This window comes from Lampetra fluviatilis, chromosome 35, assembly GCF_964198595.1.
Source record: "Lampetra fluviatilis chromosome 35, kcLamFluv1.1, whole genome shotgun sequence".
Classification (NCBI taxonomy): Eukaryota; Metazoa; Chordata; class Hyperoartia; order Petromyzontiformes; family Petromyzontidae; genus Lampetra; species Lampetra fluviatilis.
The window spans coordinates 6,004,908-6,244,393 of NC_136309.1; the positions used below are offsets into that span (position 1 = coordinate 6,004,908).

Below are 239,486 nucleotides of genomic sequence, written 5' to 3' on the forward strand. Positions count from 1 at the left end.
GTCTATGGATGAGGCAGGGTGTCTATGGATGAGGCAGGGTGTCTATGGATGAGGCAGGGGTGTCTATGGATGAGGCAGGGGTGTCTATGGATGAGGCAGGGGTGTCTATGGATGAGGCAGGGTGTCTATGGATGAGGTAGGGGTGTCTATGGATGAGGCAGGGGTGTCTATGGATGAGGCAGGGTGTCTATGGATGAGGCAGGGTGTCTATGGATGAGGCAGGGTGTCTATGGATGAGGCAGGGTGCCCATACACGATGCAGGGTGATTATGAATGAAGCAGGGTGTCCATGGGTGAGGAAGGATGTCGCCACTGCATACGAAACTGACTTTGTCCAGTCTCGCCCCGCGTCCGAGTGGTGCTGGAAGGAGGAGGAGGAGGAAAGAGAGGAGGAGGAGAGAGAGTTTTTGAAGGGGGCGAGAGTCAGGGGAGGGGAGCTGTGGGAATGTGGAATGGGGGGGGGGAACTCCCCCGGGTGGAGGCGTAGGCGGGTGGGCGATGGCGGTGATGTTGCTGATGAAGGAGATGGTGCGTTTGTTGATGATTCTGTTGATGACGCTGAATGCGTTGTCGATGTTCTTGTTGCTGATGGTGAATGTTGATGCTTCTGCTGCTGATGATGGTAGTGATTATTATTATGCTTCTTGGTGGTGGTTGATGGTCGTGACACCGATGCCGGTCGTCGTGTTGATGTTGCTGACAACATCGCCATCACCATCGCCATCACCATCACCTGCCAGTGTTTAAAGCTATCGAACCCCTAATGAGCGGCCACTTCAAACAGCGACCGCGCGCACCTGTGGACTCTGATAAACGATACCAGGCGAGCGGGGGAGGGCTGTCCCCCCCCTCACTACCCCCATACACACAGAACCCCTCCCCACACATCCGGTGAGACAGGTAACAACCCCCTACCCACTGCCCCTCCCCACGGGGGTGGGGGGGGGAGACACCTGGAGATGGGCACAGGGAACTCATTCCCCCCCCTCCCTCCCTCACAATCTACCCCCCACCCTTCCCCCATTCCACCCGCCCCTCCCTCTTGTTCCCCATCCCCACGTGCGGTGGTTGCTATGGAGGAGGAGGAGGAGGGGGGTGGGGGCACGCTATTGGCGGGGAGGGCTGGCGACCAATTAACTGTGGGGGTAAATGGGGGGGAAGCGTGGGGGGGGGGGCTCTTTAATTGTCCCTCTGATCGCCGCTAATGGGGCGCGTGCGCTCCGGGTCGAGGTTCCTCCTCCTCCTCCTGCTGCTGCTGCACGCGAGGAGAAGCGGACCCGGCAGATGCCGCAGCTGCAGGGCATCGACAACTCGCCACGGCTCTCAATGCACCCAACGACGACAACAACAACAACGATAACAACAACAACAACGACACTTAGCGGCCCATGCGAGTGAATGATCCACACGTCACGCGCGCGTGCTGTGCGCGCGAGCGAGTGCCCACAAACGACGACGAATGCGTCGTCGGGTCGCGCTCGTGAGCGCCTCACGCGTTGCCCGCAGGCAAGTGAACCGCAAACACCTCGCTGGTCTCGTCGTGGTGCGTGAACCATGACGCCAACTCGGCACGTCGTCGTCGTGGGCTACAGCCATCGGACTAAGGGAGGTCACCGCATCGAGCGCTCCTACGGCCGTCTGGAACGCTCTTCCTTCCGATGCGGAGCGATGCGCTTTTCAATCGCGATTGAAAGGGCATTTCTTTAGAGCTGCTTTTTGTGTTTAGTCTGTTGTCCTTTCCCACGCACCTCCGATTAGCGCGGTTGGCTACGTACGGTGCGAAAGAAGTTCAACATACTGTACTGTACGTGTCCTGCCCAAGCACCCCCTCCCCCCCCACCTCCAACTCGCGGTGAAGGGATTCCGTGCGGCTGCCTGATGGGATGGGTCAGAAACTGAACATGTTTTTGAAGCGGAGAGACGGGAGATGAGAAGGAGACATTGCTGATGTGTCTTTTCTCCACGTCTTCGTGTTGAGTTACACGTTGTGCGTGGGTTTCTGCCACGTGGTGCTAGTTTCATGCCAACATTATTGACACCACCTGACCAGATTGTCACCTTTACACAGACGTCGTTATTGATACGGCGCCCATGTATTGATCAGATTATGACCGATAAGTAACAAATATGGGCCACACACTCCAGTTCATTAAAAGTAGTATGATTATTCTCCCACGTGTTCACCTAGGAAAGTCACACAGAGTCTCAAAACTTTTTTTTTAAGGAGAGCCCTGCCAAATGTCCACAGTAAAGGGCTGATGTTGGTGTCGTGAGCAATCCAAATGAATTTGCAGATACGTTTGAGCATTGCGATGCCAGTTACGCTGCGTGCTTTTTTCATTTCGCCGGCTATGGGAGGAATTCCGACAACGCGGAAAGCCCCCGATGCAGAACAGGGGGAGTGAGCGTACTAACTCCACGCGCGGAGAGGCAAGGGTGCCCGAGTCGGGAGTCGAACCCAGGGTTCCTTCTTGCTGTGAGGCACGAGTGTCAACCACCTCACCACCCGGGGGGGGAGGGCTTCTGTCATCTGACCAACAATCAACAGGAACCGCGTAGCACCAAAGTTCCCATTCGTTCGCGAATCGGAAGGTTCCACATCGCCCATTGGCGAATGACAAAATCGCTCCACGGGTTTCTGTCTCTTCGCGTAAAACAAAACAATGCTGGTTGTTATATTTCGATTTAAAGCTTTCGTGACTGCAGGAATTCATCTTCTTGGTTCTTTCGGTAAAGTCACGTAGAAGGGAAATAATAAAATAATATTTTATTATGTTTTATTTTTATTATTTTATTATTTCCCTTCTACGTGACTTTACCGAAAGAACCAAGAAAATGCTGGTTGTTGTTGTTTGTTGTTGTTGTTGTTGTTCTGTACGCATCCCATCAGCTACGCGGCCCGGTCTGCGAGGTGCGAATCTTTTGGTCCGCATTTGGTTCAACGCGGGCACACCCATGGGGCCGTCTCCACTCCCAAACCGTTGAACCCTTGACGCCTGTTGCACATTTGGAGTTGGCATCTTTCTCCCTGCGGTCGCGTGGATTCTTCTCCGGGTCCTCCGGCTCTTTTCATCCCACGCCGGACGAGAACGGCCACTGTCGCCTGGAGTCGAACTCCGCTCAGAGCTGACAGCGCAGTGCGCTAACCGCAGCGCCACCGCTCCCACCGCGCCGCGCGGTGCCCTCTAAAGTTGCCGGGTCCCGCACTGAGCACGCGGCAGCCGTAGGGGGGGGGGGTTCGGGGGTATCCCCCCCCCCGCCCTGACACACATGAGGCCCCTCCCCTCGGGCCCACAGCCCCGCCCCTCCGCGTACACAAAAACTTCAAAGTGAGCAATTAAGCGGCAGCCGCGCTTTCATGTGGCGCGGGGGAGGGGCGGGGGAGGGGTGGGATAAGGGGGGGGGGACTGCAGCTGCACCACCCGGATGGGGTGGGGGGAGCTGCGGATGGAGACACAGACATCCCTGGCACCCCCAAACCCCCCCCTCCCCTCCTCTCAATCCTTCCACATCCACTAAGACGTTTCCTGTAAACAGCGCTAATTAAACCCAAACGATGTGGAGATTTGATTTTAATTGATGGGTGTGGGGTGGGGGGCAGGGTGCCCCCACTTACCCACCCTCCACCCCCCGCCCCCCACGCCACCGATGTGAACACCCGAGAGAGAGAGAGCCGTGCACACGCGCGGGCGTCACGCGCCGCATGTGCGTGTCTGTGTGTGCGTGTGTGCGTGTCTGTGTATGTGTGTGCGTGTCTGTGTATGTGTGTGCGTGTCTGTGTATGTGTATGTGTGTGCGTGTCTGTGTATGTGTGTGCGTGTCTGTGTATGTGTATGTGTGTGCGTGTCTGTGTGTGTGTGTGCGTGTCTGTGTGTGCGTGTGTGCGTGTCTGTGTATGTGTGTGCGTGTCTGTGTATGTGTGTGCGTGTCTGTGTATGTGTATGTGTGTGCGTGTCTGTGTGTGTGTGTGCGTGTCTGTGTGTGCGTGTGTGCGTGTCTGTGTATGTGTGTGCGTGTCTGTGTATGTGTGTGCGTGTCTGTGTATGTGTATGTGTGTGCGTGTCTGTGTGTGTGTGTGCGTGTCTGTGTATGTGTGTGCGTGTCTGTGTGTGCGTGTGTGCGTGTCTATGTATGTGTATGTGTGTGCGTGTCTGTGTATGTGTGTGCGTGTCTGTGTGTGCGTGTGTGCGTGTCTGTGTATGTGTATGTGTGTGCGTGTCTGTGTATGTGTGTGCGTGTCTGTGTATGTGTGTGCGTGTCTGTGTATGTGTGTGCGTGTCTGTGTGTGTGTGTGTGCGTGTCTGTGTATGTGTGTGCGTGTCTGTGTATGTGTGTGCGTGTCTGTGTATGTGTGTGCGTGTCTGTGTGTGTGTGTGTGCGTGTCTGTGTATGTGTGTGCGTGTCTGTGTATGTGTGTGCGTGTCTGTGTGTGTGTGTGTGCGTGTGTGACAAAGGCGGTCGGGCGTGGTGCTGGCCACCCACCCCCTCGTGTACCGTTCCGGGCTTCATAGGTGCTCGCTAACAGCACTTGCCCCTACAGTCTTTTAAGGCTATACAGGGGATCTTTGTCTTTGTGCGTGTCTGTGTGTGTGTGTCTGTGGAGCATCTTCGCCGGTTAGAAACATTTAGGCTGGCCTGCCTACGATCCATCCTGGGTTAAACCAGGCTGGATTGTGTGAGGAGCTTACAAATCTTTGAAAGATCTGGGCAAAAGTCCCATCGGTGAGCTCCTCCGGCAGGCAAAGGCTGCGGTGGCTGGGTCATGTAGCCCGCATGCCCAGCCACCGCATGCCCAAACAGCTTTAGTTCGGCCGGATCGAGGGGGCTAAACGGGCGCGGCACGGGCTAGAGAAGAGATGGAGTGATGTGGTACAGGAGAACGTGGAGCTGAGTGGACTTGCCGATGACTGCTACCAGCGGTGTCAAGATCGGCCTCAGTGGAGGAGGCTCGTGAGGACGCTACTGGGCAGTTGGAGGCAGTCGCCCTCCAACAACAACGGAGGGCGGAGGAGCGACGCTCACAACAACGAGCGGAGCGCCGGGTGGCTAAAGCAGAGCAAGTTGGCACAGTAGGGGGCACAGGTGGTGCATCAACCAGTCGTCTCAGTCATCTCAGTCAGTCGACCCGTAGCACCTGGGTCTGCCCCGTGACCTCCTGCCAGCGGGCGTTCGACACTTCACGTGGCCTCAAGGTGCACCTGGCCTGGCACAAGCGTCGTGGTGACGTCACCGCCACTCAGTGGCGAATGGCGGTTGTTGTTGTTGTGTGTTTGTGGGGAGCGGTGGTGTAGCGGGTTAGCGCGCAGCACTACGAACTTGGCCGCCCGGGTTCGGTTCCCGCTCGCGGCCACACCGCTTTATTGAGTAAGATCGCGTAAATATATAAATGTGTCGTTAAACCCGCCACCACCCGACACACTCCAAATAGTAAGGGTAGTCACGTAAGCAGTACGGCACACCGATTATCTGAACTGATCCTGGGCTTCCCCTAGGTCAACTCAGCCTCAAAACGAGTACCTGGTGCGGTGTGTAAACATCGCCAGGGGGGAGACAAAGGCGGCCGGGCGTGATGTTGGCCACCCACCCCCTCGTGTGTCGTGCCAGTCTTCGTAGGTGCTACTCGCTAACAGCGTTTGCTCCCAACAGTCTGTTGTAGGCTATACGGGGGATCGTTGTCTTTGTGTTCGTTTGTGTTCGTTTGTGTGCGCCTGCGTTGGGGAGACAAAGGCGGCTGTGTCACACCCTCCTCATCCTGCGCAGTTCCGGCCTTCATCCGTGCTTGCTGTCGCACTTTCCCCAACAGCCTGCGTCGACGAAAGGGGGGAGGGAGCTGTATTTTTACTGTGTGTGTTTACATATAAATGTTTGTGTGTGTGTGTGTTTATATTTGTGTGTATGCTTGGATGTGTTTGTATTTTTCGGGTTGTATATGTTTGTATCTCGATCTGACATGGCCATTATGAATCCCCCATTCTCCCCCTCCCCCCACCTCGCCCGTGCCACCGGCACCTCAAACACGTTGATTGATGACTCAGAATCAACCCCTACCGGCACCTATACTCGCTCACTCAGGGTCACGTGTTGTTTGCGAGCACTTATTAAGCCCGCGTGGGCACAAGAGTGACGGAGCCGGTGGGGGGGGGGGGCAGAGGAAGCCAACGTAACCACAGCGCTCGTGCCAGGCTAGGTGCACGTTGAGGTCACGTGAATTATGGAAGGCTCTCTGGTGGCACGGAGTTCACGGGACACCAGGCTCAGGTGTTATTGGTTGACTGCAATGACTCTGCCAGTGTTCCAACTTGTTGCGTTTTAGCCGCACGTCGCTCCGCTCGTTGTTGTGAGCGTCGCTCCTCTGCCCTCCGCTGTTGTTGGAGGGCGACTGCCTCCAGCTGCCCAGTAGCAGCAGCGTCCTTCACGAGCCTCCTCCTCCTCCACAAAGGCCGATCTTGATACCGCTGGTACCAGTCTTAGGCAAGTCCACTCAGCTCCACATCCTTCCGTACTGCATCGGTCCATCTCACCCGTGTCGTGTCCGTTTAGATCCCTTTATCCGGAAAAACAGAAACAACTTGGGCGTTCCGTGGCTGGGCATGCGGGCTACATGACCCAGGCAACGCACCCTCGCCTGCCGGAGGAGCTCACGGATGAGTTCCTCAATCCAGCATATGGTTACACCCCAGGATGGATCGGTGGCTGGCCAGCCTAAATGTTTCAAGCCGGTGCAGATGTTCCTTTAAAGGGCTCTACGATTCGCAAGCACAGAAGGCACGATGGATGGCCGAGAAGACACGGAGCTTCGTAGTGGAGCGAGACGGGGGCATGCAGCTTCCACGTTGTAATACGGTGGGGGTTTTTTCTGGAAGATTTGCTGGTTTATCCAGGATGTTTCTGTTGCGCGCCGTCGCTTTAAGATGTTCTCTGTTCATATTTTGTTTGTTGCGGTTGCACCCGACTCAATAGCCGCATGGCTCACAGGGCTATACCCTATAAATGAAACTTGAACGCAGCGTCACAAAGCCGCCCAAAAAATGCCACGGCGCTCCACTGACTCAAAAGTGAGACCTCCGCTGCCAAAGCGGAGCTGGACATAAGCACACTGCCCAGGTATGGGGATCCCTCCACCCTCTTACAGCTGTCCCGTTACTCGTGCAGAGTCGATGGGGTGGAGTCTTCGATGACACAGAACACCCAGGCAGGTGCTTCGTTTCGGGGATGACGCCAAGCCCTCACCTCAACGTTAAGGAGCATGAGCGAGAGAAAAAGCAGGTACTCGTTTACGGCTGGGTCGACCTAGGGGAGGCTCAGAACCAGGTGAGATATGGCCCGACGTAAGAATTATGTTGGCCAGGGTCTGGAATTGAACTCAGGTTGGCCGGGTTCCTAACACGGTGCACTAAGCCACGACAACACGCAGGCTACTCACACACACACCGACTCACACCCTCACACAGATACACCCCCCACCCCCTATAGCCTTAAACAAACTCTTGGGGCAAGTGCTGTTAGCGAGCACCTATGAAGGCTGGCACCGTACACGTGGGGGTGGGTGGCCAGCACCACGCACGACCGCCTTTGTCTCCCCACCGCCGATGTTTGACTCACCACCGCACCAGGTACTCATTTGAGGCTGAGTCGACCGAGGGGAGGCCCAGAACCGGTTCAGAAAATCGTCACTGGTGTTGGCCCTGAGCTGGAATCGAACTTGGGTGGCCGAGTCCGTAGCGGTACAGCTGCACTAACCGCTCCCTTCACCGATACACACACAACTCTCACCTCCGCACACAAAGACGACGATCTCCGTGCATCCGGCATTTCGACTGTTGGGGCAAGTGCTGTGCGTTAGGGAGCACCGACGAAGTCCAGCACGTCGAGAGGCTTGGCCGTGTTGCTGTAGCCGACGACGATGGGGGGAGGGGAGTGTACGGGAGGAGGGGGGGGGGGTTGAAGGGAGGAGGAGGAGGAGGGGGGCGTTGGGTGCTGATGGAAGAGGGGAACGATGGGGGGTTGCGTCGCCGCGTTTCATCAGCCTCGTCCGGACACGCGCGCGCTCGCTGAATTAAAAGGTCGCGCGCGCCACATCGAGGGGCGGGGCTAGCGGGGGGGAGGGGAGGGGTTGGGGGGAAGGGGATGGAGGGGAGGGGCCATCTCTCACCTAATCTTATTGCGACTGCAGCGCTGATTTTAACCCGAACCCCCAGCACCGACTCCTACGCCGACCCCTTAATTCCAATCCCTCACACGAGCCCTGCCTCTAATCAGAACCATATCCATAGTACTAGCCATACCCTTAACACTCACCCTACCCATAACACTCAGCCTACCCCTAACTCTAACCCTACTGATAACAACGACCCCTATCCTAAACACTTGCCCGTACCCATGATCGTAACACCTATGGGGCCGTCCATAAATTACGTCACGCACCTGGGGGGGGGGGGGGTCAGACATTTGTGACGATGTGTGACGAGGGGGGGGGGGGGGTTGAGAAATGTGACGTCACATCAAAATGCGCGACTTTAAATAAATGTAGACAACACGTTCTACTTAATTCAAGAGACTTTTTTTATAAATGTTTTCTTCTACAACATAAGAGCGCAGCACCACATTAAATACGCACTACAATGACAATAGTTTATAGCGATTTGAAGCATGTTTTATTTTGGGGGGGGGGGGCAGAGCTTTGTGACGTCATATTTGAGAGGGGGTGTCTGACTTTTTGTGACGCCGTGTGACGACGGAGGGGGGGGGTCAAAATCGTCCAAAATCGCGTGACGTCATTTATGGACGGCCCCTATGCCGAATAACACGATGGCATCACCGCTGCTGCGCCGGTAACGATCGAGTTGACGGTGCCACCACGAGGCCGACCCATCAGCCTCCTCCACCCACGAAGATCTCTCACTCAGACAGCCCCGTCGTTGGTGGGTGGAGGAGGGCAGGATCAACCAATGGGAAGCGAGGAACCACGTGGCCGTAACTGCGATGGGTGCCAAGTCTCAACCCCAGTGTCCTGCCGTTATGGTCAGACACAAAGTCGTTCTATCCCAAGAGTTACTCATCGGTACTCTGCTAACATCGGAGTTCGACTGAGCCCTCAATAATCCACCGAGCATACAAAACTCCCGCTCCGTCGAGCAAGACGAACAGCGCAAGAACCCCGATAACGCAGCGCGGGCGCTTCGTGTTTCTGTCGAGATCTAGCGCTAATCGCCGCGTGCGTGTGGTTAATGCGAGTCCAGTCGCCTTCGCCAGGAGGACCTTCTCATTCCCAGCAGGGTGCGTGTCGAATCGGTGGCTCTGAACTGGACGCGCGTCCCCTGCAGGCACAACCGTCGATGGCGCCACGGTGGCGAGATGTTAAATACCTCGCCCGGTATACGGGAGGTCGTGGGTTCAATCCCAACACTGACGCCTGTTGTACATTTGGAGTTGGAATATTCTGCCTGCGGTCGCGTGGATTTTTCTCCGGGTCCTCCGGTTCTTTTTCATCCACGTTTATAAAATATACGCGTTTAGAGTATTTGGCTGCAATAACATGTCCACGCGATAAGCACATTTGTTGAGCTATCATTTGTGACAATGTCGCTTCTGAAAAAAGAGCGAAATAGCTCAGTGAGCCATACCCGCTAAAATAAACAAAATTATTTAGCTTCATAAGTTTAGGAAGCGGTGAATATTCAACTTGCCGTTTCGAGGAGACCGCATTTCGCACACGCGAAATGCTGCTGCTTCGATGTTCAGTCTGCAGTTCCTGAGCGCCGGTCCAATGGCACGGTTGACTTGACCCTGAGAAAGTGGAACCTTTCTGGCCACTCGTACCGGGAGGCCGTCCAAACGATCGATTCGCTGTCCACCTCCAATTAGCACGGTTGGCTACGTAGGCTGCGAAAGAAGTTCAACATGCATACACGCGTACAAATCGATGGCGCAAGTTGTGAAGGCTCATGCAAAGAGGCTGGGCCAGGCAGCCAGGAGGCCGTCATCCGGCCCTACCCAAGACCTTCTCATCACACGCAGACTACACAGCAATCCCGGCTGTCGCGCGTTCGCCGCTCGTCTCAGAGCTTTGCTGTTCGAATCCAGCGGCAAGCCCTGATTAACACTCCCGGTGTGGTAACCAAAATAATGACTACGCAGCCGTCTGCTGCACTCACAGTGACCGGCGTCGCGGTCCAAATTCGAAAATGTATGTAGAACTTCTTTAGCACCGTACGTAGCCAAACGTGCTAATCGGAGATGTGGGGGGTAGCCAAGCATCTACACGGCACGTGTCTCAGTCGGGACTACACACCGCAATCATCGCTGCCCCCCCCGCCTGGCAGTCTGAAGCACCAGGTCACCCTGGCAGTGAGGCTCATTCCTGGTCTCTTGCGTCCCTCACTTCGCCGGGTTGAACAAAAAACAAAAGGGAAGAGCCTCGGTTTTGGTTTTGACCCCAGGAGACCTGCGATGCCAGTGAGGTCAATCCCCAATGCCAGATCACATCGACAGCCCACGCGGAATGGTCCCAGCGACGGCACGGAAGCCGTGCCATCAGCAGTCAACGGCGGCGGCGTGGAGGTCGCCAACGGATGCGTCACGCTCCCCGCTACAGTCCACCCAGTGTGGTGAACAGTGACCCTTACTCTGACCTGCCGACCCCGACACTAACCCGCTAAACCTCACTCAAAGTCCTCACCCCGACCAGACAATTCACCCCGACCCTTCGCCTCGCCCCTTGACCCCCATTTAAAACAGTGCAGTGGAGAGCCCCCGCAGTGTCACGTGATGGAGCCGTGACGCGCGATGATTGTGATGGAGGTCAGGATCTCGTGATGATGACGACGATAAGAATGACATGATTAGAATGCATTAAGATTTTATTCGGAGTAGAATTGTGTCGTGATGATAATGATTGGTTGATGAGAATCAGATGATTAGAATGTGATGAGTAGGATTTGATGATGCTTGCAATGAGATGTCGATGATTCGGATTTGGTGATCGTCATTAAAAACACCCCCCCCTTCCTCCACTCCATCCCTCTACCCAACTCATGCCCCCCCCCCCCCGCTCGCCATCTCCCGTTCCCCCGCCCCTCCCCTCCCCGGCTCCCCGTGTTTATACAGGTGGGCCCGTCCGGCGCCACGTGTCTGACCACGAACGCATTCCCGGGCCCCCAGTTTGGGGGCTCGGGAGGGAGGAGGTGGGGGGGAAGAGGAGAGGAGTAGATGGGGCGAGCGGGGGGACACACATCCCTCGACTGGCATCGTTATGACCATCATTAGCGTTTGATGTCGCCGTGGTGGTTGCTGTTGTTGTCGTGGTGGTTGTGGTTGTTGTTGGAGCCACGGCCGCTTATTACGTGACTCACATTCCTGGGGCTTAGGTCGCGGGGCCACGGAGTTTAAATCAACTTCATCATCAAAAAAACCCGGGGTGGCGCCAGCTCGCCCATCAACCCAGCTCCCCCATCAACCCAGCTCCCCCATCAACCCAGCTCCCCCATCAACCCAGCTCCCCCATCAACCCAGCTCTCCCACCGTCCCAGCCCTCCCATCATCTCAACTATTCTATCTACCCAGCTCTCCCATCAATCCATCTCTCACAAGTAATTAACACAGTATTCGATGCCTTCTACTCTCCAAAACTTGGCAGGACCCTCCTGCAAAAACAGTCACGAGACTCGGCGAGGCTTTCCTGGGTAAACATGCGAAATAATGCTACTACTGTACTATAGTAACGTTTTCTTTTTCATCTAACCGCTAATGGTGGTGTTGATGGTTTCGCTCCCCCATCCTCGCCGGCCACGCTGTTTGTCGTGCGTAATGAGACGAACTCTGCTTCATTTGCACTGCGAATCCATCACGCGCGCGTGTGGGTACAGCTGCCTCTGGTACTCACCCACACACACCCACCCAACCTAACCCCCCCACATCCGCGCACACCCAACCAGATGCACCCACCCACCCAAACAACCACACACACGCACCCATACACCCAACCATGCTTCGAACCAAGCAGTTACTGACCCAACCACTAACACGTTCACACGTCCACCCAATCACGTAGATACCCACGGATACGCCCATGAATAGCTTCCACCCGTCTGCGCACTCACCCAACCATCTACCCACTTAGCACGGACGCACACTTGCCCGTGTATGTATATTGGATATTCACGGTCTCATATACCGCCCAGCCACACAGCACTTCCCTATTCAACAACACCACACATTCACCGACCACTCACCCACCTACTAATACAACTCCACTCCTTACACACATATCTAACCGACCACTCACCCATAAACTTACATAATCACGTACCCATGCGTGCACGAGTCTACTCACGCACGAGTCTACTCACGCACGCGCCCTCCCGCGCACACCCTCCAACTTTCCCACACACACACACGCCCCCATGCACGCAAGTCCACCCCATACCCACCCACACACCCTACGAAATACGGCTCCATCGTTTGATCGACCGAAATAAACGTAGCTCGCGTTAGATGCATCGAATCGCTCTCACCCACGCAACCACACACGGATTCACCCACGCAACCACACTCACCCATCCACCCACGGACTCGCCCAAATACCGTATTTTCAACTAGTAAATGTTCATTGTATTTTTTATAAAAATGTTAATTAACTTTGCACCACCAGATTTAACACGCAACACAAAGCTGGTATATTCACAATAATGCATAATTGATTATGCATATGAAGGATGTACATTGCTCTACAGATTGATATCGATGATTAAGATCGCCGGACGTCAATTGAATCGTGGTCCCTCTCGGCACTAGATGCCGCTATATTCACCACGTCGAACAATTTAGTTTTTAACTGAATTTTAACAACTAATTGAATCTCGAAGGGAAGGAATCATTGCACCACAAATACGAATTAATTACAGGCCCCCTGGGTGGCTCCCCCTGGTCAGTCCACGTGGGTTCCCCTAACCACTCCACGTGGATCGCCTTGGCCACTTCACGTGGATATCTTTACTACTCCGCTTGGGTCCCTTCAGCCACTCCACGAGGGTCCCCTGAGCTACTCCACGTGACACCCCCTTAGCTACTATAGATTGGCTCCATTGACCGGAGGGGTTAGTGGGGGGAGTGGGTATCCGGGTCCCCTTGCCCCGCCCTCCCTTGGCTCCCGTCCCCCCCACTACCCCGGCGCCTCCTCGGCGTCTGAAAGTTTTTAACCTCAAAGCCGCTGCGGTTTTTTCCGTAAAAATAAAAATTATAAATAAGATTATTTATAGCGCGACCACAAACCCACCACACGCTCAGCTCACACACCGTTGACGCAGCAGGCGTCTTACACGAAGATCCCCCGTGTAGCCTCTAACGGATTCAGTGCTGTTGGAGCACCGATTAAGGCCGGAACAGCACCATCTTATCCACATACACACGCGTGTGTATATATGCAAGTTGTGCTAAACCTGGAATGCCAAGTGTGATTCTTCGTCACTGCTAACATCAGTGATGAGGACTTCACTTCACGCAGAACATGTTACGGTGCACTGGGAGACTGGAGTAGCAACGTGAACAGTGGTAGCCGCAGCCATGACGAGGTACATAAGGCTGCCAGGAGGCGATCCGGCGCTATCAACAATAGTTCTATATTTACTATGATGTTTTCAGTCAATCAATACGCGTTTATACACGTGCGAGGAAACCGGAGCATGCAGAGAACACATTCCTGCGGAGGGAGCTGCTGGTAGGAACGTTGGGTTGCTCGGTCAATGGCCAGGGTCAACGGCGGCGTGGTGTATTCCGCAAATATGCCCGACTGTGAGGGCGGGCACAAGCCGGCGTGAGTAGGTTAAACATTGAGTTTTATAAGGGCACCACGGGGTGGCCATCCTCTCCCCACCCCTCCCATTTTTGGATTCACGACGGACGGACGGACACAAGAATCCCCTGTGGGCTGGTGTAACTAGGTTCCTACCAGTAAAACCCAAGCATGTGAGAGGGTGGCAATTTGCTCCCGTGCGTTCTGCTGGCAAGCCACGGTATTGCACCTCGATATCCATGGGGAGTCTCTCAATGCTGAAGTGAGGGCGGTGAGGCCCTGATGGCGAGTAACATCTGAAACCGCCCTTAGCACACCACACCCGCAATCCCCACAGCACACACCAACCCCTACTAACCAATGTGGTGAAGTATGATCAAACAACCTCACCCCACCCCCCCTCAAAGTTGACACGATGGAGGGGGGGGTTCATTTAGTAGTGGGTTGACGAAGAGGCTGTAATTATCAGACATGTTTGGACGGCGTTGCCTGCATAAGATCCTTGCCAGTGAATTCCTGGGAGCGAACTAGCAAATGAAAGTGGACAAGAAGTTGGTGAGCGAGAACGAGAGATAGGGGGAGTGATTATCGACACAATCATTTAGATATCTGCTCACGATGGATACGACAAACAGGTTTCCTGATACAATAAAAAGAAACAAATGGAATAGGTCAACAAGGAAGTCCTGGATTAGATGAAAATACACGGCAGATGGAATCGGCATAATTTGAACTAACAATAACCACCGCAGAGAAGACGGTTGCAGATGAGAAGTCAAAGGACCAGATTGGACGGCACAGCAGAGACACGGAATGATGGGATCTAACAATACCTGAAGAAAACGCGCCATAGGTCGGTAGGGGTGGAGGGAAGCGGCGTCGACAGAAAGTGTCAACAGCACTCCGGTGCATATCAAGCAGCTGCTCTTCCCAGACTCAGCGTGCCGGAGAAAACACAGGAGTGAAGATATCGCTTCACAGCTCAAGTTTATTCGTAACAACAATAATGTTCCACTTGGGTCCGACGGCTCGGTCCACCACGGTCAAAAGTCCAGGAGCTGTGGAGCGCAAACAGGTTAAGCGAATGACAGCTAACGAGACACAGCTCTCTCCCTCAATCGGTTCATCAAGGAAAAGATTGAAACGGCAGATATCACACAAAATTACTGGTGGTACACCCCGAGATCACATCGGCAGCTATCTGAAACGCTTTTCCTTCCAATATTAGGAACCCATTGGAGCAATGTACTTTAAAATCTAGATTGAAAAGTAATTTCTTTAGAACTGCTTTTTTGTGTATAGTTTGTTGTCCTTCCTCCGTACCTCCGATTAACATGGTTGGCTACGTACAGTGCGAAAGAAGTCCAACATACATTAGAAAGCTGTACAGCACAACCGCGAAAACCCACGTGCAAATAAACAGGTCACCAGTGGTGCAGCGTTGTTGGGCATGGGCCCCTCTGATAGTGGTAGTGCAGGTGGGGTGGTTGTGATAGTGTAGGTGGTGATGATGATAGTGGTGGTGCTGATGGTTGTGGTTAAAGCGACGTTGCATGTGGTGGTCGGAGTCGTAGTGGCGATGGAGATTGTGGTGGTGGCGCATGTGTTGGTATTTGTATGGGTGATGGTGATGGGATTGCTGGAGTCACGCACCAACTGAGGCAGCACCTTCTCCAGGTGTGCCACGTCCACCACGTCCACCGCCTCGCTCTCTGCCTGCCTGCCCGCTCGCATGGCCGCCTCTGTCCGGGGTTGACAGGGCAGTGGGGGCCACATTGGTTACGATTACTTTGTCCTGATTTTCGCAGGATCATCTTTTTGAGGAAGCTGTTAGTTTGGGAAATGTGTTAAGTCTTCCCGGAACTTTAAAAGTCCCAATTTTTTTGTTGTCAGTCGCTTGGCATGTGTCCAGCAAGCAGTATCAATGCATACACCACAATCTGTCGATCAACAAGTCGCATGCGGTGGGGTAAAGTGCGAGTACACCCATCTCTCTCCCAACACGCCCGGTGAACGTGGAAGAGTAGACCAAATGCCCTCAAGAGTTCACTCTCTCGAGGAGGCCCTTCTGCCAGCAGGGTCGCACCTCTACAAATCTGTTTTATATACTAGCTTGGGAAGAGACTAAGGGAGGGAATTCCAAGGTGTGGATGGGTAACCCAGCTCCCGGCCTCACCGGTGACAAACAGGCGGATGAGGCTGGTCATGAGCTTCAGGGCGTCCGCGTTCACTGCAAGGGAGACGGCCGTGAGCAAAGCGGCTTCGAGGATGACAGCAACAACAGCAGCAGCTCTTACCTTGAACCGGTTTTATAAGGCTTTACTGTAAACGATGAGAAACTCATCGGAGAGAAACGTCTCAATGCCAGCTCAAACGGGTGCCGAGGCATTGCTGCTCATCTCTCTCCTTCACAGCCCTGAGGCAATGGTGGAACTTTCACAATCCTATGGCGGGAGCGGGTCCATCCATAGGGAAACCACTGTCGACTTTCATACGGAGTTGTATTCATGTGACAGGATAGTGTACAGGCTGTAAACAAGCAAGAGGAATGACACTGAGATTTTGACCATTGGATCGGTCCTCCCATCATGCCTCGCACGTCACGTGACATCACGTTGTGTGTATAATGCACAGCCTTGTACTGTGGTAGGAACCTCCTGGTTACACCAGCCCACAGGGGATTATTATGTCTGTCGTGCAGGGAAGGGCTAGGTGGGGAGGGAGGGGAAGGCGGGGCGGGGAGGGCGGGGAGGGCGGGGAGGGGCTGAGTGGGGAGGGTGGGGCTGGGTGGGGAGGGGAGGGTCAAACCATGGTGCCCTTATAAAACTCAACGTTTAACTACTCACGCCGGCTTGTGCCCGCCCTCAGTCGGCCATATTTGCGGAATACACCACGCCGACGTTGACCCTGGCCATTGACCGAGCAACCCAACGTTCCTACCAGCTCCCTCCGCAGGAATGTGTTTTTAGACTGCGAAGAGTGAAAATTGCGGACATATTTATTGTAAAAAGTTATGCCTATACTGTGCTGACAATTCCCAATGTTGATGCTAGTATAGTTGTCTCATTGTCCTGTCGCTCTCGGAAGGGAATTGCAACTTATTTTTTATTATTATGGGCAGCCATTGCCTGGCATTCGAGTGTTGTTAGAAACGCCATCACTGGTGGAGTTGTTGAGACGTTCACACCTTTGGTCTTTTCATCCTTGAAGTACAGCGCCAGCAGCTTCCCAACCGTTTCCTGCAATCATAGAACACCAGACTTTAGATAACCATAACAATTTAAATTTACATAGCAGTTTATTAGTTCGGCCTTCGACTAAAGCATTCCAAAAGGTGCCCAATCTCGTCAGACCTCTAAGGCTAAGATGGGCTGAGCTTGGATGGTGCTCAGATCGGTGACGACGATGATACACAAATTGGTTGTCATAGCACTTGGGGAGCTTCGTGGTTATATAGCAGAGGACAGTTATAGTAATACTCTTTGTTTTTTTCGGTAAAGTCACGTAGGTAAAAAATTAAATAAATGAAAACAACTAAATTTTATCACGACGTTTCGGGCGCAACACAAGCGTCCTTCTTCAGGTGGGGACAACGTAGCGAAAGCACAACACACTTAAGCGGTTGTGCTTTCACTACGTTATCCCTACCTGAAGGACGCTTGTGTTGCGCCCGAAACGTCGTGATTTAATTTAGTTGTTTTCATTTATTTAGTTACATTTTTTACCTACGTGACTTTACCGAAAAAAACAAAGAGTACGAATCATTGCAGTAACGAAAGCTTCAAATCTAGAAGTTAAAGTGTCATCCATTGTTATACCCCAGGCTCATACGTCTATGCTTCCTGCCTTCAACAACCCCTACTCACGGGCGTGGTGAAGGTCAAGTCTGGCATGGGAAGGCCCTCATCCAGCAATGGCCGACATCGCAGTTGACGTCGGCCGCAGCCAGGAACCAAATTCAGGTGGCAGAGTTCAGAGCACAGCGCATCAACCACTTTGCCATCACTCCATCCATAGCACACCCCGTAGCCAACCCAAAAGCGAATTTCTATAATCCACTGCCCACACAGCTTGCCAGTTCCCGGGTCTGTCCAACCTCTGGGAGATTGACCTTGTTGTTGTACAGGTAGTCCCCGAGTTACGATGGTCCGACTTACGATATTTCGATCTTACGATGGTGATAGCGATACGACAAAATTGCGATCAACAACCTAACATCGTTCAAGTGTGCAGACGACGGACATAATCTTGGTGAGTACAGTACAATATGATACGTTACGATACGTTCAATGCATGTATGATACGTAGCTTTAACGATTTCATTTTAAGGTTACCACGATACGATACGTTCAATGCATGTTAAAAGTTTTTATAGCAGATAGGATTGTTTCCTGAATTTTTTTTATATTAAATTGCAGTTCATATAGGTAGGCTAATAATTGACCTTGGTTTTTTTTATTTTAGATTTTACTGTGCAATACAGTATTGTAATTAATAAATACATACAGTATATACTTTATACAGTACGGTACTGTGTAAATTGCTGTTTTGCTAAATTATCACCATTCTTTAAGACTCCTGGGTAGGCTAGGCCATCTTCGACTTACGATATTTTCGACTTACGATGGGGTCGTCGTAACGCATCTCCATCGTAAGTAGAGGACTACCTGTATTTGTTTTATGCACCCATGCTGCTGTTGCCACGAGCGCTACCGGCATGCCGGTTTGTTCGCGACGTTGCATTCACGACCCCTGGCGGACACGTAGCCAACCTGCCCTCCCACACGAGCGGCGGCACTGCCCGGGACACATGGCAAGTAGTAACCACAGGCAATGCCGTGGGTTTTGTACTCATCCCGTCAGTCACACGGCCTCCTGTGAGTCGTAGACTTTCGGCGGAATTGGTCCAACACGAGAGAAACTCCCAAGTTCGAACCAATGCTGCCGGTGTGAACTGTCCAGATGGTTTAGAGGCGAGCACCACCACCACCATCTCTGTTAGATATGGGTACCGATTCACACGCAAAGGAATTTAATGCATTGGGGCCGTCCATAAATGACGTCACGCGATTTTGGACGATTTTGACCCCCCCCCTCAAATATGACGTCACAAAGCTCTGCCCCCCCCCCCCCAAAAAAATAAAAATGCTTCAAATCGCTTTAAACTATTGTCATTGTAGTGCGTATTTAATGTGGCGCTGCACTGTGATGTTGTAGGAGAAAACATTTTTTTTTTAAGTTTAATTAAGTAGAACGTGTTGTCTGTATTTATTTAAAGTTGCGCATTTTGATGTGACGTCACATTTCTCAAACCCCCCCCCCCATCGTCACAAATGTCTGACACCCCCCCCCATAGGTGCGTGACGTCATTTATGAACGGCCCCACAACACAATCCGTTCTGGCGAGGGCTAACAATGATTGTGTGTGTACATTCGTTAAATCGGCGCGGTGTGTCCAGCAGCGTCGACGGTCAACACACAAACCCCTCGCCACTATCAGGCGCGTGCGGTGCGTACGAGATGGCGGGGGGGGGTCGTCACTAACAAGGCGGACACGGGCGGGTTGGAGTTCGCTTGGACTGTTGGAGGCCGAGACTCTTAGGGCAACAACATCCACTGCCCCTCGTGCTCCGTGCTGTGGATGCACCTGCACTCCACTGCTGGATGAGAGGACAACTCTTCCACTGCTGGATGAGAGGACAACTCTTCCACTGCTGGATGAGAACCACCTCGGCGCCCTTTGAACATACTTCACCACGCCGGTCAGTGCGGTTTGGCGGTGGGGGGCAGCAGAGTTTGCTGGGCTGTCCTCTGCTGCCCGCAACGCAGCAAGTCTATAGCACCTGTTATGCACGATGTTGCCGCCCATCAAAGCCCTAACCAGGCTCAACCCGACGAGATCTGACGCAGGACGGGTTATTCTCTCACTGGGCCGGCTCCCGACTGCGGTTGATAATACGTTGGTGCAAACACGACGTTAAAAACAACAAGAAACTTAATGAGGAGTTGTGAGGGACGCGGCCGCTCGCTCCTCACCCGCTTGAAGTGGGCGCGCCATTGCTGATCCATGGCGACGCGAGGCGGGAAAACCACGGCGGGTTTCCACGCCCCTTTGATGGGCGTGGTCGTTGAGGCTCCTCCCCCTTTTGTAGGCGTTGTCATAGCGACACCCCGCCTCCTTTGAAGGTGGTGGCCATCGACGTGTCCCGCTCCTTTTATGGGCGTCGTCGTGTAGGCGTGGTCATGACGGAGGACCCGCCCTGTTGTGGGCGTTGTCGTTCCGGAGCCACGCCCATTTCAGGTCCATTCAATCTGATTTAAATACATTAAATTAGCTTTATATTTTCTTGGTTCTTTGGTTCTTACGTGACTTTACCGAAAGAACCAAGAAGATGAATCCCTGCAGTCACGAAAGCTTTAAATCGAAATTTAGCTTTATATTCTTAGGTTTTTTCGGTAAAGTCACGTAGGTAAAAAAATTAAAATTAATAAAAGTAAAATAAAAATCACGACGTTTCGGAGGCAACACAAGCTTCCGTCTTCAGGTAATTTAATTTAAAAAAAAATTTTACCTACGTGACTTTACCGAAAAAACCTAAGAATATGAATCCTTGTAGTCACGAAAGCTTCACATCTAGAATTAAATTAGCTCATTAAATAATAGTGACCACGGGGAGAGAGAGAGACACGCAAACTCCAAATATATAACCTTAATTTTGGAGCTTTCGTGACTGCAGGAATTATTCTTTGGTTCTTTCGGTTAAGTCACGTCTAAAGATAAAATAATAAATTAAAATAATAGCGACGTTTCGATTGCAACACAAGCAATCATCATCAGGCATAAAAGAAATAGCAACAAAAATCTAACTAGAAAACTATAGACAGACATAAGCAGACAGACATCACAAGGACACAGAGAGAGGACACATATCGGCACAGAGAGAGGGGTCGTTTCTGTGACGGTCCCTTAAATATAGAGAGGGGGGGCGGGGACGGAGAGAGGGAGGGGGCAGATAAAATTAGCATATCAATGAGTGGACGGCAACGTGTTGCTGCTGCGCAAGTAAGATGACGACGTGGCACGGCACGCAAGCTTGAAAATTAGGAGAAAGGCACACTAAAATTAAATAACCTCGCAAAATATCGAAATGTGATGTAATGCAACACAGAGAGTCGGTCAACACACAATTAACGCATAGCCTGGTTGATTACGTATTTCAAAGATTGCTAAGTTAGAATTTAAGTGTGAAAATTCCAAAGAGAGGACACAGGCAGAGAGAACAAATAGCCAGAGAGAGAAAAAAGATAAGCTTAAAACTTCCCCGTAGAAGTGGTTCAATCTTAATTTTGGAGCTTTCATGACTGCAGGAATTATTCTTTGGTTCTTTCGGTTAAGTCACGTCTAAAGATAAAATAAGAAATTAAAATAATAAATTAAAATAAATATACAGCAGCAGGGGTCAGGGTCGGGATCGAAGCCACGAACTCCTTGTATACCAGGCGAGATAACTAACATTCTCGCCCGCTGTGGCGCCCATAAATATGAGTAACAGACGTAGACGGACGCAAAACCCTGCTGCTGCTGCTGCTGCTTCCACGTTCATTCCTAAACGATTCGTAAATTTACAGTCACGCAAGCGAACTTTTTTAAACAACACTGCCAGCCCCGCCATCTACTGCATTTAAAACGGTACCGACGCGGCCGATTGCCAATATAAAAACACGCAGGTGAAGAGAGAGATAATCTTTCGTGAAATCTTTCATTTAAAAAAAGGGGGGGGGGGCACATAAAGCAAAGCATTGAACAAAAAAACGAAATGATGAACGAAGCAAAGTGCCGTCTACACCGAGCATCTTCTTGTTTCCTCTGGCGGGAGGGGGGGGGGCACCGTTTGTGACACATTTGCGAGACTTTGCAGTTCTTCTGTCCTATGGTTTGCTACAGGATAAGAGACCTATTGAACGGGAGCAGCAAGTTGTTCAAATGTTTATATCAAAGTTCTGTAGCCAATCCAAGGCCTCTGGCGGCGAGGTTGTGGATGGCTTCAGCATCTCATGCGGACGATGTGACCGTCCTGTGGCCAGATTGTCCGCGTATCTAAACTTCCGTGATGTTGTGTCTGTCATGTCGCCCGCGTGGACGTTAAGGAGCGATGGCACGAGCACTGAACCCTGGGGCAGGACGTTGTCGAGAATCTGGTGGGCAGCTGACGTTTATTACCAATGTGGATGCGGTGTCTTATGTTGTATGTATCGTTGAACTTCTTTCATACCGTACGTAGCCAACCGTGTTAATCGGAGGCACGGGGGAAGGACAACTAAACACAAAGCAGTTCTAAAGAAATTAGTTTACAGTTTACATTTAAAAGTGCATTGCTCCAGTGGCTTCCTCCTATCAGAATGTTCCAGATGTGTCTGAAAGCGTGCGATGCAGTGACCGTCTTTGTTCCATGGTTAGCCAAAAGGCACTACGAGGATGACCGAAGTTTATGTGATGGCTTATGCTACTTAACGAGATCAGCAATGTATCGTGCTTCTTGCCACGAATGTGCGACCTTATAAATGTATTCTAGATTTTAAGTTTCCGTGACTGCAGGGATCCATACTCTTTGGTTCTTTCAGTAAAGTCACGTAGGTATAACATTAAATAAATAAAATCACGACGTTTCGGGCGTAACACAAGCAATTGTCTCTGGCTGTGGTTGTCCCACCTGATGACGGGCGCTTGTGTTGCGCCCGAAACGTCGTGATTTAATTTATTTTATACCTACGTGACTTTATTTATAAATGTATTCGTTCGGCAACCAGAATCCAATGCAGCTCAGCGAGCGCTGGGCGGACACGGTCGGATCTTGCAGTCCCCGTGACAAATCATTTTGTACACGCTGCAGCTTGGTAAATGTGGCTTTTTTTGTGCCAGACATTTGTCACGATGGTTTCCCAGCAGGTGCGAGAGAGAGCAGCATGAGCCGACCTTGGCCAGCATGAGGCCGTCTCACCACACCGGTGCCACATGCCGCCGAGAAGTCAATAAATGCAGCCCCCTGTTTTCTGTTTCTTCTCGACTCCCGCCTCAATGTGCTGCGCTTTGAGCCGAAGGACGCCTGTTCCCTTAGGATGGCCGCTTCAAAGGAGCGGGGCGAGGTGCCCTAACAGCAGTTTGCGGTGCGTTGTAGGTCATTTTTGTAATTTGCCAAATTTGGATGATGCTAGCAAGCAACGCCGTATTCTTCTCAGTGCCGTGAGGGGATCCTTGACATCCACTCTGAAGCATGAGGCGCATGTTTTACAGCGAATACACCCACGGTATTAATCAGGACAGCCGACCAGATTGTAAGTGGACCTCGACAGCAAGCGGTGAACGCACTGCCCTCTGGACCACATCACTGCTCAGCCAGACCGCTTATTACACGTGCATTATATCAATATTACGTCTATGTATTTCTTTTTTTTCTAGAAGGCAACCAATTAGGGTGCACAGCAGAGTGGCGTGTTGGCAGACGATTAGATTTTTGAGGTCCCCGTGGAGAGCTTGAGATACCATCCGGCTTGAAGAAAAGATTGCAATCGACCGGCAAATTCTCTCGGCCGATTATGGCAAGAGTTAAAAACGTGCACTCGTCATTGGCCATCAGAAGAGCCAAGAATCCTCGAAATATAATTTTGCTCCAATTACATTTTTGAGCGAAATACAACCGCATCTTCACTGGAGATGCGGTGACCGACGGCGACAGACGAGATGCAGACAGATGGCTCGTAGGAGCGGGCGTGGTGCGCTGGGAAGAATTTATACCGAATTTTAAGATTCTAGCCAAGAGGTTGCATTGTGGGGGGGGGGGGGGGGTGGCGTAGGACGAATTGGAGAGATCGCAGTCAGTCGAGAGGGCAGCAGCAGCAGCGTCGCGGATGCGGAGGAAATTACCAATCGATAGACATTGGGGGCGGGGGGGGGTAAACTGGTGGTGTCGGATCGTGTTCTTTAATATATCTGTACAATGACACCCTGCCATCGTGTTCTTTAACAATATATCTGTACAATGACACCCTGCCATATTTGCACTTTGTTACCCTATTTGCATTTTTGTAATTTTATATTGCATATTATAGATATTGTATATATTTTTTAAAATTCAATTATTACATTAGTTAGACTTTGTACCTTTAGTATAGTTAGACTTGTACACCACTTATTTAAGATTCCTATATGTTGAATGTATGCACCTTCCTGCCAAAGTAAATTCCTTGTCTGTGCGAACTTTCATGGCGAATAAAACCCTTTCCGATTCAATGGAGCGTAGCCGAATGGTGGTTGCCGTGGTCGTCGTGGGCAGCCGGACGCACGTGCGCACACACACTCACTCGAGGCTCCACACGCGTCGCTCTCTCGGGTTTATTGATGCCGCCACCGCCATGGTTCGCCTACAAAAATACAAACTCTCCCCCGGGGGGGGGGGGGGGGGGTGGTAGGTGGGGAAAGGAGGAGGAGGGGGGGGGGTTAAGTGCTCGAGTCGCAGGCATCGTGTGGGGTAGCCGCAGCGTCGTTCGCGCTCCCCAGAGCCAAGCGGCGCGTCCACGTGAGGACGCCGCAGCGTCGCTCCGGCCGCCCGCCGCTCCGGCCCCCACGGGGAACAGTCACACCGATCTCAACCCGAGACGTCACGTGCCCGATACGATTGCTAAACGACGACCCCGCTAGCGATCACTTCGTGTTGTGGAGAGCCGTGCGGCACCGTGCGTGGTTTTGCCGGCAACTAGGACCCCCTGTCCGAGGGAGGTCCTCGCCGATAGAACATCTTGCCTGTTAACCAGCATTGGTTTCGGCAAGCCTGCCTGATAAGACTCTGCTGATGAGACATCGAATATCAAAGCCGTTCCAGGTTAGCTTGTGTAACCAATGCTGATGAAATTATGCACTCCCAGTAGGCCGTTTAGCCGATGGGATGTTTTTTTTTATGTGCAAGGGCAGATATCGGTTAGAAGTTGTCGTCTACTTAATGTCAATTAGAACGAGCACCAACGTGGAAAGTGTTCAGCAATCATCAGGCGCAATATCGCTTGCATCGTCTTGGGTTTGGAATCGAGAAGAGTCTAGTTCGGTGGACGTGGAAACCGGACCGTGATGGGGCACGCAAGGAGTGGGAGTTGGAGGAACCCTGCAGTCGAGCAGGTGAGCGAGAGGACACCTAGCCTGGCACAGGTACCTCACGGCTCCGAGACGGGCGAGTGGGGAGGGAGGCGAGGATGACAGATTGTGCAGCATTAATTCATTCGTGAATGAGTCGCACCAGAAACACCTTGCAGAACTCACCCTCCCCATCTCCCTCCCCCAACTCACATCCTCATTTTACATTCTTTTGGTCTCAGGGCACAAGGAAAAAAAACAATATCAACATCGTAATCATCATCGTCACATAAACAATCTCATCACTGGGTACCTCTCCGCTCCCCCGGGGTGGGAGATTACTACTCCCATGTTCGCACGGTTTCCACATGCTCCCCCAAACACTCCCAATTTACATTGCTCCCATTTGTTCTCTTCTGCTACCCCACGTGACCCGTGGCCGCGGAGGAACCCAAGGCCGTGAACCTGACCCGAGGGCAGCCGCGGATGAGTGGGAACGGGGACAGCCAAGTAGGCGGTGCACACCCCTACAGCACGTGCACACAGCAGGACTGCCCTGACTTTTTAGGAACTATCCCCTCGCACACAGAGGGGTTTCTCCAGGGTCTTGGGGCCTTTTCCTCCAATACGCAAAACTCGCCACCAGCGGCACACTCGTTCTCAAGGGAGGGGGGGGGGGAGTTGGCGAAACGTTTTAGGGCAAGGGCCCACTTGATAAAGTGTCGCGAGACTGCCCTGCGCTAAACAACGATAGGGGCAAACTAAACCATTACAGCTGCTGCCGCTTCCCTGGGAACGTGGGCCTCACGGAACGGGGGGCGGCCTCCAGCGGTAACCCAGCGGTGGTGACCCAGCGGCCGCCACAATTACTGCTGCGGGCGGGCACGCGTTAACCGTAATACCACCCCGCGCCGGCTGCTTCTCTCGCCACCAGTGGACGCGAGAGATCCCTTGGAGGTCGTTCGCGAGAGCGGGGGGGGGGGGGTCTCCCTCCCCCATTGTGTGCCACCGGCGTCGCCATCAAAATTTTTTCCCAAATTCTAAAAAAAGTGACACCGCAAATTTCGTCAAGTGGGATGCCACACACGCAGTGGACTAATGCACCTCCAGCTTCACTCTTGCGCCAAATGGAGACTCTGCTACCCCCGGTCTCTTCGAGTTCTCACCTGGTTAAAACAAAATAAACTTGAGTACTTGGACGTATATACATCTATGAGATTATATATATATATAAAAATGCAGTACACAGACAGTACACGTGTACCGTTAGCTTAACACTTGCGGCGGCGTCCTATCCGCTAGTGTGAATACATTCGCGCAAATTATCTTAGCGATCGTTATACTGGAATTATGACACGGACTTAAACATTATTTGCGTAAATACCTTCGCAGACCGTTTACTGCTACCTATTACAGTAACACCACGATAATATTGTTTATATTGTAAAAAGGTAAAATTAAAAAAAGGTGGTTACGTTGCTAATTGTGGACTACCATCGTCATCACGTTCAGCAGCTTCAACCCCTGTAGAGATGCGTGGGGGGGGGGGGGCTTTAGGATGACGAGTCACATCGTCAATGTGTGCTCCATCATCATCCCATCCCCGTGACCTCCATCACCATCATCGTCCTTCACCACCACCATCATCTTGCAGAAACCATCGAGGATAAATGGCAGCATTGATGGCTCTATTCAAAGTACAGTCAGAGCAAACGTTACCCAAACTCCACACGGGACCTTCCTGCTCCAACTTCCACGTCAATGAAGGTGCCGCCACCTCTGCTGACGTGAGACAAGGGGTTTGAGGCATCCTTGAAGGAGGGCGTGCAAGTACACGTGTGTGTGTGTGGTTTAAGTGCTCTATATACGTGTATATATACAAGGCCACACACATGCCTGCTTGCTCATGTGTTCCACCCTGACTGCGAGAAATTTAAAAACTAAATCAAATACGATCATATTTGCTGGTACAAGTATCTCATTCGCTTGTCTGGTCCACTAAAGCTATTGAAGGGTTCTTACTCCCTCCGAGACATCTCACTCGTCTACCCCGCTCACTCACACCCAACCACGTTCTCTCTCTCTCGTCGTTCGCACAGGCACACCCACGCAATCACTCACCCAATCAAATTAATTTTAAACCGCCCACCTACTTTATCCAGCAACCCAACCACTCGCACACTCGGTACCCCCCCCTCGCTAACCGCATTCCACCACTCGCTCACTCCATCAAGTCACACATCAACGGTGACCACGACCCTCTTCCCCCACCACTGCCACTCTCAGAAACATTGCGGTTAGAGAGGGGGTGTGGGGACCCCGAGCATGTGGAAAGGGGGGCGGGGGGGGAGGTCTATGGACCCTTCCTGCTGCCCCCCCCTTCCACCACCAAAGGCCCCCAGGCGAGATGTACGCGGCGCAACGAGCAAGCGTCGTTTCACACCCGCACGCGGCTCCAACCTCGCAGAGACGTGACCAGTGGGGGGGGAAAGGGGAAGGCTCACTGGGGGCTCCGTGCAAGGGCCCTGTTGGCAACGACGTAGCTATCGTCACCCGTGGGTGGGTGGACATCGCCCCCCCACGCACACTCCGTATCGCCCTGCCGGGCTTCCACACGCACGTACGGCACCACCGGCACCACGTCTCGCAGTCGCAGTCCCACGCTGCATTTTCGGTTTCCGGACCGCTCCGATCGATGCCGCAAGTGGCAGCGGAGCAGCGGTGGCACGAGCCACGAAGGGACAGCGAGAGCGGGCATCGCGGGGAAGGGGCCGCTGGGCGTGCCCGCCTACAAATCCACTGCGCCGCCACCGATGGCGTCGTTGCCATCGCCGCCGCAGCCTCCGCCGCCGTCGCCGGGCGTGTCAGCAGATGACGGGCACGCCGTCGGGGTTGAGCACCATGCCGGTGGTGGGGTCGTAGGAGCCGGCCAGGTAGTAGAGGTCCTCGCTGTTCTGGTAGCGCTTGGTGAGCACCATCTGGGCGTACTGCTCGTGCGCCACCACGAGGCAGCGGTGCGAGATGGTCTGAACGTCGTTCTCGTCCAGGTGCGACGACTGGTACAAGGCTTGCTGCTCCACACCACACACAACGACAAAGACAAAGACCCCCCCTCCATTTAACCCATGCCACACACGCACGCACGCGGGTACACGTGCCTTGGTGACTGCAGGAGTGCAGTGCCCCCCGTAGTTGTGGCGCGCGCCCCCTACCTTGCCGTCGCGGTGTCGTGTGCCCAGCTTGGTCTCCTCGGGGTGGTAGAACCACTTGACGCGCACCACCATGTGGCTGCCCCACGACTCCCACAGGCTCTGGATGCGGCCTATGTAGGGCAAGTTGGGCCTCCCGGCCGACAGGAAGACCGCGCTGTCGCCCACGCGAATCGTCTCCTTGCCGCGCACCACCGCCTTGTAGAACAGCTTGCGTGCCTTGCCCTTGAGCCCACGCCGCTGGGGGAAGCACGGAGATACACCTCCAATTAGCACGGTTGGCTACGTACGGTGCGAAACAAGTTCAACATGCATACAGACGCACACGTGAGTGACGCATGCGCCATGCACGACGATACGCAACGAAGCACGCGGCGTGGACGGTGGCGCCGCGAGACCGCCAACACCGGCGCTCACCTGGGTCGGCTTCCCGGACCACTTCCACAGTTGGCGTGCAGGCAGGAAGGCCGAGATCTTGGGCCGGTTCTCCACGGATGGCAGCCGCTGGCGCTTCACCAGTTCCTTGGTGGTAGGGAGGTGCACTCCCTCGCGCCGACGGCCCCGGGCCCGGCCGCCCCCCCGATCACCGGAGCCGCCACCACCACCACCATCACCAGTGCCACTACTGCCACCACCACCACCGCCGCCCCCTCCAGAGCCACCACTGCCACCGCCACCAGGACCGCCGGCGCCACCAGCACCACCAGCACCACTGCCAGAGCCACTGCTGCCGGTGCCACCGCCACCGTCGCCACCAATGGAGCCACCACCACCACTACCGGCTCCACTGCCACCACCATCGGCACCCCCACCATTGCCACCACTGGAGCCCCCGCCACCACCACCACCACTACCCCCACCACCGCCTACGCCTTTGCCACCACCACCAGCCGAAACCTTGGCCAGTGTTTGGGCCCGTACTGGTGCCGAAGCTTGGACCTCGGCTGCCTGTGCCACCTGGGGAAGAGTGGGAGGGCTGGGCTGGACATTGCCACCTTCTTTCACCTCCTCCATTTCCTCAACCTCCTCCGCTTCCTCCACCTCCTCGCCGGAGCTGTAGGAAGAGTCCTCCTCGGATGACGACGAGGTGGCAGTGGAGCGAGACGAGTCGCCGGCAGATGAGGTCGATGACGACGACGACGACGTTGACGACGACGTTGACGACGACGAGGAGCTGGAGGAGGAGGAGTGCGAGCAGCGCTTGGCTCCGGGCTTGTGTTTGCGAGCGGACGTCGCGCCCGCCTGGCTTGCGCCCGAATCAGACTCGGAGCTGCTGCTCAGCTCACTTTCCTCCGTCCTCGAGATTTCCTTCCAGTCCTCCGCCTTCCGACCACTCTTTGGGCAAACACCACTGCCGCCACCAGCGCCACTGCCGCCAGCGCCGCCACCAGCGCCACTGCCCCCAGCGCCGCCAGCACCACTGCCGGCATCACCAGGCCTCGGAGCCCTGGCGGTGGTGGCGGTGGTAGCGGCGGCAGCAGCGGGGACGGAGGTGGCAACAACATTATCCCTGCCGGCAGTGGCGGTGGGAACAGTGACCATCGGCTGTGGCTTTTGCGCAGGCGAGGCTTTCCTGATTGGGCCAAGGCGTGGGCGTCCTCCGCTAGCGCCGGACGAGGTGGACGGCGCCGCTAGCCGCACGCCGCCGGCAAACCGCTGCGCACCTCCATCGCTGCCGACCGCCACTGCCGTCGTCGTCATCATCATCATCATGGCCTTGGTCTTCTTGCTCTTGGGCGACGTGACGCCCTCGTGGTCCAACTTCACCAGCGGCTCCTCGTCTGTGCCCCGCCGGGCACGTCGGCAAGCACCGGGACGCCCTACGGCGGAGCTGGCACCGCCGCCTTCGGCACGACCGCTCCCGCCGCGGCCGCCGCGAATTCCGCCGCCGCCGCCAAGGTACACCGAGAAGGCGCCGGCGGTGAGACTCTCGAAGGTGTCCACGGAGAGCGAAGCCCCGAACAAAGACGTGGGCGAGAGGGGGGCCCGGCTGGCAGGGCCGGCGGGTCGGAGCGGTGGGCCCCGCCGACGGTCGGGGTCCGCGCGGGGCCGGGGGACAGCAGCGCGGGCCCCATGGGCCCCTGCGGGGGGCGGCCGCTTCTCCCGAGGCTCCGAGCCAGTCGGCGCGTCGTCAGGCGGCGAGTCGGTGGGCCTCGCGTCGCCACTCCCAGCCACTCCGCCCTCTGGGGATGAGAATCGGCACGGGCATCATTTCTGTGATGAGTGACGCCTCGTTTGCAGACACAGCCCACGTTCGTTATTTTGCCTTTTGGTCAGGTTTCTTACTCACATGGGTGGATGTGTTAGGATCACTGCAATAATAAGACCGACATTAGTTTGAGCAAACTGAGAGACGATATACCTTCGTGGGCTACTGCAAGTTGGCTCATATTTTGTTTCTATGGAAAGCCAACTGGAGTCAACTCTAGCTGGCGCTCGGTCGCATTTGTGGGATTTTCGTTTTTCCATCCTGGAGGGAGCCGCTGTGCTTCTTCTAAGAGAGCATGATCAGAAGCTTTGCCACAATCCTGCGGAATCCACCGCCCTGCCGATGAAATCACATGGAATCTATTTCAGCCTCAAATATAAATATGAAATACTCACCCGCTGTCACCTTGCCAGGAGGCCGTCCACGACCTTTCACCTTGCTGGGTGGCGGCTCCCCGGGGGGCCCCACTGTGGGGACCAGAATGGGGGCAGGGGTTGGGGTGGGGGCAGTGGCGGGCGGGGAGGAAGGCTCCACACTGGCGCGACCTTTGCCCCTGCGCTGGGGACCGTGCTGATTGGCCGGCTGGCAGATTGCCGGACCGCCCCCTTCCCTTGTGTCACCGGACGGCTTGCGTGGGCGGCGTACGACGGCGGTTGGGACGAGTAGTGCTGGCGAGGCCTCGGCACCTGCGCGGGGATTCGGAGGGGGAGGTGGGGATGGGGGGGGGGGCAGGTGGGATACATGTGCTGGCGTTCGTATCATTACAGTCAAAACCAGGGACAAAAATCAGAACCAAAACCGGCGAGAAATTCCAGCTACCATACATCCCGATTTGGCCAGGTCCCTACGTTTTAGTGTCTCTCCGAAGCTTTTATCAAAGCTGAGTTTATCACCGTTTTGCAATGCTCTTGCCTTGTGCCAGATCTCATAAACATGGTAAGAGGGCAGAGCTAATCAAGCAGAGGGCGGTGCTAGTGGCAGAGTGGGTGTGGCTGTATGAAAGTAGGCTGCGAAGACGGGGCATGGCTTACCAGCTCACAATGTGTCCCGAAGCGTGTCAGTCGTACTCACACTGGATGGTGTAGTCGGGCGGAAGGAGGCGGATGTGCGAGATCGGAATCTTCCCCGTGTCGCCATCGTCAAACTCGACCGTCACGAAGGCGCGTTCCTCCTCCTCCTCCTCATCGTCCTCCTCGTCGCTGCTCGAGCCATCTGCCAAGCGCCAAAACGACGGCACGTCAATTAAACAAAACACGCTTGCGAACGGAATCGGCGAGGCTAGCACCGAGTCCTCTTGCTCTTGCGAATCGTATTCCACAGCCGAACGTGTCGGACAGGAGGTTTCGCTGCAGTCACTCATTTATCTTTTCCCCCCATGATGTGATCCCAATTGGGCGATCGGCATCGCATCATCACGATACTAAGAATCCACCCGGAAGTCTCGCAGATCTGTGAGATCCTTCACACTTCTGACCTCTGGTAGGCACAGGAGGGGCAGCATTGTCCCGACCGCCTCACTACGGACGGCTCGGTTTGGTCGCACGACTGCCAAATCGACGTCCGTAATTAAACTAAAGCTCAAAACCAAATTGAATGGGATGGTTTGGTTTGTAGCAAGCTTTGGCTGCCAGGCCCGTCGACTCGCTCCGCTGGAGAACCCAGGTAACCACAGGTGGCCGCCGCTTGGACTCGAACCCAGCGGTGGTCCCGTCGCAGACAAAACTCGGTCACTTCCCACATCCACTCTGGATCTCACGCACGTCGTCACGCTCGTCCCACCCTTTGCTCACCCCTGGTGACGGTGCCCGGGTAGAGGCACCGGTGCTGCTGGCTCCAGTAGGCACAGACGCGCGTGTCGGGTGGGAGACAGCGCGAGGAGGGCGGCTTCACATCCACGATCTAAACACGGGACAAGGGGACACCGAGACACGGGGACAGAGTGGACGCAGGAACAGGAGATGTAGGGAGAGGGGGAAACGGGGAAGCAATCATCGCCGCCCCACCACATCATGTGGCACGTGTCCCAGCATCACTGTAGCTGTATATCACGGTGAGCATAGCGGTGTTGCGGTACTACTCACCGCCTCCTGTAGGAGCTGCTCGAGTGAGTAGATCCTCGGGCGGTTCCCACGCTCCCCCTCGATCACCACACCGTACCTGCGGCAACACGCGCGCACAGCGGGTGCTAAGTTGCGGTGGCACTTGTGGTGCTGCTGGCGGTGTCGGCGATGGTGGTATTATCATCAGGAGTTTCTGGCGGTGCTGGCGGTTGCTTTTGTGATGCTGGAGGTCACGGCCCTTGCGCCGGTTGCGCCAAGCGTTTGGTGGCGGTGCCCATGTTTGTGGTGGCACCGCGGCTGCATGGGTGCAGGCGGTGCGGGCGGTGCGGGCGGTGCGGGCGCGTACACGTCGGGCGGGTGCAGGATCTGCACGTGCCCCGCGTAGAGAAGCTTGTCGGGCTTGGGGATGAGGACGCGCAGGCCCTCCGACAGCTCGTCCTTGTCCAGCACGCACGAGCGCGGCGCTGGCGCTGACACGGGGCAAGCGTGGGACGAGGGGGGGGTCAGAGGGTGGACCACGGTCAGAGGGCACAAATGAGGGTTACAGAGAGTGCTCCCAACCACACGTGCGCGAGTTCGCCAGGCGACTGGAGATGACTGGAGATATCTGCTGGGGGGACGGAGGCCGTAAGTGGAACGTGGCTGCAAGCAGCAGCATCATCTGTGTGGCTACTCTGAGCCAGGGCAGGTGCCCGAGGCTCATTGCGATCACAGCGATGCCAATCGAACATTCGACGTCCCTCGGCTACAGCTCAGCGGTCTTGCCCCTCTCTGCTACAGCTCCTCTACGCAAAACCAGTATCCCCGAATTAACGTCACACAGATACGTGCGGCTTCACACAAATCCTGCTTACAGACTGTGCCCGTCCCCCACCCCCGCCCCAGCCTTGTGAAACAAAGGCCTGGTCCGCAGGCGGGCGGGCAGACGAGTGGAACCCCCCCCCATCCCTCCCCCTCATGTTACCTGGCGTGGGGCTGGGCTCGGGGACCCTGCCCCCCTCCCCCTCGGAGAACGAGCTGTTCTGGGAGAAATCCACGTCCGCCTGGAAGCTGCTGAGCAGGCGGCTCACAGGCCGCGGGCGAGCCTAGGGGAGCCAGCGAGACACAAGATCAAGATCCCCCGCATAGACCGCACACGCTGTTGGGGCAAGCGCTGTAGGGCGGCACGACCTACAGCATACGCTGCAATATGACGTGTCATTCGAAAGCTTACGTGAACCCCCGTGTGCATGTGCCCGTTAGCGTGCTGTGCTACGAACCCGGCGACCAGAGTTCGATTCTTGCCCACGGCCACCAACATCGGTAGCAAATAAGTGCACCAGTTCTGGGCATCTCCAAAGTCAACTCCGTTTTAAATGAGTACCTGGTGCAGTGTGTAAACAGCAGCACTGAGGACACAAAGGTGGCCAGGCATGATGTTGGCCACAGACCCCTTTATATGCCGGCTTTAACGGGTGCTCGATAACGGAATTTGCCCCAACAGTTTGTTCAAGGCTGTACGGGGGGTGGGGGTGATCGGTGGTGTTGTTATGCGTTGCTCACTCGTCCTATCGGGCCCTGTAGGCTCCGACTTCGACTGCGGCCTGGACTGCTCGCCGACGACACGGCAATCGGGCCCTTCACCAACACCCCGTAGCCGTCCGCCACTTTCGCCTTATTTCTCTGCGACAAGGAATCGGACGGAAAGAACGGTCGCAAATTAACGGCGACGCGAGCGACAACACGCAAACTCAAGCACGGCTGCCGGATGGCGCAAACGCTCGTGGCAAGTGCTCGGGGAGCAGCCGCCAATTTAAAATGGAGCGAGCGTCAACGCCGCCGCTCTGCACAGGAAGCGCAAGCGAGAAGACACGGGAGTGGCAGCCGGCAGTTGAGACAAATACGGACGACGCAGCAGTGCAGTGCCGACGGTGCACGCGCGGCAAGCCAAGTGACGTAGAAGGGTCCTGTCTGGAACGCGCTTATCCCAGCTCATCGTGCTGGAGACTCCCCTGGTCCACGAACAAAACGCGACGACCATTTATGTATGGCACTTAAGAGACCCGGCCACATGCAGACGCTCTATGGCCCCTCCCCCCACCCCGTGCTATACAATCGTTGTTGTTCCATGGCTGGGCACCCCGGTGCAGCGTTCACAGACCACAGCAGCGCCGCCGTCGCGCTCCCCCCTACCTTGTTGCCGTCCCTCTCCGGCTGACTGCAGCTCCCGCCGTGACCGCCGCCACCGCCACCACCACTTTTGCATGGCCGCCCCTTCCTCACACCGGCGCCACCAGTGCCGGGTCCCGTGCCCAGCGGCAGCGACTGCGAGCGACCCAGCGGGGGACGTCCGGGCCTCCCGGCCGAACTTCTCGGCGGGCTCACAAATACGGACCCGTCGTCGTCGTCCTCATCCTCCTCCCGATCCTTGTCGCCATCGCGACCCACGTTCTTCACGGCCGCGCTCCCCCGGGCGCAGACCCTGCCGGCGCCGTTGAGATGGGGGCGGCCCGGGAGCTTGGCTCGGGCCGGAGCGGCCTTCCAGGGCACAGCGCGGCTCGGCACTCCCCCGACGGGCCGCGCCGTGCCGAGGCCGCCCGGCACGGCGGCGGTCCCCGTGACGGCGCCCCCTCCCCGGCCACGCGGAGGGCCACCCACCCCCACGTAGGCCCTGCTTGTCGCAGCAGGAGACGACCGCTTCATCCGGAAGTCTGTGGCGAGATCGAAGCCTGCAGAAGATCAGAATCTTTATTTAGACTGGAGGAATCTCTTATTCAGAGAATGGAGGAATCGAACAGAGGCAAGGGGTGGGGAGGCAGTGCCGAGTCTTGGGGTGGGCAGCGGGAGACCAACTCGTGTGGCGGTGGCACCCGCAGTGTCGCGGCTGTGGAGGGGTGCACTTACCAAGCAGCACCATGGTCCTCCTCTTGAGTTTGGCGGGCGCTGCGTGCCGGGCTGCCAGAACGTGTGGGCCCGGCCCTCGGGGGGCAGATCTCGGGGGGCGGGGGCGGGAGCCGGCGCCCCCGGAGAACGGAGAGAACAGAGTCAACCCTGGCGGTGCTGCCAGCCGGAACGGCGCCCCCCGCCTGCCTGGCACCAGCCTGCTGCTGCTGCCGCCAACATTCTCATCGTCGTCATCGTCGTCGTCATCGCCGTCATTCACGTGGTCCTCATCCTCGAAGGTCCAGCCTGGGGAGGGGATCAGAAATGCACACACGTACACGTCGACAAACGGATGCGTGCATCCGTACGCGTGCACACATCGGGCATACAGCGGTGCACAGGGCACCAGTGGGTGCACAGGCCCGTGGACAGACACAAGTGTACATCAGGTACAGGCACATGTGTGTCCATGACAGACAGGCATACAGACTAGCACACATGGACACACAGGTGCGACTTTAAGCCCAGACACGGGCAGCTAACGTCTCGCCGGCCACCATGGACGAAGATTCGTCATGTCATGGCCCACTCCCCTCAGGTTTCATCGCTTGACTCCAGAATAGATTGACGTTGTGGTGGGTGCAGGGGCCACATAAGCAGATTACAGGCAGCTCATCGATTTTCTACACACGGACGGACGCCTCGAGTTCCGAGTGCAGGGATCGCTGCATGCCGAGTATCGGCATCATCCGCAGAGCCACTGCCGATTCATCCCCAAAAACCTTCGTGTCAAGGGTCACATTTACGTGCTCCACGTTGCGTTAACATCACGGAGCACTTCACCCAACAAGTCTACAACAACGCAAAACACGTACACATTGTATCATTGTTCTCTTCTATGGTCGAGGAGGAGTGGGGGAGGGGGGGGCAGCCCAGGACCGGTTCACATATTGCTCGCCACCGACATTAATTATGTCTGGGAATTGAACTTGGGCGGTTGGGTTCGTCCACAGCTACACGCCCCCCCCACCCCACATCATTTTAACGCCACCGTTAATTAACGAAGAGACGCCGTTCAAAACCAATCGATCAGCAAAACGAGGCGAGGGGTTAAACCTACACTGTGCAGCTCACGCCGACCTCACAGCCACGCACCAGCCAAGCGTCACAGGGGTCAGAGGTCAGTAGGTCATAGCGCACAGCTGGGGAAGGAGGGGGCAGGGCTGGGGAGAGGGCAGTGTTAGCGAAGCGGTTAGAGCCATGGCTCCCCAAACTCCACTCCCTGCCGACACACCAAACCGCCGGTGCGGGCGGGGGGATTCCTCTACCAGGATTGCTCCGATTGGCGGAACAAATCGCTTGATGGCAAAGCACACGTCAACTCATTCGTCCAAATCAATCGTTTGGTCAAGTATTTATCAAGTTGGCAGAATTAATCGTGTTGGCAGATAATGTTCTTTGGCTGCAAATCAATCGTTTGGCCAGAATAAAAAAACCGGCGCCACCGCTCGGCGTTCATCACCGCAGGCTGCGGCCATCGTTTGCGGCGTGAATCCAACTCGGCACGGCGACCGGTGGAATCTTCCTGGAGGAAGATGCGTGTTGTCGAGAGCGTTGGCGTGCATATATTGGCTCGCATTCTTTGGTGACATCTGCAGCACCGATGCCACTTTGTGGAGTGTAGGAGATTTGGATGAGTCACGTACGGACCCGGTTAGTGGAAGCAAGAGTGCATGCAAGCGTGTGCGCGTGGATGCGTGCATGTCACACATCTTTAGATGGTGCATACGTTTTAAGTGCACACGTAAATTTAAGTAGGCGTGAGGATGCGTGCATGTCACACATCTTTAGATGGTGCATGCGTTTTACGTGCACACGTAAATTTAAGTGTGCGTGTTTGTGCGCGCATGAACGTGCATCAGAGGGCATGCAAGCATGCACTGCACCACGCGTCCACAGCTCCCCACACAAACGCACCACACCCTACAGGCCACACGTCAATCGGGTGTCTAAACATCAACCCAGATCAACTCATCTGCTCATGGTTCGGCCTGTCGAGTGGATGGAGGGCATTGGGGTCCCTCCCCCCGTTATAGTGTGTGCAGGGAGGCGATTACAGAGCTTGTGATATTTAAACGGGTCTCATCGAGTTAAGAGATAAATGCATAATCAATTCCTGAATTGAATCGCCACAGGGGCGACTTGCTGCATGTCGAATCGTTTCCAGGCAGAAAACAGATTCGCCGATTAGAAAAAGCGATTCCCACACTGGCACTGCCAACTCGTTCGCTACTGCAGCGCGAAATCGCACGCTTGCGCGTTAGAGCAGACCGTGCGGGTGGGCGACGTGGACCAAAAATCGAGAAGCAACACAAAAATGAGACGAAGACAAAAAGCCATCCTCACATTTTAAACAAACGCCGAATCCCGACGAGTCATCCGATCACGCCCGGGGGAAGTGGGAGACCGCACGTCAATCAGCAGTCAGTCGACACAAGCAAGGGGGGGGGGGGGGCGGGGGGGGGGGGGGACGCGGCATCGCAGGACAGAGCGCGCCATGACTGCGACCCGACCGCAAGGTCAGGGCAAGGTCGGTGCTGTGCAGCCACGTTTCAGGGAAAGGAGCTTTATTGCCATGCGAGGAAGCAGAAGGATGTTGCGTTCATTGAAGAGCGGTCGGTGACAGCGGAAGAAATTACTCGGTATCCGTGCACCCCCCCACCCCCGCCCCATATCGCTTACAAATGACGACGATCGAGGCGACCGATTTTTATTTTTCAAAAAAGCAAACGGGGGGGGAAATCGGCAGAAATCCTGGACACAGAACGGGGGAGGGGGTTGTGGGACGAGGCACATGGCATTGTGGGTAGGTTAAAAAAGGTAAAAAAAAATTACCTGATTGGCCAAGGAGAAATTTTAATCGAGAAAAACAGGGGCTCCCAAACATTGACACCCAGAGCTGGATTTGAGCCCATCGCCAATTTCCCTTGGGCTCTCCTAAAAACTAAAACCACACAATCTACTGACTGCCACCGGAGATTTACCAAAAGACGGCATCTTAAGCTCGGTCTTCAAGTCAAGATGGCCCGCGAGGCGAAGGTTAAATACCCAATGTGGCTTTGCGATGTTAAAACGTTGCCAAGTCCATTGCGAAGGGGGAAAGCAAGGAGGTGAGAAGCTTTGATTATCAAAGGCCGGTTGTGGCGCGCTGCATCATCCTGCGCCACACCGTACCACACACAGGAGGCTCCTACCCTCTCAGGAGAGGCCCATCACGCACGCACACACACACACACACATGCATGTACGCGCAGACACATACAGTGGCATTGCCCCACATACACAGAATGGTCATACTAAAAAACTCAGACCAGCACACAACCACGTGCATTTCCCAGTCACACACAACATCAAACACCACAAAAAGCACACGACACCACACTTATACGTCTGATATTGGCTCACATTCTCTGATCCAGACAACCAACACGCAAGTACATTCCACACCTCCCGTCTACCTCACTCCCCGACACCAGCCATACAATTTACACATTCCTGGCACACCGACACGCTCACACCAAAAACGAAGTTCCCCTGGAGAGCTTTAATGCTCACACCCGACAACTCTATACCGCCCAGAAACACTCCCCCCACACGCACAGTACCCAACATCCACACCAAACACTTTTGGACACACAGACCTCGCTCCCCACCAGCCAACCCCACCGGTCCCCCCCCCCCCATTCTCAGAGAGTCTCGTGGAGGTTTTGGGAACCTGCTGCTGCCGAGCGGCAGTAGTCCACGGGTCCCTCGCTGTCCGAACACTGCGGCCCCGACGAGAGGCTGTGTTCGCGTGCGGGACCCCGCGGCCCAAGGGCCCGAGGGGCCCCGGAGCTACCGGGCGGCACCGCCGGTGTCATCCCCTGGGGCCGCCGCTGAGAGGGCCTCTGAGGAGGCCTCTGCCGCGGTGTGGGTGTCTTGAAGGCGGCCCCCCCCCCGGCGGCCCCGGGGTGCGGAGGCCAGGCAGGTGCGGTGCGGCGCTCGTCCATGTCCGGGTCCGAGTCGGAGAGGCCTGCGCCACACAGAGACCGCCGCTCTGTCTGCATGTGCCAAAGAGCGCGAGAGAGAGAGCGCGAGGGAGCGTGAGAGAGAGAGAGAGCGAGGGAGCGCGAGAGAGACTCACAGCAGGAGAAGCTGCTGCTGTCGGACCGGTGCAAAGCAATAGCGCGTGACGCTGCTGCCCGAGCGCCATCCTGGTTGCCCACGCGCGCCACCTCCGGGCTCGGAGCCCCGCGGTGTCGCACGCCGGACCGCGAGAGCTTGGCGCCAGCGCGCTCGTGGCCCGCGGCAGGACGCGGCGGCTTGCCGAGCGTGGGGCGCTTGCAGGAGAGCGAGACGCCGAGCGGCGGCGCCGCCGCCGGGAGTGCCGGTGGCGTGGCGAGGGAGCGGCCAGACGGCGCCGGCGAGCGGTCAGAGTGACGGTGACGCGCGGGGACAACGGGTGCACGTGTGCAGGGCGCGGCCTGGGGAAGAGCGCGACAAACCAGAAAACATCGTCGTCACGCAACTCGCGTTCACAAACGTGACGTGCGGCAGTGACACGGCAGACACGATGGGTGGGGAGGGGGGGAGTGTGTCTGACCGTGTGATTTGGGGATGTGGGTCGCAGGGCGACCCTGGGCAGGAGGCGAACTTGGCTCCTCCTGCTGGGGGGTGCACAGTCGCCACTCTGCCTTTTCTTCTTTTTCTTCTTCTTGGCCAAGAGCGCTCGCATGCGCTCCTCACCCCGACTGGAGGTGGGGGGAGAAATAGTTGCAGTGCTGCAAGTTGTTCGCTTGCACCACTGGTGGCGGTAGGGCTTCCACTCCCCGCAGCGCCACAGAATTTATACCCACACAAGACCATTTACAGCACTGGGTAAACAGGTGTGTGGGTGGGGTAGTGCCTTTGTGAAACTCTTCCCCCCCCCCCCCCAACCCCCCCCATTGGTTGAACTGCCGCACCTGGAGATGTACCGGCCACCTAGATTGCAAGTCCTGTTCGCTGCCGACCACTTCATTGAAATGGAGCGTTAGTCCATCACCAAACATGGCTTCCACCGATACAAACAACCGCGAGAATTAGAAGAATCTACTTTTGACAAACCGCTACCCGCCCCACACACACATCACACTCACCCGATGAGCGGTTGACCAATCGGAAGAGGGGGCGATGGCGACGACCGCTTCCTCTTCCTGGGCCGCCCCCGGCCGCGTTTCACCGGGCCCAGGCCGTCCTCGCCCCGCTCCTCCTCATCCTCGTAGTCCTCCTCATCCTCCCTCTCCTCGTCCAGCTCCTCCGCCATGTCCACCCTTCTGTCCCCTCGGCTGCGCTCCACCTTCACCACCTTCCTTCCCAGAGCGACCACCGCCTCCAGCCTCCTCCCCTCCACCACCAGGCGGTGGAGAGGCTTCTCTGCACCCCCCCTGGCCACGTCCCTCGGCGGGTTTGGCACCAGCGGGGAAAGCGGAGTGGCCGGTTCCCGCAGGTGGCACCTGAAACGACATTCCGGATTTGGCACCGCTGCAGACAAGTCTAGAACGTCAACGCGATCTCCTACTTCAACGAGAGTCTAGATGGTGCTCATCTCCCATTTCACAGCCGAGCCAGTGGTGGAAATTCCACATTCAGATGGCGGGGGCAAGGCTCTCCGTAGGACAACCACTGCCAACTTGCCCCACGTGCTATGAAGTAGAGCCATTGCCCGAAACACCACCATTTGAATATATATTTTTTTTCAAGCCCAGTGTTATTGACGAATGAGTATTATTTGTGCTTTTGCACCACTACCAACGAGTATCAGCAACAAATTTTACTTCCCCCACAAAGTGGGTCGGGCGACCTCCACCACCACCACAGCCGCCACCCTGTAACCACGACAACACCTACTCGCTGGTGGGCTGGCTGGGTGCAGGGACGAGGCACGCGAGCTGGCGCTGACGGTGGCGGTAGCGGCGCTGCAGCGTGGCAAGACGGCGCCGGATTTGCACTTCCAGGGGCCCCTCGACTTCCAGCAACGCACGGCGGCGTCCGCAGGCCTGGACGCAAGTGTGGCACACAGACAAAGGTCCAGCGTGTACGAGATGCAGGTTGCTGCGCCTCACCGTCGCCAATTTACTACATTTCACTCGCCTACCTATCTCACTCCAAACATACAATGAAAGACAGAAGATCCCCCCCCCCCCCCCCCCTGTTTAGGTCACCCAGGCCATCGAGGCAAAGGCTGTTAAGTGGGCAGTGCCTACGAGGTGGTGGTGTGGACAGTAGCACACCTGGCCACCTTTGTCTCTCCAGGTACTGTAAATCGGCTACTCTAGTAACCCCGACGCATGCTGCGAGACGCAGTCCACAAATCGTCTCGGTCTGCCGGCTCGTAGAGCGGTTGTGGACACCGCATCATCACTACGAGCCCCGATACACCGAGGACTGCAGCACACGTGAAGATTGCCAGTCAGATTGCTGTTGGCAAATCTGTGAACCCAGGGAGCTCTCGCGACCAATGAAAATTGCTTATTATACGATTACGGGTTCATGGTGCGGTGCGCCAACCACTACGCCACCGCACTTGTCACACGTAGCTAGGCACGGGCACGCCGACGCGCTGTGCATGTCCCACCCACCGGCGCGCCGCGTCGCCGCCGCCAGCTGCAGCGCTTCGTGGGGTCCAGGAGGTGCTGGGGCCTCCGAGGCCCAGGGCCTCCGTCTCCTGTGGCGATGCCGTCAGCACAGGCCAGCAGCGCGGCCACACGGCACAGGGTCAAGAGGTCACCCAGTCCCCCGCTCCGCCCTGCAGCACAATTGGGGGCAGTACCACAGTCACTATTAGCTACGATCTATCCACTGCTGGACGAAGGACAGAGCCATTTGGCACCTGTGGTTTCCATTTCAGACGAGCACCTTGTATCACGTAGGCTTTCGCGACCAATATTATTTCATAAAAAGGTTTTTGGGTTAGATCGCGTTATTTAGAAAAGTGTCGACAAATTGCCTGATGATGCTGGATGTAATTACCAGCGAAACGTCGTACTCAAAAATTGTAAATGTTGTAGATTCACTCTTCACACCGGTGGGCTAAAGTAGTGAACCATTTGTCTTTTGTCAACGTGACACTATTTTATTGATTGGTCGTGTCGGGTGGTGGAGTGTTACGACACATTTCCACTTAGTTTTCTCAGCAGTCAGCAATGTCTGTAACCTGTGTGCATTCTCTAATCCCCCACGTATTCCTCCGGGTCTCAGTACAAATGCCAAGCATGCTTCTTTGCGCTCTCTGGGCGTGTTGCAGCCGACGGCTATCGCGCTGTGGTTCTGGCACACGGATGCGACGCGAGTTGGCGCCCATCGATCCACAACTGCGATCAAATAATCCATACATGAACTAAATACAAGCGTTTGTTTACGCATTCCATTAGGACAGCCACCTGGGAGTGCAGAATGTCAGTAACACAAGCTCAACTCTGGAATGGTTTCAACATTGGTGTCTCGTCAGCAGAGGCTTAGGCTTGCTCGAGCGAATTCTGGGGAACTCCCAACACTTTATAGGGAGATAATCCTCTGCGACACCCAAGCTGGCGAGGTACAATATTTAGATTTTCTTGTGGAGAGACATATGTGGAGGGCACGGTGTCCACTTGTTGCTTGCATTGTGCAAGATGGCCAAATACTATTTTGCTCAAGACCTGCAGAAAAAAAAAAATCAGGAGCAGCGAATCGGCAAGATGGACTGGAGGCAGCGCCACTGCAAACTCATCTCACTCACCCATGAAGCCGCCCTCTGCCAACGCCCCCAGCTCCACCCCAGCAATCTCCCCCAGCAGTGCCAGCCCTCCCTCCCGCGTCCACTGCTCAGCCACACATGGCGTGGACCGCGCTTTTGTCTCCGGTGGCAACTGACCATCGGCTCCGTTGCGGTTGGGGGCAGCAACCGGCACAGGCAGGGGCTCGGCGACAGTCGTCGCCTCCGCTAGCACCCACAGCCCCGAGCAGGCGGGGCGGGCCTCCGACGGCAACGTGCAGGCGGGGCGGGTCTCCGGCGGCGGCGGCAACGTGCAGGCGGGGCGGGCCTCCGGCGGCGACGAGCAGGCGGGGCGGGCCTCCGACGGCAACGTGCAGGCGGGGCGGGCCTCCGGCGGCGACGAGCAGGCGGGGCCGGCCTCCGGCGGCGGTGTGCAGGCGGGGCGGGTCTCCGGCGAGCAGGAGGGGCGGGCCTCCGGCGGCGGCGACGTGCAGGCGGGGCGGGTCTCTGGCGGCGGCGAGCAGGCGGGGCGGGCCTCCGGCGGCGGCAACGTGCAGGCAGGGCGGGCCTCCGGCGACGAGCAGTCGGGGCGGTCCTCCGGCAACGTGCAGGCAGGGCGGGCCTCCGGCGGCGGCGACGTGCAGGCGGGGCGGGCCTCTGGCGGCGACGCACAAGCATCTGCGTCGTTGCCTTGGTTTTGCCGAGCCGCGGTGGTGGGCGGCGGCGGTGGCAGCAGTGGGCCGTGCCGGTCCTCCACAGCCGGTGTAGCGGCAGTGCTGTCGGGGAGCCCTGGGTCGGGCTGGGTAGCCCAGGCACGGCCTGGTGTTCCGTCGTCAAGCAGCCTCACCTGCTGCTGCTCCTCCTCGTAACGCCGATGGGGATCCTGGAGATCGTGATGGTGACGGTGACGATGCCGACGACGACGACGCTGTGTCGGTTCAAGGATGCCGGCCACCGCTACCGATGACGTCGAGGAGACGAGGAGATCAGTGTTGCGTCCGGCGGGATCGGGGGCGTCCGTGGAGTCTGGCTCCATCGTCTCGTGCCGTCCCGCCGTGACGTCGCCTTCCCATACGGGAGTTTTTACGTCGTTGTTACCGTTCTCGGCGCCGAACGACTCTGGCACGGTGGAGGACAGCTCTGCCGACTGGGGCCTCCGTTTCATCCGGCACGACTCTGGCGCCACAGTCTCGGTGGCGACGGGCTGCAGGGTCCGCGAGGCCCAGGTTGGCGGAGGGGAGAATGCGGAGACTCCGTCTGCTGGGAAAGGGAGATGCCAAGGAGGTTACCGAAATGGCACAGGGAAGAAAACTCCAGGAGGAGACAAACGAGGGGACGCGAGACAAGACGGCACAAAAACTCTACATTGCGGGACAGCAGGTCCAAAATAATGTGTTCAAGGGACCAAATGACAAAGCTTTGAAATGGGATTTCAACAGTAAAGTTACTTAATTATGTATGCTGGAAAGGCTCAAAGAACAGGCTTGTTTTATTATTCTAAAGTAAGGTTTGGCTTCCCGTGGGAAGAAACTGGGGTATGGGTGATCATCCCTCCAGGCAGACAAGTCCACAAATCTACTTGTCGTGCTCTTATCTTCCAGCTATCACAGCGCACAAAGTTTGCAAGTTTCACAAATCTGTACGATCCACCAACCCTCGTCTCCAAAGCACTGCACCACCACCGCCGCCACACCCGGGTAAAATCCCCCACCCACGGCCACCAGAAAAGTCGCGAGCACACGGCCAGACTACCGGACTCACCGTGTCGGCACAGAGGGGGAGGCCACGGGAGTCCCGACGACGCCGAAGAGGGGGGCAGCAGGCCATGGGGCAGCAGGAATCCCCTCCCAGAATCAAACGCCGCCACCTCATCCTGCGGCTGCCGATGCATTTGTTGCAGTTGACGTATGTGCTGCTTTTGCTGCTCGTGCAGCAAAAGCTTCTCCATCTGCAGCCGCTGCTGCTCATGCAGCTGATACTGATGCTCTTGCAGCCGCCGATGCCGCTGTCGTTCTTGCAGCTGCTCATGTAGCTGCCGCTCCAGCCGTCGCTGCTGGGCTTCCAGACGCCGCTGCCGCAGCTGCTCCTGCAGCTCCTCACGATGCACTTGCAGCCGCCGATGCAGGTCCTGCTCTTTTAGCTGCCGCTCCTGCTCATGCTCTTGGTGCTGCTGCCCTTCCAGCCGCTTCTGCTCTTCCAGCTGCTGTTGCTCCTGGTGCTGCCGCTGCTGCCGCTCTTCCAGCTGCTGCCACTGGTCGTGCTTTTCCAGCTGCTGCCGCTCCGAATACTGCCGATGATGCTGATGGTGGTGGTGGTGCTGGTGGTGCTGCGATTCGTGCAGCTGCTGGTGCACCGCGTCCAGCTGCTGCACATCGTGCAGCTTCGCAATGTGCTGCTGCTGGTGCTGCTGCGCCATTCCCGAAAGTCGCTTGTCCAGAAACGGTGGAACCGAACGGGGGCGCCGGATATTCCAAGTCCGCGCCGGCGACCTCCGACCCCTGGCCACTCTCTCTCCGGCCTCGGCGTTGCCGGGCTGAAGTTGCCGTGGCGACAGCGCCGGCGGGGACAGGGAGCCCGGCCGTCCGAGTGGCGCAGGCGCCTCCTGGCCATCGTCCTCCCGGCGCAGCCGTGGGGGAGGCCCGGCGTCGTCCGGGAAACTGGGGGGCTTTGCGTGGTCGAGGGCAGGGGGGGGCCCCGGCCGTCGGGGGGATTTACAGCGGAAGGGCGGCGGCGGTGGTGGCAGCGCCAGGGAGCCGGCGTGGGAGGGGCTCGGGCCGGGCGGCGTGGGCGGCGGCGGGGAGACTGCGCTCTGCTTGGGCAGCACCGCCGGTGTTGCGCGATCGTTTTCGTCAGAAAGCAGCAGCGGAGGCGGCTCTGGGGGTGGCCTTCCGTGGTCCTGCACATGGAGACGGTGGTCACGTGACTTGCCAGCTTTGGTGCCGATTTTATGAGTGCAGTCGAACAACGCACGGGTTTCTAGGTCGGGCTTTGCGAGGGGGGGGGGGTAAGCCATGAGATTTAGGAATGCAATGTTGTATTGACATTTCTGATATTCCAAGGCAGTCTCCAAAAAGTATCACGAAACCAGGCTCAATCTTCCAAGTCAGACACTGTACGAGATCTCAAATCTATTTCAGGTTTGTGTGTGTGTGTTGCGTTGTTTATACAAAAGCCCAAATGCATACCAAGAGCTGACTTTTTTAAATGTGTCCAGCACCACGCCTCCCAAGATAATGATTACACATCGCATACAGATAATAATTTATGGTCGAGTTTATCTCGGGGAGGCCCAGGACCGATTCAGTTATCCGTCACCGATGTTGGCTGCGCTATCCCACTATCCTACCGCTCCCCCTATTACAGGTGCAATAAAGGTCGTGGAAGCGACTTCTGGAATCCGGTCTTTATTTGTCTTTTGTTCACAACACTCCTGTCTTACTCCTTCACGCTGCTGACAGACAGCGTGAGAGGGAGAGAGACACGCGCGGCCACGTGGCAGCCTGGACCCCGCTCCAGCGTGGCCTCACCCTCCGTTCGTTCCAGATCTGACCACGTGTTGTCCGTCTCCACCCCTTTTAATACCCGGGTCACGTGGTACCTTTCCACCAATCCTGGTTAACCTCTATGGAATCTTCTAGACTCCTTCGTACGTTCCCAGGACCGCGCCCCTGACTCGTCCCCCCCATTGGCTGCGGCTAAAGCCAGCAGATCCAATCCTCTACTTACAGATGTCACCTTCCCATTACGTCAGGGCCACGCCCCTAGACTTCCCCCCATTGGCTATGGGCCAGGACCGGTAGAGTCAATCATCGTAACGAGGTGTGATCCATCAACAACCCGGATATATCCAATCATTACACAGGCAACACACACGGCACGCGAAAAAATATTCAGCAGCCGGCAATCTTGGGGCACACCCGACCTCGCTGTACCTCTCCCCACAGCCACTCGCCTGCATGTGCGGAGTGTGCTGCAGCTGCAGGGCATGGGCGTGGGCGCTGGCTGCCGCGGCCGCGGCCTGTTGATGAGCCACGTACAGCTCATGCTGGCGCAGCATCGCCTGGTAGGTGAGCGACAGGGGGTGGTGGTGGTGGGGGGCGGGCGCCCCCCCTGCCAGCAGCGGTGGCCACAGCGGGGGCGGCGTTCGCTCCAGAAGTTCTGCCGCTGGCAGAGGGGAAATGGGGTCATCGCGAGGACGCGTACAGTGCCCGTCAAGAGGGCTATATAACCATACTTCACCCCGTTGGTCAGTGCGGAGGAGATTAAGGTGGGTGACCCAGCACTATTTCGGACAGCCCTGGCCACTGGACATTAGCAGAGAGCGATTGCTTGGTACGCAGCCCAGTGAGTGGTTCTCCTATCACTGGTCGACGGGACCTAGTGGATGCGATGCTCTAGGTCAGGGGCGGGGAACCTTTTTTCTGCCAAGGGCCATTTAGATATTTATAACATCATTCACGGGCCATACAAAATTATCAACTTAAAAATTTGCCTGTTATATTTGGTCAAACATTTAACTCACCCCTAATGTGATGGCTGGAACTGCTTCTCTTTAGTGGAGGCGTGCGATGTTAGCTGGTATTGACGATGTTGCTACTCGCAACTGCTTTTCCAGGTTTTCTCCTAGATTTATTGAATTTCGAGTCCCGCCTGCGGTTGCCTTGGCAGGGCCAGACCAAATGATTTCGCGGGCCTTATACGGCCCGCGGGCCGGACGTTCCCCACCCCTGCTCTAGGCCCAAACCTTAAGCAAACAGACTCAAAACCGAGCCTCAAGATATAGTGGGCGTATGCGTGCGTGCAGGGCCGCATGTGGAGGTGTCCATGCTACCGTAGTGAGAGGGGAAGTCGGCGGGCACCACCACGAGGTGGCCTGTGGCTGGGTCGCGCGCAAGCTGGTAGTTCGGAGTGGCAGGCGGCGCCGCCAGGCCGGGAGGGAACGCTCCTGCCATACTCTGGTGGAGAGAGAGGCCGCCCAGGCCTGGGCACACACACATGCAAGGGGAGGGACGCACCAGTGATCTACCTATGCCAAAACGCAGTCAGTCAATCTGCAGCCGGCATCTATGGTTCAAATAATTGTCTACGAGGCCTGTCCATAAAACAAGGTACGATGTGGAGTTATACATGCTGTCATAGACTCAGAGCTATAGAACCACATATGTAAAAGATAAATGGTAGATCTATGTGTGTCCGAGTTTCTGCGGGAGTATAAAATCGGTCTATGCAAGTCAAAAGAGTCTACGGGAGGGAGAGAGGCACACTCGTAGGAAGCTAAGACGAGGAAGATCTTCATCATGGACTTGAACAGGGACAGGGAGTGCACAGTATGGGCTGTTGGGGGGGGGATCAGAGTTCCAGACTGTGGGGGCAGTAAAAGAAGAACGGAGAAGCCGATAAAATCTACTCAATCGGCTCTGAGAAGGCGGGGCCCACGGGTGGAACCGCTCACCGTATGGTGGTGCCCCGAGCCAAAGCGAGGGACTTTCGGTCCTCGGCAGCCAATGGTGCGGGGCGACGTGAGCGTGCGGCGCACCGAGCTCTCCCCACTGGCCAGCGTGCATGATGGGGGCAGCCCCTCCCCCAGTGGTCACCACGAGGTTGGAGTCCAGGTCGGCGAACGAGGTAGGCCTGAGGCTGCGCGCAAACTCTGCCAACTCCTTGTTCTCCCTGTTCCCAGAGACGCCCCCCCCCCCCCCCCCCAGCACAGAGGGGTACGAGCACAAACGAGATTCAGAGTCATCAAAATCGCCAACCCTTGACCTACAAAAAGCTCAATATCAAGTTAAAAAGGCTAAAGTCACTCATTATTTTTTTTTCTCCCCAAATCGTAAACATTTGGATTCTGTACGCAAATTTTGCTTTTATACTGTTTGCTTAAATCGTGGGATTACCCAGTGTGCCAGGCATTTGCATCGGGAATACTGCCCGCTTCAATCATTCGCCAACATCAATCCCGATATGCCATGTTCCGTTCACAACCTCCAAGTTGCTTACTCCATTCGTCACCCCACTACTTATATTACAACCTCACCTTTCAAAAAGACAGCAACACGCACCAATAGTGCCATGGTGGGTGGGGGTCAGGGGATTGCATTAATCTCCTACAGCATCCCGAGCAAGTTATGGAAACTCCATATTCCTGCAGCGAGGGCAGTTTATACCCGGGACGAGCGCCACTGGAGAGATGAGGTGGAGCGGGCGAAGCATTTCGGGGGCTAAAGGGGCTTCACCTGAGCAGCTGCTCACGCTCCCGCGCTCGCTCAGTTGCATGGTCACGTGCCGCCCTCTCCTCCTCCTCCTGTGCTTCTGGCACTGGGCCTGCGTGGACACAACCTGCACGCACACACACACAAAGACACCCTGTATAGCCTTAATAGGACTGCTGGGACAAGGTGCTGTTAGCGAGTAGTAGCTCGGAAGGCCATGACATAAGGGGTTGGGGGTGGCCAGCACCACGCCTGGACACTTTTGTCTCCCCCTAGTGGCGATGTTGACAAACACACCAGTAAACCGAGGCGGGGCCCTGGACCAGACGCACACGTATTTACACGTGTGGACACAAATAGTTACTTAAGAAGATACGCGGATATGCATGCACATACGGGTACAGTACATGGAAGTACAGATGGACACAGACATTGGACACAGATCCATAGAAAAGACAAGATACAAAAAAGTAGTGGCTGGCACGAGCACACTGCCCCACCACACACACGCGCAGGGCTACCTGCCTTATGCACCACACAACACGCCTGCCCACACCACGGAAACACTACCCCACCACACCGCGCAGAGCTACTTACCTTAAACGCCACACACCACACCTGCCCACACCACGGAGACCCCCCTACCCTACGCATACCACCACAACAACCGCCGTTCAGTGGAGGCGACATCACCAGGGCGATGTGCCAGACAAGGTGCACACCGCGCAATCCACAAACCTCGGCACCACAAACACCACCACTGCCCACACCATAGATACCACCGCTCAAAACCACACTACGTCACGCTCATGCAGTGCTGCGAGCGAGCACCTGTTAATGCCGACGTACACCGTGCTGTTGTTGTGCATCGATGCGTCGTCACTTGGCGTTCCCGGCTGAAAACCGAGACGTGGAGGTCGCGCGAAAGTGGAGATTGGTGCGAGAAGTCCCCCCCCGCCCCCACGAACCTCCAATTGCCCCCCACCTCACCGCCTGCTCCTCCCTCCATGCCGCTCCCCGTTGGCAGAGGCTCCTCCGCACGCCGCCTTTGTATTTCTCAAACAGATCGGAGCCGAGTCGCGACGGGTGAAGCCCTCTCTATTGGGCCGTCGCCCATTCTTCTCCGCCCCCCCCCACACACCGAATCTCTCCCTTCCCCCAGCTGACCGTGTCGTCCACTCCCTTACCGAAAGCCCAAGCGTTCGTGAGCTCTTCTCCGCTTCCCTCTCACCTCTCCCATAAGTGCCACGGTGGCGAGATAGCTTCAAATCTAGAGGTAGTTATTTTCGTGACTGCAAGGATTCACTCTTAGTTCTTTCGGTAAAGTTACGTAGGTAAAAAAAATGAAATTAAAATTTTAATTTCATTTTTTTTTTACCTACGTGACTTTACTGAAAGAACAAAGAGTAGTAACTACCTCACTTGGTATGCAAGAGGTCGTGGGTTCCATTCAGACAGCCATTGTGGATTTCAAGTGTGCATGCCTCTCGCTCAGAATTTTTTTTTTCTATCCAGGTCGTCTGGTTTTACCCATTCACATTTTAGACATACGTTAGAGTGTTTGGCTGCCACTATACATTCCCACAAGCCACTTCGTTGCACTATCCTTTGTGGCCAGGTTCGCTTCTGAAAAATATCTACATAGCTCAGGTGGGCTTGAGCTGGTCAATAAAAATGGTTTAGTTTCGATTTAAAGCTTTCGTGACTGCAGGGATTCATCTTCTTGATTCTTTCGGTAAAGTCACGTAGAATGGAAATAAAAAATACTAAAACAATTCTCACGACGTTTCGGCCACAACGCAAGCATTCTACGTGACTTTACCGAAAGAACCAAGAAGAAAAATGGTTTAGTTTATCATATTAGGACCCAAAGACTCGAATAGAAACCAGATGCATTCTAAGACCATGAAACAAACATGTAATTAGCAGAGTTGGCTATGTACGGTTTGAAAAGGTCACACAAATTCATGCGCCCACTGTTTGCGTAGCATCTTGAGCTGCGACCACATTTCGAACGCTGCACGAACCCAAAAAGTTTTGCATTTATAAAAAACCACGCACGAAATAACTCTGCTCGTCCAGCGACTCATTTTTCAGGAGGGTCCTGCCGTACTGGGATGATTGACCAACTACATTATTAATGACGAGTGTTTGGCTTTGTGTGCGAGGAAATCGGAGAAGCTGGGAAGACAACCCATGCAATGTTCTACCCAGTCTGTCCGTCCGCCCGCATCTGTTGTTCCGTCCATTCCCCCGTCTATTTATTCACTCTTACTTCCGTGCCTCTAGTGTTCCGTCCACAATTATGCTTCTGTCCTGGATGCATTTTCCAGTCTCTCTTCATTAGTCGGTCCCTGCACCTCACCACATGTGCCACGATTCTTTGCCTCTTCATACGCGTCAGTACCTCTGGTCTCTCCGTGCCTCTGCAAGTGCCCGCGTCTGTCAGTACAGGGCCCATTTCCCCGTAACCTGTTTGCGCTCTGCTGCAGATTAAAATCTGCCGGTGCGGCGTCACGATAGCGAATTAAATTAAACCCGCGCCGCTCACCGCGACGGTGGCAGCGCAACAATGGCGCTATTGAGCAGACAGCTGCGTACACATGATCTCATCTCCTGCGCTCAGAAAAAAAAAACATCGTGGCAAATGCCACTTAATTTTAAAACGCGCGCGTGCACACAGGAACACACACGTATGCAGGCACACACACACGGACAAAGAACCCCCTATGGGCTCAAACTGGTTGGGGTAAGTGTAGCTAGCGAGCACCTATGAAGGCCAAAGTGGCGTGGCCAGAACCACGTCGAGCAGCCCTATGACCTCTTTTCAAAATGTACAACTTCAGCAAATGTACAACTTCAGCAGTGCTGGTTGTTGCTGTCCATAGGAAACAGAATCAGTGCAACACGAAGACACATGCATACATAGAGGAGAGGACACAGGGACACACACAGTTGGTCTGGTTAGAGCAGGCAAGGTTGCACCTCCGATTAGCACGGTTGGCTACATACGTTCCTAAAGAAGTTCAACATGCAAGGTCAGGTTCAGCTTAGGTCTCGGATCAAGTGGGCCTTACCCTTGGGTACGCCGGTAGGAGTTGGGTGCCGCACCCTGCGTTCGGATGTCTGGAACCCACCGCCACCTCCACTACCACCATCGCCACCACCGCCGGCTGACACGGCAGCACCACCAGACGAGGCTGTGCAGGAGGGCGTGCCGGCCCGAGACTTCAGAACAGTGTGGTGCTGCTGGTTATGGCTGTTATTGTCATAGCTATGGCGATTGTCATCGTGGTGCTGCTGGTGGTTATTGTTGTGGTGGTGGGGGTGATCCCCCCTCTGCCTGGCAACCGCCACGGCGATACCAACGGGCGGGTGTCTAACCTCGCCAGCGCCGACTGAAGGGGCGGCCGCGTCGCTTGGGGGGTGGCACGCGTCACCGCAAGCACTGGAAGTGTCCGGCCCCGCCGTGCCGTCGGGGCCTCGTGGCACGCGGCCCAGCCCGCCGAACGGACTCCTCTGACCGGAGGCGGCAGTGGCACCGTTGGACGGCACAAACGGCGACGGCGATGAAGACAGCGACGACGAAGCCGACGAAGAGAACGAGTCGCTGTACTGCAGGAGGCCTCTGATAGCCGGCGTCTCGCCAGGCGTGGGTTCCAGCGCCAGCAGCACGGGCGGCCGCTGCGTTTGCCACGCGGCGAGGTCGTACCGGGCGTTGGCACCACCACCACCATCGGGGTCCTGGTGTCCCGCCGACAGCATGTACGTGGGCGCCGCCGGACGGTGCTCGCCACCACTGCCGTGGGCTACCGAGTTGTGGTGCAGCCGCCCTGGGTGGCCCAGCCCGCACGATGCATAGGAGCTAATGGCGCCGGCACACTGGCGCTCCCTGGGCTTTGCCGATCTCACCCCGGCGCCCACCGTGTCGTCCCTCTCGTCCGGGGCGAACCCGTCTTCGCCGACACACATGGAGTGCGAACGCACCACCCTCGCCGGTTTGGGATCGCCGGATCTCGTCATATCGCCGCCGCCGCCATCACCAACTCTGCCTGGCGGTTGCACCGAGCAGACGACTCTGGTGCCGGCATCCCAGGCAGGGGCCCCATCGCGGTTGGGTGGCTCCCCCGCCGGGGCGGTGCCCGCCCTGCCCCGGCGGTCACCCCGCACTACCCTCGGGGTGCCGCAGGCCGACGAGGGACGCTCAGAGTCACGGGCGCCGGTCCGGGCCAGCGCCCGCCCCTCTCGCGGCGCCCGGGAGGTTGCCGGCACTACGACATCACGGTGGAGAACGGGCTGGACCGGCGGAGCCCCGCCGAACGCACCGTCTGCCAGGAGAAAGAGAGACCCGCCCCGGACGCATCACTGGGAACGGCGCAGGCGAGTGCACATATCCCCACCCAACCGCTGCTACAGGCAGCCTAGCTCAGTGGGGTCAGAGTCGTGTCTGGCCAGAAATGCGGCGTACCTGTGTGGGGGTCGTGCGGCCGCGACAGACAGGGGGACGCCGTGGGCCCCGTGCCGTCCAGTGGCCCCAAAGCAAGGTATGGGGGGTAGAGCCCCCCACTGCTCGGCAAATGGGAGAAGCCTGTATAACAGCAGTGAGCACACAACCGGGCCCACCCCCCCACCATCATCATCTTCCGAAATCACACGTTCATCACTGCAAGCTTCATTACCAGCACCACTTGTCGCCACCATCATCACTTACATCACCATCAATCAGCCCCACCAGTAATGGAACGCGAGGTCGCCAGATTCGTAGTGCGGTGCACGAACCACTAGTCCACCATTCACGCACACACGGACATTACGTACCGTCGTGTGGTGGTGGTGGCGCCGCCCACACGTGCGTCATGGCGCCCTGTGGTGCCGTCTGGAATCCACGTTCAGCAGAGCTCGACATAGCGGGCGGTGTGGCCGAGCCCCCCATTGAGCCCCCCCCCAGTGGAGCACCCAGAGGGCCCCCCAGGAAGCTGCCCAGGAACGCAGTGGGTGCCCCCAGGGCAGGGCTCCCTGCAGCAGCATGCGGGTGGGGGGGGGGGGGAGGTGGCCAAAAGGGATTCACAGTTATGGGATTTTTTTTTTTATCCCACTTGTTTACCCAGCCTCAGTCACAAATCCTTTTCAGTAGGGTCCTGCCAAGTTGTTGGGGATGGGGGGGGGGAGAATTAGAAGGGCCATGTAGATTCAAAATGTGCAATTGTAAAAAATTTGGAAAACATGGACACGTGACGCCCGCATGCAATGGCCGACACTCGAGTGACGTCACGGGATCTTAGCGGTCCGCTGTGAAGCAGACAGCGCTTGGTGTCGTTACAAGTTCATACGCGCATCGCGGCAAATCTGTTGTCAGGTCGATTTTGGGCAAGGACTATTGGAGCTTAGAAGCTCATTTATTTCTTCCCATGGTGACGAGGTTAGAATGGGCGATTCAGCCGCAAGAACGGCGGATAGGAAAGGGAGGGTTTACAGCGGGCTTAGTAGAACAAAAGCAGGGGAATGTTAAGATGACTTGTAAAAAAATATGAAAGTAATAAACCACCAGAACTATGTACAAAGGAAGTAAAGCTGGAAATCCAAAAGACAAATTACGCGCGACACTGGCGAGGGGAAAAAAAAAACCGCGTGGTATTTAAAAAAAAACCCATCAAGAATAAGTTGCAATTCCGCAATTTGAAAATCAAGCCTCAAGCTCCAGTCAATTGGTTGTACAAAAAAATGGCATGCAAGCGTGGCAGTAGTCGCCGATATTAATGCCCCCAAATGCAGACGAAGGCTGGGTCGGAAGAGATGACAATCATTCCAGAATTCGGTTGCCACAATTGAGAAGGTCCTTGAAACATTTGAAAAAAAAAAAATCACATTGTTATCATTTATAACAAAAGGCAGTGCTATAAAAAAAAATGGACCAGGCCTGCCTCCTGGATTTGAAATCACAAACCTCATGACTCGCAGGAAACACCATCCCCGCAGGGCCGCCCGTCAAGCTCACGAAACATTTAGGCAAACGGTGTGCAAAATTCAACGTGGGTTTAAAAAAAAAAAATCTATATTGTGCACAATAATTTGACGTGGACTCCCCCACTCACAGCCACTGGTATTTCCGTACGTAGCATCCACGGAAATACAAGGACGAAAAAGCATGCACACGCATGGCTTGCCCTCAGAACCATTTGATTGGTGGTAACAATGCGCGTAAAGTCGAGAAGGGAGACCACATAGCAGGTGACGGGTACGCGCATTGCCAGAGGATGTCATCATGTTTTGGAAAACCCCTTTGGGAGGAACCTTTCCATCAATTTTTGCCTATTTTCTCTAGAGTGAGCAGCTAGTAGCAATACAACTGGATGAGAAGCGTTAGTTCATACCGAATCGTCTTAAGGAGTTATGGTGACCGCACGTTACACAACTAAAACATGCATCGTCAATGCTTTCACCCTTGATTGGAAGCGGTTATAAAAATTGATCAGACTGAACCAGTGATTTACTATCTCCCCTACACATGCAGAAACACAAAGCGCCCCCATGTAGCCTTCGGGCAAGTGCCATTTGCACCACAACTGGCCACTTTGGGTTTCCGCAGTGCTGAGGTTTACATGGTCACACAGGGTACTCGTTTAGGGCAGAGCCGACCTAGGGCAGGCCCAGAACCAGTCTGCATATTCGCCAGTTCTGGAGGCGAGCGGGAATCGAACTCGGGTCACCGGGTTCGTTAGTGCCACTCCCTACGACACAAAATAGGAGTTCGCACAGAATTACCTCGATTGCAATCTACACAGCAACCTTCGTCTGCTACTGCATAAAAAATAACAAGTATAACCCGTAAAAACAAAGTTTTTCACTATAAATCCTTTATATGCGTGGCGGCTAGAGTCCTCTCGTCCTCTGGCTTGAGATGGCTGCCACCTATGGGTCAGATGATTGCATTGCACCATTAAGCAATTGGTAATTAAATATAATATTTTTGTCCTAAAAAGTGTAAAATTTTGAAAAAAAAAATTCACGAACATTAATTGTCACGCACAACGAGTCTGTGTGGAAAATGTCAGCTCGATTGGATCACGGGAAGTGGGTTAAAAAACGACCGAAAGATTTGCACGGTCGTAAGCAAGCAAGCGAACTTATTATAAAGGATTTAAAAATGGTAGGATTCTCCTGAAAGACAGTCATGAGACTCGAAAAGCTTTCCCGGCATAAAAACCACTCATCCCCCGGGCACGGCAATCTACCACACGCAGACTTTGTACGGCCACCATCGCTCCTAACGATTTCTGCAGACACGGTCCAGACGGTGGGGGTGGTAGCGGCAGTGATTGTGATGGCAGGTGTGGTGGAGTTGGTTGTCGTTTCAGAAAAACCACAACGGCCGCCATTCACCAAGTGGCGGTGCGCCTTCACCACGACAACTTGTGCCAGACTAGGTTCACTGCGGAGGCGTGGAAGACTCGCTGCTCCTAGCAGGTCACGAGGAACGGATACAGGTGTTCTTACAGGTTACCCGGAGTGATTTTGCCCATTAGTTATCGTCACCCCCCCCCCCCCATCATCGGGCTCCCAACTTTACACATCCCTCTGTGGGTGCGAGTAAAGGGGTGGGGGGGGGGGGATTTGTGAGTGGAGGTGTGGATGGGGGAGGGGGTATGGGAGTGGATGCGAGTGGGGGTGGTCTTATGGGAGGGTTGCTTTTATGGGTGCGGGCATAGGAGCGCGGGTAAGGGTGTGTGGGTGTAGGGGGTGAGTGGATGTCACTCTGGATGTGGCCGTTGGTGTTTGGTTAATAACCCAGCCCCCTCGTCTATTCTTCAACTCCCTTCAAACAACACACACCTAGTGTAAACGCTCAATGTCATGGACACACCTTTACATGCACCCTCGTACACACACACACACAATGTACAGCCTCTGAAACTGTTCACAAGTACAAACTTGTGCATCGGATAATGTTTTGTTTAGTTTCTATCCAGTGTTCAACCTCCATGCTGCAGATTCCTGCAGTCGAAATGGATTTCTGACAAGGATACGTGTTGCACTCTGATCAGTTACGTCAAATCATGCGATTTGTAGCCGGCTGCTTTGAGACCCCGTCCTCAGTAGCTCTAACAAAAGCAAAATACAAGTTCATATTCTCTATGCACAGTACTCCAAGTGCATAAATGCACGCACTAAAAACCTAACCCTCAAAACTATTATTCCCCGTGTAGCTTTTAAATAAGGCCGTTTTAGGGAAAGTGTTGTTAGCAAGCACCTATTCAGGGCAGCACGGGTGGGAGGGACCGCCAAAAAGCAACCAGTGACTGGTTAAGGTCAAACCACAGGTTCAGATAATCACTCGCCGAATCTAAAAACGCAAGGTCAGAGTTTCCAAGGCCGCGCACCAAACCACCGCTTCCCATCTCCGACATCCTCTGGGTTACAGATTTAAAAAAAACATCTCTCGCACGTACAACATTCTCTACACTCACATTTATTACACAAAGACAAAGCCAGCCACCGTATAGCCTCAGCCTGTTGGGGCAAGTGGTGTTGGTGTGGCCAGAACCTTTCTTAGTCTCGCCGGCGGGTAGAGGGGCGAGAGAGAGTGCCGACGTTTCAGACGCAGTGCCAGGGCCAGTTCAGAAGATTCGTCACCGATGTTTGGCTACGAGATCGTCGGGTTTGTAGCGCACCAACCACTGCGCCACCGCTCCCCACACAAGCACTCATTACACACACACACTCCTTCACAGCACGCTCTCACTCGGGCCCGTGAGAGTCGCGGCGGGGTACAGGGAGAGGCCGATTCTCTCAATGCATTCCTCTCCACCCCCTCTACGGGCCTCTCCCACTCTACATCAATTGTGGTGCCTCTCCCCCGATCACCACCACAACCACATCACCACGACAATAGCCGCTACCACAGCACCTCCGCCACCACCACAACTACCACCACAACTGTACTCTGTTCACCACAACGGTAGCAACATCCACGACAACCTCCCACCACCACTACTGTACTCGCCAACTACCATAGACAACCACCACAACAGCTGCCAAAAATCCACACCACACCACCATCCCAATCGACACCATCAACAGAAATCCACTGCCCACCATCTCAACCACACACCCCGAAATCTCAACGACACCACCAAATCCACCACCTCCATCAAACCACCGCCACCACCTTCCCACGCCCCGTGTCCCCGAATGACCCCGCCTCCCCCACCGCAGCAGCAGCAGCACGGCCAGACAGGGGTCCCCTACCCCCTCGCCCGACGCGGTTCAAGTTTAGACCCCAAGTGCAAACACAAGGGAGGGTGGGGGAGTGGAAGCTTTGTATTGAGGGTGGAGGGGAGGGGTTAGGAGCCTGTAAGCCCAACAGCCCCTCCCCTACCAGGCTCCTCATTCCCTTATACGAGGGGGGGAGCAGGGATGGGGGGGGGGAGCAGGGATGGGGGGGGGCATTAACGCCACATTGCTGCTCCCCCACAGATTCCTCGTGAAAGTCGCCGCTGCATCGGGTTTGGCAAAACCATCTTTCCACTTCTCCCACCGCTCTCTTCTCATTCCTCTTGCAATTTCCCTCCGTCCTCTTCCACATCTCCGCCTCCCCTTCACCCCCCCATCTCCCGCGTCTTCTCTCCTGCTCTCATTACCTCTTCTGCACGTCTCCCACGAAACCCGCCTCTCCTCTCCATCTTCTCACACCCCCACCCCCTCACTTCTTCTAAAACCACGACCTCCATGGGGTGAGATTGTGCGCCTCCACGCGAGTCTATTGTGGGTGCAGACACATGCGTGTGCGTGTGTGCACACGCACACACACGTGAACGCACATGCGAGTGTATACCACAAGGGGAGAGGCGGGTTCGTGGGGGACGTGCCCAAGTGCATACAGATAAAGATCCCCCGTATAGCCTTAACATACTGTAGGGCCAAGTGCTGTTAGCGAGCACTTATGAAGGCCGGCACGGCTCACGAGGGGGTGGGTGGCCAGCACCACGCCCGACCGCCTTTGTCTCCCCAGTGGCGATGTTTACACACCGCACCAGGTACTCATTTCAGGCCGAGTCGACCTAGGGGAGGCCCAGGACCGGTTCAGATAATCGTCACTGGTGTTAGCCGTGAGCGGGAATCGAACCCGGGTCTCCAGGTTCATAGCGCAACGCCCTAACCGCTACACTACCGCATGTACACACACGATTATCTGAACCGGTCCTGCGCCTCCCCCCTAGATCGACTCCACCTCAAATGAGCATCTAGTGCGGTGTGTAAACATCGCCACTGGGGAGACAAAGGCGGTCGGGCGTGATGCTGGCCAACCACCCCCCCCCCCCCCCCCCCCAATTAGTTGCTCGCTAACAGCACTTGCCCTAAGAGTCGGTTAAGGTTTATACGGATGGGGGGGGGGGGGGCAAATCTGTCCCCGTGTTGAGTTTACACGAGTCTGTGTGTACACGTGTTCGGGTTTGTGCACGAGTGTAGCTACGTTTAGTCGGTCAACTATGGAGTAGAAAAAAATCGATTAAACCGTGGAATCCTTCGATATAAAAAAGGCATTATATACGACCCTTGTTTCTAAAAGGAGAGCCTCAGTCTCAAGACGCTTTTCCTAAAGTTAAACTAAACATTTTTTGTTACATTACCAGGCAAGGCCCACCGATCTATGCAACTCTTTTTCAAAAGCGACAAATGATAGCACTACCAAGTGGTTCATCGCCGCGTGGACATTTATAGCAACAACAAAACAACTTTTAAAACGCATGTCGATTCTAAATGTGGGAGGGATAAACTGGAGGACCCGGAGAAAAATCCATGATACTACGGGGGAGAGACATTAAAACTCGCAATATACAGGCGTCAGGGTTGGGATCCAACCCAGGACCTCCTGTGTACCAGGAGAGGTATTTAACATCTCCGCACATCTTGCCGTGGAGAGGCACGAGCGCCAACACCAACATAGAATTGGTTAAAATAATTAATATCCGCGCAGAAGGCTCAACTCGTGTTTTAGGACAATGTAATCATGAGATTGCGATTATAATAGACCACCATCATTTAGCATGTGGGGGTTACACGCGTGTTTACCAGCGTGCACGCGTGCTAACGTGTGCAGTCACGTCCTGTGGTGCGAGCTAAAGCATGGCTAATGTTTGTGTAAAAGATAAAGATTCCCGTACAGCCTAAACAGACTGTTAGGGCAAGTGCACACATGAAGACCGGCACGGCACACGAGTGGGAGTGTGGCCAGCACCACGGCCGGTCGCCTTCGTCTCCCTACGCACCGCACCAGGGACTCATGTCACCCGGTGTTGGCCGTTGCCGGGAATAGAACTGGGGTCGCCGGCTTTCGTAGCGCTCACCGCTACACTCCCATGTGCGCGCACACACAAAAACACACGTGTCTGCGTGTACACACCTAGCACCCACCCAGCAAACCAATACCCCCCCCCCCAGCTCCACTTTCCAAATCTCCCAGCAACCACATTAAATCCACCCCTTGACAAGCTCCAGGCTCGGCTGCAGTACACACAGGACCGTGCACCCCCAACCACACCTGTAATAAGTATAACCCGTAAAAACAAAAATATTTCACTATAAATCCTTTATATGCGTGGCGGCTAGAGTCCTCTTGTCCTCTGGCTTGAGATGGCTACCACCTATGGGTCAGATGATTGCATTGCACCATTAAGCAATTGGTAATTAAATATAATATTTTTGTCCTAAAAAGTGTAAAATTTAGGAAACATTTCTTCACGAACATCAATTGTCACGCACAACGAGTCTGTGTGGAAAATATCAGCTCGATTGGATCACGGGAAGTGGGTTCAAAAACGACCGAAAGATTTGCACGGTCCTAAGCAAGCAAGCGAACTTAATATAAAGGATTTAAAAATCCGCGTTCGCTACGGGGGGGGGGGGGGGGGGGGGGGGGTAGTGGGCCCCCGCATCTCACCTGCGGGGTGCACGCTGGGCAGGGGCTTCTGTTGCAAGTGGGGAGCCGCCAGGTACTTGGGTGGGGTGTAGAGAAGATGAGAAGGGGGGCCAGCAGTGGGGCCGGGATGACAGGATACCCGGCCCCCCGCACTCAGCGGCGGGGGAGGCGCGGAGCCGGGCGTGGAGAAATCCTGGGGGTCCATGCTCCAGGATTCTGGAGTCTTAGGACAGGAGTCTGGAGTGTGGCGAGCTTGGAGCCACAATTCCAAAGCTTGGAGGAGCCTCAGGGCCTGGAGCACGCCGCATGGAGGATTATTGGCTTGTGGAGCCTGGAGTCTTGGTTGCTGGGACTTTGGTAGCCTCAAGCGTCGGTGCCTGGAACCTGGAATTATTGATCCTCGGGTGTTTGGAGTCAGAATCCCGGAGCCTGGATCGCCGATAGATCCTGGAGTGTGAGGACCTCGCTCCCACCGTGGGAGGCTCTCACCCTGGGCACGTCATGCGATGGAGGCACAGACAAGCGCCCAAGGGCCCCCCCGCCTGAAAGTGGGAAAGTGAATGAGAGAGTGCCGGGTTAGGATCACCCGACTGGACTCGCATACACCTGTACCACACATACACCTGTACCAAACACACACACCTGCACCAAACCCTGCCACACACACACGTACCAAACCCTACCCATACACGCGCACCTGTACCACACACACGAACTTGTACCAAACCCTGCCACACACACACGCACCTGTACCACACACACACCTGTACCAAACCCTGTCACAAACACACACCTGTACCACACACACACCTGTACCAAACCCTGCCACACACACACCTATACAACGCTACTACACAATATCAAAAGCTACTACTACATACACCTGTAACAATTACTCTTTACACACGAACAGACAAAAATCCCCGATATAGCTTTTAACAGACTGTTCGGACTAGTATTGTCAGCGAGCACCTATTTAGGTCGGCATAGCACACGAGGCGGTGGTGGCCAGCATCACTTCCGACCGCCTTTGTCTCCCAAGTGTTGATGTTTACACACTGCACCAGGCACTCATTTAATGCCGAATCGACCCAAGGGAGGGCCAGAGGGAGGGATGGAGTTGGCTGGGCGAGCATAGGCGAGGGGAGCAAAAGGACAACGGAGTAAGGAAGTAGAGGGAGAGGCGGGGAGTTGCAAGGGAAGCAGAGCTGTGCAGAAGGAGGGGGCAGAGAGATGACGGGAGAAGCAAACGAGCAGGAGGTGTGGAAGGGAGCAATACGAATCGGGGAGGTGCAGGGACGATCTGGGAGGTACAGAAGCATGAGGGGGGGGGGTGCAAAGCGGAGCAACGAGATGCAAAGGGAGCAAGCACACTGCGCTGCAGACTGCGCGAGTACTGTACTGAACTGCACTTACCACGTGGGCTCGCCCAGAGAGGCGGGGTGGTAGGGGAGTCGGTGATGGAAGGAGGGTGAAGGGGAGGGGGGCTTTTTGAGGATGGGGGTGATGGGGGAGGGGATGATGATGATGGGGGAGTGAGCAAATGATGATGATGGTGGGGGTGTGGTGGATGATTGGTTGTTGATATGTGTGATTGGGGAGGGGTTGATAATGTTGATGGTGCGGGGAGCGGATGGCGATGATGAGAGGCGTGGTTCAAGACGATGTTGGGGGTGACGGAGGGTTAATGTTGATGACATCACCCTCCCCCATCACCTTACGTAAGTATGTGGGCTAAACTCACCGATGATTCCCAATTTAAGCGAGATCAGTCAGTCTCGATGTCGCATTGTAATTCAATTATAGCCACTGCTGGATGAAACCCCTCCCCATGCCGCGTTGACCACGTGGGTAGATTGACCACACATCACCGCACGAGTCAGTGCGGGTCGGTGTTTGCCGTGGCTAAGAATTTATCTCGGGGAGCTGGGGGTTCGTAGTGCCCGATGCACTGTGCTCTCCCCCCCCCCATCACACACCCATCTCCCGCACACCCGCCACTCACCCTCCATACTTCACCTTAAATTACCCTCCATCGCCCTCCCATAACCTTACATCACCTTCTCCACATCACCTTACATCACTCTCCCCCATCACCCTCTCCCCCATCACCCTCTCCCCCATCACCCTCTCCCCCCCATCACCCTCCCCCCCCCATCACCCTCTCCCCCATCACCCTCTCCCCCATCACCCTCCCCCCCATCACCCTCCCCCCCATCACCCTCTCCCCCATCACCCTTTCCCCCATCACCCTCTCCCCCATCACCCTCTCCCCCATCACCCTCTCCCCCATCACCCTCTTCCCCTTCACCCTCTTCCCCCATCACCCTCTTCCCCCATCACCCTCTTCCCCCATCACCCTCTCCCCCATCACCCTCTCCCCCATCACCCTCCCCCCCCATCACCCTCCCCCCCATCACCCTCTCCCCCATCACCCTCCCCCCCATCACCCTCCCCCCATCACCCTCACCCCCATCACCCTCTCCCCCATCATCCTTACATCATCATCCTCTCCCCCATCATCCTTACATCCCCCCCCCATCACCCTCTCCCCCATCACCTGAGATCACCCTCTCCCCCATCACCCTCCCCCCCCATCACCCTCTCCCCCATCACCCTCCCCCCATCACCCTCCCCCCCATCATCCTCTCCCCCATCATCCTTACATCCCCCCCCCCATCACCCTCTCCCCCATCACCTCAGATCCCCCGCTCCCCCATCACCCGCTCCCCCATCACCCGCTCCCCCATCACCCTCTCCCCCATCATCCTTACATCATCCTCTCCGCCATCATCCTTACATCCCCCCCCATCACCCTCTCCCCCATCACCTCAGATCACCCTCGCCCCATCACCCTGCTCCCCAAACGCGCTGAAGTCATCCGGCGATGACTCATGCACAGGCCACGAAGACATCTGCGCAGCGGTGTTTGTGTCTGGGGAGCGGTGGCGCAGTGATTAGCGCGCTGCGATACACACACGACTTCCATTCCCGGCTACGTCTCACGTCAGTGGCGAGTGAGATCTAACCACATCATCATCATCACTCTACCATCGCCATCACTACCGTCATTCACTCCCATCATGATCACTCACGATTATCATCATCACCTACTACCATCACCATCATCACTACCATCACCACTCATTTTGATAATCACTCCACTACCACCATGATCACTCACTAATATGATCACCAACAACCATCATCACTCACTACCATCATCATCACTCTACCATCACCAATACTAACATCATTACGACCATGATCTTCATCACTACCATAATAAACACAAACATCAACACCACCACCATAAAAACCATCAACATCATGAATACCATCATCACTACCATAATCAACACTTCCATCATCACGACTACCATCATCATCAAGATGCTTACCGTTATCGTAAATGATGCAAGTGATGATGATGATGTTGATGGCAAATTTTGGAGCACAGCGTCTGCAACATCACCACAAACATCACGGAAACATCAATCCCACACAACCGTGGCATGACGGCCACATCGCAACGTAAACATAAACACGATACACCCATCACAGAGTGAGTAAACATCAATTGCACAACACAACCGTAAACACAGACGTTACATCACAGCATAAACAACAACAACCGCCATTCGCCACTAAGTGGCGGTGACGTCACCACGGCGCTTGTACCAGGCTATGTGCACGTTAAGGTCACGTGAAGTGTTGTCGAACGCCCGCTGGCAGGTCGTCGGACAGACCCAGGTGCCTATGGGTCGACTAAGACGACTGGCCGATGCACCACCTGTGTCCCCCACTGTGCAAACTTGCTATGCTTTAGCCACCATGCGCGGCGCTCGTTGTTGTGAGCGTCGCTCCTCTGCCCTCCGTTGTTGTTGGAGGGCGACTGCCTTCCAAATTCCCACTAGCAGCAGCGTTCTTCACGAGCCTCCGCCACATAAACACCACCACCAACAGCGCCATAAACATCACAAACAGCACGCACGACAAACTGCGTGTCCCCGAATAAAACTCGGACAATTCACGGGGGGGGGGGGGGGGGGCTGATCGGGTGACCCCCCCCCCCCCGGGAATATCCGTCGCCTTGACAAAACCCCGTTACATTATTTCCACAAACATGAAATGCATCACGTTTACAGCTTGTTGTCATTTTATTTATACCGACTTACATACCGGTGAGAAAAAAAACATTTGTAACGCATTTGAAATATAATGTAAATTTTTTGGGTAATAAAAAAAAATTATAATTCGCAACTTGAACCACCAACAATCGCTATCCGATTCCGAGACGCGCGATCTGACGATGCCACTGTTTCATAACCACAGAGCTTGCACTGGGTCGGCAATGCTCTCTCTCTGTCTCTGAGCGCTGTCCAGGTTTTGATATCTGGGAGCGCGACTTTTTAATGTTTTCCATTTTTTTGGGAGGTCCCCAACTCCCCATAGCGACCCCCGCACACCCTCCCTCATTATATGCGGGGCACGTTAATTCGAGGACATACTGGCAACACAAATGTCAGTCACATGAACACACACACACACCTACCGACACGTACACAGATAGACACACCTAATACGCACACAAACCTACAAGCAATCGCACCCACCAACAGATCTCCACGCACACTCACCCACACACTCTAAATGCCATCACGCACAAACACGTGCACACGCAACGTACACACACTTGCGCGCCTTCGTAAACACCAGCGCACACCTACACGCACATATTAACACACTTACACACACACATAGACGCACGCACACGCAGCACTCACCTACTCCAGTCCCACGCGTGAATCAAACACAAACACACCCCGCTCTTCCTCCTCCTAGCGGCTCTCTCACTCTCCCACGCGCTCTCCCTCCTCTCCCTTCATCCCCCCTCCCTCCCTCGCTCCTATTCTCCTCGCCCTTCTTCGATCCACTCTCCTCCCACTACTCTCCCCATCCCTCCTCCCTTCATCTCTGCTCCCTCCTTCTCTCCCATTCGCTCATCTCATCTCTCCTCCCACTCTCCCATCATTATCCTTTCCTCCCACGCTCTTCTCTCACTTCGCCTTATCTACCCCCCCCTCTCTCTCCTCTCACTCTCTCCTCTCTTTTTTTACGGATCAGTGGAAACAAGAAGATGCTCGGTGTATTCGGCACTTTGCTTCGTTTATCATTTCGTAATTTTTTTTTTACATTTTTTAACTTAGCTTTATGTAAAACCCCCACCTCTCGCTCTCTCTCCTCTCACTCTCTCGTGGAGATGCTGTCCTCTTTCTATCACTCTCCTCCTCTCCTCTCCGTTGACTCCTCTACCCTCGCTCTCCCACTCCCGCCACCAAGCTCCCTATGACATCCCCTCTCCTCTCCCCAATTTGCATCTCACACTCACCGTCATCAACTCATCCCTCTCCCCTCTGTGTTTTATATCTTCCCTCTCTCCTCTCTCGTTCCATCTCCTCCCTTTCCCATCACTCTCCCAAATAGTGGGCGTGCATTCGTCTTCAGCGACCCCAAATGCCCCCGCCCACCCTCCCCCCACTGCCCTGATAGGAAACAGAGCGAATTCCGAAAGACGGTGGTGGGATGGGGTGGGGGGCGGGGTGGGGCGGGGCACCCCCCCCCGCCTCGCCCCCCGTACTCAATTGAGGGCATTGTGAGGCGCGGGGGGTGGGGGAGAAGTGGCCCCCCCCCCTCACTTAGGAATCACAAGTTATGTCACATTATGCATATATGTGGATTCCCAGCGACACAATAACCCTCACACAGTGACACCGTTACACAGTGGCACATAACAACGCACACTCCCATCACGGGGGCCTACGAGGGGTAGAACACCCACAGCTCCGCACAGATGGATTTATGAATCAATTTCCAGTCCACCCAAATGTCGATACCTTTTCTATCATCGGCCACGATCTATCCACTGCTGGTTAAATGCCTCCGAAAGTCGCCGACCATCCATCACGGTCCCGCGATGCAACAATCCACCTCTATCGGAGGGCACACATGGGCTGATTTAATCGCTCCATCTCCGCGGTTCGCGTCCTCTCGTCCGTGTTTGCTCATTCAGCCACCACTCCGGTGTGAGTCTCGTCCGTCGTTCATCATCACCCCCGATGTAGAGTCGCTCGCATGCTCCAAGTCCACTCACTCGTCTTCACAGTTTCAGTGTCTCTCTCACCTGCATATGCTCGCTACTGCAATGCCTTACGCTCGCTCAGTGCGACTCCCAGCACGTATCTCTCTCCATCCTCCTTTGCGCACTTCTCAGATGTTCCATTTTCTTTGTCAATGCCCACGTTTCTGATCCATATCGCAGCAGGTAAACACATCTGTTATATTTAATGAAACAGTTGCATATAAAGTCAAGTAGAAAAGTAATAATAGCTCACGACGTTTCGATCGCGACACAAGTGGTCACCTAAGGGCGACCGCTTGTGTGGCGATCGAAACGTCGTGATCTCTTATTATTTTTTTTGTCTACGTGACTTTACCGAAAGAACCAAAGAGTATGGATCCCTGCAGTCACGAAAGCTTCAAATCAAGATTAGTTACATTTCAAATCACCGAGACCCCTGTAAATCACGTGGCTTGTGTGTGCGCTCACGCCCCTCCCCCTGTGAATCCCTCCCTTCGCCCCTCCCCCTGTGAAAACAGACGCTGCTGATCGTCTGTGCTGCAGCAGTGGCGAGGTCCTTGTTGTATAGCCTCTTCCAATCCTCATCTCTCCTGACCCTTTGCTCCCGTTTCTCTCGCTCCCTTCACTTATTTCCCATTATCCATATTCTTTTGTTCCCTATTCTTTCTCCATACATTATAGCCGTGACTCGAACACCCTTCCCTTGTTGTGTCACGGGTAATAGGTTTTACATCTGCAATTACACAACGACACTCATTATGCTCTCTGTAGTGGGGTTTTAGAGTACTGTAATGTTGATGGACATCCATTCTGTCAATACACCGGCCTTTCCCACGCCGTGTGGGTCGTGGGGATTGTTTGACCAGATGATATCATTAGCCCTTGATGTTAGCCGTGGCCGGCGATCGAACTCAGGTCCCTCTTGTTGATCATGCAGTGTGCTAACCACTGCGCCACCGCTCCCTGCTAGTGGCGAGTTATTGGCAGTTGAATACATCAATCAACTTCGTTGCCAATTTCAGTGCGTGCGTCAATTGATCCGTCGACCTGTCTGCCTTCCGAACTCTCGCGAAGCAACGCGCTAACTCCAGCGTGTCGAGGAGGCGACACGTGTACGTGTGGTGGTGGTGGTGTGTGTGGGGCGTGTGTTCGTGCCGATGTTTGCACGTGCATGCTTGTGTGTTTCTGCATGGTGGGGCGTGTGCGTGGTCGTGTTGAGTGGTGTGTGCGTGGGGTGTGTGCTGAGTCCGTGGTATGCGCGTAGTCGTGTGGTCCATATGTGGTATCGTGCGCGGTGGTGGTGTGCGTTAGAACTGTAGTGTAGCTACGCCCTGCGAAGTGTGTTGTGTGGGTCCACGTTGGTATGCAGTCTACGACAGAAGAGACAGATGCAAGTATCGAGACGACAGAGCTAATCGCCATCTCTCCCCGCTCTCTCCACACTCTCCCTATTCTCTTCTTTCTCCCCCGAACTCTCCGCTCTCTCTCTCTCTTAGCTCTCTCTCCACCCTCCCCCCTTTTCTCTCCATTCTCTCTCCTCTCCCCTCTCTCTCTCCGCAAATTTCAGCTGCGTCACGGCGCGGAGAGATCCGCAGTCACGAGACCCAGAAGCCCCCCTCCCACCCCCCGCCTTCATCCCCCGCTCCCCCTTCTCATCCATCCCGGAATGGCCCTTGTGAAGGTGACCCCCCCCCCCGTGCCTGCCTGCACCGCCCCCCTATTATTAATAGCGCGTCTCCCGCCCCCCTCGCCCCCCCCCTCTTCTCCGCAGCCCCCCCCCCCCGCGACACGCACCCGCTTCGCTTTAATTGTGGATGCAGAGGAGGGGACCTATCATGCGGTGAGAACACGGCACGCATGCACGGCGACACGCGCAGAGATGACGGCACGGGCTGTTGGGGCAAGGGCTGTTAGCGAGCACCTATTGTGAAGAGCGGGCATGGCGACACAAGAGGAGAGGGTGCGGTGGAAAGTACCACGCCCAGCCCGCCTTTGTCTCCCCACCCCCACCCCACCCCCACAATGTTGTTTATACAGAGAGGCGAGTGCCCACATTGGCGTCATACGCAGATGCACGCGTTGAAACACCTATTATTATACACATCCTCACGCACGCCCCTCGCAATCCTATACAAACCCACGCACGCCCAACCATACACACACCCAAAAGCACACACGCACACTCACACACTCAAATACATCCACGCACACTCCTACATGTATACACACAAACACACCCAAACACGCACGCAGACACTAAACAGGGTAGGCGGGACCCACGTCAGTGCGACACGTGGTGACCACAACAAGAAGCACACGCACCTTGCAACACGCAGAGACAACGACCCCCCCCCCCTGTACAGCCTGAACAGACTGTTGGGGCAAGTTACACCTACGGCACACGAGGGGGTTGGTGGCCAGCACCACGCCCGGCCGCCTTTGTCTTCCTAGTAGCGATGTTTATACACGCCACTGCACCAGGTGCTCATTTGAGGCCGAGTCGACGTAGGGGAGGCCAAGGCCGTAATTATAATATATATTGGGACACACACACACCCCCACCCCAATATTCAAATATGTTCAAAATGCCCCCCCCCCCCAATATATTGCTATAAAATATATTTGTGTTTATATAATTGTGGTTATGCTTGTAATGTATTAATCCCTAATCTCTGCCATTACATACAATGAAACAAGAAAAGGTCAAAAAGAAAAAAAAGAGTAATGTAATACAATACACTATTAGACATTATTGTAAAACATTTATAAAAAGTCCATCCTGTGTGTTAGTCAATTTTTTCTCTATTTTAGGCAGGAAATTAGTTTTAAAAATTAGACTTTTTCTGGGGGGGGGGGACCCCAGACCCCCTGGAAGATTTTCTCCCCCCCCAATGTTGACTCCATGGCTACAGCCTTGGGGGAGAGACCCAGGACCGGTTCAAATAATCGTCACTTGGTGTTGGCCGTGAGCGGGAATCGAACCCGCGTGGCCAGGTTCGTAGCTCAGCGCGCTCACCACTGCACCGCCGCAGACACAGCTCACGGAGATGCAATCTCTCTTTCAGAACCGAAACATTTAAACGCAGAACAAGCTCACAAAGCAATCATAAACACGTCCAGCACACACACACCGACCATAAACAACACTTTACACTGAGAGCGTGTTGTGTGAAGTGATTTAACAGCACGCAGAGCTGCTGCACAGCTTAAAACACACACACATCGGGCGAAGAAGCTAAAACAACATCCACACGCAGCGTTACCTACCGGTTGTGGTCAAACATTGCAATAGTGAGAAATCACCAGCAAGTTACTCAATTGGGATCTCACACACACAGCAGTAGGAGCAGCAACAATCTCACATCTACCCCCCCACGAAACTCACGCGAGAGCCTGGCAGGACCCTCCTAAAATAGTGTTTGAGACTCAGTGAACGGGCAGAATGTCAACAAAGTGTGGTGCGGAGCTGTTGTGGTACGGGGCTTGCACAGTAACAACAACTCAACAACAACAATTCAACAACAATTTCACAACAGCAGCCGTGACACAGCCAAAGGCGGCACAATTCCACCACATGCGCTGTCGCACCAGAACTAACCAGCAGCAGGTCACACAGCCACGCAATTATGTAACAGCACAAGAGCAGAAGTCAACAGGAACATAGCCGCGTCATCCCCACGCAACAACAACCACCGAATAACAGCATAACGGTATACAAACTACCACAAAACAACAAAACAGCATAACACATAACATAACACAGCATAACACAAAACAACACCAGCATAACACATTACATAACACCAGTATAACACAAAACATAACACCAGCAAAACACAAAACATAACACCAGCATAACACAAAACATAACACCAGCAAAACACAAAACATAACACCAGCATAACACAAAACACAATACCAGCACCACCACACAACATAACACCAGCACCGCACACAACATAACACAGAATAACACAAAACACAACACCAGCATAACACAAAACATAACACCAGCACCACACACAACATAACACCAGCACCGCACACAACATAACACCAGCATAACACAAAACACAACACAAGCATACCACAAAACATACCAGCATAACACACAACATAACACCAGCATAACACGAAACAGAGCATCAGCATAACACCAGCATAACACCAGCATCACACAAAACATAACACCAGCATAACACAAAACACAGCACCAGCATAACACAAAATATAACACGAATATAACACAACACACAGCATAACACAAAACACAGCACCAGCATAACACAAAATATAACACAAACATAACACAACACACAGCATAACAAAACACAACACCAGCACAACACAAAACACAACACCAGCATAGCACGACAACCACACAAGACAACAATAACTGAGTAACTATTTTGTGTCACGCTGTTGTGTGTTGTTGTGTTATTGTGTGGATGTTGTGTCATTGTCAATCCACTGCTGGATGAGGGCCTCCCCACACACCCGGAGGGTTGTATGCGTTATATAACCATACTTCACCACGCTGGTCAATGCACGTCTATTCGGAGATGGATTACAGATGGGCACGCAGGTAACACTATCTAAGGTACATGGATTGTATTTCACAAACACGCACAGTGTGCACGTGTCTGTACGTGCACACTGTTCTGTATAACAACATAAGATGTCCTTATGACGACAAAATACTACACAACGGTCCTTTATGTACCCAGCAAAAAGACTCAATGAATCTCAAGACTCGTTTTCAAGAGGGTGCTGCCGCATTGCGATGCTTGGCCAATTCCATTCAGGAGTTTGGCTGTCATGTGCATGCTGGCTGCTTGATTTGACATCAAGGTAACGTTACACAATCACACACACACACAATTCACACGGTCAGCACAATCATATACAACGCAAACACCATCACGCTCACATCCACACAAAATCACACACACACAATTACACACGCACGCAATATCATAAAACAAGTTATACTTGCACAAGGACAAAGATCATCCGTGTAACCTTAGCAGACTGTTGGGGCAAGTGCTGTTAGCGAGCACATACGAAGGCCGGCACGGCACACGAGGGAATGGGTGACCAGCACCACGCCAGGCCACCTTTGTCTCCCCAGTGATGATGTCTACACACCGAACCCAGGTACGTATTTAATGCCTAGTCGACCTAGGGGAGGCCCTCGACCGCTTCAGATATTCGCCAATGTCAACAAAGTTCTGCCCGCTCCCCAAGCTCACAACCAACGTCAAATACACACGCGCCCACGCACACCCTTACACAAACACACACACACACGAATCCACACACACACAGTCAAACATAAACACTGCCACACGGGGTACAGTTAGGAGTGTTGGGCACTGCCCTGGGCGATGGAATTTGTGTTAAAAAAAAGCCACTCGGCATGCACAGCACCTCCACAACCACGCAGCGAGTTACATACACCACTCTCACACCACCACCAATCACTAAACATCCCAACCACCACCACACTAACCACCACCACACTAAACACCACCACCATCATCAATAACACCATCATCACCAGCATCATAACGTCAACCACAACTACACCACCCCAACAATCACCACCCGCATCACCATCATATTCACAAACACCATCATCACTACTACCACCACCAACCATCAACCACCAACAGCCATCAACCACACCTCCACCACCCTCATCACCAACATATTCACAAACCCCATCATCACTACTACCACCACCAACCATCAACCACCAACAGCCATCAACCACACCTCCACCACCCTCATCACCAACATATTCACAAACCCCATCATCACTACTACCACCACCAACCATCAACCACCAACAGCCATCAACCACACCTCCACCACCCTCATCACCAACATATTCACAAACCCCATCATCACTACTACCACCACCAACCATCAACCACCAACAGCCATCAACCACACCTCCACCACCCTCATCACCAACATATTCACAAACCCCATCATCACTACTACCACCACCAACCATCAACCACCAACAGCCATCAACCACACCTCCACCACCCTCATCACCAACATATTCACAAACCCCATCATCACTACTACCACCACCAACAACCATCAACCACACCACCACCATCATCATCATCAAGGAGCGAGATCGCTCACGAACTTCAAGTGTCACCGCGCGCAGGACACGCCTCGCTCGACCTTCTCACCTGGACGGGAGCAGAGTAGAGTGCTGGGCAAGGGGTAGAAGGGCAGGGCAGGGCAGGGAAGGGCAGGGAAGGGTAGGGAAGGGAGGGGCAGGGAGGGGCAGGGAAGGGCAGGGAAGGGTAGGGAAGGGAGGGGCAGGGAGGGGCAGGGAAGGGCAGGGAAGGACAGGGCAGGGAAGCACCGGGCAGGGAAGGGCAGGGAAGGGAGGGGCAGGGAAGGGCAGGGCAGGGAAGCACCGGGCAGGGCAGGGCAGCCCCCCCCCCTCGCCGTGACCCGCACTCCGCGTCGAGAGCGAGTTGGGGAGTGAACTCCGCGCCTAGCCGCGTCCGCCAGGAGTAACTCTCCCCGGGCAGAACTGCTTCTCAATGCCCCCCTCCTCCTGCTCCTCCATCATCACCACCGTCGTGTGCATCGTCGTCGTCTTGCGCTGTATCCCCTGCATCTCGCGGGCTCCCAGAGGGGGGCTGCTCCAAGGGGAAATGTGCGAGCGTGGAGAGTGTCAAGCTGTTCTCCCGCGGTCTCTCACGCGCGCAGAGAGGAGGAGGAGGGAGAGGCCCGGAGGGAGGAGCGAGGAGGAGGAAGACGCCTCCCTCTCGACTGAGTTCCCCCCACTCTGCTGTGCACCGTGCACTCAACTCTCCATCATCACTAACTGCACCGTGCACTCAACTCTCCATCATCACTAACTGCACTGTGCACTTAACTCTCCATCACCACTAACTCCACCACTAACTACACTCTCCACCATGAACTTAACTCTCCATCACCACTAACTCCACCACTAACTACACTCTCCACCGTGCACTTAACTCTCCATCACCACTAACTTCACCACTAACTACACTCTCCACCATGAACTTAACTCTCCATCACCACTAACTCCACCACTAACTACACTCTCCACCGTGCACTTAACTCTCCATCACCACTAACTCCACCACTAACTACACTCCCCACCGTGCACTTAACTCTCCATCACCACTAACTCCACCACTAACTACACTCTCCACCGTGCACTTAACTCTCCATCACCACTAACTCCACCACTAACTACACTCTCCACCGTGCACTTAACTCTCCACCACCACTAACTCCACTCCCCACCGTGCACTCAACTCTCCATCATCACTAACTCCACTCCCCACCGTGCACTTAACTCTGCATCATCACTAACTCCACCCTCCACCGTGCACTTAACTCTCCATCACCACTAACTCCACCACTAACTACACTCTCCACCGTGCACTTAACTCTCCACCACCACTAACTCCACTCCCCACCGTGCACTCAACTCTCCATCATCACTAACTCCACTCCCCACCGTGCACTCAACTCTCCATCATCACTAACTCCACTCCCCACCGTGCACTCAACTCTCCATCATCACTAACTCCACTCCCCACCGTGCACTTAACTCTGCATCATCACTAACTCCACCCTCCACCGTGCACTTAACTCTCCATCACCACTAACTCCACCACTAACTACACTCTCCACCGTGCACTTAACTCTCCACCACCACTAACTCCACTCCCCACCGTGCACTCAACTCTCCATCATCACTAACTCCACTCCCCACCGTGCACTCAACTCTCCATCATCACTAACTCCACTCCCCACCGTGCACTTAACTCTGCATCATCACTAACTCCACCCTCCACCGTGCACTTAACTCTCCATCACCACTAACTGCACTCTCCACCGTGCACTGCAATGTACTCCCCCCTGCACGATATGCAATGGATCACCCCCCTTACTGAACATTGACCTCTCAGCACCCCCCTTACCTAACATTGACCTTTCAGCACCCCCCCCCCACCCCTTAAACTCTCCACTACCTTCTTGTTGCATGCAACTCTCCACGTCGTACTCAACTCCTCAGTGTGCACTCTACCCTCTGTGCTGTACTTTGTGTACTCTCCACCAGCTTCGCTCTCGTCATCATCATCAGCGGCGGTGGTGGACAACTCTCCAACTCAACCACTCGACTCAATTAGGGATGGATTTCTCCATCGCCCTCTACTGGCAGAGCAATGGCCCAGAGTCCCAGACCGACAGCTCACCCCTGACCCAACTCACTCTTGCAAACGACTTTCTCCTCCTGGATACTCGATTACTCTGTTAAACAAAATGAACTTAACACGACTCTCTCTGCCAAGTAACACAGTCCACCCCCCCCCCCTCCAATGTGCACGTACCCTGCACTTCTACTATGCAACGTTTCGTGCTGCACCCTCCACTGGACTCAGCTCGCCATCATGAACTCAACTCCCCACTGTACTCTCCGCACTGTATGCCACTGTACACACTGTACTCTCCACTGTACTCTCTCCACACTTGCAACGCGACCCCTTCTGCACTCTCCGGCAGCAAACCCAGCACAGTTATCTACTCTCTCCACCCTGTCCCTCTCTCCACTCCCTCTCCACCCTGTCCGCCTACTCTCCACCCTCCCTCTCTCCACTCCCTCTCCACCCTGTCCGCCCACTCTCCACCCACCCACCCCCAAAGCTCTCTCACTCACTCTCCACTCCCTCTCCACCCCCCCTCTCTCCACCCTCCCTCCACTCTCTCTCCACCCTGTCCGCCCACTCTCTACTCACCCCCCAAACCTTTCTCACTCTCTACCCCTCTCTCCACCCTGTCCCTCTCTCCACCCTCCCTCCCTCCACTCTCCCTCCCTCCACTCCCTCTCCACCCTGTCCGCCCACTCTCCACCCTCCCTCTCTCCACCCTCTCTCTCCACCCTGTCCGCCCACTCTCCACCCACCCCCAAACCTCTCTCACTCTCCCCTCTCACTCTCCCCGCCCTCTCTCTCCACCCTCTCCCCTCTCTCCCCCGCCTCTCTCCCCTCTCCCCCTGTCTGCACTCTCCCCGTGCCGCGCGGAGAATTCGCCTCGAGACAAAACTGCGTAGACTCCCGAGAGAGAGAGAGCACAATCTACACTCACCTTTCCCTCACCCTTCACTCACTCACTCACCCCTCACTCACTCTCCCCTCACTTTCCCTTCACTCACTCACCCTTCACTCACCCCCTCACTCATTCACCCCTCACTCACTCTCCACTCACTCACCTTCCCCTCACTCACTCACCCCTCACTCTCCCCCCCACTCACTCTCCCCTCACTCACCCCTCACTCTCCCCTCACTCACTCACCCCTCACTCACTCACCCTTCACTCACTCTCCCCTACCTCACTCACCCTTCACTCACTCTCCCCTCACTCTCCCCTCACTCTCCCCTAACTCACCCATCACTCACTCTCCTCTACCTCACTCACCCTTCACTCACTCTCCCCTCAATCACTCTCCCCTCACTCACTCACCCTTCACTCACCCATCACTCACTCTCCCCTACCTCACTCACCCTTCACTCACTCTCCCCGCACTCTCCCCTCAATCACTCTCCCCTCACTCACTGTCCTTCACCCTTCACTCACTCTCCACTCCCTCACTCACTCTCCACTCCCTCACTCACTCTCCCCTCACCCCCTCACCTTCCCCTCACTCACTCACTAACTCCCCCTCACTCTCCCCTCACTCACTCTCCCCTCACTCACTCTCCCCTCACTCTCCCCTCACTCACTCTCCACTCCCTCACTCTCCCCTCACCCCCTCACCTTCCCCTCACTCACTCACCCCCTCTCACTCTCCCCTCACTCACTCTCCACTCCCTCACTCACTCTCCCCTCACCCCCTCACCTTCCCCTCACTCACTCACCAACTCCCCCTCACTCTCCCCTCACTCACTCTCCCCTCACTCTCCCCTCACTCACTCTCCACTCACTCTCCCCTCACCCCCTCACCTTCCCCTCACTCACTCACCCCCCCCCCCTCACTCTCCCCTCACTCACTCTCCACTCCCTCACTCACTCTCCCCTCACCCCCTCACCTTCCCCTCACTCACTCACCAACTCCCCTCACTCACTCTCCCCTCACTCACTCTCCCCTCACTCACTCTCCACTCACTCTCCCCTCACCCCCTCACCTTCCCCTCACTCACTCACCCCCCCTCACTCTCCCCTCACTCACTCTCCACTCCCTCACTCACTCTCCCCTCACCCCCTCACCTTCCCCTCATTCACTCACCCCCCCTCACTCTCCCCTTCCTCACTCTCCCCTACCTCACCCTTCACTCACTCACCCCTCACTCACTCTCCCCTCACTCACTCTCCACTCACTCTCCCCTCACCCCCTCACCTTCCCCTCACTCACTCACCCCCCCTCACTCTCCCCTCACTCACTCTCCACTCCCTCACTCACTCTCCCCTCACCCCCTCACCTTCCCCTCACTCACTCACCCCCCCTCACTCTCCCCTCACTCACTCTCCACTCCCTCACTCACTCTCCCCTCACCCCCTCACCTTCCCCTCATTCACTCACCCCCCCTCACTCTTCACTTCCTCACTCTCCCCTCACTCTCCCCTACCTCACTCACTCTCCCCTCACTCTCCTACCTCACCCATCACTCACTCTCCCCTCACTCTCCCCTCACTCACTCTCCCCTACCTCACTCTTCACTTCCTCACTCTCCCCTCACTCTCCCCTACCTCTCCCCGCACCCCCCACCCTCAACTGAGCGCTCTTCTGACCGAATGACTGCGCCCGTGATGGGTCACTGGCTGCGCGTCTGACTCGCGACCTGACAACTCTGCACCTCACGATGCATGCAACTCACGGCTGCTTCACGAGAGCCACCCGAGTTCGAGTCCCCAGCCCCGTGACCCACGCGGCGTGAGGAGGCCCTCATCCAGCAGTGGATTTCCTGAATGTCACCGTATTAGTTGATTGTTGAAGGTGGTTCGCATGTGGTCAGGTGCAGCTTTAAAATTTCTGACCCACGCCACTGCTGATGAATGGGCCTCCACTTAACGAGACAACGCTTGTAGTAGGGTTTTACCCTTTAAACTGGTACCAAACTGACACCTTTATACAAGGCATCATGTTTGCAATAACCACAACACAAGCAGTCAAAATGCAAACAAAAAGAAAACAACTCTGATAATGGTAATGATATGCACTGTCCTTGAAGTTGATTGATCCACACCCGAGACAGCTTTCCTTAGAGCCTGGTCTCACATGGGTTGGACCAGATGACGCCAAAAGGCGTCAGTTTTTGTACCAGTTGAAAGGGTAAAAACCTATTACTATATTTTGCCACTGGTAAAGGAGGTCTCATAGTGTAAATGCTTACCCCGAGCTCTCAATACTCTGATAGTGCGCTGTTTTTGAGTTGTACGCCTTTTGGCGTCATCTGGTCCAACACCATGTGAGACTAGGCTCTAAGGAAAGCTGTCTCGGGTGTGGACCAATCAACTTCAAGGACAGTGCATATCATTACCATTATCAGAGTTGTTTTCTTTTTGTTTGCATTTTGACTGCTTGTGTTGTGGTTATTGCAAACATGATGCCTTGTATAAAGGTGTCAGTTTTGTACCAGTTTAAAGGGTTAAAACCTACTACTATATTTTGCCACTGGTAAAGGAGGTCTCATAGTGAGACAACGCTACTTTTACATTTCTCAGAAGAAGAGGTGGGATTAATCATTATTGTTTGAGATAACTTCAGATGCAAAATGAAGTGCTGTTTATCGGGAAACAGCTTTTTACAATTCTCATCAGCTCACGCGGTTAACAAGTCCGTTCTCCTACTCTTACCATCTCTTTTGGCCCATCCATGTGCTATGAAGGAGGGCCATTTCCCGAAACGTCGACTATTATGTTCTCCTCTCAGGCTCATACAAACACACAGTAAAAAAGGTGGAGTTTTAATTACTCATCATCACATCACTAATTATTCATGTACCCTGCCAACGCAAACAGGTTTGTGTAATTACACATTAATATTTTATATTTTTTCTTTAAAAAGAAAAACCCACATTTTTTCCATGACGAACGAAAATGAAACTTTATATTTCGGTTGTAAAAGCTTATTTTTGTTTATACAGAGAACATAAATCATTAAAAAAAAATATTTATTACCAATAAAATGACATCATACACCAGGGCTCAAGGCCACTCGTTACATAACGCATCCGCGCCATCTCCGCCGGTTGACTGCTGCACGTGAGGGCATGATTACGCCACAGGGGATGATTTGACCATACTTCACGCTGGCAATTGCACCTTTGAAGGCAGGGGAGCATAGGTGTGTGTATTACAACAATGTACTGGAGCAGGTGGCTTTGTTAATCGCGTACGTGGTTATGGTACACGTCGTGCATGCCCACAAGCCAAGTGTGTGGTTGATGGCTTCGTTTTTGACTCTCTATTACGTGGCGTGACTGACAGATGATATTCTCCCAACACAAGCACGCGAACGGGTTTGGGTCTCGCGCAGTTTACGAGTTGCCTGTCGCCGACGGATTTCGTTTGGGCTCCACGAGCAAAGTCTTCCTCTTCCGGAAGACGTCTTCCCTGTTTACGGAAGCGTTACGATTCTAGAAGACGTATTCTTATTCTTGGTTCTTTCGGTAAAGTCACGTAGAAGGGAAACAATAACTAAATATTTTTTATATTTTTATTATTTTGTTTCCCTTCTACGTGATAATAAAAAAAAAATATTATTCTATTGTTTCCCTTCTACGTGCCTTTACCGAAAGAACCAAGAATATGAATCCCTGCAGTCACGAAAGTTTTACATCAAAATTTAAGACATTCTGTTTCTAGAACACATCTTCCCTATTAGAGTGGCAAGATTCCATACTCTGTGACTGACAGATGCAAGGCAAGATTCCGTTTTGAGAAGTAAATCTTCCGATTCGAGAAGACTTCGTACTATTCCAGTAGATTTCTTCCGATCCAAGAAGCAAATCTTCCGATGATTTTTAGGAAGGAAAAAAATACTTCCGATTCAGGAAGACGGCCACGTGGCCGATAGCAGTAAACCACGCCCCCCCCCCGAAGTACTGACGTCACTTCTGGTCACGTGTGGCGCGTCCGAGGCAAGATGTCCGCGCCGGGCAGGGAACACGTGGAGGAGGTGGTGGAGGAGGAGGAGGAGATGTCGGGCGAGGAGGAGGAGGAGGAAGAGGAAGAGGAGGGCGAGGAGGAGATGGCAGAGGGTAGCGGGGAGTCGCAGCCCCGGGTGTACCTACCCGGGCAGCCGCTCTCGGCGGGCGAGGAGTTGGTGCGCGACGACTCTGCTTACCACATGTACCACCAGGCGCAGACCGGTACGGGTCCGGGACAGGGGTAGGGTTAGGGCTATAGCAGGGTGACTGTGGGGAGAGTTAGGCTGATAGGGTAGAATCGGGTCAGGTAGGGTCAGGTAGGGTTGGGAAGGGTCAGATTCGGTGACCCCCCCCCCTCAACTCTGCGGGCCGGGTCTGCAGAACGCGTGGCCCACTCCGTGTTGTCTCAGGGAAACTCCGGCCGCGGTGCTGAGCGGCGATGCAGACATCAGGCAGGGCCCACGATAAAAAAAAAAACTTTTACAAAATAAAAGTTGGGACTTTAGTGTGGAAAAGTAGGCCAAATACTCCGTAGAATTAGAACGAATGTCTAAAGCTCACGATAGTGGAGGCCCTGACATCAGCAGTAAAGTGAGCAAGATATTGTAGGGCTGCACCTTTACCTGTTTAAAATATTTATGTATGGGGAGCGGTGGCGCAGTGGTATCGCGCGCGCAGCCAACACCAGTGACGATTTTTTGAACTGGTCATGGGCTTCCCCTAGGTCGACTCTGCCTCAAATGAGTACTAGTGCGGTGTGTAAAATATCGCCACGGGAGAGACAAAGGCGGTCGGGCGTGGTGCTGGCCACCCATCCCCTGCCATGTCGGCCTTAACAGCACTTGCCCCAAAATCTGATGAGGCTTTACAGGGGATCTTTATCTTGTATGGGTAAAGGGAGGTTGTAAGGAAAAAGTGGACAATTTTTTGCTCGGGTGTCTCCGTGCCAATGATGACTTCTTGTCCACCGGCTGATAGGACGTTCTGAAAACTAAGACGCACCCCAAGCTTGTGTCCGGTGCTAATGAGCTCGTACAAATCTGGTGACACACACACCTACCGAATTATACAATTGGCATCTTTCTTCCCAGACCTGTTTCTTAACAATGCTACTGAAGTAATGCACTCTCGGAAGGAATGTTTTAACATACTTTATTTTCTTTTCATGAGGGATAGATATGCACAACTGTCAACCCATACGGTTTACCCGTATTCTTGTACAGGAAAACTGAGTTTTCAGGTCCATACGGCGTACAGCCGTTTCAATATCGGCAAAAACATGGTTTTTAAAATCTATTTGTGTTTCTCCCATGTGATAGGACTTTGTAGGATGAACTTTGAGATTTATAAGGGCACGGAGTGACCAATAAGGTCTGAATTATTCTGTAAAAAAATTAACCCGTAAAAACAAAGTTTTTCACTATAAATTCTTTATATGCGTGGCATCGGTTTTATTTTATTATTCATTTCTGTTTTTCTTGAGTAAGAGTTTAATTTTTATCACATTGGTATTTTAAATTAAATATGAAAAAAAAAATTCCTAAAAAGTGGAAAATTTTTGAAAATTTTTTTCACGAAAATAAATTGTCACGCACAACGAGTCTGTGTGCAAAATGTCAGTTCGATTGGATCACGGGAAGTGGGTTAAAAAACGACCGAAAGATTTGCACGGTCGTAAGCGCGCAAGCAAGCAAGTGAACTTAATATAAAGGATTTAAAAAGTAGGCACAGATAAGGGGTTTACAGGTATGGATATGGAAAGGGGGCGAATTGTCTGCTTATTTGTGCACCAACTTTTCCTTGAAAATGCAGGGGGGGGGGGGTGAAGTGAATCTTATGATCTCGAGAATATAGTTCAATTTTCAAGTTTATTCTGTCTTAACCAGGGAGTGAGAACTCGAGACCAGGACAGTCTCGTGTGCAAATGTGACCTGGATCACAAAAAATTACAAAAGCAAAACAAACTAAAAATAAAGTAGAGGAATGAAGCAGTCGGGGCAAAAACAATAACTGTGTTGTTGGGTGGTTTCCCTTTCTCTCTGCGCAGGGGCCCCGTGTCTCAGCTTCGCGTTCATCCCCGACGAGCTGGGCGAGCAGCGCACAGACTTCCCCCTGACCATGTACCTGGTGGCTGGGACGCAGGCCGACACGGCGCAGGCCAACAGGTGCCTGGGCCTTCTGATGGTCGGCAGGAGCGTTGCAGCCACCATTTCCTTACCACAGCAGCTACTGAGATCCTCATTCGTGCCTTAATCACACCCCCACTGGACGTTTGCAACTCTCATCCACAGCCTCCCCCAAATCCCTCGGCCCCAAACTCCAGACGATCCAAATGCCGCTGACCAATTCCTCACACCTGTAAATGAGACCACGTCATTCCAACACTCCCGATCCCTCCACTAGTTCACAATCCAATCCCGGATCAATATCAAGATCGCTCTCGCTGTTTTTAAGATCCATTGACTTTTCCCTGCCTGCCTCTTTCTCTCCAGTTCTCCCCACACTCTCCTACATCTCCCCAATATATCTCACTCCGTTCCTCCCCACATCCTCTGCTCCAGCAACCAAGGCTTTCTACCAAAGCCCACAGTCAACCTTCGCATAGTGGGAGGTCACTCATTCTATTTTCCTCCGCTTCGTGACGTTATGTATTAAGGACGGTCTTGTATTCACATGCTCTTGATATAGCTTTACCGATTTCCAATTTAGTTTTTTTTTTTATTTTGGTTGCGGACTCCTGTCCTAATGCATGTCCTCCCAGCAGTAAACACAAGTACACAGCAGCGTCGATCATTAGCTCACGTGTGGCAGGCTAAATGGTGGGTATTCCCACCTCTTACAAGATAGCTGGCCGGCATGAAAGAGTAAAAAAGAATAACCCCTAGAGGGACTCTCTATAGCTCCCTCCAGTGGAGGCCCCTGAGCCGGCAGTAGCGTGAGCATCAATGACGGGGTGTCACCTGTTCCCCGTGGCGATGGCCGTCCCGCTCCCAGGCTGCTCGTGATGAAGATGTCAAACATGTTGGGCACTGGCCGCGGCCGCGAGGAGGAGACTGCGGCGGAGGACGAGAGCAGCGACGACAGCGACGACGAGGACGCCAAACCACAGATGGACACGGCGCTCGTGCCACACTACGGTGCCATCAACCGCGTGCGGGTGAGCGGCGAGAGTGAGCGGTGTACTCTCAGGGTGAGCGGTGTGGCGAGAGCGAGCGGTGCGAGTGAGCAGTGTGGCGAGGGTGAGCGGGGACCCGGGCAAACGATCGATCAGTGGTGTTATGTTTGTAAATATGCGCCCGGTGCCCATGGTGCAGAGGTCGCAATCGGGTACCCGATACACGTACCCTACCCGATACCCGGCTAGCCGTACCCGGCCGGGTACGGGTACCCGTTTGCGACCCTGGTGCGGCCGGGTACGGGTAGGCCGTGAGTCACTGGTGAGTCACCGTGTGTCACTCATTTCCCAACGTCGTGTCTCTTCTCACAATTCAAGTTCCTAGAATCAACCAACCCGCGCCTGCAACATGGCTTCATCCCAGAGGTCGCAATCGGGTACCCGTACCCTACCCGATACCCGGCCGGGTACGGGTAGCCGGGTATCGGGTAGGGTACGGGTACCTGTTTGCGACCCTGGTACGGCCGGGTACGGGTAAGGCATCAAAACCCGTTTGCGACCTCTCCCGTGGTGCAGGTGTCGCGTGTCGGTGGGGTGGCGCTGGCGGCTGTGTGGTCGGACAAGGGCCGCGTGGAGCTGTGGGACCTCCGGCCCCAGCTCGCGGCCGTCGAGTCTCCGCAGGCGCTCGTGAGCTTCGTGCGCGAGAAGCAGAACGAGCTGAGCCCCGTGTTCTCCTTCTCGGGGCACCTCGCCGAGGGCTTCGCGCTTGACTGGTCGCCCACCGTTCCCGGTGAGTGCCGCCCCCTCGCTCTCCCGGGGTCACGCTTTCATTTAACCCGGTTTGTTGGGCGTCAGGGTAGCAAAACTTGGCAAGACCCCTGCCTCCCCCCCCCCCCCCAAGTCTTAAGGTTTAGTGAGGCTCTCCTGGGTAAACGTGTAATAATAATGATAAATAATAATTTTCGCTTTCCAGCTAAAGCTAAAATGCAAAAAGCTCTGTGCAGTGGGGAGCGCAACCAGTTTCTCAATTTTCTGACTTCCCTATTCATGCTGTCCAATCAAGGTTGACGGTGTTAATGTGTTAGCTCTGTTCAGACGGTTTTTCTGTGTATGTCCATCGATCATCCTGTCTATAGCGGGGAGGGGGTCACAGTCGCTCCCTCCATTTCTTACCATTTCACTTCTTTGTAATGCTTTGCAGTTGAGGGGGAAATTCCACGATTGCTCTCCTTCGGCACGGGCAGTCACATTAATCTCGTAAACATGATCCAAAGCAAGCAGAAAGTGTCAAGTTGTGTAGCCAATCGGGGCTTGCCCGTATAGAAAGCTGGTCAAATCGATTCAAGGATTTGCCGATCCTCGATCCCGTGACGAGTGTGGCTCTGATCCTAACTAACCCCTGCCACCCCGGTGCCCCCCCCCCCACCGACCCCCAGGCCGCCTGCTGAGCGGGGACTGCAAGAAGAACATCCACCTGTGGAGCCCGCGGGACGACGGCTGGCACGTGGACCAGAGGCCCTACACGGGGCATACCAAGTCCGTGGAGGACCTACAGTGGTCTCCTAACGAGGCGACGGTAATTAGCGGTCGCCTTGGCGATTTCTACCCTCACCTTCCCCCCCCCCCAGCCGCTCACTTCGTATTTACGCTCCGGGTGTCGGAATGCAAGTAGCGATTGTTTCAGTCTCGTTTGCTAAAAATAACTTAAAACGTCACGTTTATTTTGAGTAACCAGGTGAGAATTTGAGAGGCTAAGATAGCAGTCTCATTTGCAAGAGTGACTCGGGGTCACCAAAATGACAAAAGCTAACTAAATAAAGTAACAACAATGTGTCCGGCCTGCGTCTTGCCGTTCTTGTCTTCGCGAGTTGACAGCGTTTGCCTCTCCCTCTGCTGCGTCGTCGCCGCCGCCGTGCAGGTGTTTGCGTCGTGCTCGGCGGATGCGTCGGTGCGCGTTTGGGACGTGCGCGCCGCCCCTTCCAAGGCGTGCATGCTCACTGCCGAGCACGCCCACGACGCCGACGTGAACGTGATCGGCTGGAACGGGCGCGAGCCCTTTCTGGTCTCCGGCGGAGACGACGCTCTCATCAAAGTCTGGGATCTGCGCCAGTTCCAGGTACCGGGGGGATGGGGCGGGGGCCCTCATGATGCCGCTCAGAGGTGGCGCACGTTTGCCACTCATTGCAGAGGTTTTCACCCCCGGTTGGAATCCGGCAGGCCACCCCGGTTATTGCTGCGATTATGATGCGCTGTGTGCTTCACAGCTGAAGTTTAGAATCCAAATTGGCCAAATTAGAAATGTTACCTGCAAATTACTCCATTGGGATTGCACGCGCAGCAGCGATCGTCACCCCCTACTGGCAAGCCAGGTGCCGAGATAGCCTCTACCGCAACAGGGCACCCCCAGGGACAGCTGTCGCTAGGAGTGTCCTTTCAATTGTTTGAGATGACACGCAAGTCGCTCGTCACGCGTGTGAAGTGCTCGGACGCCCCGGTGTAAAGGAGAGCGCTCTATTGCAAACAAATTGTGATTAATGGACATCCCAGAAAAAAATATAACCGACCTGAAATTGTGTCCTAAAAATACCAGGGCTAATTCAGTGCTGGGGCGCCCCAGAATGTGATTTATTACAAAACTCCATGACTTCCATGAAGACCACATTTAGTCCATTGACAGCTGGCAAATCAACATCCATCTCCTCGCTGCTCTGAAGCTCACGAAGCTCGCGTTGCTCGCCGTGACGTCTTCAACCACCGTCTGCAGCGTTCTCCGATTTCATTGTCGTCCGAATCGTTTAGCAGAGTTCTGTGAATTAAATCTCAAGTATCGCACCTCTCGCAAGACGTGCACGGCGTGACGCACGACTCGTGCGGCGTGGAACATGCGATGTGACACGTGCACCCTCGTCACCCCCCCCCCTCCCCCGTGCATGCGCACGTGAGCAGAAGGGTGAGCCCGTGGCGAGTTTCAAGCAGCACACCGCCCCCATCACATCGGTCGAGTGGCACCCGGGCGACAGCTCCGTGTTTGCGGCATCGGGCGCCGACGACCTCCTCACGCAGTGGGATCTCGGCGTCGAGAGCGACGCCGAGGCTGGCGGCGGCGACACCACCGGGGAGCTGGCCTCCATCCCCCCCCAGCTCCTCTTCATCCACCAGGGCCAGAGCGACATTAAGGAGTTGCACTGGCACCCGCAATGCCCCGGCGTCATCGCCAGCACGGCGCACAGCGGCTTCAACGTCTTCCGCACGGTCAGCGTCTAATAACCGCGAAGCGGTGACGGAGGGAGAGGACACCGGCTGAAACCTGCAGCCGCCGAAGTGGTTGGGGGAAAAATAAAAACAAGGAATGAACTCCGACTCTTTTGCACAGCTGGCCAGAAGAGCAGCGAGCTACTAGAATTATTATTCTGATATCTGAGAACTCGATTATTACATTGTTTTGTCCCCCCCCTCAGCCTCATTCCGATTGTGATATCGGCATCGTTTAATGGAGTCTCGGTGCCCCTTGCCATGGGATAGAGAAGGGTCAACTGGAGAAATAAACACGGAACTACTTCTGGAACCTCTTATCCACATGTGGGGGCACCCTGCTACAGTAAATTCCAGCTTTTATCATTTTTTATTCTCAGCTGGAGTTTAGCCAAATTAAGAGACGAAACAATTTCACGTGATGGGGGTGTTTTATGCAGTCATCGGTTACCAGGCTGAGAACATCAACTCGCTTCACCTGAGGACCCAGAACAATCGCAGGCATCCAACACTCGGATTGGAACTCGGGCTCCCTCCGCGGTGCCGGCTCAGCATCTTGGACCACTCAGCCACCTGGCCCCCTTGAATTGACACCGATGGGGTTTTACGATGGTTTATTTGTGCACGAAACCTGCAACTCGCTACAGTTAAGAATCGAATTGAAACACAGGCGGCCGATCCCCGGCTCCGAGCCCAGGACACTGGCTCAGCGGCACCGTTTTGGCACCTCCGACCCACCCGGCCACTTCCGATTGAGCAGCCTCCAGCGGGGCTTGGCCTCCTGGTCTGGTTGTGTAACACTGCCACCACCGTACCCCGCTTACAAAGTAGAGTTCACTGCAACTGCTGCAACAGCTCCGAGCGTGTCTGCCCTGCCCCGTCTCCTCGTCGCGGTGGGAACTCTTTAAACTTAACGGTCGACGCGCGGCGGATGACCCAGTGGCGGTCACGAGGCGCCTCGCTGTGTTTTTCTTGTAACGTGAATCCGCGGTGTGGGGGCAGGGGCGTGTTAGAGATGCCTGCGTGGTCACGTAACCCCGCGGTTGCGTAGGAAATAAAAGCGAGGTATTTACACGACGCTTCCTCCGTCGCCGTTTTTGAAAGAATGAGGCTTCGGCCGGTTTGAGTGTAGCATTGTTCCGTGACGATTCGTCGTCGGGTGGTTCGACGGGACACAATATAAGCAAGCCAAGTGGACTGCTGCCGAGACGCTGAATGTCAAAACAGGTTTAGAGTTGCAGCTTCTATTGGGCCAATGCTGCCTAAATGATGCACTTTTCAGAAGGCTGTGTGGCTGATGTGATGTGTAAAAAAATAGGAAACTTAATGCTTGAGGTGGAAAATTGTCTGCTTATTCATTAATCGGTTATAAGTTTTCTTATCTTGATACGTATAATTGTGGAAATGATATGCTAATTTTGGGTGGAGTTTAGCACAGACCACTGCACTGTTGACCTGGCTGCCCGGGGTTCGATTACAAGGCACCAAGCCGGGAGTGAAATGCCAATACACAAGGGTGGTAATGAAGCTTCTATGGCGACCAAGCAAATTAACAATAACAGTAGCCCGAGCAGTAAACACAAGTGCATGTTCTCTATTGCCAAGAAATTCTGGTCTGTTCTGCTTTTGAGATGGGGAGGTGGTTCGCACGCTGCACAAAAAACAACTTACCAGAGTTCAAATCCTGGCCAGAGCCAAGATCACTGACAAGTGTACTGTATCTCTAACCATGCGCTGACCAGGGTGGTGAAGTATGGCCAAACAATTACCATAACCGCCAAGGCATGGGAACTCCCTCATCCGGCAGTGGGGTGACGAACGGGGCTGCAGGCTATTTTGTTGATTTTTATACTTTCAGGATGAGGTCCACGCATTAAGGAACTCTGCACAGACGAGGGGAAAAAAAGAGCGAGACTACGAAACCATCCGTCCTGGATCGTAAGGAGTCGCAGGATTTGCTGAGGGTTGCTTAGGACCAGACTCCCGTCCCCCCACTCCTCGGCCTCTTATTCACCACGAGCCGGGCAGCCAGAGGTGTCGCGTTACGGGTTTGATGTTGCAGCATGGCTGTGGGAGGGGGAGTTGAGAGGTCACCAGTGGCGTAGCTAACGAGTGCGCACACCCCACGTATCCACAGCGCGGTGGTGGGGGGGTGCGGGCTAAATTCCAACAGCGCAGAGGTGGTTGGAGGTTCAAAGTTGTCGGTTTTATTTTGGTTGGATGTTAACGGATGAGCTCTTGGTGTTTGTGATATTTCACGGATGAGGTGGTGGGAGGCTGAATGTGCGACATTGGAGTTCGCGGGTCGGAACTTGCCGGTTGGGCAAGGGCTGCGACGGGCAGGGCGGTGGTCACTACTTCCAGCCACTCCACTGCAGGGAAGTGTAGCGGACGCCGTCTCGGGGCATGGGCGAGCACAGCAGCACCGTCTTCTTCACGTTGCTGCCGAGACGCGCCGCCGCGAGCAGCTCCACGAGCGCCATCGGCCGCTCGTCGTCGTGACACAGCGCGATGAAGTGCGAGTGGAAGCGCAGGGGGTCTCCTGCGGATGCGCGCCACGAGAGATTAGCGGCCTTGCCAACAGCTGGCTTGAAATGATAACACTGGTCAACACACTTTTTCTGGCATAAGGTATTCCAACGGTTTTATGGTGATTTTGGGGTGCCGATTCCAAATCTGGCATCAGTTTGTCTATCACGTCAGGTTTGAGTGATCAAATGTTGCATTTTCAATAACAACTGCAGAAGAAAAATATTAAATAAATGTGGATATCTACATAAAATTATATTATAAACACACTATCCTAAAAATACAGCACCATATTTTAACACTAAAGCAGTCACTGACTCGCAACAACTTGCAATCATAAGTGACAGAGTTAATTTCTGGTAAAATCAATGAAAATGGGGTATGCGGGATAGCATAAAAATGAGATGTGATAGAGCAAATATGAGATCAGATTTGGAATCCTCACCCTGAAATTAGTATAAAACAGCTGCAAAAGTCCAGGCCAGAATTTTTTTTTGTTGACCAGTGTAATGGTTAGGACTGGTCTGTATTAACGCTGTTCCTATAGCGCAGGGCTTGTTTCGAAAGCGCCGCGTTTCACAGACGGATGCAGTCTGCCAGGAGGGAGCGATATTGCCGTGTTAATCCCAATTCTGAGTAATTTACGGGTCATTTTCAAATTTGACAACTTTTCACCGTGATGCCGCCGACAATGGACCACTCGTTTCGAAATGGCATCAGGGGATCTTTAACGTCCGCTGTGAAGCAAATGGTGCTTTTGTACCGTTAATTACACCCGAAGGATTAACCAGGGTGGCCTGCCAGATACGAACCTCTGCAACACATCAATGACGTTTCATGGAAATCGTCACTGGCAATGAGTGTATAAACACCCATCACAATGGCGTTTGCAAAACATCCAAAAATATAGGAACCACAAAGCTTGTGCAATTGTTAGTCGCATCGGTTCTGGCATTCTTTCTCGCTTGTCCGGTTTCCTGCACCCCCCCCCCCACGTGCAAAGACTGCGCTCCTTACAACGGCGGCGTCTTCATCTGCCATTAGCAAGAATTACGGCGCAATATAAAATCATCAATAGGGGCCATCCATTCAGTAGGTACGCAAAAATCTGTCAAAACTTGACCCCTCCCACCCTGCCTGCCTGCACGCACGCGTACTTTTTACACCCCCCCCTCCTATCTGTGTACGTTTGCTTGACCCCCCCCCAAATCCTATAGAACGGCCGATATTTAATCCAGGCAGAAACGATTAATATGAACGTGTTTAAGCAAACAGTCCACCGCCCGACTAACTCATTTGAAGGCCAATGTAGACAAAAACACATTCCTGCGGAGGGAGCTGGTAGGAACGTTGGGTTGCTCGGTCAATGGCCAGGGTCAACGGCGGCGTGGTGTATTCCGCAAATATGCCCGACTGTGAGGGCGGGCACAAGCCGGCGTGAGTAGGTTAAACGTTGAGTTTTATAAGGGCACCACGGGGTGACCAGCCCCTCCCCTCCCAGCCCCACCCAGCCCCTCCCCATCCTCCCCCTCCCCACCCATCCCCTCCCCACCCAGCCCCTCCCCACCCAGCTCCTCCCTACCCAGCCCCTCCCTGCACGACGGACGGACACAATAATCCCCTGTGGGCTGGTGTAACCAGGAGGTTCCTACCAGTATTATAGAGGCTTCACACCCCCCCCCCCCCATACGCATTTGGGTTAACCCCCCCACCTCCCCCCTCCATGCGTACGTACTAAACGGATGGCCCCATAATAGTCGCAGCATCGTGTTTCCATGTTAACCAAAACTTCCTAAGCGTGGACGCGCCTGATGGCTAAGCTCTCCCCCTCTAGCGGGCGATGGTCGAATTCGCTGCCCCCGGCAGCGTTGTACGTGAGAGGGCCGGGCTTGGGGCCGTCCATAAATGACGTCACGCGATTTTTGACCCCCCCCCCTTCGTCACAAAAAGTCAGACCCCCCCCCCCTCAAATATGACGTCACAAAGCTCTGCACCCCCCCCCCCCAAAAAAAAACATGCTTCAAATCGCTTTAAACTATTGTCATTATTTAATGTGGCGCTGCACTCTGTTGTAGGAGCAAACATTTATTAAAAAGTCTATTTTATTAAGTAGAACATGTTGTCTATATTGATTTAAAGTTGCGCATTTTGATGTGACGTCACATTTCTCAACCCCCCCCCCTCGTCACAAATGTCTGACCCCCCCAGGTGCGTGACGTCATTTATGGACGGCCCCCTAGGGGTGTCCCTGGGTGGGGGGCCCTGCACGACCGAATGTCCCCGTGGCCTCCCACCCACGTTCACTCTCTGCTATGCCCCCCCCCACACCCAGCGTACCTGGTAAGATAAGACGAAGTAATTTTTTTATTTATATAAATAAAAGTTAATGTTTACCTTTCCTATACTTGGCATTCCTATTGTTTTTGTAATGTTTGTTGGAACGTTATGACCTGCCACTACCGGAGAGCTTTTTTATTCATCGGATTCCTCCAGTACGAATAAAGGTTCTGATACCCAGAACATTTAAAATCGGGTACACACCCCTAGCCCATCATTCATCCTTCAAAGGTCGATAAAATACCTGCCCCCACTGTGCCGAAATCTCCCACGGTATTGAACTCGCCCTCAAACCCACAACAACGTGGAATTCCCCGGCTGGGGGCACGCACGGCACAGCACGACTTCTTTCGCACCGTACGCAGCCAACCGCGCTACCGCGAGCCGCACCGGGGTAGACGAGGAAGTCTCCCCCGAACTTGGCTCCGCTCGTGAGGTGCAGGCCACGCCGCTGCAGGTCGCGGTAGACGCGGTAGCGCAGCTCTTGGTGCGCTAGCGACGGGTGGGGCCACAGCGCCGAGGCCGCTCGCCACTCCACGACGCGCAGGGCCCCCGCGGCCCTAGCTGTGCGCACCTGCACCAGCATGCTCTCTCGTGTGAACTGAAGACCAGCATCATCATCGTCGTCGTCGTCGTGCTCATCATCGTCCTCGTCGTCACCAGCAGCAGCAGCGGCATTGTCCTCCTCGGCTTCCTGGCCGGCATCGTGGTGGTCCACGCACGCCTCGCCAAGCTCCATGTCCTCCAACTTTTGCTCGCCACTCTCAGCCGTCACCTTGCCCCTCTCACCAGCATCCTCAGCAGTTTCGAAGGCGAACTCAGGTCTCTCCTCACCGGCATCCTCAAAGTCTCCCCTACCTCCTCCACCACCACCGCCACCCATCCCATCTCCACCCCTCGTCTCTCCACCACCACCACCACCACCCATCCCATCTCCACCACCACCACCCACCATCCCATCTCCACCCCTCGTCTCTCCTCCACCACCACCACCACCCATCCCATCTCCACCACCACCACCCACCATCCCATCTCCACCCCTCGTCTCTCCTCCACCACCACCACCACCCATCCCATCTCCACCACCACCACCACCCACCATCCCATCTCCACCCCTCGTCTCTCCTCCTCCTTCACCGCCGTCGCCGCGTCCCCCCCGCGTCTTGCGCCGCTTCGCCTCGCGTCCCCGGGCGATGGTGGCGGCCAGACCCCCCCGCATGCGTGCCCTGCGCTCCCGAATGGCGAGGCGCCTCTGCTCCCTGAATCCTCGCTCCCGTTCCTCCTCCAGCTCCTGCACCCTGCGCTCCATCTCCTCGCCGCCGGCGTCGCCCTCCTCCGCCGCCGCGGGCCTCACGAGAACGGCGGCTCCCGTCTCGGCCAGGAGCCTCGCTTCCTCGGCCATGAGGATCACGGGGAGGCCCAGGCGCGAGTTCTGCCGGGGCTGCCGCGCCAGGGAGCCCGCGGGGGAGCCCGCGATGCCGTGCCGCTCCCGGAGATCGCGCGCCTCGGCCGCGCTCCACAGCAGCGCCGCGCCGCCCGCGGACACGTGGACGAGCAGGGGTCCCTCCTGCTGGTCCGACATGACCCGACCCGACCCTCTCACCCCCTCACCTGAATCCCTGTCCTCACCCCTTGCCCTGTCCCGACCTCACCCCCTCACCTCACCTCCTCACCTCACCCCTCACCTGAATCCCTGTCCTGCCCTCACCCTGTCCCGACCTCACCGCCGTCCTCACCTCACCCCCTCACCTGACTCCCTGTCCTGTCCTCACCCCTTGTCCTGACCTCCGTCCTCACCTCACCCCCTCACTCCCTGTCCTGCCCTCACCCCTTGCCCTCACCCCTTGCCCTCACCCCTTGCCCTGACCCCTTGCCCTGACCCCTTGCCCTCACCCCTTGCCCTCACCCCTTGCCCTGTCCCGTCCTCACTTCACCCCCTCACCTCAACCCCTCACCCGACTCCCTGTCCTGTCCTCACCCCTTGCCCTTTCCCGACCTCACCGCCGTCCTCACCTCACCCCCTTGACCTGACCTCACCTGGGGTTACTGCTGCAATCCCGCTGCTGGCTGTCTGTGTGCCGTTTCCAGAGCCCCCTCACCCCAGCCACACGTGGCCGGCAAAGGGGACCCCGTGGGGCGGCCGTCATATGGAGGCGACGGGGTCCACACCGAGACCTCCCCCCCCCCACGTAACATGGCCGCTGTGTTACTCAGCGTCTCGATGACGTCGGAGGGGCGGGGCATGGTGACGATGGCGACGGTGACGTCACGACGGTGATGGTGTTGATGTTGAAAGATGATGGTGGTGGTGTAAATTTTGATTTAAAGCTTTCGTGACTGCAGGGATTCATATTATTGGTTCTTTCGGTAAAGTCACGTAGAAGGGAAATAACAAAAAAAAATATATAAATATATTTCCCCCCTTTTAAAAAATATAAATATATTTTTTTATTAAAAATAATAATTATTTTATTATGTTTTATTTTTATTATTTTATTACTTCCCTTCTACGTGACTTTACCGAAAGAACCAAGAATATGATGATGGTGGTGGTCGCGAGGTCTTGTGGAGAGGGGTTTGGTTGAGCGACCCGAGTTCGATTCCAACTCACGACCACCGACACCACAGTGACGATTATTAGAGCCCCTAGGTCGACTCAGCCTCAAACGAGTGCATGGTGCGGTGCGTAAACATCGCCACTGGGGAGACAAAGGCGGTCGGGCGTGGTGCTGGCCACCCAACCCCCTTGTGCCACAGTGTCGGCCTTCACAGGTGCTCGCTAACAGCACTTTCCTCAACAATCTGCTTCCGGCTATCCGGGAGGGATCTTTGCTCTTGGTGATGGTGCAGCACCCCTAAATGACGACCCCCATTCACGCTCCCCAACAAAATCATCCCCCTCGTCACTAGGGGGGTCTTCCACGATCTGGGAGGGGGGGGGGTCTCTTGAGGGACACGTGGGATTGCTGGGGACCGGCGACAAGGAGTCTTGAAAGCTGACGGGGACCTGGGGATCGGTGACTCGGACCGAGGGATTCAGAGGGAGACACCTGGAATTGGGTGCAGAGACCACGGCACGTGGCGAGCCAGCCGGGCACAGTCTGAAGCGAAGGTGGAGAGAGTTTGGGGGGACAGGGGGGGTAGGGGGGTGGGGGACATGGGGGGTGAGTTTAGGGGGACAGGGGGGTGGGGGGACAGGGAGGTTTGGGGGGGTGGGGGGACAGGGAGGTTTGGGGGGGTGGGGGGACAGGGGGGCTTGGGGGGGTGGAAGGACAGGGGGGGTGGGGGGACAGGGGGGCTTGGGGGGGTGGGGGGACAGGGGGGGTGGGGGGACAGGGGGGGTGGGGGGACGGGGGGGACAGGGGGGCTTGGGGGGGTGGGGAAACAGGGGGGGCTTGGGGGGGTGGGGGGACAGGGGGGGTGTGGGGACGGGGGGGACAGGGGGGCTTGGGGGGGTGGGGGGACAGGGGGGGTGGGGAAACAGGGGGGGCTTGGGGGGGTGGGGGGACAGGGGGGGTGGGGGGATGGGGGGGACAGGGGGGCTTGGGGGGGTGGGGGGACAGGGGGGGGTGGGGAAACAGGGGGGGCTTGGGGGGGTGGGGGGACAGGGGGGGTGGGGGGACGGGGGGGACAGGGGGGCTTGTGGGTGAGATTGAGGGGATCTCGGGGACTCCGAGGGGGGCGGTCCCCACTGCCACGTCCGCGGCTTCCCGCTTCCCGCGCCCTTCCACAGCCCAGCCGCCCTCTCTGCACCTTGTGGCGTGGCACTGCCCAGCATCAACATCTCCCACCACCCCACAGTGTGTTATTGTTAACAAGATATAATATAAACTTTATTTCGATAGTTTTTTTTGGTATTCGACAAGAGAGCCCCCCCCCCCCGACGCCGCTGCTGCTGCTGACTTCCGTTGCGGCCTACTAATCGCCGCGGGCCGATCGCGCGCGTTCCCCGGCGGGGCGACTAGGCAAGACCCCGGGGAGGTGGTCGGGGGGTGTCCGGTCTCGGGGACTCGAGGCGCGTCTCTCTCTGTGTGTGCACCCCCCGTGTCTCGTTTCTATCATCCCCTCGGCATCCCCTCGGGGTCTCTTCCACCATCCACCTCCCTCGTTCCGTGCGAAGATGGCCGTGACGAGCTGGGGGCTGACGATAAACATCGTGAACAGCATCGTCGGCGTGAGCGTGCTGACGATGCCCTACTGCTTCAAGGAGGTGAGGGGGGCTTCGTGTGGTGGGCAGCAGGGGGGACTGTGCTGCTCTACGAGTTCACGGGTGGTCAGGAGAAGAGGGGGGTCCCATCGAGGCAACGATTCGCGTGGTTCTGCGTCAAGTCTGGACACCCTCTCGACGAGGGTTCCAATGCGTGTTCTACTTTGACGCGTGTCACACCTGTGACTCGTGTTCTCTCTCGTTCATCCTCTCTGTCTCATGTTCCACGGTGGCGAGATCTTAACTCACCTCGCCTGTCTTCTTGGTTCTTTCGGTAAAGTCACGTTAGAAGGGAAGTAATACAATAATAAAAATAAAACATAATAAAATAATTCTCACGACGTTTCGTCCTCAGGTGAAGACCAGGTCTGTCGGGGAGACAGCGTCTGTCTCCCCGACAGACCTGTTCTTCAACTGAGGCCGGCTGCTTGCGTTGTGGCCGAAACGTCGTGAGAATTATTTTATTATGTTGTATTATTTTATTACTTCCCTTCTACGTTACTTTACCGAAAGAACCAAGAAGATGAATCCCTGCAGTCACGAAAGCTTTAAATCGAAATTTAACCTCACCTGCTATGCAAGGAGATCGTGTGTTCGATGCCCACCGTGATCTCACGCCTGTAATATTTGGAGTTTTTGCATGTCTCTCTCTCCCCCCCCCCGTGGTCGCGTGGATTTTTCTCCGGGTCCTCCGGGTTTCTTTAAACATTTAGAAACGCGCGTTTTGAGTTTTATATGCGACTGATATAATTGTCCGCGTGATAAGCCACTTTGTTGAGTTGTTATCTGTGGCCAGGTCGCTATGTAGCTCAGTGGGTCTTACCTGGTAAAATAAAATAGTTACTTTTTAATAGTTCCACGTGTCTGTCTAATATTCTACTGGAACACGTGTCTCTGTGTCTCATGTACCACGTGTCCCTGTGTCTCTTGTCCCACGTGTGCTTGTGTCTCATCTACCACGTGTCTCTGTGTCTCATGTACTACGTGTCTCTGTGTCTCATGTACTACGTGTCTCTGTGTCTCATGTACCACATGTCTCTTGTCCCACGTGTCCCTGTGTCTCATGTACCACGTGTCCCTGTGTCTCATCCCACTGGGATGTTTGCACACAGCGTTGGTGTACGGTGCTTTTTCTGCAATATTTTGCTGTCTTTTCTTGGATTTTCTGTTTGCACTTAGTCACTTTAAGATGTTTTCTTGTTCATGTTTTTTGTTTGTTGCGGTTGCACCCAATTCAAGAGCCGAATGGCTCACAGGGCTATACCTAATAAATTAACTTGAACTTGAACTCATGTTCCACGTGTCCCTGTGTTTCATGTTCCACGTGTCTCTGTGTTTCATGTTCCACGCGTCCATTGTCTTTTTTTCCACGTGTCCCTGTGTCTCATGTTCCACGTGTCCCTGTGTCTCATGTACCACGTGTCCCTGTGTCTCATGTACCACGTGTCCCTGTATCTCTTGTACCACGTGTCTCTGTGTTTCATGTACCACGTGTCTCTGTGTTTCATGTCCCACGTGTCTCTGTGTTTCATGTACCACGTGTCTCTGTGTTTCATGTCCCACGTGTCCCTGTGTCTCTTGTACCACGTGTCCCTGTGTCTCATGTACCACGTGTCCCTGTATCTCTTGTACCACGTGTCTCTGTGTTTCATGTACCACGTGTCTCTGTGTTTCATGTACCACGTGTCTCTGTGTTTCATGTCCCACGTGTCCCTGTGTCTCTTGTACCACGTGTCCCTGTGTCTCATGTACCACGTGTCCCTGTATCTCTTGTACCACGTGTCTCTGTGTTTCATGTACCACGTGTCCCTGTGTCTCATGTACCACGTGTCCCTGTGTCTCATGTACCACGTGTCCCTGTGTCTCATGTACCACGTGTCCCTGTATCTCTTGTACCACGTGTCTCTGTGTTTCATGTACCACGTGTCTCTGTGTTTCATGTCTCACGTGTCCCTGTGTCTCTTGTACCACGTGTCCCTGTGTCTCATGTACCACGTGTCCCTGTATCTCTTGTACCACGTGTCTCTGTGTTTCATGTACCACGTGTCCCTGTGTCTCATGTACCACGTGTCCCTGTGTCTCATGTACCACGTGTCCCTGTGTCTCATGTACCACGTGTCTCTTGTCCAACGTGTCCCTGTGTCTCATGTACCACGTGTCCCTGTGTCTCATCCCACTGGGATTTTTGCACACAGTGTTGGTGTACGGTGCTTTTTCTGCAATATTTTGCTGTCTTTTCTTGGATTTTCTGTTTGCACTTAGTCACTTTAAAATGTTTTCTTGTTCATGTTTTTTGTTTGTTGCAGTTGCACCCGATTCAAGAGCCGAATGGCTCACAGGGCTATACCTAATACATTAACTTGAACTCATGTTCCACGTGTCTCTGTGTTTCATGTTCCACGTGTCCATTGTCTCTTGTTCCACGTGTCCATTGTCTCATGTCCACGTGTCCATTGTCTCTTGTTCCACGTGTCCCTGTGTCTCATGTTCCATGTGTCTCATGTTTCACTTCAGAGACATATCAGACGTGTCTCGGGTTCCACTTGATGGGTTTGGATGGGGCCGCCCACCCCACGTGTTCACTGGCTTGTAGAGGTCATTGCCCACTCACAGCTGTGTCCCGTCTCACTGCCCGACAATAACAGCCTCACGTCACCTGCAGCATCTCCCAGCACCTGTGCGTGACAGCTCCATGCATGCATCCGTGCATGGAGATGCCTGAATGCAGTTAGATGGCTGCCCAGGGTTGCTACAGTTTCGAGAGAATGACCGAATGAAACCCACAATCTATGACTCGAATACAACTGCACAAGATGTCGACTAGACACAGACTGTGACTGAAATATATCTCCTGACAACACCCACCCTTTCTCCATGGTGCCAGCCTTTAGAGGTGCTCGTGAACAGAATTTTCCTAAACAATCTAATTAAGCTACTCCGGGGATCGTGCGTTGGGAGCGGCAGTGCAGTGTCTAGCGCGTACTGTGCTACGAACCTGGCAACCTGATTTCGATTCCTACTCACGACCAACACAAGTGACGATTATCTGAGCCGACTCGGCCTCAAATGATTACCCGGTGCAGTGTGTAAACATCAGCACGGGGGGGGATCTTTGACTTTGTATGTGCGCAGTGTGGTGTGGTGCTGGGCACGGCGCTGCTCCTCTTCTGCGCATGGATGACGCACCAGACCTGCATGATGCTCGTCAAGACGGCCTTCGCCACCAAGCGCCGCACCTACGTCGGCCTGGGTACCCAGCGCTCATCCCTCTGCGCCGCACGCCCCACCGCGCCACCCGCCCCACCGCGCCACCCGCGGGCATGAAAAGAGTTGTTATCTTTAACAAGAGCCGCGCCGTTAATCAGAGCGATAACGATGACGTTACTTTGCGCAGAACTTCCAATGGAACCCTCCAGATTAACACGTAGGCTTTCGTGACCAGATCGCGTTATTTATAAATGTGTCGTAACCCTCCACCACCCGACACGGCCAAACAGTAAAAAATGTGTCACGTTTTCAAAGGACAAAATAATTCACTTCTTTAGCCCACCAGATTAAAAAAAATCTAATGTTTTTTTCACACATCCCATCAGACACACGGCCTTCTGGGAGCGCATGACCGTTACGGTTGGCTACTTACGGTGCGAAAGAAGTTGGATTATCATGATAGTTTCCATTTGTGTACGTTTGAAATGTAGAGTAAAATGTGTTTTGACATGCGCATGTGTGTGCGTGTATCTCAGCCTACCAGGCATATGGGCATCCGGGGAAGCTGCTTGTTGAGGCCAGGTGAGAACTGAACGGCCAGCAGTGTTAAGTGTGACTTGCTCGTTCATTCATTATCTTTAACTACTCACAGACCACTCCCCGGAGTTGCAAATCCATCTCAATAATCGATTCCTTTTCCTGTTGTTTGAATAGTTTCTTATTTTTCTACCTGGTTTGTTTAATTTATCTTCGTTAGTGAGAGAATATTGTATTCGCTCATATTTAATGATAAATAAATAATGTACAGCCCTTTGTTAAGCCACTTGAGGAGGAAGGCTTCCCCATTCTGTGTTGATCATGAGGGTTATTCGAGCATACTTCACCATGCTGGTTAGGGCAGGTTAGTAAGGGCGGGTGCCCAGGGATGGCTTAGATATCACTGACCATGTGACATTAAGGCTAACGGAAAGAATGAGGCATGACAATCAAGACAAACAATACAAATGAGACGAGGACGGTGTTAAACAAGGCAAAACAAACGAAATGCAAAGTATCGGCTCTCTTAGAATCGGCGCGCGATCCTGCAGCGTCGTCCCTAACGCTCCTCCGTGCCGTTGTGCTGCACCCACGGTGCACCTTTCGCGGGCAGCATGATCGGCCTCATGCTGGGCACGTGCATCGCCTTCTACGTCGTCATCGCCGACCTCGGATCCAGCTTCTTCGGACGCCTCCTCGGGGTCACCGTGAGCACAGCGCACCAACACACAGACGGCCCCTAGCAGAGGAGGGGGTCCTTCGTTATTTGTAGTCATCCTTTGATTATATGTGTGTATGTTGAACTTATTTCGCACCGTACGTAGCCAACAGTGCTAATCGGAGGTGCGGGGGAAGGACAACAAACTAAACTTAACAGCAGTTCTCAAGAAATTAGTTTTCAATCTAGATGGTTTAAAAGTGCATAGCTCCAGTGGCATCCTTATATCGGAAGGAAGAGCGTTCCAGACGGCTTCTGCAGTGACCTTCTTTGTTCGATGGATAGCCAAAAGCCACTGCGACGATGACCGGAGTTTGTGTAATGGGTTTATGTTTCTTGACGAGAAGTCAGATTAATTAGTGAGATGAGAGTGAGTAGTTGTTTGTTGTTGTTTCTATGGAGGAAGTATTGCTAATTACTCATAAGTGAGTGTGTTGATTGTTGTGCCTGTTAATTGGTTAGACGAGAGTGAGTGTGTGAGTGTGGTTCGTTGTTGCTGAGGTGGAGGTCTCGTTAATTCGTGAGATGTATGTCTGTTGAACTTCTTTCTCACCGTGTGTAGCCAACCGTGCTAATCGTAGGTGCGATGAGTTGGAGTGTTGTTTTTTAATAGTTATGATCGTGGGGGAGGTGTAAGTGATTGCTAAGATGAGTGAGAGTTGTTTGTTGTTGTTGTCGTGGTGGAGGTTTCGTTTGGGTTCCGCGCGCTCCTCTTGCTGGCCGTGGCCTCGCTCATCGTGCTGCCCATCAGCCTCCAGCGCAACCTCATGGCCTCGCTGCAGGCGCTCAGCGCCATGGCGCTACTCTTCTATGCCTTCTTCGTGCTTGTGGTCAGTACCGCAGTCGCCGGCGCCTCGCAGCTCGCACGCCGATATCGACCGTCGCCAGCGCGCACCGCATTCCATCCACTGCCAGATGAGGGACCCTCTCCCTCTAGCCAGCGCTACCTCTCGCAGTCACGCGGCGCAACAATCCGGCTAGCTCCTGCGCACGAGCCGATTTCTGGCTGGGTTTAGGAAAGGTTCCATTACGTGACACAACAATCTGTCCAGCAACTGGACATGAGCTAAATCTTGTCGCTCCGTCTCCGCTAAGTCGTTCTCGTTTGGCTGTGCGGATCCAAATTGCGTTGTGCTTTTTATGAATTTTTTATTTGTATTTTTTTCTGTCTGTGGCTTTATCGAAAGACCCAAAGAATACTTGTTATGAATGTCAACTGTAGTGTTGGTGAAAGCTTAAGGTTAGGTTAGCGAACTGCCCCCCCCTGCTCCAAAATAAACGTTCCCATTTAGACATTCTTTACATTCACATTACATTGTATTGACTTAGACAGAGGCCATTGGACTCTCATAGAGACTCGTATACCCACACAGGAACCCACAGACTTGCATAGAGACCTACAACTGCCTTTATAAAAATAAATATGGCTGTTCCTGTCCAGCTTCTTGATATCCAGTCACGTTTAGACAGGGTGATGTAAATCCACATTGCTGTTGTGTTGTATAAGAAATACTGTTGAGATTTGTGGCCAGGTTACTGTGTGTGTGTGAACCTCTGTGGTGCTGCCTCACCCACTCACTTCTTCTGCCATTACTAACGCTGCACAGACCATGGCCTCCGTGGTCCTGTCATGGCTTCCACAGCTCCAGCAAGCGTGTGCGTACATGTGCGTGCGAGCGTGTGTGCAGGCATTTCTGTGCGTGTGAGCGTGTGCGCTTGTGCAGGCGTGCCCATGTGTGTGTCTGTGCGCGCGTGCGTGTGTCCAAGCATACGTGTTCGTGTGTGTGTTCCTGCTTGTGTGTGTTCGTGCTTGTGTGCGTGCGCCTGTGTTCGTGCTTGCGTATGTGCACGTGTGTTCGTGCTTGCGTACGTGCGCGTGTGTTCGTGCTTGCGTACGTGCGCGTGTGTTCGTGCTTGTGTACGTGCGCGTGTGTACGTGCAAATGTGTTCGTGCTTGTGCGCGTGTGTTCGTGCTTGTGCGCGTGTGTTCGTTCGTGTGTGCCGTGCGAGAAAACCCCTCTGGCGTGCTTTGCGTTGCCTTAGATAGCTCTCACATCCCTGCGTTACGGCCTCTTTGCGGGCGGATGGATGAGACGAGTGCACTATTGGCGCCCGGCCGGGACCTTCCGCTGCCTGGCGCTCTTTGGCACAACCTTCCTGTGCCACCCGTAAGTAGCCGGGCCCGTTTGTACGGCGTCGGCCGAGGCACGCCGCCGCCCCCACTTTGATCGGCGGGAGCAGAGAGCCAAATCTCGGCCATTTCACCGCCGCTCTCCTGGCCAGAAAATGTACCGGACAATCCTAACAATGATTGGCGATGGCGCGAGTAGTTCTGACGTCGCCGAGTGGCGCAGGGCGTCCTACGGGTGTCCGCTCCTCGCCGATTAAACCGCGGGCCGCGGCGTTGCTTGTGCCGACATGTGGCTGCGTGAGCGGCGGTTGGGCGGTAAGGCCCTGCCGTCTTCTCTCTCTCTCTCTCTCTCTCGCGCGCGAGAAGGCCAGCGTGGATCAGGGGCGCGGCTTGGGCTAATGACGCGAGGCTGCGGCTGGAACGGCTAGGCTCACGAACCGCCTCGTCGCGCGATTTACAAACCACGGTGACGAGAGGCGGACGCGTGGCTCGGAGGTCAGAGACACGCAGGGCCACCTGCTGAGATCCTGAGTTTGAGTTTTCGGCTGCTTTCGGTCGCCAGTATGGAAGCGACTTCAAAAGCAGTTCTATGATATCTGCTTCCATGGGGTAGAACACCCCTCTCTGAATGGGCCGACGGCACCATTGGAAATATAATGGGAACTCAAGAGTGAGAAAGTGTACTGTTCTCTGGCTTGAGACGTGGCGGGTCAATTGAACAATCCCGGGTGCGTCGAGTGTACTCCGTCGATGTCGCTGGCGCCGGGGTTATCCGTGAGCGCAGCCGTCCCAGCGCAGCGAGCAGCGCCAGCATCCGTTTCCAAACCCCACCGGCGCGTTCCTTCGGTCATCGCCCGCCCCCTCCCCTCCTGTACTCCCGAGCCAGTGCCCTCTCCTTCCTCCTCGTCCCCGTGATGCTGGGAAAGGCTCCGGGCAGCAGGCTATTTATTTATTTACTTTGGTGGCGCAAGCGAGTCGAGTCGAGCCAAACTCAGGGCGTGTTTGCCTTCGCCAAACAGATGGCCTGCCTGTGCTTCTCCCATGAGATTCTAACCGAGCAGTGGAGGTGCAAGCTGGTCCTCTCGCACTGGGGCACGGGCCTTTTCCACAGCTTCTCCATCTTCAGCATGGCCTTCGGATGTCAGTCGTGAGTACGCGCATCCGTCGCCCAGTCCTCGCCTCCATGCCTCCACCCCAGCCACCAATCGCTACCGGCGTCTGGGTCCGTCACGTGACCCTGTTGGGCCCTTGCCCAGGCCTTAACCCTCACCATGGTGTCTGTCTTGTTGTTGTTGTTTATGTTGTTATGGTTGTTGTGCGTCTGTGCGTCTGCCTGCCTGTGCATACAGTGCCATGCTGTTGTCCATGTGCTTTCGTGTGGAAGGTGCTCCTTAACTGCACTTTCCCCAACAGCCTGTGTAGTAGGCTATGTGGTGGGGGACCTTTGTGTCTCCCGCCGAGGCTCCTGTCCTGTGTATCTGGGGGTCGGCTCGCTTCACTGTGAACATTACGGCGTGTAGTGATGGTAGCGAGCGCGCAGGGCAACGAGCGCCCAGTTAGCCTCTTAAGTCCATCCCCGGCCCCGTGGCTGATCAGTGGTCAAGTGAGCGTCCCGCAGTCGGGAGGTTGCGAGTTCTACATCCGGCTTGCGGGTTGACTCAGCCCGTCGTTCCTCCTCGATCGAGAACATGGAGGCAGCTTGGCGGGGATGTACGTCGCGGTCGTCCTAAGGATAGACTCGCCCCTGCCATAGGAAAGTGGAATTTCCAACACTGGCTCAGGTTTGTGGAGTGGAGATGAGCATCACATGCCTCAGTGCTCATGTAGGCTGCAGATCGTTCTGACTAATTTAATTATCATTTGTTTTCGTGGCTCCTTGATTTATAACCAGAGCCCACTTAGACTGATTGGCTACTTTCCATGGGAGACCTGGGCCATCCGGTGCACTCAAGGATCAAGTGAATGTTGCAGTAAAAGGTCGATAACGACCATGTGCAAAACCTTTCCATGACGAGAGATCGCCGAGCAGGACAAGTTACGGTGTCCGCCCTGCCCTGCTTGTGTCGGCGTCTGTGAGCCGCACAGCCGCACAGCCGCGTCTGTGAATCGATGTCGCAAACTGAAAACTCTTGCGTCATCGCCAGTGGCGCCGGCTCGTGCAGATTTAGCCGCCGAGTTGGCACGCGATTTGCGCCGGCGACGGCACCCATTGTGCCCGTCGCCTCTGCCGGGTGTTCCCCCCCCTCACCCCGACCACTCCCTCCCACACTCCCTTCCACGGCGCTCGCAATGGGCATCACCGTTCCCTGTCTCCCAGCTGGCCGGTGCTGTCAGTGCCATGATCCGCGTGCTGCCGGCTCTGCCTGGCAGCACCGTGGCCAGGCGGGGCACCTCTCTTGGGGAGCTCTCAGTCCCTCCGTTTGTCGTTTCTTGTGAGGTTGCCTTGGCCTCCCTCCACCGCCACGCTTGCTGCCACCGCCACCGCTGGCGCTGCTGCAAAATCCCCGGCCTTTGGTGTGCGTCGTGGGAGCTTCTGGAGATGTCTGCCCTTCTAACAGCTTTGCTGGTGCATTCTGGGAATGGCTGAGCGTGACTTGACCCCTGCGGTGGGGTCACGCTCGCCGCGCTTGGTCGGCATGCAACGACGCGTCAAATCACCAATTTACAGTCCATTGCTGTGCTTGCGGTGATGCCGCGCATCGCGTCGTGTAAGCGAGAATCGATCCGATACGATCGTGCGAGTTGGACGCAACTGATGTGCTCGTCACACGTCGAAGTCAGCGGAATCCAATGAAGTCGTTGGCATGAGATTCGATAACATCCAATTTACGCAAGTTAAATGCAACTTACAGTTAAACTTAACGCCGATGAGCGAGTCGGAGCACACGATGCAAACGAGACGTGCAGAATCGGTAGTTTAACCACACCGTGCTCTCTGCTCATGCCGGCGGGTCGTCGTTACGTGCTTGGCGCTCGCGAGCCCCCGTCCCTCCTTGCCTCGCCTGCGCCGTCTTCGCGGCGCCGGAGCACAAGGCCACGGGAGGGAGAAACCTCCCTTGATTCTAGATTTGAAGCTTTCGTGACTGCAAGGATTCATACTCTTAGTTCTTTCGGTAAAGTCACGTAGGTAAAAAATGAAATTAAAATTAATAAAAACAATAAAATCACGACGTTTCGGAGGCAACACAAGCAATTGATACAGATTTTTTGCTGTGACAGTTTCACCTGAAGACAGAAGCTTGTGTTGCCTCCGAAACGTCGTGATTTTATTGTTTTTATTAATTTTAATTTCATTTTTTACCTACGTGACTTTACCGAAAGAACTAAGAGTATGAAACCTCCCTTGGCCCGCGGTACACGCCGAGACCCCTCGTCGTGTACCGATGAGGCCCGGTGGCCTAGACGGTCACCACAGTGTGCACTGTTGGTCGTGGCGAGGCCGCGCCCGTGCTTGCGTGAGCGATGGCGCTGGAGGGGAGGGGCTGTGGCCGGGTCCCCGAGGTAAATTTTCCCGACGCTCTTCACGTGGTGAGCGTGGTGGCTCGGGGGGTCGGAGATGCTGAGCTGTGACTTCTGTGATTGTATGAAATCCGTGACCTCTAGTGTAGTTTCTACTTTGAACTCATTCACAGCATCCTAAATACACTTTTTCAACAGAATATTAAGTGGACGTGTTTTTCCCATTATGGTGCTTTTACAAAAGAGGTCTGGAGCGTTGAGCCAGCACCAATGGGAACCTGGGTTCAAATCCGGGTTCAGCCGCTGCTCGCGATTAAACCGGGTTCTCATGATGTGGCGTTCTTACCCTGGTGACGAACGAATCACAAACTAAACATCTCGTTCAATTTCGGGCGTCTTTGACATTTTATTTGACCAATTTCCAGCTCTAAGAAAAATAATAGATTGCATTTCTATGATGCGCAATTATCACTGCCACAGTGGGCACGTGTGGATCAGAGGTCGCTTGAGTGGATCTCCGAAGCAGCTCTGTGATCTTTGTCTTCCGCGAGTCGCTCGCCAACACACGAAGTGATGCACTGCCCACTGAGAGAGGTCCAATTGGACACTTGAGATGGTGAAATGAAGCCACTCGCACAGTTGCAAGATTACATTTTGCAAAACGCCAAACAAACGTCGACAGGGAGTGAATTGTCAATTAACGAGAGTGACGTAGTAATAACCAGCGCTACCCGCCAGTGTGCGAACATCGTGAAAATTATGCCCCCCCCCCTCCCTCTCACCATGAATCCACAACCCCCCCCACCACACTAACACCATCACTCCCAGCATTCCCTGCTTTGCGCACGACGCAGAAGCACTTGTTAGCCGCTTCTCCTCGTTGTTCTGCTTCTGCCCATCGCTCCCTCCCTCCGTCGCTCCCTCCCCATCTACGGCGGCGTTGGGGCTCCGTCGTGTGGCTCGGGAGAGCGAGTGGCGTTGGAAACAGATGCAGGCTGAGATCGTCGTCGGCGGCGGCGCGCGTTTTTTTAAGCTCTTCCAATTGCGCCATCGTCGTGCCGCCCGCGCCGTGACCTCTGACCTCCCCCCCCGCCGGCCACAGGCAGGTGCTGCCGACATATGACTCGCTGGACGAGCCGTCCGTCAAGCACATGAGCTCCATATTCAGCCGTGCGCTCAAGATCGTTTACACGTTCTACATTGCCGTGAGTGGACACGCTCACTCGATTGCACTCTTGCACTCGCTCACGGTAACACGTTCCACCTTCCACGTTTAATAGTTTAACAAATGAAATAAATACGGACCTTCTAAAGTTGTCAAACATGTCACTGGGCAAGTTGGCCACTCGGTATACCGATGCTGGGTCCGTAACTCAAAGTTGTAATCGCTCCCTAATCTGCATCACGGGGCTTTGGGCCTGTTCTCCACAACTCTGTTTATAAACAAAACACCTTCCACAACCTCCACCCCCCCCTGCCCTCTCCCTCGCTGCCGGCGGCTCCAGGTCGGGTTTTTTGGCTATGCGAGCTTCACGGACGAGATCGCCGGGAATGTCCTGATGAACTTCCCGTCGAACGTGGTAACGGAGGCGATCCGCATGGGCTTCGTCCTCTCCGTGGCCGTCTCCTTCCCCATGATGATCCTGCCCTGCCGCCAGGCGCTCAACACCCTGCTCTTCGAGACGCAGGTGGGTGTGCCCGGGTGCCACCCTGCCTCGGCCGGGTGGCACGCGCGGGGCTGGCTGGTTGCGTCTCAGGGCTGGGTGGATCTCGCTAAGGGCTGGGTGTCACTCAGGGCTGGGTGTCAATCAGGGCTGGGTGTCACTCAGGGCTGGTTGTCACTCAGGGTTGGGTGTCAATCAGGGCTGGGTGTCACTCAGGGCTGGGTGTCACTCAGGGCTGCGGGTCACTCAGGGCTGGGTGTCACTCAGGGCTGGGTGCCACTCAGGGCTGGGTGTCACTCAGGGTTGGGTGTCAATCAGGGCTGGGTGTCACTCAGGGCTGGGTGTCACTCAGGGCTGGGTGTCACTCAGGGCTGGGTGTTACTCAGGGCTGGGTGCCACTCAGGGCTGGGTGTCACTCAGGGTTGGGTGTCAATCAGGGCTGGGTGTCACTCAGGGCTGGGTGCCACTCAGGGCTGGGTGTTACTCAGGGCTGGGTGCCACTCAGGGCTGGGTGCCACTCAGGGCTGGGTGTTACTCAGGGCTGGGTGCCACTCAGGGTTGGGTGTCAATCAGGGCTGGGTGTCACTCAGGGCTGGGTGTCACTCAGGGCTGGGTGTCACTCAGGGCTGGGTGTCACTCAGGGCTGGGTGTCACTCAGGGTTGGGTGTCAATTAGGGTTGGGTGTCAATTAGGGCTGGGTGTCACTCAGGGCTGGGTGTGACTCAGGGCTGGGTGTCACTCAGGGTTGGGTGTCAATCAGGGCTGGGTGTCACTCAGGGCTGGGTGTCACTCAGGGTTGGGTGTCACTCAGGGCTGGGTGTCACTCAGGGCTGGGTGTCACTCAGGGCTGGGTGTCACTCAGGGCTGGGTGTCACTCAGGGCTGGGTGTCACTCAGGGTTGGGTGTCAATCAGGGCTGGGTGTCACTCAGGGCTGGGTGTCACTCAGGGCTGGGTGTCACTCAGGGCTGGGTGTCACTCAGGGCTGGGTGTCAATCAGGGCTGGGTGTCACTCAGGGCTGGTTGTCACTCAGGGTTGGGTGTCAATCAGGGCTGGGTGTCACTCAGGGCTGGGTGTCACTCAGGGCTGGGTGTCACTCAGGGCTGCGGGTCACTCAGGGCTGGGTGTCACTCAGGGCTGGGTGCCACTCAGGGCTGGGTGTCACTCAGGGCTGGGTGACACTCAGGGCTGGGTGTCACTCAGGGCTGGGTGTCACTCAGGGCTGGGTGTCAATTAGGGCTGGGTATCACACAGGGCTGGGTGTCACTCAGGGCTGGGTGTCACTAAGGGCTGGGTGTCACTCAGGGCTGGGTGTCAATTAGGGCTGGGTGTCACACAGGGCTGGGTGTCACTAAGGGCTGGGTGTCACTCAGGGCTGGGTGTCACTCAGGGCTGGGTGTCACTCAGGGCTGGGTGTCACTCAGGGCTGGGTGTCACTCGGCTGGGTGTCAATCAGGGCTGGGTGTCACTCAGGGCTGGGTGTCAATTAGGGCTGGGTGTCACTCAGGGCTGGGTGTCACTCAGGGTTGGGTGTCACTCAGGGCTGGGTGTCACTCAGGGCTGGGTGTCACTCAGGGCTGGGTGTCACTCAGGGCTGGGTGTCAATCAGGGTTGGGTGTCAATTAGGGCTGGGTGTCACTCAGGGCTGGGTGTCACTCAGGGCTGGGTGTCAATCAGGGCTGGGTGTCACTCAGGGCTGGGTATCACTCAGGGCTGGGTGTCACTAAGGGCTGGGTGTCACTCAGGGCTGGGTGTCACTCAGGGCTGGGTGTCACTAAGGGCTGGGTGTCACTCAGGGTTGGGTGTCACTCAGGGCTGGGTGTCACTCAGGGCTGGGTGTCAATCAGGGCTGGGTGTCACTAAGGGCTGGGTGTCACTCAGGGCTGGGTGTCACTAAGGGCTGGGTGTCACTCAGGGCTGGGTGTCAATTAGGGCTGGGTGTCACTCAGGGCTGGGTGTCACTCAGAGTTGGCTGAGACTTTTCTCAAGTGCAGATAGAGACTTCGTGTGTGTGTGTGTACATGTGTGTGTGTGTACATGTGTGTGGGGAGCGGTAGTGCAGCGGTTAGTGCGCTGCGCTACGAACCCAGCGATCCAGAGTTCAATTCCCGCTCACGGCCAACACCACTGACGATTATCTGAAGCGGTGTTGGGCCTACCCTAGGTCGACTCAACCTCAAATTCGTACCTGGTGCCACGTGTGAACTTTGCCACTCGGCAAACAAAGGCGGTCGGGCGTAATGTTGGCCATCCACCCCCTCGTGTGCAGTGGGCCTTCATAGGTGCTCCCTAACAACACTTGCCCCAACAGTCTTTTAAGGCTATACGGGGGGATCTTTGTTTGTCTTTGTACTTGTGTGTACGTATTTGTGCGTGTGTGTGTATGTTCGTGTGTGTCCCACCTGACACGGAGCACTCCCACTCTATAGAATCCTTTCGCTGTAATTTGGTTTCTATTTTAACTCGGGAAGTCGCGCGGAAACACAGTGACGGGGGGGACAGCTGTGAAAGGTCACAATTCTGTCACCGGTTCTAATGACATCAAACCCCCCTCTCCCTTCCCTCCCACGACCCCCCCCCCCCCAACGCGTGTCCCCGCAGCAAAAGGACGGCACGTTCACGGCGACGGGCTTCATGCCGCCGCTGCGGTTCAAGGTGGTGACGGCACTCATTGTGTTCTCCACCATGCTGGTCAGCGTGTTCGTGCCCAACGGTGAGTGCCAACCACCTCCCCCCCCCCTCCACCACCCCCTCGACTAATCCCCTCTCCATCTCTGCTTCCCAGCGCTCCGGGCACGGTTCAGGGTCCATGCAGTGCTATACCCACTAGCCTAGGCGGGTGGTGCGGGGGAGGGCGGCGCGTGAAGGTGCCCGGTGACGGTGTGGAGCGGTGGCGGTCGTGCGCGTTGGTGGTCTGGTGCGTGGTGACGTTGGTGATGGCGTGCGGTGACTGTGCGGTGTGGCGGCGTGTGGTGACGACGTGGCAGTGTGCGGTGACTGTGCGGTGACTGTGCGGTGTGGTGACGACGTGGCAGTGTGCGGTGACTGTGCGGTTGTCGTGTGCGGGGTGGTGGTTTCCTGGCAGTTGAGACGATTCTGGGACTGACCGGAGCCACCATGGGCAGCCTCATCTGCTTCATCTGCCCGGCGCTCATCTACCGCCGGCTCCACAAGGACGGCTTCATCGCACAGGCACGCACACACAGACGCAGAACCCCCGTGGAGCCCGCACAGGCTGTGTCGTTAGCGAGTAGCACCTATGAAGGCTGGCACGGCACACACGAGAGGGGGTGGCCTGGCGAGCACTACGCCTTTGTGGCCATCTCCCAGCGAGGATGTTTACACACCGCACCAGGTACTTGGTAAAGAGTCAAACTCTGACTTGGCACGTGTGTGTGCGTGTGTGCAGCTGGTGCTATGGGTGGGGCTGGTGGTGCTGGTGGTGAGCACTATCAGCACCCTGTCCCCGGCATCGCCGGAGAAGCTCGTGCCAGCCCCAACGCCGGCCCGGACCGGGATGCTGGACCTCGATGTGGCGCTGGCGCCTGAGCTCCGCGACGCGAACCGCGGTGCCGACATTCGCGCAGGTAACTCTCTCCAACGAGTGCGACGTCAGCTCCGTCGTCCATCCCTCCGTTTGTTCGTAATGGGGTCACGAAATGACGTCATGGTATCTTTAACGTGCACCCGAAGCAGCCGACGCGTGGTACTTGATGGTCAACACGAGCGACGGCAATAACCAGGGCGGCCGTTTGGATTCGAACTGCAAGTTTCCGCAAAACGCGGCGAGCGCACTCCAGCTGGGCCGCCGCGTCACCGCCCAGTTGCGCTGACGTGCCCCCCCCCCCCGTTCTCCTCCCCCACCCCCCGCGCCCCCTGCCCCCCTAAGCACCTGACGTGCTCCCAGCGGTGAACGATGCGATGGGGGCCATAGCGGCTGCAGGGGGGCGGCTCAAACTCGACTCCATGGAGGAGGGGGCGGCGGAGCCCCCCCAGATCGAGGTTCCCAAAGCGGAGTTGGAGGACAAGATTGAGGACGAGCAAGGACAGCTGCTGAGGCCGGACGATGGTGAGCGACTCTGCTGTGATGCTGTTGTCGTTTTGAGCACTTTGATGGTGGGTGCTGATGTGATGTTGGTATGATGGTGGGTGATATTGTTGTGATGCTGGTTACCTATGAAGGTCATGTTGGCCTTAATAGTTGGCCTTCATCGGTGCCCGCTATAAAAGCACTTGCCCTACCAGCCTGAAAAGGCTGTACGGGGGATCTTTGTCTTTGTTGTGATGATGGACAATGCCAAACAGATCCCGTTTCCTGTGCGTGGTTGTTGTGCCGCCAGGAGGTCAGCAGGCGCTGCAGGACGAGCATCGTCACGAGCCGCCCGTGCCGCGTGATGGTGTGCCGCTGGACCGGCCGGGGGCACCAGGTCAGAGGTCACAGGGTCATGGTGTCACGGGATTGAGCTGGGGCTGGGTGCGGGGTGGGGTTGAGCAGTGAGTGGCAACTCGCACTTTAGTCGTACGCGCTGCATTACATCGGGGAGAATTGTCTTTCACAAGATGAACAGTAATTTGTTAATTTCGTGAAATTTGTGCGTGTACCAAAATTATTTATTTTGATTTTCCTGAACAACGAGATTAAAACATTTTTTCCAGAAGACAACGCCATCATTTAGATTATGCAGCATGCCCCCAACATTTCCTGGTTGATTAATTGGCAGCGAGGCATTGCAATGGCTGGTGACGTGCATAGCTCATTATTTGGTCCACGACGCAACTATCCGGCCACATTTCTGTCGAAAGGACCCTCCACCGCCCGACGCGGCCAAACAAATGAAATTGTCACGTGGCTTACGAGCGCAGGGCCGCTGAGCTGGCGCCGCTGGACTCGTGTGTTCCAATATGGGTTGTCATCCCCAACCACAGCGAGTTGATGGTCTCGGCCCTGTCACCGCAAAAAAAAACCCTCACGGTAAATTTGGTTTGCCACGTAATTTGGCTAAATTCCGGCTCTGGGATTGAAAAAAATATCGCGCCATTTATCAGGTAATCATGGTTTCATGAAATATGGGGGTTTCTTTTGGAATAGGTCCAGTGGTTTACAGCGTACACGGAACTGAATGCACCATCGCCGTCTCAGCGTGGAGGAAGCAGTCGGGTGTCAGGTCAAGACCGATCCACATGCAACAAACAACGCCGCCACGCTTGTCATGCCGGTTTGGTCACGGGCTGATGAACCCAGATTCGAACCCAAAATCGAAGTGGAGCTGGCTCAGAGTTCTGACCTCCGAGCCACCTGACCACCTTCGTGACATGTTGTTTTTAACCGGTCCTGATCTCCACCTCTCTCTGTTTCTCAATGTAGAAAAAATAAAGGAGAGCGAGGAGCACGAGGAGATGATTCCCGATGATAAGCCTGGGCCGGTTGGTGGGGGGAGGCATGGCGGGGGGCACGGCGGGGGGCAACGCGAGGGTGACGACCACGCCCAAAACGTGGAGGGGCCGGCCATGGAGATGGAGGAGGTGGTGGCCGGGCGGCACCAGGCTGACGTGCAGGACCTTCGCGAGCTCGTGCAGGAAGAGAAGGAGAAAGCGCTGGTGCCCCCACACCGCGATGGAGGAGGCGTAGCCGGAGGCCTGGCCAAGGCCGAGGTCCGAGGTCAGGCGGCGTTGGAGGATGAGAACAAGCCGAAGGAGCCGGCAGAGCCCAAGAAGAAGGAACGCGACTTAGTGGAGAGAGAGGTTCACGTGAGAGCGCGGGCCGAGGCCGGAGGCGGCGCCGATGACGCTGCCGCCCCCCCCCCGCGGCACATCCACGCGAATGAACCGAATGCCGCCGAGGTAGCAGCAGATGACGCTGCACCAGCAGGAGCTGCCGTGGAGCCCGGCGACCAGCACCGGCGGCCGCCGGCCGAGCACGACAATAACGCCCAGCCGGTGGAGGCAGCGGCTCATGGCGAGGAGGAGAAGCCGCAGGAGAAGCCGCAGGAGAAGCCGCAGGGACAGCCGGCCGCCGGCGCCGATGTGGGCGCCGGACAGGGCGAGGGCGAGGATGGCAAGCTGGACCAGAAGCTCCTGCTCGAGGTGATCAAGCAGCAGCAGGAGCAGCAGAAGCGGCTGCTGGACCAGCAGGAGCGGCTGCTGGCCGTGATCCAGGAGCAGCACAAGGAGATGCACGGGCAGGAGAAGCTCGATAACGCTGTGCGGCATCACAGCCAGCCTGGTGTGTGGGCACTAACGCGGCCTCGCGTGCATGTCTGTGTGCGTTTGACGTTGTGTGCCTGTGTGTGGGTCTGGTCCCTCTAGCACGAGCTTAATTTGGTCTTTCCAACCTGGACTTATGTGGAGCTGAGTGGACTTGACGACAACTGGTACCAGCGGTGTTAGGTTCGGCCTCTATGGAGGAGGCTCGTGAAGGACGCTGCTCCTGGGCAGTTGGAGGGAGTCGCCCTCCAGCAACAACGGATGGCAAAGGAGCGGCGCTCACAAGAACGAGCGGAGCGCCGGGGGGGGGGCTAAAGCACAACTAGTTGGCACAGAAGAGGGCACAGGTGGTGTAGCAGCCAGTCATCTCAGTCAGGCAGCCCATGGCACCTGGGTCTGTCCCGTGACCTGCCATTGGGCGTTCGACATTTCACGTGGCCTTAAAATGCACATAGCCTGGCACAGGCGCCATGGTGACGTCACTGTCACTTAGTGGCGAATGGCGGGTATTGGTATTGCCATTTGTCTGGCCCCTGCTGTGTGCGCGTGTGTGGGTAGGATGTTTCTGTGTGTGTCTGCGTGTGTATTTGTATCTGTGTGGTTGTGGCTGCGTGCGTGCCTTTGTATATATGTGTTGGTGTTTTTGTATGTATTGTGTGGGTGTATGTTTATGTACGTGTGTTTGTGTCTGTGTGAGTGAAAACACACATGCCGTGTCATCGTGGTCAGGTTTCCTCTCTTACATTTCACAGCTCCGGAGAATGCTGATGGCAGTAAAGATACCAACGACAAACCTGGAGGAGAAGTGGATGCTGGCGTGAATCCTGCGCAGGATGTCGAGAATAGAGATGGAGCTGCTGAGCCGGCAGAGGAGGCCATGGTCAAAGTGCGCAAGGAAGAGAATCCGGCGCCTGCTGCCCCAGCCGACAAACAGCTCCACCGCGCTCCCGCTGAGCCGGGGAAGGCGTCGCACGAGGTGGAGGTCAACGTGCAGGTCGCGAGGGATGCGGATGTCGAAGGGGAGGGAAGAGGGGCGGAGGTCGCGAAGAGAAAAGAGGAGCCAGCGGCGGCGGCGGCAGTGGTGATTGATCATCGCAATCACGACGGGCACGCAAATGATCGCCACCCAGAGCACGACGCTCCTCCTGCTAAACTCGCCGAGCCACCGGCGGCGCGGAGAGAGGAGGAGGGGAATGCGGACACCGGCAAGGGCAGCGAGGTTGAGCATGCGGTGGTGGAGGTTGAGCATGCGGTGGTGGCGGACGCGCCGGGGCCGCCAGCAGAGGGTGCTGCTGCTGTGGAGGAGGAGGAGGAGAATAAAGAGGAGGATAAGCTGGACAGCCCCGATCTGCGTCGCAAGCGGAGGAGGAGGGAGTCTGAAATCGTCGCAAGTTTGGCGGCGGCGACGGCGGCGACGGCTCCCCGGAGACGCAGTCAGGAGACCGTGTTGGGGAGACTGGAGGTGGGGGCCTTGGTTCCAGCCCTGGGACCTGACACGCTCCTCCACGGGCACGAGAGCCCGGCCCGCGTCCAGGTTGCGCCGCTCGGCAGCGTCGTGCGGAAACTGAAGCAGGCCGCGGAGGCCGACGGGGGGTAGAGGCCTCGGGGTGCGCGCCGCCCCTGTCGGCGCCGTTTGCGTTCGTAACGTCGTGCCGGCCGCGGCGGTGGGGGACGCTTTGTGCGAGGTCGGACTTCCGCGCGTGACCGATGACACCTCCCCCGTTTGCGCTCTTACACGGAACCTGCCGTCCGTTAGAAATCCGTGGAAGCACCTTGTGGTCATCGGCCGTGAGAAGCCGTTCTCTTGCCCTTCGCTGCTCGGGCGAATGTCGAGCCTCTTGCTTCTTTCCCACTGCGCAACCGAGCCGTGCCATCGCAATCACACACAGTGAGCCACTGGAGACGCGTGTAGACGACGTGTGAGGACTTTGTGTTTGAGTTTTACTCGCCGACGACATCATCGTTCTCACCCCTGGCCCTGCTGGGCCCCCGAGCCAAATTCGAGTGTCCTGTGAGGCCCCTGCGGCGGCCTTGCTCAGTTTTGCTCGTGGAAAAAGGGCACAGGTGGGCTGCAGCGCTGTCATAGGCCATCGCTGGGTCTCGGCGCTTCCTTAACTCACACCACAAAGCTGGGACAGAGGCTTCTTGTTGGGCCCGACTTCATCTGCAGCGTGAGCGACGTCCTGGGCTCGTGTTGGAGGCAGAACCGCAGCACTGCAACCATAACCACAAGCCAATTTGTCCCCAGTGTTAGAGCGATCGGGTAAGTTATCACCTTGATTGGAAACAGGATTTGGACCAAATATGCATCGGCCTTCTGCCTGACGTTGCCACACAAGGTAGATGGCAGAATATCAATAATTAAAATGTGGGTTTCATGGGTGGGTATCCTGGTGGCTCGTAGGGTTCGTGCAGGGTGGGACAGGCCGAGGTGATCCCGGGTTCCCATCTGGGTGTCAGGCGCCCGTGATTAAACCGGGTTCTTGAGCGTAGCGAGTTGGTGGTGTCACCCCGTTCACCAATGACTGCACAATAAAACCCGCGGTGTTAAATGTTGTTTGTCACTTAACTCAGCGTTTTGCGGTGCTGAGAATAAAATCATTCCGATTGTTTGACGTGTGACGGACGCTGTTTGCGAGGTGTACAGGAGGCGTGTTTTAAGGTGAAAAGAGAGAGGGGGCTACACAAGTGGAATTTACTCCCCTCAATTCTGATCTGGTCTCTGCTGGTCCGTTTGAGTGGAAGAGATGGTTCAAGCTTTTTTCCATTCACGTATAACAGGAGATGAGTTCAGATTTAGCTGTGAATGTTGCTATCCATACGCCCATTAAAAAAAAAACACGTCACCAGGACGCACGTTTAAAGGGTAATTCTCACAATTATCCACGCTATCGCTCGACTGCCCTCTTTATTCGAGAGCTATTAAGGTCCATGACCTGAAACGTCGCCCATTACACGTTTTAAATTTTAAGGCCACACTTATTGACGAATGTGTAGAGTTTTGTTAATTGCCCTTATGACCACTGCAGCAACAGCAGCACCAAACAATGTACGCCGAATTTCTTTCGCACCGTACGTAGCCAACCGTGATAATTCTATAATCGGAGGCAGGGTGGGACTCTGTGAGTCTCATAGCGCCAGCTGTCAATCATCGCCTTCGCCCCACCCACCGGAAGTTTCCGCCCCTCTTCACCCCTCAGCCCCGTCACTTCCGGTGGGTGGGGGGGGTGTTGCTCCGTGTTTCTTGGGTTTCGCCGCCATGAGTGCCGCGTCCCTCACGGACAAGCTGCTCTTCCTGCGCAAGGTGGGAGAGGGGGGGGGCCCTGCTAGAGGGGGGGGCCTGCTAGAGGGGGGGGCCTGCTAGAGGGGGGGGGGGCCCTGCTAGAGGGGGGGGGGCCCTGTTAGAGGGGGGGCCCTGCTGGAGGGGGGGCCCTAGGACGGGGGGGGGGCCTGCTAGAGGCAGCCGCAGAGGGGGAGCTGCTCAGGCTGCAGCCGGCTCCCTGGGTCCGTCGGGGTCTCCAGTCGTGAGGGTGGTGGTATGGGGCAGGGGTCCCTGGTTTAAGGGGGGTCTTATCGCCGGGGTGAGGGGTCCACTTGTCATCGGGGGTCGAGCCCCGCGCGTTGGGGGTCTCGGGAGTCAGAAGTATTCTTGGATTCAGGGGTTTGGGGGGGGGATGGAGGGTCCGCGTTGGGTAACATCATGCCCGGGTTTGGAACCTCATGCCCGCGCGGTTCCGGACATGTCGGGCGACTTTATTTCAAACACATGACACTTGACCCCCCCCCCCCCACTGAACTGCTACGGGACGGGCCACGAACGATGTTTGTCCCCCGTCATTGCAAGCTGCATCGGCGGGGCGCTCGGCCGCGTTATTTTCGTCCTGGCCGCAACACTCCCGAGTCTAACTTTATCACCACCACCCCCACCACCCCCCCAGAAGGATTGTGTTCCTCACCCCGTGATCGCCAAGTGTCACCATGTGATTCTTAATCACACAATCCCCGCGATCCATTCAATTCGCCTCGATTCTGTTCAAGAGCCGGGCAGTTTCGTTTCGTTTGACCGCCCTGCTTGAGGAGAGCCACATCCCCTCCCCACCCGCTCCCCCCCTCTGTAGAATTTCGCTTCTCTATTCGTTACCCAGCGCACGTCGTGGGCGTGAGGATATTGATCGCCGATACTGTTTCACCCTGACGTGCGCCTTGCCCAAGTGCCCCCCCTTCCCGTTTAACCGACGAGAATGTCGGTGGCCGACGGCCGCCTTCATCTCGCTCCTGCAGAAGAGGGCTTCTTGGTGCCTCGTCGCCCCCACTGATGGCCTCTGCTTATCCCCTCCCCGTCCCCGCATGTGTGCGGCTGCTACTGACTATTCTACGTCGGGTGGTGTGTGGGCATATATGCCAACACAATATTTTTTTTGGAGGGGGGGGAGTGAAAATTATTTTGTGGAGTTTGATAATTTTTGGAACCCTGTTGGATCAACTGTTTACCTCCACATCTGTGGTGGAGGGGGGGGGGTCCACTTTCTCTCACTGTTTGATTCAGTCCTTCTGAAGAGGCTCTTATTATTTAGTTGATGGACAAACGGAACGCCGGGATTTTTTTTATAATAGATGACTAACCATAATTTGTGGGAAGCTCACCTGGGAAACATGGTGAGCGAGCAGCCCTGCCCACTTGTACATGGGCACGTCCACTCTGCCACTAACCCGAATCACTCCCCAGGGAACCTTGCCCTCTGCCCAGGTAGCTCCACCCTCGGGCCTGCATCATGAGTCGAGCACAAGGCCAGAACATTTCAAACCTTCAACAAAATAAATCCCAGTTTTTTTTTTTACCAGGACAGACTTTTTGATTCCACTGGAACTACCCCAGCCCAACATTTTGTGGCTTTATTCTGATCATGACCTCTGACTATTCCGTGTTAAAGCCTCTCCCTGCTCCCTCTGACCTCCGACCCCATGCCAACAGCTGCCCGTGCTGGTCCACGCCACCTCGGATGAGCCCTCGCCCTGCCCGGGGTACCTGTACGAGGCCGTGGCCGGTATCCCCTTGGACTCATGGGATGCTCGCAGGGCTTCATACCAGCTTTCTCTTGGACCCCCGCCGTAGCGTTTACGAGTACGGGGGCATTAGGCTGGCTGTGCCGGGGGGCGGGGGACTAATGGGGGCTCGTATCCACAGCCTCAGTGTCATGCGTTTGGTTATCCGACTGTAAAGAGCAGCAGGCACTGGGAGGTGGCTGGGCGGCACAGGGAGGTGGCTGGGCGGCCCAGCGCTGAGATCTAGGTTCAATTCCGGGCAACTGCCTGTGAGTTAACCGATTTCCCATCCGTAGTAAATGATTGGTTTCAACGCAGTCACCAATGACTGACATACACAAATGGACATTCACAGAGACTCAATGCATCATATAGAAGCCCATAGACTCTTGTATGTTGAAATACGGTTAAAGTGGGTTCCTTGAGTGTCGTGAGCTGATGGTCTCAGCCAGGATCTTCAATTCTACTTGGTTATGAAGTTAATGTTGGCTGCATCCAGCTCTTGAGAAGTAATTGATGTCGGTCGAGGTGTCAAGTTACCTCCGCAGTCATGACTCGGAGGTGGTGATTCATGGCCATGACTCGATCCGAGAATCTTTTTTGATAACATCGCGGTCAATGTCGCGGCCACTAGCACTATCGAGGTTGCAGGGGTCAAGTGATCCCATTGCAACGTGAATTAAAAAAAACCTTACGCCCTTCGAGTGTTGTGTTTAGTATTCCTAGAGAATCAACATCAACCTCCGCATCGCACCACCTCAATTCCCCAGCGACCCCGAGGAGTGGGGGGGGGGGGCACATGGGGTTATGAGTTGAGGTATCGGGGCCCTCCAGTTTCACTGTGCAATCCCCACCGATAAGAGGCTGGGGGGGGCTTCTCGCTGTAAACTAAATTTGCATTCTCAGAGCCAGCTCAGCATTTGGGCGGTTACCAATTTAGTTTTCTCGGTGTAAGTGCATCACGGGAACAAGCACTGGGGCTGGCGCAGCTGGTGCCGAATTGTCTACCCAGTAAGGCCCTTGACTATGAGTCAGACATGTCGCGCGAGTCGGCCGGCACCTGCCACTGTCTGCTGGAGTTCCTGCTGGAGCGGCTACGTGGGGGCTCCTGCCACAGCAAGCTCAAGGTGCCTCCTCCAATCTCCTCCCTCCTCTTCCCTCCTCCGCTCTCCTCTGCTCCGGAGCTCTCTCCTTCACATTTTTCCGCTCGCCTCTCTCTCGTCCGCTCTCCTCTCTCCGTCGCTCTCCTCCACCTTCCTCCTCTCTACTCCGCACTCTCCGCCACCACCATGGCGTTTAATGAGTAACACCTGCAGGCTTAATTGGAAAGCGTTAAAAACGCTCTACCAACACCCGCACCACCCTGTATCGCCCACTGCCCACCTCTCCACCAACACCACCACCCCCTGACCTCCACCCCCCGCAGGTGCTGAAGCTGTGCCGCCACCTCCTCGACCACGGCTCGCCGCAGTTCACACTCGCGCTGCGCCGAAACGCAGCCTGCCTGCAGCAGTTCAGCGGTGAGAGGCGCCGCAGTCGGCACCAGCGTTGGCAGCCACGCACAGACAACCCTCCGCACGTTCACGTTGGCCGGTTGCCCCTGGTGCCCACTTCTCCCTTGCCAGCACCAACACCGCCGCACCTGTGCCCCCCACAGTGTACGCAGGCCCCCCAGATGCGCTGTACGGGAACGCCTACTACCGCAATGTACGCACGGCCGCCGCGGTGAGTGATGCGCTGTGCCACAGAGCGGGGTTCACGCATCATCGTCATTTTTATCGTCATCGTCATTTTTATCGTCATCATTGTCACCCGTGAGTAATCCACTGCTGGATGAAACCGTCGCCGTCGCTCATGGTCCTACGATGTGACAGTCCATTGAGCTCTGGCTCGCGAGATGATTCCATTGCTCCATCTCGATGGTCGACATCCTCTCGGGGACATTATCTACTTTGGTTGCCACTCCGTCTTGAGTCTCGCCCACCGGGTCCTGTCCAAGGCCACTCACTTTTCCGAACGGTGTAGCGCTAAGTTGTCGGTCCCGGTGCGGTCACCAATAACTGCACACAAAAAAATCCATTACATTAAATTTGATTCTGTGCTGGTTTTTTTCTAGATTCCAGCTCTGAGATTTAAATATATCAGTTTGACTTCCACTCGACGTACATTACACTCATGCAGGGCGATTGCAAAAGTGCTGCCCTCTGCATTGTTGACCAGTGGTCACTTGAAGGAATCCCAAAGGTAGGGCGAGTGTGAGTGTGAGTATGGGGAGCGGTAGTCTAGCGCACTGGGGAGACAAATGCGAACGGCCGTGGTTCTGGCAGCCCACCTCCTCGTGTGCCGCGCTGGGCTTCATAGGTGCAGCTCGCTAACGGCACTTGCCCCAACAGCCTGTTAAGGCTACACGGTGGGGGAGCTTTAGCGTGTGGGTCGACGGGGGAGGGTTGGGTGGCGGAGTTGAGTGTCACTGTGACTCGATGGTGGCGCAGGATCTGGCCGGAGCCCTTTACGCTGACGATCCGGACTCCCCTCCAAAGCCGCGAGACCGCCCCCCACCCTCCACCGGTAAGACTCGGGGGTTGATTCTGTGCGACTCTGTGAGAATGCGTGAGACCAGGATGGGTGTCCCATTTGCAGGAGTGAGTCATCTGGGTCACCGCAATCACAGGCGCAAAATCACACCACCCACTCGCGTGCCGTGCCGGCATTAATAGATACTCGCAGCACTTGCCCCAACAGCTCTTTGTCTTTGTACGTGTCTGTGTGTGTGCGCTTAGGTATGGGGTGCGTGTCTGATGGCCGGACACCACGTGCCTCCATGCAAGGTTTTGGCTTCACGGCTCCTGGAGCCGGTGGGTGCTCATGACACCTGCACCACACCCCACCACCACACCGTACTATACCGCACCGCACCTCACCCCAGACAGATGAGCCTCGGGGAGGCTATTGGCACCCACAACAGGGAAATGAGACTCACAGTTGTCAATCCCCGCATGCCCAGCCTCCACATGTCCAACCGCCGCATGCCCAGTCGGCACATGCCCAGCCACCCCATGCCCAGCTACAGCATCTGTTTGGCCGGATAGGGGGGGATATGGAGCCGAGTGGACTTGACAATTACGGGTACCAGCGGTGTCAAGATCGCCGTCTGTGGAGGAGGCCTGTGAAGGACGTTACGCCTCCCACCACAAGAGAGACGGGTCTACACGTAGCTTCACGCAGCTTCACGCATCTACAAAACACACGGCCACTGCTGTGCGTGTGTGCGCCCTCGCCTGCACTGCAAGCTACGTGCTCTGGGTGGCGCTGGAGGCTGAAATTCTTTGTTACAAAGCTTTAAACGTTCAGCAAAATCAAAACATTTTTAAACTCCCAATCGGTGAAGACCGCTAATTCACCTTGTATTGTATTGCACCTTTCTGTGTTAGTGTCTATCAAGGCTATGCAGGGGATTTTTGTCTTTGTCAGCGTGTATGTAAATGTGTATGTTGCTGTGTTTTGTTCCCTTCGCAGGTGAAGGCCTCCTTGATCGAATCCAGAGGGTGGCCAGCGTCGTCTTGGCAACGGCGACCCCAACCCCATCCCAGCAGCCAATCAGAAACGCCGGTTCAGGTCTCCATAGGGACGGTTACCAGCCAATGGCAGCGGAGGAGGTCTCCGTGACGACGAGTGTGGCGCGGCCTGCTGAGAGGGCTGCCCGGGATACGCGGATAGGTTCGCTACCAAATCACGACAGCTCATACAGCTCGCAGCCAACATCGGTGACGAATATCTGAACAGGTCCTGAGCAGCCCCTAGGTTGACTCCGTCTTAAACGAGTACCTGCTGGCGTGGCGCGTATAAAACATGAGCAGTGGAGAGATGAAGGCATCCGGGTGTGGCTCCGGTCACATCGCCGCCTCCTCGTGTATCTTTCCGGCCTTCACGATTGCCCGCTTACAGCAGCTATCCCTCAGCGGTTCGTTGAAGGCTACGCGGGGGATCTCTGTCTTTGTTTTGCTAGCGGTGCACCGGCCCGGGCAGGCCGGTGGGGGCTGGGACGAGAGCGACAGCAGCGACAGCCTGTCCCAGGCCTCGGTGGGCGCCGGCGTGCGTCTCTCCGGGCCGGCGAGCCTCAGCGGGAGCCACAGATCGGGCTCTGACGGCCGCTCGCTGGACCCGGACGTCACCGCCACGCTGCCCCCCGGGAGGTGCGACCGGGAAACCCGACGCGCGATGCGCCAGCGGCCCCTCCTTTATAGTTCCAGCTTATGACAGCACTTGCCCCGACTGCTATCGGCTACACGGGGGATCTTTGTCTTTATATGTACATATGTTTGTGCGCACGTATCCGTGCGCGCGTGTGTGTGTGTGCGAGTGTAAGCCTGCATGTTTGCGCACACACGTGCCTGTGTGTGCGCGCATATATGTGTGCATCTGGTGCGGTGAAACATCAGTACTGGGGAGACAAAGGCATCCGGGCGTGGTGCTGGCCACCCACCTTGTTCGTGTGCTGTGCTGGCATTAATAGGTGCTACTCGCTAAACAGCACTTCCCCCAACAGTCTGTTAAAAAACTATACGGGGGATCTTTGTCTTTGTTTTGCATCTGTCAGTCAACGCAGTCAACGCATAACACGGTCTGCCGCATGACCACCTGCCTTCCACACTTCACATGAAGGCCTCAAAGAGCACTTTACCTGGCACAAGCGCTGTGGCGAACGCCACCGTCACTTGGTGTTGCGTGCGTGCATCTGCAGGCAAGAGGGCGCTGGCGGTGACGAAGAGGATGAGGAGGAGGAGGAGGAGGAGAGAGAGGAGCAGCAGCTGGTGGCACGGGTGGTGGGCGGCTCGCGCCCGTTCCTTTCTCCGGCCGAGAACCAAGCCTTGCTGCGAGAGTGCGTGAGAACACCCAACGTGACGGGGGCTGTGCTGTGTCCGTGCGTGAGTATACGTGTCTGGATGTGGGGAGTGGTGGCGCAGTGCAGGTTCACAGCGCACTCCGCTACGACCCCGGCAGTGTGTCCGTGCGTGAGTATACGTGTCTGGATGTGGGGAGTGGTGGCGCAGTGCAGGTTCACAGCGCACTCCGCTACGACCCCGGCGACGCGAATCGGTTCTACCACTCTGCGTGGTGTGTGTGGGGTGTGTGTGGGGTGTGTGTGGGGTGTGTGTGGGGTGTGTGTGGGGTGTGTGTGGGGTGTGTGTGTGGCGTGTGTGGGGCGTGTGTGGGGCGTGTGTGGGGCGTGTGTGGCGTGTGTGCGTGGAGTGCCTGGTGCGAGGGCGGTGTGTGTACGTGCTGTGTCGATTGTGTCGGGGTGTACGTGACCCCCACGGTGTTGACCCCCTGGCCTCCCCCCCGCGCCCCCCAGGGCAGGGCTGCTGAACTGTGAGCTCCTCGCCGTGCGGCTGTCCGAGCGGCTCGGAGACCCCTCCGACACCGTGAAGATGGTACGACCCGTAAAATTGAGTTTCATTTCCACAACAACGATAATATGAACAAGATGTGAAATGCACACTCATTATATAAATGGAAACCTGAAGAATAACATAAGAGACCCGCCAACTAATATAGAGACCCAGAGATTTATACAGAGACTCACTGATTTACATCGAGACCTGTATACTCACGTAATCGTTAATCGTGGCCTAGAATTGAACACAGGTGGCTGGACCTGCGATGCAGTGTAATAACCACCGTGCTACCGCTCTCAACATCTTACACACAAAGTGAAAATAACGTTCCTTCTCCACCCCTTCTTGATCCGATGATGTGCCCAGCGGGCCATGGCGGCACTGTCCAGCCTCGTGAACTCCGACCTCCTGTCCCATGAGCAGGTGTGGGGGGCGGCAGCGTCGGCGCTGCACACAGTGAGCGGGGGGCCACCCGGAGCCTGCGCAGACCGGGCCAACAAGGTGTCCCCCACACCCCACACACACCACACACACACACATCACACACACCACACACACACACACAACACACACACCACACACACCACACACACCACCCACATACATCATCCCACACACACACCACACACACTACCACACACACCACACACACACACCACACACACATAACACACCACCACACACACCCACACACCACACACACACCATACGTCACACACACCACACACACACACCACACACACCACGCCACACACCACACACACACCACACACACACCACACACACACAACACACACCACACACACCACACACACAGCACACGTCACACACAGCACACGTCACACACACCACACACACACCACACATACACACCACAAACACACCACACACACACACCACACCACACACACACCACACACACACCACACACACCACGCCACACACCACACACACACAACACACACACCACGCCACACACCACACACACACAACACACACCACACACACCACACACAGCACACGTCACACACACCACACACACACCACACATACACACCACAAACACACCACACACACCACACACACAAACCACACACATACCACACACATACCACAACACACCACACACACACACCACACACACACCACACACACACCACACATCACACACCCCACACACACACACCACACACACCACACACACTACCACACACACCCCACACACCACACACACTACCACACACACCCCACACACACACACCACACACCCCACACACCCACACACACCACACACCCACACACCACACAACACACACCACACACATACACCATGCCACACACACACCACACACACTACCACACCACACATACTACACACCACACCACACACACACCACCCACATACACCATCCCACACACACACCACACACACTACCACACCACACATACTACACACCCACCACACACACACCACACACACACACACACCACACCACACACACCACACACCCCACCCACATACACCATCCCACACACACACCACACACACTACCACACCACACATACTACACACACACCACACACACCACACATCACACACACACCAAACCACACACACCACACATCACACACACCACAAGACGAATATCCCCCGTAAACCTCTAACAGACTGCAGGGGCAAGTGCTGTTTGCGAGTAGGACCAATGAAGACTGGCATGGCACACGAGGGAATGGATGGATGGCACTGCACCCGGCCACCTTTGTCTCCCCAATGCTGATGTTTTATCGAACCAGGTACTAATTTAAGGGTGGGTCGGCATAGAGGAGACCCAGGATTTGTTCAGCTCAGCGTCACTGGTGTTGGCTGTGAGCTGGAATTGAACTTAGTTCGCCCCGTGCTAACCACAACACTAACGCTCCCCACTATACACCCCATCACACAACACCACACACACCAACATGCACACCACACCGCCACGCACACAACACCACCCTGAGTGAAGGGAGTGACCAGGTGGCTGCACAAAGATGATTCCCAAAAAGGACCTCTTTCGAAAACCTCCCTTCAAATTAAGTTCCTGAGCCCAACACGTCAGGCGGCTAGCAACAAGCAGCACGACTATAAGAGCTGTACATCGGTCAGAGTGTAATGAGTTTCTGGGATCGAGCGAGGCTCTGTGAGAATCGTGGCCCTGCAGGGGGCTCGCACTCCCCACTCGTGAGACGATCGACTCGCTGCTCTTGGGAGCCGGGTTCATAGCGGGCGGCTGGCGACTGCTGAGCCACACGGCCGGCTAACAACGTGAAGTATGGTCACGCAATAACCGACACGGCATTGAGAAGCCCTCGCCCAGCATTCGATGACGTGAGAACGTACTTGTCGTGCCCCCGCCTCGCCCCAGATCCTCCGGCAGCTGCAGTCTCTGGGCAGCAGCGGGGGCAGCAGCCGGGGATCGCCGAGCCCCCTGCACACTCCCCCACCGGGTCCCGCCGCCCCCGCGTCCCCCGCTATCCCCGCCGCCCCGCCAGGCCCCGCGGAGGAGAGACCTCGGCCCGGCCGTGGGCCCCAGGCCCAGAGAGGCCCGTCCCTCTTCGCCGGTATGGAGATCCGGGCGGTGGGCCCCGGCGTCGCGGAGGGGCCCGAGCAGGAAGGGCTGCGGCCAAAGAGAAGGCCGCCGGGACCCCCTGCGGAGCGAACCCCTGGGGCGGAGGCGTCGGTCCGGCCTGGAGAGGGGGGCCCCCCGTCGGGCCGCGGCGGAGAGGGGGGGCAGGCGGCAGGGCCATACTGCCCCCCCCCCACTCTCGCCACTTCCTCCTCCGCCTTCTCCTTCCTGAGCAGCTGACGAGTGACGCGCATCGACGCGCCGATCGTTACGCGAACGAGATGCTGATGTCACAGCGAGATGCTGATGTCACAACGAGATGCTGATGTCACAACGAGATGCTGATGTCACAACGAGATGCTGATGTCACAGCGAGATGCTGATGTCACAACGAGATGCTGATGTCACAACGAGATGCTGATGTCACAGCGAGATGCTGATGTCACAACGAGATGCTGATGTCACAGCGAGATGCTGATGTCACAGCGAGATGCTGATGTCACAACGAGATGCTGATGTCACAGCGAGATGCTGATGTCACAACGAGATGCTGATGTCACAGCGAGATGCTGATGTAGCAGCGGGGCGAACGGAGAGCGAACGAAACCCCACGGACGGAGCGGGCGACGAGATGAGACACTGGGGAGACGGTGGGGAAGGCATCGTCGGCTCTTGAATGGAGTGCGGCCCCGGAACCGTGACGTTTCATCGCATCGCTGGAGGGGTCGACTCGTGTCGCGGCCATGACCACTCGCGCGTATTTCACGCACTTTGCGCACTTCACATGCTGTTCACACGCTGTTCACACGCGTGTGCACAGCCCGACGCACTCAGAGTTTCACCTCCACCGCGCCATGCCCTGCCTACTTGAACATCGTCGCTCTCATGCTCTGCTCAATCACAGCCACGCGGGGTGTGACGCGGGGTTTGGTGTTGGGGGGGGTCCCTGCATCGGGGGTCCCAGTATTAGTGTTGCTGCAGAGGGGGTGCCTGTGTTGGGGGGTTCTATTGTTGGGGGTCCCTGCGTCCAGGGGTCCCTATGGAGTGGCCAAGCTTTGCTCGGGTTGTAAATAAAACACGGAGTGGCCTGCACCGCTCCCTGGACCGAACTCGAGTCTCCCGCCTGATTCTCTCGCAGCGGATGCTTATTAATCCGCTGCTGGATGAGGGCCTTCCCAGTCCGTGCGGGACATGAGGGTTATCTGACCATACTTCACTGGTTACTGCCGCTGTAACAGCTTGATTTAGTTGGTTTGGTCAAATTCCACCAGTAATTTATTTTTAGATGAATCGAGTTTTATTTTTCTCATTTGTTTCCCACCGCGTCCTTGTTCACACTCTGCGCACAAGGCTGTGTGAACATGTGGGATGACGTCATTGCGCATTACTTTAATCGTGTGATGACGTCATGTCGCAATGTGTACATTGGCAAAAGTTTATTTGCGGGATTCGAACGCCGGCTCCCCAACTCCAAAGGCAGCAGTGGGCCCCCCCCCCTTACACTGCGAGGGCTCGGTGGGTGTTCAGAATGTTCCGGTTATTAAATCATCTCATTTTTTTAGATCGTTATTTCAGGTGCGTGTTTTAAAAACAAGTAAAAAATTCTATTGATTCGATAAAAACATATTTCTATCCTCCGCCAATCCCAAGTGAAGGGTCGTATATACTGACCCAGTAGCATATCTTAGAAACTAGAGCCAATCAACAATTGTAAGCATCATTTTCATTCTCAGTGACCCAGAATTAGTATATTTGGACTACATTTATACTGGTAGGAACCTCCTGGTTACACCAGCCCACAGGGGATTATTGTGTCCGTCCGTCCGCGTGCAGGGAGGGGCTGGGTAGGGAGGGAGGGGCTGGGTGGGGAGGGGAGGGTGGGGAGGGGCTGGGTGGGGAGGGTGGTGAGGGGCTGGGTGGGGGGGTTGGGGAGGGGCTGGGTGGGGCTGGGTGGGGAGGGGCTGGTCACCCCGTGGTGTCCTTATAAAACTCAACGTTTAACCTACTCACGCCGGCTTGTGCCCGCCCTCACAGTCGGCCATATTTGCGGAATACACCACGCCGCCGTTGACCCTGGCAATTGACCGAGCAACCCAACGTTCCTACCAGCTCCCTCCGCAGGATTGTGTTTTCGGAAGCATTTTGGCTGTAGACCAGTGCTATTTGAGTTTATCCTTCACTCATCAATATTCGTTATTTTCTTTGCTTCTACTCTGACACGATAGCAGCAGAAATACGTTCAACAGAAAGATGTCGAGATCTGCTGCTCGCCACCACGAGAGGGGCCTCCAGAGAGAGTGCGTTCACGTCATTTCGCTTTTCCTCCTCCGTTAATCTCTCTCTCTCATGCGCCTCTCTGTGTCTTCACGGGCTTTACTGTACAGTCCCACCATAGCTCTGGGTCTCGCGTGGCCACCACAATCGCGCACGCCTGCCGCTCCTGCCGTTGATTTCTCACAATCCACGAAGCAGCGGGCGCCCCTTGGTGTGAGACGCTGTCACGATGCGGTCGATGGCTCCACGGTGCGGCGAGCCATCGACAATGTGTCGGATCGTCTCCGGTGATGAACGGCAATGCCGAGTGGCGGGCGGGCGGATCTCGCTGTGAACAGTTTCACACCGAGCAGTGAGACGACATCGCCGCTCCCATTCAATCATCGCGTGATGGCTTCATCGATGTTTCGCTCTCTCCCTCTCTCTCGGCGTCTCATCTCATCCTAAACCCTCGCGAATGCCACACGCGTCGGCAGCACGAGCACAGACCGGGGGGGGTTGGGGGTAGGGGGGGCGGGGGTAGGAGGAGAGGGGTGGGGGCAGGGGAGTGGGGGCAGGGGGGTGGGGGCAGGGGGGGCAGGAGGAGAGAGGTGGGGGCAGGGGGGGCAGGAGGAGAGGGGTGGGGGCAGGAGGAGGGAGGTGGGGGAAGCACGCGGGTATGGGAGGGGACCCAGAGCTATTTAATTCTCAGCAGAGGCTGGGAATTCACTCAGGATGTCAGTCTCCCTCCATCTCCTTCCGACACGCGCGGGAGGGGGGGGGGCTCATTGGCTCGTTGCAATCGGTTCGCGCGGTTCGCTTCCAGCGGCCGCCCCGATTAATACTGCCGAGTGCGACAGCCGTTACGGTCCTCCCGAGGACGTGTGTTTAACGCAAGCGAATGCTCACGACCCCGGACGTGATCACGGTCCCCTCGAAATGTCGTGACTCGAGTGGGATTCCACGCACAGCAGCAGCAGCAGGAGCAACAACAACAACCACCCCCAAGGTCACTTGTAAATGAGCCTCCTATCCCGCTCCCCGGGGTTCTCAGCCGGTGACACAGAACCAGCTGGAGCTTGCCGCCGCCTACACGACGGCCATCATCTCCACCCACCTCGTCTCCATCATCACCAACACCCGCCTCGACTTCGCTTCTACCCCCTCCCTCCCTCCAGCCCCCCACTTCATCTCCTCCTCCTACTCCCCCTGCAGCTGCCACTTCCAACTCCCCATCGACCCGAGCTCAACAACACCCCCACTCCACCCCTCTGCTCCCCGTGTAGATCCTCCACCCCTCCCTCCTCCTCCTGCTCCCTCCTCCTCCTCCCCCCGTGTAATAGCCCCTCCCCCCGCCTCTCCCCGCTCTCTCTCCTCCCCCTGCTCCCCCCGTGTCATAGCTCCCCCCTGCTCTCCCTCCCTACCCCCTCTCCCTCCCCCCTATCCCCCTTCCCCCTCTCTCCCTACTCCCCCTCTATCTCTCTCCCTGCACTCTCTCCCTCCCCCCTCTTCCTCCCCCCTCTTTCCCTGCCCCCTCTCTCCCTCCCCCTGCTCTCCCTCCCTCCTTTCTCCCTACTCCCCCTCTTTCTCCCTGCACCCCCCCCCTCTCGCTCCGCCTCCTCCGTGTCCGCTCCGCCGCGCCCCGCGCTCTGAGATTGCGCGCGGCGCGCCTCCTCCACTCGACACTCGCGACCAGAACCACCACCACCACAACAACAACAACCACCACCACCACAACAACAACCACCAAGTCGACCACTACAAGGACGGGCACGGCCGGGAGACACCCACGACAGCTCCATCTCCTCCGGACAACCACCAACAACAGCAACCACCAACAACAGCAACCAGCAAGAACAGCAACCACCAACAACAGCAACCACCAACAACAGCAACCACCACGGGGTGCGAGCGGTGGACCCCTCGACGCCGGGATCCGAGGGGGGTCCGGCAGGGATTGTGACTTGGGGAAGGGGGGGGGGGTCTTGACGGACACAGGGGGGTCCTCGTATCGAGCGAGGATGTCTATGGCTGAGAGGACCTAAGAGCGAGGGGGTCCCGCGTCGAGCGAGCGAGGGGGTCCGGGGTGGGGGGGGGGACCCCGCTATGGCCACTCCGCTGACCTACACCCCGCCGCCGTGGGCTCGCTGGCTGCACGGCGCCCCGCACCTCTCGCTGGCGCTGGGGGCCGCGCCACGCGACTTCGCGCCGGGCCAGGGCGCCTACCAGCAGGTGGGTACCCGGCGAGGGGACACGCAGCGAGGGGGGACACAGCGTGGGGATACACAGGGGAGGGGATACACAGGGAAGGGGACACACAGGGAGGGGACACACAGGGAAGGGGACACCCAGGGAAGGGGACACCCAGGAAAGAGGACACCCAGGGAAGGGACACACAGGGAAGGGACACACAGGGAAGGGGACACACAGGGAAGCGGACACACAGGGAAGGGGATACACAGGGAAGGGACACACAGGGAAGGGGACACACAGGGAAGGGACACACAGGGAAGGGGATACACAGGGAAGGGACACACAGGGAAGGGGACACACAGGGAAGGGACACACAGGGAAGGGACACACAGGGAAGAGGACACACAGGGAAGGGACACACAGGGAAGGGACACACAGGGAAGGGACACACAGGGAAGGGACACACAGGGAAGGGGATACACAGGGAAGGGACACACAGGGAAGGGACACACAGGGAAGGGACACACAGGGAAGGGACACACAGGGAAGGGGACACACAGGGAAGGGACACACAGGGAAGGGACACACAGGGAAGGGACACACAGGGAAGGGACACACAGGGAAGGGGATACACAGGGAAGGGACACACAGGGAAGGGGACACACAGGGAGGGGACACACAGGGAAGGGGACACCCAGGAAAGAGGACACCCAGGGAAGGGACACACAGGGAAGGGGACACACAGGGAAGCGGACACACAGGGAAGGGATAGGCAGCAAGAGGATACCCTGCAGGCAGCACATCTCGTGGTGCCCCTCGCCACACTACTGGGTGCAGGGTGAGTAGATACTGGGTGGTAGGTGCGGGGTGGTAGGTGCGGGGTGGTAGGTGTGGGGTGGGTGGTGGTAGGTGCGGGGTGGTAGGTGTGGGGTGGGTGGTGGTAGGTGCGGGGTGGTAGGTGTGGGGTGGGTGGTGGTAGGTGTTGGGTGGTAGGTGGGTGGTGGTAGGTGCTGGGTGGTAGGTGTGGGATGGTAGGTGCTGGGTGGTAGGTGTGGGGTGGGTGGTGGTAGGTGCTGGGTGGTAGGTGGGTGGTGGTAGGTGCTGGGTGGTAGGTGGTAGGTGTTGGGTGGTAGGTGGGTGGTGGTAGGTGCTGGGTGGTAGGTGTGGGGTGGTAGGTGCTGGGTGGTAGGTGTGGGGTGGGTGGTGGTAGGTGCTGGGTGGTAGGTGGGTGGTGGTAGGTGCTGGGTGGTAGGTGTGGGGTGGGTAGTGTAGTTACTGGATGGGTAGTGGTAGGTGCTGGGTGCCTATATCCCCTCCCCAGTGGTGATGTTTAAAACACCACAGTAGGCTGAGTAGACCCTCGGGAAAAGCCCTGGGACTTGTGCAAGATGTAGTCACCTTCGCTGGGAATCAAACTCGGGTGGCCAGATTGGTGGCGCAGTGCGATGATGAACCTGCAGTGCGCCGCAACGCTTCCCACACCCAGACACAGCATCTCACGCACACACACACGCACACACACGCATGCACACACGCACACGCACACACACACGCGCACACACACGCGCACACACACACGCACACACGTACGTACGCGCTCGTGTACTCACAGGAAGGTAGGGACACGAGTGGCGTCCCCCAGAGCCCCATTGTGTTCCGTTCCGCCTCCTGTGTTTGTTGGACACAATGCACGGGATCCCAACGAACGGGGCCCCGGTCCCAGCCCCGTCACGGACCCTACCAGACGGGGTGAGGGCTGGCAGCGACTCCACACGCAGCTGACCCCAAACCCCTGGACCCGACCCACGCATTGCGAACCCTATAACCGTACGACTCTTAACGCCTTCAACGTAGACAAATGCTCTCAAAGTCCCCCCCCTAACCCTCTGAACCCAACCCGAACTCCTAAACCGAGCCTACGACTCTAAACCCCCTAACTTTGGGCGATGGACTCGAGTCTTGTCCCAGGTGCCCCCACGACAACTGGAGCTGAATTCAGCGCAGCCGAGACCGGCGCTGCCAGATCCCGGCACGAAGCAGAGGTCGCAAACGGGTTTTGATTCCTTACCCGTACCCGTACCCGGCCGCACCAGGGTCGCAAATGGGTACCCGTTCCCTACCCGTACCCTACCCGAAATGAGTGACAAACGGTGACTCACCAGTGACTCACGGCCTACCCGTACACTTACCCTGCCGCACCAGGGTCGCAAACGGCTACCCGTACCCAGCCGGGTACGGGTAGCCGGGTATCGGGTAGGGTACGGGTATCAGGTACCCGGTTGCGACCTCTGGCACGAAGCCGTCCCGGCTGCCACCCGAACCCCCCGACTCCCCCGGAGTGATTGACAACGCCGCCCAACTCACCCCGCGTGTCCCCCCCCCCCAGGCGTTGGTGGTGCTGGCCGGCGCAGTGGTGGCGTGCCTCGCCCTCAACGTGCTGCTGCTGCTCCTCTACCTGTGCTGCCTGTGCTGCTCGCGGGCCCGCGCCGGCGCAGCGCCCAAGCAGCGCGCCAGCAGCGGGAGCCGGGTCGCGTGGACCACCGGCTCGGCCGCCCTGCTCGCGGGGTGAGCGCGACACTCAATGCTTGCTCCTTCGCTCGCTCGCTCGCTCACTCGATCACTCCCTCGCTCCCTCGCTCGCTCCCTCGCTCGCTCACTCGATTACTCCCTCGCTCCCTCGCTCGCTCCCTCGCTCGCTCAGTCGATTACTCGCTCCCTCGCTTACTCGCTCGCTCCCTCCCTCACTCACTCGCTCACGAGAAGACAGAGGCAAGGACCCGGACCCCCCCCCCCCCTTCCATCGCTCAAGATTTCACAGAGGCTGCTGGGCCCGAGTCGATCTATGGGAGGCCCAGGACCGGATCAGGTTTTCATCGTCGATGTTGGCCGTGAGCGGGCATTGATCTCGGGTCGAGGGTTTTTGTTGCACGGTGCGCCAACCACACACACACACAGGCACACACACACGCACACGCACCCAGGCACACACACACACACACACGCACCCAGGCACACACACACATACGCACCCAGGCACACACACGCACGCACGTGCACGGACGCCCCCAGGCACACACACGCACCCAGGCACACACACGCACGCACGTGCACGGACGCACCCAGGCACGAGCACCACAAACACACGCGCATGTGCGCCTGTGTTCTTGTGGCAGGAGTTGATTTGCACCCGGTGTCCCGGCGTCGCGTTGAACATTGTTTCAGCGTACACTGCACAGTCCATACGTGTCTGGGTTTGATTTTGGACCTCATGAAACCCGGACCCCACAAGGGCCGAGAATGGGTGTCCATCTGTGGGTTGGGGCGTGGGGGGGGGGGCTTGATAGGGGGGGGGTGGGGGGGGCTGAGTGCCCGAGCCGGTCATTATGGATCGGAGGGCCGCGGTGTGGCGATGCTGCTGTGGTCTCGCTCAATGGGCTTGAGATCCTCTAGCGGACGCTCCATTGATTAATTGTCCATTAGCGCCACGGCCAGTCATCCCCATGATCTCGCCGAACCAAATTTAGCCGCCCCATCGTCCCGCAATCTCCTCTGCCATTCATCCATCCCGGATGAATGACGGAGGATGTTGGACCGATTTGCTTTTGACATAGCGAGAGTTCGTAGCTTCGTGCGGGAGGAGGAAAACCGGAGGACCCGGAGACAAACCCAGCCCCACCGCGGCGCTGCGCACGAGGGGATAACCCCTCGACGGCCGGGTGGGTCAGCGGCGGAGTGAGCGGCTCGCAATCAGAAGGACTGCGAGTCCTGTATGGGGGTTGGCACGGCTCATCATCATCCCTCCCCTCTGGGGTCGAAAAATTGAGTTACCGCCTTTGTGAGGACGTCAACAGCGGCTGTTCTATACTTAGACCTCCCCCTCTCCCTCCCGCCATAGGAATGTGGAATTTACACCGCTGGCTCTGCAGCACGGTTGTGAGCAGGAGATGAGCACCAGTGCATCAATGTTCAATTGAGCAGCAAAACCTCTTTGATTTCCTTTCAGGGCTGAATAACCACAGTCGGGCTCTCTGAGTGGGTGCCCCCGTGACCCCGGTGGGATTGTGAACCCCGGCAGTGGCGTTGTGAACCCCGGGTCTCAGGGCACTATCGGCGCCGGGTTCCCTTGGAGCTGCGCGGAGCGTTTGTTTCTAGTCGTTTTTTTTTTGGGGGGGCGGGGGTCCGATATTTCGTGGCGAATTTGCGAGGAGAGGAAACCACGAGACGCAGTTTCCTCCCCACGGCGAGACGGCGCCCGGCCACGGCGCTGAGTCGTCACGGAGAGAGAGAAGGGGAGGGAGCGGGAGTGAGTGAGTGTGAGAGTGCGAAATAATGAGAGTGTGGGAGTGAGAGTGTGGATTGAGTGTGTGGGAGTGAGAGAGTGAGTGTGATAGTCGGTGAGGCAGTAAGAGTGGTGTGTGTGTGTGTGAGAGTACAGTACAATTTGGGGGGAAGGCAGCTTCTCATTTTGGTGTGGTAGGAGTCCTTGTGGTAGTGTGGGGCCCTGTGGTAGTGGGGGGCCACGTGGTAGTAGGGGGTGCTGTGGTGGTGGGAGTGCCCCAGAGGTCGGAAACGGGTTTTGATTCCTTACCCATACCCGTACCCGGCCGCACCAGGGTCGCAAACGGATACCAGTACCCGTACCCAGCCATACCCGTACCCTACTCGTACCCGGCGGGTACGGGTAGGGTACGGGTATCGGGTACCCTCTGGAGTGCCCTGTGGCAGTGTCTGAGGGTATTATGGGCGTGGGTAGAGGTCCAAGGGAGAGAGGGCATCTGTGGAGAGGGATGTGGTTATGGTCGTGGATGTGGAGCGTGGGAGGAGAAGTGGTTGAGTTGTGGCCGGGTGGATGAGGTCAGAGCGCTGAGCTGGCACTGCCGGGCTCCGAGATGCGGCCCGGGGTTGAGCCGCCCACTGCAATTAGACGGGGTTCTGGATCGCAGCAAGCCCCGTCAACGGTGACTCACAGACAACACCATCGTGACCAATAGGATCACAGAGATCCATAGACTCATCTAGAGACCCATCGACTCATCTAGAGACCCACAGACAACACCATCGTGACCAATAGGGTCACAGAGACCCATAGACTCATATAGAGACCCACAGACAACAACATCGTGACCAATAGAATCACAGAGATCCATCGACTCATCTAGAGACCCATAGACTCATCTAGAGACCCACAGACTACACCATCATGACCAATAGGATCACAGAGTTTCATAGACTCATATAGAGACCCATAGACTCATCTAGAGACCCACAGACAACACCATCGTGACCAATAGGATCACAGAGACCCATAGACTCATATAGAGACCCACAGACAACACCATCGTGACCAATAGGATCACAGAGATCCATCGACTCATATAGAGACCCATAGACTCATCTAGAGACCCACAGACAACACCATCGTGATCAATAGGATCACAGATATCGATAGACTCATATAGAGACCCATCGACTCATCTAGAGACCCACAGACAACACTATCGTGACCAATAGGATCACAGAGTTTCATAGACTCATATAGAGACCCATCGACTAATCTAGAGACCCACAGGCAACACCATCGTGACCAATAGGATCACAGAGATCGATAGACTCATATAGAGACCCACCGACTTGTATAGAGACCCACAGACAACACCATCGTGACCAATAGGATCACAGAGATCCATAGACTCATATAGAGACCCATCGACTCATGTACAGACCCACAGACTCACATAGACTGAGTTGTGATTAAACCGCATTCTCTGGTGCAGCGAGTTGATGGTCTCAGCCTGGTCACCAGTTACTGCACAAGCAAAACATCGCGTCACTTTTGGTCCTGCACCGAATCTGGAAAATTCCAGCTGTGGCAATTAAAATATCGGTTCGACCATCACGCGATTATGAGCGGGGCGGGCGGACAAGCCGCTGCCCCTACTACTGGTGCAGTGGACCAGGTGTCGCTGTGCAGAAGGTGATCTCAGAGGTATCTCTGCGGTGTCCGCTTCCGCGCGAGGTTTCTCAACGGGCCTCCAGCTCGCCGGAAGGGGTCACGGCGCGCGTGGGAGATCTGGGGGCCACGTGGGAGGCCACGTGGGGGCCGTGCTGCCCTCCTGTGCCCGTCCCTCCTCTCCACGGACCTCCCCTGGCGAGGAGTGAACATTCCTGGGTCCCAGACGAGGCACTGACATGTGGCCAGACTGGGCCAACGAGTACGAGAGAGAGGGAGTGTCAGTGTGTCGGTGTGTGTGTGGGTCATTGCCGGATTATCCTAGTAGCAAAAGTAGTATATGCTACGGGCGCCGCACTTGCAAGGGCCACCCGCGCTAAATGCTTTCAAGCTATCAATTGCGTATTCTTTGGGTCTTTCGGTAAAGCCACGTAGATAGGAAAAATAATCAAAATAATAACAATATCACGACGTTTCGATCGGTTCAGTGATTCTACACTTGCTCAATTACTATAGTACTATACTGCCTTCAACTTTTATGAACGACTGGGTGTTTAAGGTTCGCGATTTGTCCTATTATCTGGCTGTATAGCAGATGCAAAAATACAATTACGTTACTGTGCAAGTAAAACATTTATGTGTTTTAATATTTATGGTTTTTAAATTTATGGCCCCTTAATAACATATGCTACAGGCCCCGCACTAGCTTAATCCGGTACTGGTGTGGATGTGTGTGTCTGCGTGTGTAGGAGTGTGTGGGGAGAGGTAGCGTCGTGGTTAAGCGCTAAAAACCCACCCACCTGAGTTCGATTCCCGCTCAAGACCAACAACAGTGACGATTATCTGCACCGGCCATGGGCTTGCCCTCGGTCGACTCAGCCTCAAATAAACACCTGGTGCTGTTTGTAAACATCTCCATTAGGGAGACAAAGGTGGCCGGGCGTGGTGCTGGCCACCCACTACCTTGTATCCCGTGCCGGCCTTCATAGGTGCTCGCTAACAGCACTTGCCCCAACAGCCTGTTAAATACTATACAGGGGATTGTTGCCATTTGGAGTTGATGTTGAGGATTTCACTTTGGTGGTGGTGGTGGTGCAGTGACACTCGCGATATTGAGTTACAGACACCCCTCAGTTCCCACCCTTCACCTCCCAACCCCCGAGTGAGAGAGTGAGCATCAATGTGTCTGAGAGTGTGAGTGTGTACGTGGAGTGTGAGTGTGTACGTGGAGTGTGAGTGTGTACGTGGAGTGTGCAAGACGGCGTGTGGGATCGTCTCTGTGAGCGATTATGGCGTCTCCACGTGTGCTGGTCTTTGTCCCCACGTGGGCTCGTTCTGCTCAGAGAAGACATCTCCATGGGCGTCGGTCAAACAAAGGACATCCGGTGTTGTTGTTTATTGTTGTTTGTTGTTGTTGTCGTCGTGTGAGTGGTGTTGGGCTCAGCTGCAGGTGTCAGCCCCTCCCACTACCCACCCAGCTCCTGTTCCTGCCCCCCCCACTTCCCCCCACCCCTCACTCCCCTTCCAGGAATTCTGGCAGCTCCCGGCCAAAGAAAAAGGGACGAGAATTCTACTGACAAAGTGTTGCTGTGTGTGCAGCGATGTGTGGGGTCATCGGGAGTGTGAGAGAGAGAGTGTGAGTGTGTGGGAGGATGAGTGTGTGTGAGTGTGTAAGTGAGAATGTGTAGTGAAGAGTATAAGGGTGTGTGTGTGTAGGTGAGAGTGTGAGGGTGTGTGTGTGTAGGTGAGAGTGTGAGGGTGTGTGTGTGTAGGTGAGAGTGTCAGGGTGTGTGTGTGTGGGTGATAGTGTCAGGGTGTGTGTGTGTAGGTGAGAGTGTCAGGGTGTGTGTGTGTGTAGGTGAGAGTGTAAGAGTGTGTGTGTGTAGGTGAGAGTGTGAGGGTGTGTGTGTGTAGGTGAGAGTGTGAGGGTGTGTGTGTGTAGGTGAGAGTGTGAGGGTGTGTGTGTGTAGGTGAGAGTGTCAGGGTGTGTGTGTGTAGGTGAGAGTGTCAGGGTGTGTGTGTGTAGGTGAGAGTGTCAGGGTGTGTGTGTGTGTAGGTGAGAGTGTCAGGGTGTGTGTGTGTGTGTAGGTGAGAGTGTAAGGGTGTGTGTGTGTAGGTGAGAGTGTGAGGGTGTGTGTGTAGGTGAGAGTGTGAGGGTGTGTGTGTGTAGGTGAGAGTGTGAGGGTGTGTGTGTGTAGGTGAGAGTGTGAGGGTGTGTGTGTGTGTGTAGGTGAGAGTGTCAGGGTGTGTGTGTGTAGCTGAGAGTGTCAGGGTGTGTGTGTGTGTAGGTGAGAGTGTGAGGGTGTGTGTGTGTAGGTGAGAGTGTCAGGGTGTGTGTGTGTAGGTGAGAGTGTCAGGGTGTGTGTGTGTAGGTGAGAGTGTAAGGGTGTGTGTGTGTAGGTGAGAGTGTGAGGGTGTGTGTGTGTAGGTGAGAGTGTGAGGGTGTGTGTGTGTGTGTGTGTAGGTGAGAGTGTCAGGGTGTGTGTGTGTAGGTGAGAGTGTCAGGGTGTGTGTGTGTGTAGGTGAGAGTGTGAGGGTGTGTGTGTGTAGGTGAGAGTGTCAGGGTGTGTGTGTGTAGGTGAGAGTGTCAGGGTGTGTGTGTGTAGGTGAGAGTGTCAGGGTGTGTGTGTGTAGGTGAGAGTGTGAGGGTGTGTGTGTGTAGGTGAGAGTGTGAGGGTGTGTGTGTGTAGGTGAGAGTGTCAGGGTGTCTGTGTGTAGGTGAGAGTGTCAGGGTGTGTGTGTGTGTAGGTGAGAGTGTGAGGGTGTGTGTGTGTAGGTGAGAGTGTCAGGGTGTGTGTGTGTAGGTGAGAGTGTAAGGGTGTGAGTAGGTGAGAGTGTAAGGGTGTGTGTGTGTATGTGTAGGTGAGAGTGTGAGGGTGTGTGTGTAGGTGAGAGTGTCAGGGTGTGTGTGTGTAGGTGATAGTGTGAGGGTGTGTGTGTGTAGGTGAGAGTGTCAGGGTGTGTGTGTGTAGGTGAGAGTGTGTGGGTGGATGAGTGTGTGTGAGTGTCAGGGTGTGTGTGCGTAGGTTAGAGTGTGTGGGTGGATGAGTGTGTGTGAGTGTCAGGGTGTGTGTGTGTAGGTGAGAGTGTGAGGGTGTGTGTGTGTAGGTGAGAGTGTGAGGGTGTGTGTGTGTAGGTGAGAGTGTGAGGGTGTGTGTGTGTAGGTGAGAGTGTGAGGGTGTGTGTGTGTAGGTGAGAGTGTCAGGGTGTGTGTGTGTAGGTGAGAGTGTGAGGGTGTGTGTGTGTAGGTGAGAGTGTCAGGGTGTGTGTGTGTAGGTGAGAGTGTCAGGGTGTGTGTGTGTAGGTGAGAGTGTCAGGGTGTGTGTGTGTAGGTGAGAGTGTGAGGGTGTGTGTGTGTAGGTGAGAGTGTCAGGGTGTGTGTGTGTAGGTGAGAGTGTGAGGGTGTGTGTGTGTAGGTGAGAGTGTGAGGGTGTGTGTGTGTAGGTGAGAGTGTCAGGGTGTGTGTGTGTAGGTGAGAGTGTGAGGGTGTGTGTGTGTAGGTGAGAGTGTCAGGGTGTGTGTGTAGGTGAGAGTGTAAGGGTGTGTGTGTGTAGGTGAGAGTGTGAGGGTGTGTGTGTGTAGGTGAGAGTGTGAGGGTGTGTGTGTGTGTGTAGGTGAGAGTGTAAGGGTGTGTGTGTGTAGGTGAGAGTGTAAGGGTGTGTGTGTGTAAGTGAGAGTGTAAGGGTGTGTGTGTGTAGGTGAGAGTGTAAGGGTGTGTGTGTGTGTGTGTAGGTGAGAGTGTGAGGGTGTGTGTGTGTAGGTGAGAGTGTAAGGGTGTGTGTGTGTAGGTGAGAGTGTGAGGGTGTGTGCGTGTAGGAGAGAGTGTGAGGGTGTGTGTAGGTGAGAGTGTAAGGGTGTGTGTGTGTAGGTGAGAGTGTAAGGGTGTGTGTGTGTAGGTGAGAGTGTAAGGGTGTGTGTGTGTGTGTAGGTGAGAGTGTGAGGGTGTGTGTGTGTAGGTGAGAGTGTAAGGGTGTGTGTGTGTAGGTGAGAGTGTGTAGGTGAGAGTGTAAGGGTGTGAGTAGGTGAGAGTGTAAGGGTGTGAGTAGGTGAGAGTGTAAGGGTGTGTGTGTGTATGTGTAGGTGAGAGTGTGAGGGTGTATGTGTAGGTGAGAGTGTCAGGGTGTGTGTGTGTAGGTGATAGTGTGAGGGAGTGTGTGTGGAGGTGAGAGTGTCAGGGTGTGTGTGTGTGTGTAGGTGAGTGTCAGGGTGTGTGTAGGTGAGTGTCAGGGTGTGTGTGTGTAGGTGAGAGTGTGAGGGTGTGTGTGTGTAGGTGAGAGTGTGTAGGTGAGAGTGTAAGGGTGTGAGTAGGTGAGAGTGTAAGGGTGTGAGTAGGTGAGAGTGTAAGGGTGTGTGTGTGTATGTGTAGGTGAGAGTGTGAGGGTGTGTGTGTAGGTGAGAGTGTCAGGGTGTGTGTGTGTAGGTGATAGTGTGAGGGTGTGTGTGTGTAGGTGAGAGTGTCAGGGTGTGTGTGTAGGTGAGTGTCAGGGTGTGTGTGTGTAGGTGAGAGTGTGAGGGTGTGTGTGTAGGTGAGAGTGTCAGGGTGTGTGTGTGTGTGTAGGTGAGTGTCAGGGTGTGTGTAGGTGAGTGTCAGGGTGTGTGTGTGTAGGTGAGAGTGTAAGGGAGTGTGCGTGTAGGTGAGAGTGGCAGGGTGTGTGTGTGTGTGTAGGTGAGTGTCAGGGTGTGTGTAGGTGAGAGTGTAAGGGTGTGTGTGTGTGTGTAGGTGAGAGTGTGAGGGTGTGTGTGTGTAGGTGAGAGTGTCAGGGTGTGTGTGTGTAGGTGAGAGTGTGAGGGTGTGTGTGTGTAGGTGAGAGTGTGAGGGTGTGTGTGTGTAGGTGAGAGTGTCAGGGTGTGTGTGTGTAGGTGAGAGTGTGAGGGTGTGTGTGTGTAGGTGAGAGTGTCAGGGTGTGTGTGTAGGTGAGAGTGTAAGGGTGTGTGTGTGTAGGTGAGAGTGTGAGGGTGTGTGTGTGTAGGTGAGAGTGTGAGGGTGTGTGTGTGTGTGTAGGTGAGAGTGTAAGGGTGTGTGTGTGTAGGTGAGAGTGTAAGGGTGTGTGTGTGTAAGTGAGAGTGTAAGGGTGTGTGTGTGTAGGTGAGAGTGTAAGGGTGTGTGTGTGTGTGTGTAGGTGAGAGTGTGAGGGTGTGTGTGTGTAGGTGAGAGTGTAAGGGTGTGTGTGTGTAGGTGAGAGTGTGAGGGTGTGTGCGTGTAGGAGAGAGTGTGAGGGTGTGTGTAGGTGAGAGTGTAAGGGTGTGTGTGTGTAGGTGAGAGTGTAAGGGTGTGTGTGTGTAGGTGAGAGTGTAAGGGTGTGTGTGTGTGTGTAGGTGAGAGTGTGAGGGTGTGTGTGTGTAGGTGAGAGTGTAAGGGTGTGTGTGTGTAGGTGAGAGTGTGTAGGTGAGAGTGTAAGGGTGTGAGTAGGTGAGAGTGTAAGGGTGTGAGTAGGTGAGAGTGTAAGGGTGTGTGTGTGTATGTGTAGGTGAGAGTGTGAGGGTGTGTGTGTAGGTGAGAGTGTCAGGGTGTGTGTGTGTAGGTGATAGTGTGAGGGAGTGTGTGTGGAGGTGAGAGTGTCAGGGTGTGTGTGTGTGTGTAGGTGAGTGTCAGGGTGTGTGTAGGTGAGTGTCAGGGTGTGTGTGTGTAGGTGAGAGTGTGAGGGTGTGTGTGTGTAGGTGAGAGTGTGTAGGTGAGAGTGTAAGGGTGTGAGTAGGTGAGAGTGTAAGGGTGTGAGTAGGTGAGAGTGTAAGGGTGTGTGTGTGTATGTGTAGGTGAGAGTGTGAGGGTGTGTGTGTAGGTGAGAGTGTCAGGGTGTGTGTGTGTAGGTGATAGTGTGAGGGTGTGTGTGTGTAGGTGAGAGTGTCAGGGTGTGTGTGTAGGTGAGTGTCAGGGTGTGTGTGTGTAGGTGAGAGTGTGAGGGTGTGTGTGTAGGTGAGAGTGTCAGGGTGTGTGTGTGTGTGTAGGTGAGTGTCAGGGTGTGTGTAGGTGAGTGTCAGGGTGTGTGTGTGTAGGTGAGAGTGTAAGGGAGTGTGCGTGTAGGTGAGAGTGGCAGGGTGTGTGTGTGTAGGTGGGAGTGTAAGTGTGTGTGTAGGTGAGAGTGTAAGGGTGTGTGTGTGTAGGGGAGTGTAAGAGTGTGTGTGTAGGGGCTGTGAGCGTGTTTATCTGAGTGTATGTGTGAGAGAATGCGAGGTTTACTCAGCCTTAATTGATTACCCAGTGCACTGTATACGCATTAGCATCGGGAAGACAAAGGCGCTCGCAAACATCACTCGCCCCGAACAATCTGTGAATGCTACACGGGGGATCTTTGTCGCTGAGTGTGTGAATGAGGGTACTGTATGCGCATACGTGAACAGAATCGTACTGACAATGTGTGGCTGTCACACACACACTGAGTGGGTGGGTGTGACAAAGCGTGTGTGTGTGACAGAGCGTGTGTGTGTGTGTGACAGAGCGTGTGTGTGTGTGACAGAGCGTGTGGGTGGGGGATGGAAAGTGCTGTGGCGGGCGCTACGAACTAGGGCAGAACGATTTGGGTAAAAATATCTAATTGTGGATTTTTCTGACAGATATTACGATTTGATTTGCGATTCAATTTTTTCAAGTCAAGCTTCAGTTCAATATTCACTGTTTAATAGATTTAAAACATGTGATGGAGCATTATTACCACGTGATACCATCAAAATATTAACTGCTCGATATATTCTAATGCATGCAAGGATGAGAACTTAAAAGACGTGAATTGCTTCCAACATGTATCTATTAAAATGTTGTAATTGAAATAGAACAATCAAAAACAGAACAATTGTTAAGTTAAATAAAGTTATAATAATGGAAAATAAATCACTTCCAATAAGAAAATAAATCGGACTTTGCAAATCGCAAAAAATCGCAGCCTTTGTGATTTGCTAATCGCATTGTTTCGAATTGCGATTTGAAATCGATTCATCGTTCAGCCCCACAGTACGAACCCAGCGGACCCCGAGTTCGATTCTAGCTCATGGCGTTATCAGCGACGAATATTTGAACCGGTCTTGGGGTCTCTCATTTAGGTCACCTCGGCCCGAAACGAGTGCTTGGGCGGTAATGTGCACACGCCAGCACTCGGGGAGACAAAGGCGGCCGGGCGTGGTGCTGGCCACCGGGACCCCTCTCGTGTGCCGTAGATACGTGTGGAGTGCAACACGTGGTTGTGTGTCAGCGTGGTGTGTAACACGTGGTTGTGTCAGCGTGGTGTGTAACACGTGACTGTGTGTCAGCGTGGTGTGTAACACGTGACTGTGTGTCAGCGTGGTGTGTAACACGTGGCTGTGTGTCAGCGTGGTGTGTAACACGTGGCTGTGTGTCAGCGTGGTGTGTAACACGTGACTGTGTGTCAGTGTGGTGTGTAACACGTGGTTGTGTGTCAGCGTGGTGTGTAACACGTGACTGTGTGTCAGCGTGGTGTGTAACACGTGGCTGTGTGTCAGCGTGGTGTGTAACACGTGGCTGTGTGTCAGCGTGGTGTGTAACACGTGACTGTGTGTCAGCGTGGTGTGTAACACGTGACTGTGTGTCAGTGTGGTGTGTAACACGTGACTGTGTGTCAGCGTGGTGTGTAACACGTGGCTGTGTGTCAGCGTGGTGTGTAACACGTGACTGTGTGTCAGTGTGGTGTGTAACACGTGGCTGTGTGTCAGTGTGGTGTGTAACACGTGGCTGTGTGTCAGCGTGGTGTGTAACACGTGACTGTGTGTCAGTGTGGTGTGTAACACGTGGCTGTGTGTCAGTGTGGTGTGTAACACGTGGCTGTGTGTCAGCGTGGTGTGTAACACGTGACTGTGTGTCAGCGTGGTGTGTAACACGTGGCTGTGTGTCAGTGTGGTGTGTAACACGTGGCTGTGTGTCAGCGTGGTGTGTAACACGTGACTGTGTGTCAGCGTGGTGTGTAACACGTGACTGTGTGTCAGCGTGGTGTGTAACACGTGACTGTGTGTCAGCGTGGTGTGTAACACGTGACTGTGTGTCAGCGTGGTGTGTAACACGTGACTGTGTGTCAGCGTGGTGTGTAACACGTGACTGTGTGTCAGCGTGGTGTGTAACACGTGGCTGTGTCAGCGTGGTGTGTAACACGTGGCTGTGTGTCAGCGTGGTGTGTAACACGTGACTGTGTGTCAGCGTGGTGTGTAACACGTGGCTGTGTGTCAGCGTGGTGTGTAACACGTGGCTGTGTGTCAGCGTGGTGTGTAACACGTGGCTGTGTCAGTGTGGTGTGTAACACGTGGCTGTGTCAGTGTGGTGTGTAACACGTGGCTGTGTGTCAGTGTGTTGTGTAACACGTGGCTGTGTCAGCGTGGTGTGTAACACGTGACTGTGTGTCAGTGTGGTGTGTGACACGTGACTGTGTGTCAGCGTGGTGTGTAACACGTGGTTGTGTGTCAGCGTGGTGTGTAACACGTGGCTGTGTGTCAGTGTGGTGTGTAACACGTGGCTGTGTGTCAGTGTGGTGTGTAACACGTGGCTGTGTGTCAGCGTGGTGTGTAACACGTGACTGTGTGTCAGTGTGGTGTGTAACACGTGGCTGTGTGTCAGTGTGGTGTGTAACACGTGGCTGTGTGTCAGCGTGGTGTGTAACACGTGACTGTGTGTCAGTGTGGTGTGTAACACGTGGCTGTGTGTCAGTGTGGTGTGTAACACGTGGTTGTGTGTCAGCGTGGTGTGTAACACGTGACTGTGTGTCAGTGTGGTGTGTAACACGTGGCTGTGTGTCAGTGTGGTGTGTAACACGTGGCTGTGTGTCAGCGTGGTGTGTAACACGTGGCTGTGTGTCAGCGTGGTGTGTAACACGTGGCTGTGTGTCAGCGTGGTGTGTAACACGTGGCTGTGTGTCAGCGTGGTGTGTAACACGTGGCTGTGTGTCAGCGTGGTGTGTAACACGTGGCTGTGTGTCAGTGTGGTGTGTAACACGTGGCTGTGTGTCAGTGTGGTGTGTAACACGTGGCTGTGTGTCAGCGTGGTGTGTAACACGTGGTTGTGTGTCAGCGTGGTGTGTAACACGTGACTGTGTGTCAGTGTGGTGTGTAACACGTGGCTGTGTGTCAGTGTGGTGTGTAACACGTGGCTGTGTGTCAGCGTGGTGTGTAACACGTGGCTGTGTGTCAGCGTGGTGTGTAACACGTGGCTGTGTGTCAGCGTGGTGTGTAACACGTGGCTGTGTGTCAGCGTGGTGTGTAACACGTGGCTGTGTGTCAGTGTGGTGTGTAACACGTGGTTGTGTGTCAGTGTGGTGTGTAACACGTGGCTGTGTGTCAGCGTGGTGTGTAACACGTGGCTGTGTGTCAGCGTGGTGTGTAACACGTGACTGTGTGTCAGCGTGGTGTGTAACACGTGACTGTGTGTCAGCGTGGTGTGTAACACGTGACTGTGTGTCAGCGTGGTGTGTAACACGTGACTGTGTGTCAGCGTGGTGTGTAACACGTGGTTGTGTGTCAGTGTGGTGTGTAACACGTGGCTGTGTGTCAGCGTGGTGTGTAACACGTGACTGTGTGTCAGCGTGGTGTGTAACACGTGGTTGTGTGTCAGCGTGGTGTGTAACACGTGACTGTGTGTCAGTGTGGTGTGCAACACGTGGTTGTGTGTCAGTGTGGTGTGCAACACGTGGTTGTGTGTCAGTGTGGTGTGTAACACGTGACTGTGTGTCAGTGTGGTGTGCAACACGTGGTTGTGTGTCAGCGTGGTGTGTAACACGTGGTTGTGTGTCAGTGTGGTGTGCAACACGTGGTTGTGTGTCAGTGTGGTGTGTAACACGTGGTTGTGTGTCAGTGTGGTGTGTAACACGTGGTTGTGTGTCAGTGTGGTGTGCAACACGTGGTTGTGTGTCAGTGTGGTGTGTAACACGTGGTTGTGTGTCAGCGTGGTGTGTAACACGTGGTTGTGTGTCAGCGTGGTGTGTAACACGTGGCTGTGTGTCAGCGTGGTGTGTAACACGTGGTTGTGTCAGCGTGGTGTGTAACACGTGGTTGTGTGTCAGTGTGGTGTGTAACACGTGGCTGTGTGTCAGCGTGGTGTGTAACACGTGGCTGTGTGTCAGCGTGGTGTGTAACACGTGGCTGTGTGTCAGCGTGGTGTGTAACACGTGGCTGTGTGTCAGCGTGGTGTGTAACACGTGGCTGTGTGTCAGCGTGGTGTGTAACACGTGGCTGTGTGTCAGTGTGGTGTGTAACACGTGGCTGTGTGTCAGCGTGGTGTGTAACACGTGGTTGTGTGTCAGTGTGGTGTGTAACACGTGGCTGTGTGTCAGCGTGGTGTGTAACACGTGGCTGTGTGTCAGTGTGGTGTGTAACACGTGGCTGTGTGTCAGTGTGGTGTGTAACACGTGGTTGTGTGTCAGCGTGGTGTGTAACACGTGGCTGTGTGTCAGTGTGGTGTGTAACACGTGGCTGTGTGTCAGCGTGGTGTGTAACACGTGGCTGTGTGTCAGCGTGGTGTGTAACACGTGGCTGTGTGTCAGCGTGGTGTGTAACACGTGACTGTGTGTCAGCGTGGTGTGTAACACGTGACTGTGTGTCAGCGTGGTGTGTAACACGTGGTTGTGTGTCAGTGTGGTGTGTAACACGTGACTGTGTGTCAGCGTGGTGTGTAACACGTGACTGTGTGTCAGTGTGGTGTGTAACACGTGGCTGTGTGTCAGCGTGGTGTGTAACACGTGGTTGTGTGTCAGCGTGGTGTGTAACACGTGGCTGTGTGTCAGTGTGGTGTGTAACACGTGGTTGTGTGTCAGCGTGGTGTGTAACACGTGGTTGTGTGTCAGCGTGGTGTGTAACACGTGGCTGTGTGTCAGTGTGGTGTGTAACACGTGGCTGTGTGTCAGCGTGGTGTGTAACACGTGGCTGTGTGTCAGCGTGGTGTGTAACACGTGGCTGTGTGTCAGCGTGGTGTGTAACACGTGGCTGTGTGTCAGCGTGGTGTGTAACACGTGGTTGTGTGTCAGCGTGGTGTGTAACACGTGACTGTGTCAGCGTGGTGTGTAACACGTGGTTGTGTGTCAGCGTGGTGTGTAACACGTGACTGTGTGTCAGCGTGGTGTGTAACACGTGGCTGTGTGTCAGTGTGGTGTGTAACACGTGGTTGTGTGTCAGTGTGGTGTGTAACACGTGGCTGTGTGTCAGCGTGGTGTGTAACACGTGGCTGTGTCAGCGTGGTGTGCAACACGTGACTGTGTGTCAGCGTGGTGTGTAACACGTGACTGTGTGTCAGCGTGGTGTGTAACACGTGGCTGTGTGTCAGCGTGGTGTGTAACACGTGACTGTGTGTCAGCGTGGTGTGTAACACGTGACTGTGTGTCAGCGTGGTGTGTAACACGTGGCTGTGTGTCAGTGTGGTGTGTAACACGTGGCTGTGTGTCAGTGTGGTGTGTAACACGTGGCTGTGTGTCAGTGTGGTGTGTAACACGTGGCTGTGTGTCAGTGTGGTGTGTAACACGTGGCTGTGTGTCAGTGTGGTGTGTAACACGTGACTGTGTGTCAGCGTGGTGTGTAACACGTGGCTGTGTGTCAGTGTGGTGTGTAACACGTGGCTGTGTGTCAGCGTGGTGTGTAACACGTGGCTGTGTGTCAGCGTGGTGTGCAACACGTGGCTGTGTGTCAGCGTGGTGTGTAACACGTGGCTGTGTGTCAGCGTGGTGTGTAACACGTGACTGTGTGTCAGCGTGGTGTGTAACACGTGGCTGTGTGTCAGCGTGGTGTGTAACACGTGACTGTGTGTCAGCGTGGTGTGTAACACGTGGCTGTGTGTCAGCGTGGTGTGTAACACGTGACTGTGTGTCAGCGTGGTGTGTAACACGTGGCTGTGTGTCAGTGTGGTGTGTAACACGTGGCTGTGTGTCAGCGTGGTGTGTAACACGTGGCTGTGTGTCAGTGTGGTGTGTAACACGTGACTGTGTGTCAGCGTGGTGTGTAACACGTGGCTGTGTGTCAGTGTGGTGTGTAACACGTGGCTGTGTGTCAGCGTGGTGTGTAACACGTGGCTGTGTGTCAGCGTGGTGTGTAACACGTGGCTGTGTGTCAGCGTGGTGTGTAACACGTGGCTGTGTGTCAGCGTGGTGTGCAACACGTGGCTGTGTGTCAGCGTGGTGTGTAACACGTGGCTGTGTGTCAGCGTGGTGTGTAACACGTGGCTGTGTGTCAGCGTGGTGTGTAACACGTGACTGTGTGTCAGCGTGGTGTGTAACACGTGACTGTGTGTCAGCGTGGTGTGTAACACGTGGCTGTGTGTCAGTGTGGTGTGTAACACGTGGCTGTGTGTCAGTGTGGTGTGTAACACGTGGCTGTGTGTCAGTGTGGTGTGTAACACGTGACTGTGTGTCAGCGTGGTGTGTAACACGTGGCTGTGTGTCAGTGTGGTGTGTAACACGTGACTGTGTGTCAGTGTGGTGTGTAACACGTGGCTGTGTGTCAGTGTGGTGTGTAACACGTGGCTGTGTGTCAGCGTGGTGTGTAACACGTGACTGTGTGTCAGTGTGGTGTGTAACACGTGGCTGTGTGTCAGTGTGGTGTGTAACACGTGACTGTGTGTCAGTGTGGTGTGTAACACGTGGCTGTGTGTCAGTGTGGTGTGTAACACGTGACTGTGTGTCAGCGTGGTGTGTAACACGTGACTGTGTGTCAGTGTGGTGTGTAACACGTGGCTGTGTGTCAGCGTGGTGTGTAACACGTGGCTGTGTGTCAGCGTGGTGTGTAACACGTGGCTGTGTGTCAGCGTGGTGTGTAACACGTGGCTGTGTGTCAGTGTGGTGTGTAACACGTGACTGTGTGTCAGCGTGGTGTGTAACACGTGACTGTGTGTCAGTGTGGTGTGTAACACGTGGCTGTGTGTCAGCGTGGTGTGTAACACGTGACTGTGTGTCAGCGTGGTGTGTAACACGTGACTGTGTGTCAGTGTGGTGTGTAACACGTGGCTGTGTGTCAGTGTGGTGTGTAACACGTGACTGTGTGTCAGCGTGGTGTGTAACACGTGACTGTGTGTCAGCGTGGTGTGTAACACGTGGCTGTGTGTCAGTGTGGTGTGTAACACGTGACTGTGTGTCAGTGTGGTGTGTAACACGTGGCTGTGTGTCAGCGTGGTGTGTAACACGTGACTGTGTGTCAGCGTGGTGTGTAACACGTGACTGTGTGTCAGCGTGGTGTGTAACACGTGGCTGTGTGTCAGTGTGGTGTGTAACACGTGACTGTGTGTCAGTGTGGTGTGTAACACGTGGCTGTGTGTCAGTGTGGTGTGTAACACGTGACTGTGTGTCAGCGTGGTGTGTAACACGTGACTGTGTGTCAGTGTGGTGTGTAACACGTGGCTGTGTGTCAGCGTGGTGTGTAACACGTGACTGTGTGTCAGCGTGGTGTGTAACACGTGGCTGTGTGTCAGCGTGGTGTGTAACACGTGACTGTGTGTCAGTGTGGTGTGTAACACGTGACTGTGTCAGTGTGGTGTGTAACACGTGGCTTTGTGTGTCAGCGTGGTGTGTAACACGTGGTTGTGTGTCAGCGTGGTGTGTAACACGTGACTGTGTGTCAGCGTGGTGTGTAACACGTGACTGTGTCAGTGTGGTGTGTAACACGTGACTGTGTCAGTGTGGTGTGTAACACGTGGCTTTGTGTGTCAGTGTGGTGTGTAACACGTGGCTGTGTGTCAGCGTGGTGTGTAACACGTGGTTGTGTGTCAGCGTGGTGTGTAACACGTGACTGTGTGTCAGCGTGGTGTGTAACACGTGACTGTGTCAGTGTGGTGTGTAACACGTGGCTTTGTGTGTCAGCGTGGTGTGTAACACGTGACTGTGTCAGTGTGGTGTGTAACACGTGGCTTCGTGTGTCAGCGTGGTGTGTAACACGTGACTGTGTCAGTGTGGTGTGCAACACGTGGCTTTGTGTGTCAGCGTGGTGTGTAACACGTGACTGTGTCAGTGTGGTGTGTAACACGTGGCTTCGTGTGTCAGCGTGGTGTGTAACACGTGACTGTGTCAGTGTGGTGTGTAACACGTGGCTTCGTGTGTCAGCGTGGTGTGTAACACGTGACTGTGTGTCAGCGTGGTGTGTAACACGTGGTTGTGTCAGTGTGGTGTGTAACACGTGACTGTGTCAGCGTGGTGTGTAACACGTGACTGTGTCAGTGTGGTGTGTAACACGTGGCTTCGTGTGTCAGCGTGGTGTGTAACACGTGACTGTGTCAGTGTGGTGTGCAACACGTGGCTTTGTGTGTCAGCGTGGTGTGTAACACGTGACTGTGTCAGTGTGGTGTGTAACACGTGGTTGTGTGTCAGCGTGGTGTGCAACACGTGGCTGTGTGTCAGCGTGGTGTGTAACACGTGTTCATCATTTCCTCCCTCCGAGTGAACGGACGAGTCCGTGGGAAACGGAGCCTGAACCCGTGACCTCGGCTCATTCAGCGGCGGAGGCGCCGATGGTGATGTTGGTGGTGATAGATGTTGATGGCGGTGGTGGCGGTGATGGTGGTGATGTTGGTGGTGGTGTTAATGATGGTGATGATAGATGTTGACGATAGATGTTGATGGTGTGATGGTGGTAATGGTGGTGATAGATTTTGATGGCGTGATGGTGGTGATGGTGATGATAGATGTTGATGGCGGTGATGGTGGTGATGGTGGTGATGTTGGTGTTGTTGATGATGATGGCGGTGATAGATGTTGATGGCGTGATGGTGATGGTGGTGATAGATGTTGATGGCGGTGATGATGGTGGTGATGTTGTTGTTGATGATGATGATGGTGGTGATGGTGATGCTAGATGTTGATGGTGTGATGGCGGTGATGGTGGTGATGATGGTGATGATGATGGTGGTGATAGATGTTGATGGCGGTGATGATGGCGGTGATGATGGTGGTGATGTTGGTGTTGTTTATAATGATGGTGGTGGTGATGGTGGGGATGTTGGTGTTGTTGATGATGGTGATGATGATGGTGGTGATGTTGGTGTTGTTAATGATGGTGGTGATGCTAGATGTTGATGGTGTGATGGCGGTGATGGTGGTGATGATGATGGCGGTGATAGATGTTGATGGCGGTGATGGTGATGGTGGTGATGTTGGTGTTGTTGATGATGAAGATGGTGGTGATGGTGGGTGCAGGGTTGCTGTGGGTCTGGGTTTCTATGGAAACGGGGAGGCGAGCGATGGCGCCCAACGCTTCTGCCACGCGCTCAGCAGCGCCAATGGCACCCTGCACACAGCAGCCAGCCTGGTGAGTGAGACTCACCACACTCACTCACCACACTCACTCACCACACTCACCACACTCACCCTGCACACAGCAGCCAGCCTGGTGAGTGAGACTCACCACACTCACTCACCACACTCACTCACCACACTCACCACACTCACCCTGCACACAGCAGCCAGCATGGTGAGTGAGACTCACCACACTCACTCACCACTCACCACACTCACCACACTCACCCTGCACACAGCAGCCAGCCTGGTGAGTGAGACTCACTCACCACACTCACCACGCTCACTCACCACTCACCACACTCACCCTGCACACAGCAGCCAGCCTGGTGAGTGAGACTCACCACACTCACTCACCACACTCACTCACCACTCACCACACTCACCCTGCACACAGCAGCCAGCCTGGTGAGTGAGACTCACCACACTCACTCACCACTCACCACACTCACCACACTCACCCTGCACACAGCAGCCAGCCTGGTGAGTGAGACTCACCACACTCACTCACCACACTCACTCACCACTCACCACACTCACCACACTCACCCTGCACACAGCAGCCAGCCTGGTGAGTGAGACTCACCACACTCACTCACCACACTCACTCACCACTCACCACACTCACCCTGCACACAGCAGCCAGCCTGGTGAGTGAGACTCACCACACTCACCACACTCACCACGCTCACCACACTCACCACACTCACCACACTCACCCTGCACACAGCAGCCAGCCTGGTGAGTGAGACTCACCACGCTCACCACACTCACCACACTCACCACACTCACCACACTCACCACACTCACTCACCACACTCATCCACTCACCCTGCACACAGCAGCCAGCCTAGTGAGTGAGACTCACCACACTCACCTCACTCACCACACTCACTCACCACACTCACCCTGCACACAGCAGCCAGCCTGGTGAGTGAGACTCACTCACCACACTCACCACACTCACCACACTCACCACACTCACTCACCTCACTCACTCACCATACTCACCCTGCACACAGCAGCCAGCCTGGTGAGTGAGACTCACCACACTCACTCACCTCACTCACCCTCACTCACTCACCCTGCACACAGCAGCCAGCCTGGTGAGTGAGACTCACTCACCACACTTACCACGCTCACTCACCACACTCACTCACCACACTCACCCTGCACACAGCAGCCAGCCTGGTGAGTGAGACTCACCACACTCACCCACCTCGCTCACCACACTCACCACGCTCACCACACTCACTCACCACACTCACTCACCACACTCACCCTGCACACAGCAGCCAGCCTGGTGAGTGAGACTCACCACACTCACCTCGCTCACTCACCACACTCACTCACCACACTCACTCACCACACTCACCACACTCACTCACCACACTCACTCACTCACCCACTCACCACCCTCACCACATTCACTCACCACCCTCACTCACCACACTTACTCACCTCGCTCACCACACTCACTCACTCACCACACTCACCACACTCACCTCATTCACTCACCACACTCACTCACTCACCACACTCACTCACCACACTCACTCACTCACTCACCACACTCACCACACTCACCTCATTCACTCACCACACTCATCACGCTCACCTCACTCACCTCACTCACCACACTCACCTCATTCACTCACCACACTCACCACACTCACCACGCTCACCACGCTCACCACACTCACCACACTCACCTCATTCACTCACCTCACTCACCACACTCACCTCATTCACTCACCACACTCACCACACTCACCACGCTCACCACGCTCACCTCACCCACCTCACCCACCTCACTCACCACGCTCACCTCACCCACCTCACTCACCTCACCCACCTCACCCACCTCACCCACCTCACTCACCACACTCACCTCACCCACCTCACCCACCTCACCCACCACACTCACCTCACCCACCTCACCCACCTCACCCACCACACTCACCACGCTCACCTCACCCACCTCACCCACCTCACCCACCTCACTCACCACACTCACCACGCTCACCTCACCCACCTCACCCACCTCACCCACCTCACTCACCACACTCACCTCACTCACCTCACCCACCTCACCCACCTCACTCACCACACTCACCACACTCACCTCACCCACCTCACCCACCTCACTCACCACGCTCACCTCACCCACCTCACCCACCTCACTCACCACACTCACCACACTCACCTCACTCACCTCACCCACCTCACCCACCTCACCCACCACGCTCACCACGCTCACCTCACCCACCTCACCCACCTCACCCACCACACTCACCACACTCACCTCACCCACCTCACCCACCTCACCCACCTCACCCACCACACTCACCACACTCACCTCACTCACCTCACCCACCTCACCCACCTCACTCACCACACTCACCACACTCACCACACTCACCTCACCCACCTCACCCACCTCACCCACCTCACTCACCACACTCACCACACTCACCTCACCCACCTCACCCACCTCACTCACCACACTCACCACGCTCACCTCACCCACCTCACCCACCTCACCCACCTCACTCACCACACTCACCTCACTCACCTCACCCACCTCACCCACCACACTCACCACGCTCACCTCACCCACCTCACCCACCTCACCCACCTCACTCACCACACTCACCACGCTCACCACACTCACCTCACCCACCTCACCCACCTCACTCACCACACTCACCACGCTCACCTCACCCACCTCACCCACCTCACCCACCTCACTCACCTCACTCACCTCACCCACCTCACCCACCTCACTCACCACGCTCACCTCACCCACCTCACCCACCTCACCCACCTCACTCACCACACTCACCACGCTCACCTCACCCACCTCACCCACCTCACCCACCTCACTCACCACACTCACCTCACTCACCTCACCCACCTCACCCACCTCACTCACCACGCTCACCTCACCCACCTCACCCACCTCACCCATCTCACCCACCTCACTCACCACACTCACCACGCTCACCACACTCACCTCACCCACCTCACCCACCTCACTCACCACACTCACCACGCTCACCTCACCCACCTCACCCACCTCACCCACCTCACTCACCTCACTCACCTCACCCACCTCACCCACCTCACTCACCACGCTCACCTCACCCACCTCACCCACCTCACCCACCTCGCTCACCACACTCACCACGCTCACCTCACCCACCTCACTCACCACACTCACCACGCTCACCTCACCCACCTCACCCACCTCACCCACCACACTCACCACGCTCACCTCACCCACCTCACCCACCTCACCCACCTCACTCACCACACTCACCACGCTCACCTCACCCACCTCACCCACCTCACCCACCTCACTCACCACACTCACCACGCTCACCTCACCCACCTCACCCACCTCACCCACCTCACTCACCACACTCACCTCACCCACCTCACCCACCACACTCACCACGCTCACCTCACCCACCTCACCCACCTCACCCACCTCACCCACCTCACTCACCACACTCACCACGCTCACCTCACCCACCTCACCCACCTCACCCACCTCACTCACCACACTCACCTCACTCACCACACTCACCTCACCCACCTCACCCACCTCACCCACCTCACTCACCACACTCACCTCACTCACCTCACCCACCTCACCCACCTCACTCACCACACTCACCACACTCACCTCACCCACCTCACCCACCTCACTCACCACGCTCACCTCACCCACCTCACCCACCTCACCCACCTCACCCACCTCACTCACCACACTCACCTCACTCACCTCACCCACCTCACCCACCTCACCCACCACACTCACCTCACCCACCTCACTCACCACACTCACCTCACCCACCTCACCCACCTCACCCACCTCACTCACCTCACTCACCTCACCCACCTCACCCACCTCACTCACCACACTCACCACGCTCATCTCACCCACCTCACCCACCTCACCCACCTCACTCACCACACTCACCTCACTCACCACACTCACCTCATTCACCCACCTCACTCACCACACTCACCTCACTCACCCACCTCACCCACCTCACTCACCACACTCACCACGCTCATCTCACCCACCTCACCCACCTCACCCACCTCACTCACCACACTTACCTCACTCACCACACTCACCTCATTCACTCACCACACTCACCACACTCACTCACCACACTCACCACACTCACCACACTCACCTCACCCACCTCACCCACCTCACCCACCACACTCACCACACTCACCACGCTCCCCATGCTCACCACACATCCTCACCGCACCTCAGCCAGCCAGCCATCTCTCACCAACCACCTTGCCCTACCACCACCACCTCCCCTCACCACCTCCGCTCACCCTCCTCCAGGTGCTGAGCACGCACGACAGCGTGGGGGGGGCCCGTCACGCAGGAGATGGAGCGTCTGGGCGAGGTGTTTGGAGGCCGCAGGGACCTGCTGTCGCGCCTGGAGGCCGCAAGGGGCCACGCGCTCACCCTCACGGCGGCCCTGCCCACCCTCCCCACGGGGGGGGTCTTCTCCCACGCGGGGGGCCCCGGGGCCCCCTTCCTCCCCCCCCCTTGGTGGGGGGGACCCCGCCATGGGGGCCCCGCTACCCTCGCTGCAGCAGCTGTCCGAGGCCACCGCGGAGTTTGAGGGCTACAGGTGAGGGGCCGGGGGGGGAGGGGGAGGGTGAGGTTGGGGGTGAGGATCGGGGGGTGGGGGTCGGGGGGGGGAGGGGGTGAGGGTGGGGGGGTGGGGGTGAGGTTGGGGGTGAGGATAGGGGGGTGGGGGTCGGGGGGGTGGGGGGGGTGAGGGTCGGGGGGTGGGGGGGTGAGGGTCGGGGGGTGGGGGGGTGAGGGTCGGGGGGTGGGGGGGTGAGGGTCGGGGGGTTGAGGGTGGGGGGGGGGTGAGGATTGGGGAGTGGTGGGGTGAGGGTCACGGGGTGAGGGGGTGGGAACCGAGGGGGGTGAGGGGGTGAGGGTCACGGGGTGAGGGTTGGGAACTGAGGGGGGGGTCTGTAACTCACTACTGCACCACCACCACCGCCGCCACCACCAAAGTTAAATCCTCAACTCGACCATCAATTCAAAAGATCCCCCGCATAGCCTGTAACAGGCTGTTGGGGCAGGCGCTGTTAGCGAGCACCTATGAAGGGCCGCACGGCACACGAGGGGGTGGGTGATCACCACCACGCCCGGCCACCTTTGTCTCTCCAGTGCTGATGTTTTACACGCCGCACCAGGTACTCATTTGAGGTCGAGTCGACCTAGGGGAGTCCAGCACCGGTTCAGACAATCTCCACCGGTGTTGGTGGCCGTGAGCGGGAATCGAACTTGGGTTTGGCGGATTTGCGGCGCGGCCCCCTAACCGCTGTGCCACCGTTCGCCAAGTCACCGCCGCCGCCACCAAAAACAACTCCACCGACGACGACGACACCGCGTCAGCAACATCGGAACAAACAAACAACAACAACAAACAACATCGCCACGACGAGCAGCAACATCCACAGCCACGTGGAGCCGATCTCTGCAAACTCAGCTGCAATCGATACAGATCCATTAGTGGGGGGGGAGGGGGTCATTGAGATGGGAGGAGGTGGGAGGGTGGGAGGGGTCACGGGGGTGGGAATTGCGTGGGGGGGGGGGTTGGGACTCGACCTGCGGTGCTTCTGGTGTGCTGCTGCCGTGCCGTGATGGAGCAGCGGTGTGGTGCGCTGCGATCACGGTGCGGCGTGCTCGCGCTGCTCGTGATGTGATCGCGGTGCGGTGTGGTGCAGTGCGGTGCTCACGGTGCGGTGCGGTGTGGTGCAGTGCGGTGCTCACGGTGCGGTGTGGTGCGGTGTGGTGCGGTGTGCTTGCGGTGCGGTGCGGCGTGGTGCGGCGTGGTGCTCACGGTGCGGTGTGGTGCGGCGTGGTGCTCACGGTGTGGGCCCGTGTGCACCTGCAGGTGGCCAGGCACGCTGCTGCTGCTACTCGCCCAGCTGTTCTCCTGCCTGCTCGTGCTGCTGGGCATCGCCACGCGCGCTCCCTGCTTGCTCATCTCGTCAGTAGCACAAGGGTCTCATGGGGTCTCATGGGGTCCACACGGGGTCTCGTAGGGGTAACATGGGGTCCACACGGGGTCTCGCAGGGGTAACATGGGGTCTCGTAGGGGTAACATGGGGTCCACACGCACATGGAGGCCCATGGGGGGGGGGGGGGGGGGGGAGTCCTACAAGGATCCCAGAGGGTCTCGCAGGGATCTCGCGTGAGTCCCACGGGGTCCCACGGGGTCCCACGGGGGTCACAGAGGGGCTCACAGGGGTCTGACGGGGGTGCCACAGGGGGTCCCGTGGGTGTCCTACAGGGGGAGGGGATTGGGGTAGAGGGATGATGGGGGTCCCTCACAGTTAATGCGAATCTTGACGAAGGCTTCCCGGGGGACCTTTGTCTTTGTGCCAGGCTCACGGTGTTCGCCTCGCTCTCCCTGCTGCTGTGCTGGGCCTCGCTGGCGTTCGAGCTCGCGCTCGGCGTGGTGAGGACGGGCACTCACCACTCGCTCACCACTCGCTCACCACTCACTCACCGCTCGCTCACCACTCATTCACTGCTCGCTCTCACCGCTCGCTCGCACTCTCACACCGCTCTCTAACACTCTCACCGCTCGCTCGCACTCTTACCATTCGCTCTCACCCTCACTTGCATTTTTACCACTCACTCGCACTTTCACCCGCATGCCCTCACTACTCACCCGCACTCACACCACTCACTCGCACTCTCACCGCTCACTCTCACTGCACTCTCACACCGCTCGCTCACACTCACACCACTCACTCTCACTCACTGCATTCTCACTCGCACTCTCACACCGCTCACTTCGCACTCCATCACTCGGATTCACTCTCACTCACTGCTTGCTCGCTGCTCACTCTGTCTCTCACACACACAGACCCCTCCTTTGACCCTCGAGGCTCTCAGAACCGGAATGTCGAGGTGGAGAGAGAGACCCCCAGACGTGCATGTCAATCGTCCTCGTTATTCGTCATCCTCGTTATTTCGCTCGTCCACTCCGGAGAGCCCCGCCGAGTCCTCAGGCTCGTTTCGTCAGAAGGGCCCTGCCACGTGTTCACAGCAGTTGGACAACGACGACGCTGCTGCTGCTGCTGCTGCTGTGATCCCAACCCACTAAGTTGCGAGTGACCTTTCAGCAATGGGATATTTGGGCGAATACCGGCTTACAGTGCGTGCTTGTATTTAGTTACGGGAGGAAACTGGAGAATCCTGATGAAACCCCATGCAGAACAACAGGGAGAGAGCTTTCGTGACTGCAGGGATTCATCTTCTTGGTTCTTTCGGTGAAGTCACGTAGAATGGAAATAATAAAATAATAAAAATAAAACATAATAAAATACAATTCTCACGACGTTTCGGCCACAACGCAAGCAGCCGTCCTCAGGTGGAGAACATTTCCATTCTACGTGACTTTACCGAAAGAACCAAGAGGGAGAGAGCGGACAACCTTCACAGAGAAAGTCGCCCGGTTCGGGAATGGAACTCAGGGAAAACCTCTTGCTACGAGGCGCCAGCGTCAACCACTGCAGTGCCACCTTGCGGACTTGAAAGCAGACAGGGACACCCTGGCACTGCACAGGCGGGGGGGGGGGGTGTGTGCGACAACGCAGCGAGGTGGCACAGGTGGTCACCCCATGGCACCTGGGTCTGTCCCGTGACCTCCTTGCCAACAGCGAAACCTTCCACACTTCACGCGATGGCCTCCAAGCGCACCTAGCCTGGCACAAGCGCTGTGATGACATCACCACCACTTGGTGGTGAAGTGCGGCTGTTGTTATTGTGTGTGTGTGATCGTGTGTGTGTGTGTGATTGTCTTGGTGGTGTGTGTGTGTGATTGTCTTGGTGGTGTGTGTGTGCGATTGTCTTGGTGGTGTGTGTGTGTGATTGTCTTGGTGGTGTGTGTGTGTGATTGTCTTGGTGATCGTGTGTGTGTGATTGTCTTGGTGATCGTGTGTGTGTGATTGTCTTGGTGGTGTGTGTGTGTGTGTGTGATTGTCTTGGTGGTGTGTGTGTGTGACTGTCTTGGTGGTGTGTGTGTGTGTGTGTGATTGTCTTGGTGGTCGTGTGTGTGTGATTGTCTTGGTGATCGTGTGTGTGTGATTGTCTTGGTGGTGTGTGTGTGTGTGTGATTGTCTTGGTGGTGTGTGTGTGTGTGTGATTGTCTTGGTGGTGTGTGTGTGTGTGTGTGATTGTCTTGGTGGTCGTGTGTGTGTGATTGTCTTGGTGATCGTGTGTGTGTGATTGTCTTGGTGGTGTGTGTGTGTGTGTGTGATTGTCTTGGTGGTCGTTTGTGTGTGTGATTGTCTTGGTGGTGTGTGTGTGTGTGTGATTGTTTTGGTGATCGTGTGTGTGTGATTGTCTTGGTGATCGTGTGTGTGTGATTGTCTTGGTGGTGTGTGTGTGTGTGTGTGATTGCCTTGGTGGTCGTGTGTGTGTGTGATTGTCTTGGTGGTGTGTGTGTGTGACTGTCTTGGTGGTGTGTGTGTGTGTGACTGTCTTGGTGGTGTGTGTGTGTGATTGTCTTGGTGGTCGTGTGTGTGTGTGATTGTCTTGGTGGTGTGTGTGTGTGACTGTCTTGGTGGTGTGTGTGTGTGATTGTCTTGGTGGTCGTGTGTGTGTGTGATTGTCTTGGTGGTGTGTGTGTGTGTGTGTGACTGTCTTGGTGGTGTGTGTGTGTGTGTGATTGTCTTGGTGGTGTGTGTGTGTGTGATTGTCTTGGTGATCGTGTGTGTGTGTGTGATTGTCTTGGTGGTGTGTGTGTGTGTGATTGTCTTGGTGGTGTGTGTGTGTGATTGTCTTGGTGGTGTGTGTGTGTGTGATTGTCTTGGTGGTGTGTGTGATTGTCTTGGTGGTCGTGTGTGTGTGATTGTCTTGGTGGTGTGTGTGTGTGTGCTGGGGAGAGATAGTGTAGCAGCTAGCACACTCTGTGCTACAAACCCGGCAACACGGGTTCGATTCCCGCACACGGCCAACATCAGTGACGATTATCTGAACCGGTCCTGGGCCTCCCCTAGGTCGACTCAGCCTCAAATTTAGTACTTGGCACGGTGCGTAAACATCGCCACTGGGGAGACAAAGGCGGCCGGGCGTGGTGCTGGCCACCTACCCCCTCGTGTGCTGTGTCGGCATTCATAGGTGCTCGCGAACATCACTTGCCCCTACAGTCTGTTGAGGCTATAAGGGGATCTTTGTCTTTGTTGTTGATTGTGCGTGTGATTACGTGTGATTGCGTGTGATGGCGTGTGATTGCGTGTGATTGCGTGTGATTGCGGTGTAATTGCATGTGATTGCGTGTGATTGTACGTGTGATTGCGTGTGATTGCGTGAGCTGCAGGGCGTTGCGGACTTCTGCGTGGCTCCTGACCAGTTCATCGTGAACGTGAGTCGCCAGGACCGCACCAGCAAAGGTGTGCGCTCACCCCTACACTCGCACACTCGCACACACTCACTACCACACACACACCTGCATATCTACACACCGCGACAGACCTCCTACCCCTGCCCATGATGCTGATGGTGGTGGTGATGATGGTGGTCATGGTGGTGATGCTGATGGTGATGCTGATGGTGATGCTGATGGTGGTCATGTTGGTGGTGATGATGGTGGTGGTGATGCTGATCGTGGTGATGATGGTGGTGGTGATGCTGATGGTGGTCATGGTGGTGGTGATGCTGATGGTGGTCATGGTGGCGGTGGTGATGGTGGTGATGCTGGTGGTTGTGGTGATGCTGATGGCGGTGGTGGTGGTGATGCTGCTGATGGTGGTGATGGTGCTGGTGATGCTGGTCATGGTGGCGGTGGTGATGGCGGTGGTGATGGTGGTGGTGATGCTGATGGTGGTGATGGTGGCGGTGGTGGTGATGCTGATGGCGGTGGTGATGGTGGTGATGCTGCTGCTGATGGTGGTAATGGTGCTGGTGATGCTGATGATGATGGTGGTGATGGTGCTGGTGATGCTGATGGTGGTCATGGTGGCGGTGGTGGTGATACTGACGGTGGTGATGGTGGTGATGCTGATGGCGGCGATGGTGATGCTGATGGCGGTGGTGATGCTGATGGCGGTGATGGTGTTGATGCTGATGGTGGTGGTGATGCTGACGGTGGTGATGCTGATGGCGGTGGTGATGCTGATGGCGGTGATGGTGTTGATGCTGATGGTGGTGATGCTGACGGTGGTGATGGTGGTGATGCTGATGGCGGTGGCGATGGTGATGCTGATGGCGGTGGGGATGCTGATGGCGGTGATGGTGTTGATGCTGATGGTGGTGATGCTGATGGCGATGGTGATGCTGATGGTGGTGGTGATGCTGATGGTGGTGATGGTGTTGATGCTGATGGTGGTGGTGATGCTGATGGTGGTGATGCTGACGGTGGTGATGGTGGTGATGCTGATGGCGGTGGCGATGCTGATGGCGGTGGTGATGCTGATGGCGGTGATGGTGTTGATGCTGATGGTGGTGGTGATGCTGATGGTGGTGATGCTGATGGCGATGGTGATGCTGATGGTGGTGGGGATGCTGATGGTGGTGATGCTGACGGTGGTGATGGTGGTGATGCTGATGGCGGTGGTGATGCTGATGGCGGTGGTGATGCTGATGGCGGTGATGGTGGTGATGCTGATGGTTGTCTGCGTGCGTCCCATCTGCAGAGCTCCTGGACTATTACCTCTACTGTCCTCCGGGCGTTGGGAACCCCTTGCAGCAGGTGAGGGATGGGTGATGGGTGAGGGATGGGTGATGAGTGAGGGTGAGTGATGGGTGATGAGTGAGGGTGAGTGATGTGTGAGGGTGAGGGATGGGTGGTGAGGTATGGGTGGTGAGGTATGGGTGGTGAGGGATGGGTGGTGAGGGATGGGTGGTGAGGGATGGGTGGTGAGTGAGGGTGAGTGGTGAGGGTGAGTGATGAGTGAGGGTGAGTGATGAGTGAGGGTGAGTGATGAGTGAGGGTGAGTGATGAGTGAGGGTGAGTGATGAGTGAGGGTGAGGGATGGGTGGTGAGGGATGGGTGGTGAGGGATGGGTGGTGAGTGAGGGTGAGGGATGGGTGGTGAGTGAGGGTGAGGGATGGGTGGTGAGGGATGGGTGGTGAGGGATGGGTGGTGAGTGAGGGTGAGGGATGGGTGAGGGTGAGTGATGAGTGAGGGTGAGGGATGGGTGGTGAGGGATGGGTGGTGAGGGATGGGTGGTGAGGGATGGGTGGTGAGGGATGGGTGGTGAGTGAGGGTGAGGGATGGGTGAGGAATGAGTGATGAGGGTGAGTGAGGGATGGGTGAGGGATGGGTAGTGAGGGATGGGTGGTGGGTGAGGGATGAGGGTGAGCGGTGTGTGAGGGCGAGTGATTGTGAAGGTCACAGGTCAGAAGTTGTGCTCCTCTCCTTGCTCAAAACCTGCCCCCCCCCCACTCCCCTGCTGCCCCCCCCCAGGATCTCACCGCGAGTCAGAAGGCTTTGTCAGCCGCACAGGGAGAAGTCCAGGGGCTCCTCGCCGCATCTGCCCGAGACTTCCCTTCTGCCCGGGTGAGCAGCACTCGCCCTCACCACCACTCGCCCTCACCGCCACTCGCTCACAGACGAGTATCAACCAGGCTCTACTCTGCTCGGCTTCAAGGATCCGACGAGATCGAGCGCGCGCTCCGAGTGCTCGCGTGTCTGTGCGTTCGGAGTGGTGCAGCAGCGTGTTACAACAGATAACATCGCTGGCAAATTAAACATCGGCTGCTGTTCGGCCTAACCTAGGTCGACTCAGCCTTCAGGAGTACCTGGCACGCTGTGTAAACTTCAGCACTGGGGAGACAAATGCGGCCGGAAGTGGTTCTGCCCACTGCCTTACCTCGTGCGTCGTGCTGGCCTTCATAGGTGCTCACTGCCCTGGTGTGGTGGTGTGTGCGGTGGTGTGTGGTGCTGCGTGTGGTGTGTGTGCCGCATGTGTGTGCGACAGAGACAAGTGTTGAACCTGCAAGGGGAGCTCAACGGCACGGAGACTCAGCTGCATCTCCTCACAGCCCTCCTCGACTGCCGAGGCCTACACAAGGTCTGGGCCTTCCCCATGTGCTACTGTGCGTCGGGCCTTCGCTCGTGGCTTGGAGGGCCAGGATGTTCCGCCACCCCTGCTGGGCTATCCAGGACCCCCCCCCCCCCCTCACTTCTGCTGTGTTGCCGCCCTGTAGGACTACGTGGAAGGGTTGCACGGGTTGTGCCGGGACGGGCTCTGGGGGCTCCTGCTGCTGGCGCTCGGCTCCGTGCTGGCGGCGCTGGCGTTCAACGCCGTCGTGTGTGCTGCGCCGCGATCCTGGCACCGCGCGGGCAGCAGGTGCGGGCACACCGCACACACCTGGAGCACACACGCACAACAGCTGACACCTATAGGTGGTGGAGAGCCGTCACCACAACCCTCCTGCCAGGCTAGGCGCACTTACACACCTACATGTGCACACAACCAGGTTGCCCTTGCCCCCCCCCCGCCCTGTGCTTTGGGGGACTTGACCCCCCCCCCCCTCCATGCCCCCCATGCTTCCCAAAAAAAAAGTACTCCATCCTCCCGCCGCGTCATCGTGTCTCATGAGATGACTTACACCTCGTCTCGTCTGTCTGCTCATTTGTCTCCTCCGCCTCATCCCCGTCCTCACTGTCCGCTTCACGACCTTGTCCACCCTGTCTCCCCATCTCCACGGTGCTCGTTTCCCCATCCCGGAAACCCTGTGTCCCCTTTCCCCATGTCTCTGTACCCCTATGTTCCCATGTTCCTACACCCCTGTGTTCCTATGTCCCGTGTCCCTGTATCCCCATGTCCTGTGCCCCTGTGTCCCGTATTCCTATGTCCCGTGTCCCTGTATCCCCGTGTTCTCGTGTCCCCCAGTCTCCCCTCTAAGCTGTCGTGGGGGGATGAGTTCAGCCCGGATGCGTCTCCATCCCCGCCCGTGCCCTCTGCCCCCTGCGACTCGGAGTACGCGACCCCCAGCGCAGGGTAAACCCCGGGGACCTGGGGTCACGCGGAGAGGCGTGGGGAGCGGAGCCCCAGGCGTGGGGAGCGAGCGAGCGGAGCTAGGCCCCACCCGCCGGGCCACGCGGCCGGCTCTTGCTGGGCGGCCAGACCCACATGGCAGAAGCCGCGGCGCCCTTAGCCCAGCCGCATCAAGGTCGCGAGGTCACGGAACCGGGGAAGAGGAGACGGGCTGCTGCGACGGGAATCGAGGGACGCGTCGTCGTTGAAAAAAAAAAATCAATGGCAGAAAATTCTAAAACGGCGACCCGGGGTTGAGATTGTGATTGCCGCCCTCCAGTCCTATAGTGTAGGGCAGGGGGGGGGGGGGGGAGACGTAGCAGCCGTGGTTGAGCTGCACGGCCCGAACCTCATTTCTCATCATCATGGAATCATGGCAGCACCGGGGAGGAACAGGGAAAGGGTACCTGGGACCCACGGGGGGGGGGGGGGGTGTAGGGGGGACCTGGGGGAGCGGAGGATCCGGGAAGATTGTTGCTGCGTGTCTACCACCAACCGGCCAGTGGGAAGAATTCGGCGGCCCAGGGAACCGGGGGTCACAAACCACCGGACCGGCCCCCTTCCAGAGACCGTAGAAACAAAAAAAACCACGTGGCCTCGGGATACGCAATCTGTTTCTCCTCCTTGGGTGTACAACCGTGGTGTGTGTTTAGGGGGTGGTGCGTGTGGAGTGTGCGTGTGGGGTGAGCGTGTGGTGTGTGGTTGTACTCAATGTGGTTGGGGCGCTGGTGTCGGCGCGGTCCCTGTAGGCCGCGGGACTGCGACGACTACGACGACGACGGCGACGACGAGGTGTGCGCGGGCGCCAGGGGGGGGGGACCCCTTCAACCCGCGGGGGTCTCGGAGGCGGGGCCCCGGACCAGGGGGGGGGCCTGCCCCCCTGCGCACAACCTTCCCCGGCCTCTACAGCTTCCCCGGGGGCAGCCTGGGCAGCCTGGGCAGCGCACGGCCCCCTTCGCAGTCCGTCACCAACGCACCCATCTCCGAGTACATGTGAGTCCGAGTACGCGTGCGAGTCCGAGTACGCGTGCGAGTCCGAGTACGCGTGTGAGTCCGAGTACGTGGCGGGGGGGCTCGTCGAGAGCGGGTGGAGGGATAGGCGTGGAGGGGTGGCGCCGTGGTTAGCGCACCGCACCACGAACCTGGTTTGATTGCCAGCCAGCGCTTAACACCAGTGGTGAGCGAGACTTGAACTGGTCCTAGACCGCCCGGTTCACCAACCTGCGTTGACCAGCGTGGTGAAGCATGGTCAAAACAAAAAACCTCAACCGACAGCGTCGAGAGGTCTTCATCCAGCAGTGGATTGGCAAAGGTAGTGGTGGCAAGGGGTGGATGTTCAGAGTGGAGTGTTAGTTGGAGTTAGTGGCTATTATTACAGGTTATCGTGGTTGTTTTGGTTGTTGTGGTTATAGTGGTGGTTGTAGTGGTGGTTGTAGTGGTGGTTGTGGTGTTTTTACTGGTTGTAGTGGTGGTTATAGTGGTGGTTGTCGTGGTGGTGGTTGTGGTTATAGTGGTGGTTGTAGTGGTGGTTTTACTGGTTGCGGTGGTTGTAGTGGTGGTTTTACTGGTTGTGGTTGTAGTGGTGGTTTTACTGGTTGTGGTGGTGGTTGTGGTGGTGGTTGTAGTGCTGTCGTTTCTCTTTTCGGACGTCAGGAACCAGAGCGCCGCATTTGGGAACCCGCGCTACGAGAACGTCCCACTCATCGGACGCCACTCACCCCCACCCTCGGTGAGCATGGGGACACGGAGAAAGGGTGACAGGGTGACACGGGGACAGGGTGACACGGGGACAGGGTGACAGGGTGACACGGGGACAGGGTGACTGGGGGACACGGGGACAGGGTGACAGGGTGACACAGTGACAGGGTGACACGGGGACAGGGTGACACGGGGACAGGGTGACACGGTGACAGGGTGACACGGTGACAGGGGGACAGGGTGACTGGGGGACAGGGTGACACGGTGACACGGTGACAGGGTGGCAGGGTGACACGGGGACAGGGTGACAGGGTGACTAGGGGACAGGGTGACATGGTGACAGGGTGACAGGGGGACACGGGGACAAAGAGACATGGAGACATGGGGACCACAGGGGACCACAGGGGACCACAGGGGACCACAGGAGACCACAGGGGACCACAGGGGACCACAGGGGACCACAGGGGACCGGTACCACAGACGAAGGGACGCAGACGAGTGGAGTGGTAGACGGCGATTACGGACACATGGGGATGCAAAGACATGGGAGGCATGCAAACAGGGAACATGAACCAAGGTTCTGTCCTGTGGGATCAGGAGACCTCACTGACCCCCACATTCCACCCCCCCCCACCCCCAGTATTCCCCCCCTGGGGGCCCGGACAGCTCCACGCCCGTGACCACCCGGGGCTCCATGCGACACCAGGTGCCACGCACCGTGCTCACCTAGGGACCAACCAGCGTGGAGACACCCAGAGCCTCTGCCGCCCGGAGCTGCCGCCACCTGAAGCATCTCCAGAGCCTATGCCCTTACGCCGCCCCTCCCCCACTTCCAGTAAAATCACTTTGATGTCCATCATCCCAGCTGCCTTCTGAGCCAGTCTTCCCAGCGGCATTTGTTTCAGCAGCAAAACCCCCAGAACCGGCTTCACATCGGAGCCTCGCCCTGTGCACTGCGGGGCCGCGTTACGCACAAAACGCCGAGGAGCAAAGTGGCGGCGTACGCCATCGTGGGTGCCTCGTCGTTCTCCATAGTAACGTGGACATGTGCGAGCTATGGAACGTGTGAGCCGGGTCTTTTTTTTTTTGTTTATGTCAGTATGCCCATATATATGCCTACCAGTGCCGTGTAGTAATATTATTATTCTTGTTGTTTTGAGAGCGATGCATTTACCCAGGAGAGCTTCGTCCCGTGTCTCAAGGCCCGTTTTTCAGGAGGGTGCTGCCACGACACGAGGTCTTGGCCACGCGCGTGCGATTTTTAGCGTTCGTTTCGGAGGAAACCGGAGATGGGTCGTTACAAAGCCGCTCGCTGTGCTGGCAATTCAATCTTCCCCCTTCGCGAGCGCACTGCACTAACCAGGCGGCACCGCAGCTGCGTACTCTCTGGGAGCAGGCGCGTTCACGGCAAGGTCGGTGCGGGTGGACAGCAGATTCACCCGCACAGCCGAGGAACTCTGCGCGCTCCCACCTGCAGTGTGCCTGCAACTACGCCTAGCCGTGTGGTTTACTAACCAATCCATTAACTTGTAGTAGGGACCAGGTGATGAGGGAGCCCTGTGTGTGTACTATATTGTATGTATGTATATGTAGCTATTTACAGGGTGGATGGGAAGTCACTATACCTCTGGATAAAGCGCCTCTTATTTCTGGTGCAGGTCAGGGTTTAGGGGGACTTCCCGCCCACCATGTGAAGTGCACAAACCAGGGGTGGCTGGACCAGGGATGGGATAGATGCACTAGACCAGCTCCCCGAACTCTAATCCGTAATCCCAAACCCCCTACCACGAACTGTGGCTCCCAAGCACATACTGCAGCCTTAACACCGAGTTGGCCGCCTATCCAGGCAAAGACCTGGACAGCGCGGGAATTGGCACCCACCTTCTGGTGGCAGGAGTAGATTTGTACGCCTCTGAACTTACCGCAGGTTACCACTGCACAGTTTTGAGCAACATGTCCCGCGTTTGATTTGGGGGGGGGGGGGGGGTAAAGATCGAATTGAGGGTCGCAACTGAAGTTGGGAAGAGCGTAATTTCCCCACAACTCTTGCTTCCTGCGATTGCATCCATTGCTCCGCATCACAGGCTGGAGCACCTGGTGGAAGTTGTGCAGAATTTGTTTCAACCACGACCACACCCCCCTCCCATTGTCCACCTCTCTCCTTGCTGCGCAACAAAACTATGCCGCGTTTGGCCAGATTTTTAGGGTCACGTGGGTTGTCACAGCAATGGCAAGATATTAAAAGGACGCGTTTAAAAAAAAAATGTCGCCGCATGACCATGTTTAACAAAACAAAGCGTTTACTGTCTCTATAAAGGTTAATGGTTCAGTTTTTTTTTTCTACTCGTCTTGTTTCATTGCCATCACTTGCCAAGGTCCCTAACTGGGTTTGGGTGCGCTTCTTTTTGGGCTGAACCGTTCAGGCAAGACGGGAGGAGGCAGGGGGGTTTCTGGGCTGTGGGCCTCCATAGCCTCAACTGCATTGGTGAGTAAAGACGGGCCATTTTGTACCGGTTTTCACGCCACAGTGTAACACAGCCAAGACGCCTACAGGTTCTGAATCGGCACGTACCACCCGATGCAACACACGGACACCGACAAAGAAAATGAAACATCTTGTAATTACACAAAGCTGTTCGGGGAGGTTGAGACAGGCGACTTCTCCATACCGGGCCAGGTGCAGGAAAGCAATGGATTGTATTGCACTGCCCTCCGCTTACAACGTAGCCACGTCTACAGCCGACAGCACCTGCTTCATCAGCACGGTGGTAGCCCATGCCAAGCGCTATTCAGGCCCAAGCCTGCTTGGCTCGGAAAGGGGACATTTTGGACGATTTGGTCATTGGCTCTGTGTGCGTTTTACTACGCGCATCAGTATGGTTACAGGGTCGTTTTGTACCTCCAGGGGAAAAAATCGTGAGTACCCGGAGAAGACTCGACAAACGAAGGGGCGATGCTCGAAAGTCTGGTACGCACACGGTGAACTGCCACCTTGCTGTACTGCATGTGGGTCCACAGATCTCCGTGTAATCCACCAACCCTGCCACTGCCTCCCCCGCACACCATTTGCAGGAGCCGTGGCACAGGCCAACGGGTCCCAAGGGTCACTTCCTCTCCGCTCATTGTGTTTTGTTCGACAAGGCCCGACTCGCATTACATCACCACGTCGCCCACTCGCGCGTCATCCATCACTGCACCACGACTGCCCCCCCCCTCCCAAGGACAGCACAGCAAGGTCCGGAGGATGTGGGAGAGTAACAGCAGCAGCACGGATGCGATTTGTCCTTGGCTGTTTTTTGACTCGACTACGCAAACCACGCCGCCTTGTTTGCACAGGTGTGCCCACGCATCCGCACGTGGCCACCATTCCCACCAAAGACCAAACCTGGCCATTACTCAAGTCAGACCAGGCCCATCGTCACAACCGCAGTGTGGCGGTAACGAAGATCGGCGCAGCATTACCCGTACCAGATCCCGATACAAATTTATTTGTGCCGCCTGAACAATGACTCCAGTTCCCAGGCTTCACTGTGCAGATAAAACCCGGACAGATGGCATCCCTCTCTCCAGTGTCTCCCATGCATCCACAGGTGTGCACAGTGCACTGGTGAATCCCCACATCCATGGGTGCGTGCTTAGGGAAGTCTGTCCACAGGTGTATTCAGGCGCACCCACGTTATTTACGCGTGCGCGCAGGGCTGTCCACGTGTGCTCCAGGTCACATCCAAGCGTGTGCCCAGGCGCGCCCCATAGATGCAGGTGCCGACGGATATCAGGCGTAACGCTCGTCGCAGCACAGCGCGGCGAGCGCCAGCGGCGGCACGGTGTGCGGGTCGCGCTGGTGGTGGAGGAGCGAAGCCGGCATGGCGGCGGTGCCGCCCAGCACGCACTGGGCCGTCGTGGGCTGCGCCACGAGGCCGGAGAGCTCCCGCGCGCGCGACGCCAGCTCCCGCGCGCTGGCGCTAGCGCCGCGCCCGCCGCTCGCCCCGTACTGCGTGCACACCTTGCCCAGGCCGAGCTGCAGCCTGCGGTGGGGGGGAAGGGGGGCGGTGGGGGCACATGCAACACACATGTGACGTGCCGCAATCGTCGTCAACGCATCGCGCTTCTGTGGCTGTCTGGAACGCTCTTCCTGCCGATATTAGGATGCCACTGGAGTTACGCATTTTTAAAATATACATTTTAAACATTTATTTAAAGCTGCTTTTTGTATCTAGTTTGTTTTCTTTCCCCCGTACCTCCAATTAGCACAATTTCCCAATCAGCATGGTTTCCAAATCTCCCACTGCTGCCTCCGAAACCCGAATGAAACAGGGCAGCGACGGCACGTAATCGATGACGATGGAGCCACGTAGCCAAGCGGATTAACGGCAGTGGCTGACATAAATAATTGATGCTGCGCTCTCAATAAGCAGGCAGCCATTCACGAGGTGGGGGGGGGGGGGAATGGTCCCGCATCTCAGACTCCGCCCTCAAGCTTATGAATATTCATTAAAAACCTCAACGCATTTGTCAATACCACTGTGGTGGCATTAAAAAGAAAAAAACATTCTATGCAACATTTTGGGCAATGTGCCTTCTTCATGGCATGTAAAATTACGTTAATAATTTTAACAGAAATACAATTATTCTGTGCTGTTCTACGAAGGGTCATTGCCAAGGCAGCGTTGTTGACGAGCGTGTTGGGGTTGTTATTGCTGCTTGCAGCAACATCACCAAATAATTTTGCATATTCATTCGCTTGCCAGCTATTGTGAGCAGTGCGCAAGCTAATGCCCACACGCTCATTAATATTGATGCCCCACACAAGAATGCCGTGCACTCGAACATGAATAGTGATATCAACATATATTGCCTAGAGCAGCCATTCACCTCGTATTATTACTCTTTGGTTCTTTCGGTAAAGTCACGTAGGTAGAAATAAAATAAAATAAATCGCGACCTTTCGATCACAACACAAGCAATCCTCATAAGGTGGAACAACCACAGCAAGAAAAAATTTGCTGAAGTCGGCGAGAGAGCTGCCGTAGCAAGAGGTTATATAGGTAAGAAAGGGGGGGAGAGAGAAAGATGGGGGTGGTGTGGGGTAGGGGAGGACTGCGTGAGCGCTAGGGGGAGAAGAAGTGAGGCTGGGGGAGAAGTAGGCAGGGCTACAAGTGGGAAGCTGGGGACACGGTGGGGAAAGTAACTCGGAAAAATAGACTAGTACCCGGCAGGTTTGATGGAAACAACCACAACCAGTTAAGGCTTTACCTGGTTAATAACATCCTTCACATGATTGCTCAATTTGTATCCATCTTCTCGGTTGAAGTTATGTCTATGTTCATATGTCTGGATGGCTTCATGAACAAACCTTTGATAGCTGCCCGAAGGTTTGCAGAGTACCTTGGTCTCGGGAAAAAAAACAATATCATGCGAGCCCACAGCGTTATAACAATGGTCAGCCACGGCAGAGGTATTGGGTCTGCCGTGTTTCAGATCTGCCTTGTGTTCGCGAACCCGGTCCAAAACATGTATTTTTACCTACGTGACTTTACCGAAAGAACCAAAGAGTATGGATTCCTGCAGTCACGAAAGCTTCTAATCAAGATTCACCTCGTATTCTTGGATTTTATTTTAGGCCGTCTGTTATAGGCAGAGAAAAGGGGCTTTGAGTCGGGATTGAACAGGGGGCAGGGAGCCGACAGGACAGGCGACTGGGGAGGGGACAGCCACAACGGAGCAACACAGGAGACGCGATGGAGCCCCCTCGTGGTGACGCGGAGGTCTGCAGAGGCGACGAAAGACGGCGGGTGGAAAGGTTCCACGGCAGAGGTCGCAAACGGGTTTTGATTCCTTACCCGTACCCGGCCGCACCAGGGTCGCAAACGGGTACCCGTACCCGGCTGGGTACGGGTAGCCGGGTATCGGGTACCCGGTTGCGACCTCTGTTCCACAGACGGGGCAGCCGCACGGCCACACAATCAACATCACTCCAAACATGCGCACCAACGAAACTAATAAAAACAGCCCTCTGCCAATCCACTGCTAGATGGATGACGGTCTCGCCCACACTGGGTAAGGTGGTCACGCAGGTCTGTTTGACCGTACTTCCCCACGCTGGTTAGTGTGGTCTGGTGAAGAGGAAGCGGCCCAGATGTTGTTTTCGTATCTTATTTGTATAAAGCACAATTTATTGATTCTCCAAAATCTTCTAATCTCATTTGCACCACCTCTCGTCCTGTTGACTGCCCCCTCTCCTCCCCTCCGATCACCTTTCCATCGTTACTCTCGCCCGTCTGGCACGGATTTCAGGTTTTCTCGCTCTGTAATTGAAACCCGTTGTGGAGTCACCATTAGCTTGTGGGTTGGGCCCACATAATGATGCGGCAAACTTTGAGACCCTCCACCACCCGACACAGCCAATCAAACTCAACGGTCATGTTTTTATCGCGCGAATCATTGTCGTCGCAGCTCACTGTGGGCGAGATTTCGAACAATTTTTTCAGCCAAATTCAGCGATCAGAGAGGCACGATGTTTCGCTTGAGCCTGCATCCAGCAACTTGAGGACGAGATCCAGGAAGCGAGAATGAAACGCAGGAAGCCAGAACAATACTGGGTGCGCACACCTAGGTAAGCCGCTAAAATCCGTTATCTTCGCTTAACTCCACAACCTTTAATCGCATCCACGCCTGCTAAACGCTTCCGATAGTATTCTCCGCGGAGAGATGATGATGATGATGGCGACGATGATTACGATGGCGATGGGGCGTGCGCGATGGTGCTGTTTCGTCACCGTGGGATGAGGTCCTGGCTCCGTGCCGCCAGCTTGGCCAGGGCGGAGCACACGACTGCCACCACGCGGGGGGGGGTGGCGGGGGGGCTGAGACGCCAGCGCCTCGTAGAGCAGCGTCTCCAGCGCCGCGAAGTAGGCGGCGAGCGTGGTGTGCGGCGCGTCGCCCGGCGCGTGCTCGCCCACCGCCCACACCTGCGCACGCCACGGCAGCCGTGCGACAATCGCGCGGTGACCACGGGAACCGCGCGTTAACCAGCCGCACGTTAACCAAGAAGACCACATGGTAAACCAGCTTGGGTTACTCCAGAGAGGTCCTGGGTGTTGAGGCCGGCGCAGGGACGACGTATCGACTTTCGGGCTCTCACCCTAACCTCGGCATCGGGTGTCCAGGTGTTCCCAAAACCGGTCACGTGCAACTGCCCACCACGTGGATGATCGCTAACTTTAGATGGACAATACATCATTTTCCTCACATGTAACTGTGAGCAGATTAACAAGGCGCAGAGCACCAGGCCCTGGCATGGGCCCTGGTCTCATGGGTTCTGGCATTTAGTGCAAGCAGGGCGAAAGGCAGGGCGACTGTAAGTACAACCCAGCAGCCACAGCAACTGTGGTGATGCTGGTGGTGGTGGTGACAGTGCTGGTGATGCTGGTGCTGGTGATAGTGACAGGGCTGGTGATGCTGGTGGTGGTGACAGTGGCGGTGGTGGCGATGCTGGTGGTGGTGACAGTGGCGGTGGTGGCGATGCTGGTACCAGGCTGACGAGGAGCGACTCGTGGTCGGGGCGGCTGGAGAGAGAGGAGACCGCGTGGGCGACGTCTCCGGAGTGCGCCAGCAGCAGCGACGGCTGCAGCGAGCAAACACGCTCCACCTCCGCCCCCAGCAAACTGCACACACACACAAACACATCACACACATACACACAAAGATCCCCCCGTATAGCCTTAACAGACTGTTGGGGCAAGTGCTGTTAGCGAGCACCTATGAAGGCCGGCACGGCACACGAGGGGTTGGGTGGCCAACATCACGCCCGGCCACCTTCGTTTCCCCAGTGGCGATGTTTACACACCGCACCAGGTCCTCATTTGAGGTTGAGTCGACCTAGGGGAGGCCCATGACCGGTTCAGATAACCGTCACTGGTGTTGGCCATGAGTGGGAATCCAACTCGGGTCGCCGGGTTCGTACAGCAGCGTGTTAACCACTACACTCTCACTCCCCACACACGCACATATACACACACACACACTGGAACACGGACACAAGCCCACACACACACACACAGCGTGTCACGTCAGCTCTCAATGACCATAATTACGAATTCAATTCATCCCCAAACCCTGCCATCCCCGATCCCTCCTCGACCCCCCACCCCCCACCCTCCACCCCCCACGGGCCCCCACCCCCCACGGCCCCCACCCCCGTACCGCAGCACGTCCGCTTGGAAGGCGGCGATGCCGTAGAGCTGAGTGCTCCTCTCCAGCAGCACGGGGAACAGCTCCGCCACCAGCTCCTCCTCGTCCGCCCGCTACGCGAACAGAAACAAATCACGAAAGCAACGGTGAGAGACGCGAAGGCCGCAGAGGGGAGCGCGAGTGGCACGCGACTGTAGCGCTAGCTCGCGGGGGGCGGGGGGGGGGGGGAGCCTCACGTGAGTGGCTCGCGACTGTAGCGCTAGCTCAGGGGGGGGGGGGGCCCTCACGTGAGTGGCACGCGACTGTAGCGCTAGCTCAGGGGGGTGGGGGCCCTCACGTGAGTGGCACGCGACTGTAGCGCTAGCTCGCGGGGGGCGGGGCCTCACGTGAGTGGCTCGCGACTGTAGCGCTAGCTCAGGGGGGGGGGGGGGTGGGGGCCCTCACGTGAGTGGCTCGCGACTGTAGCGCTAGCTCAGGGGGGTGGGGGCCCTCACGTGAGTGGCACGCGACTGTAGCGCTAGCTCAGGGTGGGGGGGGGGGGGCCCTCACGTGAGTGGCATGCGACTGTAGCGCTAGCTCGCGGGGGGGGGGGGCCCTCATGTGAGTGGCACGCGACTGTAGATCTAGCTCGCGGGGGGGGCGGGGGGGCCTCACGTGAGCCAGCGCGCAGAAGAAGGCGTGGAGCAGGACGGGGGCGGCGCGAGCGCACAGCAGCACGCGCCGGTGCCCACGCAGTGACTCCAGCTCCCCGTGCAGCATCGCCAGCCTGCAGCCACCACCACCGCCACAACCGTCACAACCGCCACGTCATCATTGTAGCCCTCTGTGCTCTGTCAATTGCATCTTCCCCCAAGCCTTACTTGTCAATGGAATCTCCCTCCCATGCCCCCCACCCCACCGTGCCTTACTTGTCAACGGAATCGTACTCATCCCCCCCACCCCACTGTGCCTTACTATTAATGGTATCTCCCCCCCATCCCTCCCACCCCACCGTGCCTTACTTGTCAACGGTATCGTACTCATCCCCCCTACCCCACTGTGCCTTACTATTAATGGTATCTCCCCCCCATCCCCCCCTTGTCAATGGTATCATCCCCACATCCCCCCCACCCCACCTTACTTGTCAATGGTATCTCCCAAGCCAGACTCCTCCCTCAGTAGGAAACGCAGCATGCCCTGAGTGAGGGGGTCAAGGGTTGCCTCGTGGGGCAGCTCACCCGCCGGTCTGCTCGGGGTGGTGGCACCCCCCTCGTACCTGTACAGAGACGCAAGTATGAGATGAATGAGCTGGAGACACCGGAGGGGAGTGCATATTTGCTAAACAGAGCTCGGGAAATTGCTGGTAGCGTCGGTTCTGGCTGCCTTCCTCACACCTTTCTGTGGGTTCCGGCACCTCGGTGTGAAAACTGCATCGCGCCAATGGCGGAGCCGGGATTTTCAGGTAGGGGGGGTGGGGGGGCAACCCCCCCAGCAATTAAAAATTATCGGAGTTGTTAGTAAGTAAGGACTTGTCCCGTGCCTTTTATTCGACGCGTGTGCGGCGATGGCTGCGCCATCGATCGAGGATTGAATTCAAACCGCTGAAGGTTAATGCCTTCAGGGAAGTCGTGTACTGTATATGCAACTGCGCACAATTCTGTGAGTCACTTATAACTGCTTTGCCGTTACTTATTTGCCAATTATGGACTAGTAGCGGGACGAAAGAACCAAGAATATGAATCCCTGCAGTCACGAAAGCTTTAAATCGAAATTGTTATTCTTCTTATTAAAATACGGGTATATAAGAGAGAAGAGGGCAGGGGAGGAAGGAGATGGGAGGGGAGTGGGGGGTAAGGGGAGGAGAGTGCAGGGGAGGGGAAGGAGTGGGTAAGATAGGAGTGGGGAGGAGAGGAGTGGGTAAGATAGGAGTGGGGAGGAGATTAGTGGGGAGGAGAGGAGTGGGTAAGATAGGAGTGGGGAGGAGACGAGTGGGGAGGAGAGGAGTGGGTAAGATAGGAGTGGGGAGGAGAGGAGTGGGTAAGATAGGAGTGGGGAGGAGACCAGTGGGGAGGAGAGGAGTGGGTAAGATAGGAGTGGGGAGGAGACGAGTGGGGAGGAGAGGAGTGGGTAAGATAGGAGTGGGGAGGAGATTAGTGGGGAGGAGAGGAGTGGGTAAGATAGGAGTGGGGAGGAGACGAATGGGGAGGAGAGGAGTGGGTAAGATAGGAGTGGGGAGGAGACGAGTGGGGAGGAGAGGAGTGGGTAAGATAGGAGTGGGGAGGAGATTAGTGGGGAGGAGAGGAGTGGGTAAGATAGGCGTGGGGAGGAGACGAATGGGGAGGAGAGGAGTGGGTAAGATAGGAGTGGGGAGGAGACGAATGGGGAGGAGAGGAGTGGGTAAGATAGGAGTGGGGAGGAGACGAGTGGGGAGGAGAGGAGTGGGTAAGATAGGAGTGGGTAAGATAGGAGTGGGTAAGATAGGAGTGGGGAGGAGATTAGTGGGGAGGAGAGGAGTGGGTAAGATAGGAGTGGGGAGGAGAGGAGTGGGTAAGATAGGAGTGGGGAGGAGACGAGTGGGGAGGAGAGGAGTGGGTAAGATAGGAGTGGGGAGGAGACGAGTAGGGAGGAGAGGAGTGGGTAAGATAGGAGTGGGGAGGAGAGGAGTGGGGAGGAGAGGAGTGGGGAGGAGAGGAGTGGGTAAGATAGGAGTGGGTAAGATAGGAGTGGGGAGGAGAGGAGTGGGTAAGATAGGACGTGGGTAAGATAGGAGTGGGGAGGAGACCAGTGGGGAGGAGAGGAGTGGGCAGGCGAGGGGAGGCGAGGGGAGGCAAGCGTTACCGCAGGGTCAGGGCGGCTGTGAGGACGGGCAGGTCCAGGAGGCTGTGGAAGAGCTCCAGGGCGGTGGACCGGCCCATTATGGCCGGCATGAGCTCCACCAAGTCGGGAAGCAGCGCCACGGTGTGCCACGCCACCAGCTGTGCCATGCGGGGTCAAACGGAGTCACGCGGGGTCACGTGTGGTCAAGGGGTCACGTGTGGTCACATGTGGTCACGCGGGGTCACGCCGGGTCACGCCATTGGCCCCGCTGAGCGAATGGCCCATGGCCACGAAAGACCTGCAAACGATGTCTACCCAAGCAGTGCAGGCCCCTCAAATGCAGCGGAAAAATATCTTCGTGATTTACACGGCAGCAGTAGCGGCAGTGCTGGTGGTATTCGTGCTGGTGGTGGTCGAGGTGATGCGTACTGGTGGTGGTACAGGTCATGCAAGTAGTGGTGTTAGGGGGAGGGGGCACCTTGAGCAAGCTGGGAAACGTTCTTGGCAGGACATCGCTCAGCCGCGACGCGTTGCGGCGGCAGAATGTGACCAGCAGTTGAGAAGTCACGGGGTCGCGACCCCGCTCGGAGGGCAGTCGCGTCAGCGCCGCCCGGCACGCGACGCTGGCATCCACCGCCAGCGTCTCGCCTACGCGACGGTGGGGGGTGGGGAACGTGGCGAGGTCACGGAGTGGTCGATGCAAGGCGGCAGGACAGATGGTGCGGGGCTGCGCGCGACGGTGCGGTTCCCCTCACCGTGGTGCAGCAGAAAGTGTGCGGCGGGGAGGAGGGCGCGTGGGTGCGATCGGGAGGAGAGGAGACTCCCCGAGAGACGCGACACGGCCGAGAACGCTGGGGTCACGAGGTCAGGGTCCAGGCGGCACAGCAACTGTAGTAGAGACAGTGCCTCCTCCACGCACTGGAACGGGCACGCACAGGCCCACACACACGCCGACGGTTAGATTGCGAGCGTGCTCGAGCGTGGGTGCGAGCGAGTTCGTTTCAATGCGAGCGAGTGTGCACCATGTCTCACCGCTCCCTGGAGTTCAGCGTCAATCCTCTTCGTGGCTTCTGTGGATGAACAAATGAGGGGTGGGTGGAGGGGGCGGATACAAAAGGAGGTGAGATGTGTGGCGAGCGAGCGTGGTGAGCGAACGTTGTTGGCGTGGCGAGCGTGGTGGTGGGTGGTCGTGGTGAGCGAGAGTGGCGGTGAGCGGGCCTTACTCCTCTCGGCCTGGCCCAGCACGCGGAGGCTGTACTCGAAGGCGGCGCGCGCGAGGCGGTCACGGGCGCCGCCCTGCGCTGACGCCGCCGACGCCCCCGACACCAGCGACGACACCGAGCCGCCCGGCAACGACACGCGCCCCTCTACGCAGAGGTGGTGGGGGCCACACGCGCGGCACGTCACAGATGGGGGTCAGAGACAGCGGCCAGGTCGGTTAAACATGCGGGGGTGTCAAGGTGGGTCAACCATCCTCCCCCCCCTCCCCCCAACCAGGATTTGTACTTGCGACCTCCCGATTGCGAGCGGCTTGCTCCGCCGCTGAGCCATGGGGCGGTGAATGGTGACGCGCGCATGCATCGTCTCCTCTAGCTCCCTTTCCTCTTCTGCGAGGGCTGATGGCGCCGGATCTCCGCCGATCCCTTCTGCTCTTGTTCCGCGCGATCGTGTGCATGCGCGTGTAACGTCATGCATCCCCACCGGCGGCGTCTGCTCTCTCGTCTCTATCAGACCTACCTCGTGTCCCCGCCGCTCTCCTATTACTTCAGTGCTTATTTATTGCTTCGACGACAAAGCGGTAATTGTCGAGGTCACGGCGGGGGGGAGGGAGGCTAGCGGGGCGAGTGGCGGGGTGAAGCGGGGGGGGGGTGGGGGGGCGAGCTTACCAGCGGGGGTGAGGGTGAGGCAGGCCTGCAGCCAGAGGCGCAGCATGGAGAAGGAGTGAAGGTGCAGCCACTGCTCGTGGGTGTAGTGCTGACCAATGCACAGCACGGTAAAGAAGTCTCCCACTGGGCTGCCGTCCACCTCCTGCACAGGAGCCAGCTAGGGGTGCAGGGGCACAGTGGGGAGGAGAGGGTGGTGGTAGACGGGGTGCAAGTGACGGTCAGCACACCGGACTTGAAACCGGGTCGCCGGTTTGATCTCCAGGCGCAGCAGTTGGAACAATGAGGCAAGCTTCTTAAATCAACCGCCTCTTTTCCCCCCACCACAGTTAGTAGAACGGCAGGCCTCGTGTGGCGGGGTAAAGTGTTGATACTTCCACCTCATTCAATAGCTCTAGCCAGAATGGAACAGCAGGCGTGAGCAACCTTTACTACCCCATTTTGTTTTCGCTCCGATTTATTTTCGCTCAAATGTTATTCTTTCTTTTCATATTATTTCTATTGTCATTTTGGTGCCCTACGTCACTCTTGCAAATGAGGATCATCAAATTGTATTAAAACTTGGCACGGGTTTGGACTTTCTCAGTCTCATCAGCACGCTGTTAAACCCATTGCTATCGGGGCTGATGGACTTCACGGGCAAGTGACGGTCTTCACGGTTGTTCCCGCGGCCGGAACGGGATGGCGGTACCTGCTTCCCCCGCGCCGCTGAGAAGAATCCAGTCGAGGAGGAGTGGGAGGAGGGGGCTCCTTGGGAGGTCCCCGTGTAGCGGAGCCACTGGGCGAGACGGCGGCTCACAGCGTCGCACTGCTCTGTGGCGCACACCGCACGCACCACACGCACAGCGGGGCAAGGGAACCCGGGAGGTCAGACACCATGATCAGACAAACCGCACCACACTCGCCTTCCCCAGATGTCATTCGGCCTTTAACTCGAGAACCCCGCCGGCGCAAAGAGCCGCTGCGCAAGCGACCCCGCGCGTCATTACGAGGTCACGGGAAAGGTCAGAGCGAGGTCGTCTCACCAGAGGTGAGCAGGGCAGGGTAGAGGTGCACGATGCGAGCCAGCACAGCCAGCAAGCGGGGGGCCCCTGAGCCCCCCTCGGGGATGCCCCCCCTCCCCTCCAGCAGCCGCAAAACTCGTCCCAGCAGCTGCTGCACCTCTCCGTTCACGTTGCCCTGCGGCAGAGGTCGCGCCGACCCTTCCGTTAATCGGGTGACACCGTCAACGAGCAGGCAACGCCCTAATTGACCGAGCAGAGAGCCCGTCACCTGGGTGAGCCGTTCACCTGAGCGAGCAGCACGGGCGCCAGGCGAGTAAGGGTCGAGGCGTCCAGGGCCGCCACGTCATCGCACAGCAGTGTCAAGGAGAGCAGCGGAGGCTCCGTGGCGGTGGCACCGGCAGAGCTCGCAGTGGGGGTGGGGGGAGTGGCGGTGTTGTCCCCGGGCCCCGGCTCGGAGGCGTGGGGCAGCGCGGGGGCGAGCCGGGGCCCCAAGTCCCGCAGCACGCCGGCGCACAGCGTGTGCACGCTGTCTGGGGCGGTGGGGAACAGCAGCATGGCCAGCAGCTTGTCCAGAACCTCCCTAGGCAGCCTGCGCAATGGGTAAACCACACGCAGTCACACACACATGGGCACACTCACACACACAGTCGCACAAATATACGCACTAAAAAGACAAAGATCCCCCCCCGTGTAGCCTAAACAGACGGTTGGGGCAAGTGCTGTTAGCGAGCACCGATGAAGGCCGGCACGGCACACGAGGGGGTGGGTGGCCGGCACCATGCCTGGCTGCCTGTGTCTCCCCAGTGGCGATGTTTACACATCATACCAAGTACTGATTTGATGCCGAGTCGACCTAGGGGAGGCCCAGGACAGATTTAGAAAATTGTAACTGGTTTTGGCCGTGAGCAGAAATCGAACTCGGGTCGCCGGGTTCGTAGTGCAGCACGCTGACCGCCCTCCACAAATACATATGCACACGGTCACACACACACACACAAACTCCCGAGGCAGGAATCGAACCCAGGCCCCCATCTGGCGGCGAGGCGCTAGCGTCACCGTACCTCCGTCTCTTCCTGCTGGCCGACACCACGAGGTGCAGGCGCTGGAGCAGCACGGTGGCCTCGGCGCCGGCGTCCCCCCGTGCCACCAGCGCGGCGGCGAGGCGACGGCAGAAGTCGTCCACCTCGGTGCCGCCCAGCGCCCTGCACGGAGACGGGGGTGGCAACGTTACAACCACAACACGAGGGTTAATAATGGCTGACTCGCGGGATCATTTAGCATACCTGTCAACCCATACGGTTTACCCCGTATTCTTGTAGTTTTCAGGTCCATACGCCGTACAGCCGTTTCAATACGGCCAAAAAAAGTGTCTGTTTGTGTTTCTCCCTTGTGATGGGACTCTGTTGGATGTACGTTGAGATTTATAAGGGCACGGGGTGACCAATAAGGTCTGAATTGGTCTGTAATCAGGCAGGCACTGATAAGAGGTTGAAAGGTATCAATTACACCATTGGAACCTCATTAGCCAGTACAAAAATATGATAATTGTTTTTTTTTACCCTTCTATCTGGCAACTAAACTGACACCTTTTTTTCCTTAAGGAAAGCTGTCTCGGGTGTGGACCAATCAACTTCAAGCACAGTGCATACATTATCAGAGTTATGTTTTTTGTTTCCATTATGACTGCAGGTTTTGTGGTCTATGCAAACATGACTCCTTGTAAAAAAGGTGTCAGTTTTGTTGCTAGATAGAAGGGTAAAAAAACAATTATCAGGTATCAATTAGTGCAATAAATGGGCCCACCGAAGTTGGCGGAACGGAGGTCAGGGTCCACCTCTAGAGCTCCCTCTAGAGGAGCTCCTTCCGTGGTGTGAGCAAGGAATCGCAGGGCTGCAACCTTTCCCTTTCTATCGTTGATCATAATTAATTCAGCCATGAGCAATCCACTGGTGGATGAGGGTCCCCCCCCCACAACCATCGTCACCCGCTCGGGTAATTCCCACCATGCACCTCACCATGCTTGTTTGGGTACTTTTTAGACTTTGTATCCATTTCTCATGTCCACGTCCACATCTCTGCTCCAGAGAAAAGTTCCACGCCGGCCCTCTGGCCACCGATGGTTTTTGTGTCGGAGGGCATGAAGCAGTGATGGGTTTTTAACATCAGGGCATACCCACGCCTGTCAACCCCTTATCACTGCCTATCTTATTACAGAGCAATTCAGACATTATTTAATGCGTAGATGGTGCTATTTGTAATTACTGGCGAAACGGCGTACCCAGATTGTGAATGTTGTGGATTTGCTCTTCAACACACCGGTGTGCTGTATTAGTAACGAATTTGGCATGTTCCGTTTACGTGATAACCCTTAATAATTGGCTGTCGGGTGGTGGCGGGTTTAACGACACATTTATATATTTATGCGATCTAAACAAAAAAAAAAGATATTATTAGACCTTATTGTTCACCCGATGCCCTTCTAAAAATCTCAACGTTCATTCTACTAAGTAAGTCCCATCCCAAACATAGACAAAGTTACGTTACTAAACAATAACAGTTGTATGGATTCATTTTGATAATTGGTGTCAATGATGCTACTTATGCTTACTATCTGTGATCTTGCATGCTGATGCTGCTATGTGGATACACATTTAGTAAATGTACAAAAATAAACACAGAAAATTAAGAGTTAAGCAACACACTTACTTTATTTGGCCGTATGATTTTTTTTTTGGCCGTATTGAAACGGCTTTACGCCGTATGGACCTGAAAACTAAATTTCCCTGTACAAGAATACGGGGAAAATTAAATAAACCGTATGGGTTGATAGGGATATCTCCCCCTCCCCGATGAAGCAGCAGCTTCTAGCGGTGGTTAGGAGCCACCACCGCAACTACCAACGCCATCGCCCCCCCCCCCACCGTGTGAACATTCGAATCGCAAACGATTTGCCAAGTCCACAGAGCGCATCCCAAGGCGCTCTTGCTCCTCACAACCCCTCCGCGCTCATTTTTCTGACGCTGAAGCGGGGATTGGGGGGGCAGACGCGATGTAACATGACAGCTGTAATTGCCCTGTGAGTAAATGATTACGTTGGCGGGGCAATTGTAATATTCGTTATTGAGGGCAGTCCTGGTGGTAAATCAAGTTCAAGTTAATTTATTAGGTATAGCCCTGTGAGCCATTCATCTTAAAGTGAATATGTGACTAAGTGCAAACAGAAAATCGAATAAAAGACAGCAAAATATTGCAGAAAAAGCACCGTACACCAACACTGTGTGCAAACATCTCAGTGGGATGCAAGTCAAACAACAACAACAACAACAACCACAAGATAACTTAGATTAAGACCATCAGTCTAACTCTGTAACTACAACAAACAAACATGGCCAAACCAAAAAACTTTTCGAAAATCACCAAAATAAAGCCATACATATTCTTAGGTTTTTTCGGTAAAGTCACGTAGGTAAAAACATTAAAAAGTAAAGTAAAATAAAAATCACGACGTTTCGGAGGCAACACAAGCTTCCGTCTTCAGGTGGTACCGTCACAGCCACGACAGCTGTATCAAGTAAATGAGAGATTGCAGGAGTTACTCCTGCAATCTTAGCAGAGGTGTGGACTCGAGTCATGTGACTTGGACTCGAGTCAGACTCGAGTCATGAATTTGATGACTTGCGACTCGACTTGGACTTGCATAACAATGACTTTGTCCCACCTCTGAATCTTAGGAGTTACTCCTGCAATCTCTCATTTACTTGATACAGCTGTCGTGGCTGTGACGGTACCACCTGAAGACGGAAGCTTGTGTTGCCTCCGAAACGTCGTGATTTGTATTTTATTTTACTTTTTAATGTTTTTACCTACGTGACTTTACCGAAAAAACCTAAGAATATGAATCATTGCAGTCACGAAAGCTTCAAATCTAGAATTAAAGCCATACAAGCAATGAAACAGTGATCATAGGAACTGTGACCGAATTTTCACAATAAACGACATAAACAACATGTACCACCAAAACTCTGCAGCCATAGCTGGCTGCAGAGTCACTCCACAACAGCAGCAGCATCAGCCGGAGTGTCACCATTTTTCAATGCACCTTTAAGATCAGCATGAATATGCGGACAACACGCCACAATAGGCTTCATTCGAGAAATAAACTTCCGAATCTTAACTCCATCCGCATTACAAAAAAACACAATTTACAATATACCATCAGCCACGCGGCCTTCTAGGAGTGATTTGGGGGTTCGTACAGGGGAACTCTGAGCCACGCTTCGGCCTTCATCGTCTCGTCAGCAAGTCAGGCTTTCGCTGTGAACACTGACGAGCCGCGAGATGGCAGGGACAAGGACCCGCTGTGTAGGAGGACATGGGCCATCGTTCCAAGTAAACTGTAAGATACACAACACAAACTAACCCATTCACCAGCATTGAGTCGAGCAAGCCTGAGTCTGGCAATGAGATACCGAATGCCGACACCGCGGTTGAGAGGTTTTGCTCGTGTTGAACAAACGATGCTGTTCGTCAGCCGTGTACCCCAAGGAAGGGGCACACAACACGGGGAAGAAGGCGAACCTGCTGCCCGCTTCGTTATTTGTAGCAACAGCAGCAGTGAGCCAACACTGCCAGGCTATTGTCAGCAGTTTTCAGTTTCATTGGTTAGGTATGACCCTGTGAGCCATGCGGCTCTTGACTCGGGTGCAACCGCAACAAAACATGAACAAGAAACATCTTAAAGTGACTACACGCAACAGAAAAATCCTGGTAAAACAGCAAAGTCTTCCCAAAAAAACACCGTATTTCAACGCTGTGTGCAAAAATCCCAATGGGATGCAAGTCAAACAATAACAACCATAAGACAATGTAGATTAAAGTCATCAGGCTAACTCTGTACTACAACAAACAAACATGGATGGCTAAACCAAAAGTTTTCAAAATCACCAAAAGAAAGCTATAAAACCAATGTAACAGTGATCATAGTTTGGGATTAAGAGAGCCACTCACCGAGCCTGCAGCAGCCAGAAGTCCACGCTCGCCATCGGTGCAAGCGACCGATACACAAAAGAATAAACGAGAATAATAAACAACTACGACAACAACAACAATAAACAACAACTACAACAACAAATGGACTCGCTCGCTACTGCCCGGGGTCTCGTGACCCACAGGGTCACGACGCGCCGCGTCCCTTTAAAAAAACCACACCACGTGACACGCGGAGCCGGCGTGTGATTGGTCAAAAAAAATCCCAGGGATGGGATCGCCACGTGATTGGCTGCCGAGAGGCGGTGTGACCCCGGATGAAGCTCGCCAGCCAATGAAATCGCGCGCCCCGTGACGTCACGTCCTATTTTCTCGTCACGCCGCAACTGCTCTGGAAAAACGTGTTCAGTTCCTTCTCGTTAGGGGCCATCCATTTATTCTAGATTTGAAGCTTTCGTGACTGCAAGGATTCATACTGTTTGGTTTTTTTCGGTAAAGTCACGTAGGTTAAAAAAGAAAAATAAATAAAATCACATTTTATATATTTGACTTTACCGAAAAAAACAAAGAGTAGCCATCCATTTAGTTCGTACGCATGGAGGGGGGAGGGGGATGTTAACCCAAATGTGTACGCTTGCGTATGGGGGGTCTACTGACAATGTTCGTACGCATAGGAAACGGGGGGACGGGGGGGGTGACGCCTCTATAATAATTTGTCTACATTGGCATTGAAATGAGTTGGATAGTCCGGCGGTGGTCTGTTTGCTTAGACACGTTAATATGCGTGGGTTAAATATCTGCCGTTCTATAGGATTCGGGGGGGGGGGGGGTGCGTCAAGTGAACGTACGCGTGCGTACAGGGAGGGGCGAGGGGTCAAGTTTTGACAGATTTTTGCGTACGTACTAAAAACTACTAAATGGATGTCCCCTTTATCCCCGTGTCATTTGTTAAAGTCGTCACCAGTCTATTTAATGAGACGTGCATGACGTCACCGGACGCGTAAAAAACACTGTTGACGTCACGTCACTTTGCCAACGTTTACATCCGCCTGTGAGGCCCCTCCCCCCTCCGCTACGTCCTACGTCACATCCGCCAGTGAGATAAGGCCCCTCCCTCTCGGCTATGCCCCTACGTCACATCCGCCTGTGAGATAAGGCCCCTCCACTACGCCTCTACGTCCATCCGTCAGTGAGATAAGGCCCCTCCCCCCTCCGATATGCCCCTACGTCACATCCGTCGGTGAGATAAGGCCGCCCCCCTCCGCTATGCCCCAACGTCACATCCGCCTGTGAGAGAAGGCACCTCCTCCCTCCGCCATGCCCGTACGTCACATCCGTCTGTGAGAGAAGGCCCCTCCGCTACGCCTCCACGTCACATCCGCCAGTGAGATAAGGCCCCTCCCCCCTCCGCTATGCCTCTACGTCACATCCACCAGTGACGAACCACTCCCTCCCGCCTTCTCTCCTCGCGCCGCCATTTCGCATCGTGCTGCTCTCCGCGCCTCCCGTCTACAAACAACAACCTCTTCGCCTCCTCGTCACAAACGCAGCGCCGCCATGGCTGACAAACTCGACATGTCCCTGGACGACATCATCAAGCAGAACCGACAGAAGGGGATCGGCGGCCGCGGCGGACGAGGCGGCCGCGGCGGGCGAGGAGCAGGCGTCGGCCTGCGAGGGCTCCGAGGAGGCGGCCCGCGTGGAGGCCGTGGCGGCCGAGGAGGAGGAGGCGGCGTGGGGCTCGGGGTCGCCTCGCTCGGCCTTCGAAGCCCCGTGCAAACGGCCGTGTTCAAGCGAGGCCGCGCCGCGCAGGGCCCAGCAGCGTTCACGCGGGTAGGAGAAGGGCGCGGGGAGCCGGAGCAAGCCTCGCCATGCGCGGCGGCGGGGGCCATTTTGTGTCGTCGCGAGTTTCGCGTGTCGCTCTCTGTCTCTGTGTGTCCGCCGCGTCGCTCTCGCCGGGAATTCACTGCGTTTAATCCACCCCGGGGCCAGGGCGCGGGTCGGCACCTCGCCACCCTCACCCCCACCACGTTCCCGTCTTCACGCGCATTTACGTGTCGATTTGGCCCGGAGCGAGGCCGCCTCCCATTGAAGGCCGCGATTGTCCCATCCGAGCCTCACCCCCCCAACACCCAGGCCTCGGCCTCGAGTCGGACAGGAGCCGCTCATGCTGGTGATCTGATGCTCATGATGGTGAAATAGAGCGATGTTGCTGAAGACCAAGGTGATAAGAGACGGCATGTGGCTGTTTTCTCTGGCCGCGGAGCCAGGCGGAGGAGTGGAGCTGCGCGGAAAGAGATTCTAGCTGCTACGTCTGCCGTGGGAGATGATCACAATATTGATGAGAAACGCGAATTTTAGTGTCACGGGTCGAGGAGCAGCGCCGCTTTCACTGAAGATGCGAACACGGCCCCCTGCTGCGAGTTGCTGATTGGGGGGGGGGAGATCAGGCTGCGTGTGACTTTGATATAAGATGGTTCGCTTCTCCCCGGCCGAAATGTATTGACAACCACTGCGAGGACTTGGTGAAACTGCGAGTCTCTCTTCATTGGGTGAGAGCTGGGACCGCGCGAGGGGTGTGCAACGCGAGACAACGAACTCCGAGAGAGGATGATGATTGCGAGGACTGAGCCGTGAAGAACACGAAGAGTCTGAGTCGTCGCCGTAGGAGACCGAGAGAGCCGGGGCCGAGGAGATGGAGAGCAAGCAGCCCTGGTGGAGGCGGCGGGTGTGTGCCGGGGGCCCCAGGAACCAACCGCTCCCGGGTAGATGATCAGGCCTGATCGGTGTGCGTCTCGACTTCTTAACACGGGATTGATTGCAACTTGATGAAAATTCCCGAGTGGCATTCGTCGCGTGCGCGGTTTGGACATTGACTCGAGCGCGGGCACGCCGGGTTTGTGGCGTTTGGCGCGCGGTGGCTCTTGTTTGGCATCTCGTGTTGGAGTTGTGATGGCCTCATGCGAACGGGTTGGTAGCGAGGACGACTGTGCCGATAATGAGTGCTGCTGCAGTAACTAGAGTGCGCTATCAGCCCCATCGCTCTAAACAGCCTCAACCCACAACAATCCCTTAACCATGTCCCCCTATTCTTCATCCGTGTCCGACCTAGAACGATTGTCAGGAATGCTCATAGATTCTTATTGAAAATGGAATTCCCATACACTAATGTGCATTCAAGGAATTGGGTATTCCATTCTCAATTAGTCTATGGGCATTACATTTTTTAATCATTCGTTTAAGTCTCACCCCTACCCCCTTAAATCGCTTGTCAACACCAAACATGGTCATGGTGCGTTCGCGATGTCGCCTGCGCCTGCCACTCTCTGCAACCTCGGTGGTGATTGGCGGCAGCAACATTCTGCCTCCCATTTGACGGCAACGCTCGCACGGTGACCGATCCAGCACAGTGGTCAGCGGTGGTGGTATAACATCACAGTGGCAGCGTGACTTACTACCACAGTACAAGCTGTTAATGTTGTCTGTAGTTTACCAAACTGCTTAGGAAAAAGCGTGCGTCATGCCGATGAAATCGGATCCTTCTGGTAGAGTAAATGTTGTGATGTTTTTTAGCAAAGCGCCTTGTTCATCCTCATTGTTGAGCCGTGCGCCTGAATCGTGATGGGAGAGCAGCTGAACCCCCGAGGTCTTCATTGACGACAGCCGGCCCTGCCACGCTGTATATCCACGTGCTGGACACCGCATCCACCAGACCCCTGGTGGCTCTGCACGCCTGTGATCCGGTGCTTTGGAGGCGAGGGTTGGTGGATCGCACAAAGATTTGTGAAACTCAAGACCTGCTGGGCTGCAAGATGGCAGCACAGCAATCTTCTGGTTTCCTCCCACGTTAAGCAAAACGCTGCCTTGAGATTGGAATTGGCCAATCTTTCTCTTGCCACGGGACTTATTGTGCCTTTTTGTGGTTACCAATATATAGTCAAATCACAATGGACCCCTTGAGACTGAAGCCACAGGCTTAATGTCATCTTCCATTAACGTTAAGGGGAACTCTATGTATGTAGCTCAACATATTGAGCTCTAAAATCAACTTTGAGTGACTAGACGTCGACTTGACAGAGCAACGCCCGGCTGCTTGGAGGTTGGCGCCGTGGCAGCGTGGCGCACGCACAAGTTGTTAGCGCAGGAGGCCAACACCAGCGGGTGGGAACAGCGCAGGAGGGGCGAGGACACGGTGGCAGTCAGGCGCCGTCGTGACCGCGTTTGTGTGTGCTCGCGTTTGGTTTGTGCAGCAACAGCCGCAGCGGGTAGCGGAGCGCTGGCAGCACGACATGTTTGACGGCTCGGTGGTGCAGGAGCGCGGAGGCAAACTGCTCGTCTCCAACCTCGACTTCGGAGTATCGGACGCCGACATCCAGGTACCACCGCCGCCTGTACTGGACCGCCCCATTCCCAAGCCCTTCGGTGCACGACGCATCCTCAAGATTGTCGCTGGCCACCAGGGTCTCGCGATACAACATTCTGTCTAAAAGATATAGACGCAGTCTGATTTTATTGCTACGTCTCTGTAGAGGCAGCGAATCGATCTTGTTTGCTGGTGTCGTGGTCTAAATTTGAAAAATTTCCTGCAAAATACGCAATTGCCCTTCAGCGTGATACTGCCTTTGTTACAGCTTGTGCTTTAAGATTGGTAAACTTGGACAGATGGAGTGTGACGAGTCTTGAGGATCGGAGATTGAGAAGTGCTGTGCGAGCTCGGGCTGCCCGGCCACCTCGCGGGTGTCTTGGCTGAGTGTCGGGTGCTGCTCTGTGGCCCCGTAGGAGCTGTTTGCGGAGTTTGGGCCGCTGCGCAAGGCGGCGGTGCACTACGACCGCTCGGGCCGCTCTCTGGGTACGGCCGACGTCCACTTTGAGCGCCGCGCTGACGCCATCAAGGCCATGAAGCAGTACAACGGCGTGCCTCTCGACGGTGAGTGCCGGCGTAGGCCCTTGGGCCACAAAGACGGGTTGGATGCCACAGTAGCTCTCGTTAATAGCAATAATTGCAATGAGTAACGTGCTGCACATTATTCTCTGGGGTGAAGCACCGCAAATTGGGAAAGCAGCAGCGGCCAGGTGGTGAACCAGTGCAAAATTCACCCCCCCACCCCACCAAGCTCTGCAGTCCTCTATAAATGTGTAATCGGCCAATTGGATACACGTGGAAGGAAATACCAGCACTTAGAGCAAACCTACGTACGGGAGCAATAGTGTACCGCCTTCTGACAAGCCAGGGTATAGCACCACGATGCACCCGGAAAGGGAGTTTTAACAGCATGCGCCACCGCCACCTGGCTAAAGATACTCGTTAACAAAATGTTAAAGTCAAGTCATGTTCTTAAAAGTGTATTACCAAACTGGCCAAATGGGTTAAAGTGGTGTCCAAAATGTTCCACTATAACACAACTATTTGCGCTAAATCTAAGCAAAACGGATCAACCTTGACCAACGTACGCTGTGTCTGCGACTTGCCTCTTCCCGATGCCGTCACCTTGTGCGACGTCTCGGAGCTGACGCGATTGCATGCGACGACTTGTCAAAACGTATTTCAGGGTTCATACGAGTGCGCTGGTTAACGCTCCGTGTCCCCTGTCCTCCTGTCAGGCCGACAGATGAACATCCAACTCGTGACGTCGCAGATTGATGCCCCTCGGCCACGGCAGGCCCTTGGGTGAGCACCACCCACCGCACCACCAACCTGGATTTTTATGCCACCCACATCCACACGGTGGCAAACTTGTATAATTTTATGATAATCTTTTGCATTCATAAGGCCATTAAATTCCTTGGCAAGCACCTTGCATATTCTCTTGTCATGGTCCAAAATTTACAATAGAAAAATGAAATGGTGTGGGTTAAATGGAGTCCTTGGGGGCAAACTTAACTTGTGGCATTTCAGAGTGTTGTTTTGTAATACATAAGTGAACTTTGTTACCGGCTCAGAGCTCACAACTCAATGTCTTGAGCGTCGGAGATGCGGCGTGTGAGATGACGACATCTGGCTGAGCTGTTTGCGCGCGCGTCTCTCTGCACGCAGGCTGCAGGGCGGCGGCACGTTTAACGCAGGCCGCGGGTTTGCCCGTGGCCGGGGCGTCATGGTAGGCGGCGGCATGAGGGGTCGCGGGGCCCGAGGTGGTGCACAGGGCCGCGGACGGGGCCGAGGGCGGGGTGCCCGCGATAGCCGGCCCAACTTGTCGGCTGAAGAGCTGGACGCTCAACTCGATGCCTACAATGCCAAGGTGAGAGCGTGTTCCAGCGCCTCTCCCACTCCACTGGAATCATCTCGCTGCGTTATCGTGTGGCTCGGAAACTTAACAGCAGCCGTGGTCAAGTCCACTGCTGGATGAATGCTTTCCAGAGCTGGTTTTAATTTCTCCCATCTCCCCAATGGACAGTCTCGGCATATTCCCTCGTTTAGTTTCGTCATCCCTTGTGCAGTCTGGCAGCGACCCTCGGCGGGAACGTGGCACGAGTGTTGCACTGCTTGACTTGGCCTTTGGTGGGCAGTGGCAGTGTCTGAATTAATGTCGGCCTCCGTGTTTTATTTTCCAGATGGACACAAGTTAAACGAGCGAGAAACACGACGCGTCCTGAAGCCAGCCATCTCTGAGAAGATGAGAGAGATTTGGAATACCGTAACGTCCATGTTGTGTACATAAACAAGACAGGGAATAAAGGCGTAGGGTTTGTTAGCTATCTTTTGTTTTAGGTTCAATGTTTTATACTAGTCATGGTTTTTGTACAAGCAAATTTGTGTTAGCTTATTATGCGTGAATGTCTTGTACAACTCCAGTTAAATTGCCTCTGTAACAATAAACGATGAGTCTCACAAACGGTCGTCACGCGAATTTCTGTGCGTGCAGCCTCCACTAGAGAGCGCTAGACGTCCTCTTGCACAAAGTTCCAGCGGGTGCGAGCGAGAAGGATATTGTGGTTTGATCTTGAGGTTGAGATACGTAATTGGAAGTGTAGTGTGTGAAGGTGATTGGATGGTGTGTGCCTGTGGGGTTGTGTGAACGGTAATGCAGTGCTGGTGTGTATCTGATGCGCTGATGTTCCAGTGTTGAAGTGTGAATTGAGGGTGTAGGGCTGTTGAAGATTGGGTGTAAATGTTAGTGGGAGATAAACTGGTGGAAAAGTTCGATGAGGGTTTTTGGGTTGCGTGAGTAGGTTTCTTGGAGAGTTGTCTGGGATGGGTGTTGCATTGTAGGTATTGTATATGAGTGGATGTTGCATGCATTGTGTGCGCAAGTGGCTTTTGAGGTGTGGATAGCGGTTGTTGGGAGTGGAGATCTTGGTTGTCGTTTTGCTCGTGTTTATGGATATATACGTAATGCTACTTGCACTTGCCCCCAACAGCTTGTTAAAGCTATACTGGGGATCTTTGTGTGCCTTGTGAATGGGTTTGTGTAATTATGAGTGTAGGTAGCCGGTGCTTGTGTGCCGCGTGTCCGAGGCATGGGATCAGTCACCACTTGTTGTGCACAGTCCTTGCCACTGCACTAACGAGGACAAACCTCGCCATTGCTGCCAGACACCAGCGACATTCAATCGCCTTCCTTGGCAAGGAATGCAGCAGTGGCACAGCTGCTAAAACCGCATGGGCACCCGTTACCCGGACCGCGGGGCCCACGCCACGTTTTGCCCCATGATGGCTTCAGGATTAAAGTGTATTGGCTTTAACATGAGATTACTTCAAGGTGCTTTAACACCGCACAATAGTCAACACTGCCAGGATTAAAACTTCAAAATACAACAATTTCAGGTAGAATAAATATGTAGGTGCACGTGCGTGCAATTACATTGGGACAGGAACGTGGATTAGAGAACAAAAGCAAGCTGGAAACATTAAGGGCAAGTGGGTGGGACAAGTTGCCACTCAGGATGATGGCTGGTGGTCGAGATATGATGGGAGTGGCAGCAAAAAGAGGAAACGTGCATGAGGACATTGGCCACAGATGTAGCAATGAAGTCCGCTCTGGTGCAGCAGTTGTATGGATCGTTGTATTGCGAGACAACGGCTTGGGGAGGCCGTCATCCAGTAGTGGATTGATAATGGCTGGTGAAAAACAGCCCCTGTGCAAGACCTACAAGGAGACAGGGATTTTCCAAAAGTTGTGTACCAACCATTACACCACGGCAGCCTCCCTTCGCTTCACTTAGGTAACCGTTTTTCATTCGGTTAGCGGTATTTGCAAATTTTTTTTTTTAAACCACCCGACTCTGCTGTGTCATGCCCCTGCGGAGAGAGTATGTGCTGTCCCCACTAGCGTGGTCCTCCGCAATGGGTCCAAGCCCTCATCGTAAATCTCTCCTGGGCCCAGAATAGCCGCGGCCCGAGGTTGTGCTCGGTATCGCCTTGCCCTGTGGGAGACATGTCGCCGATACTTTGGTGTGGCCTTCAGTGTCATAATCACGAGGGTGTTGGTGGTCATTCTCCATCCACTGCTGAGTGGAAATGAACTAAGCTGGCTGAGGTTCATGTCAGCGCCTGCGCCTGGGGTGTATGCTGCTGCACCATCAAATGTCCCTGGCCTGGCGCATGCTTTTGTGACCTCCACGCTTCCCTTTAAATAAAGAGACTCTCAGGCCCATGGTCTTGAGTTGCAGCTCAGTTCAGGCTTAAGTTGCTCAGAATTGCTGTCAAAGACGCATGAGTGTGCTCGGCCCACATAAATCTTGAGCATGGCTGGGACCGATGCGCGGAGCTGGCTCAAGTTAAGTGCAATGGCTTTGAGACGGCTTACACGAGCCGTGCCACAAATGGGCTCTCGGTTGGATTTAAGTGAAGGATGCCTCTGAGCCACACAGCCACGTCCCCATGGCCAAGCAAATTACGAGTCGCTGGAGAGAGGACATTTATATACTGCTGTGTGTAAAACCGGCCAGACGGCTTCAGCGGTCAACAGAGCGGCTCACATTCGGAAGTTTGCGAGTTCGATTCCACGACCCTTCATCAGCCGTGGTTGTCCTATGAATCGGGGCTCGCTCCTGCCGTAGGAATTCGGAACTTTGACGCCACTGGCTCAATGCTGTAAACACGAGATGAGGCGAGATCCCGTAGACTTTTATATTAATTTGCATCGCCTGTAATAATTCAGATGCTGCCCCGTCACTACCAGATGGCGTGTCATGATTCGCCCCCGTTAGCCACATGATAAACTGTCCTCATTTAAACTTGATTTGGAGCTTTCGTGACTGCAGGAATTACTCTTTGCTTCTTTCGGTAAAGGCACGGAGAAAGAAAATAAATTAAATAAATAAATAAAATAGTTTGCGAGTTCGATTCCACGACCTTTCATCAGCCGAAAATAAATTAAATAAATAAAACATTTATTTTCTTTCTACGTGACCTTACCGAAAGAACCAAAGAGTATGTCCTCATTCAGTTTTGGGGGTGGGGGGAATTAAAATGTTTGAATGTTATGGATCTTGCGCCCTCCGGTGGCCGTAGGGCTCATGTGCCACAACGCGCCGGTAAATACACGCGTGTATATTCTTGGTTCTGTCGGTGAAGTCACGTAGAAGGGAAATAATAAATAAGTATTTTTATTAAATAAAATAATAAAATTAAAGTATTTTAATAAAATAAATGTATAAAATAAAAGTATTTTATAAAAGAAAATTATAAAATAAAATTATTTTTATTATTTCCCTTTTACGTGACTTCACCGATAGAACCAAGAATATGAATCCCTGCAGTCACGAAAGCTTTAAATCGAAATTTACACGGGTGTAATTAAATGTATCTATTGATCGCATCGCGAGATACAGCAATCAACACACCATGCCTGTCAACCCCTTGTCAGTGCCCTGCCTTATTAAAGACCAATTCAGACATTATTGGTTACCCCGTGCCCCTTATACATCTCAACGTTCATCCTACAAAAGTCCCTTCCATAAGGGAGAAACACAAAAACATGTTTTGCCCGTATTTGAAACGGCTTTACGCCGGATGGACCTAAAAACTCAATTTTCCCTGTACAAGAATGTGGGTTGACAGGTATGCAACACGATCTTCACCCATGACGAATCCGTGCACAACACTCGGGATAAGCCACTTTCAGCCATGGGAGTCTCAACAAAAAAATAAAAATTCCTGAGCGTATATTTCACTGGCTGATAGGATGTGTTAAAAAAATTAACCCGTAAAAACAAAGTTTTTCACTATAAATCCTTTATATGCGTGGCGGCTAGAGTCCTCTCGTCCTCTGGCTTGAGATGACTGCCACCTATGGGTCAGATGATTGCATTGCACCATTAAGCAATTGGTAATTAAATATAATATTTTTGTCCTAGAAAGTGTAACATTTTGGAAAAAAATTTTCACGAACATTAATTGTCACGCACAACGAGTCTGTGTGGAAAATGTCAGCTCGATTGGATCACGGGAAGTGGGTTAACAAACGACCGAAAGATTTGCACGGTCGTAAGCAAGCAAGCGAACTTAATATAAAGGATTTAAAAAAAAGCATTTGTTTCAATACTGTGGGGGATATTGCTTGGTTTCGTTGTATCTATTCACGCCGGGGGCAATGAGCATCATCTCGTGGTGATGGCTGGCATCACTGCCTTGGTGGTGACTGGTTGGGTGGCTGTGGCGGTATGAAACGTCTCCAGTGGCGACAGTCACCGTGATGCGGGATCATGGTTACGATGGGGGTCATTGCTCATGACCCCCATTCTTCTCTGTGTTAGTGGTGGCTCCGTATCAGAGGCGACGAGTCAAACGTGCTTCACGGTCGACGTCCTCTTTTAACACATTTCTGCGGAGGGAGCTGGTAGGAACGTTGGGTTGCTCGGTTAATGGCCAGGGTCAACGGCGGCGTGGTGTATTCCGCAAATATGCCTGACTGTGAGGGCGGGTACAAACCGGTGTGAGTAGGTTAAACGTTGAGTTTTATAAGGGCACCACGGGGTGACCAGCCCCTCCCCACCCAGCCCCTCCCCTCCCACCCCCCACCTAGCCACACCCTCCCCACCCAGCCCCTCCCCACCCAGCCCAGCCCCACCCCTCCCACCCCCCACCCAGCCCCACCCCTCCCACCCCCCACCCAGCCCCTCCCCACCCAGCCCCTCCCTGCACGACGGACGGACGGACACAATAATCCCCTCTGGGCTTGGTGTCACCAGGAGGTTCCTACCAGTATTATCATGTGGCTGGTGAGTTTATCACCGTAATAAGTAATATTTAAAACAACTTAAAAAAAGCTTTAATGAAATCTACGAGTAATGGAAGAACTCCACGACTCCAGGAAGTGGCCCGAAGCTTGGCATAACGTAAGGGACCGTGGCCAATTACAGCCAAGGTCAGTTGAGCGTGGACAATTAGACCCAAGCCGAAACATAACATGAAAAAGAATGTTTAAAAAATATATATATCATTTTTAATGATAGAATATAGTATTGTCACCATTATGACATTCGTATACCAAGTTTGCTGTCGATACCACATTGGGAAGTGGGTTAAAATTGCGTTACAATATTTGAGGATACAACAACGACAACAACAGAGTGAGTTAAATGAAAGCGTGTAAAAAAAAATAAAGAATATTTAAGCAAACTTAAAAAAAAACACGCTTTTATTAAATGTACCGTACTAGTAATGGCAGAACTCCAGGAAGTGGCCCCGAGGCTTGCCATAACGTAAGGGGCCGTGGTGATTTACAGCCAACGTTAGTTGAGCGTGGACAATTAGACCCAAGCCGAAACATAACATGTAAAAAAGATAGTTTAAAAATATATATTATTTTTAATGATAGAATATAGTATTGTCACCATTATGACATACGTATACCAAGGTTGCAGTCTATACCACATTGGGAAGTGGGTTAAAATTGCGTTACAAGATTTGAGGATACAACAACAGAGTTGAGGATACGACAACAGACAGTGAGTTTATCAAAGCGTGTAAAATAATGTTTTAAAATGTTTTAGATTTTTATGATAGAATAGTCTTGTCATCAGTATGACATAAGCATCCAAGTTCGCAGTCCATAGCACATTGGGAAGTGGGAAAAATTGAGTTGCAAGATTTTTTGAGGATACAACAGAATGAGTTAAATTTTGATTTAAAGCTTTCGTGACTGCAGGGATTCATATTCTTGGTTCTTTCGGTAAAGTCACGTAGAAGGGAAACAATAAAATAATAAAAATATAAAACAATAACATTTTCACGTTTCGATTGCAACACAAATAATCATGATCAGATGTGAAAACCACAGCAAGAACATTTTATTGCTGTATAATTTTATTTTTTATATATTTATTATTTTATTGTTTCTCTGCTACGTGACTTTACCGAAAGAACCAACAATAGAGTGAGTTAAATAAAAAAGCTTGTAATAAAAAAATCGGCACCACCACGCAAAATGTCACCCGGCTCGTTGCTTGGCGATGACGTCATTTGTCAAACGCCCGCGATGACGCCACGCGCTTACGTCTTGAGCAGAGGCGCGACACGACGTCACGTCGTCTACGGCGTGCCCGCGCGATGACGTAACCGACCCGCGCCGACGTGCGAACCAAGCGCCAAACCCTCCACCTACCACGTCCCGCGGTGACGTCACCAAGCCGACCAATCAGACGCGGCCAAGTCACCCCTCGGAGCGCGCGCGCCGCTTTCGGGCCGCGCGCGCGCGCTGAGGCCACCCCCCCCCCGCCGCGCATGCGCGAGGAGGGCCCCGACGCGCGAGCGGCGCATGCGCAGTAGCGGTTCCTCGGGCGTGAGTGCCACGTCCCCCCCCAGCCCCGCCCTTCGGCCCCCTGCCCCCCCCCGCCCCTCGCCCCCCCCCCCGCCCCCTGACCCCACTTCCCCCCGCCCGTTGCCTCGCCCCGCCCTCTCCGGCTCCTCCATCTCGTCTCGGCGGCCGCTGCTCTGCTCCACTCTCGCTCGTCCGCTCGCTCCTCCGTTGCAGTTCGTTGCCTCCCGCCTTCCGACATGAAGCTGCTGCCCTCGTTGCTGCTGCTGGCGGCCGCCTGCGTGGCGAGATCGTACGGCGAGGTCAAGGAGGAGGAGGACGTTCTCGTGCTCACGGGCGCCAACTTCGCGGAGGCCCTCAGCGCGCACCCGGCCATCCTCGTGGAGTTCTGTGAGTGGCCCGCAGCGCTCGCTGTTCACCTCACATCGACTGGCCCGTGTCTCCTCACTCTCCTCCTCCTATCGCACATCTTCACACCTACTGGCACCCTCCTCACTCTGAGCTACTGGCATCTCCTCGCCCTCACAAACCCTGACCTGGCCTCTTCCTGACATGACACAACCTGACATCGGCTGTCGTGATGTGGCACAGTTGGGCCTCATTCCGCTGAGTCTCGATGGCGATTTGAGCTGAGCTCTTTCTTTGGCTGGACCTGGCGTGACATAATCGCACCTGGCATGGCCCCAGATCATCGCTTGGGACAATTTTGCTCTTAAGCAGAGCTGGTCTTGGTTGGACATGGCTCCAATGTTGGCTGTGATTGGATATTTGGCCTGACCTGCGAATGATCCAACCTGGTCTGATCCGGACCTCGGCTGACCTCGTACAATCTTGACTTGAAATTTAAATCTTTACCGAAAGACCCAAAGAATATGACTACAATTTGTCGTGACCCTGTTTTTGGCTAGTAATTGCTGAAATTTTGAGTTTGACCTGACCTGGTAATCATCTCGCCTGACACGTCCCTGATCTTAACTGATGTGATCTACATCATGGGATCTCCCATGATGTGATCTCACTCAATCGGTGAAAGACCCACCAAGCTTTAGTGGTGATCTGATTTGACCTGACTCAGATACCCATGTCATCAGGCCTCTCTCAATTCCGGCCTCACCAGCCCCCATCACGGACCAGTTGCACAGAACAGCTAAAGTTGCACTTTGCACTGCTTTGTAATTGAAATAAGATTTGGTTCAAGGGATGGGTGAAAAGGTCACTTAACACGTTCCATGCAACCAGCCAATGATGCACGTCCCCTGTGGTATGAGCTCTGGTGGAGCTCAGCATCATGGACCCACCTGTGAGTTGGGTAACTCACCTATGGTAAATTAGCTCACCTGTGTGCTCTGTAACTTTCCTGAGCCAATTAACTCGCCAGAGTTCATTATGACACCTATATAAGACCAACTAATTTATTATAACTCCACTTTGGGTTTGTCCACTGACCTGTGGGTTGATGAACTCATCAGTGGCTTGAGTTAGCTCACCTGCAAGCAGGATTACCCATCTGTAGGTTTATTATATTTTTTACCTCGCCTGCGAGCAGGGTAACCTACCTAGGGGCTGGTTAACATTTTGCAGACCGCTAAACCCGCCCCAACCCTTCAATCAAAGCCGCCTCCTGCCTCACCCAGTGACCAAAGTTCCAAATCAAGTCGTGGAGGCGTCATAACTACAGGCGCAAATGCAGCGCGGCTGCAGCGAGGCAGGGTTGAATTAAATGTGCGTGTTTTGAGTCCACGTTTGTTTCTGGAGTGAATCGCATTCTCATTGACAGGCAGAAGAGGCTGGCAGCAATCAGCAGTGCCAGTGCACATGGTTTTTCTCGCCCAGGGCCCTACGTGTGGGGTAGAGGGGCTACCTGTGGGTGGTGGTGACACGTTGACCAATGCCTAATTTGCATTCCATGAGACGGGAAGAGACGTTGGCCACTGGTTTGACTGGTGTGGAGCAGGCAGGGTCGGTGGTGAGGGAAGGGTATGTGTGAAGGTAGCCGTGGAGGAAGTGGGAGGTGTGTGCGTGCAAAGGTGACAAGGTGAGAGAAGTGTGGGAGTGTGAAAGTTGGGGAAGAAGTGTGGAAGGGAGGTTTGATGGAGGCGCAAAGGAGCTGCGAATGAGAGTTGTGTGGAAAGTGAGGGTTGAGGGTTTGCGCGTTGTTTGGAAGATGTGAGGGAAGTTACAGGTGTGGAGAAAAGTTAGACAGGTGAAGAGGGGGAGATGATATATGGTGAGATTGATGCTCTGTCTCCCTATAAAGTTTATGACCGGAAGAGTTCCCAGACATGGGTGCAACACATGAAAACCCCGGGAGAAGATGGGGGAGAGGCGGTCGTGGGGCAGGAATTTTCTCGGGAAGGAGATGTTTGCCGAAATGTTTAGATGCACGTACAGCTGGGTCGCGTCAGGCAGCAGGGGAGGGGTGGGTATCATCCGTGCATTAATTACACAGAGACCTCAAAAAAAGCCTCTGACACATTCACCAGGCAACACATAATTACTCTACTTGTGCAATATCCAGGGTTCGCCGTCGAAGTCGCGTAATTATTCTCGGCGATTGCAGCCATTGTTGCAGGGGCGAGTTACACGTGGCGTGCTTTTACTTGTTGCGTTTGCAGGAAGCTTCCGTGTCCTGCTGCACGTGTTGTGTAACCCCTCCCTCTGCTGCAGACCTCGATGAATCGCGATGGTTGGCGACGTGGCTTTGTATGTCGGTTGAGTGCCACGCAGTTTGGCTTGCCGCAGATTTGCGCAGGGGACTGTCAACAACACAGCTTGGAGGGCGGTTGATTTACCCAAAGTAGAGACCAATCTCGGGCGACGTATATTGGCACTTCCTAGAGTCGCGACGCTCTGTCCCCTGTGCGGATGTGTTGGGGTGACCCTGACACAAGCTCCACGTCACCCGGCTGATACTGGTGCAGGCCACAGATGCTGTTTGAACCTTAATCTGATGGTTGCGCTGCAGCTGCAAAGGGCAGTTGGCCCACAGTCAACCCTAAATTGTCTGTGGGCGGCTTATCCTGGTTGCGGATTATCCGAGTTACAAACAAAATTGTTTCATATCTTAACGCCCACGCTGGTTTAATTATTAGCTGCTCCTATCTTCAAGGGTCAGGACTTTACCATTTTGTTGGAAAGTAAGCTGATTACTTAAAAGTGCATTAAAACCAAGTGCAACACTGTCTTGTTTCACATTTTGCGTAGGTAAATGACAGATTTTATTTTATCTGGGTTACACCCCCCTCGCATTAACCCGCAGAATTGAGATTTGGTTATTTGCATTAAATCAAATAACCCTTTTAGAACTCGTAAGCTAATTCAAATTGAGCCCAGTTAACATATACCGGAGATTTCCTGGGAATGTCATGTGTTATACACAAGGTGACCAGATGAGTGTAGCAATGGGTTATTGAAGCCACGTTTGGACATTTGAGTGGTACCCTCTCGTTTGCGTGGGTGTTTTGGTAATTGGTTTCCTACCACATTAAACATTGCAGGGGCCTCCTGTAAGAGTCTTGGAGATCAGTCTTTTTCTGACGGTGGGATTGGGGTGCCAGCTGCATGAACATTTGTCTCTAATGGACTCAAATATTGATACCGCATTTGCGGTGAAAATAAATTTAGAACTCTCCACACTCACTTTTAACACCGGTCTTGTAGCACAACCAGTTTTACGTGACCAGTTTAAGCTAGTGTCCCTTCTTGAGATTGGAGATTGGTCCGAGGGATGGGCTTATAGTTGTAAATGTTATACCTTGGGGCCTTACATTTTTTGAAGTCAACAGAGTTGAATACCATTGTAGGTGGTTCTCTGTCCGCTTTTAAAGCTGCCACAGTGTAAAGCGTGTCAGCAATTTCTCGACTACCTATACTGAAGATGGACCATTGCCTGAAACATCATGCGTGCCCATGTATTTATAATAAGGCAGTGTTAATTACCGTTGTGTCCATAAAAAAATATATATCTTCGTGCCATCCTGACCCAAAAAGCTGCAACATTTTCCCACCAGGAATGTGCTCTTTAGCAATGTGGACTACTGGTATATGGCACTTGTCTTTGTCCTGTATGGCACGTCTTTGTCCTTTGTGTAAACACCCCTAACTTGCGGGGCCTGCAACTTGGGGCCTGTGACGTGTCCCGGGATGTGGGTTCTTAAGCCCATTAAACAAATTTGTTCGCTTTCACATGTGGACCGCGACGAATTATAATTTTCATCCTTTGATATTTAATTTTGAATTAACTTGCAGGTTTATATAAAGCCAGTGATATTTAATTTTTCTATTAATATCCTGGTTTTTTTGACCCCCCCCCCCCACCATCGGCCGTGCACAGCTTGCAGTGATTACTTGTCCAGCTGGAAAATACAGGGCGGCCCATTCCAAACAAGTTTGTTTGCCCCTAGTCCCTTGGCCCCACCGCACTGTACCGTGGTGTCTTGTTAACACAACTTGCTGTGCACTGGACCAAAGGCCCAAAACGCCAAAGAGCCAGCGACAAACAGAACAGTTGTAATAGATAAGAGTTAACACGGTCCATTGTAATTTTTGGGTTGTGCCACATGGTAGTTGTATGCCAAAATTAATGTTATTTACTGTCCACCACCTGACAAGATTGCCACATTTTATCTATACGTGCCAATGGTTTTAGCAAACTTTGACCAATATAGATCCTCACCGGTGGCTTAAGACTGAGTGAAGTTCACTGGAGTGATACCCACGGTAGTAGTGGGAGACGAGCGAGGAGCCAACTGATCACCGGTGACCAAGTGACTGGAGTAAATTATTGAGTGCTGAATCATCAACCAGAAAGTTCTAGATTTGAAGCTTTCGTGACTGCAAGGATTCAAACTGTTAGTTGTTTCGGTAAAGTCACGTAGGTAAAAAATGAAATTAAAATTAATAAAAATAAAATAAAATTCACGACGTTTCGGAGGCAACACAAGTCTCCGTCATCAGGTGGGACCGTCACAGCCAGATTTGCTGTATCAAATCTGGCTGTGACGGTATCAAATCTGGCTGTGACGGTCCCACCTGATGACGGAGACTTGTGTTGCCTCCGAAACGTCGTGAATTTTATTATTTTATTTTTATTAATTTTAATTTCATTTTTTACCTACGTGACTTTACCGAAAAAACTAAGAGTATGAACCAGAAAGTTTCTTTCTCGCGTTGATGTGGACGAACCCACACCTGTGACCGCTAATGACGCCGCCGCTGTTGCTTTCGCCAAAGATGCGCCATGGTGCGGCCACTGCAAGGCCCTGGGACCTGAGTTCGCCAAAGCAGCCGGCACACTAAAGGCCGAGGGCTCAGCTATCCGGCTGGGCAAGGTCGACGCCACGGAGGAGACCGAGCTGGCCAAGGAGTACGGCGTGCGCGGCTACCCGACCATCAAGTTCTTCAAGGACGGCGACGCAAAGAACGCCAAGGAGTACGCGGGTGAGCACGGGTTGCTGCTGCTGCATCAAGGCATACAAGTGCCTTCGTGCGTGTGCCTACGTTTGTATCTTTGCCGATATTCGCTGATGACATTGGTTTGTGTTCACGTTTAGAACATTTATCGCATTAACCTCTTCGAGGATTTTCATTGTTCACCTGAAATTTCAATGGAGAATTTGAAGCAATCCACCACACATCTACATCACGGGACCTCCTTTTCCAGTACCAAAATATACTAATAGGGTTTTTCCCCTTTTTTCTGGCAACAAAACTGACACCTTTTGCAAGGAATCATGCTTACATTAATCACAACACTTGCAGTCAAATGCAAACAAAAAACAATACTCTGATAATTTATGCATTGTCTTTGAAACTGATTGGTCCACACCAAAGACAGCTTTCTTTAGAGCCCAGTCTCATATGGTGTTCGACCAGATGACTCCAAGAGGCGCCTTTTGGCGTCATCTGGTCGAACACCATATGAGACTAGGCTCTAAAAAAAGCTGTCTCTGGTGTGGACCAATCAGTTCCAAAGACGATGCATAAATTATCAGAGTATTGTTTTTTGTTTGCATTTGACTGCAAGTGTTGTGGTTAATGTAAGCATGATTCCTTGCAAAAGGTGTCAGTTTTGTTGCCAGAAAAAAGGGGACGAACCCTATTAGCACACATATCTAATATGGACATAGACGTGTAATTTTTTTCTATTAATCTAGACATGCGCAAGAAGACAACTGTGTCAATGACGCGGGGGCGGTGGCACAGAGGCTAGCACAGTGCGCTTCAAACTCGGCAGCCTTAGTTTGATTTCTGGGTGTCTGGCCATGTTGGACGTGGCAGTGGGCTTAGTGTGCGGTTGTGTGTGGGTTGTGTGCGGTTAAGCTGGGCGGCAGGCGGACGACATCGTGAACTGGCTAAAGAAGCGCACGGGGCCTTCCGCCACAACTCTGGATGACGCTGCTGCCACCGCCAAGTTCATCGAGTCGGCCGAGGTGGTGGTCGTCGGCTTCTTTAAGGTACTGCCCCCCCGCCCCTCTTTTCCCCCTCTCCACCCGGTCTCACCACCATCATCATTGCTCTGATTATTCTGGAAATAAACTGCCGCTTTCCCACAACAGCGTTCCATGCAACGCCATTGTCCTTGGAGGAACTAAACCTGCTCGTGGCTGTCTAGCAATCCAGAGCAACTTGGTGCATAACTGTTTTTGAAACGTTGTGGGGGTGATGGTGTTGCACAAGCAACATGCGCACTGATTGTTTGCACGGTCATGTAGTGATCCTGGAATCCTGGTCCAATATGGCGGCTAGGAGATTTCTGATACCAAACCAGATATCGCTCCTTGCGAAGGTAATTAATACATTCTAGATTTGAAGTTTTCGTGACTGCAAGGATCCATACTCTTTGGTTCATTCGTTAAAATCACGTAGGTGAAAAATAAAAAGAAATAAAATAAAAATAAAATCACGACGTTTCGGGCGCAATACAAGCGTCCGTCATCAGGTGGGGACAACCACAGCAAGAAAACAATTGCTGAAATTCAGCAATTGACTTTACCGAAAGAACCAAAGAGTAATTAATACATACTCTTATATTGCCTCACTTGATACAGTAAATCTAGCTGTGACGGTCCCACCTGATGACGGAGACTTGTGTTGCCTTCGAAACGTGGCGATTTATTATTTTATTTCTATTATTATTTCTATTATTTGTAAAAAGCATTTTATTATTGATTTTTTACCTACGTGCCTTTACCGAAAAAACCTAAGAGTATGAATCCTTGCAGTCACGAAAGCTTCAAATCTAGAAGTAATTAATAAACTTTTGGTATTGTCATTTTCTTTTTTTTGCTTTTTTTCCTATCATTTATTTGTCAATGTAGGCCGAACTGGTGCATTTTTTTGCCACAGACGTGGAACGTGAATGCGTTTGATGGCTCGGTAACAAGCAGCCACGATGCTCAATAGGAGCCATGTAGTTGCATGTTTTCCATGGCACATGCGACAGTGAAGTTGTGTGCGGGAAATCTGCACCGATTGACACCAACGACTCAAATGTCCCCCTCAAGTGGCATCGGAGTCGGTGCATGGGATTAAAAATTAAACCATGTACAAAAACAAAAAATATAACATAAAATACAAATATTTAAATGAAGCATATTTGGAAAGACTTTTTCTGAAATTTTGATACTCTCATTTGCAAGCGTGACCTGGGACATTAGTCTGTCAGCAGGGGGGCAATGATATCTAGCTCTAATCCCAATAAAGTAGTTTGCCTGCATAAGGTACAGGACATGTTGAGTTAAGTTGCCCACTGCAATTGGACTGAGAAGGGGGAGTTGTGTGCAAACGATAAAACGGTGCCGTGCTGTTCCTGCCGCCATCGTGGAGTGTGGTGCCGCGTGGACGCGAGTGCGATCTGTGCTGTGTGGCTGTCACGGTGCAAGTGAGGGTGCTGTGAAACCATGATGAGTTGTCGGTGTGAGCTGTGTTGGAGGAAGCCCTGTTGTGTGGGTGTAACCCGTGTTGCGTTTGTGACCCATGTGCGTACACGAAGCCCGTGTGAGCTGTGTTGTGGCGGTGGTGGGATAGAGTGAGCCGTGACGTTGTGGTGGTGTTCCCCCACTCAGGATGTGGAGGCTGAGGATGCTAAGGTGTTCCTTAAAGCGGCCGACGGAATCGACGATATCGCCTTCGGCATCGCGTCATCAGACGACGCCTTCACGCAGTACGAGGTGTCCAAAGAAGGCGTCGTACTCTTTAAGAAGGTGTGTACCCCCTCGCTTCCCCTCGCTGGCCCCCACCCTGCCGCCACTGCTCGGGCCGTGCCGGGTTGCACGTAAACACGTGTGTGCCGTCCTTGGCACGAGCTCACGGCTGTAAATCTTGTGTCAACGACGTGGCTGAAGCGTGCCGGGGAGTGCTGCGCTGCGTGGAGACTCGTCTTGTTTCTCGTTTGAGGGATTTCGTGGAAGAACCTGATAACTCGCACATGTGTATTTTTAAGATAACTCGTGCTGGCTTCGTTGGAAGACTTTACAGGCCACTTTTAATAGTTAATATTGCATCATTTGCCCGCACAATGGCTGTACAGTTTTCTTACGCTCCACAAAAGCCTACTGTGTACATGAAGATATGTTGTGTGTTATCTAGTTTTTTCAAGACAACCCCTTTGGCACTCTGCATGCATGGCCGCGTGGCTTGTAAGCGTTGGCACTCCACAGCTTTTTCCTGCTCTTCCTCGTGCTCCCCGCGGTGTTCGCTTCCCGCTCGGGAGGCTCTCCTGCTTGTGCCCCGTAGCTCCACTCTTCCTCCCCATGGCTCTGCTCGCTTCTCCGCGTTGTCCCTGGTCGTACGCACGCGCTCGTCGCAGGATGGAGGTGTGAGCATGAGGGTGGGCGCTCGGCAACCCCTCTCATTCCCTGCCCCCACCCCCGGCATCTCGGCTTGAGCTCATGCTGATGCGAGTGTGGTATTTATACTGCGCGTGTGGCCACAGTGAAACTGATTCGTGGCGTGAATGTAGCGAGCTAACTGGCCTACGTAGCTCGTGATGCACGCTGCTATTTTGGGGCTGCTGCCATCACTGCGCACAACTTCTTTTGGTAACAACGCGACACATGGGGTCATGGCGACGCAATGTCTTAAAGATTGTTGATGCCTCGGCTTTTAAAGCCAGCATTGTGATTCCTAATTTGTTATTGGGTTATGCCACGTAAATTATATGGCCAAATTTGTGTGAAAGACCATCCGCCACCTAAGATGCCAAACAAATGTAATTGTCAGGTGTACAAGTTTTTTGATGTGCCAATTATGAATGTGTCAACTCACTGGTAAATTGAAGAACCATTGTCACAACTAAATATAGCAATTAGATACACGACGTTTCGCTTACAACTACATCCAGTATCTGCAGGAAATGAGAATAAAAAAAAACTAGGAAATCATAATGCGTAAAGATGCGTTTTAAAGGTTGCTTTTCCTGCTGCGTCTGACGTGCCGTTACGTCGCGTGCTTTCCAGTTCGACGAGGGCCGGAACGTGTACGAGGGCGAGCTGAGCAAGGAAGGCCTGCGCAAGTTCGTGAAGTCCAACGAGCTGCCTCTGCTCATCGAGTTCACCGAGCAGGTGCGAGGCGACGACACCCGCCGGTCGCGCACGGCGATCACGGCACCACCTACCCGACCCAAACCACCCCCCACCACACCACCACCCTTCCGTCAACCTAGCTGCTGCTACACCAGGGCGACCATCAACTGCGGTGCCTTTGATATCAGCACGTGATGACATAGTATGGCAATGGCATAGTCATCGAGCCACCTTGAAAAAAAAATCGGAGTATAGTTTAATAGTGTTAGATGAGTGACGATTGGTCTGCAGAGCGCACAGCCTTATCTAGTCATGTGACCTCTGTGGTCCGGTTGGAATTTTCCATCCCATTTGGCCACCCACCAGAGGGGAGCAGCGATCAAATTAGTCCAGATTGAACAAATACATCTGTTGCAGCAATTGTGCATAGGCCAATGTTGGTGAGGGTTGCCCTCGGTTACTGGAGGCTCAACTTTCATAGTGACAACTCCCAGGGCGGTGTCAGCACCGGGCACTGCATCGTGGGCACATATACGCAATTAAGATCGCAGTGAAGAGCACCATCGCATTGCACTTTTAATTACAGCTGCTCGCCGCCTGTTTAATTACAACGTCTAAAAAGATGAGCACCCATGGATTCCATTTTTGTTTGCGAGTCACAAACCGTTACCAAGAGATTGGCTAAAAATAGCGGAACTGGAACGGCAGTTGGCGCTGGGGTGGTGTGGGGTGGAGGTTGGGGGCGGGTGGAGGGTTAGGATGCACGATGCGCTGCGTCGTTTACAAGCGTCTGGAGCCTTCGCTGAAACGTATAGCTTTGCACGGCCCGTGGGAGGTGTGGCCGTCACCCTGAGTGGGGCAGATTCCTTCCTGTCCCTGACCCCCTGACCTCTGCGGCGTACGCATGCCACTTGGCGCGTTTGTGCACCCCGCTCCCCGGTATTCACTGCGTGGAACCCCCGCTCCCGAGGGCGCTGCTCGCGACGTTTTGCTTCGACTAGAAAAGCCGGACATGGTCCAAAATGACGAACATGTCTTCTTTGGTAGCTACCCACGGGCAGGTAATGACAAGTGCATTAAAATCAGTTCTTGCGCTCATGGTACTTGTGTATCCATTCATGTGCGTGCAAGAATGATTGATAAAGAAATGTACGCGAATGAGATGCCCATCTTACGTTCAGGCTAGCGGAGCAAGAGAAAAGAGGCTGATGTACACATGCGAAGACAACGAGACGCAAAATAATTTGTACTTGAATTGTGGCGTCAAATAACCGCGAGGGAGGGCATCAATAGTTGCGGGCCTAGTGATTCTACTCTTCATCTGGGACGATTCAATTACCTGACGATTAGAACATTTAACCGGCTTTCTCCCATTCTGTCGAACAGAGTGCATTTTGGTGACTTTTTTAAAATTGTTGAAAGTTTCTCTTTAACACGGCAATGAGTAATGCAGAATTAACTCGGGCCCTTTTTTTCAAATTGGTTGCAGGAAAAGCATTTATTAACATAAATGTATCCTGTGTCTTCAATGCATTGCGACTTTGACCGGACACGGTGGATGTCTGCCCTGCCTCGTTGGCTCCAAACGCCACGTGGAAAGCCGGAGCCAACCATTTAAAAACAAAATTGCTCTCGCTGCACTATGGCCGGCAGTATTCGCTCCTGACTTCTCCTGCCATCCCGTCTGAGCCGAGAGGTGAGCAGAGGCTTCACACAGGCCTACCGTTTACACGCGTCTACCGATTGGACGTGCCTACCGATGATACGCCACGCGCCTACTGATTACACGCGCCTACCGTTTACGTAATGTCTCGTTTGTACCTTGCCCCATATTGTTTGTATCTTCCATACTGTTTTGTAGTTTTTGTGCTGTTATTTTTGTGCACTGTTGTTGTGCTGCTCGTTGTGTACTCCTCCCGTCTTGTACCGTCTCCTCTTGTCGTCTGCTCTCTTCTCTTGTACTTTTTTTTACTTTCTCATATGCGCGGTCTCGTCTGTGCCATATTTTTTAAAATTAATTTATTAATCTATGCTGGAATTCTCATCCCATTTGGTTAATTCAGTTCTGGGTCCATCAAATAGCCCATCCACCTGCGCCACGTAATTCCGGACATGAAAATAACTTTTGCATGTCTTTGCCATGAACCTTGAATGTCGTTTGTTGAATTGGACATAATCAATTTGCTGAGCGAGGGGTTTTGCGTGCACCGTTGGATTTGAGTCGGATCGATTTCATCGGTGCGTTGATCTGACCGTCTTGTAAGTCCGGTCTTTTGAGATTAATTAGAAAAATCCTAAATTCAAGGCCAGCTGTAAAATATTACACGATCGAGTTTTGTTTGTTTTTGTTTGGGATTGTTCAGAAAAACATGAGATCACGGGAAGTGATGTCACTAGTGTTTCGTGTGATAACACGTTACATTGTTGTAGAGTGTAAATGTAAAATTCTTCATCAGAAACTCATCGCTTGTGTCTATAACGAAAACTAAACACGTTTGTCAATAACACTATAGCCTTTAAAAGAAAACAAAAGTATAATGGCCGATATTTCGTGCAATGGCCCGTTTTCATTGCACGTTATTTATAAAGTTGCTTTTCCTTTATCTCAATCGTTTGCCTGTGCGGTTCATTAAATAACACGCTTTAACGTGGGATAACCACCGTGCACCGGAGCAGAGGAATACATTGCACATCCAGCCCCCCCGCATTGGTGTGAAGCAGCACCACAGCGTGAGTGCGGGTCACACCTGGCCTCTAGCCTGGCGCGGCGTACCACCCAGTGATCGCTCGCTACAGTGCAGCCTCGTTAAAGGTTTCTGTCATCGGAGGCTCCCCGTCGTTAGCGGCCGTATGGATGGAAGGACAAATGCTTTGACGAATAATGGGCCAGGCGGAGATGCGTGATAACTGCCGGCGGTTGTCACTGCCCACGTGTCTGCCTCGTGCGTCCGTCACTGTCCGCGTGTCTGGCTGCCATGGGATGGTTGAGCGCGAGCGTCGCCGTCCTCGCCGAGGCATCTGGATCGCGGCCCCCACCGCGGTCCGACCTGACGAGCCAGGCGGCCAGTTTCGGCGCTCGCTCGCAAAACGTCCGCCCACTCTCTTGCTCTCGCGGAGGGCATGCCGATGTGTGACCGGTCACGAGCCTCGATCAGCTGTTATTTGTCGCGCGCTCGCCGGCGTGTTCCGACCACGCCGCTCTTGTTCGCCCAGCTCCGCTGTACCGGACGGCGGTGAATGCGTTCGTTCTCTGGCCCGTGGTCGGCACCGAAAAGCAGAGATCCTTGCGGTGAAAACCATTTTAAAATTAGCCCGCGTTTTAGCGCCGCTGCTAGAAGGGGAAATGCTTTTTGTGAAATTGGTTTTGCAGATATAAATAAAGAACCCATTATCCGGGCAGTGCGTCGAGTCTGCCTCGCTTCTCACGACGTTCATTTAATTTATCTCGACGCTCAAAGTGAAAGTTTGCTTCCAGAACACGATCGAGTGGAAGGGTGGGTGGGTAGTCCAGCGAGGGAGCACCGACCCCATGACTTGAATTCCCTGTGACTAAAGGTTGATGTCAGCCATTGCCTGGGATTTAATTTTAGGGCGAGGGTCGGGTGTCTGTTTTGCCCTTCCTAAAGTTTCCATTTCACAGGGGTGCGCCGGGTCAATGCTACACCCCCACTCGGGGCTGCGTTCCTGTCCCTCCCAGCGCCGCTCCCATGATTGAATACCGTGGCCAGAAATGATTTAATCACATAACGAGCAATCTGATCCGTGGGCGGTCAGCACCGGCTGGTTTTAGATCGTGGCGGGAATGTGTGTGTGTGGTTAGCTCTGTCGACCGGCTGCTGTTTGCGTTTGGGGGCCGTGTTTGTGTTTGCGTGTCGTGGCTTTGGACGTGTAAATGTTACGCGCGTGCAGTTTTGGCACGACGTGTCGCGCGTGCTGCGCGTGTCTGTAATTGTACGCCACTTACCAGTATTTCTAATGCAGTCAATTAAAAGAATGAGACACCGTGGATACAATGCTGCTCTGGGACCACGTTGTTCCTGACACCTCAGCCCCACGCTGCTCCTAGCATTAAACTTGATCCTCGAGCTGACAATAAACGTGTCATACCGTGCGTCTGTGAGTAAATTATTCGTGATTTTTGTGAATTCTATGCGATCCAGTTTCTTTTTCCTTCGAAACACGTCGATGTATGTTTGTATGTGAAACTTAACTCGCACCGTGCGTAACCAACCGTGCTCATTGGAGGTGCGAGGGGAAGGACAACAAACGAAACACAAAAAGCAGTTCTAGAGATATTAGTTTTTAATCCAGATTAATAAAGTGCGTAACTCTAGTGGCTTCCTAATATCGGAAGGAAGAGCTTTCCAGACGGCCGCAAACGCACCTGAAAGCGCACGATGCAGTTATCATCTTTGTTCTATGGCTTGCCAGTCGGGTAGCAGTTCCATGGTAGACACACTGCTGAGATGCCTGCAGCGATGGATACATGTGGGTCATACTTTCAAAGCGGTGGGCCTCGTGTGGCCACAGACCTTGTGGAAATTAAGTTGTGGGCCTGCCATAAAGGATCGTGTTTTGTGTGGGTTTGTCCCTGTGTGTGTCCCCCCCCACCTTACCCTCTTGGCCCTTCACAGACTGCTCCCAAAATCTTCGGTGGAGACATCAAGAGCCACATCCTCCTCTTCGTTGGGAAGTCGTCCTCCGACTACGACGAGAGGCTCGACCAATTCCGCGGAGCCGCCAAGGAGTTCAGGGGGGAGGTGAGGCCCCTGCTCCCTGTGACCCCCTCCGTTGTTATGTCACCATGTCACCCTGGTCCCCGTGGCACCCTGGTCCCTCTTGATACCTACCCAGGTACCCATATCACCTACCATAGTCTGTGTTATCTCTTGCCTCTGTTGGAAATGTATTTGTGATGTTGGCATTTTCCTTTGCTTTTGCATCTATTTATATTCCAATTCTGCTATTGCAGTCATGCCAGTGCGCACCCTCTTCGTCACAAAATGGTCCCGGAATGTAACATCACAGAACTACCATTGAAGTCAGTCCAGTAGATCTCTTTATCTGGGCTTAGACCTGTGACTCGCTACCCCCATTAACCCAGTGTAATTACAACTCAATGTGTATGGGTGCTGTGGTGGTGAGACATTATCTGCCTCGCCTGGTATGCAGGAGTTTGTGGGTTCGATCCCGACCCTGACGCCTGTATATTTGAAGTTTGTGTGTTCTCCCCTCGGCCGTGTGAATTTTTCTCCAGGTCATCCAGTTTTTACCTCCACATTTATTAACATGCCTTTGAATTATTTGGCTGCTATAGATTTACACGTGATAAGCCACTTGGTTGAGCTATTATTAGTGGCCAAGTCGCTTCTGAAAAATAGCTGATAGCTCCCGTGAGCTTTATCTGGCGAAATAAACTGTTTTAATATATAGTTTTAGTTTAGTAAATCTGTGGGTCTCTGTGTAATTCTTGTTGGGCTGAGACCTTCAACTCGTCACACTTGAGAATCCGGTTTTATCACCTGCAACTAAAACCCAAATTCGGACCCCACGTCCGAGTGGTGTTGTATCGGTGTCTGACATCCGAGCCACGTGTGTACCTCTAATAATAATCACAACAATCACTCCTTGTATAATGCGCACGATTTTTCATGGACATAAATGACGGTGAATCGAGGCTCTGAGCCAAACTCCACTTCACTTGAAAGCCAGGCGAGAGGTGTGGTGCTAATAGGGTTTTTCCCCTTTTTTCTGGCAACAAAACTGAGACCTTTTTTTATGAGGATTCATGTCTGCATTAACCACAATACCTGCAGTCAAATGCAAACAAAAAACACGCGATGATAATATATGCATTGTCCTTGAAACTGATTGGTCCTCACCAAGGGACGGCTTTCTTTTGAGCCTTGATCCAATTGGTGCTCGACCAGAGGACGCCAAAAGGCGTACAGCTCACAGACAATGCACTATCAAAGTAATGAGGCCTCGGGGTGAGCATCTACATCATTGGACCTCCTTTGCCAGTACCAAAATATAAAAATAGGGTTTTTCCATTTTTTTGTTGCAACAAAACTGAAACCTTTTTTACGAGGATTCGTGTCTGCATTAACCACAATACCTGCAGTCAAATGCAAACAAAAAAACACACGATGATAGTAAAAAAGGTGTGGTGCCGTTAAGTCTCTTAAATGTTAGTGTACTTGGAACGCCGCTACGAATGTGCAGCGGTGGATGATGGCCACCTTCCAGACTGGAGGCTGCCACGGAGAGACCACGCCTGGCAGCGATGGTCCTGGTCTTGTCCGTCATTGAAAGCAGTACACACATTTTAACAAAAATACATCTCTTGAGATGTTTTGCCAAAACAGCATGGACGAGAATAATTAAGGAGGTCCAGTCAAACGAGTGAACGTGCCAGATGAAACTCTCTTTCGTGCAGGTGCTGGGTGGATTGTTACGTATAAGACCCCGAGGGACGGCGACAACTTGGATTGACCGTGGATAATTGATTTGCTCGCGATCCCAGTGGGCCTCCCCGATCTCCGTGCCGCCTTTGCCCTCCCCTCTCGTCTCACTCTCCCCCCGTGTGCCGTTTCTATCGTGCCCTGAGCAGTGCCTACACGTGGCCTGCCCCTTGGTCCCATAAAAACAACAACGTGGCTGCGAGAACAACTATTATTATCCAAAGACCCCCTCACCCAATTCTTCCGAGAGAAAGGGACTGAATTCCAGCCACCGTGGCTGAGACTACCATCAAGCGTTTATTGCGGTGCAAGGTGAACGTTGCTTGTAAAGAAACGTGTGTGACCTGCCCTCATTCTTCTGGCTGGAGGTTTGGAGGCTACGTGCCAGGAGGGAGGTTCCCTTGAGTTCTCTCGTTTTCCCCACTTTTATCTTCGTGGGTAGGCGTCGTCGGGGGCGTGACACCACGTCGTTTCTCCGATTTTAAACGTCGCCCCTTAAACCCGTGCACCTGAACGCGCATGTGAAAATATATTGTGAGGGTCAGGGAGCTCCTCGTGCAATCCAGCCCAGTTTAAAATCCAGGACGGATCGTAGGCAGGCCGACCTGAATGATTCAGCCAGGATGTAATGACGAGCAGGACGCTGTAGCCGCCACTAGGAATTCAACGGCCGCCTCTCACGCGCGTGTCCCCGTGTCCACCTGCAGATCCTCTTCATCTACATCGATGTGGACAACTCTGAGAACCTGCGCATCCTGGAGTTCTTCGGGCTGAAGAAGGAGGAGTGCCCCGCAGCGCGCATCATCATGCTGGAGGAGGAGATGTCCAAGTACAAGCCTGACAGCAACGACCTCAGCACGGAGAACCTCATCGCTTTCTGCAGGTCCTTCCTCAACGGGGCGCTCAAGGTACTGCTCGGAGTGGTGGGAGTGGGGGGAGGAGTTGGGGTGGTGGGGAATTTTGGCAGCGGTATTGCTCAGTTGAGCTGCTGGGTCGGGTGGGTTGGGTTGCCGCTGTGAGGGAAGGGTGTTGAACAGTCACACCCTGCTCTTCACACCGTCTTCCACACCCGACTGTCCACTGTTGGTTGGGCGCGGGAGAGGGGGAGGGCGTGGTGTGTCGGCTTGAGCCGTCTCTCACGAACGCCTCACTCCCCACCCCACAATCTCCTGTTACCCCCACCCAGGCGCACCTCATGAGTGAAGACATCCCCGAGGACTGGGATAAGAACTCCGTCAAGGTGCTCGTGGGGAAGAACTTCGAGCAGATCGCTTTCGACGAGAGCAAGAACGTGTTCGTCGAGTTCTGTATGTGGCCCCTCCCCCACCTCCCACACTCGCACGGCATGGTGGTGGGACATCACGAGAGGTCCCATAGTGGGGTGGTAGGTTGAAAGTGGTTAGGGTGACACGTGGTAGGATATCACATGAGTCACGTAGTGGGGTGGTAGGTTGATACAGTGGTTAGGGTGGCACGTGGTAGGATATCACGTGAGTCCCGTAGTGGGGTGGTAGGTTGATACAGTGGTTAGGGTGGCACGTGGTAGGATATCACATGAGTCACGTAGTGGGGTGGTAGGTTGATACAGTGGTTAGGGTGGCACGTGGTAGGATATCACGTGAGTCCCGTAGTGGGGTGGTAGGTTGATACAGTGGTTAGGGTGGCACGTGGTAGGATATCACATGAGTTCCGTAGTGGGGTGGTAGGTTGATACAGTGGTTAGGGTGACACGAGGTAGGATATCACGTGAGTCCCGTAGTGGGGTGGTAGGTTGATACAGTGGTTAGGGTGACACGTGGTAGGATATCACATGAGTTCCGTAGTGGGGTGGTAGGTTGATACAGTGGTTAGGGGGACACATGGTAGGATATCACGTGAGTCCCGTAGTGGGGTGGTAGGTTGGTGCAGTGGGTAGGGTGGCACGTGGTAGGATATCACATGAGTCCCGTAGTGGGGTGGTAGGTTGATACAGTGGTTAGGGTGGCACGTGGTAGGATATCACGTGAGTCCCGTAGTGGGGTGGTAGGTTGGTGCAGTGGTTAGGGTGGCACGTGGTAGGATATCACATGAGTCCCGTAGTGGGGTGGTAGGTTGGTGCAGTGGTTAGGGTGGCACGTGGTAGGATATCACGTGAGTCCCGTAGTGGGGTGGTAGGTTGGTGCAGTGGGTAGGGTGACACATGGTAGGATATCACGTGAGTCCCGTAGTGGGGTGGTAGGTTGGTGCAGTGGGTAGGGTGGCTTGGTGATAAGGTGGCAGGGTGGCACAGTAGTACAATGGTAGAGGGTGGTAGGGTGGCAGGGTGATCCAATTGAACACCCTTAAATGTGCCCCATGTGCACATACCTGCTCTTGCCCCTCCTTCCCCTCCCTCCCACCCCTGTGCACCCCTGCATGCCCCAATAGGTCACACGCATGGGTAATGATACTCCACGGCGTTAAATGTCACACAACACAAATAGCGTTTGGGCCAGTGGTGCTCGGGTGGGCGTTTTGGGCCTTACCTGGTAGAATAGAAATAGTGTAGTTGTATTCACTCTGCAATGAGTAAATACGTGGCGTCTGGCTCGACAATGATGCTGGAGATGTATAGCATATGCCAAGGATGTGCTTGTGTCACTTTGAGCTGAATAGAAGAAACAAAGCTGTACGAACGAGACCAAAGAAAAACGAGAAGCACCAACCAGAGGTCGCAAACGGGTTTTGATTCCTTACCCGTACCCGTACCCGGCCGCACCAGGGTCGCAAACGGGTACCCGTACCTGACCGGGTACGGGTATCGGGTAGGGCACGGGTATCGGGTACCCGGTTGCGACCTCTGGCACCAACACAAACGAGATGGTCAACACGACAAAAAAGCAATCGATTCTTGAGTAAAATTGCCACCGTGAATTATAACAATTTAGAAAATAGCTGGAAGGGGGTCGATCATCTCAGGCCTTGCGTTTTAGGATGGCAGTATCCTTCAAACAACCATCGCGTTGCATCACTCGTTTGGCTGCTGCTCACAGCTGCGCCAGCAGGGCGTTTCTGGTTTCCGACGCCGCTTATGGCGACCGTTCCCAAGGTTCCCCCCACTGCGTGAAATTGGGACTCGTGCCGTCGATCGAGGTTTGCGCCGAATGGCATCGGCGCCAGCTGTCGTGGGGGGCCAGGCTTCGTCGCCCGTCTCGGCGCGAACCCGGGGAAGGGCGGGTGAAGGGTGGTGCGGTGAGAGCCAGCCCTTCGACATGTGACCATGCCACTGACGGACCGCGCCATGTTTGGCGCGAGCCGCTGTTACTGCCACGGCCACCACTGCCGATGGGTTTTACCGACAGCTGGGCACTGCCAGGCGCAAATTCCTGTGCGAGAGTTGTCAGCAAAGTGAGATCGATTTCATCTTAAATTGTGGGCGACGCAGCGCCAAGTGTGATATTCAGATGGAGTGCAGTCAGTCCGGTTAGCGTCGTCAGGTTCGGAGTGGAGGGTAGAGTTTGCGGTGATTGTGGTCGGTAGTGAAGAATGTGCTTCTGGGTCAGGGCCCCAAAGAGGGTGACCGAGTAGGTACGCTGGCTGGCAGGGGAGTAACAATGCTTCGATTCGACTAGTCTGGTGGATTCCTACGTTCGCCGTACTCTTATCGAATCACGTGACTGAGACAATATAATCTTTGCTATTGGTGGATTGATACTTGTTGCAAAATGCCGCAGTACTCAAGAAAAATTGAGGCTCACGGAAGCGCTGAACACTCCGAACAAGATGTAAAATAACAAAGTTTACAAATGATGCAGCATCAATCTTGTGACAATAAATCCTCCTTTTGTCTGTAAGTGTTTTAGATTTGGCGTGCAGGTTATGACAGATCATAACCGTGTGTTAAATTGGCTTCCCCTTACAGCAGGGTATTTTATATGCCCGGTCAGATCATGAATTTTGGCATTTATCTCTTATCCAATATTAATCCAATTTCATTTTACGTTTTACTGTAATGTGTGCTAGGTTACTGGCAAGCTGCCCAGATGTTTGATGTTGCCTCCACATTATTTAATATAGTTTATCCTGTACAACATTTAGAGTTGCTTATAGCATTGAGATACTATATACATCGACATTCTTATTATAATGAATGGGATTGATGGGGCGGCGAGTTAGTTACAGGCCTGGGCACCAAGTCGGGTCTTCCTGAGAGAGAGAGAGGTGTGTGTATGGAGCCCCCCCGAGTTGGGGCGACCGAGTTGGAACCCTGGCGAGCGACGCGGCGTGTGTCGTTGCCCACAGACGCCCCGTGGTGCGGCCACTGCAAACAGCTGGTGCCCATCTGGGACGAGCTGGGGGACAAGTTCAAGGAGGACGACAGCGTGGTCATCGCCAAGATGGACTCCACCGCCAACGAGGTCGACGGCATCAAAGTGCACAGCTTCCCCACGCTCAAGTTCTTCCCCGCCGCCGCCGGCCGCAAGGTATGTCCCGCTCCGGGCCACGCCGCACTGGATTTCTACTGGGCGGTCACCAACACCACTTGGCCGTGGTGTTCTTGTAAGGATGAGTGTCAGCAGACAGGCGGGGAGATCGTCTCTGCGAGTGCGCGTGCGAGTTAGCGGAGAGCGGTGGCGTAGCAGTTAGCACGTTGGGCTACGAGCCCGGCCACCCGGGTTCAATTCCCGCTTGTGGTGGATACGTGTGACGATTATCTGAACAGTCTATCCAGGCTATACGGGGGGGATCTTTACCATTGTATTTACGTGCGTGTGTGCGTGTACCTCCCCCGCAGGTCGTAGACTATAACGGCGAGCGGACGCTGGACGCCTTCGTCAAATTCCTGGAGAGCGGAGGCGAGGGTGGCGCCGGCGAGGACGTGAGTTGACCCCCGACCCATGACCCACGGGTGGCAGGGTGGTGAGGTGGGAACACCTGCGCGCCCCGTAGCAAGAAAGGGCCCGGGTTCAATTCCAGACTCGGGCACTTTTCTGCGTGGAGTTTGTCTGTTCTCCTATTCTGCAAGGGAGCCCGTGCATAGATTAAATAAAACACACACAATGTAACTGGTATTGGCTAAAATATCCCCAATTATGAAAAATTAGCTGCAAATGACTCCATTGCAGAAACTGGCTCGGTGATGGTTGCAAGGGAATGGGGGCGGTCCCCCCCCACCTCCAATTAGCACGGTTGGCTACGTATGGTGCGAAAGAAGTTCTACATATATACTACCTCTTGAGACCCTGAAAATTGGCACATTATTGAAATTTACCATAGACTGTTTTTGTATTATTACAGGGCCCTAATTTTAAAAGGTAAAATTTTAGAACCATTGGCAAATCTGGAAACATTATTGTAACTCCTGGCCATAGCCGAATATCTGCACCGGTCTTGGTTCTTGCCCAGCTCAGTGCTGGGGGTGACGAGAGGCGTGGTGCTGGCCACACAGTGCAGGGAAATTCAGTTGAACCGCACTATGCTCCAACCCGCACTGACCAGCGCGCGCTGACGTACGGTCGGTTAACCCCGACGACCTGCGGCAGCAGCCTAGGCCGTGAGGGTTAGCGCAGATGGTGGTAATGACAAGGAGGGTCGTGCATCTACAATGGGGGGGGGGGGGGGTCCCCTGTGATTACCACTTGAACGGCTGGTAAACACGGAGAGGAGGGGCGGCTGGAAGCATTGACGCTGCCACGCGCTCATACCGCCCCATGCGGTGCAGGGATGGTTGGTGCGTGGGGGCCAGGTGGAGGGAGTTGGGGAAGGGGCCTGGCAAGGAGCACAAACTGGGGGATAGCGGGGATATTGGGATATGGGGGTATAGGTGGAAGGAGGCGGGGGCCTGGCGAGTAGAGGGGTTTGGGGGGGGGGAGACTTGGACACGAAGCACCAAGGGTCGGCCTCGCGTGGGGCGCGTGGGGCCATTCCTTGTGCGTGTGACAACACGAACCCATTCCTGAGCATGTGCGCTCGCGTATGTGCTTGTATGGGGTCGACTCGGTGTTTATCAAATCCCTGGTGCAGTGCGTAAACATCGGCACTGGGGAGACTAAAGCAGCCATGGGCTCGGGCGTGTTTGCACATTGCCACCATCAATGCTCTCGTGCCAGGCTAGGTGCACTGTGAGAGATGCCGTGCCCGCCTTCATAGGTGCTACTCACGAATAGCACTTGCTCCAATGGCGGCATATGTGGTTTACATGGGGGATCTTCATGTGTGGTGTGTGTACGTGCCTGTCTGTGTCCAATTGTGGCTTGTGCCTGGGCCTTAAATTGCTAATGATCTCAGAATTAGTTCTGCGATGTCCGACTCCATGGGCCGTTCTGTAACGTGAAGTGATGAACTGCTCTGTGAGAGTTTGGAATGGATTCTTCGTCTGATCTCTTGACACCGATAGCACAATCAGGGGGATGAAGTTGGCGAATATGTAAAAATAATGAAATGAAATCTTAAGACTGGTCAACAGTGCTGTTGAACGGGCGTCGAACGCCACCGACACTGACCTTCCTGTGCCCCTTAACCCCTGACCCAGGAGCTGGAGGATCTGGAGGAGGTGGAAGACGACAGTGACGACGTGGAAGCAGAGGACACCATTAAAAAGGACGAGCTGTAGGCCCCCACGGGGCCCCCCATTTTGTAATGAACCTCCCCCTCGTGTGTATGTAAATGTTAGGCCATGGATGTCAAATGCAAAACCCACACCCCTCTTACTGTGCCGTGCTTCAGCCTGTCCAGCCTAGGCCCTTAGTGCCTGGGAATCGTCGCCACCACCACCGTCCCCCGTGACGCCGTCGACCTGGTGTCGGGTCTCTCCGTTGCTTTTCCCCCGCTGGGCTGGCAAGACGCGTCGCCAAGCCACGTCTGGCCCCTGCCCCCACCACGTGTTTCCCCGCGTGGCGTCGGAGATGCCTCCTTGTAAATGAATTCCACGGATTGGGCGTGCGGACGCAAAGTGTCTAGAGCTCGCGGAAAATCCTCGGCGCCCTTTCCCGTCTGCTTTAAGAGAAGAAGAAATCCGTCTCTTTTTTTTTTAATTTGTACTGATTTCCTGCGGGGTCTGTTTTGGGGTTTGCCTTCCACCAGGTAATTATTTTTTTATGATTAAATGTAAAAATGTGAACGCTCTACGGAGTGTGGGCCACGTCTGGTGCCCGTCTCCCAATCCGCGGCCTCCCTGGGCATTCCCACCGATTCTTTTCGATTTAACAATCCCTCAATCCCCTCGAGCTTTCAATCCCTTGGCCTCTGTGGCTTCCCGAAAGGAGTTGCCACTGCCTGTGGTTGGTTGAGTGAAACGCCGCGTGCTTCATATTTTGTAAACGTCTCTCTGCTTTCCCTGACAACCGAGTGAAAGTTTAACGCACGCGCGGTGTTCCACACGACCGGCTGCTGATTCTGGTGATGGATCGTAGTGGAGCCCTTCTCTAGGCCTCCAGGCTCTGCTTGGTGCCACCTAAAAACATTACTGCGGAGTGGAATGCTCCACGCAGCTCCATATCTGCTCCGCCCCGGAGGGTGAGGTGCGGGGAAGACGCGGGTCTCCATGGAGGCAGCGTTTGGCTGCTAATTTAACAAGTTGGACTAATATAAAACTCGCTTACCTACCCCGTCTCACCGTGCTCTACCCCCTCGCTCACTGCGCCTCTCTTGTAAACTTTGTAACAGCGCAGAAACTTCTGGCTAGGTTGCGGGTGTTGTCCGGGTGTTGTGTGTTCATTATGGCTGTGCCGTCTGTCCAGGTGTGTTCAGGGATGTGTGCGGGTGTCTTTGCGCTTGTTTGTGACTGTACCTCCGTGCTTGTACACACGTGTGTGTGTGTCTGTACGTGTACCTGTCTTTGTACCAGGTGTGTCCGTGCGCGTGTGTGTGTGCGCGCCACATTGGCCCGTGTGTACCCGTGCGCGTGTACATGGCAGTAACTTGAGGCGGGTTACGTCGTTGTAGGGAGCGTAGGGGGGGGGGGTTGGGGTGGGGGTCGCTGTTCGCGATGCAAATAAAAGGGAACAGCAACTACGACATCACGTGTCTCGCTTCTCGTGCTTTCTTGCCGGGGTTTCAGTTGCCAGGGTTTGATTTCACGTGACTTTGTTTCTCCCAGTTTTACATATCGCTTGGTGTCACTCATCACGTGGTTGTGTTCCAAAGTGGTGGTTTTATCTCGCGGTTTATTCCCACATCGCCCACGACGCACCGGACCAGACCTCGTCGGGTCTCGGAAGCGAAGTCTGATTGAGCCTGGACTGGCCACACACACACACAGGTGTGGTGGCCACACACACAGCTGTGGCTGCTGTGAGGACACGTGGTGTTGTGCCACAGGGCAGTGCAGAAAATCCATTGCTGGGCTGTTCATCCCTGCTCCAATATTCTGGTGGGTCTCTGCCTTCACGAACCTGCGCTGACCAAGCCTCGGGGGAGACACGTGAGGGCCTTGCCTGGCCTGGCCAGGAGGAGAAAGATGTCCGATGGTTTCAGTGAACGGGGTTTTGGTTTATGCAAACAGTCGGCCGAGCTGAACGCTGTTGCTCTTGTAAGCGAGTCTGAATCTTTATTTAGACTGGAGGAATCCGATGAGTTATGACTATTTTTCACAGATGTCCAGTATGGGGGTGGGTCAACAACTTAAAACGGAAAACAAAAACGATAGGAGTGCAAAACAGAAAAGGGTGAGCTAGTCACTAGAAAAGTAAGTTGTCAGATTTATCTACAGTTGGGCAAGGCAGTAAAAACAACCAAACGGTCCCAGGCCACAAAGAAAAAACACGGTAAATAAAAATAGGACCTTTAATATTGAACTATCGATAGTTCAATCAAAGGTACAAATCGCATTTAGAAAATCATCATCGTGTCGAGAGTCTTGCTGTGAAAAGGAGACGGGGGAGAGGTCCAGGATCGGAGCTCAGCACGCAATGAAGCCATCGCTCCCTTTTCATGCTGCAAATATTGCTCCAGTTGTTGCAAAGCTAAAACCACGACCTCCCCAGACTTTGATGAAGACCGCTTTTGTCGCGATCGAAACATCGCGGGTTATTTTTGCTTTAATTTTAGAATTTATTTTTCATAAAAATTGTATTCAAGTTAATTTTAAATTTTCTATCTACGTGACTTTACCGAAAGAACCAAGAATATGGATGGTATTGGTCGCGAAGGCCTACTACTGCCACGTGTGTGTCTCCCCCCCCCCAGAACCCAAACCCTCATGAGGTCAACCAATCCCGGACGGAGGCCACCGCACCGACCCGGCAATGAGTATCGAGACTCCGTGCGGCTTTCTTGAGTAAACAGAGCGCCAGGATGATTATTTATGATTATTATTGGAACAGATTAACTTTAAACAAAGCTCTGGGGTAGCGGGGGGGTAGAACCCACGACCCCCCCCCTCGCCCCTCCGCCCGCCATCCCTCACCCCCGCCCCACAGCCGCTAATTTGAGCGAGGAACGCAGTCAACACGAACCCTGGACCCCCCCCCTGGGTCTCGGCGGAGAGGCTCCCAGCATCTCTCACAGTGCACCTAGCCTGGCACGAGAGCATTGATGGTGGCAATGTGCAAACTCGGAACCTTGTCCACGCTGGGGAGATAAGGGTAGTGCTCGGGTCACGGGGGGTACGGAGGATTAGTGCTCGGGCTAGCGATAGGTGTACTGTTCGGCGTAGCATTAGGGGTGGTGATAGAGGTTGTGGATAGGGTTCAATTTCAAGTTATTTATATTAACATTGCGTCACGTAATATTAAAATACATCTGCGCGCATGATGGTGATGAAATGGATCACCCTCACCACGCTCACCAACAACAACCGCCGTTCACCACCACCACCACCACGTGGCGGTAACGTCACGACGGCGCTCGTGCCATGCAAGGTGCACTTTGAGGCCACGTGAAGTGTCAAAGGGCCCCTGGCAAGGAGGTCACGGAACGGACCCAGGTGCCATGGGTTTGACCGACCGAGATGGCCGGGCAGATGCATCGGCCGCGCTCCCCACTGCGCCAACTTGCTGCGGGATTTTATTTTTTCCGCCAGTGAGCTGAGCTCTCACTCCTCTGCCCTCCGCTGTTGTTGGAGGGCGACAGCCTCCAACTCCACCAGTAGCTTCCTTCACGAGCCTCTCCTCCACAGTCATCGGCAAGGCCACTCGGCTACGCATCCTGCTGCACCGCATCAGCTGCGTCCCTTCTCCAGCGCCGTGCCCGTTTAGCTCCCCTCTATCCGGCCGAACAGAAGCTGCTTGGTCGTGCGGTGTCGTCTGGGCCATGGCGAGCTCACCGTGCTCATCCTCACAGCGCTCAACCTCACTCACCCTGACCGCGCTCACCCCACGAAACCACATTCACACCTTTATTGACGACGAAACTCTCTCTCTCTCTCCCAACACCCCTCCCACCACTCGTACTCACCCCACGAGCTCACCACCCTCAACCCCTCCCCTCTCCTCCCCTCTCCCCCATCCCCTCCGCATCCCCCGCGGCGTTCGCGCTACTCTCGCTCCATCATCGGCGTGGAGTTCGTGCCGCCCTCCCCCCACCTCCCCCCACCCCCCGTTCTGGCCCCCCTATAAGAGGGGACCTGACCCCGCCTGCCCGGGAGAGGGGAGCAGCTAGGGGGTGCGGGGCAACGTGGACACCGCACAGGAGACGACGAGAGGAGAGCGACGAGCGACTCGACGTGCTCTCGGAGCGACACGCTTTTGTTGTTGTTGTTGTTGCTCTTCTCGGAAATATATTTGTTTTAACACAAAACAAAACAACATTCGTCGGAGTCAACTCCCGCAGCAGCAGCGGCGGCGGCGGCGGCTGCGGGAACAGAAATAGCAGCGGCAACTCAAGGATCGGCAGTGTCATCAGCAGGACCATCAACATCATCATCAGCAGCAGCAGGGACATCAACATCATCATCAGCAGCAGCAGGGACATCAATCAGAAACAGCAGCGCAATTATCAGCGTGCTACAGCAACCCAAGGCAGCGGGAGCAGCAGCAGCAGCGGCAGCATCATTATCTGCAGAGTCATCCTAATCAGCAGAATCATCATCATCAGCAGCATCATCAGCCGGTGAGATGGCGCTCTACCTGGGCGTACGGCAGTACCACGTCATCGGGGATTACGGCGCACGCTTCTCGTTCTTGAGTCGCGGGGGGGACTCGGGACCCAATTCCCCGGGGGGTAGGAAGAAGACCAAGGGGACCGGCTCTCGACGCGGCTCGGTCGCCTCCTCGTGCGGCCCCGAGTGCACCGACTCCCCCGCGCCGCTCAAGAGCGTGCGGTTCACGGCTGACGTGGAGTTCCTTGACAACGTGAGGCAGGGGGACGTGGAGCAGGTGGAGGCTTTCGTCAAGGGCGGGGAGCACTCCCTCGACACCATCAATACGTCCGGTAGGCGCCTCTCATCGCCCGGCAGCAACGACGCCTCGTGTGCCCGAGCCTCGCGGTTAGAAGCATCATCAGCGTTCTCGGCTCTCCGTGTGTGGCTCTAACGCAGAGCCTCACCTCTAGAACCATCATCAGCATTCTCGGCTCTCCGTGTGTGCCTCTAACGCAGAGCCTCATCTCTAGAACCATCATCAGCATTCTCGGCTCTCTGTGTGTGGCTCTAACGCAGAGCCTCACCTCTAGAACCATCATCAGCATTCTCTGCTCTCTGTGTGTGGCTCTAACGCAGAACCTCATCTCTAGAACCATCATCAGCATTCTCGGCTCTCTGTGTGTGGCTCTAACGCAGAGCCTCACCTCTAGAAGCATCATCAGCATTCTCGGCTCTGCGTGTGCCTCTAACGCAGAGCCTCGCCTCTAGAACCATCATCAGCATTCTCGGCTTTCTGTGTATGGCTCTAACGCAGAGCCTCACCTCTAGAAGCATCATCAGCATTCTCGGCTCTCTGTGTATGACTCTAACGCAGAGCCTCGCCGCTGGAACCATCATCAGCATTCTCGGCTCTGCGTGTGTGGCTCTAACGCAGAGCCTCACCTCTAGAAGCATCATCAGCGTTCTCGGCTCTCTGTGTGTGGCTCTAACGCAGAGCCTCGCCGCTAGAACCATCATCAGCATTCTCGGCTCTCCGTGCGTCTCTAACGCAGAGCGACAACCGCGTTTCGTGTCGGGGACGCGGCTGCTGAACCGGTCTGAGGCAGCGGCGCCCCGGCACTAAATCAGGAGCGGCAGACGTCATCGCGACGCTGCTAAATTTAAGTGCGAAGATTGCAAGTTGCCCGTTAGCGAGACGTGAAACTACCTCGCAATCACTGCTGAATACACGACAACATCATCATCACCATCATCACCACCATCAGCACTATCATAACCATCATCAATACATACACGCATCTAAAATCCATCCAAAGTGACTAATCCACACACAAAAAAGTAAAGTGAATACAAAAATAAAATAAAAAAACAAACCACGACGTTTCGATCGCAACACCACTTGTGTTGCGATCAAAATGTCGTGGTTTTATTATATTTTTTGAATTTTATTTTAATTATTTTTATGCACTTTATTTTTATTTTTCTATCTACGTGACTTTACCGAAAGAATCAACGAATATGAATTCACTATGAGATCTCTTTTACCAGTGGCAAAATATAGTGGTACAAAAAACTGGTACAAAACGGACACCTTTAAAGGTGTCAGTTGTGTACCAGTTTAAAAGGGTAAAAACCTACGAATATGAATTCCTTCAGTCGCGAAAGTTTTAAGTCAAAATTTACGCCACACGACTAAACCACAACTCTAACTTATACCATTTACACATTTAGCGGCGGCTTGGGGAGGCCTCCATCCAGCAGTGGATTGGCCACGGCTGCCGCTGCCGATGATATCAAGCATCTGATCGTGACGTAATCATCTTTGTAGTTTCTCACTCACGAAACGCAGGCGACACCACTGCACCACGGAGCACCGATTTCTGCGAGATGCCCCATCAGCGAGAAACCACGCGACGCGTAGTGGATGGGTCTCAGTTGTGCAATCATTGGTGGCCGAGCCGAGGCCCTTCAACCGAATCGGAACGTTGTCACCACCCCAAGACGCATGCGCACATCTCCTTCACAGATGGAAAATTCAACGCACGATATGCGGTCCGTAGTTTGCAACACAAACTACGGACCGCATATTGAACCCGTAGAGGCACATCGTAATACGCGGAGACTCCTCGAGATACACAGAGAGGCACGGAGTTCGAATAAAGACAAATCACCGTGTGATTGTGGCCGTGCAACCAAAACTATGAACCGCAGGGTAAACCCACCGTGATCTGCGCTCCTTCAACGGAGGAGGATCGGCAAAAAACGACATCAACTCTTCTCTCTCTCTCTGCTGAAGCCCTCTCGTTGTGACCAGCAGCAGACCTCGACATTGGCAGAGAGCTCTGAATATTATGATGATGTTGCTGCTGCCGTGCACAAGAGGAGAATAGAAACCGGGCTGAGTCAACGAGTGCGCGGCTGCAAAGAACGCGGATTTGAACCCAGGCTCCCAGTGGAAGCTGGCAAAAAAATGTTCGATAGCAGCATCCTTAGAATTGACGCCGCTCACTCAGCTCTGGCGAGTTCGCATGTGTGAGTGTATACTGAACTTCTTTCGCACCGTACGTAGCCGATCGTGTTTATCCGAGGTGCGGGGGGAGGGCGTCAAACTTAAATACAAAAAGCAGTGCTAAAGAAATTCGTTTTCCCTCTTAGTTGATTTAATGGTGGATAGCTCCAGTGGCTTCCTAATATCGGAAGGAAGAGCGTTCCAGACGGCCGCAGAAGCGCGTCTGAAAGCGCGCGATGCGGTGCCCTTTCTTGGTTCGAAACTTTACAGCACATCATCACAATTCAAACCTGGCACATTCAACCGTTCGTGGCCTCAACAGGAAACATTTGCGGTAGATGCGTTACGAGACGAGGGCGCACAAAGCGAGATCGCGTAGAATAGATCGCGTAGAATAGACCGCGCAAGACACGATCTACCGCACGTGACAGCGCCTGCCCAGCGCGCGCACATTACAGACAAGTGCGCACACAGTGCACCCACGGTACGCACACGCTATGCACACAGTGCACCCACGGTACACACACAGTGCACCCACGGTACGCACACAGTGCACCCACGGTACACACACAGTGCACCCACGGTACGCACACAGTGCACCCACGGTACGCACACAGTGCACCCACGGTACGCACACAGTGCACCCACGCTACACACACAGTGCACCCACGGTACACACACAGTGCACCCACGGTACGCACACAGTGCACCCACGGTACACACACAGTGCACCCACGGTACGCACACAGTGCACCCACGGTACACACACAGTGCACCCACGGTACGCACACAGTGCACCCACGGTACACACACAGTGCACCCACGGTACGCACACAGTGCACCCACGCTATGCACACAGTGCACCCACGGTACACACACAGTGCACCCACGGTACACACACAGTGCACCCACGGTACGCACACAGTGCACCCACGGTACGCACACAGTGCACCCACGGTACGCACACAGTGCACCCACGGTACACACACAGTGCACCCACGGTACGCACACAGTGCACCCACGGTACGCACACAGTGCACCCACGGTACACACACAGTGCACCCACGGTACACACACAGTGCACCCACGGTACGCACACAGTGCACCCACGCTATGCACACAGTGCACCCACGGTACACACACAGTGCACCCACGGTACACACACAGTGCACCCACGGTACACACACAGTGCACCCACGGTACACACACAGTGCACCCACGGTACGCACACAGTGCACCCACGGTACACACACAGTGCACCCACGGTACGCACACAGTGCACCCACGGTACGCATACAGTGCACCCACGCTACGCACACAGTGCACCCACGGTACACACACAGTGCACCCACGGTACACACACAGTGCACCCACGGTACACACACAGTGCACCCACGCTACGCACACAATGCACCCACGCTACGCACACAATGCACCCACGCTACACACACAGTGCACCCACGGTACGCATACAGTGCACCCACGCTACGCACACAATGCACCCACGCTACACACACAGTGCACCCACGCTACACACACAGTGCACCCACGGTACACACACAGTGCACCCACGGTACACACACAGTGCACCCACGGTACGCACACAGTGCACCCACGGTACACACACAGTGCACCCACGGTACACACACAATGCACCCACGGTACACACACAGTGCACCCACGCTACGCACACAGTGCACCCACGGTACACACACAATGCACCCACGGTACACACACAATGCACCCACGGTACACACACAGTGCACCCACGGTACACACACAGTGCACCCACGGTACGCACACAGTGCACCCACGGTACACACACAATGCACCCACGGTACACACACAGTGCACCCACGGTACACACACAGTGCACCCACGCTACGCACACAGTGCACCCACGGTACACACACAATGCACCCACGGTACACACACAGTGCACCCACGGTACGCACACAGTGCACCCACGGTACACACACAATGCACCCACGGTACACACACAGTGCACCCACGGTACACACACAGTGCACCCACGCTACGCACACAGTGCACCCACGGTACACACACAGTGCACCCACGGTACGCACACAGTGCACCCACGGTACACACACAGTGCACCCACGCTACGCACACAGTGCACCCACGCTACGCACACAGTGCACCCACGGTACGCACACAGTGCACCCACGGTACACACACAGTGCACCCACGGTACACACACAGTGCACCCACGGTACACACACAGTGCACCCACGGTACACACACAGTGCACCCACGGTACGCACACAGTGCACCCACGGTACGCACACAGTGCACCCACGCTACGCACACAGTGCACCCACGGTACACACACAGTGCACCCACGGTACGCACACAGTGCACCCACGCTACACACACAGTGCACCCACGCTACGCACACAGTGCACCCACGGTACACACACAGTGCACCCACGGTACGCACACAGTGCACCCACGCTACACACACAGTGCACCCACGGTACACACACAGTGCACCCACGGTACACACACAGTGCACCCACGGTACGCACACAGTGCACCCACGGTACGCACACAGTGCACCCACGGTACGCACACAGTGCACCCACGCTACGCACACAGTGCACCCACGGTACACACACAGTGCACCCACGGTACACACACAGTGCACCCACGGTACGCACACAGTGCACCCACGCTACACACACAGTGCACCCACGGTACGCACACAGTGCACCCACGGTACGCACACAGTGCACCCACGGTACACACACAGTGCACCCACGGTACGCACACAGTGCACCCACGCTACACACACAGTGCACCCACGGTACGCACACAGTGCACCCACGGTACGCACACAGTGCACCCACGGTACACACACAGTGCACCCACGGTACGCACACAGTGCACCCACGGTACACACACAGTGCACCCACGGTACGCACACAGTGCACCCACGCTACGCACACAGTGCACCCACGGTACACACACAGTGCACCCACGGTACGCACACAGTGCACCCACGGTACGCACACAGTGCACCCACGGTACACACACAGTGCACCCACGGTACGCACACAGTGCACCCACGCTACACACACAGTGCACCCACGCTACACACACAGTGCACCCACGGTACACACACAGTGCACCCACGGTACACACACAGTGCACCCACGGTACGCACACAGTGCACCCACGGTACGCACACAGTGCACCCACGGTACGCACACAGTGCACCCACGGTACGCACACAGTGCACCCACGCTACACACACAGTGCACCCACGCTACACACACAGTGCACCCACGCTACACACACAGTGCACCCACGCTACGCACACAGTGCACCCACGGTACGCACACAGTGCACCCACGGTACGCACACAGTGCACCCACGGTACACACACAGTGCACCCACGCTACACACACAGTGCACCCACGCTACACACACAGTGCACCCACGCTACACACACAGTGCACCCACGCTACGCACACAGTGCACCCACGGTACGCACACAGTGCACCCACGCTACACACACAGTGCACCCACGGTACACACACAGTGCACCCACGCTACACACACAGTGCACCCACGGTACGCACACAGTGCACCCACGGTACGCACACAGTGCACCCACGCTACACACACAGTGCACCCACGGTACACACACAGTGCACCCACGCTACACACACAGTGCACCCACGGTACGCACACAGTGCACCCACGGTACGCACACAGTGCACCCACGCTACACACACAGTGCACCCACGCTACGCACACAGTGCACCCACGGTACGCACACAGTGCACCCACGGTACGCACACAGTGCACCCACGGTACACACACAGTGCACCCACGCTACACACACAGTGCACCCACGCTACGCACACAGTGCACCCACGGTACACACACAGTGCACCCACGGTACACACACAGTGCACCCACGGTACGCACATAATGCACCCACGCTACGCACACAGTGCACCCACGGTACACACACAGTGCACCCACGCTACACACACAGTGCACCCACGGTACGCACACAGTGCACCCACGGTACGCACACAGTGCACCCACGCTACACACACAGTGCACCCACGGTACACACACAGTGCACCCACGCTACACACACAGTGCACCCACGGTACGCACACAGTGCACCCACGGTACGCACACAGTGCACCCACGCTACACACACAGTGCACCCACGCTACGCACACAGTGCACCCACGGTACGCACACAGTGCACCCACGGTACGCACACAGTGCACCCACGGTACACACACAGTGCACCCACGCTACACACACAGTGCACCCACGCTACGCACACAGTGCACCCACGGTACACACACAGTGCACCCACGGTACACACACAGTGCACCCACGGTACGCACACAGTGCACCCACGCTACACACACAGTGCACCCACGCTACGCACACAGTGCACCCACGGTACGCACACAGTGCACCCACGCTACACACACAGTGCACCCACGGTACACACACAGTGCACCCACGCTACGCACACAGTGCACCCACGCTACACACACAGAGCACCCACGCTACGCACACAGTGCACCCACGGTACGCACACAGTGCACCCACGGTACGCACACAGTGCACCCACGCTACGCACACGCTACGCACTACGTTGTCCCACGTACGACCGCAAAGCCGCATGTTGAGTGAATTCAAACCGCATAGTGTAGCGGATTTTGGGTAGAACCGGGTTAAGCCGCATATGCGCGAAATGGCACCACGCGAGCCCGAAATAGAGGGAGGGACACCTGCGATAGGTGACGTTTTGGGAGCTTGCCCTTCTTCATAGCGCTCCTATAACCGACTGTTGAGCCCAGCTCTCTCGCCCTCTTCCAGAGCATCATTGAGAGTGGCCACCCACTCGCGCTCGCCTCGCGAAGGTAAAAGCGCCGCGCAGAAACCGCTCTCGCTGGGCACGGTCGCGATGTCCTCCGCCTGAGCGCGCCTGCTGTATGCGGGTTCGTAGGGGGAACGGTGGCGCGGCGGTTAGCGCACGACGCGACGAACCCGGCAAAAAGACCCGAGTTCGATTCCCGCTCACGGCCAACATCGGTGACTGATATCTGAACCAGGTCCCGGGCCTCCCCTAGGTCGACTCAGACTCACATGAGTAGCCTAGTGTGGCGGCGTAAGCATCGGCGTTGGGGGAGACAAAGGCGGCCGGGCGTGGTGCTGGCCACCCACCCCCTTCGTGTGCCGTGACGGCCTTCATAGGTGCTCGCTGACACCACTTGCCCCAGTGAGCGGTCTGTTGAAGGCTATACGGGGGGGGGGGGGGGCAGGGGGGTGGGGGGAGGTCTCTGCCTTTGTACAATTCGTGCACGCAGACGCGAGAGAGCGAGCGACACGTGGGTGACCCTCCCTCGTGACGACACCACGTGTACGCAGGCATGGCGGCGCTGCACGAGGCGTCTCTGCGTGGCCACGTGGAGGTGGTGGAGGCGCTCCTGCGAGGGGGGGCGCGGATGGAGCTGCGCACCGAGGGGGGGGTCACGGCGCTGCACCTCGCCTGCTCGCAGGGCCACACGGCCGTCATCAGGTGGGCTCCCGTCATGGGAACGGGGAATGTCCATCGGACACCATCAGTATAAGCACCAGTATCGTTGTCACTTTCGACATCATCATCAGCAGCAACACCACCACCCACCACGTTATCAAGAATCCCATCATCATCAGCATCTGCAGCAACACCACCCACCACGTTATCAAGAATCCCATCATCATCAGCATCATCAGCAGCAACAACACCACCCACCACGTTATCAAGAATCCCATCATCATCAGCATCATCAGCAGCAACAACACCACCCACCACGTTATCAAGAATCCCATCATCATCAGCATCAGCAGCAACACCACCCACCACGGTATCAAGAATCCCATCATCATCAGCATCTGCAGCAACACCACCCACCACGTTATCAAGAATCCCATCATCATCAGCATCATCAGCAGCAACAACACCACCCACCACGTTATCAAGAATCCCATCATCATCAGCATCAGCAGCAACACCACCCACCACGATATCAAGAATCCCATCATCATCAGCATCAGCAGCAACACCACCCACCACGTTATCAAGAATCCCATCATCATCAGCATCAGCAGCAACACCACCCACCACGGTATCAAGAATCCCATCATCATCAGCATCTGCAGCAACACCACCCACCACGTTATCAAGAATCCCATCATCATCAGCATCATCAGCAGCAACAACACCACCCACCACGTTATCAAGAATCCCATCATCATCAGCATCAGCAGCAACACCACCCACCACGATATCAAGAATCCCATCATCATCAGCATCAGCAGCAACACCACCCACCACGTTATCAAGAATCCCATCATCATCAGCATCAGCAGCAACACCACCCACCACGTTATCAAGAATCCCATCATCATCAGCATCAGCAGCAACACCACCCACCACGTTATCAAGAATCCCATCATCATCAGCATCAGCAGCAACACCACCACCCACCACGTTATCAAGAATCCCATCAGCATCAGCAGGAACACCACCCACCACGATATCAAGAATCCCATCATCATCAGCATCAGCAGCAACACCACCCACCACGATATCAAGAATCCCATCATCATCAGCAGCAACACCATCACCCACCACGTTATCAAGAATCCCATCATCATCAGCATCAGCAGCAACACCACCCACCACGATATCAAGAATCCCATCAGCATCAGCAGCAACACCACCCACCACGGTATCAAGAATCCCATCATCATCATCATCAGTGGCGTGGACGAGAAGACTCCCTGGAGCTCCCCCAAGTCGTGGAGCCAACAGCTGCTCCTTCCCATCATCATCATCATCAAAACTCCCCACCTGCACCTCCTCACTCCCCACCTACACCTCCTAATCTGTGCCCCCCTTACCCCCCCCCCCCCCCGCGTAGACATCTTCTCCGGAAGGGCGCGTCCCCAGTGGCGCTGTCCGAAGGCGGTGACCTCCCCGAGGACCTCCTGCCCCGGGGCCGCTCCGACATTCGGCAGATGCTGCGCGCGGCGCGCAGGGGAGTCTTGCCTGACGACTAAGGGGGTCTCAGGGACCCCCCCCCCAACGTGCCCCCCCTCCAACCCCCCTCCCGAGCGCGAGGGGTGAACCCCTGCGAGCGGGGGGCCAGCCACGTGCGGGGAGCGCACCCAGGGACCCGGTGGGACCCCGCTCAGGGGATCGCTTGAACCCCGACTGAGAAATCGGATCGAGGGTTTCAGATCCGGCATGAGGATCACGGGCCCAAGTCCAGCGTCTGGATCGCGCGGAGTGGAGTCGAGAGGCGACTGGAAGCCACGGACTCCAATTTACAAGACTCGGACGCGAAAGTCTGGATCAAGGACTCCTCGGATCCAAGAACTCGGGAATTCTGGACACGGATCGATAATTCATATTCAGGAGCCCCTTGCGGGTCCTGCCAGTGTAGATCCCGAGAGGACCCCCTGAGTTCCAGGGGGTACCTGCACCCCCCCCCCTTCTTTCCCAAGGCCCACCGCCTCAAGCCTCACCCACACCACCCCTCATCGGGGGGTGAACTACCCCCCCCCCCCTGTAGCTGCGTCGCGTATATATTTTTGTACAGGGCTGGAGATTGTCAACGTTTCTGTCGGTAATGTTTCCATCATTTTAAATAAAATCGCTTTCATTCAGCCGAGGGTGAGCGGGCGGATTGTGAGTGCCGTTGTTGAGTGGGGGCAGACGAGTGAGTGGGATGCTTGCAAAGACAAAGATCCCCCGTGTAGCCTACACAGGCCGTTGGGGCAAGTCCTGGCCAAGTGCTGTGAGCTTGTACCTAATGAAGGCCGGAACGACACGGCACACGAGGGAGTGGGTGGCCAGCACCACGCCCGGCCGGCCGGCCGCCTTTGTCTCCCCAGTGGCGATGTTTACACACCCCGCACCAAGTACTCATTTGAGGCTGAATCGACCTAGGCGAGGCCCATAACCGGTTCAGATGATGGTCATTGGTGTTGGCCGGAAATCGAACCGCCACACACACACACACACGCGCACGCACACACATTCACACACACTCACACACACATTCACACACACACACATTCACACACACATTCACACACGCACACACACGCATTCACACACACGCACACACTCACACAAACGCACACACACAAACTCGCACACACGCACATGCACACACACACATTCACACACACACACGCACACACACGCACACACATTCACACACACACGCACACACACATTAACACATTCACACACATGCACACACACGCACACACACGACAAAAGCCGCAATTCTCCAGAAAGTGGTGACGTCCCCGCGGCGCTTGTGCCAGGCTAGGTGCACACTGAGGCCACGTGACGTGGCTGACAGAGACAGCCACGCCGCTCCCCCGTGCCGCGGGCGGGGGAGCGACGCCGCCTGGCGGCCGCGACGGGGAGAGCGCCTCAACCACGAGCCCGACTCCCTCTCTCTCTCTACCCCCCTGACTCTCTCTCTCTGCCTCTGACTCTCTCTCTCTACCCCTCAACCACGACCCGGACTCTCTCTCTCTACCCCTGACTCTCTCTCTACCCCTCAACCACGACCCGGACTCTCTCTCTCTACCCCTGACTCTCTCTCTACCCCTCAACCACGACCCCGACTCTCTCTCTCTACCCCTGACTCTCTCTCTACCCCCCAACCACGACCCCGACTCTCTCTCTCTACCCCTGACTCTCTCTCTACCCCCCAACCACGACCCCGACTCTCTCTCTCTACCCCTGACTCTCTCTCTACCCCTCAACCACGACCTCGACTCTCTACCCCTGACTCTCTCTCTCTACCCCTGACTCTCTCTCTCTCTACCCCTCAACCACGACCCCGACTCCCTCTCTCTCTCTACCCTGACTCTCTCTCTCTCTCTACCCCCCAACCACGACCCCGACTCTCTCTCTCTACCCCTGACTCTCTCTCTCTACCCCTGACTCTCTCTCTCTCTACCCCTCAACCACGACCCCGACTCCCTCTCTCTCTCTACCCCTGACTCTCTCTCTCTCTACCCCCCAACCACGACCCCGACTCTCTCTCTCTCTACCCCTGACTCTCTCTCTACCCCCCAACCACGACCCCGACTCTCTCTCTCTACCCCTGACTCTTTCTCGACCCCCTTAACCACGACCCCGACCTCTGACTCGACCCCTATCCCTACTCTTATCCCTGACTCGACCCCTATTAAATTTCGATTAAAGCTTTCGTGACTGCAGGGATTCATCTTCTTGGTTATTTCAGTAAAGTCACGTAGAAGGAATGAGACTCATTCAGACGCTGTCTTTCCGACATACCTGTTCTTCACCTGAGGACGGCTGCTTGCGTTGTGGCCGAAACGTCGTGAGAATTGTATTTTATTATGTTTTATTTGTATTATTTTATTATTTCCCTTCTACGTGACTTTATCGAAAGAACCAAGAAGATCTACCCCTATTCCTAACTACCCCTATCCCGAGCGCTGACTTGAAGGCCGTCATTCTAATAAATATTGGGGGACACACATCCCACCCCATATTCAAATATGCTCAAAATGTCCCCCTCAATATATTGCTATAAAATTGATTTCTGTTCATACGATTATGGTTGTACTTTATTCATCCCTAATCTCTGCCATTATATACAATGAAACAAGAAAAGGTAAAACAAAAAAAAACTGAGCAATGTAATAACTCTTAGACATTATTGCAAAAAATATATAAAAAGTCCATCCTATGTGTTAGTGCATTTTTGTAAAAATTTTAGGCAGGAAATTCGTTTTCAAATTTCGATTTTTTTTTCTGGGGGGGGGGGACCCCCAGACCCCCTAAAAGATTCGGTCCCCCCCAATGTTGACTCCATGGCTACGGCCTTGACGGATTCTATCCCTGACCCCACTCCGAACAAGCTACGGGTGTGCATTGAAATCGCTACCCCCTCGCTCCACCCTTTCCTCTAATCCCACCCCTTCCCCTGAAGAACGCTACCCCCTTCCGCTAACCCTACCCCTACCCCCACGCTACCCTCACGCACGACAGCTCCCTCCTGGCACAGGCGCGCCTCAGGCTTCCCCTGCCTCAGTCCCTGCCCCCAACAGTAACCCCCCCCCCACCACCACCCCACCCACCACCACCCCACCCACCACCACCCCACCCACCACCACCCCCACCCACCACCACCCCACCCACCACCACCCCACCCACCACCACCCACCACCACCACCACCACCACCCCCACCACCACCACCACCCCACCCACCACCACCACCACCCCACCACCACCACCCCACCACCACCACCACCCCACCCACCACCACCACCCCACCACCACCACCCCACCACCACCACCCCACCCACCACCACCACCCCACCACCACCACCCCACCACCACCACCCCACCACCACCACCCCACCACCACCACCCCACCACCACCACCCCACCCACCACCACCACCCCACCACCACCACCCCACCCACCACCACCCCACCACCACCACCCCACCCACCACCACCCCACCACCACCACCCCACCCACCACCACCCCACCCACCACCACCCCACCCACCACCACCCCACCCACCACCACCCCACCACCACCACCCCACCCACCACCACCCCACCACCACCACCCCACCACCACCACCCCACCACCACCACCCCACCACCACCACCCCACCACCACCACCCCACCCACCACCACCCCACCACCACCACCCCACCACCACCACCCCACCACCCCACCACCACCACCACCCCACCACCACCACCCCACCACCACCACCCCACCCACCACCACCCCACCACCACCACCCCACCACCACCACCCCACCACCACCACCCCACCACCACCACCCCACCACCACCACCCCACCCACCACCACCCCACCACCACCACCCCACCACCACCACCACCCCACCACCACCACCCCACCACCACCACCCCACCACCACCACCCCACCACCACCACCCCACCACCACCACCCCACCCACCACCACCCCACCCACCACCACCCCACCACCACCACCACCCCACCACCACCACCCCACCACCACCACCCCACCCACCACCACCCCACCACCACCACCACCCCACCACCACCACCCCACCCACCACCACCCCACCCACCACCACCCCACACTTCCCCCACTAACCCCCACTAACCCCCCCCCTTCTCCGTCTCCCGAAAGCGCTTGTTCC

At 55.0% G+C, this 239,486-nt stretch overlaps 10 protein-coding genes, 1 long non-coding RNA gene and 1 pseudogene across 21 annotated transcripts; 7 read left to right on the top strand and 5 right to left on the bottom strand.

The window, feature by feature from the left end:
* Positions 1 to 14,759: 14,759 nt before the first annotated feature.
* CENPX (centromere protein X) lies at positions 14,760 to 19,949 on the bottom strand. Its single transcript, XM_078873016.1, has 5 exons — positions 19,826 to 19,949; positions 16,977 to 17,028; positions 15,966 to 16,019; positions 15,443 to 15,531; positions 14,760 to 14,847 (listed from the first exon to the last, which is right to left on the bottom strand). The coding sequence occupies exons 1-5, from the start codon at positions 19,856 to 19,858 to the stop codon at positions 14,833 to 14,835; spliced, it is 243 nt and encodes an 80-aa protein (XP_078729142.1). The 5' UTR covers positions 19,859 to 19,949; the 3' UTR covers positions 14,760 to 14,832.
* A 4,212-nt stretch (positions 19,950 to 24,161) lies between these two features.
* On the bottom strand, positions 24,162 to 61,774 carry LOC144944555 (uncharacterized). 4 transcript variants are annotated; one of them, XM_078872816.1, is made up of 28 exons: positions 61,173 to 61,774; positions 54,053 to 54,250; positions 53,703 to 53,822; positions 52,312 to 53,562; positions 49,259 to 49,361; positions 48,478 to 48,695; positions 47,857 to 48,006; positions 46,978 to 47,183; positions 44,787 to 45,921; positions 43,050 to 44,285; positions 41,911 to 42,077; positions 41,180 to 41,328; positions 40,429 to 40,785; positions 39,894 to 40,041; positions 39,435 to 39,774; positions 39,027 to 39,323; positions 35,273 to 35,557; positions 34,562 to 35,097; positions 33,932 to 34,051; positions 33,354 to 33,474; positions 32,736 to 32,859; positions 32,411 to 32,486; positions 32,120 to 32,228; positions 31,401 to 31,541; positions 30,725 to 31,015; positions 28,538 to 30,303; positions 28,124 to 28,360; positions 24,162 to 27,982 (listed from the first exon to the last, which is right to left on the bottom strand). In XM_078872816.1, the coding sequence occupies exons 1-28, from the start codon at positions 61,354 to 61,356 to the stop codon at positions 27,776 to 27,778; spliced, it is 10,272 nt and encodes a 3,423-aa protein (XP_078728942.1). In that variant the 5' UTR covers positions 61,357 to 61,774; the 3' UTR covers positions 24,162 to 27,775. The 4 variants fall into 4 exon arrangements, with proteins under 4 accessions (XP_078728942.1, XP_078728941.1, XP_078728943.1 ...); XM_078872815.1 differs by having other exon boundaries at positions 43,050 to 44,282; positions 46,978 to 47,189; XM_078872817.1 differs by having other exon boundaries at positions 34,562 to 35,079; positions 46,978 to 47,189.
* Positions 61,775 to 63,973: 2,199 nt separating this feature from the next.
* LOC144944563 (uncharacterized) lies at positions 63,974 to 66,177 on the bottom strand. The gene is made up of 3 exons (XR_013639596.1): positions 65,939 to 66,177; positions 64,553 to 64,614; positions 63,974 to 64,086 (listed from the first exon to the last, which is right to left on the bottom strand). It is a non-coding gene; the product is annotated as an uncharacterized LOC144944563 (long non-coding RNA).
* A 14,022-nt stretch (positions 66,178 to 80,199) lies between these two features.
* On the top strand, positions 80,200 to 87,890 carry GRWD1 (glutamate rich WD repeat containing 1). Its single transcript, XM_078872821.1, has 7 exons — positions 80,200 to 80,678; positions 82,504 to 82,621; positions 83,451 to 83,613; positions 84,148 to 84,361; positions 85,008 to 85,147; positions 85,490 to 85,687; positions 86,518 to 87,890. The coding sequence occupies exons 1-7, from the start codon at positions 80,453 to 80,455 to the stop codon at positions 86,833 to 86,835; spliced, it is 1,377 nt and encodes a 458-aa protein (XP_078728947.1). The 5' UTR covers positions 80,200 to 80,452; the 3' UTR covers positions 86,836 to 87,890.
* A 549-nt stretch (positions 87,891 to 88,439) lies between these two features.
* TSEN34 (tRNA splicing endonuclease subunit 34) lies at positions 88,440 to 93,562 on the bottom strand. Its single transcript, XM_078872823.1, has 3 exons — positions 92,773 to 93,562; positions 92,080 to 92,550; positions 88,440 to 89,365 (listed from the first exon to the last, which is right to left on the bottom strand). The coding sequence occupies exons 1-3, from the start codon at positions 93,269 to 93,271 to the stop codon at positions 89,178 to 89,180; spliced, it is 1,158 nt and encodes a 385-aa protein (XP_078728949.1). The 5' UTR covers positions 93,272 to 93,562; the 3' UTR covers positions 88,440 to 89,177.
* A 1,100-nt stretch (positions 93,563 to 94,662) lies between these two features.
* On the top strand, positions 94,663 to 116,426 carry SLC38A10 (solute carrier family 38 member 10). 5 transcript variants are annotated; one of them, XM_078872825.1, is made up of 16 exons: positions 94,663 to 94,801; positions 95,810 to 95,899; positions 99,029 to 99,146; positions 99,640 to 99,685; positions 100,254 to 100,347; positions 101,045 to 101,188; positions 103,509 to 103,636; positions 107,051 to 107,153; positions 107,454 to 107,636; positions 110,213 to 110,324; positions 110,697 to 110,803; positions 111,021 to 111,198; positions 111,501 to 111,680; positions 111,952 to 112,038; positions 112,977 to 113,834; positions 114,568 to 116,426. In XM_078872825.1, the coding sequence occupies exons 2-16, from the start codon at positions 95,810 to 95,812 to the stop codon at positions 115,410 to 115,412; spliced, it is 3,273 nt and encodes a 1,090-aa protein (XP_078728951.1). In that variant the 5' UTR covers positions 94,663 to 94,801; the 3' UTR covers positions 115,413 to 116,426. The 5 variants fall into 5 exon arrangements, with proteins under 5 accessions (XP_078728951.1, XP_078728950.1, XP_078728952.1 ...); XM_078872824.1 differs by lacking the exon at positions 94,663 to 94,801 and adding an exon at positions 95,358 to 95,489; XM_078872826.1 differs by lacking the exons at positions 94,663 to 94,801; positions 103,509 to 103,636 and adding an exon at positions 102,402 to 102,526 and having other exon boundaries at positions 95,358 to 95,899.
* Positions 116,427 to 117,043: 617 nt separating this feature from the next.
* TEPSIN (TEPSIN adaptor related protein complex 4 accessory protein) lies at positions 117,044 to 128,085 on the top strand. Of its 2 annotated transcripts, none has more exons than XM_078872830.1 (13): positions 117,044 to 117,119; positions 118,788 to 118,860; positions 119,894 to 119,985; positions 120,285 to 120,378; positions 120,516 to 120,583; positions 121,351 to 121,426; positions 121,639 to 121,713; positions 122,375 to 122,575; positions 122,865 to 123,051; positions 123,600 to 123,773; positions 124,212 to 124,290; positions 124,621 to 124,755; positions 126,657 to 128,085. In XM_078872830.1, the coding sequence occupies exons 1-13, from the start codon at positions 117,075 to 117,077 to the stop codon at positions 127,095 to 127,097; spliced, it is 1,740 nt and encodes a 579-aa protein (XP_078728956.1). In that variant the 5' UTR covers positions 117,044 to 117,074; the 3' UTR covers positions 127,098 to 128,085. The 2 variants fall into 2 exon arrangements, with proteins under 2 accessions (XP_078728956.1, XP_078728955.1); XM_078872829.1 differs by having other exon boundaries at positions 123,600 to 123,737; positions 126,657 to 128,084.
* Positions 128,086 to 130,703: 2,618 nt separating this feature from the next.
* Positions 130,704 to 168,077, top strand: LOC144944568 (protein tweety homolog 2-like; annotated as a pseudogene). Its single transcript, XR_013639597.1, has 15 exons — positions 130,704 to 131,342; positions 133,690 to 133,868; positions 152,349 to 152,460; positions 156,823 to 157,117; positions 158,402 to 158,497; positions 158,896 to 158,968; positions 161,840 to 161,912; positions 163,155 to 163,210; positions 163,928 to 164,020; positions 164,442 to 164,534; positions 164,671 to 164,813; positions 165,360 to 165,467; positions 166,253 to 166,496; positions 167,157 to 167,232; positions 167,842 to 168,077. The product of XR_013639597.1 is annotated as a protein tweety homolog 2-like (transcript).
* Positions 168,078 to 169,804: 1,727 nt separating this feature from the next.
* On the bottom strand, positions 169,805 to 186,240 carry AP5Z1 (adaptor related protein complex 5 subunit zeta 1). Its single transcript, XM_078872832.1, is given in 18 exon segments — positions 169,805 to 171,226; positions 173,978 to 174,051; positions 174,053 to 174,169; positions 174,733 to 174,865; positions 175,404 to 175,504; positions 176,046 to 176,157; positions 176,512 to 176,646; positions 178,209 to 178,345; positions 178,666 to 178,835; positions 178,943 to 179,105; positions 179,220 to 179,257; positions 179,411 to 179,554; positions 180,074 to 180,230; positions 180,762 to 180,883; positions 181,096 to 181,249; positions 181,360 to 181,663; positions 182,136 to 182,276; positions 186,082 to 186,240. Coding segments are annotated over 18 exon segments (2,490 nt in total). The 5' UTR covers positions 186,117 to 186,240; the 3' UTR covers positions 169,805 to 170,973.
* A 1,243-nt stretch (positions 186,241 to 187,483) lies between these two features.
* Positions 187,484 to 192,885, top strand: ALYREF (Aly/REF export factor). 2 transcript variants are annotated; one of them, XM_078872834.1, is made up of 6 exons: positions 187,484 to 187,893; positions 190,311 to 190,436; positions 190,843 to 190,987; positions 191,662 to 191,728; positions 192,095 to 192,296; positions 192,610 to 192,885. In XM_078872834.1, the coding sequence occupies exons 1-6, from the start codon at positions 187,618 to 187,620 to the stop codon at positions 192,622 to 192,624; spliced, it is 831 nt and encodes a 276-aa protein (XP_078728960.1). In that variant the 5' UTR covers positions 187,484 to 187,617; the 3' UTR covers positions 192,625 to 192,885. The 2 variants fall into 2 exon arrangements, with proteins under 2 accessions (XP_078728960.1, XP_078728959.1); XM_078872833.1 differs by having other exon boundaries at positions 187,485 to 187,893; positions 190,840 to 190,987.
* Positions 192,886 to 198,881: 5,996 nt separating this feature from the next.
* LOC144944570 (protein disulfide-isomerase-like) lies at positions 198,882 to 222,672 on the top strand. Its single transcript, XM_078872835.1, has 11 exons — positions 198,882 to 199,148; positions 203,991 to 204,197; positions 205,080 to 205,213; positions 206,825 to 206,962; positions 208,217 to 208,321; positions 212,917 to 213,042; positions 215,454 to 215,654; positions 215,933 to 216,053; positions 219,007 to 219,188; positions 219,500 to 219,583; positions 221,237 to 222,672. Exons 1-11 carry the CDS (start codon positions 198,998 to 199,000, stop codon positions 221,315 to 221,317), a joined length of 1,530 nt encoding a protein of 509 aa, XP_078728961.1. The 5' UTR covers positions 198,882 to 198,997; the 3' UTR covers positions 221,318 to 222,672.
* Positions 222,673 to 225,758: 3,086 nt separating this feature from the next.
* Positions 225,759 to 235,340, top strand: PPP1R27 (protein phosphatase 1 regulatory subunit 27). The gene is made up of 3 exons (XM_078873017.1): positions 225,759 to 226,074; positions 233,664 to 233,814; positions 235,202 to 235,340. Exons 1-3 carry the CDS (start codon positions 225,759 to 225,761, stop codon positions 235,338 to 235,340), a joined length of 606 nt encoding a protein of 201 aa, XP_078729143.1.
* The last annotated feature ends 4,146 nt before the right edge of the window (positions 235,341 to 239,486 follow it).

Bases quoted from the DNA above. Each gene is read 5' to 3' on its own strand.
- TSEN34 (XM_078872823.1), bottom strand. From the start codon at position 93,271: ATGTCGGACCAGCAGGAGGGACCCCTGCTCGTCCACGTGTCCGCGGGC. The intron at 92,551-92,772 runs GTGGAGATGGGA...GTGGTGGTGGAG, and splicing joins GATGGTGGGTGGTGGTGGTG to GAGGTAGGGGAGACTTTGAG. The intron at 89,366-92,079 runs GTGCGGCTCGCG...GCGCATCCGCAG, and splicing joins AGACTTCCTCGTCTACCCCG to GAGACCCCCTGCGCTTCCAC.
- PPP1R27 (XM_078873017.1), top strand. From the start codon at position 225,759: ATGGCGCTCTACCTGGGCGTACGGCAGTACCACGTCATCGGGGATTAC. The intron at 226,075-233,663 runs GTAGGCGCCTCT...ACGTGTACGCAG, and splicing joins CGACACCATCAATACGTCCG to GCATGGCGGCGCTGCACGAG. The intron at 233,815-235,201 runs GTGGGCTCCCGT...CCCCCCGCGTAG, and splicing joins GGCCACACGGCCGTCATCAG to ACATCTTCTCCGGAAGGGCG.
- TEPSIN (XM_078872830.1), top strand. From the start codon at position 117,075: ATGAGTGCCGCGTCCCTCACGGACAAGCTGCTCTTCCTGCGCAAG. The intron at 118,861-119,893 runs GTATCCCCTTGG...ACTATGAGTCAG, and splicing joins CCTGTACGAGGCCGTGGCCG to ACATGTCGCGCGAGTCGGCC. The intron at 121,427-121,638 runs GTAAGACTCGGG...GTGTGCGCTTAG, and splicing joins CCGCCCCCCACCCTCCACCG to GTATGGGGTGCGTGTCTGAT.
- SLC38A10 (XM_078872825.1), top strand. From the start codon at position 95,810: ATGGCCGTGACGAGCTGGGGGCTGACGATAAACATCGTGAACAGCATC. The intron at 101,189-103,508 runs GTCAGTACCGCA...TTCGCCAAACAG, and splicing joins ATGCCTTCTTCGTGCTTGTG to ATGGCCTGCCTGTGCTTCTC. The intron at 110,804-111,020 runs GCACGCACACAC...GCGTGTGTGCAG, and splicing joins AGGACGGCTTCATCGCACAG to CTGGTGCTATGGGTGGGGCT.
- ALYREF (XM_078872833.1), top strand. From the start codon at position 187,618: ATGGCTGACAAACTCGACATGTCCCTGGACGACATCATCAAGCAGAAC. The intron at 190,437-190,839 runs GTACCACCGCCG...GTGGCCCCGTAG, and splicing joins TATCGGACGCCGACATCCAG to GAGCTGTTTGCGGAGTTTGG. The intron at 191,729-192,094 runs GTGAGCACCACC...CTCTGCACGCAG, and splicing joins CGGCCACGGCAGGCCCTTGG to GCTGCAGGGCGGCGGCACGT.
- LOC144944570 (XM_078872835.1), top strand. From the start codon at position 198,998: ATGAAGCTGCTGCCCTCGTTGCTGCTGCTGGCGGCCGCCTGCGTGGCG. The intron at 206,963-208,216 runs GTGTGTACCCCC...CGTGCTTTCCAG, and splicing joins GCGTCGTACTCTTTAAGAAG to TTCGACGAGGGCCGGAACGT. The intron at 219,584-221,236 runs GTGAGTTGACCC...CCCCTGACCCAG, and splicing joins AGGGTGGCGCCGGCGAGGAC to GAGCTGGAGGATCTGGAGGA.
- GRWD1 (XM_078872821.1), top strand. From the start codon at position 80,453: ATGTCCGCGCCGGGCAGGGAACACGTGGAGGAGGTGGTGGAGGAGGAG. The intron at 80,679-82,503 runs GTACGGGTCCGG...CTCTCTGCGCAG, and splicing joins GTACCACCAGGCGCAGACCG to GGGCCCCGTGTCTCAGCTTC. The intron at 83,614-84,147 runs GTGAGCGGCGAG...CCCGTGGTGCAG, and splicing joins GTGCCATCAACCGCGTGCGG to GTGTCGCGTGTCGGTGGGGT.
- LOC144944555 (XM_078872814.1), bottom strand. From the start codon at position 61,356: ATGGACCCCCAGGATTTCTCCACGCCCGGCTCCGCGCCTCCCCCGCCG. The intron at 34,052-34,561 runs GTAGGGGGGAGC...TCCTTGTCGCAG, and splicing joins CGGAGAGGGACGGCAACAAG to AGAAATAAGGCGAAAGTGGC. The intron at 32,229-32,410 runs GTGAGTAGTACC...TCCCGTGTTTAG, and splicing joins AGCAGCTCCTACAGGAGGCG to ATCGTGGATGTGAAGCCGCC.
- CENPX (XM_078873016.1), bottom strand. From the start codon at position 19,858: ATGGATCAGCAATGGCGCGCCCACTTCAAGCGG. The intron at 17,029-19,825 runs GTGAGGAGCGAG...CTATGATTGCAG, and splicing joins GGCGCGCCCACTTCAAGCGG to GAAACGGTTGGGAAGCTGCT. The intron at 15,532-15,965 runs GTGAGGCCGGGA...AACCCCGGACAG, and splicing joins CATCCGCCTGTTTGTCACCG to AGGCGGCCATGCGAGCGGGC.